Source organism: Bos javanicus, chromosome 18 (genome assembly GCF_032452875.1).
Source record: "Bos javanicus breed banteng chromosome 18, ARS-OSU_banteng_1.0, whole genome shotgun sequence".
NCBI classification, from domain to species: Eukaryota; Metazoa; Chordata; class Mammalia; order Artiodactyla; family Bovidae; genus Bos; species Bos javanicus.
This window is the reverse complement of record NC_083885.1, coordinates 19,268,468-19,556,825: the sequence shown is the minus strand read 5'-3', so window position 1 is coordinate 19,556,825 and position 288,358 is coordinate 19,268,468. Positions and strand designations below refer to the sequence as shown.

The following is a 288,358-nucleotide window of genomic DNA, read 5'->3' as shown; positions in this document are numbered from 1 at the left end:
CCTAGGAGGATGGGGGCTGGGCCATTTACCCACTGAGTCTCATCCCAATTGACTGAAGGTGGTCCCAGGGCATGTGCACGTGTGCACACAAACTCTCTCTCTCTCTCTTACACACACACACGCACACACACTCCTGACTAGTTGTGCTGCCTTGCTGACAAGCAAGCTCCCTTGGCCTCTGAGAAAAAAAAAAGAAAGAGAAAAAGATTGATGGTTGGGGTAGGAGGCTGCCAGCCTACCGGGAAAGTGAAAGTGTTAGTTGCTCAGTTGTGTCTGACTCTGCAACACCATGGACTGCAGCCCGCCAGGCTCCTCTGTCCATGGGGATTCTCCAGGGATCGAACCCACATCTCCTGCGTCTTCTGCATTGCAGGAAGATATTTCATCACTGAGCCACCAGTGAAGCCCCTCCTTTGTACATGCTGCTGCTACTGCTGCTAAGTCGCTTCAGTCGTGTCCAACTCTGTGCGACCCCATGGACTGCAGCCTACCAGGCCCCTCCGTCCATGGGATTTTCTGGGCAACAGTACTGGAGTGGGGTGCCATTGCCTTCTCCCTCCTTTGTACATACATGAGAGTAATTGTGATGGCTCAGTTGGTAAAGAATCTGCCTATAATGCAGGAGACCCCGGTTCAATTCCTGGGTCAGAAAGATCCACTGAAGAAGGGAAAGGCTGCCCACTCCAGTAGTCTGACCTGGAGAATTCCATGGACTATGTAGTCCGTGGGGTCGCAAAGAGTTGGACATGACTGAGCAACTTTCACTTTCACACATCACTAACAGGGCAGGAAAAGGAAAGGAGGCATTTATTCCTCTCAGGTGACATTCAGAGTGAATCTTTTATCCCCAAAAGGCGTCCAAACTGATCTTTTTTTTTTGTCCAAGGTCACGGAAGTCTCTTAGTTTTGTGCAGGATACCCTGGAGCCATAGAGACCAGTCTTGATTTCCTGGCAGTGACCCAGCTGTGCAGCAGGGACCCAAGCTCAGACACTCTGGGCCATTTCCTGGCCCAGGGCCTTGAGCTCACATTTAACCTTCTGTTTGTGACAAGCAAAACCTAGCAGAGTAGCTCTGCCTCCAGGGGATTCCAAATGAATGGATGATGAAAGAAGGCAATCATCTGAGCTGTCCGCACTGCAGGGCCTTTGGGTGTGCTCTCCATTTGCTCCTTTGCCTGAAATCCCCTTCTTCGGGGTCCTCCCCTGGCTGACTTTTCTTGTTATCCTCAGAGAGGTCATTGTTGACCACCCTCTCCAAATGGGGCTTCTCCGTTGTTCTCTTTCCACACCCTGTTTATTTCTGTCACAAAACTTGCACCGTACCATAGCTATTTGATTGCCTCCTCACCTGCCTGTGATCTATCTCTCTCCTGGGTCTCTAAGCTTTTAAATGTGAGCACTTTTTGCATGTTTTGCTCACTACCATATAACTAGCTGGTGCCAATCACAAGATGGATGGATGGATGGATAGATAGATGGATGAACTGATGTTTGGACAGATGAGTGGTAGATGAATGGATGGACAGATGGATGGATAAAAAGTTACCATGAAAAGCAAATGAGACAGCATGTTTGGAAATGCTTTGGAAATAGTTAAGCATGATATAACACATCATTCTGAAATGCTAGCACCAGGCATTCTGATTGAGGCTTTACAAACGTCACCGTCACCAGTCATCTGACTGCTTCCTGGATGCTACGCTCCCATCTTTCAGGTGGAAAACAAGCTCTGTTATTAACCTGAGATCACAAGGCTGATGAGGGATAGGATTAAACCCTAATTAAGTCACCCTTGAAGCTTGCACTCCTTCCATTATATCCCAAATTTCTCATTATTAAAGAAAGTGACTGTGTAGTGTGGTCCCGTGGTTACCAGCAAGTAGACAGCTAGACACCTTAACCGAAATAGCCCCAAGGTGGTTCTTGAGTTACTTTGTCCTCTTTTGGAAACTGAATCTGCCTCCTCTCACTGTCCATTGTCCTTTCTCGCTGTTGTCCCCCAAGAACCTGCATCCATACCCATCTATCTCTAATGAACTACTTCCAATTACTTTTTTTTTTTTGGTTTTGAATTTATTTATTTTTTAATTGAAGGATAATCACTTTACAAAATTTTGTTGTTTCTGTCAAACCTCAACATGAATCAGCCATAGGTATACATACATCCCCTCCCTCTTGAACTTCCCTCCCCATCCCACCAATTACTTTTAATACAAAATCTGTTCTTGTGAAAATTACGTATAAAGTGGGAATGAAGAGTGCCTAAGCAAAGAAAGCTGTTTGCAATTTAGTCGCAATCTCTATTGATTCCTTTAGAGATTTTTTTTTTTTAATTCTCTTTCAGGAAGTTACTCCAGAAAGTTGAACTTCAGGGGATAAGTAGTATTTAAGCAGGCTACAAGTCCATGGGGTCTCAAAAGAGTCAGACACTACTTAGCGACTACACAAACACACACAGATAAACAAATACACTTGTGTATTTCATAGGGTTCTTAAAGAGAACCAAAGGAGAGGATCAATGTGGCAGTATGCTGGGGAAAAAATATGTCAACTTGAAGATGTAGATATTTAAGAAGATGCTACTGCTGGTTTTGCTTTCCAGCTTTATTATGATGCATATGACTATACTGCATTTTCTTCATTTATCCTCACACAACATTTTACAGAAATAAATCCAAGTCAGAGGAAATCTCCAGGCTGAGCAGCCATCACGTTGACCAGGAATATTGGAAAATGCAGATTCCTAGTCCCTAGTCTAGACTTACTGAACTATAATCTCTGGGTGGGACCTAAGAAATCTGTATTCTCAACAAGGTCCCAGGGGAAATGGGATAACTGGCCAGTTTTAGAAAGTTACTGAAGAGGGAGAGAGAGAGCCAGGTTGGGGTCTGTACTGGATGGAATAGTATCCCCCTATCAAATCTACGACCACCCAGAACCTCAGAATGTGGCTTTATCCAGAAGTAGGGTCTTTGTATGTGTAACTTCAGTCAGTTCCGTCAGTTTTGCTCTAAAAAAGTCACAATGAACACTGAATTCAAGAACACTGAACCACTGCTCCTGGAATATAGGGTTAGATTCCCATGAGACTTTGGTCACGGTATTTTCATCAATCTATCATGTATATTTTTTGCGTATTTCCATCTAAAGACACCTAATTTACTGTATACTGTTGACTCATTAACATTGAACCCAAGGCCCCGGCCCTATAACTCATTCCTGAACGAAGTTTGTCTAACACTCACATTTTCTGCATTTTCTCTGTAACGTACATTACAGTCTTCTTGCTCATAGGAATGACTTGGTGCCATTTTATAGAGCAAAATCACCAACAAAAAACACAACACTGAGCAAAGTCAAAAAGACACCTGTTTAGGAGAGCTGAAACAAGAAGGCAGAGCTATGAAGCCTCAGCCAGGAATGGCAAATCAGGCAACTCACATTTTTCACCATTCTGTGCATATCTTTAATGACCATGGGTATTGACTCGGGGGTCACAGGTAAATTTTAGCAAGTAGGTAAATTTAGCCAATACAGATACATGAATAGTGAGTGTTAGTTGCTCAGTCATGTCCAACTCTTTATGACCCCATGGACTGTAGCCTGCCAGGCTCCTCTGTCCACAGAATTCTCCAGGCCAGAATACTAAAGTAGGTTGCCATTTCCTTCTCCAGGGGATCTTCCTGACCCAGGGATTGAACACAAGTCTCTAACATTGCAGGCGGACTCTACCACCTGAACCACCAGGGGAGCCCAAATGAATAGTAAGAATCTACTATAATTAAGATGAAGTCTTTCTGGATTAGAGTGGGCACTAAATCCTAGCCAGGACATACAAACAACCTGAATGTCCATTGAAGGAGGAATGGATAAAGAAGATGTACAGATATAAAGTGGAATATTAGTCAGCCATAATAAGGAACAAAATTGGGTCATTTATAGAGACCTGGATGGACCTAGAGACTGTCATACAGAGTGAAATAAGTCAGGAAGAGAAAAAGAAATATATTAACACACATATGTGGAATCTGAAAAAAAAATGGTACAGATGATCTTATTTACAAAGCAGAAATAGTGACACAGATGTAGAGATCAAATGTACAGATCCCAAGGGGGAAAAATGGGTGGGATGAATTGGGAGATTGGGATTGGCATATATACACTTCAATTCAATTCAGTTCAGTCACTCAGTCGTGTCCGACTCTTTGCAACGCCATGAATCGCAGCACGCTAGGCCTCCCTGTCCATCACCAACTCCCGGAGTTCACCCAAACCCACATCCATCGTCAGTGATTCCATCCAGCCATCTCATCCTCTGTCACCCCCTTTTTCTCCTGCCCCCAATCCCTCCCAGTATCAGAGTTTTTTCCAATGAGTCAACTCTTCGCATGAGATGGCCAAAATATTGGAGTTTCAGCTTTAGCATCATTCCTTCCAAAGAAATTCCAGGGCTGATCTCCTTCAGAATGGACTGGTTGGATCTCCTTGCAGTCCATGGGACTCTGAAGAGTCTTCTCCAACACCACAGTTCAAAAGCATCAATTCTTCGGTGCTCAGCTTTCTTCACAGTCCAACTCTCACATCCATACATGACCACTGGAAAAACCATAGCCTTGACTAGACAGACCTTTGTTGGCAAAGTAATGTCTCTGCTTTTTAATATGCCATCTAGGTTGGTCTTAACTTTCCTTCCAAAGAGTAAGTGTCTTTCAATTTCATGGCTGCAATCACCATCTGCAGTGATTTTGGAGCCCCCAAAAATAAAGTCTGACATTGTTACCACTGTTTCCCCATCTATTTACCATGAAGTGATGGGACCAGATGCCATGATCTTAATTTTCTGAATGTTGACTACTATGTATAAAATAGATTAACCAATGAAAGCCTTCTACTCAGTGCTCTGTAGTGACCTAAATGGGAAGAAAATCCAAAACAGAGGGGACATATGTATATGTATGGTTATTGTTATTATTATTATTATTATTATTTTTGCTGTACAGTGGAAGCTAATGCAACCTTTTAAAGCAACTATACTCCAAAAAATATTTTTTAAAATAATGAGGTACTTATAAAAAGAGGATAGGACACACAGAGATAGACAGACACAGAGGGAAGAAGGCCAGGAGACAATGAGAGCAGGAAGGCAAGGACTTGAAGCCATGACAAGGACTGCAGGTAGCTGCCCCAGCAGGAAGAAGCCAAGAAGCATTCTTCCCAGGAAGAGCGGTCCTGCCAACACCTTCCTTTCAGAGTCCTAGACTCCAGAACTGTGGAGGAATACATTTCTGTTGTCTTAAGCCACCCAGTTTGTGGCATTTTGTTCTGCCCGCCCTGGGAACAGGACTCAATGTGCTGGTATCAGCCGAGTTTCAGGACTGCAGGACCATGGGGTGCCGGGGAACCCCTTCCATTGGGCAGCCAGCCCAGATCTCAACGCTATAGCCTTAACTCGAATAAGAGGATGTTTGGGAAGACAACAGAGGACAAGAATGTGTTCCATCAGTTCAGCAGGTTATTATTTGAGTCCTCGGAGCCCTACATCACCTTCCAGCGGCCTTGTAGCTGCCTTTGCAAGCACTCTGGTCCCCAGCAGGACTAGACCCTTCCACCTTCCAGGAAAACATTTGGTGCAGGGCCACACCCACATATTTGTTGGGTGTATTTTCCTACACCAGGAACCCCATCTTCAAAAGCTACATCTTTGAACTGCAAAGAAAGTGGCATTTTCCTCGTCTCTGAAAACTCAACGGCTTAGAGAATGCTTCTCCCTGACATCACATCAGTCTTGCCATCAATAATAATGTACATCCATGAAGCAATTAAAATCCTGCAAGGTGGGAAATTCATGGTCAAGGTGTCTTGCTCAGGCGTGGCACATGATGGGTGCTTAATAGATAAGCTGGAGTTGTCCAGACACTCCAGAAGTAGACAGCCCCCAGTAGATACACTGGGGGGTGATTCTCAAGGATAAGACTCTTTGGGCCAAAGGACCTTCAAGGTCCCTCCTTAGGACTCCAAGTATGTTGGATAAATGAAGGAGTGGTCAATTTCTAGCCCCTCCCACAACACATGAGAAAACAATGGCTCTGAGGCTTACCCAAGATCAGACAGCTCCAGAGCTCTGAAATCAAGAAGGAAGGAACTTGTTCTGATGCTGCTTCTGGAGGCTGGTTTGAGCCTCCTTGCGCACCTGCATCAAGGCCCTGGGATCCCCCTCAGCCTGTCCTGGTGATGCCAGTTTGTAGACCCATTGGAAGGGCAGGGATGACATCATAGCATTCATTCTGAACTTGGGTATTCTCCAAGTCCCTCGGCTGTGCATTCGTTCACAGGCTGGAGGAAAGTGAGCAAGGTGTCTGGGAGTCACTGAGCACCTCCGGGCATTGATGCCTCAGAAACCAGACTGAAGGAGTGGACAGCTGGACAGGTTCTCAGAAGGTTTGGGACTGGATTAATCAGAGATCTCCAAAACCAGTGGGCTAGAATTAAATAAAAATTATGTGTGCTCAATCAGTTTAGTCATGTCCAACTCTGTGCAACCCTGTGGACTGTAGCCCACAGGCTCCTCTGGCCATGAGATTCTCCAGGCAAGAATACTGGAGTGGGTTGCCATGCCCTCCTCCAGGGGATCTTCCCAACCCAGGGATCAAACCCTCCTCTCCCGCATCTCCAGCATTGCAGTGGATTCTTTACCAGCTGAGCCACCTGGGAAGCCCAAGTATAACTAACAAAATACATATAAAAAGAAAGAAATACTGTGAGAAAGAGAGAGAAAAGGGGCGAAGAAGGAAGGGAAGGAGGGAGAGAGAAAGGCAGGCCAGAAGATTGTGTAAGTCCCAAGGGGGGCAGGAGAACACTGATGTTCCAGCTTAAAGCATCAGACAGAGCATCAGACAAATTCCTCTTTCCTCCACTTTTTTGTTCTATTCAGGCCCCCAGTGGATTGCATGGTGCCCACCCACACTGGGAACCCTCAGAAATAAACCCCGAAATAGCGTCCTATCCGGGAGCTCCATGTTCCATCAAACTGAATCAAAATTAATCATCCCAGGGGCTCTTCCCAGAAATAGAGCCCACTCTAGGGTGTTCACAGGTCCACAGCCCTCCCTTCCCCTTCCTAGATTCACAAGATGTCAGAGGAGGAAGGGCTCAGAGGGATGGCTAATCTGAGATCACACACTGAGGACCAGACAGGGAACCACTGTGGGTGGCTGGACCAGGTGGGGGCCTCCAGGGAGGTGATAACCTGTGGACCCACCCAGAGAGCAAGTGTGTCCAGTCATTGTCACCTTTAATGTTGCACCAAATACAAAACATCTGGCAGGCCAGACTCAGTCTTATATCCATCGAATCTGATTTTCGGGTTGTCCTGCTGGAAACTCTGACCCATAGAGAGAGGCGGGGCTGCTATGGGCCATGTGTAAGAGATAAGCAGCATGAAGATGAGAACCAGGCTCCACCCACACTCTGACTGCCACCTTTTGTTAATTCATTCATCAAATCAGCAAACTCTCCACCAGCCAGGTGGGGATGAGATAGTTTCTGTTTCTGAGGCACTCTGGAGATCTGAACTGAGCAGAGCTAGAAGGACCACAGAGAAAACCCATTATACAGATAAGAAAACTGAGGTCCATGGAGGGGAAGAAACTCTCTCAGAAAAATGGACAGTGTCAGGCAGAACTAGGACTCAAGCTGAAATGTGACTCATATAAGTACATACAAATGAGTGTGTGTGTGTGTGTGTGTGTGTGCTGGGAGTGGCTGTGCTCATTTCTTTCCAACCTTCTGTGAGGACAGAGGAGTACCTGGCCTAGAGCAGTTACTTGATGGGTATATGGTTTGAGGGTGATTACAAACTGAAGGATCCTGCTTTGGGAACTTGCAGGCTGAGAATGTGTTCTCCTAGCATCCATTTCTCCCAGAAGGCTTCTGAGCTATCAGCATTTTCCCCCAAATTCCTGAGCATTCCCTTTGGGCGCCAAGTTTGACATGCCCTCTTCAAATTCATAATAAGTATGAAATAAACAGAAAGCAGCTCAAGGTGAATCATTCATTAATCATAAACAAAACAGTCCCTGATCAAGGACACATCAGCACAAACCATAAAAAGAAAGGGGGGAGGGTTGCCCAATCTCTTTATTTAATATTAACTACATTATGTTTTTTCATTTGAGTTCTAAGAAAGATTGCTCCCCACTCCCAGGTGTTGTATGAACTCAATCCAAAGTCAATTTTTCTTGACTACATGGATGCCTGCCTCACAGGTGCCGAGAGAGAGATGAGGGACTTTGGAGCCATGGTCACTCATGATAGATGGATGCCCAACCAGCAGGACCGACTCCTTGGGGCCTGGTAAGGTCTCCTCCTCAATCCAGTTTCAGCATTGCCTGATATACATGGAGGGAACACAGCCACCTAGCTGAAGATCTGTCCTTGGGAGATGCACACATCACTAGGGTGGAAGCAATAAGCACCCAAGGCTCTGGGCAAATAGCCATCTATTGACATGGCTGGGCTGTGGCCCAAAGGGGTATGGCCTTATCTGGGGGGTGAGGGAGATGCATAAATATCAAGTGGCTACAGACTGCTCAACTACAGTTACATTTTTTTCTCTTTTGCTTCTGCTTCCATGATGGATATAGGTAAAGACGTGTGATCCCATTTTATAGGTGGATAAACTGAGGCTTAAGGTGTGGAATAATGTTCAGTGCAGGGCTCTTCCCCCTGCCAACACCACCTTCAAAGCAACATGGCAGGCTCCTAAGGGAAAGCTGTTACTTCATGACCGAGCATCTGTCCCTCCCAGGAGAGGAGGTGTCTTTTGTCGGAGGTGGGAGACGTTGGGCCCTTGGCACTGGTGGTGATGCCCGAGTGTCTTCTCCCCTCTCTGGCACTCGCCACCTGCCAACCATCAGCTCCACTGCCTCCGTCTGGCTGGGGAAATGCCTGAGCTCTGCTGAGCTCTTCATGAGAATGTGCAGTGCCTGGTGGGCGTGGGCACACCCCCCAGGCCATTTGCACAGCGTGGGGGTACTGTGATCCAAAGGTGAAACTCAGGAGTTTACTTCCCAAAAAAGCCCAGAGATGGAGGGCAAGGATTGGGAAGTCAGAGTAAAATCTGACACAAATTACCTGGTGCTTGCTGGAGTGGAATCAGGCAGTGAAGCTTCCAGGGCCAGTCTGGTTTGGTGCCATCTCGGCAGAGCAGAGAGGCTGGCCAGGGAGGTGGGGTGCTGACGTGGACGTCGAGTGGGCGTCATGTGGAAATCCAAGGCCATCAGAACTGGACAAGTTCTGAGGGGTTTTCTTGCCTGGGAGTTCCAGACACCAGGTGCCTAGCAGGCTGCAGTAGAATGGCTTGGAAGCTTTCTTTAAAAAGCAGGTAATTGAACTTCACCTTCAGAGATTCCAAATAAAAAATTGGGGATAAAATAAATAAGTCCTTGGAATTTAAAGTACAGCATCCTGACATCATGACTATAGTTAATAATACTATGTTGCATGTTTGAAAGTTACTAATTAATTTACTAAGAGAGTAAATATTAAAACTTCTCATCACAAGAAAGACTGTAACTATGTATGGTGAGGGAACTTAACTACACTTATTGTGTTGAGCATTTCACAACACATACAAGTATTGAATCCATATGTTGTACACCTGTGTGCATGCTAAGTCACTTCAGGGTGTCCAACTCATTGCGACTGTATGGACTGTGGCCCACCAGGCTCCTCTGTTCATGGGATTCTCCAGGCAAGAATACTGGAGTGGGTTGCCATGCCTTCCTCCAGGGGATCTTCCCAACCCAGGGATGGAACCCACATCACTTATATTTCTTGCATTGACAGGCGGGTTCTTTATCACTAGCGCCACCTGGGAAATCTAATGTTGTACACTCGAAACTCATGTAATCAAAAAAAAGGACAATTTGGAGTGCTGCTAGGGTGTCCATATTATTGTTCAGTGCCAGACATGATCCTGATGCAAAGCCTACTGGTAAATCACTGTTTATTGATACCCCTCTCATTTGACAGGGGAAAAAGATTCAGGCCAGAAATGAAAAGGGTCTTGGCCAAGGTCTCACAGAAAGTTAGAAGCACATCATTCTTTTTTTCATAATTTTATTTATTTACTTATGGCTGTGCTGGGTCTTCGTTCCTGTGCAGGCTTTTTTCTAGTTGCGGTTAGCAGAGGCTGCTCTCTAGATGTGGTGCACGGGCTCCTCATTGCAGTAGCTTCTCTTGTTGCAGAGCTCAGGCTCTAGGGTATGTGGGCTTCAGAAGTTGTGGCTCCCAGGCTCTAGAGCACAGGCTCAATAATTGTGACCCATAGGGCTTAGTGACTCCCTGGCCTGTGGGACCTTCCTGGATCAGGGATTGAACCGGAGTCTCCTGCATTGGCAGGCAAATTCTTTACCACTGAGCCACCAGGGAAACCCAGAAGCACATCTCTCAATGTCCTCTTGAGTCCTCCTTACCTCTGTTTCTTCCTTCCCCTTTTCATTCATGCAGTCATTAAACAAACGTTTGGTGCTTGCTATGTGGCAGATACTGTGTTAGGTGAAAAAACAGCCCTGATCCCTCCTCTGCTGAAGCAAAGACCCTATTGGGAAAGATTGGAATTAATCAAATAATCCCACACTGAAGTAAAATGACAGCTACGATTAAGAGAGGCAGAGAGGCTGTGTCAGGGGCATGTAACACTGTCCAGTGTCCTCGTATGGAAAATGGAATTTCCTCCCTTGCCCTGTCCCCTTCTCTACCTATACAACTCACACAGGATCTTAGCAGAGAACAGATACTGCAAACATAAAAGTAACTGTTCAAATGCTTGGCCTATCCTGATTCTGATATTGGTGGTGGTTTAGTTGCTAAAAGAGAAGCAAATGGCAACTCACTCCAGTATTCTTGCCTGGAGAATTCCATGGGCAAAGCAGCCTGAGGGTCTACGGTTCATGGGGGTCACAAAGAGTCAGATACAACTGAGTGACTAGTTGCTAAATTGTGTCTGACTCTTGCGACCCCATGAGCTGTACCTTGCCAGGCTCCTCTGTCCATGGGATTTTCCAGGCAAGAATACTGGAGGGGTTGCCATTTTGTCCTCCAGGGGATCCTCCCAAGCCAGGGATCAAACCTGCATCTCCTACATTGGAGGCAGATTCTTTACCACTGAGCCATCAGAGAAGCCCCTCCTGACTCTGGTAGGCACTCAATAAATATTTGTAGAATTGAACTGCTGAATTGAATTATCCTGCAAAAATAAAGCAAAGATTAGCAAGCATCCCCAGCACCAACCCAGGGTTCATTCAATTTTCCTGTTAGTGCTGACCAGACACAAGCTAAGTTTTCCAGATCTGAACAAAGATGGCCTTCTGCAGATCCCTGAAATGTCCAAGCTGGTGGGACTCAGCTGTCACCTGATTCATCCTTGTCCTCAACTTCACAGAATGAGATACTGGGGCTCAGGGAGGGAAAAGCCTATTCAAAGTCATGCACAGGAAGAGTGACAGAGCCAGAGCCAGGCCTCCCAAATCCCAGGAAAGCTGAAGATGGACAAACAGAAAAATGGATGTGTCTGGGGCACTCAGATGCTAGGCCTGTGACTCTGCGTGTGGAAAATGCCACAGTTAGGAACATCCTCCATGTATTAAGTAATGCTCTATGATGGGACCTGTCCCCAAGTGCCCACAACCATTTCTCCACAGGCCGCAGCCAGGAGTAAACATCTACATATGTTTGATAGACAATGATTGCTTCTTTGTTTTCTGTTCTGGTAAAACACTCATATTTCTCTTTATGTAACCACCTGCTCCCTTCCTGCTCTCAGTTTATGAAGTCTAGGTAGAGTTGCCTCCATCTGCCTCCAGGGATGGTGAGCACATGTCTCAGACTTAGCCAATCACCTTATTTCATCTCCTGCGCCATAGTGATTGGTTCAGAAAAGGACATGTGATTCAAGGTGATCCAATAAGATTCAGCCCTGGGGTTTTGACCAGCACTCTCCCCATTGTTTTTGCTAAGCTGGTGAAATGTTATCCTGGAGCTTCTGGTTGACATCCTGCATTAAAGCTGAAGACCTTTTCTATAAATGAGTCAACAACATGGGGTGGGATGTTGCAGGGAGCCAAGAAGTTTAGGAGAAACAGGCTACATACATAGATGTAGTCATTCCTGTGACTGAATACTCTGCAGTTATGGAGGCAGTAAATTCCCCGTAACAAGTTAATCCAGAATGCAGAGACCACCACCAGAGATCTGGGAAGTTTCTGCTGAGAAACAATTATCCAGTGTGGAACTCTGCTTTGCATCCTTCTTTACAAGTCCCACACAGGTGAGTTCTGGCCAGTGAAATCAGAGACAGAATTAAAGAACACCACTACCACCAAAACCTTCCATGCCATCTTTCACACTCCTCTCTTTCTCCATCAAGGGCTAAATGGCAAAGCACCCAGGAAGATTTGGGAAACCATATACTGAAGATGGCATCAGGTAGGGTCCCTGAATGACAGTATGGATGAAGGTGCTTTCTCATTCCACTGCCAGTTGGACTGAGGTGAATGAGAAGTAACCTTCCATTGTGTTAAGCCACCAAATTCCTTGGACTTCTTTGTAATAATGGTTATGTCATCTTAATGCATTCATCTGGTGTTGCATGATAGACAATAGAAATCAACTCTAGCTAACTTAGACTAAAAACGATGTATTAAAAGGATGGTAGTTGCTCACAGACACTCATCAGGAAAAATAGAACCAGGACTCGGAGCTGTCCTGCTCAGAACTATGCCCAAATTCATGCCACAGAACTGGAGCCAGGAGGACACCACTGGGTGCCAGTCTCACGTTGCCTCCTGCCAGTCCTGATGCCAGACCTTAGTGCTGCCCTAGCAATACTCTCCTGCTGCCTTTGAGAATCTGATACAGCTGCCACCATAGCCATGATCTTTTTCAGCATGGATTCTGGTAAGTCCCTGTTTCTCCATGTCCAGTGGAAAGTCCAGGGTTATGTGTTGGTGGAGCCTGGATCATGTGACCGTACTGTAGCTGCAAGGGAGGCTGGAAAAATGGACAGATGGCATTTTCCCACCACAATAGTGCAAGATGGGCTCTGCTACAAAAGGTGGGGAATTCTCCAAACATGAGGAAATGCTTCAAATACAGGAGAGCCTGATGGATAGATAAATACATGCTGTAGCCAACTTGAGATGGATTTCTGCCATTGAGAGAGCCTAATAGCATAGTACTCAATAGTACTCATAGTACTTAATAGTACTCATATATGCTCCAAATTTTGTACAAAATAGAACATAGGAATTTTCTTGGTAGTCCAGTGGTTAAGAATTCACCCTGTAATCTAGAGGACACAGGTTTGATCCCTGGTTGGGGAACTAAGATCCCACATCCCACAGGGCAGAGCAACTAAGTCTGTGCACCTCAATGTCACATGACATCACTAAGATCTGATGCAGCAAATTAATAAAAAAAAAATGTAAAAATAGAACATAGGTACGTTCTAGAGATTGTGTTACTAAGTATGTGATACATACTATCTTACATAATCCTCATAATGACCCAACAGAGATAGAAACTATTATTCTAATTTTGCAGATAAGGAAATGGAGTTGTGGGGAAGGAAATTACTTGCCCAAGGTCACACAGCAAAGATGTGATGAAATCTTCTAACTTAGACACCTGCATCACAGTTATATTTCCCAAAGATGCAAGTCTCTCAGCTTAAAACCACAGTGGAATTCAGATGAACTGGGAAAATGAGTGGGGTATTCATGGACAACTGCAAGAGTCCTTTTGGGTGCAAGACTCAGCCTCCTGGGACAGGCTACCCTGAAGAAGAAGCCCAGGTGTGGTCAACTTGGCCAAGGAAGAAAACCTTGGCTATAGGATGTTAGGGAAGGATTTGGAATCTGAATACAATGGAGGAGCAGTTGTTTCTGGTATGGTCAGCCTTGGGGACTATCATCAGAGTCCTGAGAACAAGAGAGATGAAGGTAAAAAGTGAGAAGGCAATTTCATTCAAAAACTTGACGCAAGATGCTTCAGTCCACGTCCTTGCTTTGGGACCCCTCTGATGGGGGCTGATCCTCTTCACTACCGTGAAGCTTTGCAGCACGAGGCTGCAACGCATTGTGGTGGTGTCCAGAGCAGCGCTCACACCCAGTGTCCTGGAGAAGACTTGTGAGCACCTGTGAGACTTACAGGAGCTGGGAAGTGCTGTGGCAGTGAGTGGGGACAAGAGACAGTGGAACGTGACATTTCAAGGTCAGGGTGGACCTCAGTGCTAACCCCCAGGCTGAGTCAGGGGCACATGTGCTGGCTGTCTTCCGCTTGCTGCTCCAGATCCTCTCTCCACCCTTTCTGCCCTGTTCTGCAGACCTGGATTATGAGCTACAGAAGGGGGATCCCTGGTCCTTTGGCTTTTGTTTGGGTTCAACCAATGGGACGCACTGGCAGGTCTGCCCCCAAGAGTCACCATGACTGACTGCCTCCTCCACCTCCCCCACCCTCCAAAGTCACGACTCCTCCTAGGGACCCTCTCCATACAGCCTTCTGTCTCCAGGATCTCTTCATTGACCCCATATTGGGCTGTTTTAGGCCTGCGTACATGCATGCTGAGCCACTTCAGTCTTGTCTGACTCTCTGAGACACGATGGACTGTAGCCTGCCAGGCTCCTCTGTCCGTGAGATTTTTCATGGCAAGAATACTGGAGTGGATTGCCATGCCCTCCTCCAGGGGATCATCCCAATCCAGGGATCAAGCCCATGTCACCTGCATCTCCTACACTGCAGGCTCATTCTTTACCACTTTTTAGGCCCAAAGGAAGGTTATACTACTGCTATTCGTAGCCCCCCAGGCTGCTCCATTGCAGGTGGATTTTCTACATCCTGTTCACATCGTTGTAGAGTCCCAGTATCAAACCTGCCTCTAGTTCCCCAGTGTGCAACACTCAAGTTTTGCATCTCTTTCCAGATAGGACTCCAACCAATATAAAGAAACTTTGATTCCACCGAAAGATAACCTGCATCATGATACTGAGAAACAGTATCGTATAGAATTTTGCATCATCTTTTTTTTAAGATAAACACTCTTGTACAAGAATGTTGGTGGGGTTTTTGCAGTTCCCCATGCATCTGGTAGTCTTATCACAACACTCTTTTTACTTCCAGTTGGCCGCAGATCTGCCATTGTTGGGGAAAATGCCATAAACCAGGGAGTTCCTACAAATGGCTGAGGGAAGATGTCATGGAAACAGCTACTCCAGGGGCTCAAAAATAGAATGCTGAATCCTTAAAGACACCAAGATGATGAGCAGGCTAGGGCTGTCCTGCGGTGGAGCTTGGATTTGGAAAGAGCTTGTGATAAACTGGGGACTACAGATCCCTAAACACCTTCATAGGAGGGAGTCACCCATGTTTCTCCTGTTGACCATCCATTCTCCTTGGACCTTCACTTGGCCTAGTTGCAAACAGCCCAGCCTGAGATGAGCAAGAGCTAGCTTCTGATCTCACTCTGAACCCCCTTGCAGTGGGGCCTTCTCTGCAGAGTCCAGGTGGTTCAGAAAGCCCAGGCAGAACAGGGCAGGCAGCGGAGGAGACAGCCTGGGACCACTCACTACCTCCTATCAGGGAGCGGGAGGTACAGACGAGCTCCCAAATCCATGAGCTCACATTCACTGGACCTATTTTTAGGACGACAAATATACCCACTCAGGACTTCAGAAGAGTGACTCACTACAGCCCAGAATGGCCTCCCAAGCGAAGGCTGGCTTTCCTTCCTGCCACAGCTCCAACCCTGCCCATTTTCTCCCCCGGGAATGTCCTTCCAAGTTACTGTCTGAGGTGCCTGATTAGGGACTACGAACTTCCAGAGACAGCATCTGGGAGGGAAACCACTGTAGCCAGACCTTGCCTCCAAATAGCCACTCACATAACCCCTGAAGTCTTTCATGTTCTGAGTCACAGCTTCAGAAAAGAGGCCATTTGGGACTTTCCTGGTGGTCCAGTGGTTAAGAATCTGATTTGCAATGCAGGGAACAAGAGTTTGATCCCTAGTCGGGGAACTAAGATCCCACACGCCACAAACCAACTAAGCTTGTGAGTGGCAACTGCTGAAGCTGGTACTCAAGAGTCTGAGAGCCACAACTCCTGAGCCCATGCCAGCAAGGAGCTTGCATGCCACAGCTAGAAAGTCTATGCACTGCAACAAAAGATTCTACATGCCAGACTAAGACCTGACACAGCCAAATAAATAGCTATTAAAAAAAGAAGAAGAAAGGGGAAAGGCCATTTGCTCCAGGATAAAGCCTAAACTTCCACCTGCTCAGGGATTTTTGACCCACCAGCTCTGTCAACTAGGCCAGAGTGGAGGTTAGACCCCAGACAGAAGTCATCTGAAGGAAAGAGCTTCATTTTGACTAATGGGTATCCCTGAAGCTTTCCATATTTGGCTGCACATGCTGCATTGCACAGTTGCAGGGAGCATCACCCACTGCCTGGTCATCTTGACCCGTCATCATTCTTGTAACTGCCCTCTGATAGATGGCAGTAAATAACAAAGCAAGGGGCATCTGTCTCCTCTTCACTCATTTCAGAGGGACTTAGGCCAGTTCCTGGTCAATCCTAAAGGAAATCAATCCTGAATACTCACTGGAAGGACTGATGCTGAAGCTGAAGCTCCAATACTTTGGCCACCTGATGCCAAGAGCCAACTCACTGGAAAAGACCCTGATGCTAGGAAAGATTGAAGGCAGGAGAAGGGGACAACAGAGGATGAGATGGTTGGATGGCGTCACCAACTCAATGGACTTGAGTTTGAGCAAGCCCCAGGAGATGGTAAAAGATAGGGAAGCCTGGTGTGCTATAGTCTATGGGGTTGCAAAGAGTTGGACATGACTTGGCGACTGAACAGCAACAAGGCCAGTTCCTGAGTTTCCAGATCACAAAGGCCATTAGAGGACAGTGGTGGGAAATGTCCCCTTCTCCATTCTTGGAAAGAATGGAACTCATTCCCTGGGGCATTTATGCCACCCTCTGTTGCCTCCCTCTCCCCATCTATCCCCACAAAGCCATATAGGCACGGTCTCAGGATACTTCTCCATAAATTCTCTTTTTGTTGGAGGCCCAGCAGATAATAATTTAAAGAACTAGTCACTGCTTGCAATTAAGCACAGAGGAAATAGATCAGGCCCATAATTTATGTCTGTGCAAGGTTGGACTGGATTCGTAATTAATGTTTGCTCCTTTTAATGAAATAATCCAAAGGTCTGCACTTCTGTCATTCATGAAGGTAATTTTTCAATTGATTAGTAAAATAATACTTGAAAAGTAAATGCACCTGCTTCTTCCCCGAAATGTCTCAGTCAACCGGACACTGGTTGAGACGCTAAAAAAATACCACTCCAGCCCAGTGGACACCGGGCTCCACACCATCAGCATGCAGAGCACCCGAGAAGGAGGCAAGGTGAAAAGTAATTAGAGCAGCCTCGGTGACCAGAATCCCTGTGTGGCCCTGGGTTGCAGAGCAGATTGGCCTTCCTGCCCGGCTCCTGCCTGCTATGAGGGGTTGGGCAGGACTAGGAAGGCGCAGAGGGGGCCCAAGCATTCTGGTTTTCCCAGTGGGGTCCCAAACCCAGGGTCACAGAGCACCAAGCTGCCCTGGGATGACCTTGGGGAAGATGCTTCAGAGGTCAAGCAGGTGCCAGGACCCAGCTGGAGGGCACTGTGGCCAGGGCAGGTGCAGGCTGGCCAGGGTACCTGGCAGAGAGCCAAACACAGAATAAATATTTTTTGCTAAGATCTCTATCAGTCCAGAGTTAAAGGCCACTGAAAAATGAGATCCAACACTTGTTAGTAGTCAGGAGATACAAGATTTGATGGGCAGTGGGGGTGGGGGTGGGGAGGAGGGCTTCACTTAAAAACTGAAACTAAAAGTTATGAATACAATTTCACTTTATGTTCCAGATGGTAAAGTTTAGGCCATAAAGTAATACAGCATCAACTCCTAGAATAACTCCATTATTGATTTGGGAGGGGGGTAGTTTTTATCCAAAATTGTTTAGTAGCTTGATGTAACATCCTTCCCCTCACAATAGATTTTCACAGTCCAGACATAACAAAGATGATCTGGGCAAAACTATTCAAAGACTGGAGCTGATTTTTCCCAAGTTGGTTCTTCATCTTTGACATTTGAAGGACTCAGCTATCAATTATTGAACAAGTACTGAAGTCCTCAGCCTGTCTGTGGTCATCCCTGCCAGTTGTTTTCTCCTCCTGGGTCATTATGCGCCAGTAGCTTGGCAGGGAGTCCAGCGGCTCTCCAATATCACTTCTGCAGATTTTAAGAAATCCAGCATCTTTGGAAGATGATTTATTTCTATCTGCCATCAACTAACATTTTAATGACCACCGCAGGTGTCACTGGTGAGGAGAGAAGGTGGCTGTTCCGGGAGCACTAACTTTACAAGGGGTTAGATCCTCAGGGAACACCTCCGTGGGTTCTAAGCATGCAGCCTTATCTCTGCAACCTCCTACTAGTGGGGCCTGGGAGGGCAAACAGTCAAATCACTGGACGTTCGTGGATCCCTCTCCTAACACTTGCTGGACAAAGTTGCTTGGATGGTGCCTGAAAGAAAAGTTTATCAGGGACTTTCCCAGCAGCCCAGTGGTTAAGAGTCTGTCTTGTAATGCAGGGGACGTGGGTTCAATCCCTGGTCGGGGAGCTTAGATCCCACATGCCACAGAGCAACTAGGCACGTGCACCGCAACTACCGAGCCCTTGTGCCTGAGCCTGGGCGCCACAACTAGAGAGCCTGCAGGCCCAGCATAAGACCCCGCATGACACAGTGAAGACCCCATGCACTGCAGCTAAGACCCAATGCAGCCAAACAAGTTCAACATTTAAAAAAAGAAGAGTATATCAGTTAGGATCTTAGCTGCAATAAACAGAAATGGACTGGCTGATTTAAGCAGAAAGAGAAAGCAGGAAAGTGAATCCCTGGGAGAGCCCTGAGGGTTTCCTAAAAGCACCAGGGCCATTGCTTTCTCTAAATGAAAAATGGGCCAAGAGGGCAGCATGTGGCAAGGAAAATGTGAGATGGGATTTTTGTTTGTTGACTGAATAAGCTCACGGATGCCGATGTGCTGATATCACATGTACAGGCTCTGCAGAAGCTGGTCATCTAAAGCCCAGCATCTAGGACATGCCCTATTCTCCAAAGTTCAGAATGGGGCAACTAGTCACAGGTGACTGTTTGAATTTAAATATAAATTAAAGTTAATACAATTAAAATTCCAGGTCCTCAGTTACACTAGCCTCCTTTCACATGCCATAAAGTCACTTGTGGCTAGTGGCTACTGGGTTGGACAGCCCAATATATATGGGAGCCATCCATCGACATGTAAAGTTCTCCAGCACAGCGAAAGTCACTCAGTCATGTCCGACTCTTTGTGACTCCGTGGACTGTAGCCCACTAGGCTCCTACCAGGCAAGAACACTGGCGTGGGCTGCCATTCCTGTCTCCAGGGGATCTTCCCAACCCAGGGATTGAACCCAGGTCTCCCACATTGCAGGCAGATTCTCCTGCACAGCCCGGCTCTAAATTCCCACCCCAGTCCTGACACAGTGTCCCTTTCAACCAAGCAAGCAGCCTGTTGCAGCTTCTGAGCTACCAGGACACAATGACCCAGGGCTGGGCCCTCCTTCTCTGCTTCAGCCGGGCCTTCCACCTCCCTTCCCGGAGGAGACTAATCTGTATTTGCAGCTCCTATTCTTCCCACGAACAATGAGGCAGCTCCCCGGGAAATGGCTGGATCCCTTTCTCCAGCATCTCCTTTACGACTCCCTTAATAGGTGGAAATGCTTGATTATTATTTCAAATGAATATAATTACAAAATCCTCTACTTAGAGTAATCTTCCTCCTTTGTGGGAGCAGACGTCTCTTTTCTCTCGTTTTCTCCTTTTTGAGAGGCACTTTGCTGCTATGAAAAGTGAAATTCAATGGTTCCGGCAGGACGGTCTCTCCTCACACTACGAGGGGCAGAGTAACCCTGGGTCTTGCCGGCAGCCCGCAACTGCGTTTCCACGCTCATTCTCTGGGTGGATGTGAAGCTGCAAGAAAACACAAACTTGGAGGAAGAGCCACTGGCCCCTTAGCTCCTTGAAGCATTCTCACCCTTTTCCCAGCCCCAGACTGCCCTTCCCCATCTGGGCAGGTGTCTGTCCCTGCTAAACTCATTTGGCATTCCCTGCGCTTTCCTCTGCACCTCGGACTCAGGGAGCTGCTCTGGTGACTTCACAAGGGTCCCCTTCTGTCCAATGTAAAGCCTGTGTTCCCCATGAACTTGCATTCCTGGAAATATCTTCCATTATCGTAGAGACATCAAAGGCTCTGACTTGAGTTCAAACCCCAACTCTCCCACTCACTGACTATGTGATCTTTGGTGAATGAATCACTTTCTCTGAGCCTTAACTGCTCCACCTGTAAAAAAGAAACACTAACCACTGTGTACAGCAAAGCTTCCACATTCTCACAATGGGACTCTGCCCTGGCCCTGAGTGATTGGTCCAGAAATGAGCACATGACTCCTTCCCGGGGGTCTTTGGATGTAAAATGAGAGAGCCTCGTGCAGCTGGGAGGTGTCCAGTAGTCTGCAGCCATGTTTTCCCTGCTTAGAGGAAGCTGGCCAAGGAGGAATGAGCAAGAAAGAAGCCAGGAACACAGGGAAGCCTGTCATCAGCCTGTGAGGACAGAGGCCCCACTGGTTTGTTCACCCCTATCTACCCAGGTCCTGGAAGGATGCCCAGCACGTAATGGGCACCCACCCACTGATGGCTGCAATGCTGAAATAATGGGAGACAGAGAGTGGGAGACTCTGGCCCCATCATCCAGAAGTCCAGATGCTTTTCAATTCTTCCGTGTACTTGACCGTCCAGCCCTTCTGAGACTCGGCCCCTCTAGGCTTCTGCTGGTTTGACCTTAGTTTCTGCCACTTGCAACCCCCAGAGTTCTGATACCACAGCCCTGCAGAAACCCATCCCCTCCTCAGCTTGTGCCTACAGATGTGCCCAGGGTGAAGGGAGCCTTATGAACATCTGGTCTACCCTCCACTTTCCCATTTTAAAGAAGCAATTCAGGACTTGCCGGAGCCTTGTTGCATACTGGCAACAGCCTAAGGAGAGAACACAGCTCCTGAGGCTGGTCCCTTTGTACATTTGAAACCCTTCCTCTTTCTCTGCTCAGTCCCAGAGGTGAAGGCTCTCTGAATAGTGATATTCTCTCCCCAGCCAGAGGATTCTCCCTCTGGAGAAGATACAGGCTCCGGGAAAATGCAAGAAGCTCTGCTCCCATGTCCAAGTGTATTCATTACTGAGCTAGAGGTGCCCCACACTCCACCCACTGCACGGCCTCCTCCTGGTGCATTCTGTATGGTAAAGGAGATGCCTTCAAATTCAAGGACATAGAATGGAAATGAGGCATGTTCACAGAGCTGTGAGCAAAGAGGTGGCCCAGCTCTCCAAGGCCAGGTACCAACCACACACACACAGACACCACTTAACCTCATGTCTCCCTTCCAGACAGCTGAGTGGACCCCTGTTTCCTTTTGCCATCAGCACCTCCCCTCACTATGGAATCTTGTAGACATTTCCAATGTGACGGCAGGGCCTGATGGACATCTGCGGATGCTCTTGGTGTGGTTTTGGGCCTCAGGATCAATTTTGCTGTATGAGCAGTGCGACCTGGGGACAGATGTGAGCTCAGGTCCCAGTTCTGGAGTTCTGTGCCATCATCATTGGCTGTCCAGTTGCTGGTCCTAAGTGCAATACTAACTGGGTCAGTCCCTGCGGGCATAGTTCTGGAGGGAGACAAACGGAGGGGACAGTGCCCCCTAGGTGAGCCCAGGCATCTGGCAGGTATGCTGGTAATGAAGTATCTCCTTCAGGTCAACATCAGCATGACTTGAGGATCAAGGAGGGCTTCCTGGAGGAAGTCATGTATCCAGTCAAGAATGAGGAAGGTTTGGATAGTTATGGATGAGGTGGAGGATGGGGTTTCCCAGCCAAAAGGAGCACTGGAGGCAAAGTAAAGGGACCCATCCTGCTTATTGAGATGACAAATCCAGGAACAAAAAGTAAGTCTTACGACCACAGTGTTTCTTGCTAGTAAACTGAGGTCAGCTACTCAGGATTATCATTCATGACTTCATTCATTCACTCACTCAGCACCTATTAATTGAGCCTGGTGAAACTGAACTTAATTGGAATAGAAATTGGAAACCAGATTCAGAACCTTTTTGTTCTTGATATAAGGATACAGAGGTAAATAAATCAGACAGTTCCTGACCTGGAAAAGAGAAGGAAGTGGAGGAAAAACAACCAAACGAATAAACACACCATTCCAAGCAGGAATTCCTGCTGGAATGTGCGAGGTGGATGAGGGGGCCCAGGTGGCCAGAGAAGGCCTCTCTGAGGTGGGAGCCTTGGAACCAAGACCTGAAATTGGAGAAGCAACCAGCCACCCCAGAGGGAGTTGGGAAGAGAATATTCCAGGCAGAAGAGAGAGCAAGTGCAAGTGCTGAAAAGGAAGCTGAGCACCAGACAGAAGGTCCACGTGGTCGAGGGCAGGGGCTCAGGCAGTGTGGTGGGCGGGGGAGGGAGGCCAGCGGGGCCGGTCATAGGTCACAGGTCATGGGGCCTCGGAGGCCAGACCATGGAGCTGTGGATTTCATCCGATGCCTCTGCCCTGACGACGAATCACACTGTTATGAAAGTTATGTAAGCACACGCTTCCCCTAGAAGAAGGATCTGCAAACAAATGGGGGTCGCCGCCTGGTTTTGTCCTGCCTGCAGGCCAAGGATAGCTTTTCCATTTTTAATGGTTCTTGTACAAGTGCCCACGTAGCCCTGCAGTGCCTTGATTTTGCCTCTTGACTTGCAAAACCCAAAATATTTGCTATGCGGTTATTTGCAGAAGAATGTAGTTGATCCTTTGCCTAGAAGGATGCCAGATAAGCAATCCCTCTCTAGAAATATGTTTATCATCACCGGTGGGTGGCTGGCCGAGGGTGGGGGATGTTCTTCTTTGGGGGGGAAGAACAATAAGATAACCGAGTAATATCTAAAGAAAAGACACTCTCCTCAACTTTCCAACATGGGTGTTCTGGGTACAGAGAAGACTGGAGGACTTCCCCCATCACCTCATGTCTCCCCACAACTTTTCTCCCTCCCAGCTCCTGGAAATCCAATTTCCTAGTTATGGCCGTGCTTATTAAAAGCATGATTGTGGAGGCTGTTTACCCCAAGATCTATTTTTGTCATAACTGTTTGTAATGGTTAAGCCTCAACAACTTAAACACTTCATACAAAATAATGTATCTTCAATAAACTGAAATATTAACCAATCATATGTAATGGTTCCTTTCTAACAAATGCCCAGTTCAGGGTCCTCGGGGCATCATAGAAATTGAAAACTGTATTGATGGACTGGCCAGCTTTCAAATTACACTGCGTGGGGATGAAAAAGCATAGGAAAAGTTCTCATTATAGCTCTCTGACATTAATTTGAGCATTTTTATATGTGTGTCCTATTAAACACTTTAAGTGCTTTTTGATAATTGTGCTTTGTAGTTTTTACAGCACTTCAGCCTATTCCCAGTTCAATTTCCTCTTTTATCCGATGTTTGAAATATTGATTTCTGACAGATAAAAGCAAACCTTATAATCTCAGCAGCGAGTAATAAGTGAGTGGGACGAGGCTTCAGAATGCATCGGGGAACGGTCATATTTGAAACAGTCTTTGTTTTATTACATTTCGTCAACAGAATTTACTTACTGCTCGCTGATATTTATGTAAAAAGCCCGGCCGCTGAGAGGGCCGTGATATTGCCAATTTCAGGTCTAGTTTTTGCATTTAGTAAGATAAAAGAAGCTTCTCCCTGGGAGCCCGATGATTGCAGTGGCTTAAACTGCTGTCAGCCGGCTGCAAGTAACTGTGATTTATCTTCTTCAGATTGTGCCGTGGCGTGGCGTGGCTGCAAACTTTTCTTTCAGTTTTGCATTAAGAAACTGACAGCCCATTGGAGTGCTTAAAGCCTCGCCTCGCAGGCTGGCCCCAGCCCCAGCGGAAACGCTGGCCCTGGGAGACGCCTGGAGTTCATAGTGGAAGCTGGAAGTGAGTCAGAGATCATGCTGTCTGCCTCTCCCGTGAAGCTCAAGGACCGCCATGGGCATCGAGATTAGTTTGGGGGCTGCACAAAACGTCCCCCTTTAATGATGCTGTCTCCCATTCAGTCAGCACAAGTATTTTTTACCGGGTCATGTCCGGTTGCTAGGGCTACAGAGATGAACAAGGAAAGTAACTGCCTTGCTCTTAAAACACTCGCATTCATTCCAGTAGTGATTCTGGAATCAACCGGGGGTGATTTTGCCCACCCCCTCACGTGGGATACTTCTGGTTTTCCCATCTGGGGAAAGAGGGTGTTATTGGTCTCTTGCACGTGGACGCCAGGGAGGCTGCTAAATGTCCCGTGTGCACAGGAATCTCCCACCACAAAGAAGAATCCGGCCCCAAATGTCAATAAAACTGATGCTGAGAAACCCTGTTCTAGTGGAAAAGACAATTAACCTCTAAATGGACAAGAAAATAGCAGGCAGTAATACTGGCATTAGGAAAATAGAACAGGGCAGCGACAGAGACCAGATGACATTTAAACTGGGGGCCATGAGAAGATCTGCAGAAGGCGTGTTGCTGGCAGAGAAAATAGCTCCTGCAAAGGCCGCACAGCAGGAGAGAGCTCACAACCTGAGTTGCAGGAAGAAGCCAGGGAGGCTGGAGGCGGGACCTAGGAGCCTGGGAGGAACAGCAGCAGCATTATTGAAGCAGTGTTGAGAGAACTTTGAGGCTGAATGTCGTGTAAGAAGACAGTAGATTTAGAATGATGCCAAAATTCTGTCCAGCTATACGTTTATTTTAATCTGGATTAAAAATATTGCTTAGGGTGAAGATAAAGTATGCAAGGGAAAAAAAAAAACACTTAAGTAAATCATCACTAAAGTGACACAGCTATATTAACAGCTGTGAAGAAGAAACTGAAATGAGTTGAAACTGGGAGGGGGAAATAGAGACCAGGAGGGTCTTGTCCAAGGCCTCAGGGCATATGAGGAGCAGAACTGCACAAAATCATTTTCAGGAACGTCCCTGGTTTTCCAGTAGTCTCAGGGTTAAGAACACAGAATATGAAGTCAGGGCTTGTTTTTCCCAGAACCTTGGGAGTCGTTTATAACCAAGGAAAGACCGTTCAGGGACCCAGCCGAGCTCCAACTACCAAAGACTACCATGGATTGCAGCCTCTTTTGGACATCATGACCACCCACCCCTGCTGCCGGAAACCCTCCCATGTGCTAATACTTTCAATCAGTTAACAAATATTTATTGAGCACCAACCATGTGCCAGACCCTGGAGACACAGCAGAGAACAAAGCAAACCAAACAGAGGGCTGCCCTTCCCCTCTGCTCCTGCTAGCAGTCCTCTGGGCTCTGGAAGACTGGCGGTGAAGACCATAACTGGAGGTGAGATGGCAGTCAGGGGCAGCTAAGTTATCCTGCAGTGACAAACATACCTGGGACTCTCATTCACTCTACATGCCCATTGCAGGGCAGTAGAGGGTCTTGGGGGCTTATGGGGTAGCCAGTGTCTGGAGCAATACCAGTCATTTTGGTTGAGGAAGATAGAGAGTGGTGAAGCTTGTGCTTCTGCCCATATGGTATGTCTGCTCCCATTTTCTTGGCCAAAGGAAGTCACATGACCACATCTGAGTTCTGGAGGATGAAGAGAAGAAGCCAGATATCTGAGATCAACCCTAAGGAGCGGCGCAGCGCTCCAGGGATGGAGGGGTAGGCTGGAGGAGCCCGGGTTCGGGAACACAGTGAGGGCACTAGCCCTTGAAATGACTCCTGAGACGTCTAATGGGTAGAGCCGCAGGGCCAGAGTCTCCAACCACAGGCCTGCAGGCGGCATTCAGTCCGCAGCCATGTGATGTTTAAAAACCAGTAGCTGATATTTTTTAATGGGCAGATTTTGCATAAAAATCAGTTTCTCTTAAAAAAAAAAAACTCAGAAGCAGCAGCCCCGTTGGGTTGGCATTCTCAGTGGTGACAGTCAGCTGTTCCTGGGAGCAGCTGGCCTCCAGACAGGGCCCTGTCTTTGTTCCCAGCACTTTAAGTCACCTTCCCAGCCCTTAGGTTTGGACTTTGCAAACCCTGGTCTAATCTGTCACATAGATGAGCCTTGCAGAGAGAAAATGACCAAATTCAGACCCGTTAGTGGCAGACTCGAATCGGAAGCCGTCTCAATCTCTGGCTTCAACAGGCTGCTGGGAGAGAAGGGGGTTTTGACAAAATGGGGGGTGGGCATGGTGGGGAAGGACAGGGGTAGGAGAGAGCCAGGGCGGGCCGGGCCATGCACACAGTTCCAACAACGCTGCTGTCTGGGAATGTACACTTGTTCCCCGCCAGGCACCCAGCAGAGTTCTCAAAGCCCAGGCTTGGCCAGCATACCCAGCTCGCGGTCAGCCGGGCAGGGCCAGGCACTGCTCACTCCTCATAAGACAGCGGCCGCCTCCACTCCCAGACCTCTTCAGAGAATTGCCTGTAAGCTGGAACCAGACATGCTTAGAATTTCAAAGGGGATCGTTAGCATTTTCCATACTGGCCTGGTTATTTACAATTCATTAAGAGAATTAACTTTGAGACTGGGTTCCTCTGATAAACCACCAAAAAGGAAATGGAAGGCTAAGGGATAGAGTAGGGAGGGGATCGAGGCCAGGGGCTTGGGTGTGGGGGGGGGGTGGGGGGGTGGGGGCAGTGGTTCTTGTAGAAATACAGATAGTCCTGCCTCCCCAACTTCCAGGTGACAGAGCAGGACACCGGCCCAGGGGAGACTTGGGAAGTCTCCAAGCTCCCATGAGTGGGGCCATGGGGACGGCTACATACCCAGGCACAGCAGCCAGTCCAGCATGGGCCCCCGTACTTGTCCCGGAGGGCCATCTTACTCCAAAGTTCTTCAAGCTTGTGTAAACAGAAACTGCTGGAACAGTGGAGGCCCTAACACACTATGTACCAAAGACAGTGGGCTTCCCAAGGCACTCAGCAGTAAGGAATCCGCCTGCCAGTGCAGGAGATTCAGGTTCGATCCCTGGGTTGGGAAGATCCCCTGGAGAAGGGCATGGCAACCCATTCCAGTACTCTGGCCTGGAGAATCCCCTGGATGGAGGAGCCCAGCGGGCTACAGTCCATGGAGCTACAAAGAGTCGGACACGACTGAACAACTGAGACACCAATGCCAGTACAATTCCACCTTGGAAAGGGGACAACTGGATGGAAAGGATGAAGATGTCAGTCCCTCGGCCCTAAGGGAGCACTACCTGTCGGGACTCAGAGAAACAAAGATCCAGTCTAACTGAAGGATGGACCTTCTCGGCCTCCTGGGGCCCTGCCAAATGCCTGCCATTAGCACCTCTTCCAAATAGGCTTTTGAAAAGTTTGCTAATGCATGACTTCAAAGCTCAGCAGTTTCATGAGACCTCATCCCCTCTACCTGAGGGCTAGTGGCCTCCTCCTTCCTGAGGACCTCAGGGGTATTAGATTTAACTATTTAACTATGTATAAAAGAAGGTTTATAGCATTGATAAATTGAGGATCTGGTGAGTGCTTGCCGCCTTCCTTCCAACTGTGTGGTTCCTATGGACAATAAAGTCCTATTTGTAAATTCTGAATGTAGGGTCTAATATTCTTCTACTTTTATGGTTACGGAGTCTTCTCTAGTTCCTCATATTTAATGCAAGGGACACAGATTTCTTTCTAAAGGTAGTTGTAGGAAACCTGCTTTTAAAAATAAACATACAAAAAAGGAAATTTTAAAAAATTAAAAGCCAACTTAAAGAATAATGTTAAGTGAGGAAATTCTTTGGCAGTCCAATGGTTAGGACTACACAGTTTCACTGCTGAGGGCCGAAGTTCAATCCCTGATCATGGAACAAAAGTGTCACAGGCCGTGCAGTATGGTCCCCCCGAGAAAGAATAATGCTAAGTGAATAGCAGTACAGGGGTCTGCAGATGTGACCAAAAGTGTAGTGATGGCACATGAGTGCCCTAAACCAGACAGTGACTCTCGAGTGCAGGATTCCCAAGAGTCCTGGCAGAAGAGCCCGTGAGTGACTTCGCAACCGGTATGATGCCTTACTCCTGGTTCCTCAGTATGTGGTACATAGGTATTTCAAATTGCACCATCAAAGCAATGAATGGGTAAAGAATCTACAGACACTAAGGCAGAAATCTGAGTAATGCCTGGGGTCAGGGAAAAGGGTTTGAACCATACTGAGAGTGCCAAGTTCTTGACACACGCATATCACATCAGGATTTCAAGACCACGGTGGGCATTCCTCAACCACACATTTCACTTCCCCTGAAGCAGAATGCAGCCTCAGAATCCTTCTCAACGCTGCACTCCAGACCCCTAATCAGAAATAATGGGGACAGAGTACCTTGGAAATATACATTACCATATGTAAAAACAGATAGCCAGTGGGAATTTGCTGTAACCTGCAGGTAACTCAAACCAAGGCTCTGTAACAACCTAGAGGGGTGGGATGGGGAGGGAGATGGGAGGGAGCTTCAAAAGGGAGGGGATATATGTATATCCAGCGCGGATTCGCACTGATGTTTGGCAGAAACCAACACAATACTGTAAGGCAATTATCCTTCAATCAAAAATGAATAAATTTTAAAAAGAATAAATCACAAAATGAACTCTGTCCTTCTTGGACCATATGACCCTTTTTTGGTTGAGGGGAGGTGACATAGAAAAGTATAGATTTGTTGCTTTGCCAGGCAAAGGAAGACACACTGGGCTTCTGCCTCAAAAAAGTATGTGTCCCCCATCCCAAAAGGACTGGATAAAGGGTTTTATAACAATGAGTCCGCGTGGGGTCTCCAAAGAGATTAGTGTGTGTGTAGGGCTCCAGTCCAAGGGGTCGCTAAGAGTCGGGCACGACTGAGTGACTTCACTTTCACTTTTCATTTTCCTGCATTGGAGAAGTAAATGGCAACCCACTCCAGTGTTCTTGCCTGGAGAATCCCAGGGACAGAGGAGCCTAGTGGGCTGCCGTCTATGGGGTCACACAGAGTCGGACACAACTGAAGTGACTTAGCAGCATCAGCAGCAGGGCTTACACTCCTGAATGACCATTTGAGCTTCATTCCAGTCCCTAAAATTGCAAGGTGGTGTGAGACACTTGAACAGCTAAGCTTATAATGTTATTCCTCAAACCACCAAGCGGTCCAAACAGCTGCCTCTGAGTTGAGGCCAAAAGTCTCGAGAGGTGTTCTGTTTTCTTGTGGAGCCAGACATTCCCACAAGCCTCAGAGTCCCTGTTTGGTGTAAGGGGTACAACGGGTGATCTGGAGGCCTCTTGGCTATGATGTTGCCAGGAGGCAGTGACAAAAGTGTGATTCACAGTCTCCAGGCCTTCCACACACCTGGCACCTGCCGGGCCTCAGGGGACAGACTCTGGAGAGAGGGCAGTGACTGCAGTGGGAGCTGCCCGATTTGACCAAGTGAAAGACAGGGAAGCCTGGTGTGCTGCAGTCCATGGGGTTGCAAAGAGTCGGATACAACTGAGCGACTGCACAGCAGCAACAAATTCCCCAAGCCCTGCACACTTCCACCCACCACAGGATTCCCTTCCACAGCATCTCTGACTGGTAGCTTGAAGATCCTGCTCATATCCCTCCAGGGCTGGGGAGGTCACTGCTTGCCATCTACCACAGTTCTGGAGGGTCTTTATTTTTATACAATCATGAAGAATAATGTCCATGAGGAATCTTTAACAACCTGGGAAAAAGCCTTGCAATGAAACATTAAATGGGGAAAAAGCAAGATATCAAAATATGTCACTATGGGGTTTTTTTTCCCCCAGTTTTGTTGAGGTGTAACTGGCAAATTCAATCGTATATATTTAAGGTGTACATGACGATTTGATAAATACATATATACATTATGAAATCATTACCACAATCGAGTTAATTATGTATGTCATTGTGTTTATACGTAAGTTTAAAATGCATTAAAAGGGAAGAAGGAGGTGGGTGGCATTCAATTTAAAATATTATCCACAGTTGAACTTCAGTGATAAGGTAAGAGGTGAATATTTTTGTTTTTCCTTTTCCAAAGTTTTCTGTAATGTCACATAATTTTTATGATGTGTGTAGTGGATTCCTGTGGTTTATGGCCAACTTATCAGCCTCATCTTTTGGTAAAGACATGTCAGTTTTCCTTTCAAAACCATCCCTTCTCACTACAATCTGCAAAATCAAGTGGGACTAAGCCCACACCCACTCGTTCCAGGGAAGGGCACATGCCCCAAGCATTCCCTTCCCCCTGGCTCCAGTGATTGGTTTATGGGTGGATTCACTTCTGAAACATCTGGAGCAATTAGAGAAGAGATGAAAGTTGTGAGGATAAGTGTGCAGAGCTACCGGCAACCATTTTACCACTTCAAAGAGAGAAACTGTCTGAAACCGAAGCTGGACAAAAGGGAAACGGAGGGAAGATGGAGGTGCTGAGAGAGAGAGCGTACCAGCTCCCGTGAGCGCCTGTAGCCAGCCGTTCCTGAAGTCCACATCCCCCTGTAGTTAGAAAAACAATAAGCTCTTTTTATGCTTAAGTCAACCTGAGTTGCAAAATTGTCACTTGCAACTCTGAGTGTCACGACTAACTCAGAGGAAAAAAATTAAAAAACAAAGCACCAAGCCTGCATACCCACCCTTTTGGTCTTAGTTTTGAGTGGGGGGAAGAAAGGGCCCTCTTCTCCTTTTAGTCATTTGATGGTAACTTCTCAGCTTTCTGCCCGCCGTCCCCTACCACTCTTCAACACACAGGCACAGCAAGGTGAAGGTAAGGCCTGGCACTGTGGTTGGCATCCCTTCTGATGTGGTACCATCCCAGCTAAATCAGTTATTAATACGTAGCCTCTCACCCTTGAAAACACTCCCTTATTATTTTATTTTCGGTTCCCCTTGAAGCAGACGCTGAGATAAAGATTAGGGCACAGATCATTTATTTGTACATGATCCTAAGAAGGGTTTCCCAGGTGGCTCAGTGGTAAAGAATCTGCCTGTCTCTGTGGGAGACATGAGTTTGATCCCTGGGTCAGGAAGATTCCCTGGAGAAGGAAATGGCAACCCACTCCAGTATTCTTGCCTGGGAAATTCCATGGACAGAGGAGTCTGGTGGGGTATAGTCCAGGGGGTCGCAAAAGAGTCGGACACAACTTAGTGACTGAGCGTGAGCACAATCTTGAGAAGCAGCCATGGAGAATAGGGAAGGCAGTTCACCATGCATTAATGAGGCAACAGGAACTCAAGCCTGGGGTCCTCCAGGAGACTGCAGAGAACACACCTCAGAGTTGTGCACTGAGATGGGAGGGAGCTGAGAGCACAAACACTGACTCCCATGTGTCTGGTAGAATGCTGCTCTGGGGGCAGTAACTCTCCGGCACTTCTGGTCTGCCCTGGGCTCAGCTGAGAAAGGTTGCCAGGGAGGCAGAGAGATGCTTCAGCAGGAAGTTAGAGCGTGCACTGAGCAATTCATTGAAAGGACTCATGCTGAAGCTGAAGCTCCGATAGTTTGGTCACCTGATGCAAAGAGACGACTCATTGGTAAAGACCCTGACGTTGGGAAAGATTGAGGGTAAGAGGAGAAGGGGCCAACAGTGAATGAGATGGTTGGATGACATCACTGACTCATCATGGACATGAATCTGAGCAAATTCCTGGAGTTGGTAAAGAATGGGGAAGCCTGGTGTGCTGCAGTCCATGGGGTTGCAAAGAGTCACACACGACTGAGTGACTGAACAACGACTGAACAAATCACTGTGGGTAAGCAGATGCCAACAGAGTCTGCCTCAGCAGAGAAAAATCAGTGCTCGGGATGGGACAATTATCCACCAGGTGGTTGGGGATCTCCAATCATAGAGGTTTATTGGCAGGACACGCTGGCTGTATTTTCTCTGGATGGTTTGTTTGGGTGAGCTTCTGTGACTTTCCAGTTCCTAGATTGCTCACTTACAGAGTAACTGAAGCATTTTCCTAGCAAAAAAAAAAAAAAAGGGAATGTGGAGAAACTTCAACATTCTAAGAAAATTCGACTCATTGCCTGCTTTGTGTTAATCTAGCCATTTTCAAGTTCCCCCTTTGCAATTACTGCAATCAAGTTATTATCAATCATACTATCAATTACTTGCCCCACTCTAGGATGTAGGTTAAATATTCTTGTGTCGGTGGGATGCTGCATCCTAGATTTTCATTGAAATCTAATGACTTTCATCTTCAAAGAAACCATTTGGAGCTAACGCTTCGTCCCCACCCCTGCTGGTTTAATCACAGCGCTTCATACATCTCACATTCTGAAGATAAACACCCCGTTCAGTGTTTATCCCAGTAAGATGCTTTTCAAGGGGGGATGTGACAATAGTGCCCACTGCAGCGAGACGATGGCTCATCACCCTGACCTTAAGAACTTGTATCTAGCTTTGGATGAGATGCAGCTAGGATACTTCTGCGTCTGCCTGTACTGGGACTGGGCATCTGCTCCAAACACCCTCAGTGAAAGTTTCCAATGACCAGCATTGGAAATAACCCCAGGTCACAAGCAGGCACTTCTGAAAAAATGGAATATTTAGTATTCGCCAAAGCATTTTTATAGGTTTAATGCTGCTTCAATTATCCCATCACCTATTAAGCATTCATTTAACAAGTATCTATAGAATATCTGTCACATGCCAGGCACTGGGGCATCACAGTGAACTCTACAAAGATCCTTCAAAGCACGTCACCTGCAGGCATTTCACAGTCCAGAGGGAGAGGCAGCCCATGAACAAGCACCTTCCAATATAAAGCATCACACGTTCAGATCAGTCCCATGAAAGGGCAAAAAGAGAAGCCTGGAATGCAGAAATATAGAAGAGACCATGTTTAAGGCAGGATGGCCAGAAAAGGCATGTCGACTGGGTCTGCCAAGAAGCAGACAAGAGTGGGGATTTACTGGGCATAGTGCTGGAGCAGGAGGAAGTGGGGAACCTTTTGTGATGCGGGTCTGACACCCATGAAAGGAGAGTGGGAAGGAGGGCTTGTGTAAGAAGAGTCACAGCCTGCAGTGGAGTTCTGAGAAAGTTCTAGAAAGTCTCAGTCAGGTCCAAGGGTAGGAGCTGCACAAAGCAGCATGTACATGGGGTAGAAATGGTCCAGCTCTAGAACCCAAGATACGCTTCATCACAGCAAGTCTGAGTTAGCCTGGGCTCAACATGAGAGCCATAGTGGATCTTACCAAGTGACAGCTAGAGGGCCCCTCATGGAGAGAGCTAAACAAGGCACCTCCACGGCCAGCCCTGCCCCCACTGGTGATCCATTTCTCCATGCATGTTCAGAGAGCAGCTCCCCCAGAGGTGCCATGGACCTCTGTTCCCAAGGGGACGCTTAGAAGGGGGAAGAAAGTAGGATGAACTACAGCAGCAGTCCCCAGCGTTTTTGGGACCAGGGACTGGTTTCATGGAAGACAATTTTTCCATGGACTGAGGGGATGGGGCATGTTTCAGAATGAATCAAGAGCATCACATTTACTGTGTACTTTATTTCTATTATTATAATATCAGCTCCACCTCAGATCATCAGGCACTAGATCCCAGAGGTTGTGGACCCTTGAACTACCGTCCTGACCACTGGGGTTGGTCTCAAGTCTGTAAATGGCACTGACTCTCTCCCTCCTTCACCATGCTGGCATGTGTGTGCTAAGTGACTTCAGTCATGTCCAACTCTGTGCAACCTTATGGACTGTAGCCCACCAGGCTCGTCTGTCTATGGGAGCCTCCAAGCAAGAATACTGGAGTGGCTTGCCATGCCCTCCTCCAGGGGATCTTCATCACCCAGAGATCAAACCCAAGTCTCTTATGGTCTCCTGCATTAGTAGGCAGGTTCTTTACCACCTCCTCCACCATCCTTTCCAAATTCCCTCCATCCTTGGCAGTTCTGAGACTTACTCAGTGGTGTGCCTCCACCCTTTGTTGCTGAGGAGTCTGGGCTCTTGGTAATCATGCATTTCTCATGCTGGGGTTGCTGCTCGTGTCACTCACAGCTACAGTGGGGCAAGGGCATAATGAGAGGCACAGAAGTGGGGTCACCTGTGTCCGCACACATTCTTCTCTGCCCCCACGGTATAATAGCAGCCCTCACCCTTCTTGGTGACAAGGTCAAGTTCCCCAACAGCCCTGGACAAAAGGTGTCCAAAGTACCCTTCTGGCAGTTATAGCTTGTAATTCAGTGGAACTCTTGCTGTATCCCTTGGCAAGAGTGTATCCCTTGGGGAGTCAGAACCTTGAATTCCACAAAGTCCAGAGTTCGGGGGATGACAAGCACGAGGTCCCCTGGTGGGTCATTGGGAGTGATGTTAAGTGAAGTCCCTCTTGCCTCCATCCCTTGCTTCCTGGGTGGGTGTATTTTCCCTGTAGAGGACCCAACGTCATATAAACATCTCTGACATGATGCATATGTTGCATCTAAGAGGACCAGGAGGGCACCCCATCCTCGCCTCCAAGCTGGCACTCTAGTTGTGCATTTAGAGGGCCATGCTAACAATCTGTAAGGCAGCTATTTCTGTGGTATGAGACACAACCAGTCGATACCACAGTTACAGGCACAATCTCTCACCTTCTCCACTAGGAAGTGTGTCCATCCCCAGGGAAGATGCTACATTATATGGGATTCCATGCCTATAGATCAGGCCTTTCTTGAGTCCCTGGCCAGTTGTGCTGGTTGAGATACTGCAGGCAGAGAAGGCAGACTCACCCCTGGACTAGGAATTCACCCCTGTAAATACCCATGACTGGTGTGGTCAGCTTGTGTCTGCAATGCCCCTGCCCCTCGACCTTCCCAAAACTGACTCCCTTCTCTCCACTGGATTTGGGGCTTCCAGTCAATACCATCCCTCCCAACCATCACAGCAGCTTACTCCTATGTTCCAGGTGGGGCCTACCTGGCCTCCCAGGGGTGTGCACATCTCCAGACTTGACCAATCCGATGACTCTGCCTCACTGAGCTATCAAGAAGAACCTGCTCCCAGGGTGCTCCAATGGTGTTTTCTTAGATTTTGTATGTATCTGTTAGGCATCCATCCATCATGTGTGCTAATCTGTCCTCTGCTGAACACTTTCTTTAGTATTCACGTAGTATTTGGAAAGTGAGTCTATTAATCTCTGGAGTTTTCCCTCTGTGTAGCTCTCTCTTCCCCACTACTCAGTCCTGCAAACTCTAGGTGGCTTTGTTTTCCAGACTCTGCCTTTTCAACTCAGGGGTCTATTTGACTTCACCCTTCCTGTGCCATGACCTGGAAACTCTCCCTAGATAGGTAAATGGGGCAATCATAGGGCTCACCTCATTTGATTCCCCTTTTTCTTCCAGGATGGCTCTTCTTCATTGCTTAAAGTTCATTGCCTTGCAAATTATTGTTTCATATATTCTATCCACTTTTGATTGTTTCACATACAAGAGCAAATCTGAAACTTGCAACTCCATCCTGGCTGGAAGCGGACCTCCAGATCTTTCCTCCATTTTACCTTCTTCTGTTTGCAGACACTAAGAAGCAGCCTTAGAGGACAGAGGAGCCTGGCAGTCTACAGTTCATGAGGTCGCAAAGAGTCAGACACGACTGAGTGACTGAGCATAAGAAGCAGCCTTATTAGTGGCCTGACTACTATGCCTCTAAAGACACCACGTTCTACGGTTCACCTTCTCACTGTTCTGCAGATCAAGCCACATGGCTGCCCTTCTGAATTTGCAAGTCACAGTGATAACTGCAGCCTCCTGGCTTCTAGTCCTTCAGGAGCCCGCCATCCTCATGACTACTAACAAGCCCGATTCTGCAGCCACCTCTCCTGCCAGCAGCCTTGCTCTGCAGAGAAGACCCACCACCAAGTTTCTCAGTGATGTTGGCATCTGCCTCGCTCAGAAGTGTGTTCTTAATGTCGTTGATGAAGCGTGTGTCCTCTGAATCCTCCAGGGCAACACAGTTCTCTCGTGGGTCTTCTGGCTTCACTTAATACTGCCTGCTTATCTCCCTCAGCCTTTTCCTTCTTCTGTCATCTTCCAGAGCAACTCAGGTATTTCAGCTTCACTTCAGCATGTTCAGTTCAGTTCAGTTCAGTCGCTCAGTCGTGTCTGAATCTTTGCGACCCCATGAATTGCAGCACGCCAGGCCTCCCTGTCCATCACCAACTCCCGGAGTTCACTCAGACTCACATCTATCGAGTCGGTGATGCCATCCAGCCATCTCATCCTCTGTCGTCCCCTTCTCCTCCTGCCCCCAATCCCTCCCAGCATCAGAGTCTTTTCCAATGAGTCAACTCTTTGCATGAGGTGGCCAAAGTACTGGAGTTTCAGCTTTAGCGTCCGTCCTTCCAAAGAATACCCAGGGCTGATCTCCTTTAGAATGGACTGGTTGGATCTCCTTGCAGTCCAAGGCACTCTCAAGAGTCTTCTCCAACACCACAGTTCAAAAGCATCAATTCTTATGCACTCAGCTTTCTTCACAGTCCAACTCTCACATCCATACATGACCACTGGAAAAACCATAACCTTGACTAGATGGACCTTCTTTGGCAAAGTAATGTCTATATGCTATCTAGGTTGATCATAACTTTCCTTCCAAGGAGTAAGCGTCTTTTAATTTCATGGCTGCAGTCACCATCTGCAGTGATTTTGGAGCCCAGAAAAATAAAGTCTGACACTGTTTCTACTGTTTCCCCATCTATTTCCCATGAAGTGATGGGACCGGATGCCATGATCTTAGTTTTCTGAATGTTTAGCTTTAAGCTAACTTCTTCCTTCTCCTCTTTCACTTTCATCAAGAGGCTCTTTAATTCCTCTTCACTTTCTGCCATAAGGGTGGTGGTGTCATCTTCATATCTGGGGTTGGGCCATTGCCATCTCTAGGTTTCTAAAAGCCCTCTTGGCATTGAGTTTGCCCCATATGCTGGAGCCTTTGCCAGGGTATTAACCCCTGTGTTCCAAGAAAGTGCCCCAATTTGATGAATTCTTGCTTATTCAGTCTTCTGTTCTGATCCCCTCTATTGAACAACCAGAAATTGTATCTCAGGTGACTCCTGCTAGTAAATGCTGGCTAATTCAGGCAGCTCCTTCAGAATGTAAACTCTTTCCTTCCCTATCAAGCTCAGCATGTCCTCAGCAGATTTCTATTGGGATGGTGTCATCACATTTATAGAGAAATTGAGGTGTATCATACATAATGCTGCTGCTACTGCTGCTGCTAAGTTGCTTCAGTCGTGTCCGACTCTGTGCAACCTCATAGACAGCACCCCACCAGGCTCCCCGGTCCCTGGGATTCTCCAGGCAAGAACACTGGAGTGGGTTGCCACTTCCTTCTCCAATGCGTGAAAGTGAAAAGTGAAAGTGAAGTCACTCAGTCGTGTCCAACTCTTAGCGACCCCATGGACTGCAGCCCACCAGGCTCCTCCGTCCATGGGATTTTCCAGGCAAGAGTACTGGAGTGGGGTGCCATTGCCTTCTCCGATCATACATAATAGAGGGACATAAATCCTAAAGGTAGAGAGAGATTACTTTTCATGACATGAACACGCTCAGCCACCCAGCCTCCAGATTAAGAAAGAGAACACAACCAGCTCTCCAAGGAGCTCCCCTGGTAGCCTGTTCCAGGCCTTGCCCCATCCCTTTCAAAGACTAGCGTGAGCCTGACTTCACCACGGGTTAATTTGGTCTGGTCTTGGGCATTGCACAAGTGGAATCATGCAGTAGGTCTCCCCTTGTGTCTGTTGGGCCTTCTTTGGTTCAACACTGTGTCTGTGAGTTTGAATTTCATCCATGTTGTCAAGCGAGTTTGTAGTTTACTGGTTCTCGCTGCCATGTAGTATCCCACTATATGCTTACACCACAAGGTAGTTACCTCTCCCCCCACTGTTTATGGATGTTGGTTTCCTTCCAGTTTCGCACTATTTTTGGAATAGTCCTGCCATGGACATTCTTGTGCGTGTCTTCTGGCAAACACGTGATCACATTTCTTTTGGGAACGCACCAGTGGTGGGACCGCCAGTTTATATGGAAGTTGTAGGTCCATCAGTTATACTTCGGTTTGTCAATTTTCTTTACCCTTTCAAAGAGCCAGCTCTTGGTTTTATTGATATTTTTCTATTGTTTTTTCTCATCTCTATTTTATTTATTTCCTCTCTGATCTTTATTTCTGCTGACTTTAGGCTTTGTTTTTCCCTTTCTAATTCTTTTAGGTGGTACGTTCAGTTCAGTCGCTCAGTCTGACTCTTTGTGACCCCATGAACTGCAGCAAGCCAGGCCTCTCTGTCCATCACCAACTCCTGGAGTCCACCCAGAGGGTGGTGGGTTAGGCTGTTTATTTGAGATTTTTCCTTGTTTTTTGAGGAAAATGTACATCACTATGAACTTTCCTCTAAGAACTGCTTTTGCCGCATCCCAGAGATTTTGTGTGGTTGTGTTTTCATTGTCATTTGTCTCAAGTATTTTTTTTATTTCCCTTTTTGATTTCCTCATTGACTCATCGGTTTTTTAGTAGCATGTTTTTTAGTCTCCATGTAATCATTTTTTTCTCATCTCTTTTCCTGTAGTTGATTTCTAGTTTCAGGCCATTATGGTCAAAGAAACGTCAGCTATACTTTGAAACAAGCTGGCAAAGGGGACTTTTCTCCCTGACTGAAGCCCTAGAGCTAAGCTATCACACACTAGGTGATCAGGACCTCCATAATCTATAGAAGAGTAGAGGATGCTCTTCTTCTTCTAGAGTCTCCAGACTGCTTATGAGGTGACTGAATAAGTCCTATGAGTATCACACATCACCCACTCCAGTCTATAAGAGATGAGGAAACGCTGGAGAGGAACATGGAGAAGTGAGAAAATTGTCAGCTTTGAGAGTCGTCACCCTGAGCAGAGAGTGCTCTGACTCATGAGGAGGGAAGAAAAGGAATGAGACACGGAAGACCTACCATTCCCCAAGCCACGGAGTGTGCACAAGAGACCGGGTGTAGCAGCTGGCCTGAGGCCGCCAGCTGGCTGCTGGCTGAGCCATGGAGTCTGAGGGCCCCACCCCAAACCTGCTCCCTGGAATGAGATGAGAACCACCCTGGGAGTTTAGGCACATGTGTCTTAGGCTGGGTTGCTCCCATAAGCCGCCCCGTGCTAAAAATTTGAGTGCAAGCAGTTAAAGAGATGAACCCAGGAAGCACTGGGAGGGGAAGGGGGGACTGGCAGAAGGATCGGAAGGGAGCCAGTTCCGATGTGGCAGGAGCAAGCTGCTGCTGTGTGGGGCACACACCGGTGGGCATGGGAGTTGGGGTGTTCATGCACCACCTCCTATTCATCTTGGCTTGAGGGCTACTCCCAGCCTCATTTGTTATCAAGAAAAAACTGCTCCACTCACAGAGAACAAACTAGTGGTTGCCCGTGTGGAGGGGAGAGAGGGGCAATACAGGGACTGGGGAGCGGCAGGCACGAAACACTGTGTATAAGACAGGCTGTGAGAATGCATTGTGTAACACACGGAATATAGCCAATGTTTTGTAATAACTATAAAATGAAACCTTTAAAATTGTTTTAAAGTATTTTTAAAAATTTGAAAAGGAGCTGCTCCCAACTATGTTTTCTTAGATTCTATACTTGACTATTTGGCATCCATTCATTATAAGGCCAACCATATTAACTATATATGCTTATTTTCTGTACTCTTGATACTCCGGCATTGAATACATCTGGCCTCGTTGACTGTGGAGGGACTGTCCCTCCCAAGGCTAGATAATTCCTAGAGATAATAAACAACTCACCTGTGGACATGTACTGAAATATACACCCAACCAATCCCAACCCCATACCCTCCAACCACCTCCTTCATCTAACTCTCACCCACGAAGGCAACATTACCCTTGCCCTAAAACAATCCAGGGCCAAATCCCAGAAACCAGGGACCACTCCCACACCGCAAAGTCACAAGGATTATTCAGACTAGCCAGTCCCAAACCGTTTCCCTGCCCTACCTTTCCTGAAAAACCCCAGTCAAAGTTCTGGCCTGGACTTGCCCCGACTCCTGACTCCCAATCAAAATAGTGCTTCGCTCTGTGGCTGTGTAGTGAGGCATGCTCCTCTTCTTGGGAATTGTAAGTAATAAGCATCTTCTTCAGCGGCAAAGACCTCTTCATGCTGTCACTCGGTCATCTCCATAAATTAAAATCCCATGGGGACATTTCCAGACACAAAGTACAAAGGCCTTGCAACCTGGAGCTACCAGGGGCACATTTCCAGTCCCGTTCGGGCAGCTGCTAAACAATGATATCAACCCAGAGGGATGCAAAGCTAAGAAATGGACAGATAGAGCTCAGACCACATTGTTGGAGCACCTGGGTCCATATGCTTTACTCTGAGCTTCTGGATTATATGAACCACCTCCACCACCAATTTTTTTTTTCTTAAATTTTGCTTTAATGAGATTTCTGACCTTTACAGCCCAGAGTCTTGGCTAACATACTCTCTCCTCTGAGGTCCTGATTAAGTCTCACCACCCCCAGGAAGCCCTCCCAGATTACTCCAACTTCCAGTCTCTTTCTCTTCACAATGCCAGTTGTGTCTAGGATTTCATAACATTTTATATTATTCCTGCATATACCTTTCAGAATACTCTCTAACCACTCCATGGCTTCTCCTTGCTCCTAGTCTCTGGAGGGCAGGGACGCTCTCTGATAACTTCTCTTATGCCCCTACTTCTTCTGGGCACTTTCAGAGCTGCCATTTGCGATCAAATTGTCAGTGGCCTAACGACTGAGGACCTTCCTGCTCCCGGATGTTCAGGCACTGCCCCTCCAAGAGAACCGACAAACTCAGCTGCAATTTTCTCCCCAGTCTTTTCTAGAATTCAGACACATCCCAAGTTCCCTCTAGACTCCTAGAACCATCAAGAACCGCATCGGTCAAGCATTCACCCGCCTGGCTCACCGGCAGATATTAGTGGGAAACCCTGAGCGGGCTGAGGTGAATGCAGACCCCTTGCTGGTGCCTCATTCAGCTTTGCTGTTCACCTCACCCTCCAGCTGGTTCACGAGGGAGAGGCGGGGAGTGAGGATCCCGCTTCCCGAGTGGACTGATCCAGTCACAGCCACAGCGCTTTGGAGTCATGCGTTTCTGGGTTTGTGTTTGGGTCCACCACCACCCGGCTAGATGTCTTCAAGAAAGTTTCATCCTCGCTCTGATTCTTAAGAACTTTCCAAGACAGACGTAATAATAACCCTGCAAGGAGGAGTTCCCTGGCAGTTCACTGGTTAAGACTCCGTGCTTCCACTGCAGAGGGCACAGAAGAAGAGTTATCTCTTGAATTTCACATTCATCTGTTTAATACTCTGGTCTTCCTGTGACGTTTCTTTTCAACCCCTGTAATGGGGCCAGAGGAGGGATGTTCCCAGGATGAATAAATTCTTTGGTGCAGGAGAAGGAAGGTCAGCAGTCTGGGAACCACATCAGTTTGACCCATTTTATAGACAGATAAGCTGAGGCTGAGAAATTCTAAGTCCCTGCTGACCAAATCTGCTGATTCTTCTCTGGACCCTCTCTCCCCAAGATCAGTGTGTTCCAGTATTTGCACACCTGGGCTGCTCCAAATGTGGCCAACGATCACTGCAGGGCCATGAACTCTTTCTTATTGATTGATGTCAAGTATAGAAACTGAAGGTAAATATTGAGAAAATGTTTTTGGAATTGTCAATAACTTTGGAAATGACACAATATCCAAGTTCCTGGTCTGTGGACTCATTTCTACAAACAAGATAAAACCTGTTCTGGTGGCAAGGGAACTGCATGGTAGCCTCGTGAAGTGGACCGTGCCTCCACCAAAGTGAGCTGAAAGAAGAGAAACTAGTCCTCCGGCACCACTAGTTTGGCAAGCATCATCATGTGGGTCTGAAATTTCACGAACAGTATGTTTAATGATAATAGATATTTCTTGTCATCTGTTTTAGAAAATACACTACTAGCCCATAAAAATCTCTCAGTTCATGGATGTTTGCCTTGGCATAAATTTAGCCGAGGAATTTAAGTAAAAAATGTTTAAAAGATGTTCTAAAGAAGACTGTCAAAGACTTAGGAAACAAACTTAAGGTTGCCAAGGTCAAGGACAGAGGGAAGGGATAATTAGGGAGTTTGAGATGGACAGGTACTCCCTGCTATATTTAAAATGGATAACCAACAACGACCTACTGTATAGCACATAGAACTCTGCCCAGTGTTATGTGGCAGCCTGGATGGGAGGCGAGTTTGGGGGAGAATTGCTGTTGTTTAGTCTTTAAGTTGTGCTTGACTCCTTACTACCTCTATGGACTGTGGCCCCCCAGTCTCCTCCATCCATGGAATTTCCCAGCAAGAATACTGGAGTAGGTTGCAATTTCCTTTACCAGGGGATCTTCCCTACCCAGAGATTGAATCTGCTCTCCTACATTGGCAGGTGAATTTTTTTTCCACTGAGCCATCAGAGAAGCTCTCTTGGAGGAGGAGAATGGATACATGTGTTTGTATGGCTGAGTTCCTTTGCTGTCCACCTGAAAGTATCTCAACACTGCTAATCAGCTATACTCCATAACAAAGTTAGAAGTTTTAAAAAATAAAAAAGACTGTCCACAAGACACTTGGTACAGGAGAAGATACAGCAAAGCATAATAAAGGTAATATGTGATAAGAGTGAAGAGTAATACTCAATGCTAGATATATTTGCAAATAATTAAAAGCAATTTTCAGAGTAAAAGCTTGGAAAGTGTAACAGCAAGCAATACCAGATTTCATTTTAATGGGCAAAGCACTTTCCCATCTATGATAGACTGGGCTGTTATAACTTTATGAGGTGAATGTTCTCGCTCCCCATGTTATGAGGAAAGAAAAAAGTGAGGCAAAGCCAAGAATGTGAGTCAGATTGATCTGGGCACTATTTGGAACTAACCTCCACCCACCCTAATTCTGGGAGAAACGGGCAGCCTCTCATCTCAACATCTTCAGTTCTGAAGACAAACCCCAAAGGTAGCAAGGCCCATTCCCCTGGGACAAAGCTGGGCACATGCTCCAGGTCTTAGATTAAAATGTATCAGCCTTGTAAAATCCTATTGACTGGCTGCTTCCAATCTTGGATCTCTTCTCCATCCGTCCCCTTCCTCCCTCACCCTGGGCCCCTGACACCCCACTGGGGTGGCGACTCTTTCAAGGATGCTAAAAATTGCTTTTTTTTCCCCACTAATTTGCCAACAAGCTCAGCCGTCAGTCCAGTTGGCCCAAAATGAAATTCTATAATTACACAAAAGCCTGGGTCAGCGACCTCCTGATTGCAATATCTTGTCTTTTTTGTCCCTCCCTTCCAGCACCTCACCCATGGGACAAAATTGCTTCGGCTTCTCCGGCAGCCTCCCGGATGAGGTGGTATTGGAAACTAGTGAGGCGTGGCCCTGAGGAGGTGTTCATAGCTTTGCAATAATTTACCCATTTTCATTTTGTTTGATTTCATTAACACCTGGGTCTCAGGGGAGAGGCCAGTTGGGAAGGAGGAAAAAACAAATGATTTCCATTGAAGTCGAGTGGTTACCGCTGCCCTGTCTGGCAATACCCAGGGAGTGTGAGACGCCAAGGGAGTAGTCCAGTCTGATCTTGGGGAGGAAGGAGATCTTTCCTTAGAGGCAGCCTGAATGGCCAAGTCTCTCCTTTCGTGCTCCACAGCCCTCCAGGGCTCCCTGCTCACTCAGTTGGCATCAAGCTGGTGCCCCACACTGGTCCTTCTTTCTCAAGGAGTCAGTCTCAACTGCCCAATGGACCAAGGTCACTGGGATGGCTGCATCCAGACAGCAATGCTCAGGGATTAAAAGCACGGACACCCAGAATTAAGTTCAATCCTGGCTCTGCCTACTGCTTTTCTGGTAGCCCTGAAAACGGAGCTTCAATTCTACAGGCCTCAGTTCCCTTTTAAATAAAGTGGAGGTGATAATCCCTGCCTTGTGGGATTCCTGCAGAGATTGGCTAGGACTATGGGTGTGGAGCACTGTACGGGTCTCTCACACACTGTGAGTGCCCAGAAACCAGAGATGCAATAGTAATTATTGTCATCCTCTTCATCATTTTCTCTTTCCCCTGTCTCCTCCTTCTCTTCCTCTTTACCTTCATCATTATCAGACCCTCTCCTGCCATCTCAGTGTCTACAGGCTCTCCTCAAATAGAACACAGTCTCAGAATGAGCCAGAAGTGCTTGCCAGGGGTGTTTATGGATTGAGGAGCTTACAGTCCCCAGATGCAGAGCCCTCCAGAAAAAGATTCTCACCTGATTCCAGCCATGCCACTGAGCTGCATGGCACACTTCCTCAAAGGCCTGAGAATTCTGGGTAACTCGGTGATGTTCCAGTGATGGGGAAAGCATTCGATGACAAATTGCAACCAGATGGTGAGAGAGCCCACCATGGCTGAGCTGAGCCTAAATACTGGGTCTCCCTGTTTATCCTCCCAGTTCCCTAGGAGACACCCCAGAGAGAGGCCATAACTGGAAGGCAAAGCCACCACCATTTTGACCCATGACAGTAGCAGGCAGACGGAAACCTCGCTTTCAGGTGGAAGGCTCTTCCAGATGCCCCTCAGATCAACAGGGAGCATTACAGACCACCTCCATCATCACAGGAGGTTGATCAGTCTACGAAGGCAAGCCCTTCCATTCATAGCCGTAAGAACATAATGCCAACTGCAGCTGGCATTTGTTGAATGCTTGCTGTGTGCAATGTAGCACTGTCCATGTATTAACTCATTTCATATTCATGAGAGGCTGCTATCATTGTCCCCATTTTATGGATGAGAAAGCTTAGGCAGCAGGAGGCTAATCTCTGGTTCAAGATCTGACAGTCAGGAGCTAAGATGACACCCTGGTCTGCATGGCCCTGAAGTCCACCTCTCTAGCTGTTGCAAGATTCTTCACTGTCTTGAACTAAAACTTCCTGGAACTGGGGCCCTTTGGTCCTGTTTTGCACTTAGGGGTCTCTGCACTGAAGCCGGGGCTTCCAAGGTGCCTGCCAATGCAGGACACATAAGAGATACAAGTTTGATCCATGGGTTGGGAAGGAAGATCCCCTGAAGGAGGGCCTGGCAACCCACTCCAGTATTCTTACCTGGAGAATCCCATGGACAGAGGAGCCTGGTGGGTTATGGTTCACAGGGTGGCAAAGAGTTGGACACAACTGAAGCATCTGAGCTCACAGGCACTGAAGTCAGCTCCTCTCTGGTGACCGAGCCTTGCAAGTGGTACCTTCAGCTCAGAGTGTCCCCACTCCAGCTCCTCAGCTCTGGACTAAAACCACCGTCAATCCCGGCTCACCAGTCATGTGGTAAGGAGCCCCTCTACCCAGCATGTGAAAGGCCCCTCTCAGCAGGAGCACCTCGTAGCAGGAAGCCCTGAACAGCTTTGAGGTTCCAGAGGGAGAGTCTCACCTCCCTCCTCCTTGGATATTTGGTCTCTAGTCAGGAATTCTTGGTTCCCCAGCTCTCAAATTCCCATGTGCTCCAGAATCCTCTAGGTCAACCTGTAGGCTCCTGGACTCTATGTCGAGACATGTGGCCTTAAGAGGATACAGTGAACCCAAGAATCTGTATATGTAATAAGAACTGCAAGAAATTCCTAAGTGGAAAAGGTCAGGGGCAAGGGGAGATGTCCTTCAACTCTACTTTAGAAACCCAGACTGGGGCGGGGGTGAGGGGGTGTCTAGAAGGGACAGATTGGGAGTTTGTGATTAGCAGATGCAAACTATTATTTAGAACAGATAAACAAGGCCCTACTGTACAGCAATCAGAAGTACATTTAATGCGTACTCAGTCACTCAGTCCTGTCCGACTCTCTGTGGCCCCATGGACTGTTGCCCGCCAGGCTCCTCTGTCCATGGGATTTCCCAAGTAAGAATACAGGAGTGAGTTGCCATTTCCTTCTCCAGGGGATCTTCCCAACCCAGGGATTGAGCCCACATCTCCTGCATCTCTTGCATTGGCCAACAGATTCTTTGCCACTGTGCCACCTGGGAAGCCATCACTATATTCAGTATCCTATGATAAACCATAATGGAAAAGAATATGAAAAAGAAGGTAAACGTATGTATAACTGAAATCACTTTGCTGTACAGCAGTAATTAACACAGCACTGTAAATCAACTATACTTCAGTAAAATAATTCTTTTTTAATGAACACAGCCTGAAGCACCTCCTTGATCAGCCCCCCACATGTGAGGGACAATTCAAATACCCAGTTCTTTCCACTTGCCTCCACCCATCCCCCTACTTCTGGCCTATGCAGCTGGGGGCCCCAGCACATAACTATCCCTAGGCCATTGGAAAGTCCAGGGCCAGAGGGCATTCGGTTTCCTCAGCAAAACCACACACGCTCCCTCTGTTCCAGCCTCCTTCTTTCTGTTTCTTTACTCACCACATGGCTATTTCCACGTCAGGGCCTTGGCACTTGCTCTTCTCTTCCCAAAATCTTTCTGGGGTTGGCTCCTTTTCACCACCACCATCTCACCGAGGACTTCGCTGACCATCTAGCTTCTCCAGGGCCTTCTCCATCGCCTGACTTTGCTCCACTTTTTTCACAACACTGAAATTTCCCATTTGTTGTCTGTCTCCCTTATCAAGGAAGCTCGGGTCTCTTGTTTCTCCCTGTGCCTCAGTTTCCACGTCTGTAAAATGGGGATAACTTGACCTCACAGGACTACTGGGATGATCAAAGGAGGTACTACGTAGAACACTCAGAACAGTACACAGTGATGGTTTTTATTGTTCATATTAATACCATCATTCATTGCTTTTTTCTCAGCTTGCAGAACTGCACCTCATACAAAGCAGGCCCCCAGTACATATGTTTGAATGAATATACACATGGATCCCAAGAGCCTTGACACGGAGGATCTGAAAAGTCCCACCCTGTCTGCTTCCCAAGACCCAGGCCACCCCCTCCTCGTGGGCTGTAATTACCCATTAACGAGAATCCCAGCCCCTGAGGGCTTCACATAGGGCGCCTTCCCCAAAGATGAAAAGCTCATTTGTTAATAACTACATTTACAATATCTAAAATTTTGGTTGTATTGTGAGGCCGGGTGCCTTCCCCATTCACCAATAATGACAGACCACTTAAAAAATAAATAACACATATAATTTAAGCAACGAAAACAAATAGCAGTGTTGGCTTTCCCTGGGAAAATATTTTCACTATTTCCTCAAGACGTCCTCACGGGTGCCCCTGCCTTGGCCTCCCCTGCTGAGACGCCTTCTCAGCAGGCGGCCTGGGAGTGGAGCACAGAGCTGCAGCAGGGAGGAGATCCCAGCCTCAGCCTCTCTGGAGGCTGGGGTCGTTTTCTCCAGAGCCAAGAAGGGGCAACTACTTTCTCCTTTCATCCCCACCCCTACTGTACTTCCTAGCACCCTCTCCCCACCAGGGGTCACATACTCAAGTGCCTATAGGGGCAGACAGGCAACATTCATAAGCAAAGCAGGGGGTGGTGTGGGGCAATAGGGACAGGTGGGGCTTGTGGTAAATTGAAGAGCAGAGTTTCCTCCAATAAGGGCCAAAGCTGGCCAAAGGTTGCCAAGCAGATAGGGAAGCATGGAGACCCAGTTTTGCCAAATCTCCTGACATAACGAAAGAAGCCACCATTTTTTATTTTAAATGTTGGTCCTTTTAATGATCTCAAAGGTCCTAATTCAAGCTCCCATTGTCTCTGCTTTCATCTCTTACCTCACTCATCCTGCTCTGGCCACACTGGTCTCTTTACTGTTTGGGAGCCACACCAGATACATTCCTACCTCAGGACCTTTGCACTAGCTGTTCCACCCACCCAGAGCATTCCCCACTCAGAGTACAAGGCCATTGTGGCTGGAGTACAGTAGGTAAGGAGGGACATGGCAGAAAAGGCAGCTGGAGAAGAACCCAGGGTAGCCTGATTACAGATGGTGGTGGGGAGGTTAAAATCATACAGGGATGTTTTTGCTTGTCACAAAGATTGGAGTATGCTAACAGCATTTAGTAGGTAAGGACCTGCATGCCAGATCCCCTTGCAAAGTGTGGACAGCTCTTCACACAAAGAGTTTATCCACTAAATGTCAAGGCAGGTGAAAAACTTAGATATAATGCTTAGTGCCTAGACTCTCACTTGATTTCACATTTAATATCAAAGGTTTTTATCTTTGGTACAATATTATTTAACACTGAACTTTCTAGGATTGTTGTTTGTGTGTAAATCAAGGGGAAGTTATACTGTTCTCTTGGGAGCTTTATCAGGAATTGGTCCTCTTTATGGGAACCTCATCATTGAATGGGGCTTCCCAAGTGGCTCTAGTGGTAAAGAATCTGCCTGCCAATGCAAGAGACCCAAGCGATGTTGGTTCGATCTCTGGGTCAGGAAGATGCCCTGGAGTAGGAAATGGCAACCCACTCCAGTATTCTTGCCTGGAAACTTCCACGGACAGAGAAGCCTGGCAGGCTACAGTCCATGGGGTCACAAAGACACGACTGATCGACTGAACACATACACACATCACTGAAAGCCAAACTGCTTGTAGAGCTTGAGTCACCGGCACAGCATCAGTCTGTGTCGACAGGATCACATTCATGAAAAGTCTGCCTACGTCTGCTGCAGGCTCTGACGCCTTCACTGTGTCTTGCAGGAGAGTTGGGCTGGAATATTTATGTTCTGAGGTAATTGTTATTTTATTATAAATTAGTTGCCTTTTAATTCACCTCTAGAGTATACTTAGACATTATATGGCTTATATGGATTTATTTGAATGATGTGTATAACTAGGTTATGTTATCTATGAATTCCATTTCAGCACAGTGTAAAGAGCATGGCAATGCATTTGTTATTTAATAAAGAAAAAGAAGAAAAGGAAACCATACCTGACATGCCTGAGGCCCCAGATGTGGACGCTTGCAGGATGCAGAAAGGGACTTGGGCCCTTTGTTGGTCAAGCTGGGAGTCCTGGGAAGGCCTCTAGAGAGGCAGGGACACCAACGAGGGTCTGCTCAGCCAACCAGGAGAAATACTAGGAACAGCAGTGCAGCAGGTGGCAAGAGGTGGGGCTGAGAGATTTGCTGATGCATCAGATGTGGGATGTGAGAGATGACCCCACAGTTTGGTTCTGAGTTACTCAGGGAAAGAAAAGAGGACAATTTCTGAGCTAGGAACATCTATGTCTTGATATGGATGCAATCTGTGGTGAGGGAATAGAAAAAGCCTACTGGCAAACGCTAGGAGGCAACCTTCTTCCTGCCACCCCACCCCACCCGCACCCATTGCAGCCTCACCTTATGGAATGAACATAAGATTGCGAGTCAGGACACCTGTGCTTGAGTCCTGGCTCCAACATGGACCGGCTGTGTGCTGCTGAATGGATCACTTGACTTCGAGACTTGGTTTCTCCACCCCAAGGATTGGTTGATAATGTTCACTTTAGAGTGTGATTATGAAGACAAAACTAGATGCAAGTAAAATGGGGCGGTGAAGAGGATTATCTCCTTTGCCACTAATGGCTCCATTGCTCTCAAGTTTCTAGACATCCTTGTGTCCCCTTGGAGGCTGTCCTCATGTCCATTGGGTCAGTGATGCCATCCAACCATCTCATCCTCTCGTCATCCCCTTCTACTCCTGACTTCACTCTTCCCAGCATCAGGGTCTTTTCCACTGAATCAGCTCTTTGCATTGTGTGGCCCAAGTATTGGAGCTTCAGCTTCAGCATCAGTCCTTCCAATGAATATTCAGAGTTGATTTTCTTTAGGATTGACTGGTTTGATCTCTTTGCTGTCCAAAGGCCAGGCAAATAATTTTTATTAAAAAATGGTTTTTATAAATAACAACCAATCATAAATAAATACAGTACAGGTAGCACGTGTGCTGTGCTTAGTCACTCAGTCGTGTCTGACTCTTTGCAGCCCCATGGACTGTAGCCTGTCAGGCTCCTCTGTCCATGGGGATTCTCCAGGCAACAATACTAAAGTGGGTTGCCATGCTCTCCTTCAGGGAATCTTCCCAAACCAGGGATCAAACCCAGGTCTCCCACATTGCAGATGGTTTCTTTACCATCTGAGCCACCAGGGAAGCCCACCGATATTGTGTGGCCACAGTAAAACTCCTAAAGATACAGACAGTGCGCTGCAACTTGGAAAATACATTCAAGGATCTCTTCATCCTGAGATGCTACTGTCATTTCCGTTTTGAAGATAGGGAAACTGAGGACAGATGGGGCCCACAGAGGCTGAGCTCCAAGATGCTGCCAGATGTATGACCCTGCTTGGAAAGACCACGGGCGAGAGCTCCCGTGTGGCCTGTAATAAGAAGCCTGGCACATAGCGGAGGCCTGCGGCAGCATCTGTCCCCAAATGAGACCTCTGGGGCTCCCTGTCCCCGCCTCCCACTGTTCCTGACTTCTGAGCATAACGAGGACGGCAAGCTAGGGCCCTGCCAAGACACACTCTCCGAATTTGAATCAAATGGAATTTGAATCAGAAAGTTCCCCAGAGACCCGAGTGAGGCTCCACGTTGAAATTTCCAGGAGAGGTGAGTGAGAGTACAGTGCGTGTAAACTGAAATCACCTTGCACCCAAGCGGCTGAGCGCACAGGGCACAGCTGAATAAATCAGGAGAAAACCGACACGATCGTGGAAGGGGAGTCTAGAGGTCCCTCTTGGCTTGCGTCAGGGGCCATCCTGAGGCCAGGAACTGAGCCCAGCGAGGGGCAGAAGTGGTAGGGGGATATGACAAAGCTCTCCCTGGCTCCACACCCCGGGATTCTGGCCCCACAGGTATCCAGCTCCCATTCAGGGCCCCGGTGTTTAATAGTACTTGGAAGTTCTACCTGGTGTCTAGCTGTTTCTCTCTCTCTTCTTCAAACATTACCTCCTACCCTGGCAGGGAGGAAAAGGTGACCACTTCTTATGGAACACTCGTGCTGGATCACTCTTCAAGCAAGGGCCAACATCAAGATGCCACAGATGTCCCCAAAGCTAAAGGGTATCCAGGGAGAGGCCTGCAGATGGTAGGTGGAGCCAGAAGTCTGGTGGGAAAGTGATTTCTGTTCCCTCATTCATTCATTCACATGCTCATTCATTCACATGGTGGCCTAGCCCTATGTTTGAGGAGTTCGGGGAAGCCTTTGGTTTTCACTCCCACCCACCTCTGAGGGCAGAGAAGAGCAGGGCTGAGTGAGGCCAGATGGTCAGCAGCCTGGCATTGACATTTGATCCTGCCTTTATGGGCTGTGTGGCCTTGGCACACCCTACAACATCCAGAGCCTTGGTTTCCTTACCTGTGAGAGGAGAATAGTAGTCAAATCTCAGAGGATTAAATGAAATGGCAAGTAGAGGGCTTAGGAAACACGTGGCACATGGTCAGCCTTCAAAAACAAGGCAGGGGGGAGGAGCTAAGATGGCAGAGGAGTAGGACGGGCAGAACACTTTCTCCCCCACAAATTCATCAAAAGAACATTTAAATGCGGAGTAAATTCCACAAAACAACTTCTGAATGCCAGCAGAGGACATCAGGCACCCAGAAAAGCAACCCATGTCTTCGAAAGGAGGTAGGAAAAAATATGTAAGACAAAAAAAGAGACGAAAGAGGGAGGGACGGAGCTCCGTCCTGGGAAGGGAGTCTTAAAAAGAGAGAAGTTTCCAAACACCAGGAAACCTTCTCACTGCCGAATCTGTGCCGAGTCTTGGAAGCACAGAGGGCAACATAACAGGGAGGAAAAATAAATAAACAATTAAAACCCGCAGATTACGAGCCCTACGGTAACTCTCCCAGCGGAGAAGCAGCGCAGACGCCTGCATCCGCCATTAGCAAGCGGGGCTGGGCAGCGAGGTGCAGCGCGGGCTACATCGCTTAGAATAAGGATCTGGCCTGAATACCCCGAGCGCTATCTGAGCGAAATAATTTGGGCTAGCAAACCAGACTGTGGGATATCTACCACGCGAAAAGCCAGCCCTAACCTAAGACATCGCCAGGCCCGCGCACGGAACAAAGGACTGTACAGAGATAGCCGGCTGCAGACCGTCCCCCTCTGGTGACAGGCAGCCAGAGCCGGAAGGGGGCAGTCGCAGCCCCAGAGAGACATTATCTATAAAACTGTAAGCAGGCTTCTTTGCTAACTAAGACTTCTTGGGGGTCTGGACGGTCAACATCTGCCTGAGAAGGTGCGCCAGTTGTACACCCAGATAACCGAGCGGCGGGGAGGCAATAAGTCGCAGCAATCGCACTCGCCAAACACCTCATCACCTGAGCCGCTCGGACCTGGGAAGGGCACAAAACGCAGGCCCAACCGAGTCTGCGCCTCTGAGGACTACCCGAGTGCCTGAACCTGAGCGGCTTAGACCTGGGAGGTGCAAGCAGCCCAGGGCCGGCCACGGATGGTTCCTGGCGGAGCTGCCTAGAGTCTGAGCAGTGTGGGCAGGGAGGCTACACGCGCCGTGAGCGGGGGCAGACCCTGTGTGGCTGAAGCACTGCGAGCACACGCCAGTGTTATTTGTTTGCAGCATCCCTCCATCCCTCCCCACAGTGCGACTGAACAAGAGAGCCTTAAAAAAAAAAACAACTGTCCTCCACCGTCCCCTTTGTGTCAGGGCGGAAACCAGACACTGAAGAGACCAGCAAACAGAAGAAGCTACAACAGAGGGAACCGCCTTGGAAGCTACAGGCAATAGATTAAAACCCTATGGTTAGAACTGAATACATAGGAAGGGGCATATAGATCTTGAGAAATATAAGTCGGACCAAGGAACTAGCCGAAAATAAACTGACCCCACAATACCCAAAACAAAACCAGAGAAATCCTAAATATATTTTTACTATTTTTATGATCATTCTTCTTTTTTTTTTAATTTTTTAAAAAAATTTTGAGTCCTCTATTATTTCTTTAATTTTCACTTTTATAACCTACTATTACTTTGCAAAAAAAAAGACCCTATTTTTTTTAAAAAAGCAAACTTCATATATATATTTTTTATAATTTTTGTGACCTTGTTTTTTTTTCTTCTTTTCTTTAACATTGTATTTTTGAAATTCCAAACTCTACTCTAGATTTTTAATTTTAGCTTTTTGGTATTTGTTATCAATTTTATACATATATATATATATATATATATAATTTTTGTGACTTTTTTTCTCTCTTTCTTTCTCTTCTTCTTTTATATAACATTGTATATCTGAAATTCCAAACTCTACTCTAGATCTTTAATTTATGCTTTTTGGTATTTGTTATCAATTTTGTACCTATATTTTCTTTATAATTTTTGTGACTTGGTTTGTTTTTGTTTGTTTGTTTTTCTCTCTTTCTTTTCCTTCTTCTTTTCTCTAACATTGTATTTTTGAAATTCCAAACTCTACTCTAGATTTTTAATTTTTGCTTTTATGTATTTGTTACCAATTTTGTACCTTTAAGAACCCAATCTTCAGTACCCATTTTTCACTAGGGAGCGAGATTACTGGCTTGACTGCTCTCTCCCTCTTTGGACTCTCATTTTTCTCCACCAGGTCACCTGGTGTCTCCTCCCTAACCCCTCTCTACTCTATGCAACTCTGTGAATTTCTGTGTGTTCCAACGGTGGAGAACACTTAGGGAACTGATTACTGGCTGGATCTGTCTCCCTCCTTTTCATTCCCCCTTTTATCCTCCTGGCCACCTCTGTCTCCTTCCTCCTTCTTCTCTTCTCTGTATAATTCCGTGAACATCCTGAGCGGTCCAATTGTGGAGTGCACATAAGGAAGTGATTACTGGCTAGCCTGCTCTCTCCTCTATTGATTCCACCTCATCTCATTCAGGTCAGCTCTAACTCCCTCCTCCCTCTTCTCTTCTCCATGTAATGCTGTGAACCTCTCTGGGTGGCCCTCATGGTGGAGAAACTTTTAATCCTTAACACAGATATTTTATCAATGGTGCTGTATAGAAGGAGAAGTTTTGAAACTACTGTACAAATAAGACCGATTACTGGAAGCAGGAGGCTTAAGTCCAACCCCTAACTCCAGGGAACTCCTGACTCCAGGGAACATTAATTGACAGAAGCTCATCAAACGCCTCCATAGCTACACTGAAACCGAGCACCACACAAGGGCAAGACATACCAAGCAAATTCTCCAGCAACACAGGAACATAGCCCTGAGCTCCAAGATACAGGCTGCCCAAAGTCACCCCAAAACCATAGACATCTCATAACTCATTACTGGACACTTCATTGCACTCCAGAGAGAAGAAATACAGCTCCACCCACCAGAACACTGACACAAGCTTCCTTAACCAAGAAACCTTGACAAGCCACCTGTACAAACCCACACACAGTGAGGAAATGCCACAATAAAGAGAACTCCACAAACTGCCAGAATACAGAAAGGACAACCCAAACTCAGCAATTTAAACAAGATGAAGAGACAGAGGAATACCCAGCAGGTAAAGGAACAGGATAAATGCCCACCAAACCAAACAAAAGAGGAAGAGATAGGGAATCTACCTGATAAAGAATTCCGAATAATGATAGTGAAATTGATCCAAAATCTTGAAATCAAAATGGAATCACAGATTAATAGCCTGGAGACAAGGATTGAGAAGATGCAAGAAAGGTTTAACAAGGACCTAGAAGAAATAAAAAAGAGTCAATATATAATGAATAATGCAATAAATGAAATCAAAAATACTCTGGAGGCAACAAATAGTAGAATAACAGAGGCAGAAGATAGGATTAGTGAATTAGAAGATAGAATGATAGAAATAAATGAATCAAAGAGGAAAAAAGAAAAATGAATTAAAAGAAATGAGGACAATCTCAGAGACCTCCAGGACAATATTAAACGCTACAACATTCGAATCATAGGGGTCCCAGAAGAAGAAGACAAAAAGAAAGACCATGAGAAAATACTTGAGATAATAGTTGAAAACTTCCCTAAAATGGGGAAAGAAATGATCACTCAAGTCCAAGAAACCCAGAGAGTCCCAAACAGGATAAACCCAAGGCGAAACACCTCAAGACACATATTAATCAAATTAACAAAGATCAAACACAAAGAACAAGTATTAAAAGCAGCAAGGGAAAAACAACAAATAACACACAAGGGAATTCCCATAAGGATAACAGCTGATCTTTCAATAGAAACTCTCCAAGCCAGGAGGGAATGGCAAGACATATTTAAAGCGATGAAAGAAAATAACCTACAGCCCAGATTATTGTACCCAGCAAGGATCTCATTCAAATATGAAAGAGAAATCAAAAGCTTTACAGACAAGCAAAAGCTAAGAGAATTCAGCACCGTCAAACCAGCTCTCCAACAAATACTAAAGGATATTCTCTAGACAGGAAACACAAAAAACGGTGTATAAATACGAACCCAAAACAATAAAGTAAATGACAACGGGATCATACTTATCAATAATTACCTTAAACGTAAATGGGTTGAACACCCCAACCAAAAGACAAAGACTGGCTGAATGGATACAAAAACAAGACCCCTACATATGCTGTCTACAAGAGACCCACCTCAAAACAGGGGACACATACAGACTGAAAGTGAAGGGCTGGAAAAAGATTTTCCATGCAAATAGGGACCAAAAGAAAGCAGGAGTAGCAATACTCATATCAGACAAAATAGACTTTAAAACAAAGGCTGTGAAAAGAGACAAAGACGGTCACTACATAATGATCAAAGGATCAATCCAAGAAGAAGATAAAACAATTATAAATATATATGCACCCAACACGGGAGCACCACAATATGTAAGGCAAATGCTAACAAGTATGAAAGGAGAAATTAACAATAACACAGTAATAGTGGGAGACTTTAATACCCCACTCACACCTACGGATAGATCAACTAAACAGAAAATTAACAAGGAAACACAAACTTTAAACGATACAATAGACCAGTTAGACCTAATTGATATCTATAGGACATTTCATCACAAAACAATGAATTTCACCTTTTTCTCAAGTGCACATGGAACCTTCTCCAGGATAGATCACATCCTGGGCCATAAATCTAGCCTTGGTAAATTCAAAAAAATTGAAATCATTCCAAGCATCTTTTCTGACCACAATGCAGTAAGATTAGATCTCAATTACAGGAGAAAAACTATTAAAAATTCCAACATATGGAGGCTGAACAACACGCTGCTGAATAACCAACAAATCACAGAAGAAATCAAAAGAGAAATCAAAATTTGCATAGAAATGAATGAAAATGAAAACACAACAACCCAAAACCTGTGGGACACTGTAAAAGCAGTTCTAAGGGGAAAGTACATAGCAATATAGGCATACCTCAAGAAACAAGAAAAAAGTCAAATAAATAACCTAACCCTACACCTAAAGCAACTAGAAAAGGAAGAAATGAAGAACCCCAGGGTTAGTAGAAGGAAAGAAATCTTAAAAATTAGGGCAGAAATAAATGCAAAAGAAACAAAAGAGACCATAGCAAAAATTAACAAAGCCAAAAGCTGGTTCTTTGAAAGGATAAATAAAATTGACAAACCATTAGCCAGACTCATCAAGAAACAAAGGTAGAAAAATCAAATCAATAAAATTAGAAATGAAAATGGAGAGATCACAACAGACAACACAGAAATACAAAGGATCATAAGAGACTACTATCTGCAATTATATGCCAATAAAATGGACAACATGGAAGAAATGGACAAATTCTTAGAAAAGTACAACTTTCCAAAACTGAACCAGGAAGAAATAGAAAATCTTAACAGACCCATCACAAGCACGGAAATTGAAACTGTAATCAAAAATCTTCCAGCAAACAAAAGCCCAGGTCCAGACGGCTTCACAGCTGAATTCTACCAAAAATTTAGAGAAGAGCTAACACCTATCCTACTCAAACTCTTCCAGAAAATTGCAGAGGAAGGTAAACTTCCAAACTCATTCTATGAGGCCACCATCACCCTAATACCAAAATCTGACAAAGATGCCACAAAAAAAGAAAATTACAGGCCAATATCACTGATGAACATAGATGCAAAAATCCTTAACAAAATTCTAGCAATCAGAATCCAACAACACATTAAAAAGTTCATACACCATGACCAAGTGGGCTTTATCCCAGGGATGCAAGGATTCTTCAATATCTGCAAATCAATCAATGTAATACACCACATTAACAAATTGAAAAATAAAAACCATATGATTATCTCAATAGATGCAGAGAAAGCCTTTGACAAAATTCAACATCCATTTGTGATAAGAACTCTCCAGAAAGCAGGAATAGAAGGAACATATCTCAACATAATAAAAGCTATATATGACAAACCCACAGCAAACATTATCCTCAATGGTGAAAAATTGAAAGCATTTCCTCTAAAGTCAGGAAGAAGACAAGGGTGCCCACTTTCACCATTACTATTCAACATAGTTTTGGAAGTTTTGGCCACAGCAATCAGAGCAGAAAAAGAAATAAAAGGAATCTAAATTGGAAAAGAAGAAGTAAAACTCTCACTATTTGCAGATGACATGATCCTCTACATAGAAAACCCTAAAGACTCCACCAGAAAATTACTAGAACTAATCAATGATTATAGTAAAGTTGCAGGATATAAAATCAACACACAGAAATCCCTTGCATTCCTATACACTAATAATGAGAAAACAGAAAGAGAAATTAAGGAAACAATTCCATTCACCATTGCAACGAAAAGAATAAAATACTTAGGAATATATCTACCTAAAGAAACTGAAGACCTATATATAGAAAACTATAAAACACTGGTGAAAGAAATCAAAGAGGACACTAATAGATGGAGAAATATGCCATGTTCATGGATTGGAAGAATCAATGTAGTGAAAATGAGTATACTACCCAAAGCAATTTATAGATTCAATGCAATCCCTATCAAGCTAACAACGGTATTCTTCACAGAGCTAGAACAAATAATTTCACAATTTGTATGGAAATACAAAAAACCTCGAATAGCCAAAGCTATCTTGAGAAAGAAGAATGGAACTGGAGGAATTAACCTGCCTGACATCAGGCTCTACTACAAAGCCATAGTCATCAAGACAGTATGGTACTGGCACAAAGACAGAAATATAGATCAATGGAACAAAATAGAAAGCCCAGAGATAAATCCACGCACATATGGACACCTTATCTTTGACAAAGGAGGCAAGAATATACAATGGATTAAAGACAATCTCTTTAACAAGTGGTGCTGGGTAAACTGGTCAACCACTTGTAAAAGAATGAAACTAGACCACTTTCTAACACCATACACAAAAATAAACTCAAAATGGATTAAAGATCTAAACGTTAAGACCAGAAACCATAAAACTCCTAGAGGAGAACATAGGCAAAACACTCTCTGACATACATCACAGCAGGATCCTCCAGGACCCACCTCCCCAAATATTGGAAATAAAAGCAAAAATAAACAAATGGGACCTAATTAAACTTAAAAGCTTCTGCACAACAAAGGAAACCATAAGCAAGGTGAAAAGACAGCCTTCAGAATGGGAGAAAATAATAGCAAATGAAGCAACTGACAAACAACTAATCTCAAAAATATGCAAGCAACTCCTACAGCTCAACTCCAGAAAAATAAATGACCCAATCAAAAAATGGGCCAAAGAACTAAACAGACATTTCTCCAAAGAAGACATACAAATGGCTGACAAACACATGAAAAGATGCTCAATATCACTCATTATCAGAGAAATGCAAATCAAAACCACTATGAGGTACCATTTCACGCCAGTCAGAATGGCTGCGATCCAAAAGTCTACAAGCAATAAATGCTGGAGAGGGTGTGGAGAAAAGGGAACCCTCTTACACTGTTGGTGGGAATGCAAACTAGTACAGCCACTATGGAAAACAGTGTGGAGATTCCTTAAAAAACTGGGAATAGAACTGCCTTATGATCCAGCAATCCCACTGCTGGGCATACACACCGAGGAAACCAGAATTGAAAGAGACACGTGTACCCCAATGTTCATCGCAGCACTGTTTATAATAGCCAGGACATGGAAGCAACCTAGATGTCCATCAGCAGATGAATGGATAAGAAAGCTGTGGTACATATACACAATGGAATTACTCAGCCATTAAAAAGAATACATTTGAATCAGTTCTAATGAGGTAGATGAAACTGGAGCCTATTATACAGAGTGAAGTAAGCCAGAAAGAAAAACACCAATACAGTATACTAACGCATATATATGGAATTTAGAAAGATGGTAACAATAACCCTGTATACGAGACAGCAAAAGAGACACTGATGTATAGAACAGTCTTTTGGACTCTGTGGGAGAGGGAGAGGGTGAGATGATTTGGGAGAATGGCATTGAAATATGTATAATATCATATATGAAACGAGTCGCCAGTCCAGGTTCGATGCACGATACTGGATGCTTGGGGCTGGTGCACTGGGATGACCCAGAGGGATGGTATGGGGAGGGAGGAGGGAAGAGGGTTCAGGATGGGGAATACGTGTATGCCTGTGGCAGATTCATTTCGATATATGGCAGAACCAATACAATATTGTAAAGTTTAAAAATAAAATAAAATTAAAAACAAGGCAGCTGTGTGCTGCTTTTATTGTTATGTCCACTCCCTCCACTAACAGGGCCCAGGCTTGTCTTCACACTGTCCCACACGCATTTCATGCCCCAGGGCCTTTGCTCAGGCTTTCTCCATCACCTGGAATGTCCCCTCTGCTCTTCTTCCTAATGCAGCCCACTTCTGGGGCTATCCGGCTTCCACATCACCTCCCATGCAGCCTGCTGGGGCATTCACAATGACTGTCCCTTATCACTTCCCCAGGGTGCTCATCTCTGTGCACTGGAGGGACCCTCTTTGGCCAGGTCTAAGCCCTCCCCTTTCTCATCCCCTCCAGCAGCCTTGCCCGGGTGTGCTTCCTGGCTGTCTGATGGGATCTATTCCGGGAAACCACTCCAAGTGTCATCCTCTAAGGCAGTGGTTCTCAACTGGGGTGATTTTGCGCCCCACCACCCCCTCCAAGCCCCGGGCTGGGGGGAGCATTTCGCTCTGTCTGGAGACATTTTTGTTTGTCACAACTGGAGGGGTGGTAGCGTCACTACTCTCATCTAGTGTGTGGCGGCCAGGGAGGGTGCCAGTCACCGCTCAGCGCACAGGATGCTACCCTCAATGACCGATCAGCTTCAAAATGTCCATCAAGGGCTGAGGGCGAGAAACCCTGCTTTCAGGAAACACCTGTTCTCCTTCCGCGAGTGAGAACGTGGGGAATTCGGTTCTCAGGACCGCACACCTCGCAGCTGGGCTGCCGCCGGTTTTTACAGCCTCGGGCACCTGGAGCTGTGTCTGCAGCGGAAATGGGATCTTGCGCATCCCGCCCCTTGTCAGAGCATCCGCGAGTCCCTGCAGATTTGTACGAAGTAATTGACCAAGGCCAGCTGAGCTCGCTTTGTTCCCGCCGGGCAGGGACAATGTCCCATTACCAGGAGGCCGGGTCCCAGCCCGCAGCAGCTTGGAGTGTGGCTGGAGAGGGAGAGACAGGGAAACGGGGCAGGGCCAGAGAAGTCCTGGGATGAGAGGGCAGAGAGACCCTGGTATGAATGGTTACAAACAGGACAGCACCAGATGTCAGTATCTCCTTCTAAATGCCCAGTCCGTGAGGGCTTAAGCTTTATTCACAGCCCTGATGGGATGTCTCTTCCTGCCAACTTACTTCCAGGGGTGTCGTTCGTTGTCCTTACAACCAACCAGGTGAAGAAACTGAGGCTGAGAAAAATCAGGTGCTTTGCCAAGGTCACCCAGCTGGTAAGTGGAGAAATAGAGCCCAGAATTCGGATTATCTGAATTATGGATTTTATAAAGGATCTATTTTGTGCTAAGCACAGTGAAAGTGCCAGGTGGAGAGTTGGTCACCTCAATAGGGCAGAGAACTCGGAAGAACCTGGTGAAAACCCCACGGCTACCTTCCTACCGCCCAACTCCTACCTACCAAGAGGCTCCGCCTCCGCTATCATTGATTGGACTGGAAGAGGGTGCCGCCCAGTGTGAGCCAATCAGAACCCCTCTCCAAGGAATTCGACATCAGAACAGACCACCTGGGGGTCAGAGCCAAGTGGCCTGGGAAAATGTTAATGAAGATCCAGAGAAAGCAGCTTTCTTCTGATATAGGTGTTCAAAGCCAAGAGCAGGCAGAAACGAGGGAAGGACAAACCCTGCAAACTTCTACATGTGTCGTTGGAAGTTCTCAGTCTATGGAGAGGCAGGCAACTTTCACACAGGAAGCAGCTGACCCGCCACGCAGCCCTGGAGGCAGAGGTGGTCTCTGCAATCACTGGTCCTCCAAGTGCCTGCGTCTGGATTCAAAGGAAGCTAGACTAGAATGTGGTTTTTCTCTTCGCCTCTAAATCTTAAGTTGACAAACTTTTCCTGTAAAGGACCAGATAGTGTTTTTGGCTTCGAGGGCTACACGGTCTACATCCCGATGCTCAACTCTGCCATTGCAGGAAAAGCAGCCATAAACAGCAAGGAAATGGAGCGTGGCTGGGTTCCAGTAAAGCTTTAAATACCGTGATGCAAGAGGGCAGAATTTGGCCCACAGGCTGGAGTTTGCTGACTGTTGTTCCAAATAAAGCCTGAGGTCCCGTGCACAGCATTTGTCTAAACCACAAGTTCGTGTCTCAGGAGATGGCATGGCCATTTATACAATTGTCTGGCTGAAAACCTGGTGTAACTGAGCAGACAATGCCTCATCCCATCCAATCCCATCCCCTGGGCACTAGCCTCTACACCTGAAGCTGCTTGCTTGCTACAAAGTCCTATGACTCTGGGGGACAGCATACAGTGTGACGGATGGGGACTCAGCCCCTCACCCCTTGTGTCTCAGATGTGTGCCCCTGACTCCCCCCAGTCTCCAGCCAAACTAAGCTGAGGATCCCTGGATAGAGGAGCCTGGCAGGAGGTCCATGGGGTCACAAAAAGTCAGACATGACATCACAACTAAACAACAACAGCAAAGCCCACAGTGGTAATCTCGCATTTCGGCATCTTTATTGGCTGTGTTCCTTTCTCAACTCAGCTCTCTCCCCGCCGGGTGCTCCCTGGAAGCACTTCTCAAATAACTTCCTTGCTCTGGAATCCTGCTCTCAGGATCTCCTAACCCAGACTAAGACTGCCAGGACTCATCAATGGCCATGCCTATTCTCTCTCACCCCACACCCAGACTGTCATCAAATCAGTCTTTCAAAACATATGGAGAATCAAGCTGATCACTGCCACTGCTTTCCTCTTGGTCTGAGTCAGTCATCTCTGGGACCCTCACAGTCCATTTTCCACATACACAGCAACCAAATAAAACCAATGTAAGGCCAATTCCCACCTCTGCTCAAAACCCTCCTAGGGCTTTCCATACATTTAGAATAAAATGCCACGAGTTTAACCTCATCTATAAGACTCTATAGGATCTGACTTCTTACCACTTCTCTGATCTTTCCTTGCAACTCTCTCCCTCTCACTGAGTCTAGTTCATCCCTCTGGCCTTCTTTTGAGTACACTACATGTGCTCCTGCCTCAGGACCTTTGCACTGGCTCTTGTGTTTACTTAAACCACTGTTCCCTGAAATATCTACGTGGCTTGTCCTCTCACTACATTCAAGTCTCTTCTCAAATTTGACACGATTAATGATGTCCTCACTGTCTATCCTCCTTAAGATAGAACTCTTCCTGGGACTTCCCTGGTGGTCCTGTGGCTAAGACACTGTACTCCCAATACAGGGGCCTTGGTTTGATCCCTGTCAGGGAACTAAATCCTATATGGCCTCAACTAAAGAGCCTGTGTGTGGCAACCAAGATTTGGTGCAACCAAATAAATAAATTTCAAAATAATAATAATAAATAAATATCAAGATAGAAGCTTTACCTATTCATTCTCTTGCCCTACTATCCTGAATATATCCTAAATATTATATATTTATTTGCTAATTTGATTTTGTTTTGTCTTTCCCAACTAGAGTGTAATCTGCTTGGTCTGTGCCTGGCACATTCTTGTTATTTAAAACATGTTAGTTAAGGAAGAGAAAAAGATATTAGGCTGCTTGGGTACAAATCTCAGCTTTGACACGAACAGCTGTATGACCTTGGGCAAGTCATTTTTCCTCCCCATGCCTCTGTTTCTCATCTGTATTATGGGAATAAATAAGAAAAATGATAATAAAATATATATAATGGGATTATTGTGGAGATAAGATGAGATAGGGCTTCCCTGGTGGCTCAGATAGTAAAGAATCTGCCTGCAGTATGGGAGACTTGGGTTTGATCCCTGGGTTGGGATGATCCCCTGGAGAAGGGAATGGCTGCCCACTCCAGTATTCTGGCCTGGAGAATTCCATGGACTGTATGGTCCATAGGGTCACAAAGAGTTGGACACAACTGAGCAACTTTGACTTTCACTTTCAAGGTGAGATAATCCAAGTATAGTGCCTGGCAGATATTACAGTGCTTAATAAATGGCAACTGTGTTTGCCATTGGGATGATCATAGGGCCTCAATTTCCCAATCTGTGAAATGGGACTGTTGCAAGATTTAAATGAGGTGAAGAATGGACATTGCTTGGCACACTCTCTTCTATTAAAATTAGTGATTTTTTAAAATAAATACACACACACACATCCAGTCAATGAAGTGCCATTCATGTTCGCCTTCCCTAAGCAGATTCCCTGAGGACTGGGAATTAGCATGACCATAAGACCGTGAATTCAATGGCTGAAGAAGGGTGGCTTCTGTTCAGCCACATCCACACTGGTTGCCTCTGAGCTGATGCCAGCACATTCTTTCTGGGAGTTTTCTCTTCCCGCACACTCTGCAACCCTGGTCTCCAGCAGACAGGCAGCCCGGCGTCCCTGTTAAAGCCCCACACAGGCATCAGAACCCCAGCTGCTCCCCCTCCACAGCCCAGACCACCAGGCTGAGCAGCCACCGCGCCTCTGTGTGGTGTTGCTCCTTATTAGGCATCATTAGGTACACAGTAATTATAATAATTATGTGCACTGCTTAGGCGACCATCCTCAGTAACAACCACTGCTATTCAGAAGTCATAATTGCTGCATCAAAACTTAAAATGAAGGCTAATTCGATGTCAGCTGCTCCCCCCACCCCAGCTCACAACCCTCAACATAATCTCTATACCCAAAGTGCCCCATGACCCCCGGCCATCCTTGATTAATCTGCAGAACCCCAAACAAAGAATCTGGTCCACAGGAGAGCATGACTCTGCCAGTGGGATTACAAGGAAGCATGAGGAGGCTTGAGGATGACTTTGTGGGGGTGTTGAATCATTTAAAAAGAAAAGAATTTGAGGGCAAGAGGTGATTGCAGAGCCTGGGTGGTGGCAGCGGGGGGAAGGGAACATGGTCAGGAGAGGGGGTTTGAATCCAGGTTATGTCAAAGGCTTCCATGAAGTTGAGCAGGTCACCCCTTCCCCATCAGTGAAGTAGGAGGGGTTGACTTGGGGAAGCACAATAAGGGCTTTGCTTCTAATGATATTTTATAGGGAAGCAACAAATAAAGAGATGCAAGCAGAGCTACTTTGAGAAAGGAGAAACAAAAGGGTCTGAAGACGCCCTGCCCTATGCCATCACACAGTACCTCTGAAATATCTCTGTGAACCCCTAGGTTTCAGGGCATGTCAATGCCCTCTGAAGCACAGGGGAATCACTGGGGAGATTTAAAAACTGCTAATGCCCAGGTCTTACTCCCAAGGTTCTGACTTTACTGTTCTGGATGCAGCCCAGACACCAGGATTTTTAAAGATTCCCCAGGTGATGCCCGGAGAAGGCAATGGCATCCCACTCCAGTACTCTTGCCTGGAAAATCCCATGGAAGGAGGAGCCTGATAGGCTGCAGTCCATGGGGTCGCAAAGAGTCAGACACGACTGAGCGACTTCACTTTCACTTTTCACTTTCATGCATTGGAGAAGGAAACGGCAACCCACTCCAGTGTTCTTGCCTGGAGAATCCCAGAGACGGGGGAGCCTGGCGGGCTGCCGTCTATAGGGTCGCACAGAGTCGGACACGACTGAAGTGACTTAGCAGCAGCAGCAGCAGTAGCAGGTGATGCTAAAATGCAGCATCATCTGAGAAGCACTCAGGCATAGGCTTATACCTGGACATTATACCTGGGCTTCCCTGGTGGCTCAAACAGTAAAGAATCTGCCCACAATGTGGGAGACCCAGGTTAGATCCCTGGGTCAGGAAGACCCCCTGAAGAAAGAAATGGCAACCCACTCCAGTGTTCTTACCTGGAGAATCCCATGGAGAGAGGAGCCTGGTGGGCTACAGTCCATGGGGTTGCAAAGTGTTGGACATGACCAAGTGACTAACACACACTCACACTTGGACATTCAAAGGGTCTCAATTCTGCCCAGCCTGGTACAAGCATCCCCTTCCTGGGCCTCAGTTTCCCCACTTTCCAAGTGAAAGTGTTGAATGCAATGGCTTCTGCGGGCCTCCCAGTTCTCATTTCCCTCAGGTGGGGAATCACTCCCAAGCTCGGCATGATGGGACTACTTAAAGCAGGAGGTAAAATATGGCTATTTGTGTCCCTTTTTTTCTGCTGAATGTTTGTATCCATTTCTATTATGCAGGCCTGGCCTCAGTGCTATAGAACAAAAAATCATAAAAAGACTACTGAGTATTCCTTGCCCTCCAAGCACTTTAGGAACCAGCAGAGAACCATTTATTGAAAATAAAAGGGCTAAACAGGAATATACACATATACATTAGTCATTAGCATTCCCCCAAAGTAAACTATGGTTCTTGTGACTCAAATCCAGCATTTCTCCAAGTAGGCTGGGCAAGGCACTAATCCCATGAGAAGATGCTCACTGAAATCTGGACACATGACGAAACACTAATCCTGCATACGAGTCACAGTGCAAGTGAGTCGAGTAAGAAGAACCCTGCAATAAAGAATCCTGTTCCATTCTTTTTAGCCTATAGTTCCCAGACCTTCTTTGACTAGAGAACTCTACTCAGGGTCTTTGGAACTAGTGGTCATCTGAGCACAGACAGAAACAAAGACCCAGGCATGGACACCCAGTTAATGCAGCCTAAGGAATGGAGGTCTAATTTTGAGCAGCTTTGGGCAGAACATTGGTAAAATTGCCACCAATTTGTCTGACTTTGGCTTCAGGAAAGACAATGTTCTGAAAGAAATGGAGACAAGCCATGGGTGCATTTCAGGAATCGAGGGGCAGCACAGGTCAGGCCTGTCCATACAAGCCTGAACATGGATCCAGAACATAAGTCAGCAAGAGGCATCCAGAGGGGATTCAGACAGAAGGTCCTACGCTATCCCCATTAGAAGAGATGGGTAGTTGACAGCCCTCATTTGGAGAGGTCAGTTATTCACAGGGAAACTTTCTGTTGCCTTTATAAAATTTCAGGTTTTAAAAAACACGAATTTTCAGATAAGCAAGAAATGGATTGGACATCAGTAGTACCTCAAGAGGAGGAATTTCTTGAGACTGCAGTGGCTGCCAAGTACCCCCAAAGTACCTAGATGCCTCAAGTAAACCCTGTAATTCCATCCTAAGTAATCCCCGAGTCTATAGAATCATAGCCGGTTTAACAGAGGCAGTGGCAATGAGGAGAGCTTTTGCGAATGGTGACTGCAAAAGAACCTAGCTGGTGCCTAGGAGGAATCTATTCTCCAGAGCGGATTCTTCTAGAGTGTGATTACCTTCCTGATCTATGGATAATCCAAAGATCTTCTCATGCAGCTCAAGAAAAGGGCCTAGAATATTTCTCTTTCATCATGAAGCCTTGAATTCTAGGGGTTGTCACTGTGTGCTTGAGCCATAAATGAGCTCTGTGGGGCCAGGAGGAAAAAAGCAGATAATTCTTACATAGTACCCACTACATGCTAAGCACTGCTCCAAGTACTTTACATGTATTATCTCATTTAATCCTCAATATAACCCTATCTGTTGTTACTGCTATCATTCCCATTTTGCAGATGAAACTGAAGCAATGAGAAATTAGGCAAGTTGCCCTAAGGTCCTCATCATAGCTGGACATGGTAAGGAACACAAGTGTATGAGTGTTCTCTTTTTCTCAACTTTTTCCCTTGGGCACTTCATTAGCCTGAATTCCTCCAGGTTTTCAAGGCAGGGCACTGAGGTAGAGGGGCTGTTTACAAGCTGAGAGCCAGAAACTTCTTTTGGGATTCCCTGAAGATCCTTGGCCAATAGAGGTGCTATGCATGTGCAGAACAAGACTCTGCAAGGCTAGTTGAGAGCTAGTGATGAAGGCTGATGGCTAGACATCAGAAGTTACATCATGTAGGGAGTTCTGGCCCAGTGAGAGTGAGAAGGCTCCCACTGAACATCTCAGGCATAAAACTGAGAAACTAGAAAGTCTATGCAGTGGAAGAACCACATTGTAAAGTAAGGGCCACGTCCTAAGACTGAAGACAAAAATCGACATAGATGCAGCATAACAAAAAAGATAAAATCAAACCTAACAAAATCAAGAGAATCCACCAGTAGTTTAACCAATTGCCAGAGCAAACATCAACACCAAATTATCCAAAATATCAATGCAATAAACAGTTCCTACATGTGCAAAAAGCAAAGCAAAACAAACAAAAAGTGACTCCAAATTAAGTGGAAAATAGAAACAGATCTTGAGCTATTTAGAATTTATAATTGACAACCAAGGACATTTAAACAGGCATATATAAATGTTAAAGAACTTAAAGGAAAAAAAAAAAGAAAGGAAAAAAAAACATGGAGAATTAAAAATGGGGACCTTCAAATACAAATCATAAAAGAGAATCAAATGGAAAGTCTGGAGCTGAAAAGTTCCATAACTGAAATGAAATATTCTCTGGATGGTTTTAAAATCAGAATGGAAGTGGCAGAAGAAAGCCAGGAAACTTGAAGACAGATCAGCACAAATTACCCAATTTGAAGAACAGAAGCAGCCAAAAATCTTTAAAAAATGAACTGAGCCTCAGCTACTGTAGAACAATATAAAGTAGTCTAAAACAGATGTTATTGGCACTCCAAAAGGATAAGAGAGAAAGAGAGAAATATTTGAAAGAATATTTTCCAAGTTTGAGGAAAAGTACCAGCTGAGAGATCCAAGAAGCTCAGGAGATCCCACCATAAATTAAATATAAGAAAGCCATACACAGGCATCTCATAGTCAAAACACTAACAAAGTAAAGATGTATCTAAAAAGTAGAGAAAAATACAATACATGAAAGTAATAATTATATAGCTGATAAGTAATCTCATCAGAAAACATGCAGATAAAAAATAGAAGCTATGTCTTTAAGATCTTGAAAGATAAAAACTATCAATCCAGAGTTAATATCTGTCAATCTAGATATTAATATATCTGGCAAAAATATCCTTCAAAAATAAGAGTGCAATAAAGATACTTTCAGATAAACAAAAGCATAGAGAATTCATTGTCAGGAGACCTACATTACAAAAAAGAAATGCTTTAAAAATTTTTTTTAAGCAGAGGGGTAATTAAATCAGATGGCAACTCAGACTTTGGGGAAGAAATGAAGCGTACTGGAAATGGTAAACATGTGAATACATTTTAAAAGATTCCCTTTTCCTTCTCTTTGGCTTTGTAACAGACAACTGACTATTCAGAGCAAAAATAGTAGCACTGCGTTGTGACGTTTATAACATGTAGAAGAGAGAATGGCGATGATGATGATGATGATGGTGGTGATGGAGACAGATAGATCTCAGACACATGTACATGGATAGAGATAGAGATATATATATAACAGCACAATGAATAGGGAAGAATAAATGAAAATGATAGCATTTAAGATTCTTATATTTTAGTTGAAGTGGTAGAATATTAACTCTCAGTAGAGTTAAAATAAAAAGAAATATATCTGAAAAAAAAGAATGGAAGGAAAAATGGGATCAAAAAGTTTCTATATTCCAAAATAGAGAAAGCCAAAACAGAAAGAAAAAGAGATCAAATAGAGAATAAATAGTAAGGTGACATGATTTAAACCCAACTGTATTAAGAACATGAAATGGCAATGTTCTAAACACTCCAATTAAAAAGCAAATATTATTATCCTGATTCAGACAAGCAAGGTTAACTTTATTCCAACAAAAGAAATATTTAAAATAGTAAGACTAATTAAAAGGGGAGAAAATGTATACCCTGTCTGCAGTAAAAGTTTGGTGTAGTTACATCAATATTTAAAAAAAAATAGACTTTGAGACAAAGAGTATTCCAGATAAAAGTAGGTGTATTTTTTATTGAAGTATAGTAGCTTTTGAACTGCGGTATTGGAGAAGACTCTTGAGAGTCCCTTGGACTGCAAGGAGATCCAACCAGTCCATTCTGAAGGAGATTAGCCCTGGGATTTCTTTGGAAGGAATGATGCTAAAGCTGAAACTCCAGTACTTTGGCCACCTCATGTGAAGAGCTGACTCATTGGAAAAGACTCTGATGCTGGGAGGGATTGGGGGCAGGAGGAGAAGGGGATGGCAGAGGATGAGATGGCTCGATGGCATCACTGACTCGATGGACGTGAGTCTGAGTGAACTCCGGGAGTTGGTGATGGACAGGGAGGCCTGGCGTGCTGCGATTCATGGGGTCACAAAGAGTCAGACACGACTGAGCGACTGAACTGACCTGAACTGATGGTTGATTTACAATGTTGTGTTAATTGCTGTTGTACAGCAAAGTGATTCATATGTAAATATATATATATATATCTTTTCCTATTATTTTCCATTATGGTTTATCCATATATATATATATATGGTTAAACGGATACGGATATATATATAATTCCCTGTGCTATACAATAGAACTTTGGTTTTTTATCCATCCTATTTATATTAAAAACTCACTTTATATCCAAAAGCACAAATAGGTTAAAAGTGAAAGGATGCAGGAAAAATTATGCATGAAAATAATCAAAAGAGAACTAAAGTAGCCTAACTAATATCAGACAAAATGGGCTTTAAGGCAACAAACTTCCCAAGAGACAAAGAAGGAACTTACACATTGATAAGAGTCAATCCATCAAGAAGCCATTATATATAGCAATTCTATACATATATATGCTTAACAACAGAGTCCCCAAATATGTGAAGACAAAATTGACAAAATTGAAGAGAGAAATAGACAGTTCCACAATAATAGTTGGAAACTTCAATACCAAACATTCAATAATAGGTAGAACAACTAGATGGAAGATTGATTAAGAAAGTAGATTTGAACAACACTAAAAGTCAATTCAATCTTATAGAAGCATATAGAACACTTCATCCAACAACAACAGAATATACATCTTTTAAAGTGTATGCAAAACATTCTCCAGTACAGACCATATGTGCAGCCACAAAAGCAGTCTCAATATATTTTAAAAGGTTTAAATCATACAAAGTAACTCCTCTGGTCACACGTAATTAAATAACAAATAAATAACAGAGGAAAAGTGGACAATTCAGACATCTTAAAATTAAACCACACACTCTTAAATAACTAATGGATGAAAGAAGAAATTGCAAGGGTAGAAAATATTTTGAAACAAAAAATGAAAACACAAAATACAGAAAGCTATGGGATGTAGCAAAAGCAGTGTCAAGGAAATATTGTAGCTTTAGATGCCTACATTTAAAAAGAAGAAAGATCTCAAATCAAAAACTTTAACCTGACATAAGAAGTAGAAAAAGAAGAGGAAAATAAACCCAAAGCTAGCAAAGGAAGAAAATGATAAATATTAGAGTCAGTTATGTAGAATCAAAAATGGAAAAATAGAGACTCAATAAAATCAAAAGTTGGTTCTTTTAGGAGATCAACAAAATTCACAAACTTTTTGCAAATATTTGGGCTTTTACAAATCGAAGGTTTTGGTATTGTCAGATGATGGTTAACATTTTTCAGCAATAAAGTTATTTAAAGTATGTACATTGTATACACTATCATTATTATATCCTTAATAAACTACAATACAATGTAAACACAACTTTTAAATGTATTGAGAAACCAAAAAAAAAAATTGTGTGACTCACTTTATAGTGATATTCACTTTATTATGGTGATTTGGAACTGAGCCCACAATATCTCTGAGTTATACCTGCAAAGAGAGTTAATCAGTAATCAAAACTTCCCAACAAAAAAAGTCCAGGACCAGATGGATTCACTGGTGAATTATACCAAACATTTTAAGAAGAATTAATACCAATCTTCTCAGACTCTTCCAAAATTTTGAAGAAGAAGAAACATTTCTGAATGCATTTTATGAGGTCAGCATGACCCTAATACCAAAGCCAATCAAAAATAATACAAGAAAACAACTGACTAATACAACTTATAAATACAGATATGAAAATCCTCAACAAAATACTAGCAAACCAAACCCAGCAACATATTTAAAGGATTATGTACCATAACCATGTGAAATTTAACATAGAAACGCAAAGTTGGTTCAACCTTCAAAAAATGATATAATACATCACATTAATAGAATGAAAGAAAAGATATTCCAATAATTCCAATTGCAGAAAAAAAAATTAACATAAGCCCACACCCTTTAATGATACAAACTAAGGAGAAGGGAACTCCCTCAACATGATAAAGACCATTTATGAAAAACCCACAACCAACATCATAATCAAAGGTGAAAGTCTGAAAGCTTTCCCACTAACAAACAAGACAAGGATTTTGCTTTCGGTATTTCTATTCAACATTGAAATAGTTCCAGCCAGAGTTACTAGGCAAGATAGCATTTAAAATTGGAAAGAAGACATAAAACTATCTACAGGTAGAAAACCCAAAAGACTCCACAAAAATACAAGAAAATTTTATCCATCAAAGAACACCATCAAAAGAATAAAAAAACAAAACTACAAAATGGAAGAAAATATTTATAAATCATATCTCTGATAAAGGTTTGGTAATCCAGTATTATCTTGTAACTCACTGACCAAAAGATAAACAATCCAATTAAAGTGTGGGCAAAAGACTTGAATAGATATTTTTCTAAAGAGATATAAATTACCTATAAGCACAAAAGACAAAGCTCAATGTCATTAGTCATCAAGGAAGCTCAAGTCAAAATCACAATAAAATAGTACTTCACACCCACTAGCTTGGTTATAATTAAGAACAACAACAAAGGAAACTGGAAAACAACAAGCGATGGTGGCGATCTGGCATCTCCATGCATTGCTGGTGGGAATATAAAATGATGTCATCGCTTCGGAAATCAGTGTGGCAGTTCCTCAGTAAGTTAAACATATTATTAAACCATATGACCCATGATTTCCATTCCTAAGTATGTGCCTAAAAGAACTGAAAATGAATGTTCAAACAAAAACTCGTCCACAAATGTTCATGGTAGCACCATTTGTGACAGCCTGAAGGTGGAAATAGCCAAAAATCTATAACCTAATGGGTACATAAACCAAATATAGTATATCCACACGATGAGATATTATTTAGCCAAGAAAAATGAAGTACACAATACAATTTAGATGAATTTTGAAAACATTATGCTAAGTGAGAGAAGCCCAACACACATACACACACACACACAAAGTTTTACTGTGTAATTCATTCATATGAAATATCTAGAATAAACATATCCACAGAGACACAAAACAGATCACCAGTTGTGTGGCCCAGAAAACAGGAGGGGGTGGGATGTTAAGTTGCTTCAGTCGTGTTCAACACTTTGCAAACCCATGGACTGTAGCCCATCAGGCTCCTCTTTCCATGAAATCTTCCAGGCAAGAATACTGGAGTGGGTTGCCATTTCCTTCTTCAGGGGATCTTCCCCATTCAGGGATCCAACCAGGGTCTCTCAAAATCTCCCGCACTGGCAAGTGGGTTCTTTACTGGATGCTTAATGTATAAGAAAGCTGAGCACTGAAGAATTGATGCTTTTGAAGTGTGGTGTTGAAGAAGATTCTTGAGAGTCCCTTGAACTGCAAAGAGATCAAACCAGTCAATCCTAAAGGAAATCAGTCCTGAATATTCATTGGAAGGACTGATGCTAAAGCTGAAACTCCAATACTTTGGCCACCTGATGAAAAGAACTGACTCATTGGAAAAGACCCTGATGCTGGGAAAGATTGAAAGCAGGAGGAGAAGAGGACGAAAGAGGATGAGATGGTTGGATGGCATCACTGACTCAATGGATGTGAGTTTGAGCAAGCTCTGGCGTTGGTGATGGGCAGGGAAGCCTGGTGTGCTGCAGTCCATAGGGTCACAAAGAGTTGGACATGACTGAGCAACTGAATTGAACTGAATGTATATGGGGTTTTCTCGAGGACGATGAAATGTTCTGAAACTCCGTAGTAGTAATGGTCACAGGACATTGTATATGTACTCAATGCCACTGAATTATACACTTTAAAATTTAAAATGCTGAATTTTATGCTACGTGTATTTTAACACAATAAAAACAATAAGATACCACCAAAAAAACCCAGACTCAGATGTTAAATAGAAGTGTGCAATGTGTACAATCTCCCTCTTCTACACTAAAATAATTCACAAAATATTAGCAAATAGAACCCAGAAGTATGTAAAAAGATAATACATCATGGCAACAAAGTATGATTTATCTTTATATGCAGGACCGATTTAATATTTGAAAGGCATACAATATAACATCACAGTAACAAAGGAGAAAAATCATTGGGTCATCTTAATAGATTCATCAAACGCATTTGAAAAAATTTAACATTCATTCAAAAACTAGCTAAATGTCTCTCCCACTCTCATCTCATGGCTGGGAAAACTGGAGCCCAGAAGGATCCCGTGGGGTTCAGCAAATGGAACAAGGGTTCCTCATGATGGTTCACCTGTAGCTTCATTTCGACCCACTCTGGGTGTGGCATCTTCCAGCCAGCCACCATTCCCAGGCCACTGGGTTTTCCCAGGAAAGCCAGATGTTCATAGGTACGTGGTCAAACATATATATGCACATATCCGTACATGTTTACACACATCTAGACAGTCCCAGAAATTCACACATGACACAAGGACAGAGATGCACAGTGGCAGCACAATTCACACTGACCCAGGCCACGCTAGGCATACACCACACCAGGCATCCCAGACATATACTATCAGACACCCGGCCCCACGCACAAATATACTGATGTCTACACAACAGGCTCACACACAGTGCCCCAGGCAGAGACAGCTGTTGAGGTTCCTGCTCAGATATGTACACCCACAAACAAAGACACACACACATCAGAGACACACACTGTCCACCACGGCCGGGAGACTCACACAGGCACCACGATCACAGGCACGAGCGCTCCTACACAAGCAGACAGACCTGCAGAGACAGCACAAACACACACCCACAGGTTCACACCCGTTCTGCCGCAGGAGCACAGAAGTGTTGACACACTCCGACACCAGCACACGTTGCACGTGTGCTGAGAAACAGCGTGCTCTCCCACGCACGTGCACACACACACGCACACACAGGGGCGCGCCCAGCACACAGGCAGCGTCTCCAGCCCGCGGTTCCCGGGCCCGTGCTGCCACACAGTGGAGACGCGGCATCCTCCCCGGGGGCCCCCGCCCCCCTCCCCACCTCGGCCCGGGCAGTCACGTGGATGAAAAGACAAAAATATGGATGGGGCGGGGGAGGCGGGTAGTGAGGAAGGGAAGGGGCAGAAGATGAAATAATAATACTGCTGGGTTTGTTCATTTCGGTGATAATTAGCGGTGCATTCACGCCGCCTCACCGGCCGCTCCCGGCTGATCCCGCGTGATGGATGCCGGTGGTGCTGAATGCAAATTAGCATAATTTCATTACCGAGGGACCCGTGAAAAGGTTCAATTATAGAGCAATCTCATTAATACCAGGGCTTGTTAAACTAATAGAAAGAGACAGGCCCCGCAGCTCCAAGAGGTAGGCATGTGTTCGGAATGCAATTAATGCTGGAACCCCTAGTACCTGGGCCACGCCTCACCCCCTAGAACCGACCCCTAGTGCCCTGCAGACTTGGGCTCCCAGGGAGACAAGGGGCCCCCGAACTCGGTGGCCCAGAGCCTGATAAATAGACACCCATCGGAGAAGTAAAGCATCCAGGCTGGATCAGCCTTTCCAAATCTAGCCTGAGCCTACAGATGGGGAGACTGAGGTCCACAGAGTAGTGACCCAAGGTCAGGGACATCGGAGGCAGCACGGCAACAGAAGGGAACATTCAGGAGAGGGGAAGTGATGCTCACCCCTGTTTTAGGCACTGGTCTACATAACAACCTCCCAGGGGCCTCTCCCACTCTGACTCAGTTTCTCCATCAGCACTTGGAAGCAGAAATGAAGCTTTCCAGGGGGCTTTCTCTTACGAAATTATCTGGCTTCATTATGTCATAAGAAAAAGAGAGGGTTGCTTGGCATTCCTTCCTGTCCTTATGAATCTTATCAAAGCAAAAGGACCAGCTTCAGCCCTTCCCCCACCAGAGCCAGCCACTTGAGCCCCCACCATCTCAAGAAGAGGGGCTGTGTCAGAGCACTGCTTTCCGAAGCCTCGGACCTTTGGAAGAAGCAGAACTCCTGCACTGTTTCCTCCAACCCCACTTCCATCCAACCCCTCCCACCTGCACACCCAGCCTAAAGACCAGAAGCCACAGCTCTCTTTGAGGGAGGAACCACCGCTTTCTTCTCCAACACTCAGGACTTGGATCCAGAGGCCAGCACATTCTGCCTTCAGCATCAGAAAGTTTCTTAGGGATGTCATCTTTGCCCCTTTCTTCAATTTCAGCAAAAAGGGGTCATGCTTGACATTCAACTTTCCCCACACTCCCCACCCCCCGCACCGTCAAAAACCCTTCACAATGACCTCAGGCACAGCTAGCTCCCTTCCCAGCCCTGGCATTGTGAACACACCAAGTTGGGTCATATGAATTTGCTGTATTTTTTATCACCTCCGTAATATTTGATTTTTTTCCTGCAATTGTAAGTAAAACAGCACAAGTCCCAAAATACCCCCAAGCTGGAGAATGACTCACACTGTATATTACTGAACACATAAAAATATGCAGTGACTCAGAAGGGCCCAGCAGAAGCGACAACCCCCACAAAAGGCCCCATTGTTCAGATTCTAAAGGTAGAGGAGGGGGGCTCCCCAATCACCAACCCTGGCTCTGGCTGCTGACACTTGTCAAACGCCTGGCAGTCTGTGGTGTGTTTGGATTCTCTCTTTTTCTCATGACATAATGAAGCCAGATAATTTCATAAGAGAAAGCCCCCTGGAGACCTTCATTTCTGTTTCAAAATGCTGATTGGGAAAGATGAGGAGGCAACCTCAGAGACCATCTGGCCATAGGACCCCAAGAAGCTGAATGTCCAAAGGAGGGACTTCTGGTCACGCTGATATCCACCCCCTCTTAGGGGACCCTAGCAGAGCCTGGAATGGGGGACTGAACACGAGAGGAAGGACAGAGTGATGGGAAGAGGAACACAGGCCCAGGTCAGCCGTGATCGCTGGTCCCACAGGCTCGTGATTGGACCTTGGAAGGGGCCTGTGGAGCTGCAGGCAAGGCCGGGTCCTGGAGAGCCACCTCCGACCAAGAAGGGCTTGGGAGCTACAGGAGGGGCAGCCAACCCTGCAGAACCAAGAAACAGAAGGGGAGATAGCATCTTCAAAGTTAGGAAGGTAAGCACCGGAAGCGCTGGAAATTAATACCAGGATGCTGTGTGAGTGGAGTAGGCGTGAGTGTGAGCGTGGTCCTCCTGTGAGCACAGTCCTCATCCATCATAGCAGAAAGTCGATAGATAATGTCTAAAACTGATGAATCAGGAAATAGTGGCAGACGTACATTATTGAGAGATATGGGCAGTGCTCAGGAGGCCAGGCTGGGAGTGAGCCTGGAGGCTCTGGGAAGAAGGCCTGCGCCACCAGGAAAGGAAGGAGCCTGGGCTTTGCGTAGGAAGCCGACCAGCACTATTTCATTGTTTGAAATACTGTCTTAAATGTCTGTTGTTTATGCTCCTGGCAGTGGCTCTGCTTCATCACCATCACCCTGAGTGGTTGTAGTCACTCCCTGGGCACGTAAATGAGAGGGGCCGTTGCCTGTGTGTGTGTGTGTGTGTGTGCACACACATACACGTTCGCACCCGTTCCATGCATCACGTAAATCACCACTCTCCTAGGCAGACATCCACCCAGTCTCTTTCTTATCTGCATCTCAGTCTCTCTTATCTACATCTTTGGAAGCCTTTCCTTTCTGATGCTCTGAGGTTTTGTAAGGATGAAGTTTAAAGCCAGAAGACCCAGTTGCATCCCGGTTCTGCCACTTTCTACCTGTGTGACCTTTGAACAAGACACTCACCCTCTCTGTGTCAGGTTTTTCTCCTCTCTTAAAACAAGCAGGCTAGGGACTTCCCTTGTAGTCCAGTGGTTAAAAAAAGAATCCGCCTTCCAGTGCAGGGGACACAGGTTCCATCCCTAGTCAGGGAACTATGATCCCACATGCCACAGGGCAACTAAGCCCAAGCACTGCAAGTAGGGAGCCCATGCACCACAACTGGAGAATCCTGCGCACGGCAGCGAAGAGCCGGCATCCCACAGTGAAGGTCCAGTGAAGCCAAAAATAAAGAAATAAGCGGGGTAATTGCAGAGGCACCACAGGGATCCAGTAGGTATCAAAGTGGCTTGTTAGCTTCACAAATCCAAGGGGGTGTGGAAATCTGTGGGGTTGCTGCAGGTGGATCCTCATTCCTTCGGCTCTCTTGACTCAAATGGTATATTGCTGCCTCTGTTCCATTTTCTCCTTCCACTGTGTCTTCCTTTCTCTCATTTCATCCCCTACTTTGAGGGATCATTGGAAAGAAGTAGGTTAAAAGCTTAAACTACACTGAAAGACCAGGGGATGGAGAGAAGCAAGATTAAGGAAGGAGATGACCCTGGAGGATGACTGGTGTATGGATGGAGGAGGAAGGGGCACCAAGTGTGACTCTATGCTAATTGGGACTCTTTGGGCTGAGTCACAGAATCTAATCCAATCTGGCTCAGATGAAAAGGATAAGTTGATTGGCTTATCTAACTGGGAGCCTGATGCGATCTTCAGGCATGGCTGGATCCAGAGGTTCTATCCTTTAGAACCTGTGTCTCTCTCCAGGTCTCAGTTCTGCTCTCCTCTGTGGCAGTTAAAATACCAAGGAGGCTTGTTCCAAGTGATGGGGAGGATGGTCTTTGTTGAACTTACAGCTTCTAATTTCACAAGAGCCTTCCTCTCCCAGTGCCACTAGCACTTTCCCCCAGAGGAACTCTGATTGGCCCTTCCTGAATCACGTGCCCAGTTCTGGGCCAATTACTGTTTCCAGGCAGATGGGATTTCCTGATTAGCTGGCTGGAATCACATGGTCTGCCCTGGGGGCAGAAAGGCAGGGCCCTTGATTGGCAGTCCTACCAGAATCACCTGGAAAGGGAGAAAGAGACAAAAGGGGAGAGGGCAGCGAGGGACATACCTGAAGGCCACTCCCAGTGTCAGGGTTCTTAGCCTGGGAATGAGGTTAGGGGAAGACAGGCAAAGGGTCCCTGATGCTCCAGTGGGACACTTCCCACCAACAAACACCTGATGCTCTGCTGACAAGGGCTGCAGCTCTTGCTGCCCTTGGCCCAGTGGACCTGTCATTGGGTGCTCACTGTCTGCTGGGCATTTTAGCTACACAATGTCTTTTTTTAATTCTCTTCTTTTATTGGAATATAATTGCTTGACAATGTTGTGTTCAGTTTCTGCTGTACAGTGAAGTGAATCAGCCATATGCATATACATATCCCCTAGGGCCCTCTTGGAGCTCCCGCGCACCCCACCCCATCCCACCCATCTAGATCACCACAGAGGGGCAAGTTGACCACCCTGTGCTTTATAGCAGGTTCCCACTCATTATTCCAAATCTCACTTAACACTATTTGGGGGAAATCAAAGCTCAGAGAGGCAAAATGACATACCTGGGAGCACAGAGTTAAGGAAACAGTGAGTGTGCGTCAAACTCTAAACCCTATGCTTTAACCAACAGGTTCAACTGTGTGTAAGATGTTATACTTATTTACAATTACCTATGTAGTTTGTGGTTGGGGCCAGGAAGTCTCCAGAATACTCACTCTACATGCACCATCCCATTTAATCCTCACGTAATTCCATAAAGTGGATACTTCTGTCACTCCCATTTTACAGATGAAGAAACAGAGGCACAGAGGAATTAAGCAATGTATACCAATGCCCGGCCAGACTCCTTAGGGGATGCACCTAATTGCCCTCCAAGTCAGGGCTAGCCCAGGCAAGTATTGTGAGTTTTTGCTGAATGGCATTCCCTCTGGCAGCAGAAAGCCCTGCAGAGGATTCAGTATACCAACTGCCCCCAAAGCCCTGACATCAAATTTTCTGAAGAAACCTCTCTCAGTGCCTCAGCTTCTTCATCTGTAAAGGGGCTCAGACTTGGGGCAAAGACATGTTAATGCATGAGGGTAGGGAAAAGGAGATGAGAGCCATAAAGGAAAATAGAGACACAGTCCCAAAGAGCAACTTACAAAAAGGAGAGAGAACCATGCGGAACCTGGGTGGTCGCACACAGCCCTGCAGCCAACCCCAGAGCACAGTGAGTGGGACCGGGGTCTCCCAGCTGAGAGGGGAAGGAGGAAACCCCTGGTGGGGTCCCCGCAGCCCAGCTCACTGTGCTTTCCCTGCTGGCCCGCTGCCCAGCTGGCCTTCAGTGGGTCACTGAGGGTAGAGATCTCTCCCTAGGACCGAGAAAGGGTGAAGTGGGGGAGGGGTTGCTTGAAAAGAAAGAGACTTCAGCCAGGGGTCTGGAACAGAAAAGCCCTCCTTGCCATCCTGCTTACTCTCACACCTGCCATAGCTCCCCAGTCCCCAGCCAACCTTATGGCCCTCCACCATTTCTCCCCAACATCCCACCCCTCCCTCTACCCCTGGACATCTGTCTACTCATCACAGGACGTCTGACCTGCAGGCCTTTGATTCAGCCTGTGCTCTAAAACATAGATCACCCTTCCGACCGCGCCTGCTGCCCCTAATCCAGTCCAGCCCTCGAAGCCTGGCCCAAACTGGAACCCCAAGGACATACCCATCACTCTTATCCCAGACCCTGCCCAGCAGGCTTTCTCTCCTCCCCAAGCCTAGCATCCATCACCGAGTCTGCTTCCTCAGAGATCTTTTCCCCCAAACCCAGCGATTATCTAAGCCTCAGTTTCCACCTAAGTTTCATTTCTGTGTCCATATGCAAATGTAAATAATGATAGTAACTGTATCCTAGGGTGAGTGTGAGGGTTCAAATAAGATGATGCCCTTGAATTGGTTAGAACAGAGCAAGACACTTCGTAAGAACTCAAAGAAGACCACCATTATTGCTATTGCTGTTTGTGACTGTGGTTATGACTACTACTATCTAGGAGGAGATGGTTGGCTATATTTTTCAAAATATTTTTAGTCCCATGGGCTCTTGAAGAACCTGTCACTTCCCACCAAGGGTTGGAGGGGAGAAAATGATGCCATATGACTGCTAAGTCTAGGATATGAAAATGATGTAGCTTCTGTCTCTTTTAGTCTTTGTCTCTCTTGTCTCTGTCTCTTTCTCTGTTTCTCTGTCTATCTCTCTCGTCTCTCATTCCATTCACCCTCATGGTATTGTGAAGATGCCCAGGCCACATGAAGAGACCATATGGGAATGTCCCAGCTGACTGCCCCAGTTACATCTTAGCCAACAGGCAGCATCAACAAGCAGCCATGAGTGTAAATGAGCCTTCAGCTGAGATCAAGTCCCAGCAGGAGAATGGCTCCCCAGAGATTTCTATGTGCTAGTCCCCAAAGCCTGTGAGCATTCTCCATTTCACAGCAGAAGAACTACACATGGAATTAGGGTTGTGGACTTTGAGAGGGAGAGAGAGCAGCCTGGGTTACACAGGTGCGCCCCCCATCTAATCACACAGGTCTGTATAAGCAAAGATTCTTTCCCCAGAGGCTGGAGGGAGCAACAGGGAGAGACGGGCAGAGACATGCAGCAGAGGAAGAGGCAGGAGCGATTTAAGCAAGCCAAGGAGTTAAGCAAGGCCTGCTGTTGCTACCTTTGGAAATGGAGAAAAGGGCTACCCTCTAGGAATAGCAGAAGGGAAAGGCTACCCTCTAGGAATAGCAGAAAGGTATTCTAGCCTAGAGAATTCCATGGACCGTATCTAGTCCATGGGGTCACAAAGAGTCAGACATGACTGAGCAACTTTCACTTCATAGGAATTGAGGCTGCCTCTAGAAGCTGAAACTTCCATCCCAGTAAAGAAACGGGGACTTCAGTCCAACCATCACAAGGAACTGAATTCTGCCAACCACCTGAATGAGCAAGAAAATAGATTCTCCACTAGAGGCTCTTAAGGAGCACAGACAGCCCTGTTGTCCCCTTGATTTCAGCTTTGGGACACTCTAAGCAGAGACTTAGCTGTCCCCACCAGAATTCTGACTGATAAGAAGGTAAGAAGATCAGTTGGTGTGGTTTTAAGCCTCTGCATTTGGGATAATTTGTTGTGGCAGCAGCAGAAAATAAAGCAGCCTTGAAGATCTCCTCCTGAGGCTGGAGCAGAGGCGAAGGCCCCCATTCCTGTAAGTGAGGGCATGTTCTGTGCCAGCGCTGGAGGACAGGCTGTTACCACCCAGCCCCAGTAACTGACACAGTGTCTGCCCCACCCCTCCCCGGAGGAGTCTGCTCTCTTCTTCGAACTCCCCAAGCCGTGGTTTATTCATCTGAAACATGAGAATAGTAAAAATAAAGAGGCACCTGGCATATGCTGCCATAAAAAGGTACCATGCTGTGTTTCTAGGTGAATGTTTGGTAACCAATTTGCATTATATGATACCATCGTTGTGAAATTAAAACCTATGGACATCATAAAGAGATGTCTCATCACACCCATTAGCATAGCTATTATCCAAAAAACAAAACCAGAAGATGGGTGAGCAAGGATGTAGAGAAACTGGAATCCTTGGGCATCACTGGTGAGGATGTCATATGGTATAGCCACTGTGGGAAATGATATGGTGGCTCCTCAAAATAATTAAACATAGAACCACCAACTGATTCACCAATTCCACCTCTGCATATATACCCAAGAGAACTGAAAGAGGAATTGGAATAGATGTTTGTAGACTCATGTTCATAGCAGCATTATTTAGAATAGCTAACACCTGGAACCAACCCAAGCGTCCATTGGTGAATGAATAGATAAACAGGATGTGGTCTGTGCATACAGTGGAATATTACTCAGTCTTAAAATGGAAGGAAACTCTGACACACGCTACAATGCGATCAAACTTCAGATAGTATGTTAAGTGAATTAAGCTAGTCACAAATACTGTATGATTCCATGTAAATGAATTATGAATTACCTGTAATAAATATAGTAGGAATGTGTGTGCATGCATGCTAAGTCGCTTCAGTTGTATCTGACTCTTTGCAACCCCATGGACCGTAGCCTGCCAGGCTCCTCTGTCCATGGGATTCTCCAGGCAATAATGGAATGGGTTGCCATGCCCTGTTCCAGGGGATCTTCCCAACCCAGGGATCGAACCCAAAGAATAATATTAGTCAAATTCATAGAGACAGGAAGTAGGATACTGGTTGCCAGGGGCGAGGGCAAGGAGGCATGTGGTGTTACCATGTAATGGAATGGATACAAGAGTTTCTGTTTGGGATGATGAAAAAGTTCTGGAAATGGGATGATGGTGATAGTTACACCACAATGCAAAAGGATTTAATGTTACTGAACTGTACACTCAAATTAGGTTAAAACAGCAAATTTTATGTTGGATATAGTCTACCAAAATTTTTTTTAAAACTTTATGCATGTATGTTTGTACCTGTATTATCTGTGGATGCTCAGTCGTGTCCAACTCTTTGCAATCCCATGGACTGTAGCCCACCAGGATCCTCTGTCCATGGAATTTTCCAGGTAAGAATATGGGAGTGGGTTGCCATTTCCTTCTCCAGGGGATCTTCCCTACCCAGGGATTGAACCTGGGTCTCTTGCATTGGCAGGCAGATTCTTTACCGTCTGAGCCACAAGGGAAGCCGCCACCTTTAAGCTTTATGGAAAGCTTAAAGGATACATTCTATATCATCAAGGATGGGAATAAAGTGTGGGAGCATAGTATGGGAAGCATGTATTTCATCTTTTACTTAATATACCTATATATTGCTTAACCAAATTATATAAGGAATGAGTTAAGCTTGCAATAATAATAATACAAACAAATATGTATTTTATTTTTTAAAAAATGTTTATTTATTTACCTGTGTTGGGTCTTAGTTGCAGCATGCAGGATCTTAGTTCTTGGACCAAGAATGGAACTCCGGGCCCCCTGAATCATATGCATTTTTAAATGGTGCCAGCAACACCCACTTCAAAGGCATGATGTGAGGATTAACATCCGTGCTGTAGGAAAGGCACCTACCTACCCTGGGCCTGTTTTGGAGTTCTCACTGGAGGAACGTAAAACCCTCCCCCTTCCTTTTCCCAGTCCTGAGCCTTTTCTCATTTCTAGGGTTGGCCCTAGAATTGAAGGACCCGAGCCCAGCACAGCTCTGTGCCCATCTCACTGTCCAGCAGAGCAGCCAAGACTAAGGAAGGGTCCACCCCAAGAGGCCTACCCACAGCCTGGTGATCCACCCAATCGTGAGGCTGGGAAACTGTCTCCACCTCGGGAATGAGCAGGAGGGTTGAGTATTAAACACTAGGAGGAAAAACATGATCCTTTATGGGTGGCCACATCATTAAGTGCAACAATTGCTGCCTTCTGGATCATTCTCAGAGACCACCCTCTGGGCACCTGTTTTCTGTTAGTCAGAATCTACTTCTAGGCCTGTACAGACTCAAGCTTGCTACATAGCTAGGTGCCCAGCGGTCGTGAGCATAGGCTCCAGAGCAGGCTAGTGGGGGAGCAAAGGGGTGGGAATCTGGAGGCCAGCTCTGCCACTTTCCTGCTTTGTAATCTTAAGGTACTACTTGGCCACACTGTACCTCTGATTCCTTACTATAAATTGGAAATAATGATGGCACCACATCACAGAATGTTTCAGAGTCAGTGAATAATACATGTATGGTTCTATGGAAACTGATAAATAGCAAGCCCTGAATAAAAACTTACAGAATGAATTATACTATCTTTGATTTGGTCCTAACAGGCCTAAATGGTTTGGTGGCTCCTGACAGTTTTACATAACAAACCCAGAAGTACACTATTGCACTGGTCTTTTGAGCCACTCCAAAAATGAATATAGGTGATTTTCTGAAGTCTAAAACCCCAAAGTGCTAAAAGAAAAGTAATTTTTTGTCATCAAAATATTCTGATGATATAAAAATTAAAACTTTGGTTTTTGGCATCAGATAACAAATAGATGGGGAAACAGTGGAAACAGTGACAGACTTTATTTTGAGGGGCTCTAAAATCACTGCAGATGGTGACTGCAGCCATGAAATTAAAAGACACTTACTCCTTGGAAGGAAAGTTATGACCAACCTAGACAGCATATTAAAAAGCAGAGACATTACTTTGCCAACAAAGGTCCGTCTAGCCAAGGCTATGGTTTTTCCAATAGTCATGTATGGAGAGTTGGACTATAAAGAAAGCTGAGTGCTGAAGAATTGATGCTTTTGAACTGTGGTGTTGGAGAAGACTTGAGAGTCGCTTGGACTGCAAGGAGATCAAATCGTCAATCCTAAAGGCAATCAATCCCGAATATTCATTGGAAGGACTGATGTTGAAGCTGAAACTCCAATACTTTAGCCACCTGATGCGAAGAACTGACTCATTGGAAAAGACCCTGATGCTGGGAAAGATTGAAGGTGGGAGGAGAAGGGGAGGACAGAGGATGAGATGGCTGGATGGCATCACTGACTCGATGGATGTGAGTTTGAGTGAACTCCAGGAGTTGGTGATAGACAGGGAGGCCTGGCATGCTGCAGTCCATGGGGTCGCAAAGAGTCAGACACGACTGAGCGACTGAACTGAATTGAACTGAACTGAACAAACAAAATCAACTTAGACAAGTAATAGATTTGGGGAAATACTTGCAACATAGAAAATTGAAGGTTAATATTTATAATATGCCAATGAGGTTAAAAATAGAAGGAATTAAATTTCAAATTGGGATAAGTACATGAATAAGCAAATCACAGCAGAACAAGTCCAAAAGGTCAATAAACAACATATGTGAAACGAATCGCTAGTCCAAGTTGGATGCAGGATACAGGGTGCTCGGGGCTGGTGCACTGGGATGACCCAGAGGGATGGGATGGGGAGGGGGTGGGAGGGGGCTTCAGGATGGGGAACACGTGTACACCCGTGGCAGATTCAAGTCAATGTATGGCAAAACCAATACAATATTGTAAAGTAAAATAAATAAACAGAAAAATAAAATAAAAAGAAAAGATTCAAACTCTGGGCTATGTAAATTGAAATAATAAGAGGATACTATTTTTCAACCAACAGTTTGGATTATATATAATATTTTAAGTTACATAACATCTACTACCAGAAAGTTGTGATAAACTGGGTTCTTTTGTTCAAATCCAGAAAATGAGAATTATTTCAGCTTTATGAGAATTACTTCCAGAAATAGTCATTAACATGTAAAAATACATATATTCTTTGACCTGGCACTCTCTTTCTAAGAAATATATCTTACAAAATAAAAACACTGGTACCTAATACATATGCTTGTCACACACCTCTTCACCATGACAAGACGCAAGCCACCCATCAAATCATTCATGGATAAATATATTCATATTACACAGCCATAAAAAAGAATGGATTAGAGCAATGGCAAAATTAGAAGGATTTCTTCAAGACATTGAAGAGTAAGAAAAACAGAAAGCAGGAAAATATGTATGAAAATAATCCCATTTCTGGTAAAAATAAATAAAAACTCCAAATTGATGCAGTTATGTAAATATTTGGGCTTATGAAATAAAAATTATTAAAAACGTAGCTGCAAAAAAGTATGTGCTATTGTTGGATACACATTTACACATGGAAAACACAAAAATGCTCTGTCTAGAAGATTAACTATGAAAATAGTGAGGATCATGGTCTCTGGGGAGGAGGAAGTGAGTGAGTGAAGGCGCTCAGTCGTGTCCGACTCTTTGCGACCCCATGGACTGTAGCCTCCAGGCTCTGAGGAGCCTCTCAGTCCATGGAATTTTCCAGGCAAGAGTACTGGAGTGGGTTGCCATTTCCTTCTCCAGGGGATCTTCCCAACCCAGGGATCGAACCCTGGTCTCCCACACTGCAGGCAGACGCTTTACCTTCTGAGCCACCAGGGAAGCCAGGGGAGGAAGGAGAGGGTGGTTAAATGATAATTAGTTTTATTTGTAATACCTTATTTCTTTAATGAAAAGCACACTGTCAGCAAATATGAGAAATGGTTAATAGCTGAGTCGTAGGAGTAGGGATGTTTGTTACATTATTCTTTAAAATAAAAATAAGAAAAGTAAAATAAATCTAACTATACATTCTGTCTCAGTTGATTCAGTCTGGTGTGACAGAATACCATAAACTGGGTGACTTATAAATAGTACAGATTTATTTCTTACAGTTTGGGAAGCTGGAAGTCCAAGCTCAAAGCACCAGCAGATTCAGTCTGGTAAAAGCCCCTTCCTGGTCCATTGACCACTGTGCTCTCACTGTGATCTCACGTGGCAGAAGGGCAGGAGAGTTCTCTGGGGCCTCTTTTATGGGGCATGATTTGCATTCATAGGGGCTCCACTCTCATGACCTAATCACTTCCCAAAGGCCTCACCTCCTAAAATCAGTACCTTGGAAGCTAGGCTTTCAGTATATAAATTTACAGAGGGGCATAAACATTCAGTTCATTCCACATTCATTATATAATGAGAAATCATCAAAAGCATCTGTTATGGAGTCTATAGATTTACCCCATACAGTTTCCCCATCTATACAATAAGTAATAATACTCATAATAGGTTGCTGAGAAGTTCAAATGAAAGAATACTTACAAAAGGGCCCAGCACTCAGCCAGCATCAGTGAGCCCTATCTCCTTAGGAACTTGTGTAGATATTGGCAAAATACTTTGGCGCCCCTCCCAGGGGCTGATAATCTGGCCCAAGCATGGGGGCCTTGATGGCTAATCTGAACTCTTGGGCATTTCCAGAAGCCAGGGGCAGAAGGAATACCACAAGAAAGGAAAACTACAGATAATATCTCTTACGAACATAAATCTGAAAATCTTCAAGAAAAATATTGGCAAACTAAATATAGCAACATATAAAGAGTTATACACCGTGACCAACTTGGAGTTATCACAGGAATGCAAGTTTGGTTCAGCATCTGAAAATTAACTAATGTAATAAATCATATCAATAAAATAAAAAACAAAAATCACATGATCATCTCAATTGACATAAAATATGCTTTTGCCCATCTGAATAGAGAGTTCCAAAGAATAGCAAGGAGAGATAAGAAAGCCTTCCTAAGTGAACAGTGCAAAGAAATAGAGGAGAACAAGGAATGGGAAAGACTAGAAAGCTCTTCAAGAAAATTAGAAATACCAAGGGAACATTTCAAGCAAAGATGAGCACAGTAAAGGACAGAAATGGTATGGACCTAACAGAAGCAGAAGAGATTAAGAAGAGGTGGCAAGAATACACAGGAAAACTATACAGAAAAGATCTTCATGACCCAGATAACCACGATGGTGTGATCACTCACCTAGAGCCAGACATCTTGGAGTGCAAAGTCAAGTGGGCCTTAGGAAGCATCACTATGAACAAAGCTAGAGGAGGTGATGGAATTCCAGCTGAGCTCTTTCAAATCCTAAAATATGATGCTGTGAAAGTGCTGCATTCAATATGCCAGCAAATTTGGAAAACTCAGCAGTGGCCACAGGACTGGAAAAGGTCAGTTTTCATTCCAATCCCAGAGAAAGGCAATGCCAAAGAATGCTCAGACTACCACACAATCGCACTCATCTCACACGCTAGAAAAGTAATGCTCAAAATTCTCCAAGCCAGTACGTGAACTGAGAACTCCCAGATGTTCAAGTTGGATTTGAAAAGGCAGAGGAACCAGAGATCAAATTGCCAACATCTGCTGGATCATAGAAAAAGCAAGAGAGTTCCAGAAAAACATCTGCTTCATTGACTATGCTAAAGCCTTTGACTATGTGGATCACAACAAATTATGGAAAATTCTTTAAAATATGGGAATACCAGATCACCTTACCTGCCTCCTGAGAAACCTGTATGCAGGTCAAGAAGCAACAGTTAGAACCGGACATGGAACAATGGACTGGTTCCAAATTGGGAAAAGAGTACATCAAGCCTATATATTGTCACCCTGCTTACTTAATTTATATGCAGAGTATATCATGTGAAATGCCAAGCTGGATGAAACACAAGCCAGAATCAAGATTGCCAGGAGAAATATCAATGATCTTATCAGATATGCAGATGATACCACCCTTATGGCAGAAAGTAAAGAGGTACTAAAGAGCCTCTTGATGAAGGTGAAAGAGGAAAATGAAAAAGCTGGCTTAAAGCTCAACATTCAAAAAACTAAGATCTGGTCGCATCACTTCATGGCAAACAGAGGGGAAACAATGGAAACAATGACAGACTTTATTTTCTTAGGTTCCAAAATCACTGCAGATGATGACTGCAGCCATGAAATTAAAAGGCGCTCCTTGAAAGAAAAGCGATGACAAACCTAGACAGCGTATTAAAAAAGCAGAGACATTACTTTGCCAACAAAGGTCCATCTAGTCAAAGCTATGGTTTTTCCAATAGTCATGTGCAGATGTGAGAGTTGGATCATAAAGAAGGCTGAGCACCAAAGAATTGATGCTTTTTAACTATGATATTAAAGAAGACTCTTGAGAGTCCCTTGGACTGCTTTGATTGGATTCAAACCAGTCAATCCTAAAGGAAATCAATCCTGAATATTCATTGGAAGGACTGATGTTGAAGCTGAAATTCCAATACTTTGGTCACCTGATGCGAAGAGCTGACTCATTAGAAAAGACCCTAATGCTGGGAAAGATTGAAGGCAGGAGGAGAAGGGGATGACATAGGATGAGATAGTTGGATGGCATCACTGACTCAATAGACATGAGTTTGAGCAAGATCCAGGAGATGGTGAAGGAAAGGGATGCCTGGCATGCTACAGTGTGTGGGGTTGCAAAGAGTCAGACATGACTGAGTGACTGAACAGCATGCTTTTGACAAAATCCCACAACTTTTCATGGTAGAAACACTCAACAAACAGGTAATAGACGGGAACTTCCTCAACCTATTAAAGGGCATCTACAAAAGGCCCACTGTTTAACATCATATATAATTGTAAAAGATTGGATGCATTCCTGGTAAGATCAAGAATAAGGCGAGGATGTTCGTTCTCACTCCTTCTATTCAATGTTGTACTACAGGCTCTAGCCAAGGCAACTAGGCAAGTAAAAGAAATAAAAGGCACTCAGATTGGAAAGGAAGAAGTAAAAACTATCTCTATTCACTGATGACATTATCTTGTACTTAGAAAATCCTAAGGAATCCACTAAAACTACTAGAAATAATAAAAGAGTTCATTAGGTTGCAGGACATAAGATCAATGTATAAATATCAATTGTCTTACTATATACTTGCAATAAATAATCCAAAGTGAAAATTTTTTAAAAATCATATTAACAATTGCATTAAAATGAATAAAATCATTAGGAATAAGTTAACAAAAGAAGTACAAGACTTGCACACTGAAAACTGCAAAACATTGTTGAAAGACATTTTAAAAGATCTAAATAATTGGAAAAACAACCTATGTTTATGGTTTGCAAGACTTAACATTGTTAAGACAGCAGTCTGCCAACCTGATCTGCAGATTGAGTACAATCCCCATCAGAATCCCAGATGACTTCTTTATGGAAATTAACAAACTGATTCTAAAATTTATAGAGAATTTCAAAGGACCATGGTGGATAGCAAAAAAAAAATAATAATAATAATCTTGAGCCAAGAAGAACAAAATAGGAAGACTCACATTCCCTGATTTCAAAACCTAGTACAAAGCTACAGTAATCAAGACAATCATGGTACTGGCACACAGATAGACATGTAAGTCAATGGGCTAGAATTGAGAGTCCAGAAATAAACCAACACATCTACAATCAACTGATATTTAACATGGGTGCCAAGACCATCCACCATCTTTTCAACAGATGGTGCTAGAACAACTAGACAGTCACAGAAAGAAAGAATGAAGTTAGACCCTTACCTATCACTGATGCTAATGCTAAGTCGCTTCAGTCGTGTCTGACTCTGTGCAACCCCATAGACGGCAGCCCACCAGGCTCCCCCATCCCTGGGATTCTCCAGGCAACAACACTGGAGTGGGTTGCCATTTCCTTCTCCAATGCAGGAAAGTGAAAAGTAAAAGTGAAGTCGCGACCCCATGGACTGCGGCCCACCAGGCTCCTCCATCCATGGGATTTTCCAGGCAAGAGTACTGGAGTGGGGTGTCATTGCCCTGTCCGTACCTATCACTATATATAACAATTAGTTCAAAATGGATCAAAATCTTAATGTAAGGGCAAAACTGTCAATACAAAATTCAGAAGAAAACCAGGAGTAAATAGTCACAACCCTGAATTTGGCAATTCCTGCTCTTTTTCACTTTCCTCTCTTGTGCCTCTGTACAATGCATGGCATGGGGTAAGTACAGAGAGAATTATCATTGAATGAATAGCATGTCCCCTCCATGAGCAAGATGAATAAATAGAATCCATAGCGTGCAAGCCTTGACTTACATGCAACTTGCATGTCTGATTTCAGACAGTCTTCACAAGAGCCCCTAAGACAGAGGCTCCCATTAGACCCATTTTACAGATAAGAATACTGAGGATCAGAGGAGTTCAGCAGCTTGCCCTGAGTCACACAGCTTTGACAGCTGGAATTTGACTCCAGGCTATCTGGCTCTGGAGCCCATGCTCACCATCATCATACTCTATCACCCCTCACAAAAATATGAGTCTGCACAGCCTGTGTAGATGCTTGTCCTCTGAGCAGAGAGAGGAGATCAGGGTTCTGACCCCAGGCTGCCCTTTACATGTTGTACATTCAGAGGAATGTACAAGGAAGTACATTCTCTTCTGTAAGAGGAAGTCCTATCTCCTCCTTGGACCTCAGTTTCCCCATCCCAACAGGGAGCAGGTTGGACTGGATGGTCTCAGGAGGCCTTTCCAACTCAGACCTTCTGTGAAGTGGACATGAGCCCATGTGAGCCTCCAGGGCCACAAAGATGTGTGTTAGCAGCATTGTTTCTGGTGGCTCAGTGGTAAAGAATCTGTCTGGCAAACAGGAGACATGAGCTCAATCCCTGGGTCAGGAAGATCCCCTGGAGAAGGAAATAGCAACCCACTCCAGTATCCTTGCCTGAGAAACCCCATGGACAGAGGAGCTTGGCAGGCCACAGTCCATGTGGTCCTAAGAGGAACAAAGATTAGTTGGCAGGAGGGCCCATGGGGAAGGAAGAGTACAGACTGGGTGGAGGTTTGGGCAAACAGACCCTCTGGGTACAGGAGGAAATTAAGGCAGTCTGTTTGGAGTACAGTTTTGCAGCGTGTATCAAAAATGCAATTCCCCTGCTCAAATCTAGTAATTCCCCTTCTAAGTCTCCATCCTACCAGAATGCTCTCACCCATCCACCAAGACACACCCAAGGATTCTCCCTGCACCAGCATCTGTGATCTCAACAGGCTGGAAACAGATGGAAGGTCCCTCCGTGCAGAAGTGGTTGAATCCATCACAGACATCCCTCCTCTGAAATCCTCTGCAGCACTTCACAAGATGGGGTGGGTGGTATGTTCTGACATGAAAAGAAGATCGTCGAAATATTGCTGAGGGAACAAAAAGCAAGAGCAATATATTTAATATAATCACACAAGTGCTGGAAAAAAAAACCAAGACATGAATGTGTAAATGGGTGTTGATATAAATGCAGAGAGAAAGATCTGGAAGAATGGACCCTCTGGGGCAGAGAGCAGTTTGGGACAGGGTGTTGGCAAACACTTTCCCCTGATTCCCTCCATACTATTCCTGTGTTGTATGAATTTCTTACTGTGAAGACGTATTCATATTTTCCTGCGTCACTTTTAAAACAAACTAAATTGCCAAAGAGAAACCAAAGCAAGAAGTGTGAGCATGGCTGGTGCCTGCTTCTTTTTCTCCATGGCGTTTTTCCTCACTTAGAATGTGCTGTGTGGAACTTTTTCTTGCCTTAGTTACTGTCTGTCCCCCCAGGAGAATGTCAGCCTCATGCGGGCTGGAACTTCTGCCTAGGATAAATCCAGGTATATATCAGGCACTTAAATAATATTTGATGAATGAATGAGTGGTCTCTCTATTCAATCTCAAATGGAACTGAAACCAAGAAACACAGCCACACACCCAGCAGTGATGTGGGCTGAACAAGGTCCCCTCTGAAAATAGCTTTCTGTCTTCAATCTCCCTTTTTCCATTCCCCAGACTCCAAGACCCAGTGCAGATGCTCCTTCCAGAAGCCTTTTCCTCTCATCCAATGATTTATTCCACAATCAGTCACTGAGCATCAGCTCCAGGCCAGGCCCTGAGCTGAGTGTTGGGGACACAGCCATTTGCCTGGGACACAAAGAGACCTCCTGGGTCACCCAGCACAGAGCAGGAGGTAACAGCCCAGCACCCCCAAGACACACATCCTGGTTGCAGCTACTCATTTATCCATACGGGATAATTCTAGTGAAAAGATAAAAGTCCATTTCTCCATAATAACAAGTCCCAAGCTAAAAAGCCAGCTGCTAATGCTGGGGTGGAAACGAAGACCGAGAAGCAGTTTAAAGAAGCAAAGCATGGGCTAAGTCAACAGGCACAAAGTTACATGAATCTAGGCAGGAAGCAGTGCCGAGCCCACCCTTGCTTGAAGTGAAAACAGGAAATAGCCAATTGCAAGACTCTTTGGGTGAAGGGCTCCAAAGATGGGGAAACAGCTCATCAAATTAGAAAGAAAACTTGAGGCAGTTTAAAGTGGCAGAACTTATTTTAATACCATTATTCAATCATGTTGTGGCTGAGCAGTCACTGAAATGACTCTGTGATATTTCTTTTATGGAGGAGGGGGGCATCCCTAATTTACTAGAATGTTGTGCTCATATGATGCACCCTTCCTGAAGATATAGGGGGTGAGAGGGAAGAGCCCACAGAACAGATGTTCATAGCAGTGCCAGCTGAAACAGCAAAGAATTGGAGAATGTTTAAATGTCAAAAAAGCAAAAGCCCCTCTAAACCACTGGAGGTTCATCCACTCCATGGAATATATGCAACTCTAGAATAAAGGTCTTATAAACTTGTGGAAAGTGTCTTCCTGATAGTATTCTATATGGAGAAAGAAGCAGGAGGCTTTTTTCTTGTCTGGAAAAAAAGCTGTCTGGCTGAAAGATCAACTTTAAAAACCATGCATTCACAAGGACAAACAAGAGCACGGAAAGACCCTTAAAATGTGAGAAATTGTAAATGAATTTTGTCTTTTATTTTTATGGCTGGTGCTACATTATTGTTTGTGCAATTAGAAATGCTGAAATCAAAACAAAGCCAGTTAAAGGCTACTTATAACTCAGATTTAAACACTCACACACAGAACACTGAATGGAAAGTGACTGACTGGTCCTGAGCTGGGATTTTAGGGCCTTGGAGACAGAAGGATATGGAGCCAGTGCTTGAGAAACTCACAGATGGAGATGGGAAGGGAGATCATCATAACATAGTAACAAGGCTCTGAGCAAGATGGGCACAAGAAATAATAATGTCAGTATTAAGAATAATGATGGGGATGACATCTAACATCAATGTAGTACTGTATTAGTCAGGATAAACTAGCATATGCTGCAGTAACAAACAAGCCCACAATCTCAGTGGCCAAGGCCTGTTGCTTATTCATGCTTGTTCATTGCAAGTCGGCTTGTTCATTGCCAGTCGGCTTGTTCATTGCAGAAGGAAGAGATGCTGCTTATTCTAGTTTGTAAAAGACTTGGGCAAGTGAAGCAGCCTCCATCCATTCAAAAGTTGCCAGTCACTGTGCAGAGAGAAAGAGTTCAGGGGAGTCTTACACCAGCAGTTAAATACTCTGGCCCAGGAAGTGACACCCATCTTTCCTGCAAATAGTTCATTGGCCAGAGCTACTTCTGTGCACCCAACTTCAAGGGGACAGGAAGTGTAATTCTACCAAGCTTCCGCAAAGCAAGGGCCAGAAATCTTTACTATTTTTAACTGCCATCAACACGATTTTAGGTGCTGTCCAAATGCATTACATGTATTGGCATTTTTAATTCAGATAACAAGTATAAGAGGTAGGGACTATTATCTCCATTATAAAATAGAGGAAAGTGAAGCCCAGAGAGGTGAAGTAACATACTCAAGGTCACAGTGGACGTGTTCGAACTGGACTTTGAGCCCAGGACCCTGGCTCAGAATTGGGCCTCTTAGCTACATTACTCTACTGACTGCACTCAAAGGAAGAATAGCTCTTGGGGGCCTGGGGCCAGAAAGCGGTCTGGGCGAGTGATGTTTGAGCTGATGATCAAAAAGCCTGACCATTGCCAACACCCCACAGCCTTGAAGGATGCTCTCACACCATATCAGGTATCCAGCTTCTTGCCAAAAGTGCATAACCTGAATAGAATCAGGAGGAAACAATAGGACCCAAATGGAGGGGTGTTCTACAAAGCAGCTGTCCTGAAAGCCTCAGCCTCATGGTTGTGAAAAACAAAAGAGGCAGGGAGGGTGGGGGCTGAGGCACTGTCTGGATTCAGGGAGACACACACGTGAAAGCAAGCCTTGCTTCTCGGCTGGGTATTGTATATGGACACAGAGAATGTTGAATAGGGACAGTGTCAGATAACACTATGGTGTCAGCATTAACTTCCTAAATTTGATTATTATACTTGGATATGTAAAGAGAGTGCCTGTGTTCAGATATCCCCTGAAATATGGAGTCGTGTGAAGGGTCCTAACACCTGTACTTTCTCTCACAGGAGCCAGCAATAATCATAAGGATGTTGCAGGCAGGGGGACCCCTTCCAGGGCCAGAGTGTGGACTCTTGTCTACTTGAAAACGAATTGTCCCAGGAGACTCATGTGCTGACCAAGCAAGAGACTTGATTGGGAAGGCGCGCCCAGGCAGAGAGCAGGAGGGTAAGGGAAACCAGGAGGACTGCTCTATCAGGTGGCTCCCAGTCTTGGTTCTTATGCTGATGGGATTAGTTTTCGGGTTGTCTCTGGCCAATCATTCTGACGCAGCCTCCTTCCTGGAGACACACCCATCATTCAGCCAAGATGGCTGCCAGCGAGGAGGATTCTGGGAGGTTGATAGGATGTGTGGACTGGTGTCTCCTGTCTCCTTTTGAGCTTTCCGGAATTCTTGGGGCTTGTTAGTTCTGTGCTCCTTACCAGGACCTCCTGTTATAAAATAACTCACACAAATGGCTACTGTGGTACCTGGTCAGGGTGGGAGTTTGAATCAGTACTTCCTCTAACAAGAATACTATACACCGATAGAAGGAGAGAGAAAGCAAATGTAGCAACATGTTGCTGCTGCTAAGTCCCTTCAGTCGTGTCCAACTCTGTGCGACCCCATAGATGGCAGCCCTCCAGGCTCCCCCGTCCCTGGGATTCTCCAGGCAAGAACACTGGAGTGGGCTGCCATTTCCTTCTCCAATGCATGAAAGTGAAAAGTGAAAGTAAATTCGCTCTGTCGTGTCTGACTCTTAGCGACCCCATGGATTGCAGCCTACCAGGCTCCTCCGTCCATGGGATTTTCCAGGCGAGAGTACTGGAGTGGGGTGCCATCGCCTTTTCCGAGCAACATGTTAGCAACTGGTAAATACAGGTGACAGTAAACAGGCATTCACTGGACATTCTTGCAACTTTATACAGGCAGGAAACTTCCCCTTCAAAAAAAAACCAGTGCCATCTGCCTTCTGTCCTGTTCTTGCTCTATGCGTGTGTGTGTGTGTGTGTGTGTGTGTGTGTGTGTGTGGTATTCACCATCTGGTTGGTGACACGGGCCATCCTTACCCACTGGTTACCCCTTTGAGGACTGACTCAGTCTGTCCCAGTCTGTCTGAGCAGGTGCTGAGGGTGTGGCCACCAAGCTCTGACCTTGTTACTTGTCACAGTGAAAGGAGGAGTTGCAAAAATCACATGGCCAGGATGGAGGAGAAAGGGGGCCAGTGTTGCAAGTAATTGATCCAAAAGTGTGCACGCCCCTGGGTCTGTCCTTATGTGCATGTGAAGGAGTGGGCCTGTGTGAAGCACACGCACGTGAGAACTGCACAAAGTGTTTGTACTGAATGGCAGGCTTCCCACACTCTAAGACTGTTCATGCCACCCTTCTGTCTTCCCAAACGCCTCTTGGAGACAGAGCTCGTGGCTGGTGGCAGCTCTACCTGGAAACTCCTTGCAAAGTCCCTGCCCAGACCCAGTGCTTAGCCTGGTTGTAGAATGATTAAACTCCAGTTATCCTGCTTGTCCTGGTGGCTCAGTGGTAAAGAACCCTCCTGCAATGCAGAAGATGTAGGTTTGATCCCTGGGTCAGGAAGATCCCCTAGAGAAGGAAGTGGCTACCCACTCCAGTATTCTTGCCTGTGAAATCCTGTGGACAGAGGAACCTGGTGGGCTATGGTCCATGGGATCGCAGAAGAGTCAGATACAACTTAGCAACTAAATAGCAACAACAAGAGCCCTGCCTGCAGGATTGGCTCCATAATTTCTGGGGCCTGTGAAAAATGCAAACACAGAGTCCCTTACCCCAAGATTATTTTTAAAAATTTACTACATCAACAGCAGAGCATTAACCCGAGCATGGAGCCCTGCTAAGCGTGGGTCCTGCACAGGTCACACGTTTGTGATCCTGGCCCTGCCTGCCAAGCTTCCTCTTCTGGTCTGACCCTGGCTATCCCACCAGACAGCCTCTGCTTCGTCCACCTTCATTCATTCATTCATTCAATACAAGTTTCTTGAGTGCCCACTACACCCCCAGGGACCATTCTACGTGCTGAGGATACAGCAGTGAACAGATTGGTCCATGCCTTTATGGAGCTTACGTTCTAGAGAAAGAGACAAACAAATAAGATAAATAAACATGTCCTACGTCAGACATTGAGCAGGGCTATGGTGAGAAGGGCTTCCCAGGTGGCTCAGTGGTGGGTTCTATCCCTGGGTCAGGAAGATCCTCTGGAGGAGGGAATGGCAACCAACTCCGGTATTCTTGTCTAGAGAACCCCATGGACAACAGAGGAGCCTGGCGGGCTACAGTCCATGGGGTCCCAAAGAGTAGAACACAACTGAGCGACTAAGCACATGAAGAAGAAACAAAGCAGGAAGGGACACAGGAAATATGAGGCACCCCAGGGAAGTTGGATGCTGGTAAGGAGACAGGATAATAACTAGAGTGGGCAAGGAAAGCTTCGCCAAGTAGGTGACTTCTGATTAAGGATCTGAAAGAAGTGAGGGACTGATCCAGGCACAGGGACCTAGGAGTTAAGGGACATTCCAGGGAAGGAGAACAGCCAGTGCAAAGGCCCTGAGGCGGGAACATGGCTGGAGTATTCAAACAACAGGAGGATGGTGCCTCTGCAGAGGAAGGACCAAGGCGGCTGAAGCAGGAGGCGAGGTCAGAGAGGAAAGGGGGTAGGGCACAGGAAGCAGGCCTTGCTGGCCACGACCAGGAGTTTGGTTTGGATTTCAAAAAAAGGGAGGCCAGGGGAAGGTTTTGAGCAGAGAAATGAGGTGGCCTGATGAATATTTCAAAAAGATGGAACTGGCTTATGAGTGGAGAGTAGATGGGGTTTGGGGAGGCCAGGACAGAAGCAGGGAGGCAGGTTCAGAGATGCTGCCCTTCCCCCACCACGGGCAATTCTAGTCCTGGCTGTCAGCCCAGTGACAACACCTGTGACCTTCTGTGGCTTCTGCAGCCAGCACTTAGAGGGTAGGAGGCACTGGGAATGACCCAAAAAGCAGCCTTAAAAAAAAAAAAAAAAAAAAAGGCAGGCTCAGCCAGTGACAAATGAGACAAACAAGCCAGCTTCCTCACCTTCAAGGGAGACACCCCGAAACAGGTGCTACAGCTTTGCACCCGGTGCCCCCGCAGGAATGTGTCCCTGGTGCCCATGGAGGTCACTTGCTTGATAAGATAACCCCAGAGTCTTCCAGATGACAGTGGTAGCTCAGGCCATAAAGCATCTGCCTGCAATGCAGGAGACCCGGTTTGATCTGGGAGATCCGCTGGAGAAGGAAATGGCAACCCACTCCAGTATTCTTGCCTGGAGAATTGCATGGACAGAGGAGCCTGGCGGGCTACAGTCCATGGGGTGGCTAAAAGTCTGACATGAACTAACGCACCTTCCTTCCCTACCATTGCTTCCTGGATTACCTCCCAAAGAACCACTTGCCGCCAAACCTTTGCCTGATATATGCCTCTGGGAGACCTAAGAGGGAAGGATGGCAGGACCCCAGTGAGAGCAGAAGGTGGTTGGGAAAGCCAGGACATCACAGATGGTGAGAAGGGGTCAGACTCTGGCTACTACTTTCAGACAAAGGGGCTGTGGGTCTGTAGACTCAAAGCACCTGTCTTCATTCACCGCTGCTTGTGTGTCTTGGTGGTGGTGGTCTAGTCGCTGAGTCGTGTCCTGCTCTTGCCTCCCCATGGACTGTAGGCCGCCAGGCTCCTCTGTCCATGGGATTCTCCAGGCAAGAATACTAGAGTGGGTTGCCATTTCCTTCGCCAGGGGATCTTCCCGACCCAGGAATCGAACCCGGATCTCCCGCACTGAGGGCTTGACGCGGGGGTTGGGAGGGTCTCCGCCTCCTGGGGACCAGGAGGCAGGACCAGGGTCTGGACACAGGCCCTCGGTGCCCAGCCGCCAGTCCGTGTCCTGCAGGGCGGAGGGGCTGAGGCTGGGGGAGTTAATGAGGTCCCAGGCTGCAGCGCACCCCGCTGAAAATGACAAACGAACAGCATTAGAGGCCGTTCCCACAATTACTATCAGTTGGCTGTAATATAAATATGCAAATTCCCTGGGCTTGAACTTTAACACCCTCTGTAGAGACCATTCATCTCTTTAAAGTATTAATTTAAGTTGTAAAAGGGCCCATACATCACCGCGTGTCATTTTGAAAACAAATATTAATCAATTTTACCCTCGGAATTGCGGGCGGTGGAGGCGGCCCCCCGTTACTGCGGCACCAGGCGACGGCGGGGAGAGATTTACATATTCATCCGAGCTTAAGGAAGCCGGCGATAATGCAAGAACAACCCCCGAAACTTCGGCTTCCAGACCTTATCTGCGCGCCCCGCCGCCCGGCGCTGCTTGGGCATTCGCGGCACCGCCCCGCCATGCAAATGAGCCCCGAGCTATCTGATAACCTTGAAAGCCGGACCGCAAGCACGCGGGGCCGCTCCCGCTTCTCTCCTCCCAGAAACGACAAAGTATTGGGAAAAGGTTGGATTCGCCCGCCCTCCCCAAGCAGTGCAGGAACTACTTTGGCTTGTGGGATGCTGGTTAGGACTGGTAAGGGGGCGAAGTTTTCTCTTCTGCCAATCTTAGAACTAGAAACAGCAGGAGGGGCTGTTCCTAGTTGTAAGAAACAGAACTTCGGCACTGCGTTCGGCAGTGGGGAGCATCTCAAGGGTGGGCTTCTTCTGGGGACAGAAAAGAGCTGCGGAGTCCTAGAGTCCTGGGTTTCAGCACTGATTCTGTGTGTCCACGCTGCATAAACTTGCATGGGTTGATTTGGCGTCTCTGAGCCGCAATTACATCATCTGAAAATTGAATCCGGATGGATGCTAAAGATACCGACTCACAGAGTGGCTGTCAAGATTAGAAATTATCTCTCAGAAGCACCTAGCACAGAAATGGATATATAGTCAGCTCTCAAATTGCATTATCGACAAGTATTATCCCCAAATATTGTCATCTCCCCATCAGCCCCTGCTTCCACTTCTCCATCCTTGCCTTGGAAGTGGGTGTAGAGGGACAGGAGCCCCCGCATCCCCAATTTCCACAGTGTGTGTCTAAGAAAATCTCCGGCCACCTGCCTGAATATCAGCCACTTCTTTACCAAAAAAGACAGGGCCCCCACAAAGTCCCTTGAGTGAAATGCCAGGCCTGGTGAAGTTACCGACCCCGCCCCCCCCCCCCCACCTCCCCGCCAAGGCTCTGACCCACCTCGGCTTCCCCAAGGAGATAGCGCTGTTCCTCCAGGCAACTTCTTGAGGCGGGGGCTTGCGGGCACGTAAGGACTCCAGTTCAGCTCGAGGCTGCCGCTGTTCCCTGGCCCAGCCAGCAGAGGGCGCATCACACCTGGACAGGTGTAGGAAAGAAAACCTACGCTTGTCCCCTCTTCCCTTCCCAAGGTGTCCCTTAGTGGCCTGCACACGTGTGTGGGCACCCACTGCATCGCGTGAGTGTACACGCACATTCTGGCACAAGGGACATCCAATATGCGATCCACCTCCATATCACACCCCAGAAAATCCCACCTCCCTTCACCCCCACCCCCACCTAAAAGGCTGGAACTCACTAGGTGGAACTCTACACAGCCCACGTGTTCTCTGGGGAATGTTATATTGACCACTAAGTATTTTCCACCGCCCTCTGGGAATGTTGCTTATCAGCCAACACCAGACATTCTCTGGGGGAGCTGAAGATGCTGGCTCAGGTGAGGAACAGGACAAGCTCCCTACCCTCTTCCCTCTGCAACAGACGCTTATTGCATCACTTCTAAGCCTGGGCAGGATTCGGGCTCACTCAGGGATACAATCGGAGAAGGCAATGGCACCCCACTTTAGTACTCTTGCCTGGCAAATCCCATGGATGGAGGAGCCTGGTGGGCTGCAGTCCATGGGGTCGCTAAGAGTCGGACACCACTGAGCGACTTCCCTTTCACTTTTCACTTTCATGCATTGGAGAAGGAAATGACAACCCACTCCAGTGTTCTTGCCTGGAGAATTCCATGGACAGAGGAGCCTGGTGCGTCCCAGTCCATGGCGTCACCAAGAGTTGGACACGATGGAGACTGAGTCTCCGTCTCACGACTTTCACACGTAAGCTCTGCGTCTGCATCTGCTTGGGTGTGTGTTGAAGCACAAATAAGTGAATGGACTTGTGCGTGTTGGTCTGTGAGAGTAGGTCCAAAGAATGACAATCAGAGATAATGACAGGAAAAAATTAAGCACAGTCAGAAGCCAAAAAATAAAAAGAAATTCTTGTTCAAAACACTCTACATTCAAATTTTGAATTCACCACCCATCCATCCCACAAATATTTACTAAGGATCTAGTAAATTTCAGGTAAACATCCACTCAGGATTTCCAAGAGCTGCATTATGAGGAGCAGAGCAGGCAGCTGGAGTTTTCATCAAACCTGAGGAGGAGCTTTAGGCTATGAATCAAAGTATGTCTTGATAAAGTCAGGAAATCACAAACACATCCTTTAACCTCTGCCCTGAAACTTCGAAATTAACATGGTTATCCCCTGTTACTTAATGAAATCTCAGGATTTTGGAAGACAGTGATAATACTGAGGTGGAAAATTCCAGAAAAGAGGTTTTGTTTTATTTTTTTAAGGACAACATAGGTTTTTTGGGTTTTGTTTTTCTAAATGCAACATTGAAATAAGTCGTCCTCTGCCAGGAAATCTATCTTCAGACACAAGCCATATTTCCACACAGGCCGTGTCCCTTGTCAGTAGATCTCCAAATTCCTGGAAGTGAATTACCTGATAAGCTGGACAGCAAGGATAGTGACCTTGGACAAGTTACTTATGGAGCTTCCACTTCCTCACCTGTAAAACAGGGATAGCATCAGTACCTGTCTCACAGCATTGTTGTAAGGATAAAACCTGCCTCAAACAGACCCTGGTACGTGACAAGGACTCAACAATATTAATGTCAACTGTCATTCATCACCATCACCATACTTAATCAGAACCAGCAGATATTCTACTTTATCAATGCAGTGGGGTTTCTCAATTTATTTTAATTCAGTGCCAACACTAAAAGTTAAAACAGTTGACCTAAAAATTCAGAATTCCAGGGACTTCGCTGGTGGTCCAGTGGTTAAGACTCAATGCTTCCGCTGACTGCAGGGGGCACAGGTTTAATCCCTGGTCAGAGAACTAAGATCCTGCATGCCACAGGTTGTGGCCAAAAAATAAACTCAGAATTCCAGTTCCTCTGTAAAAATCTAAACCTCTAGGTCTGACAGGCTTGCGTTCACCCCAGCAATATACAACCTGCTGGTGACCCAGTGGTGGCGGTGCCCTCCAGCCTGCCACAGTCCCCTCCCGGCCCACTTGCTCATCTCCACTGCTGCCTGGCACCAGTGTGAACCTGAGTATAAGAGCCTTGACATCCCGCTCACTTCCCATCTACTGAAGATGGGAAGACCAAGGCCACAGTGGGCCCCAGCAGGCAAGGGCACCCACCAAACCCCTGGCCAAGAACCCTTTTCACCCTCCCCTCCTAAATTTCCTGGACCACAAAACCAGAGGTAGACTGAAATCTCAGCTCCGGTTTTTCCAAGCTCTAAGAGACAGATTCCCTCCATTCCTCAGAATAATGAGATTTCCAAAGATGGATTGGGGCCTTGAGTTTAGGGTGGAGCTGGGGTGGTTACAGGAGTATGTGGCTTGTCTCGACTTTAATGTTTTGCCTGTCTTGTGCCTTCTTTTGCATCTAACGTATTACCAATATTAAGACAAAGTCAATCTATTAGACGATTACACCAGGGAGCCCAGCTGCTACCACGAAGCCAATGAAGTTATGACAGCAGGGCCCAGGAGGAATCAAAGCTGAGTAAAACCTGTCGAGGTTGCTGACAAATGATGATAAAGTGATCGCTCGTGCCAGCACTCAATGGAAATTGACAAGGTGAGCCTCCTCACCTAATGAACAGATGCAACCCTTGCTTTCGATGAAATGCACGGCAAGTTTAATCTCCGTGAGCATCAAAAGAAATTTGCTCCCACGTTTAGAAAGGACACAGACACGTGGGTAGGAGGCATGGCCTTCGTAGAAGGGACCCCACGTGTGATGTCGGGGTAGCAGCAGAGGTGCTGGGGGCTTCCCCATATGCGGTATCCCCCATGCACCTGCCTAAAAATAAGTCCATTGCCCACCTGTCCTGCTCCCAGAACAGACACTCGGGCTCAGATGGCACCTACGTCACAGGGACCCGAACCGCTCAGAGAGCGATTGTCTCCATGACTCCTATTAAATGTACTCAGTTCTGGATTCTTATAAAGTAATGTCAGTTACAGAACAATACCAGCCTGCCAGACAAGACACATTAGAGGAACAAGGCGGATGGTGAGGGGGTGGGGGGAGACACCCCCCACCACCAACCCTCAGAATACAATGCACCAGCTGCACATTAATAAATATGTAATGTTTGATTAGAAATATGTATAGTATTTTTCCCTCCCCAAATGCCGGCTCGCCCTCAGGCGGAAGACGGGATCTGGCCCACACTGACGGGTTTCTTTCTTGCTTGCTTTGAAAATACAAACTCAAATGTTTTCCTGTCCCAGCTGTTTCCCATTGTTGCTGTTTATCAGCTTGAAGGATGAACAGTGGAATAAAAAAAACAGGCTTGCATTTCAAATGTGCCAGTCAGTCACTCCATTGTTCAAAGAAGAAAGCTTAATTGTCTGTGCTGGCAAACTTATTTTTGGTGAATGTCCAGGTTTTAAGAAAAGCTATTCAGCTGTGCAATTTGTTTAATACATGCAGAGAAAAGCATATAAAATCACACGTTTTCTGGAAAAAAATGAAATACGGGGAAAAGAGGAATCTGGGGGAAAGAACAAGTCATACACTGAAGTTTTCCAACTTGCCTGCACTGGGCGCAGTTTTACTCTTCTTCTAGGGAAGTCTTAGCTCCTAAACCCCACCTTCCCCGCCAATTACCCCAGCTTCTGTTGGAACACTTTCTGCTTTCTAGGAGTGAATGAGGTACAGACACAGCCCACATTGCTCCTGACTCATCTGGAAAGGTGATTCTGGAGCCCTCTCCAGATAAAACTACAGTGAGAAACGATTTCTATGGATAAGGTTGCGTGCGTGCATGCTAAGTCACTTCGGTTGTGTCCGACTCTTTGAGACCCTATGGACTGTAGCCTGCCAGGTTCTTCTGTCCATGGGGAGTCTCTAGGCAACAATACTGGAGCGAGTTGCCATGCCCTCCTTCAAGGGATCTTCCCAACTGAGGGATCAAATCTGTGTCTCCTATAGCTTCTGCACTGCAGGCAGATTGTTGACCACTGAGCCACTGGGGAAGCCCATGGATAAGGTCACTTATGCCCAAAGCAGATGAAGCCCTATCACTACAGCTCAGCCAGATCCTGTCCAGTGGGCACACAGGCACGCCCTCTAGGGGCTGGCAGAATCTACAGTTGCCTGTGGAGAGAACCCACCCCGTCTCAAACAGAAATGCCATTTACAAGCAGCATGGCCTTCTGCTTGGGTGGAAATTTCTCAACTTATCTTCCAAAGGAACCTGGCCCTGAGAGGCTTTCACATTAAAGATGGATGCCAGGGATAGGAGAGTGATTAGAGTATCAGAATCGGCAGGAAGACCTTCTGCATCCCTTCCAGACCCAGTGTCTAAGAAACTGCTTCAAAGCAGTTTAGATGACTTAGATGACTGATGTGTGAATGGAAGATGGAAGAGCTGGACATGATGGAGTTGAGGGGATACCAAGGAATTGGGGGAAACGGCCTCAAAGTAGGTGGAAATAAGAGTCAGTGTCACAATTTAACCAGAGGGTGGCATTATTAGCCATCTCGATCTTTCTCTTCCCAAATTTGACCTCAGCAATGTTTTTTTTTTATTCTAGAAAAGTATGTGCCAAACCAGAAGAGATAAGAGATGCAGGTTCAATCCCTGGGTGTAGAGGAGGGCATGGCAACCCACTCCAGTATTCTTGCCTGGAGAATCCCATGGACAGAGGAGCCTGGTGGGCTACAGTCCACAGGGTCACAAAGAGCTGGGCATGACTGAAGTAACTTAGCACACTTGCATAGTATATACATAAGTATCATTACAGCCCAATTCAGTACAATGTTCCCAGAATTTCTGAACATGCCATTTTTATGCCCAGTGTCACTCACAGCCACCCTACGAGGTCAGTGTCACCATGACCTCTGAAGAAAAAGAAGGGCTCCAAAGGGAGGCAGTGTTCCCAGGGTCTCACAGCTTACAAGAAGTCACAGGAGGATTTGAACCCAGACCTTCTGGGTCCTGGACCTCCTGGGTCTGTGAAGAAAATCACAGGTGGAAAAGATTAACCAGATCCCACCCAAGTTCTCCTGATCTGCCTCTTGAGAAACCTGTATGCAGGTCAGGAAGAAACAGTTAGAACTGGACATGGAACAACAGACTGGTTCCAAATAGGAAAAGGAGTCTGTCAAGGCTGTATATTGTCACCCTGCTTATTTAACTTATATGCAGAGTACATCATGAGAAACACTGAGCTGGAGGAAGCACAAGCTGGAATCAAGATTGCCAGGAGAAATATCAATAACCTCAGATATGCAGATGACACCACCCTTATGGCAGAAAGTGAAGAAGAACTAAGTGAAGAGCCTCTTGATGAAAGTGAAAGAGGAGAGTGGAAAAATTGGCTTAAAGCTCAACATTCAGAAAACTAAGATCATGGCATCTGGTCCCATCACTTCATGGGAAATAGATGGGGAAACAATGAAACAGTGGCAGACTTTATTTTTGGGGGCTCCAAGATCACTGCAGATGGTGACTGCAGCCATGAAATTAAAAGACACTTTCTCCTTGGAAGGAAAGTTATGACCAACCTAGACAGCATATTAAAAAGCAGAGACATTACTTTGTCAACAAAGATCCGTCTAGTCAAGGCTATGGTTTTTCCAGTAGTCATGTATAGATGTGAGAGTTGGACCAAAAAGAAAGCTGAGCACAGAAGATTTGCTGCTTTTGAACTGTTGTGTTGGAGAAGACTCTTGGGAGCCCCTTGGACTGCAAGGAGATCCAGTCAGTCCACCCTAAAGGAGATCAGTCCTGGGTGTTCATTGGAAGGACTGATGTTGAAGCTGAAACTCCAATACTTTGGCCACCTCATGCGAAGAGCTGACTCATTTGAAAAGATTCTGATGCTGGGAAAGATTGAGGGCAGGAGGAGAAGGGGACGACAGGGGATGAGATGGTTGGATGGCATCACCGACTCAAAGGACATGAGTTTGGGAAAACTCTGGGAGTTGGTGATGGACAGGGAGGCCTGGCATGCTGCAGTTCATGGGATCACAAAGAGTCGGACACGACTGAGCGACTGAACTGAACTGAACCCAAGTTCTCCAGCTTCCAAACCAGCACCCTCTTCAGAGTGGCTAAGGACTGGCTGGGGGCAGTGCCTGTGGGCTGCACCTCTGATCCAAGGGCTGGCTTCCAGCGCAACCCAGGAAGCCTATTTCCCTGTCTGGCTCACTCTTATGCTCTCCATGGTAAAGATTTTGTTTCTCTCCAGAAACCCTTGGCTCCTCTCTGCAACCATCTCCCTCTCCCCATGGTAACCTCACATCCTGCTCTCACAAAATACAGAAGGAATCAACAAGAATACGGCTCATCTTCTACCATCAAACCCGCAGGCACAGCTACACCTCTGCCTGCCCTTGACCCATGCTGCCTGTCTGAAATCAACCCTGACCTTTGAGTTCAGCCCCGCAAGGTGCCCAGGGGACTGCACTGCATCAGTCATCACTGCTTCCCTGCATCTTCACCTTTCCCTGCTTTGTTGGCCTCTGTCCCACCATGAAAGCATATCTCAGGGTCTCCTGACTTTGAACACACAAAACAACAAGATCCAGGAGACAAGATCCATTAAGCATTCCTGTCTCCCTGCCCTCCTGCCTCGAATCCCTGAAAAGTCATATTTTAAAAAGAAAGAGTGGGGCTTCCCTGGTGGCTCATTGGTAAAGAATCTACCTGACGATGCAGGAGACACTGGTTCGACCCTGATCCAGGAGGATCCCACATGACGCCAAGCAACTAAGCCCCCAATGCCATAACCATAGAGCCTGTGCTCTAGAACCTGGGATCCGCCACTACTGAAGCCCGAGTGCTCTAGAGCTGGTGCTCTGCAATGGAAGAAGCCACCACAATGAGAAGCCCTCACACCACAGCTAGAGAGCAGCCTCTGCTCGCCTCAACCAGAGAAATACTTGTGCAACAATTACCCAGCCCAGCCAATAATTACCTAATTAATCAAACTATAAAAAAAGAAAAAGGAAGAGTGAGTCCATCACTAGGTTGGACAAAGAGGAAAGTGTCTACAATTCCTAGAAGACGAGAAGCAGACTGTAGGGTAGAGAGGAGTGGACAAAACCACAGTGAAAAACACCATAGCCAGAGCCACTGAGACAGGGGAAAAGACCCAAAGGAACCTTGTGTTCAGAGGAAACAAATACAGAAAGCCAGGGGCGGAGGGATCAGGAGAGAAATTAGTAGAATAACCACATTAGGAACCTGCATTGGAGCCAGTGGAGCCCACCTGTCCCTGTACATTATCTAGAAGGCTGCAGCGGCATTTCAGGTCAAAACCCAGGGACTGCGCATGCATAAAGTGACCCAACTCCCACAGAGAGTCTCACCCTCTGATCTGCCAAGTGGAGGTATAGTCACCTTCATTCAGGAGCTAGAGACATTTCACCAAACCTAAAGAATCTTGTCCTGACAAAAGTACAATCCCAGAAACCCTCCAGGTTCATTCACAATGAAAACCAAAAATATAAAATAGCTGAGACTAAACCTACCAAGAAATGTTCAGGACCTATGAGAAGAAAACTATAAAAATTTACTGTGGGACATAAAAGAAGACCTAAGTAAGTGGAAAGGCACAACCATGGACTGGATGGGAACACTCGATATTGTAAAGATGTCAGGCCTCCTCCAATTAAACTGTAAATTCACTACCATCCCAATCACTACCCCTACAGGAATTTTTATGGAACTGGACGAGCCCAAACTAAACTTCATTTGAAAGAGAAAATGCAAGAGGATAACCAGGAAAAGCCTGAAAAGGAAACAAAATTGTTTGGGCATTTGTTCTACCAAAAATGAAAACAGACCACGAAGTATTCAAAAGAGCATGAAGCAGATGGGATTAGACAAACCAAAGAAAGAGAATAGAAAGTCCAGAAATGTACACATGAATATAGAGAAAATCAGGAAAATGATGGAGTTTTCAAATAAATGAGATCATGATATCTGGCTCTTCGTTTGAAGGAGAAAAAAAGTCAGATCCCTACCTCACATCATGTATAAAAGTAAACTCCTACCAGATTAAGACGTGAAAGACAAATACAGAAAAGCATCAGGCAAAACCACATGTTGTATTTGATGTGAATTAGAATGACCCCATGGACTGTAGCCCGTCAGGCTCCTCTGTCCATGGGATTCTCCAGGCAAGAATACTGGGGGTGGGTTGCCATGCCCTCCTACAGAGCATCTTCCCGACCCAGGGTTTGAACCCATGTCTCTTACATCTCCTGCATTGGCAGGCAGGTTCTTTACCACACTCTTTACCACAGAATGATGTCATTTTGAAATCGTGTAATATAAAAAATTCTACATACAAAATCTGAAATTGCCCTCATGTGAAACAATTGTATGGTCAGGCCACTCAAGATGTCTGTTCTCTTGCTCTCTGTATACCTCCTGCTCGGCCAGGCCCTGCTTCACTCACAGAACTCTCTAATCCTCTTAATTATAGGGCTTCATCAGTAACTGCCTGTGTGCTTGCCCCTGCCCCAGCCTCTGGTTTCCATGGTAACTGATGAGCCAACCTGACGTCAGATCCCCCTATAAATGGGTATAAATAAATATACCCCTTCTCCCCGGGGGTAGTAAAGACTGCTGCCTCGTTCTGCCTGCTGTCTGCTGTGCATGGTAGGGTGTGGCTCTAGGACAGGAGCCCTGCTTCAGACACCCTGTTAAATCAACTTTTGCTGCCTCTGTCCCTGTTTCTGGACTCTTTTCTTCGGTCTCCAGACTGGGCATTTACAAACCCTGCAGGTCTGTGGGGTGCAGCCCAGCAACTAATCAGGAATTGTGGAATCTCAAAACTAGGGCAAAGAAAACTGAAACTACACTTACATGAATACAACTTGGCACTGCCTCTTCAGCAGGCGGAAAAAAGGACCTGCTGTCCTTTGTCATTACTGTGGTAACCTGAGCAGTGGTTCTCCCATCACAACCTCCAACAGGAAGTTTGATGACTAATGTGCTTTAACATTGACTGATCTTGTGATTCAAAGTCTAGCTTAGGGACTTCCCTGGAGGTCCAGTGGTTAAGACATCATCTTCCAATGCAGGGGATGCAAGTTCGATCCCTGGTCAGGGAGCTAAGATCACACATGCCTTGTGGCAAAAAAAAACAAAAACAAACAAACAAAAAAAACAGAACCAATATTGTAAAAAATCCGATAAAGATTTTTTTTAAAAATTACTGCAAAAAATTATATAGTTTAATCTCTTAATGACATCCCCCAAGCATTTATTAGGATGGTAGCACTACGTTTGTAGCTAAAATACCCCCAACATACATACAAGTAAACATAGAAAACTCTAAGGTAGAGAACAGAGGCAATAAAATTATTTTGAGGACCAAACAGTTACCATGATGTGCTACTAACTTAGGAGTGTGTGCTCTGTAAACTATGGGAAACATTGCTGGAAAAATTTCACTATCGTGATAGAGTTGCACTCCAGAAGACAGTACATCCACCTCAGGAAACAATTCATCTTGAATGATGCTAACTTTGAATTAGCTGAGCTCTCTGGGATGCTTTGGTGTTCTCCCAGAGCTCCTTTCTGGACCCCAGCTGCTATGAAGTAGGCTGGGAATGGCCCCCAGCAGCCCCTTTTCTGGAGAATTGTCCTCAGCTGATGGCGAGTCCTTTGTCCTGGAAGTTAGCAGCACGCAGCAAAGGCAGCCCATAGCCCTGCGGAGGGACAGCTGCAGTGCGGTTTATGCCCAGAGCTCCCTCCCATCACCGTGACTCAGACAAGGCTGAGCTTTTCTGAGGGTACCTCCTCGTGCGGCTCTTTCAGCTTCTCCTGCTTGATCCCTCCCTTACAGGATTTTCCGGAAGAGAACCCTCTCTGTTAATCCTGTGCTCCTGAGTTCTCATCTCAGGCTCTGCTTCTAGGGAACCTGAGCTAACGGAATTGGGACTGAGTCATCCTTGGAAACAGACTTAGGGAATGCAATTCTAAATCTGCTAGGCAGCTAGCATGACAACCCTATTAAGAGTCTCTGCTGGTGAGAGTAGAGAATTGTCTGGGACATGTAGTATCAGCAGTTACCAGGGCTCCCACCTGCGGGGCTCCTGGGGCCTGGGATCCATGTGGATGGCATGCACTGCCTCATGCAAGAACTCTGAGGTTGGAGCGGTATGGGGGTAAAATGGACATAGACTGCGGGACTGGGAGCCCATTGATGAACACCATCAATGCCTTCCAGGAAAAATCAGGCTCGGGGGGATCAGTCACAAGGTGGAGCACACCATGAGAGAGAGAGAGCCCTCGTGACAGCATCACAGGCAGATGGAGTTGACCTCTAGGAACCAAATCGCAGAGAAATCTCAACTGCCAACCTAAGCAAGTTTTCTACACCAGAGACGGGACCCTGATGAGGACGGGGTAGGACTCTGAAACTTGGGCGAGGGTCATCGGAATACATGCACCAGAAAATTTTGAAGCCTCTGAGTCTGCAGAAGTGGCCCACTCCCTGAATAGCGATGAGGAGACTATGCGAAAAGCCTCTCTTAAATGGGGCTTACAAGACAGTGCTGGTCCTCTTCACAGTCTTCTCCCACCTCCCTCACTGACCACCAGAAGACTTCTAGGGTCGGATCTGAGCGTGAGTCAACTGCACCAGGCCTGCAAAGGGACCGTGGGGTTGAAAAGCCAAGGAACTGCAGGAGCCCATGGGCAGGACTGGCAGAGTGTGCCCAGGAATGGGTTTGGGGGATGCTGGTCACGATGATGGGAGGAATACACAGAAGATAAAGCTGGATATAGAGGGAATGTTTGTTGATAAATGAACCCTCTCCTTTGACACAGGAAATGGGACTTTCCATTAAAGCATCAGAAAGTTCAGAAAGAGACTTCCCTGATGGTTCAGTGGTTAAGAATCTGCCTGTCAATGCAGAGGACACAGGTTCAATCCCTGGTCTGGGAAGATCCCACATGCCTGAGAGCAACTAAAGCCCAGGCCTCACAACTACTACAGCTCTAGAGCTCTCGTGCTCTAGAGCCTGCAAGCCGCAACTACTGAAAACCCAGGCACCTAGAGCCAGTGCTTCACAGCAAGAGAAGCCACCACAAAGAGAAGCCTGCAGCGACAAAGAGTAGCCCCTGCTTCTGCTCACGGCAACTAGAAAAAGCTCACAGGCAGCAACAAAGACCCAGCACAGCCAATAAATAAATAAATACAATTTAAAAAAATTTTTAAAAGCTCAGAAAAAGTGATGGCTCACATTAAATGAAGTAGAGATGCCAGAACTATCTTTCCAGATGGTGGGAGAAAAATTGAACCAAGGAATAGCTGAAACGCAGTTCCTGTGTCAAAAGGGGTGTATTTACTAGGGCAGCTTACCACAGTGTCACGTACATGGCTTGCAGTCTCTGATCTAGCAAAACATCTCCTCCATCATCATCCTTTCCACAGGATGTTAGTTTCCTGGGGCTGCCCTAACAATTTATCACAAAGTTGGTGCCTTGAAAGAATAGAAACTTATTCACTTACAGTTCTGGAGGAGAGAGGTCTGAAATCAAGGTGTTAGTAGGGCTGTCGGAGAAGGCAATGGCACCCCACCCCAGTACTCTTGCCTGGAAAATCCCATGGATGGAGGAGCCTGGTAGGCTGCAGTCCATGGGGTCGCTAAGAGTCAGGCACGACTGAGCGACTTCACTTTCACTTTTCACTTTCATGCATTGGAGAAGGAAATGGCAACCCACTCCACTGTTCTTGCATGGAGAATCCCAGGGACAGAGGAGCCTAGTGGGCTGCAGTCTATGGGGTCGCACAAAGTCAGACATGACTGAATTGACTTAGCAGCAGCAGCAGGGCTGTGCTAACTCTGAAAGCTGCAGGGAGGAAGCCTTCCTCGCCTCTTTCACTTTCTGGTAGCTGCCAGCAACCCTTGGCTTGTAGACACATCACTTCAGCCGCTGCCTCCATCTTCACATCACCTTCTCTCTAATGTATATTCCCTTCTCATCTCAGGACACTTATTTTTGGATTTAGGGCCCACCCTAACCCAAAATGATCTTATCTTGAAACTTTAATTATATCTGCAAAGATCTTTATTCCAAATGAGGTCATGTACCTACATTCCAAGTGGATGTATCTTTTGGGCAGGGGCAGAAAGGGACCACCATTCAACCCATGACACCTACCTATCACAAATGAGGATGACTATATATCCATTGAAAAATAGCACACATTTTGATTCTGGCCCTGGAAAATGGTAACTCTGATGTCTGTCATCAGTTCAGTTCAGTCACTTAGTCGTGTCCGAATCTTTGCAAATCCATGGACTGCAGCACACCAGGACTCCCTGTCCATCACCAACTCCCGGAGTTTACTCAAACTCATATCCATTGAGTTGGTGATGCCATCCAACCATCTCATCTTCTGTCATCCCCTTCTCCTGCCTTCAATCTTTCCCAGCATCAAGGTCTTTTCAAATGAGTCAGCTCTTCGCATCAGGCGGCCAAAGTATTGGAATTTCAGCTTCAACATCAGTCCTTCCAATGAATATTCAGGACTGATTTCCTTTATGATGTACTGGTTGGATCTCTTGCAGTCCAAGGGACTCTCAAGGGTCTTCTCCAATACCACAGTTGAAAAGCATCTATTCTTTGGCGCTCAGCTTTCTTCACAGTCCAACTCTCACATCTATACATGACCACTGGAAAAACCATAGCCTTGACTAGACGGACCTTTGTTGGCAAAGTAATGTCTCTGCTTTTTTATATGCTGTCTAGGTTGGTCATAACTTTTCTCCCAAGGAGTAAGCATCTTTTAATCTCATGGCTGCAGTCACCATGTGCAGTAAATTTGGAGCCCCCCAAAAAAATAAAGTCTGCCACTGTTTCATTGTTTCCCCATCTATTTGCCATGAAGTGATGGAACCAGATGCCTTGATCTTAGTTTTCTGAATGTTGAACTTTAAGCCAACTTTTTCACTCTCCTCTTTCACTTTCATCAAGAGGCTCTTTAGTTCTTCTTCACTTTCTGCCATAAGGGTGGTGTCATCTGCATATCTGATATCAATAACTTCTCCCAGCAGTCTTATTTCCAGCTTGTGCTTCATCCAGCCCAGCGTTTCTCATGATATACTCTGCGTATAAGTTAAATAAGCAGGGTGACAATATACAGCCTTGACAGACTCCTTTTCCTATTTGGAACCAGTCTGTTGTTTCATGTCCAGTTCTGTTTCTTCCTGACCTGCATACAGATTTCTCAAGAGGCAGGTCGGGTGGTCTGGTATTCCCATTTCTTTAAGAATTTTCCACAGTTTTTGGTGATCCACACAGTCAAAGGCTTTGGCATAGTCAATAAAGCAGAAGTAGATGTTTTTCTGGAACTCATTTGCTTTATTGATAATCCAACAGATGTTGGCAATTTGATCTCTGGTTCCTCTGCCTTTTCTAAAACCAGCTTGAACATCTGGAAGTTCACACTTCACGTATTGTTGAAGCCTGGCTTGGAGAATTTTGAGCATTACTTTACTAGTGTGTGAGATGAGTGTAATTGTGCAGTAGTTTGAGCATTCTTTGGCATTGCCTTTCTTTGGGATTGGAATGAAAACTGACCTTTCTAGTCCTGTGGCCGATGCTGAGTTTTCCAAATTTGCTGGTATATTGAGTGCAGCACTTTCACACATTATCTTTTAGGATTTGAAACAGTTCAACTGGAATTCCATCACCTCCACTAGCTTTGTTGGTGGTGATGCTTCCTAAAGTGAAGTCGCTCAGTCGTTTCCAGCTCTTTGCGACCTCGTGGACTGTAGCTCACTAGGCTCCTCCATCCACGGGATTCTCCAGGCAAGAATACTGGAGTGGGTTGCCATTTCCTTCTCCTGCTTCCTAAGGCCCACTTGATTTTCCAGGATGTCTGGTTCTAGGTGAGTAATCATACTATTGTGATTATCTGGGTCATGAAGATCTTTTTTGTACAGTTCTCCTGTGTATTCTTGCCACCTCTTCTTAATATCTTCTGCTTCTGTTTAGGTCCATACTATTTCTGTCCTTTATTATATAGTCTAAAGTGACCTAATGACACCCCACTCCAGTACTCTTGCCTGGAAAATCAAATGGATGGAGGAGCCTGGTAGGCTGCAGTCCATGGGGTCACTAAGAGTTGGACACGACTGAGCGACTTCACTTTCATTTTTCACTTTCATGCATTGGAGAAGGAAATGGCAACCCACTCCAGTGTTCTTGCCTGGAGAATCCCATGGATGGAGAAGCCTGGTAGGCTGCAGTCCGTGGGGTCGCACAGAGTCGGACACGACTGAAGCAACATAGCAGCAGCAAAGTGACCTAAATCATTAGGACACCTCCCAGAACCTGACATTAGTTCCTTGTCTCAATGATGTCAAGGCAGTTGGATCAGATGAGAAAAAGGAGGCAAGTCTTCTGGATGCCTCATAAGATATGTGCTCTCTAAAGGGTGAGAAGGAAAGGATTCTAAGGTCTGCATCAGCAAAGTTTTTGAAGGTTGTCTGAATATTCCTTCTAAAGAAAAGGAAATAGGAGGGTACTATGGAGAAGGAAATGGCAACCCACTCCAGTGTTCCCGCCTGGAGAATCCCAGGGACGGAGGAGCCTGGTGGGCTGCTGTCTCTGGGGTTGCACAGAGTCGGACACGACTGAAGCGACTTAGCAGCAGCAGCATGTAATTCCTTGGGGGCTTCCCTGGTGGTTCAGATGATAAAGCATCTGCCTGTAATGCAGGAGTCCTGGGTTCAATCCCTGGGTTGGGAAGATCCCCTGGAGAAGGGAATGGCAACCCACTGCAGTATTCTTGCCTGGAGAATTCCATGGACAGAGGAGCCTGGAGGGCTACAGTCTAAGGGGTCAAAAGAGTCGGACACAACTGAGTGACTAACTCCTTCTTTTGTGTACTTCCTACTACTGAGAAAGCAGCCCAGTGCTTGGAGGACCTGTTTGAATTTTGGAAGCACTGTACTCCCACACTTGGGAAGACTGCTCCTGCCCATCCACTGGGTTATGTGGAAGGTTGCTCATCTTACATGTGGTCCAAAGTAAAAGGGGCCCAACCACAAGACTGGTTGTGCATCTTGGATCATATGACCTGATGGACCCCAGGGTGCTGACGTTAAAAAATAAGAAATGTCTCAAATTAAGGGCCTCAGCTTCTATTTTTAAAAACCTAGAAATACGAGAGAAAATTAAACCAAAACAGAAGAAAGGAAATAATAAAGATTATAGCAGAAATCAATATAATAGAAAACAGGAAAACAATTTTTAGGGAATCAAGGAAACATAAATCTGGTTCTTTAAAAACATCTATAAAACCAATAAACCTCTGGGCAGAATAATCAAGAATAAAGAAACTGAAAATCACCAATATTAGAAATGAAAGCAGGTATCTAACTAGAGATCCCATGGAAATTAAAATGATAAATTGATATTAAGAGTGAATTTATGGCAATAAAGTTGATAGGTACAGATGCCTTAAAAAACACAAACTAGCAAAGCTTATTTGGAAATAAATAGATAATGTTCCATGAAGGAGCCTGATTTATAGTTTTAAATCTTTCCATAAACAAAATTCCAGGCCCAGATGACTTCCCTGGTGAATTTGGCTAACCATTTAAGGAAGAATTAATACCCCTCCAGAAAACAGAAGAGAAAATAGTTTCCAATTGGTCTCCTGAAGCCAGCATTATCCTGATACCAAAACCAGATAAAGATCTTACAAGAAAACTATATGTTTTACATATATGTTTTACATAGAAACTTACAAGAAAACTATATGTTTTACATAGAAAACTAATGATCAATGTCCATCATTACCATAACCTTTAAAAATACTTTTAAAATATGAGTAAATAAAATTCAGCAATATATGAAAAGAAGACTGCATGATGACTATGCAGGGTTTATGTGAGAGAGGCAAAATTGGATTAGCATTCAAAAATATGTAAATTCACCGCACCCTCAGACTGAAAAAAGAAAAATGAAATGTTCATCCCTATAGATCCTACAAAAGAAATTCAAAGAATGCCCACTGGTACCACCTCTATTCAACATTGTAGTGGAGGTCCTAACCAGTGCAATAAGGAAAGCAAAGGAAATATACAGCATATATATTAGAAAGTAAGAGATTCAATATGACCATCCACATTTTTTAAAATCTACAATAAAGCTTTTTCTACCATAAAATCTACCACATAGCTGTTAGAATTAGTATGTGAGTTTAGCATGGTCACAGGATACAAGATATATATACAAAAATCAATTATTATTTCTATGTGCTGGCAATGAACAACTGGAAATTGAAATTTTAAAATAGAATGTATGATAGCTTAAAATGATGAATGAATCTAACAATATAAGTGTAGGATTTGCAGGCTAAAAACTATTTTAAAAAACCACTTTAAACCAAAATGCTGCTGCTGCTAAGTCTACTCAGTCGTGTCCAACTCTATGCGACCCCATGGACGGCAGCCCACCAGGCTCCCCGTCCCTGGGATTCTCCAGGCGAGAACACTGGAGTGGGTTGCCATTTCCTTCTCCAGTGCATGAAAGTGAAAAAGAAAGTGAAGTCGCTCAGTTGTGTCCGACTCCTAGCGACCTCAAGGACTGCAGCCTACCAGGCTCCTCCGTCCATGGGATTTGCCAGGCAAGAGTACTGGAGTGGGTTGCCATTGCCTAAAAGCATTTTAAACCAAAATAAATGCAGAGACAAACTATATTCATGGATCAGAAGAATCAATATTGTTAAAATATGAATTCTCCCCCAAGAATTTCTATGGACCCAATTCAGTTGCAATCAAAATTACAGCAGGTTTTTGTGGAAATTGTCAAGATGATTTTATATTTAGATTTAAAATGAAGGACCTAGAATCACCAAACAGCCTTGAAAAAGAAGAGCAAGCCTGGAGGAATCATGGTCATTTCAGACTTACTATAAAGCTATCTACTATAATCGAGATGACATAGTATTTGCATAATGATATCAGAGAGATCAGTGGAACAGAACTGAGAGTCCAGAAATAGACCCACACAAAATAATCAATTTACTTTTGACAAAGGATCAGAGGTAATGAAATAGGGAAATAATAGTATTTTCAAATTTCATGCTTGCGTGCTAAGTCGCTTTAGTCAGCTCCGACTCTTTGTGACCCTATGGACTGTAGCCCGCCAGGCTCCTCTGTCCATGGGATTCTCCAGGCAAGAATACTGGAGTGGGTTGCCATGCCCTCCTCCAGGGGATCTTCCCGACCCAGGGATTGAACCCACATCTCTGCATTAGCACGCGGGTTCTTTACCACTAGCGCCATCTGGGAAGCCCATTTTCAACATATGATACCTGAAATGTGGACATCCATCTCAAAAGCAAAGAACCTTGACTATTATGTTGTACCATATACAAAAATGTAACTTGAAATGGGTCATAAACCTAGATATAAAAGATGAACACATAAGACTTCTGGAAGAAAATATAGGAGAAATGTTTTTGACCCGGGTTTAGACAAATACTTTTTAGATAGAAAAGAAAAAGCTCAAACTGCAAAAGAAACAGATTTCATCAAAATTTAAAACTCTGCTCTACAAAAGATAGTGTTAAGAACATGTAAAGTCATGCCACAAATGGAGAGTAAATATTTGTAAAACACTTATCTGATTAAAGTATACAGTCTCAGTGAAGGCTACATCACCCTAAAGGGGGCAAAATTTGTTCTCAGGGGACTAAAAACCTTTTAAATATCATAATGTGTCCTTCCAAAGAGCAATGGGGCATAAACAGATATGCAGTATATCCTTGGCATTAAATTTCATGGGGTCAGGGGTGCAGGCATTAGGGGAAAATGTCCAAAAAGACTCCAGGGTTGGGAGAAGGGTAATATTCAAAAATACATATTGAAAAATGCTGGATAAAATGTTTGTATCTAGAATACATTAAAAGTCTCTTCCAAATCAGTTATAAGACATAGAATCCACTTTTTTAATTGGGCAAAAATCAGAACTACATCAAGAAGGCATATGGATGGCAAATAAGCCATGAAAAGATGTTCAACATAATTACTCATGGTATGCATGCATGCAAAGTCATGTCTGACTCTTTACCACCAGGCTCCTCTGTTCATGGAATTTTCCAGGCAAGTGGGTTGTCATTTACTCCTCCAGGGGATCTTCCCAACCCAGGGATCGAACCTGTGTGTGCTATGGCCCCTGCATTGGCAGGGGGATTCTTTACCCCGAGTCACCTGGGAAGCCTTATTAGTCATTAAAGAAATACAAATTAAAACCACAACAAGATACTAATACATCAGCATAAGAATAACTAAATTTTTAAAAAAGATTAAAAATCCAAGTGATGGTGAAAATGGGACACAGCCAGAACTCTCTTGGAAGACATTTTGCCAGTCTTTGATAAAATCATAACATATACTCACCTTAGGACCCAGCAGTTCCACTCCTAGGTGGAAATAATTTATGTGAGCACAAGGCCCTACATTCCAGTGTTGTGGCTGCATTATTTACGTTAGACTAAACTAGAAACAACCAAATATCTATTAGCCAGTGAACAGATGTGATGCAATACTGCTTATCAAGAAAAAGAAGGAATCGCTAATATGGGCAACAATACAAATGAATCTCAAAAGCATCATGGTAGGTGAAAGAAGCCAGACCATTTTCATTTATGTGATATTCAAGAAAAGGCAAAACTATAAGAACAGAAATCAACTCAGTGGTTGCCAGCAACTAGGGGGTCAGAAGGAAATTGACTAAAAGGGACATAAAGGAAGTTTTTTGGTCTGGGAAACATTCTATATCCTGATCGTGCCTATGGCATGATTGTGTATATTGTCAAAACTCATCGAACTGTGCACTTTTTAAAGTGATTTTTTACTCTATGTAAATTACACCTCAATAAAACTGACAAAAATAAAACATTTAAGGAGTTTCAACTGCTTGCCAAGCATTGAGCAGACGCTCTTCTCACAAAGCTTATGGTCACTTAGCGATTTACTCTGCAGGGTCCCAAGACCAGCACCGGACTCAGCTGCTGGGAGAGGGTGAGGAATGCAGAAACCAGCTCAGCGCAGCTGTCCCTCCAGGCACCTCTCCTAAGCCTCCCTCCACACTGTACAATTTAGTGACTGTTGGCCGCAGCTGAAAGGCTGCTCTGTCTGCCTGGCTCCCCAGCGTGTGGTCCCCAGACCAGCAGGCTCAGCATCGCCTGTTGGGAACCAAGGGGGGCTAGGGGGAGCGATGTTAGAAATGCAGGATCTCACACCCCAGCCTGGACTTCCTGATGACTCAGCAGATAAAGAATCCGCCTGCAATGCAGGAGACACAGGTTCAATCCCTGGGTCAGGAAGATCCCTGGAGGAGGAAAATGGCAACCCATTCCAGTATTCTTGCCTGAAAAGTCCCATTGATGGGGGAGCCTGGTAGGCTACAGTCCATGGAGTCACAAATAGACGTGACTGACATATACACAGACGTATACACACACATGCACACATCCCAGCTCAGGGCTGCAGGGTCAGAACCTACATTTCCACCAGACTCCAAATGATCCCTGTGCATATTAACACTTGAGAAGCTTCGAGTCTGATCACAGATTGGGTTGGATGGTGACGACTGTGTATGTTCTCCCATACATGTATGACCAAGTTGCTGTAATAGGAGTTAAATATTATTCAACCCATGAAATTTGAGCAGGAAAAATTGTTTCAAGTAATTTGAATGTATCTAATTTGCAGATTCCGTGACAGTAGTTTGCTTTAAACATTGTTGTAGAAATAGGTGTGTAGGTAAGGCAATTGTAAAAAATGAAGATAAAATATAGAAATCTAGGTTTTCATATTCAGATCGCTCCACAAGTGTCTTTAAGTCTGTCTGCACTGACTATTCATGATAACCAAGACAAAGAAACAGCCTAAATGTTCATCAACAGAGGAATGGATAAAGAAGATGTGGTGCATATACAATGGAATATTGCTGTTGCTAAGTCGCTTCAGTTGTGTCCGACTCTGTGCAACCCCATAGATGGCAGCCCACCAGGCTCCCCGTCCCTGGGATTCTCTAAGCAAGAACACTGGAGTGGGTTGCCATTTCCTTCTCCAATGCATGAAAGTGGAAAGTGAAAGTGAAGTCGCTCAGTCGTGTCTGACTCTTAGCGACCCCATGGACTGTAGCCCACCAGGCTCCTCCATCCATGGGATTTTCCAGGCAAGAGTACTAGAGTGGGGTGCCATTGCCTTCTCCCAATGGAATATTACTCAGCTATAAAAAGGAATGAATAATAACACTTACAGCAACAGAGATACAACTAGAGATTATAACAATAAGTGAAATGTCAAAGACAAATATCGTATGGTATCGCTTACATGTGGAATCTAAAACATGACGCTGGATCATAAGGCAGTTCTATTTCCAGTTTTTTAAGGAATCTCCACACTGTTCTCCATAGTGGCTGTACTAGTTTGCATTCCCACCAACAGTGTAAGAGGGTTCCCTTTTCTCCACACCCTCTCCAGCATTTATTGCTTGTAGACTTTTGGATCGCAGCCATTCTGACTGGCGTGAAATGGTACCTCATAGTGGTTTTGATTTGCATTTCTCTGATAATGAGTGATGTTGAGCATCTTGTACCCCAATGTTCATCGCAGCACTGTTTATAATAGCCAGGACATGGAAGCAACCTAGATGTCCATCAACAGATGAATGGATAAGAAAGCTGTGGTACATATACACAATGGAGTATTAGCCATTAAAAAGAATACATTTGAATCAGTTCTAATGAGGTGGATGAAACTGGAGCCTATTATACAAGTGAAGTAAGCCAGAAAGAAAAACACCAATACAGTATACTAACCAAATATATGGAATTTAGAAAGATGGTAACAATAACCCCCTGTATGCTAATGCTAATGCTAAGTCACTTCAGTCGTGTCCAACTCTGTGCGATCCCATAGACGACAGTCTACCAGGCTCCCCCGTCCCTGGGATTCTCCAGGCAAGAACACTGGAGTGGGTTGCCATTTCCCTTCTCCAGGGGATCTTCCAACCCAGGGATTGAACCCAGGTCACCTTCATTGGCCAGGTGATTCTTTACCACTGAGTCACCAGGGAAGCCCTAACTAACACACTGCTGCTGCTGCTGCTGCTGCTAAGTCGCTTCAGTCGTGTCCAACTCTGTGTGACCCCATAGACGGCAGCCCACCAGGCTCCCCCGTCCCTGGGATTCTCCAGGCAAGAACACTGGAGTGGGTTGCCATTTCCTTCTCCAAAGCATGAAAGTGAAAAGTGAAAGTGAAGTCGCTCAGTCGTGTCTGACTCTTTGCGACCCCATGGACTGCAGCCCACCAGGCTCCTCTGTCCATGGGATTTTCCAGACAAGAGTACTGGAGTGGGGTGCCATTGCCTTCTCTGATAACGAACACACTACCTATCCTTAAAAAAAAGAAAAAGAATCTTCCATCTTTCATGGTCCTAGCATACCCTTATTAGCAAAATGATTAACAATATTGACTATGGGGTCAAATACATCTGGCTATGAGGTTTCTGCTCCAACCTTACTAATTACAAATATGAACAAGAAACAGTCAAGTAGTTCATTTCTGGGACCCAGTTTCCTCAACTGTAAAATGATATTAATCATACCTGGCTCATAGAATAATGATTTATACAAAATGGGAATTATGTATAAAGCATTATTAATAGGGCAAAGATTTATCCAGTTACAGCTTCTTCACTGGACAGGAATCAGAGTTTCCCCTTGTCTGAAGTGCCCAACCCTTTAAACTTGAACCATGGAAGTCAGAAGCCATCACCATCTTCTTTAACCATTTATCTGCTGATGGACATTTAGGTTGCTTCCATGTCTTGGTTATCATGAATAGGTATGGTGAGACTTAAAGACACCTGTGAAGCAATCTGAATACACAAACCTAGATTTCTATGATATTTTCTCTTCAATTTTGTAGTTATCTAACATACTGCTATTCATGGGGTCGCAAAGAGTCGGACGTGACTGAGTGACTAAACTGAACTGAACTGAACCTACAACTATTTCCACAACAATGTTTAAAGCAAAGGCAAATCCATCAGCTGGCAGAGGACCCAAGGAGGCAGAATCACCACTAACACCTCAACAGCATCAGATTACCTGGCAACCCACCAAAGCCCAAGAAGGGTGGGAAACCAGTATGGGGAGAGGGCTATTTAGGCTGGAAGAGTTCTGGTTAAGACTCAAGAGCAAACTCGCCCACTCCACATGGCACACCCCCTCCCCACTCACAGAGTTTGATAGTCATGTGTTCAACTGTCACACAATTCACACTCAGTCACTCAGAAATTCAGTCATTCATTCATTTGCTCATGCATTCATCCAGAAAAATATCTATTAAGGAGCCAGACCCCACACCAGATATCAGGTATACTGTCTTGATCTCTCTGAGGCTCTGTTTTCCCATCTGTAAAATGGGCTGTTGGCAAAATTTGTTATGTGTCCATGAAGGGTCCTGTATGGTGATTGGCTCAGAAAATGCCACTGCTGTGCTCCCTTCTCTTCCTGTTAGTACACCAGGCTCTGAAATTTCCTTTTCCTTAAAATAAGACTGGTGTTCATCTTTCCTGGGAGATAGGACAGGCCTGTGGACGCTGGCAACCACTCTCTTTATGCCAAGGGTTGCAAACTCAATTATCTCTGGTGACCAGGCCTTGGGGAATGTGACCAGTTTGGGGCAGAGCACAGAGCTTGTTCTAGGTGCTCAGCTCCAGCCCCTGGTTGCCCTTCCATTTAAACATGCCAGAGGTCCCAGTTTTCCAAGAAAAGCTGGAGGTCCAGAAAGCTTCCATTTTTTGGGGGGAACACAGGCAACTTTTCACATTTATTTTCAAACACGCAGACTTTGAGGAAGTGGCAACCCGCTCCAGTATTCTTGCTGGGAAAATCCCATGGATAGAGGAGCCTGGAGGGCTACAGTCCACTGGGTCACAAAGAGTCAGACAGGACTGAACATGCATGAAACTTAACCTTATGGTTATATTAGCGATTCTTTTAAACAAAGTTTTCATTTGAGAATATTTTTAAATTCACAGATTTGCAAAGAAAACACAGTTCCCATATGCCCTTGACTCGGTTTCCCTTAAGGTCCACATAACTGCGGTACATTCGTCCAAGCTAAAAGCCTGCCAGTGGGACCGTCTCATAGACTTTACTTAGATCCACTGATCTTTACACAAATGTCCTCTTTCTGACCCAGGCTCCCATCCAAGGTCCCTGTCACATTAGGCATCACGTCTCCTTAGATTCAGTGTGACAATTTCTCAGACTTACCTTGTCTTCATGAACGGGAACGTTTTTGAAGAACTGTGGTCAGATATCCTGTCCAGCGGCCCTCGGTTTGGGTTTCCTCTGTTTCCTCATGGTCGGTCTGGGTTGTCGGTGTGGGAGACAAATGGCCTGGAGGTGACGTGCTCTACTTGTCACACCGAATCAGGTTCCGTGATGCGACGTTTACCCCTGGTGGGGTCAGCCTTGGGCAGCTGGTCAGTCTGTCTGCCGGTTCCCCCGCTAGCATGGTTGGTCTCTCCTGTCCATACTCTGTTCTTCTGATGGGACTCCCGGAGTCCAGCCCGCAGGCAGGGAGGGGAGATGCTCCGCTCCAGGGCTGCCAGCAGCTACACGTGTTATTTGCCATTTTCTGAGAGACTTGTCCCTTTCCCCCATGTTTTAATGTAGTCAGTCATTTATTTGTATCACTGTGGATTCATGTATATTTATTTTATTTGGGGGATTATAATCCAATACTGCAGCTATTTATTTTGTCATCCAAATTATTCCAGTTTGGGTTACATTTGTTTTTTAATGGTTTTTGATGATAAAAACTCATAGTCATTTTAAAAGTCTGTGATCAAGGATAAGGTTGCATGAGATCATGAGAAATTATTCCCAGGTCTCAATCTTCCATGGCAGAGGGGGAAGTCCTGGGCAAGCATGACGAGTTCAGGCCCCAGAGTGAGACCAGGGTTCAAATCCCAGCTTTGACACTTACAAGCTGTGCAGCTTCTGGCAAGGGGTTAACCTCTCTGTGCCTTAGGTGAAATACCCCAAGACTGGGAGGTTTGTGCTATATAATGCTTCCTAATCCTCAACTCTTGTGAGGATCAATTACAACAGGGTCTGGGAAGCATTCAGAATCTCGCTTGACACCAGTAAAGCAGGCAGTAACCATCAGCTGTGGTTGCCATTGGCACAGTGTGGGGTGCTTGGGGGGCACGGGGCTGGGGTCCCTGTGCACTCACCCCTCACCACACCAGCAGTCCAGGTCGTCAACATTAGTGGGCAGAGGGCCGACCACATGCAGTGGGAGGGGAAAGGCCGGGCAGAGATGGAAGGTCAGAGGCAGGAGACCTGACTTCCAGTGTAGCCCACCTCCAGCTCTACTGCTGGGACAAGCTGTGTTGCCCCTCTAGGGCTGAGTTTTCTCGTCTTTGGGGAAGGGCCTCGTGAAGCTGGACTGCCTTTCTCAGTGGTGGATACCCAACAGCTTTGGAAACTGCCGAGTTCAGGGGACCTGATGAAGTTGCATGCAGTTGAATCTCCAATCTGTCTCCCCAGGCAGGGATCCAGTCGAGGCTTCTCCTAGCCTGGGCACCTTATCCTGTTCAAGGCGGTCCTCTTTCAGGCTTCAGCAGGCTTGAAAGACCCCAGTCTGCCTGCCTCTTCTGCCCTGCCCCCAGGGGCCCAAGCAGCAGCTAAAGTGCAAGGTGTCCATTGCCCACACTGAATTCACTTGACCTGCCTGGCCAGGGAGACAGAGGCAGGGCTGCCTTCCAGGCCCTTCCTCTGAGTGCTGCATGGCTGGGAACCCATTTCACAGCCCTGGAAACTGAGGCCAGAGTGAATTGCCTGCATCAGCATGATGAATACATTTCCAGCCAAGGACCTGCAGCAGGTCTAGACCTTCCCCAGGAATTCTACCCTGCCCATCATCTCACTGCTGTCATCATCACTCTGGGCTTGGAAAGTTGCAGGAGGCCACTGGAATGAACCATCACTTTCCTCCACATCTGTTCCTGCCCTGATCTCGTTCCCTCAGGAGTTAGCCTAGAGCATCCGCCCAGCCCCCTCCAGGAGTCCAGACCCTTCTTCAAGGCTCTCCACACTACCTCCTACAGGAAGCCCTCCTGACCAGATGAAAATTCCAGAAAGGACCCTGGATTCTCTTGGACTTGAGTTTGAACTCTGGCTCTGTATTGCTTAGCTGAGACACTTTGGGTGAATTACCTGCTTTGTAAAACGGAGGTACCCCTGCCCACCTTGTGGGAATATCCCCAAAACTAGCTGGCTGTATATAAAGCACTTGGCTTTGGTAAGCGTTCAGAAAGTGGTAGACAGTACTCTCCTCTCTTTCCAGCAGAATTTACAGGCTAGTACAACCTTGTCCTGCATCATCCATCCCGCCGTTCATTCAGCAAGTCCTCCTGGAGTTCCTGTTCTGGGTCGGAATCTGGGAACCCAGTGCAAAACAATATGATGGTTCCCACAGAGCTTGCAAGGAGTCAGATACCATCAGAGTATCACATGATTTAAAATGACGGCTGGGGCAGGTACCTTGTTGTCCCAAGAACCCATACTTGGGGGACTTGGTGGAGCCTGGTGAGGGCGGGGGATCAAGTGAAGTCTCCCCCGAGCCAGTGGTGCTTAAGTGAAACCTGAGGGGTGAGTAGGTGAAAAGCAGGCCAAGGGCCAGCCTCCCAGCTCCTGGAGGAAGTCCAAGGGCCTGAGAGAGGGAGCTGGAGGGGCCCAGGGGCCAGTGAGCCAGGTGAATTCACAGAGTGGGTGACTGAGGGAGCTGGGGAGCCCTGTGCTCAGGCTGGGGAAAGGGAAGCCATGAGGTGGTGAGTCGCCGCTTACTGTCCAGAACATTCTACCCCTGTCCACCCCAGCTGCCAGAGGGGCATCCCCCTGCTCCCTATTCATTACCTGACATAACTAATTGCCTGGTGACATTTCCCATATTATAGACAAGTGTGAATTATGGGCCCAGCTGTTCCCCTGCTCGTCACCGAGAATCGGTTGATAAATATGTTTATTCGAGGTCAGCCCGGCCTCATCCATTAGAAATATTGTTTTTCTAAACATTACATTGATTTAATTTAACTCTAATCAATTTAAAATGGTTCTGACAATTAACAAAAGCTTCAAATATGACCTTAAAGTAATAGGATTCATTAGCTATGTTTAGGATTAAACTTACCCTAATAGAGCAATTTTTCTTCCGAGGGTATTTGGTGAGCGACTAGTGGTCAGTCAAAATGAAATCAATTATTATAAATTATACAGTTAAACTTGATTATGTATCCCCTGCTAATTTGTATAAATAAGGGTCTCTGACAATGGGAGTAATTTATTAATAACTATCTCTACCCCAACCCGGTATCACACTTCATGTAACAGCTGCCGGGGCATCTGTAACCCATGAAGTATTATTTTCCAGGGCTGCTCTCGATGTATGCTAATTAAACCCATAATTAATTGGAACAGTTATAGTTAAGACACAATGCTGGCGCCCTTTGCCCTACTATTCATGACAGTCAACTCATTCAAAAGGCAATCTGATCAAAAATTCATATGCTAGCTCGGGCGCCCCAAAAGGAAGGCGATCTTCCTACAAAGGGTGCTTGTGATATGACAGCTGGTGTGCTGGGGTGGGGGGAGACGCAGGCAGTCAGAAACTCGGTCCCCAGAGCTTGGGCTTCCCACCCCACTACCGCCAGCCAACGCCCCGCGCAGAAGGAATGGAGACTCAGAGTGGCAGAATAGAGGGCCTGGAATAGGATGTCTTGGCCAGAGCTCATGAATTGGTGGCCAGATTTTTAACAAATTTGGGAAATCTCACTTCTCTTGGAAATTCCCGACTTCGAGAAAAACCGGACTCCTCCAGGCCTGCTTCTCCCGTCCCGTTTATCACCTCAACACTTCTTTCATTACCTGTCTGGTCTCCATAGGCAGTGAACCTGACTGCCAAGGTCTAGGAGAGCTCCCCCATTCTACAGGTGAAGAAACTGAAGCCCAGAGGGATAGGTCATCAAGGAGCACATGGTGACCAGGCTCCAAGCAGGCTGGGTGTGGCTGGTTTCACAAGCATCTAGGCAGAGCCTGGGGCCCAAGGGCAGTGGGCCTGTCCCTGAGTGGACCCTCTCCCTGCTATAGGCTAGATGGGCCAACACCACCATGTTGGATGTTTGCAATGGGAAACACAGAACAAGTCCCGCTAATCCCAGATTCTTCTGGTGGAGCTGGGGAAGGGTGGGGGAAATTCTTCCTAACCCTGACATTTGAGGGGACCAGAGGAGAAAAGTTCTGACAACTAAAACAGCATGTGTACAAAAGAACAGTCAGCTTGGAGATGCCCGTGAAAAGGACCTCACGTGAACCATCCAAGCCTCCAGGGGACGTCACGTGCTTCCCATTGGGTTCTCCTGGGAGGGACACTGAGAAGGCAGGGACAAGAAGGCTGTCGCCCTCTGGTCGCCCTCCTACTGGAGCCAACAGATGAGAACAAAGCTTGGCTAAGTCCCAGGAGTCTTGGGGGTGCCTGGGGAGGGAGCCCCTTGACAATAAAGGAGGAAGAAGCTCTAGAGGTGAGGCTCAGCCTTCCTCTGTGCTCGGGCAGGTGAGAAGAGCATTTCCATAGGGAAAGTCTTGAATTCTCCCTGTGCCAACCTGAGGCAGGAAGTGGTAGGTGGATGAGAAGTGAGAGGCGTGAGAGGAAGGAGGCCTTGTTAGTGGGGAAACTGAGAAGTCTCATAGAACAACCCAGGAGCTAGAGGTGAGCATCTGAGAAGCATCGCTTCTGTCAGAAAGTCAGCCTTTGGACCAACTCACTCCCTGAGCAGGGCTTCCCTGGTGGTTTAGATGGTAAAGAACCTGCCTGCAATGCAGGAGACCCGGGTTCAATCCCTGGGTCGGGAAGATCCCCTGGAGAAGGAAATGGCCACCCACTCCAGTACTCTTGCCTAGAGAATTTCATAGACAGGCCATGGGGCCACAAAGAGTCGGACACAAGTGAGTGACTAACACACACACACACACACACACACACACACACATACACACTCCCTGCAACTTAGGGAAGGCCCAGCACGCATGGCAGAAGCAAGCCCACCTCCCCCAAGGTCTGCAGAGTTGGGGACCCAGCACAACCCCCACTCAGCTGCTCCCCACAACTCAGCTCAGCTCAGCAGACAGTGACCCACCCAGGGGGGAGGGGGGAGGACTGGCCCAGACCTGGGGTCCAACCCAGCTCTGTCCTAATTCATCACATGACCCTGGGCATGCCCTTTCTTTGAAGGCTTCAGGGCACCCAACTACAAAATGAAGGGTCTGATCCATTCCTCATCACACCAGTGACCCAGGTCCCGGTGGCCGGCAGACTGCAGGAAAGACCTGCTCGCAGACCTGACCTTGTGGAGGGTTTTCTCATCCTGCATCAGGCCTCAGTCTCGAAAAGAAGCACAGTGCACACACACACACACACACACACACACTTTTGAGCTGGAGGTGACTATTAAAGTTACTGAACTTTAATGAAAAAATGTTTGTCAAAACTCATCCAAGTGTTTACTGAAAGTTTTTGTATGTAAATTAGACTTCGGTGAAGTTGGTTTTAAGAGGCAAACTGAGGCATGTGAAAAAATTTTTCAGCTCATTTGAGCATTGGGATCAGTATCAAACCAAAAGGGGTTAGGAGCTGGGAACAGGATTCTACAGAGAAGCCTGGGAAGCAAAGAAATTTGATTGATTACAGCATCACAGGTGCCTTGTTTGGGAAAGCCAAGCTCGTTGGCTATTTTTGATTGGTGGTCCTTACCGGCTGTTTGTGATTGGTGGTCCTTGCTGGCTGTTTCTGATTGGTCGTCCTTGTTGGCTGTTTGTGAGTGGTGGTTTTTGCTGGCTGTTTGTGATTGGCTGTCCTTGGCTTTCATCTTCTGACTTAGAGCTCACCACTCTGGCTCAGATTTGTTTAGGTACCAGAGCAGAAGAGCCGCCCCAGACCAATGGCCTCCTTGTTTAATTACATTTACACTGGTTTTATAAAGAAAACAAGGAGGGAGTGGAAATCAAAACCGCTTTGGAAACAGTCTGAAGTTCAGCTCGCACCTCTCTTATGACCCAGCAGGCCTGTTCCTCGGTGTTCCCAGGAGAGGGGATTCCAAGCACACACCAAAAACATGCTCAAGAGGCTCATAGCAGCGTTATTCATAGCATCCCCAAATTGGAAACAACCCAAACATCCATGAGCTGGAGAACCAATAAACAAATTATGGTGTATTTACGCAAAGAGCCCTACAGGGCCATGACAGAGAACTGTGGATACACACAAAGGGGTGAAAATCACAGGCACTACACTGAGTGTACAGGATCCTGTCTCCCTTTAGGTGGAGTCCCAAACCTGGCAAAACGAATCAGGGTGACAGCAGTTAAAACAGAGGTTGTTGCTGGGCAAGTGGGCAGGAACAGCCTGGGACGGGCAAAGCGACCGCATGCTAGAAAACCCCGGGAGATTGACCTGACGCCTGTATGGATGCTTGAAATCCGTGGAGCCCTGCACAGAAGACATGTGCTTAAACAAGGTGCATCTCAATAAGAAAGAAGAAAAAAGGCGCCAGCCGGATGTGGTCATGCCCACGGTGGGCAAGGCATCCTCAGCCTCCCTCCATCATCAGATCCTCCAATAAATCCTAAATCTCAGCTCCGTGCCCCCAAGCACCCCCCCGTGGAGGGGATGATGGCATCCTTTCTGCAGGCAGGCCGGAGCAGGACTCCAAATGCTGGGCCACACCTGCCTCCGAAGCCAGGCAGCCCTGAATTCAGGTCCCACTGGCTCTGTCTGGGTCTCAGTTTCCTCATTCGGGAACTGGGGCTAAGATTCTTACTAGAATGGGAGAGTACCGATAGGAAGCACCTAACCCAGGACCTGATGTTCACCAGATAGGGAAACTGAGACTCAGGGAGCAGACAGACTCGTCTCGATGGGGGTGTCCAGACTCCGTGGCTGCGGAGCTCTATGGCGGTTCCTTCTCCAGCCCCAACTCCCCCCAGCCTGTTCTGCCACCAACAGGGACACGTCCAGTCCTTGTGGTTCTTTCCTGTCCACCACTGCCCTTCGTGTTGGCCCAAACGACCCCCTCTCAGCCTCCCCCAGCCTCCCCAGCCCTGCGGGTCCAGACCCCAGCTCCGGAGGCCAGAAGAGGCGTGGCTTTGGGGAGGGCGGGGCTCCCTTCTTCTCCCCTCCCCTTCTCCAACTTGACCAGGCAGCAGGCTCTGCGAAGGGACTCAGCCCGCCGGCACCTGCTCCTGCAGGTCCTGGGAGAAGCTAGCTTATATTTTCAGGAGCACCGCAGTAGAAGTCTACTTTAACCTGTAACTCCTACCAAATCTCTAGCTTCTTGGGCCTCAGATTCTCCACGGGTAAAGTGAACCTCTCCATCCTGTGCATTTAGGTGATGAAGATGAAGGCTATGAGTGTCCTGGCACCAGCATGAAGGACTGAACACTAAGCAGAGAATGGAGTGAAAAGGGCGGGGCCCGGTTTCAGCCAAGTCTGTTTACACCAAGCCACCCTGAACACTGTTTTCTTCCTCAGCCACCTAATGCCTGAGTGGCTGCCTCGGTGTCCCCAGTGTGATCCTCGCAGTTCCTTGTCTTCCCTTCAAGATCCCCTCGCCCAGAATGGTCCTCCTGGTCTGGGAATAGCTTCTGTTTTGATCTGGTCATTGGCCTATTGCTGCCTCACACTGTGTGGGGCCCTAACGCCTTTGGACCTCCACGGCCCCTCCAGCCTCCCTTCCCATTCCCCAAGAGCAGTCTTTTCTCTCCAGGACTGCCAGAAGAGAACTTGAAAACTGGTGGACACGCAAGTATCTTCATCACACCACATGTGTGTTCTCAGTCGTGTCCAACTTTTTGCAACCCTATGGACTGTAGCCCACCAGCCTTCTTGGTCTGTAGAATTTAACAGGCAATGATACAGAAGCAGGTTGCCATTTCCTACTCCAGAGGATCTTCCCGACCCAGAAATCAAACTCATGTCTCCTGCATGTCTCTGGCATTGCAGGCAGATTCTTTACCACTGAGCCAATGACTTCCAGAATCACCACCCAAGCTCCCAAATGCCCCAGCAGTATCTGATTGACAGCTCACAGATGTTTTCACGCCTGTTATCTCCTGATATGTGGCCCTTCCTAGCCACCTCCCTGCGTATCCTGTCATTCAGTCAAACACAGGTTTTGATGTGTATGATACTGATAAAGGAAAAAGATGAAAATGTCAGAATCTTTTGCGGTCATGGTAATCTATACAGTCAGTATATTCACTGCTAACAAACTTTTCAGTACGTTCATACAGACTTTTGAAGGAACGGAATTAGATCTATTACGAAACGTGTTTCATCATCTACTTTTTTCTCCTAATACATTGTGGAATTTGGCTCATGTCATTAAAAAAAATAATAATAATGTCCTAGAAGCATCATCAACGACTGCCAAATACTCCAAACATCTATCCCAGAAATTGATCAGAGCCCTACACACTTAAGCATCTCAAGTGCAGCCACATTATAAGCAGAGCATTTGTGGTCTTACAGCGAATCTCCTGGTGATCACATCCTGAGAAAAATGGCTGAGCAATAGAATTGCCAGGTAGAAGAAAACATTCAGGCTTTCGAAAAATTAAGCACATGTGGATGGAACCCCCACATGACTCACAACCTGTGTGTAGTTGTTCAGGGCCAAGGGACTGAAGAGGAAATAAAGCAAGAGAAGTCACTGGGCTGAGGAGAGGTCTTTGCATGCAGCAGAGCTAGACATCCTTAGATGTGAGCATGGGGGTGGGGCTTGGAAAGTTGCGGAGCCCCTGCGTGTCAGAGGACAGCATAGACCGCAGCCCATATTGAGGAAAGGAGAAGCAGGCCAGAGAAAGGCAACCAGGGAGGGGGCGACCCCCGGTTCTGGAATCTTTCCAACACAGGCCTGGGCTTCCTGTAAAGTGACCCCGCTGGGGAACAGCAGGTCAAGGTGGTAGGGCTGCACCTGAGTGAGGGAGTGTGGAGCGGTCTTATCCTGCCTGGCAAGCAGAGCTGGAGAGACGGTGGGTGCTACCTGGGGAGTTGGGACTTACAGCAGCATGCCGCGAGTTGGTTCAGGCCTCTGGGTCTGTGACCACTAAACCCACGTGACAAACTGAAGGAAGGAGCTACAATTTTGCAAGCGATTCCCCCTCTCACTCACACAAAAAGCAGTTTATGCAAGACGTCATCTAAATGCAAACCTTTTCTGGATTTTGCTGGGGAAAAAAGTCTTTCCCACAGGGGCAGAATCTAGGGTGTTGTTTCTCAAACACAATCAAAGCGAGTACAAGACTCACTTAGTGGGGCGGAGGGGGAGGTGTTCAAGTGCGGCTTCCAGGGCCACCCGCTGAGAGTGTGATCCTGTAGTTCTGTGCGGGCCCTATGCACCTGCATTCTTAAGGCCCCGGACGACTCCGATGCAGTGGTTCACAAACCACTCTTAGGAAACACTGATGAGAGTGTGGTTGATTTTCATGCTGAGACGCTGACAACTTCCACTGTCGCAAAGTTAGTTCAGTAGCTGTGCGGCTCACCCTGACAGTCTTTCCTCCGCACTCCGGACTCCCAGAGAAGAATGTTTCTAACAAAAAGAGACGGAGAAGGCAATGGCAACCCACGCCCGTACTCTTGCGGGGAAAATCCCATGCGCGGAGGAGCCTGGAAGGCTGCAGTCCATGGGGTCGCTAAGAGTCGGACACGACTGAGCGACTTCACTTTCATTTTTCACTTTCATGCATTGGAGAAGGAAATGGCAACCCCACTCCAGTGTTCTTGCCTGGAGAATCCCAGGGACGGGGGAGCCTGGTGGGCTGCCGTCTATGGGGTCGCACAGAGTCAGACACGACTGAAGCGACTTCGCAACAGCAGCTGCAGCAACAAAAAGAGAAACACATACCAATCTAGGGGCTTGACATCAGGACCCTATGATTTACTTACTTTCTTCCCATTAAGCCAGGGATTGATTGGTAGGCTATTTCTCGGCCGGTCCCCTAGAGAAGCGCTCACACCAGACCTTACGTAGTTCCCCCAGCAGATGGCACTAACTCATTTTAAATACCATTTGTAAAAGGAGACTGAACGCTCAAGATAGATGGAGAGGCAAAGTAAAGGCAAGACCGAGACAGAGGACAGTCACAAGAAGAAACATCACAGAGAGAGCTTAGACCCTCCTGGATGTAATTTGTAATTTAATGTGTAGCCTTGACTAACTGACACATTTGTTTAAACAAACAAACAAAAAATCACCTGCTGCTTCCCAAACCTGGGAGCTGGCTGCGGAGTTCAGTTCAGTTCAGTTCAGTCTCTCAGTCGTGTCCGACTCTTTGCGATCCCATGAACTGCAGCACGCCAGGCCTCCCTGTCCATCACCAACTCCCGGAGATCACCCAAACTCTAAAGCTGGGAGTTAAGATCTAGGACGTTCACATAACCTACTATGACCACAAGATGGCAGTGCTGCGCCAGGAGGACCAGATGCATAGGAACAGTTAAATCTTAAAAGGCAATAAAAAGACTTGAAAATATGTCGTGAAAATAAGATCGTGGAGGGAAAAGAGAGGAAGAGACATGTTGGTTAGATTGCAACTTGTCTCTCAAGTTCACTGTTATGATAATCATCACTACAGCTGCTGCTACCAGTGGCTGCCGTTTGCTGAGGGGTTACCGCGTACCAGGCTGTGATAGGCAGTCTGCATGTATACACAGTTTCGAGTTCATTAAGCCTTATGAGGGAAGTTTCACGATGTCTCCACTTCTGAGAGGAAGCATTATGTGGGGAACCAGAAGCCAAGACCTCTTGTATTTTCTCAAAAGAGACGAAGACACTGATCTGATTCTGGCCACATCAACAATAGTGAATGGAATGGCTTCTATACATAAAAAGCTGTAGAAAGTTCCTTCTTTCATTGAGCAAATAGCTGAGTACCTACTCGTGTCATGCCCTGTTCAAGGTGCTAAGGAAAGAGAACTGAAAGAAAGAAAGCCTGGATCTGTAGTGTTTGCCAATTTTGAGGTGTAAATACTCTCAGTTTGCTTCTAGTGCAAAAACAGACCTTGATAAACCACTAGGTACCAGGAGAGGTGCCTCAGGGGCAAAAAGTGCCTGCAGGGGCATTTTAGAGGATGTTGGTGCTGAGCTGGACCTGGGTCCCACCGGCCCACAGAACCAGTCATTCAATTTTCAGGAATTCCAGGAGTCAATTTTTTTTTTTTTTAATTGAAGGATAGTTGCTTTACAGAATTTTATTTCCTGTCAAACATCAACATGAATCGGCCATAGGGATATAAATATCCCCTCCCTCTTGAACTTCCCTCCCATTTCCCTCCCCATCCCACCCCTCTAGGTTGATACAGAGCCCCTGTTGGAGTTCCCTGAGTCATACAGCAAATTCCCATTGCCTGTGTGTTTTACATACGGTATTGTAAGTTTCCATGTTACTCTTCCCATACATCTCACCCTCTCATAACACACCCATTATTAGTGTTAAGTTATGTAAACTTACAATTAAGTTATATTTTAAACTTACCATTAAGTCATATTTAAAACTCATTCCTTCCTAATTATTTTACATGTAACAGTTATCTATTGATAAGCACAGTCGTGTCTGACTCTTTGTGACCCCATGGACGGTAGTCTACCAGGCTCCGCGGTCCATGGGATTTTCCAGGCAAGAATACTGGAGTGGGCTGCCATTTCCTTCTCCAGGGGAATCTTCCCAACCCAGGGATCGAACCTGGGTCTCCTGCATTGCAGACAGACGCTTTACCGTCTGAGCCACTAGGGAAGCCCATTGATATGCACACTTCTTCCCTAAAGGACCAGATAGTAAATATTTCAGACTATGAGGCATACAGGGCCTATCATAACTACTGAAGTCTACCACTGGAGCATGAACACAGCCATAAGTATGTCATATGAATGGGCATAACTGTCTTGCAATAAAATGTTTTCAGAAACAGGCGATGGGAACTTCCCTGGTGGCTCAGCGGTGAGAGTCTGCCTGCCAATGCAGGACACATGGGTCCGATCCCTCATCCAGGAAGATCCCACCTGCAACTAACCACATGAGCCACAACTACTGAGCCTGTTCTCTGGAGCCTGGAAGCCACAACTTCTGAGTCCACGTGCTGCAACTGCTGACGTCCAAGTACCCTGGAGACCGTGCTCCGCAACAAGAGAAGCCACTGCAATGAGAAGCCAGCACACTGCAACTAGGGAGCAGCCTCCACTTGCAGCAACTAGAGAACAGCCCGAGCAGCCAGAGACCCAGCACAGCCAGGAAAAAGTAACAGGCAGGGAGCTGGGTTTGGTCCCCCCGCCATACTCAGCAGTCCCGAGGTCTGCGCTCAGCTATTTCCGTCTACACGGTGGAAGCGCTGTGTACTTGTGTGCTAATCCCAGCTGCATCTCTTCTAAGCACCACCTTCAGGGATGTCACTGGCAGCTTGCAGTCAGCCACACTGAGAGTATTTACACCTCAAAATTGGCAAACACTACAGATCCGGGCTTTCTTTCTCCCTGGAGAGCTGGCTGTTAAACACTTACCAGCACACCAGAGGCCAGTGTGGTCTGAGAAGGCCTCTCAGGGGACGTGACCTCTTGCACAGGAACCTGAAACTGGGCTTAAGTCTTTCCTGCGGCTGCCTATCCCACCCACCGGGGGTAACATACAGGGCGTAGCTTGGAAGTAGATCTCAACAAAACAGTCAAAATTTAGCAGAGGCCAGAAAGAATAAAACACACACTTGTTAAAAATACAGAGATTCCATTACTCAGCTATAAAAAAGAACACATTTGAATCAGTTCTGGTGGATGAACCTAGAGCCTATTATACAGAGTGAAGTAAGTCAGAAAGAGAATGACAAATACTGTATATTAATACATATACATGGAATCTAGATAGTACTGATAATTCTATTTGTGGGGTGGCAAGGAGACACGAACATAAAGAACAGACAAGGGAGGGAGACAGTGGGAGAGCTCCAGGGAGTAGTATTGAGCATATACATTACCATATGTAAAATAGATGGCCAGAGGGAATTTGCTATATGATGCAGGGAACCCAGAGGTGTTCTCTGTGACAACCTAGAGGGATGGGATGGGGAGGAAGGTTGGAGGGAGTTTTAAAAGGGAAATGACATATGTATACCTATGGCTGTTTCATGTTAGTGTATGGCAGAAACTCTCACAATATTGTAAGGCTCAATTCAGTTCAGTTGTTCAGTCGTGTCCAACTCTTTGCGACCCCATGGACTGCAGCACACCAGGCCTCCCTGTCCATCACCGACTCCCGGAGTTTACTCAAACTTATGTCCATTGAGTTGGTGATGCCATCCAACCATCTCATCCTCTGTCGTCACCTTCTCCTCCTGCCTTCAGTCTTTCCCAGCATCAGGGTCTTTTCAAATGAGTCAGTTCTTCACATCAGGTGACCAAAGTACTGTAGTTTCAGCTTCAGCATCAGTCCTTCCAATGAACACCCAGGACTGATCTCCTTTAGGATGGACTGGTTGGATCTCCTTGCAGTCCAAGGGACTCTCAAGAGTCTTCTCCAACACCACAGTTCAAAAGCATCAATTCTTCTGCACTCAGCTTTCTTTATAGTCCAACTCTCACAACCATACATGACCACTGGAAAAACCATAGCCTTGACTAGACGGACCTTTGTTGGCAAAGTAATGTCTCTGCTTTTATGCTGTCTAGGTTGGTCATAACTTTCCTTCCAAGGAGTAAGCGTCTTTTAATTTCATGGCTGCAATCACCATCTGCAGTGATTTTGGAGCCCAGAAAAATAAAGTCAGCCACCGTTTCCACTGTTTCCCCATCTATTTGCCATGAAGTGATCGGACTGGCAGAAAGTGAAGAGGAACTAAAAAGCCTCTTGATGAAAGTGAAAGTGGAGAGTGAAAAAGTTGGCTTAAAGCTCAACATTCAGAAAACGAAGATCATGGCATCCGGTCTCATCACTTCATGGGCTCCAAAATCACTGCAGATGGTGACTGCAGCCATGAAATTAAAAGACGCTTACTCCTTGGAAGGAAAGTTATGACCAACCTAGATAGCATATCCAAAAGCAAAGACATTACTTTGCCAACAAAGGTCTGTCTAGTCAAGGCTATGGTTTTTCCAGCGGTCATGTATGGATGTGAGAGTTGGACTGTGAAGAAAGCTGAGTGCTGAAGAATTGATGCTTTTGAACTGTGGTGTTGGAGAAGACTCTTGAGAGTTCCTTGGACTCAAGGAGATCCAACCAGTCCATTTTGAAGGAGATCAGCCTTGGGATTTCTTTGGAAGGACTGATGCTAAAGCTGAAACTCCAGTACTTTGGCCACCTCATTCGAAGAGTTGACTCATTGGAAAAGACTCTGATGCTGGGAGGGATTGGGTGCAGGAGGAGAAGGGGACGATAGAGGATGAGATGGCTGGATGGCATCACTGACTTGATGGACGTGAGTCTAAGTGAACTCCGGGAGTTGGTGATGGACAGGGAGGCCTGGCGTGCTGCGATTCATGGGGTTGCAAAGAGTTGGACATGACTGAGTGACTGATCTGATCTGATCTGATGGGACTGGATGCCATGATCTTAGTTTTCTGAATGTTGAGCTTTAAGCCAACTTTTTCACTCTCTTTCACTTTCATCAAGAGACTCTAGTTCTTCTTCACTTTCTGCCATAAGGGTGGTGTCATCTGCATATCTGAGGTTATTGATATTTATCCTGGCAATCTTGATTTCAGCTTGTGCTTCCTCCAGCCCAGCGTTTCTCATGATGTACTCTGCATATAAGTTAAATAAGCAGGGTGACAATATTGACGTATTCCTTTTCCTATTTGGAACCAGTCTGTTGTTCCATGTCCAGTTCTAATTGTTGCTTCTTGACCTAAACACAAATTTCTCAGGAGGCAGGTCAGGTGGTGTGGTACTCCCATTTCTTTAAGAATTTTCCACAGTTTGTTGTGATCTACACAGTAAAAGGCTTTGGTGTAGTCAATAAAGCAGAAGTAGATGTTTTTCTGGAACTCTCTCACTTTTTCGGAGATCCAACAGATGTTAGCAATTTGATATCTGGTTCCTCTGCCTTTTCTAAATCCAGCTTGAACATTTGGAAGTTCACAGTTCACATACTGTTGAAGTGTGGCTTGGAGAATTTTGAGCATTACTTTGCCAGCATGTGCTGCTGCTGCTGCTGCTAAGTCGCTTCACTCATGTCCGACTCTGTGCGACCCCATAGACAGCAGCCCACCAGGTTTCTCCATCCATCGGATTTTCCAGGCAAGAGTACTGGAGTGGGGTGCCATTGCCTTCTCTGTGCTAGCGTGTGAGATGAGTGCAATTGTGTGGTAGTTTAAGCATTCTTTGGCATTGCCTTTCTTTGGGATTATAAAGTTATTATCCTCCAATTAAAAATTAGATTAAAACAAATGAAATATAGAGATTCCAATATCAATAACCCCATCAAGGCACACTCTATGGAGCAGCCTCGCCTATCTGTCTTCAAGTGTGTAGGACACGTGGCCAAGAAACCATACATCATGGCCAAGGCCTGGCCTCATTTATTCCACAGGCTGGGGAGACTGCCTGCCTCAAAAGGGACCTCCAAGGTTTGACCTCAGAGGTCACATTCAGTGTCTCACAAGTAGGGCAAGATGGCAGAGAGGAACTCAGGAGTCCTCCCTGGGGAAGTCAGTTTCCATCCAACTCTTAAAACCTGAGTTCAACTTCAAATTGCTTTGGAAAATGCAGTATTTGAAACAAACCTGAGTCCTATTTCTAAGGGAGTGGTTTGATGCATAGAATTAAGAGTTTTCATAAACTCCTAGGCAAGGGGTAAAGCAGTTGGACCCACCCTGCAAATTTCAGTGGCGCTTTTGAGATGGAGGTCACTGCTGGGTGAATTATTCTATGTTTATGATGTCCAGTTCAATATTCACACACTGAATTACTTCAGTTTGATCTCAAACTACTTCCCCCTTCCAATAAAATCCATCCCTTCAAAAGTGGCAACTCACACAGACCTGACTGTCCACAGTGTGAAGGCAGTACCCACCCCACCCCCCCAAAATAAACTGAATCCGTTTCCAAGAACTCAGCCTCCTACCTAGTCAGACTGGCGGGTTTTCTTTTTTATGACATTTACACTTACAGACACCTTGGAATACTTCCTGAGCAGAACGGCATCTTCCTGATGCCTCTTGAAGGATATCTTCGTTCAAGCCCTCTTCAGGTACAGTGAGGTTCACCCTGTTTCCGAATCCTTTCTCTGGCCTCCAGAATACATCCCACGTAGAGTCCCAAGGCTCTTCCTCAACAGTCTAGGAGCTTTGGAACAGATTTCCTCCTTTCTCTTTGGAGCTTGTCCACATCCATAATCCCCTTTGTCAGAGCACAGGTTTCATCAGAGAATGACAAGTGGGTTATGTTTCCTCAGAAACCTCCACTGGCCCTGACAAGTGGCTGCAGATACCAGTGTTATGTTGGACTAATGTAAGGAGCTGTGAAAAAGACCATGTGCCTGGTGGTGGTGTCACTGAATAGGATCCTGTGGAAACTTCCTGGGACAGCCCCCTCCCCATATCCTCTGCTTTAGCTCCTCTATGAAGTACCCAGATAACAGTATCTGATGCATACTTTGAGTTTTTCAGATGCTAAAACCACTGCCAAGTGAAAAAAATTAACTGCTTGATGCTCATGAGCACATAGCCCCCAGACCTTCTGGTGCCTAAGGACTGATGATGTAATCCTCCCTGTTACCTCACTGTCACCCAATCAGAGAACTGTGCATGAGCTGATCGCACACCCTGTGACCTGCCCCTCCCTTACATGGCTTTTAAAACCGCTTTGCTGAAACACTTCCAGGAGTTTGGGGTTTTGTGGGGGCACAAGCCACCCATTCTCCTTGCATGGCCCTGCAATGAACTTTTTTCTGCTCCAAACTCCTGTGTTTCGGTTTGTTTGGCCTCACTGTGCATCAGGCACAGGAACTTGGGTTCGGGAGCACCATCTGCAGATCCCAGTGGCTTGGGTGGGCACATGCTTGAGGCATCTGAAAAGCCTCCATCCATGAATGAATCCAGTGTGCAGCCAGAACCGAGAACTGCTGCTGTAGGCCACGTATCCCTTCCTCAGGAAGATGAGGGACAACTGGCCTCAGCGAGTCAGGAAAGGAGCAGGGACCAGGCCCCAGGAGAAGAGGCCTGGAGAGGCAATGTTCCTCTGCCAGCCTGTCAGCCCGCCTCCAACAAGGTCTGGTCTTGAATGCCCACATCCACAGGTGGGCACAAGTATATGAACAATTACTGTTGCACTGACACACCCACAGACAATTAGAAAGGATAGGATCTATGAAAAAGCATGCCAACCCTTGAGTTTGAACAAAGGAAAATCAGAGTGATGTTCAAATGGCCAAGTTTCATTATCACCAATACGTCATTTGGCTGTGGGTTTCTAAGTAGGAAAGTTCTTGAATGTACTGTATTAATATAAATATTGTCAGCTCGGACCATTCTAGCTTTCCTACCTTGGCATAACAAGAGACTGAAACTCTACAAGCAATAATTCCTGAAGAAAACTTATTATTATCAGTTACCTAATATAGCATCATGTAATCATTTCTCTGGATTATACAGAAAAGTAGTGTTTTTAATTGTCTCCTTGGCAGCTGTGAGGGATCAAGACACACTATTCTATAGTCAACAGCTTTGGCCCAATTTAAGAGATGAACAACTCTTGGTTGGATTAGAGACTGGCAGAACTGAGCTTTAATTAGGATCAGAGCTTTGTGGTGCCAAGTTATTTCAAGAAACTACACAAAATCATGATGCCAGGAGGGAACCCAGAGACCACTGGCACATGTCCCAGGAAAAGTCTATGTTTTCTAAAACAAGCACAGAGATGATGATGACAGAGATTTGATGAAGACACAGGTGTGCCTGGTACCGCATTTTCCTAAAGCAATCTTCCTCAATTCCAGTCTTCCCATAACCCAAAACCCTTCCCCAAAGAAATCAAAGAAAAACAACCATAAAAATTTAATTTTAATGATACAGAAATAGTATATAGTACATTTCTTTCCACAGCAGCACTTCAATCATCTCTAAAAAATTTAACAAAATTAAGGCTAAATCAGAGCAATCTGATAATAAAGGGATATTTTATGTGGTTTTACTTTTAAAGAATGTCTTCATAAATATAGAATGTTCATCAGGCCAAAAAAAAAAAAAAATGTTGAACAAGATACCAAATATGGGAAATGCAATATAAAATGTGCTCCTTTATACCAACTTCCTAACCACCATGACTTCCCCGGGAAGTTCCAAATGGGATATTTTTTTTTTTTTTAATGAATGTTTATGACAGGATACTAAGACTTTCTGGAGTACTACAGGCCATTTTTTAAAATAAAAAGAACAGTTGAGTCTCCCACACAATCTCCTGAAAAAATAAAAAGTGGAAGTGGACAGGGCTTTAAAGTGCAAGAGAATTACATCTGAGTCTGTGGAGCTCCAAAGGAGGATGCCTCTGGACCTGGCCTTTCCCCGCAACCTGTGTTATAAGAAGACTTTCAAATACAGTAAACAAAAATGGCATCGCTGATAAGACAGTCAGGAAAGCAAATGTATTTCTTGAATGATCTGCTCCAAATACTGACATTTATTGTGAGCAGGAAGAAGGAATGTCTTTCTTTTCCCTCTTTTCATTATCCTTGGCCATATGCGCTGGTTAGCTTTTTACCACCACTTTCAAACTCAAGAGAGACCCTTCAGCTGTTTGAGGATTTAGACTAAGATGAAGAGTCTTTTTTTTCCCCTCTTTTTCCTCCAATAAAGCTTCTGAAAGGAAACTAGACAATGCAATGCTGACTTGCTGCAAAGAAGCCTGGCTCTCTGAAGTCCCAGTCTCTGAGCAGTGACACAGCCTGGGAGGTAGAGGAGAACCCACTTTTCCAGCCCCCAGCGGGTACCACACCTGCTGTCAGGGTGGCCTTCCATCCTCCACCCTCTCTCTCTTGCATCTTAGTATGCATCTGAATATTTCCATCTTAATATGCTCTCCTCCTTCTCCACCCTCACTTGCCTTGGGGAATTCAAGTATTATTTTCATTGAAGAATTGTGGGTGTGTTAACATCACCAACCCCCTAGAAAAGGCAGTCTTATTCTTCACTATGAACCTACAGTCCCTCTACTTGAACAAGGACATTTTACTTTATGACAAAAAATCTTCCCATATTAGGGTTAAGATTTTCATCATAAAATAGCAGCTAGTCTACTTTTTTTTCTTTAACTTTGCATAACAATTTCATTTTTCCATTTCTTTGGTTTCCAGAGCCTCAATTTCCCCTACAGAAATTAAATGAAGGGTAAATGTCCAGGTAAATAACATCCTCTTCAGTCTCAAGAGGGTTCCTAAGATGGCTAAAACCTCTAGGAAACAGTGGACTGAGGCACAGATACTAAAATGCATTTCTTATATGAATTCACATGTAAAAACAGAGAAACAATGTGACAAATATACAATTACCCACATGTATGTGGGTAATTGACACAATAACATTCTATGACCACACAACCACATAAAGAAAAGATATTTTCGAGATCTTTCAGTTCAGTGTTTTTCAAATCTGGCTGATGATCACTCTCAGGGTCACCTGTGGCGGGGTGGGGTTGGGGGTGGATGGACATTTCGGGTCTAGGAAATGGGGTCTACCGTTTGTGAAGTCAGATCCAGCAGGCATGGCCGAGGACCCAGAAATTCGTCTTTCTTTCCTGTAAGATTCAATAGTCCCACCCCCTTGCTATACAGAGGAAGACACTGAGGCCCAGAGAAGTGAAGACGTTGCCCAAGACTAATAAAACAAGAAACAGAGAAAGGGCGGGACCAGCTCTTGTCCCCTACTCTACCACTTCTGTCACATCTCACTGCCTCCCAGAGCCCCCCAACCCAGCGCCCTTACACTTAGGCTAAGAAGCCTCTAGTAGACATTCTGTTGTTAGAAGTAGGTGGTAAGCTGCTTGAGGACAGGTGCTATGTCTCATGTTCCTTTTGACACAATCTTCGGTAACAAGTGTCTAAGAAATACTTGTTGGCAGGCAGTCCCTCAGCTAAGGCCTAATTCTGTCTTCTCTCACATCTCTGTCTACAATCATCAACACAGATGCAAGGTCATCTAGCTGGATATCGAGATCCATCAGAAGACAACAGTAACATCTCTGAATTTATGAAGGTGCCATGTTCACACAACAGGAATTTGAATGACAATGCAAGTTCCATAAGATAATTACGTCTTTCCCTTGTTCCTGAATTACGTGACTTGGGTGAAAAGAAAAAAAAAAGTGAATCCATGGGATAGAAAGAAGCTATTTACCTACAACTTTTGGCAAATATGAATTACAAAAATCCTAAATGCTTCTAAGGAAATTATCCTCAGCAACTGTAACAATTTTATGTTATTGAGTTTTGTTTCTATCTCTCTTGGTTTGCAACGTGTATTTCCAGTTTTACAAAACATTCTTTTGTGGGTGGAGTCAAACTCCTTCGTAAAGCTGATAACAACGGGCTGAACACATTATGAAATGGTTGCCCCCCCCATATATATAAATTTTCACACACAAACATACACGTGTGTATTCAATGGAGGTGGGGGAACATGACTTGTTTTATAAATAAGATGATTTTACTATATTGCCATCTTGATTGTACATATGATGTAGAAGAAAGGATAACAGAAACATTTAAAAGACCAATAGAAAAATATGAAAGAAAATTTAAGGCTAGAAATTAAGTAAGTCAACAGGCACAGGGGTCACTGGTGCCACACAGCCCAGCCTGCCTGTGCCCACCTGACACAGGGCTCTGCGGGAGCAGCAACAAGAAAGGACTGCTGATGGGTGGGGCGGTGCTGGAGAGGGGACACCAGGGCCTGGAAGACCCTTACCGCTAGAGGGCCCTGCATCCCTTTAGTGGGTGCTCCCTCCCCAGCTAATATTAAAAGAACAGGAAGCTCTTCTTGAAGAAACTGTCCTAGAAATGGTTTATGGAAGAGGTCCCTCCCACTAGAAAGCACCTCCACACCCTACCCTTGGGGAAATAAACGTACAACCCCACAAGTCCTCTTCAAATCTTCTGCCACGAGGAGCTGAGCAGGACTAACCTTCAACTTGTGTTTTAATTTTTACAGGAAAGGAACGGTCTTCTCTTTTTTAACTGTTAAATCCAATCTTACCTAGATATAGAGTCCTAATCATTTCTCTAGAGAGCCTTTTAAAATCACATTGATAAGCTCCTACATCCATGTATTCATCCAACACGTACTGATTAAGGGGTGACTGGACTTGTGGAAAGTCGGGGCTAGAGGGAACCTTAGGCATCTTGCTCCTCAGGCTCCTCATTAACCCCAGGGTGATGGGGTGGGGCTGGTCCCAATCTCTCTGGACCTAGTATTCAGATCACCAGTCACCCAGGTACTGAGCAAAACTTCATGCAAAAGTTATGTACTTTTTTCATTTCAAAAATGAAAAAAATTATGACAAAATTTTCTGTAGATTATGATTCATAATAATGAATCCTAGCTAATAAATACCAGGAAAATGGAGTGACAAAACCAAAGGGTAAATGCGACTTTAAAAAGAAAAAATTGCAGGGTTTGCAAAGATTCTTTCCCTTCTTTTGGACATTCAGTATTTTATGAAGTTATATGCTAGACACACATGACAACCTCTGCCTTTCCATGCAGTTAGGAAGTCATTCCACAGAGACACCATCGCCACGCAACACGTCCCACAGCACTGACACGGACAACCTATGCTGCTAGTCTACAACAGACACACACTACAGGTATTAGCTAGGAAAACATCCATTTTCTACTTATTGAATCAGGAGGAAGGCAAAGCTGCTACTAACAGTTCAATAAAATATCTGGTTCGTAACTGTCATTATCTCAAGGGATATCAGACTGAACTTAATGCGGGAACTGATCTAAGTTCTAGACAGTCTTATCTAAGATAGTAGAGGTTGAGACAGCCAATACATCTCTTCAGGGAAATTTCAATGAGTGATTCTATATGACCAATTCATTTTCCTATTAACCTTATATTTGTATAGGAATATATTTATCACCCCAACTCTTTAATAAAATTTATTGTGCCCCACTGCATAAGAGAGTTCTTAAAAAAGAAAAGAAAGCTGTTAGCTGACAGTTACTACTATGAATGGAGAGCTTCAATTGCTGTATATGTGAATCCCCCAGGAAAACTACATCAAAAATGGACATTTCATGACAAAAATCACTCATTTATCTTAAAACCAGAACAAATAGAAAACACCATTGAGGAAATTTAAATACTTTTGTGACCACTACCACAGAAACACAGAAACTCAGATTGCAGACATGCAGGAATCGGCACTAGAAAGGGAAGAATTAACAAATCAAACTCAAAACAACTTTAATCACTGGATTGAAAATAGACTCAATAAAACCAAAGTATATCCTCCTCAAGGCAACAATTAGCTACAAAGGAAAAATGATTTCATAACCTTGGTCCATAAAGAAGACACATTTATTTACATTCTCAATGGACTAAAAGAGGTTTTAAACTGTCACAATTAAAATTTTATGCTTCCAAAAATATCTTATAATCAATGCACTTAACTTAAAGCCTCAGGTATTAATAACTTCATTTAGACTTCTTAAAAAACCAACACAAACATACTCTCTAGAGTGCAAAATGCTTATTAAATACTTTAGTAACACAAAAGCAATTTGTTTTTAAACGCAGGAATCCTGCGTTGAAGGATCATCACCACAAAGACATCCATTGCCGGCAATGGACGCTGAACAGAACTGCCAGCTCAAGTGAGATGCAACATGAAAACTGTGTGTTTGATTTCTGCACCCGTCCAGATGATCCTGTTTATTTGTATAGACTCATGGTTGGACTCTGGTACATGCACATGTATGCATCACAGAGAAGTCTTCGTGCACAGCCTTGGATTCTTCTGGAGTCCAAGGAATGCAGATCATCGAGAGACATTTTCAAGTACTCTCCTACTTCTGGGCATGGGGTAACTTGAGGAATGTTGAAGCCATTCTGACCACCTATGGAGAAGAGAAAGAGGCGTATTGAGGGCAGTGAAGTTATAAACACTTTTGCTGCCCTGCCCCACCAAAGTAACTTTACAATTCCGTAATTTAGTTAACATTAATTTCCAGGATCAGAAAGACCTCATTTTACTTCTGATTTCTAGAAGTCCTCTGTTTAACTCTTGACAGTCTCACTTCTTGGTTTCTGAAAGGATTCTGGGACCAACAGTGAATATAATTGGTCAAAAGATATATATCCTGAGCAAAGTCCAAAATCTACTTCCCAGGTTTCTCGGTGCATTCAGTCAAGGAATAGTGTCACCTACACGTGTGCACACACGTTCAACTCTTCACATTCCCAAACCCCTTCCTGGACACAAGCATACCATAAGCCTGGCCAGTTTAGAGCAGATCTAGTAGCTTAAAGTAGATCTAGTAAAATGAATACTATTTTATTCCCCTAAGTTTAAAAAACATATTTGTGTAACTCTAACAAGGTTCTGTTTTACATTTCATTAGACAGCATGAAGATATAAGGCATGGTCTTAGGGACCCCAGGAAAGGTCCTTCTGCTTTAGCCTCCCCATGGCTTTTCTAAAAATATCTGGAACCCCTGTGCTTTTGAATTTCATGCTTATATGCAAATTTTAACTGGGCTAGGGACATATTTACAGATGGAGCTGTGCTATATCAAATGTCTGAATACTAAGAAAATGTTGAGAACCCATGAGGCAGACCTTGGGTATCTGATCAAGAGTCTGCCACAAGGGGGTGTCCTAGGTCACTAGGGGACCACACCAGAAGACTTGGGTCCTGGAGTGTGAGAGAGTGGCTAAAGGAAAAACGGGGTATGGAGGAACTGGAGGGATATGGAAGTCATATTCCCACAACTGTGCCTAGGGCTGATCCTAATCTGTAAACTCTATACAGGCAGGAGTACAGCTGTTTCGACAACTGCTTCATTTTTGAAACCTACTAGAGCCCTGGGCACTTCACAAGCACTCATTAGGTATTTGTTAAATAATGACTAAACATCCTAGAAAGCAGCCTAGAAGGTGCAGTATATTCCCCAGTTCAGGAAGAAAGACATTATACATAGAATAAGATATTTTTCCAAAGAAGACATTTACTTCTATTCTTAGCTTTGTCATTTAGAAGACACATGGTTTAGTATATAAAAGAACATAAGCACTGAATTTAGAAAGACTGAATTAAACACAAGCTCTGAGACCTTAGGCACCTTAAATCTCAGCTTTAGTAAGACAAAAATAGGAACCACTCCCATTTTGCAAGGATTTAGGTAAATGACCTAAAGTCCCTCCCAGAAAGCTTGGCACAGAAGTACTTAAGAAATGATGACTACAGTACAGAAAATGAGAGGAGCTCAAAAGTCAAGGACAACAAAGTAAAATAAAAACTCTCAGCCTTAAAGGAAAAAAATCTGATTCTTTTTTTTTTTTTTAAAGACTCTATGCATGTCAAACTATCACAACAATACTATTCTTTAGTTTCATAGCAAGGTTGTTAAAGCATCACCAAGATAATCCTGAACAGCTTTTCCCAACACTGTTTTGTTACTCAGACCAGGCTAGCCCACTACAACTATCCCACTACAAACTCAACTATAGCCACATGTGGAAGAAAGGTCTGTAAAGTACCATCCCGATCAGCCATGCTGTCGAAGAAGAGCCAGGCAGAGTCGTCTTTCCCATACTTCACAAAAGCGACATAGTGGCTTGTTTCTATGCAGAGGACAGCAAATAACTCCATCTTCTGGCAGGGGATGCAGCCGTGTCTCCAGTCCCAGTCAGGCAGATCTTTGGGAAGTGATACTGGGTTGTATTTATGATTCAGCCTCTTAGGATGAAGGTGGACCTATAACAGAACATAAAAGAAAAAGCCATTAAGGAACCAAACTCAATGTTTGAAGGGAATGGACTCCACTTACTCTAATGGAATATGTCCCTATAAATAGTAACTGAGTACCCCATGGAAATCCATCAAATAAAAAGAAGCATATCCCTTAATTATGAATTTTTTAAGTTAATCATGATTTTGAAAACTTTTTAAAACCTGAAATCTGGTTCTACTACAAACGATTTACTATTTATTAAGAGACTATCCATTAAGTGAAGTCAAACTTACTTGAGCATTGCAGGTTTTACAAAACTGCTTGATTTTGCCAGCTGAGATGTCAGGGTCATCATAGCATTCTCTACACTCATACATTGCAAGCCCTCCACATATCCGGCACTGCCTGGGGGCTGAAAAGGGTGGGGTGTGGGGGAGGTAAAGGGTCTTTTACAATGCATTCTTTTATTTTAAAAGATTAAAAAGAAAAATTAAGTTTTAAAAAGGATAATGCTCATGGACTCAATAAAGTCTATCCCTCCCCACCCCTCATAAAGTTTAAATTGGATTTCCTTGGATTCAGAATATTTTTAAAGACATTTTCTCTGACCAAATGACTTTAAAAAAATAATACACTCAGAGTGTTCCTCCTGATTATAAAACTTCTACTGATGAATGTGCTAAGATACAAGAGAACATACAGAAGAAAACTGAAAGCATCTACAATTTCAGTTAGCAGGAGATAACCATTCTTGTAATTTCTCCTATAACTTTATATCTGCATACTTAACATAACTCAGTGTGTGTGTGTGTGTGTGCGTAGCTCCTCTTGTAGACAATATCAACATACCTTTTCACTTAACATTACATCATGACCACTTTCATATAACACTGGTCTTCAAAAACATGAATTTGAATAGCAGTACTTATGCTGTACAGATACACTGCAATTCACTTAACTACTCTCCTCTAGTTAACATATAGAGTGCTTCTAATTTCTTATTCATAAATCTATTTGCATATGAAATCTTGATTTACATGTCTGATTTTTTCAGAACAAATTTCTAGTGTAATATTTCCAAGCTCTTCAGACAGCAAATTGTCTTTAAGAAAACTTGTATCCTGTTAGACTCTTCTTCACAATTAATGTGAATGACCTGATAGACTATTGCTGAAAAACAAACTAAAAAATCTTATACTTACTGTCTTCAAGTAAATCTGTTATATTTAGTTCCAGAGAAGGAAAAATTTTTTTAAAGAGTTTAAAGTCTTTTCCAAATCGAGGCATCTGAATAATCAGACATGATGGTGCCTTAAAAAAAAAAGATACATAATTTTAGAATCAAAACACTGAAAAATTTCCCTGAAATTCCCCCAAAATAGTCATGGTTGTCAAACCAAGCAGTGGTTCCACTATAACATGGATGGCCTGTATAATGGGATCTGCATGTGAACACAGAGTATGAAGGCAGAGCACCAAAGAGCCACAAGCCTCAAGTAGTCCAAGATGTATGGACACATGGACACACAGGTCAGGCAGTTCAACCACCTGGGATCTCAAAGAATATGATGACTGTACAGAGTAACATTCCACTTTGAGTTTATATTTTTCAAAAGGTTTCAGAAAAATTGTTTTTGCAAGTATAATTAAGAAATTCATCACTGAAGGACACTATTCCTTATATTTCAATTACCAATTTATTTCATTACCAATAAATAATGGTAGCTATTAAGGTTTTATCAGAACATCTCTTTAAAAATGGATACAATGAAAATGAGCCACAGCCCATGCTAACAAGATCATGAAGATACTCAGTAAAAGAAAAGTAAACTATATCACTTGTTCATTTACAATAAGTGAGTTTTGTCTTTCATTGAAGGAGGAAAAGTAAACATTCCTTTGGATGATATGCTTGAGCAAACTATTAAATTGGATAAAATGTGAAATTGGATGAAATGACAACAGAAACCTTCACAATCGTTTTTCCTCTAAGCTACTTAAATGTTTTCAAGTTACAAATCAGATTGATATTTTTTTGGCACCAAAAATCTAAAAAGTTCAATCTTAGTATTTTCTACTAAGTTCAATTTAAAGTATTTCCTACAAGGACAAAGCTGAAGCATGGCATAATTTTTAAATTTGTGTTAACAGTTTGTGTTTATAACTGTTCTCAGTGGGTTAAAATTAATAGTTATTGAAGTTACAGTTTTCTTAAGAAGCCTAAGGACTTGAATATAAAATACAGTAATTATCACGTACCTCAGCAAATTTCAGGTTACTGTTGATAAAAGAACATTCTAATAATTGCTGAATTGTAGGAACTCCAACTTTCTCATTTTTTTCCATAAAAATTTGATAGAAGTAACAATCTTGTACTTTTTGACCTGCTGATCTAAAAATATGCAGAAAAAGCCAGATAATTTACTTATGAAATGCATCAGAAAGTGAAGTGGTTCTAGGGGCATTTGAGAACACAAAAACTATTGAGAATAGAAATCTGCAACTCTGACAGTCAGAACAACAGGGACAAAGACAATCATTTAGATAAAATAATTAAATGTACTTATGCATAAGAACTTAAAAATTATTTATTTTAGTTTTCATACTGAAAGTTTCCTTAGTGATTAGGAGAAAAATAATGCAATAACATCTGCAATCAAAAAGCATTTGTGAATAATAATAACCAGAAGCTAATATCATTGGTTCAACTTTATTGTCCAAAGCTAGAAAACAGTAAACTGCATTTAATGCCTTTAACAGGAAAGTCAGTGCATACATGGCTGAATGGGACAAACCCTTAGAGACCTTCCAGATGGTCTAAAGACCTTCTGGACCTTTAGAAATTTTTAATTTCTAAAATGAAGGCCCTGCAGGGCAAAGGATCATCCTTCCCAGCAAGTCAAAAGCAGAGCCAAGTGTAAAACCCAGGTGTCCTCTAACAACTGTTCGCTATTCTCTGCACTCAAGAATGTTCTCTTTAGATGGTCACTCGTTTATTCAACAAGCACCCAGTTAGGACCCACTGTATGCAAATATCAGTATTACCCTTACATATTTTCCCTTCTAAATATTTTACTAGAATGCATGAAAATTCAAGACTAACTGTACCAAAAGAATCAATAATCTTTAAATTTACTACTTACCCTTTTTAGCAGAATTTCTGGGCATAGAATCAGGCAATTTATAATTAGATTTATAAGTAGATTTCAAGATTTTTAGGGAAAAATATTAATACAGACACTAACCTCAGAAACCCTCAGTTTCCCAAAGCAACTTAAACCCTGAAATAAAGACAACTTATGTGGTAACAAAGCAGAAATTCTTGAGAACCCATGACAAAAAAAAAAAAAAGATAACCAAAAAATCTGAAGGTTATGCTGTACCGATATTTTAATCTATTATTGATGACAATAAAATGCCAGCATTTTTCTGTGAAAGTCAAAAAACATTAAAAAGAATCAACAGGTAACAGAAAAAATAAGACTGGAAACAAAGAAAACAGAAGTAGTAGAGGTGAGCAGTTACAAAACTCAGAAATATTAATAGTGATAGAGAGAGATGGTGGTTGGAGGGAGCACAGAGAGGCAAACATGAGATGGGAATCAAAAATGAGGATGTAATACCAACAGCTTTGTGATATTTGGACAGAAAACAAGAGGGGGAGGGGAGCGGCAACCACTCACACCTCATAACTGAAGTTCTAGAAGGTTAATAATATCCTAGGGTGATTAGCTCCTTTGCTTTTCGCTTCTCTTCTTTACACAGCTATTTGTAAGGCCTCCTCAGACAGCCATTTTGCTTTTTTGCATTTCTTTTCCACGGGGATGGTCTTGATCTCTGTCTCCTGTACAATGTCACATGAATCTCCAACCATAGTTCATCAGGCACTCTATCAATCAGATTTAGTCCCTTAAATCTATTTCTCACTTCCACTGTATAATCATAAGGGATTTGATTTAGGTCATACCTGAATGGTTTTCCCTACTTTCTTCAATTTAAGTCTGAATTTGGCAATAAGGAGTTCATAATCTGAGCCACAGTCAGCTCCTGGTCTTGTTTTTGCTGACTGTATAGAGCTTCTCCATCTTTGGCTGCAAAGACTATATTGATTAATCTGATTTTGGTGTTGACCATCTGGTGATGTTCATGTGTAGAGTCTTCTCTTGTGTTGTCGGAAGAGGGTGTTTGCTATGACTATTGCATTTTCTTGGCAAAACTCTATTAGTCTTTGCCCTGCTTCATTCCGTATTCCAAGGCCAAATTTGCCTGTTACTTCAGGTGTTTCTTGACTTCCTACTTTTGCATTCCAGTCTCCTATAATGAAAAGGACATCTTTTTTGGGTGTTAGTTATAAAAGGTCTTGTAGGTCTTCATAGAACTGTTCAATTTCAGCTTCTTCAGCATTACTGGTTGGGGCATAGACTTGGATTACTGTGATACTGAATGGTTTGCCTTGGAAACGAACGGAGATCATTCTGTCGTTTGAGACTGCATCCAAGTACTGCATTTCGGACTCTTTTGTTGACCATGATGGCTACTCCATTTCTTCTAAGGTACTCCAGTGCCCGCAGTAGTAGATATAATGGTCATCTGAGTTAAATCCACCCATTCCAGTCCATTTTAGTTAGCTGATTCCTAGAATGTCAACGTTCATTCTCGCTATCTCCTGTTTGACCACTTCCAATTTGCCTTGATTCATGGACCTGACATTCCAGGTTCCTATGCAGTACTGCTCTTTACAGCATCGGACCTTGCTTCTATCACCAGTCACATCCAAAAGCAAAGAAGAAAAGGAAAGATATAAGCATCTGAATGCAGAGTTCCAAAGAATGGCAAGAAGAGATAAGAAAGCCTTCCTCAGCCATCAATGCAAAGAAATAGAGGAAAACAACAGAATGGGAAAGACTAGAGATCTCTTCAAGAAAATTAGAGATACCAATGGAACATTTCATGCAAAGATGGGCTCAATAAAGGACAGAAATGGTATGGACCTAACAGAAGCAGAAGATATTAAGAAGAGGTGGCAGGAATACACAGAAGAACTATACAAAAAAGATCTTCACAACCAAGATAATCATGATGGTGTGATCACTCACCTAGAGCCAGACATCCTGGAATGTGAAGTCAAGTGGGCCTTAGGAAGCATCACTACAAACAAAGCTAGTGGAGGTGATGGAATTCCACTTGAGCTACTTCAAATCCTGAAAGATGATGCTGTGAAAGTGCTGCACTCAATATGCCAGCAAATTTGGAAAACTCAGCAGTGGCCACAGGAATAGAAAAGGTCAGTTTTCATTCCAATCCCAAAGAAAGGCAATGCCAAAGAATGCTCAAACTACCACACAATTGCACTCATCTCATACGCTAGTAAAGTAATGCTCAAAATTCTCCAAGCCAGTCTTCAGCAATACATGAACCGTGAACTTCCAGATGTTCAAGCTGGTTTTAGAAAAGGCAGAGAAACCAGAGATCAAATTGCCAACACCCGCTGGATCATGGAGAAAGCAAGAGAGTTCCAGAAAAACATCTATTTCTGCTTTATTGACTATGCCAAAGCCTTTGACTGTGTGGATCACAGTAACTGTGGAAAATTCTGAAAGAGATGGGAATACCAGACCACCTGACCTGCCTCTGGAGAAACCTATATGCAGGTCAGGAAGCAACAGTTAGAACTGGACATGGAACAACAGACTGGTTCCAAATAGGAAAAGGAATACGTCAAGGCTATATATTCTCACCCTGCTTATTTAACTTATATGCAGAGTACATCATGAGAAACGCTGGGCTGGAAGAAGCACAAGCTGGAATCAAGATTGCCGGGAGAAATATCAATAACCTCAGATATGCAAATGACACCACCTTTATGGCAGAAAGTGAAGAAGAACTAAAAAGCCTGAAAAGTGAAAGTGGAGAGTGAAAAAGTTGGCTTAAAGCTCAACATTCAGAAAACGAAGGTCATGGCATCCGGTCCCATCACTTCATGGGAAATAGATGGGGAAACAGTGGAAACAGTATCAGACTTTATTTTTGGGGGGGCTCCAAAATCACTGCAGATGGTGACTGCAGCCATGAAATTAAAAGACACTTACTCCTTGGAAGAAAAGTTATGACCAACCTAGATAGCATATTGAAAAGCAAAGACATTACTTTGCCAACAAAGATCCGTCTAGTCAAGGCTATGGTTTTTCCAGTGGTCATGTATGGATGTGAGAGTTGGACTGTGAAGAAAGCTAAGCGCTGAAGAATTGATGCTTTTGAACTGTGGTGTTGGAGAAGACTCTTGAGAGTCCCTTGGACTGCAAGGAGATCCAACCAGTCCATTCTGAAGAAGATCAGCCCTGGGATTTCTTTGGAAGGAATGATGCTAAAGCTGAAACTCCAATACTTTGGCCACCTCATGTGAAGAGTTGACTCATTGGAAAAGACTCTGATGCTGGGAGGGATTGGGGGCAGGAGGAGAAGGGGACGACAGAGGATGAGATGGCTGGATGGCATCACTGACTCGATGGATATGAGTCTGAGTCAACTCCGGGAGTTGGTGATGGACAGGGAGGCCTGGCGTGCTGTGATTCATGGAGTCGCAGAGTCAGACACGGCTGAGCGACTGAACTGAATTGAACTGAGGGTGATTAGCTCATCACTGAGAAGCACATATATAAGAATTAGAGCAAAATTGATGGTATTGTACAAAACCACACACCTTACATTTCTGTTTATCACTGCCCTCCCCCCCAATAAAAACTAAGAGCAGAAGGATACAAATGTTGTATTAACTTTAAAAGAAAACAGATGTCTAGGGAGGAAATAAAAGTATTCATGGGTTTGTAGGTCTATCTTTGTAACACATAGTGGGTAGCTGACTAAAATTTTTTACAGATTCTGGATTATCTAGTAATATGGAATATAGCATATCCATGTAATAAGAATTCCCAGTTCGGAAGTTGATGTATAATACAGGGAGCTCAACCTGATGTTCTGTGATGACTGAGAGGGGTGGGTGGTGGTGGAAAGAGTGGGAGGGAGACTCAAGGAGGGGATATATGTATACATATAGCTGATTATATAGGACGATCCCCTGGAGGAGGGCATGTCAACCCAGTCCAGTATCTTGCCTGGAGAATCCCATGGACAGAAGAGACTGGTGGGCTACAGCCAATAGGATCACAAAGAGTCAGACATGACTGAGTGACTTAGGACACACACACAGTTGATTCACGTTGTATGGCAGAAACCAACACAACACTGTAAAGCAATTATACTTCAATCAAACATTTAAAAAATGAAAGAAGAATCCCCAGTTCTAGTCTATAGTAAGAGGTACTCAATAGTACAACCTGAATATTCCCTTATATCTGCTTCCTGATACTGATTTTTTCCATTATTTTTCCTGGAGTGCTTCACCTCCATCCACTAGATTCTCCCCTTGGTGGCTATAACTTCAGTTTCATGCTAGCACCCCAACACAATTAGTCATTGCTACTATTTTTAAGTATGAAAGCTTGATATACCTACATTTACCAATTTCTTGCTTGACTTCCTTGTTTCTTGCATAACATTCCCTTATTCTAAATTTGGTTTTATGTAATAAGTCTCTGACTGGTAATTTAGTCCTGGTTCTTTCTGCTCAGGAATTTTGTGCATCTTTTTTCTTATAATTTAAGTTTGTCAGAAGTTCTGTAAAATCTTCAGTTATTATCTCTCAAACTATTGCTGCTTCCCTAATCTCTAGTGATTCTTGTGAGAACTACAATTGGAATTTGTCTTTCATGTCTCTTTTCTTCCTTGTTATCCTTTATTTTTTATAACTCTGTCCCTTTGGGCTACATTCTAGGTAATTTCTTCAGATCTATCTTGTAAATGAGCAATTCTCTCCTTAGTTGTGCATACTGCATTCAGTGAGGTATCCTCTCCCAGCCATATCTATATGGCTATACTCAAGTAGGAAATGGCAACCCACTCCAGTTTTCATGCCTGGAAAATTCCATGGATAAAGGAGTCTGGTGGGCTATAGTCCATGGAGTTGCAGAGTCAGACATGACTGAACACAAACACACACGCATATGTATAAACCATACATATATAAACTACACACACACATATATATATACACACATACATAAACTATATAGTTTTTTTATTCTATTTATGATAATTTCATCTTTTTTTATTTTTCTTTGTTATTAAATCTATACTTGTCCTCCATAGGTATCTAATTCCTTCTTTATTCTCTTCACCATTTAAAAATATTTCATACTAAGAATATCATTTTAGAATAGTCTCTAAGGTACTCATCTGTTGCATCAGCTGACTCTCCCTCATTCAGAAAGATGGGTCTATGGAGGTGAAGAATGACACTCAAGAGAAAACTGCTAACCTTTAAAGTATCTTTTTTCATATTTTTATAATCTTAAGTGATTCTCAATATGAAGGGGCTGCTGAAGGGGGAGGAGAGGCAGAGCTTCCCAGGGCCCTCTTGAAACTCCACAATACCTTAGACACTGAAATATATTTCTATATGTACCTGACCCCTCCTCACCCACTCTGAGAATCACTGCAGTATTCATCCTGTGTTATTACCAGGAATGTATTACCTCCCCAATGGGCTATGGGGGAAAAAAAAAAAAACTGTTTTAATCATCTGAACCTTAACTCTTCAAGATGAAAAACAAAAGTGATTTTTTTTCCTCCCAAATTGCCTGCTAAATTTCCTACATTATGTATTAAACATATTTCCTTCCTAATTTGTATTTGAAGGTTGACATACTGAAATACTACATACAGTTAATTCTACATCTGGGCTTTGTCTTCAGTTCTATCTATTCAGTTTCTAATTGTGTGCCAGTATCATACTGCTTTAATGTCTGTTGTGCTATCTTTATAGCTTATAATAGAATTGTTTTTTTAAAAACACTACAATGTTTTCACATCTTGTAGAGATTTCTAAAATTGTTTTACAGCATTCCAAAGTGGGGGAAAAGTTAAGATCTTGATGATGTACAAATTATTTTGTAAAAATTAACATGTTAAACTTATTTAATCTTTCTACTTAAATATAATCTTTCTCATTAATTAATCAAATCACTTTTTAGCTCTGGACAACTTTTTAAAAAATCTATCTCAATAAAGTTGATTTCTTAGAATTTTATACTTTCATGAAGCATGAAATTATCCCTTCTTCATATTTGCTACTGATAAACAAATACAATTGATTTCTCCATGATTTTATTCTACATGGCCAAATTACAAATTTTTGTATTAATACTACAGTTTCTAAACAATTCTCTAGGATTTTCTAGGTATACATATGTGCAGGTTAAGTCACTTCAGTCATGTCCTACTCTTGTGACCTTATGGACTCTAGTCTGCCAGGCTCCTCTGTCCATGGGATTCTCCAGGCAAGAATACTGGAGTGGGTTGCCATGCCCCCTCCAGGGGATCTTCCCAAGCCAGGGGTCAAACCTGCATCTCTTATATATTCTGCATTGGCAGGCAGGTTATTTACCACTAGCACCACCTGGGAAGCCCAGGTATACATATAGTTATCACCATATTTGAAGAGATGATAAATATATCCTGTCTTATTTCATTAGCCAGAACTTCCAAAACATTATCAAATTATAACTGCAGTATTGTCCATCAACCCTTCCTTCCTTTCTTTTTCTCATTAACTAAACATTGGCATCAAAGAAAATCACTTGAGACATTGAGATGAGTAAGAATCCTTGTCTGTGTTAGCTTTTAAGGAAGTGCAACTTCAAAAATGACAGAATGATCTCAGCTCATTTCCAAGGCAAACTATTTAACATCACAGTAATCCAAGTCTATGCCCCAAGCAGTAATGCCAAAGAGGCTGAAGTCGAACGGTTCAATGAAGACCTACAAGACCTTCTAGAACTAACACCAAAAAAAGATGTCCTTTTCATCATAGGCAATTGGAATGCAAAAGGAGAAAGTCAAGAGACAGCTTAGAGTTAACAGGCAAGTTTGGCATTAGGGTACAAGATGAAGCAGGGCAAAGGCTAACAGAGTTTTGTCAAGGGAACACACTAGTTACAGCAAACACCCTTTTCCAACAACACAAGAGATGACTCTACACATGGACATCATCAGATGGTCAATACTGAAATCAGACTGATTAAATTCTTTGCAGCCGAAGATGGAGAAGCTCTACGCTGTCAGCAAAAACAAGACCTGGAGCTGACTATGGCTCTGATCACCAGCTCCTTATTGCAAAATTCAGGCTTAAACTGAAGAAAAGTAGGGAAAACCACTAGGTCATTCAAGTATGACCTAAGTCAAATCCATTATGATTATATAGTGGAGGTGACGATTTAAGGGATTAGATCTGGTAAACAGAATGCCTGAAGAACTATGGACGGAGTTTGTAACACTGTACATGAAGTGGTGACCAAAACCATCCCAAAGAAGAACTATACAAAAGGTCTTAATGACCTGGACAACCAAGATGGTGTGATCACTCTAGACATCTGGAGTGTGAAATCATGTGGATCTTAGATAGTGTTTGTACAATCAAAGCTAATAGAAGTGATGGATTCCAGCTGAGCTATTTCAAATCCCAAAAGATGATGCTGTTAAAGTGCTGCACTCAATATGCCAGCAAATTTGGAAAATTCAGCAGTGGCCACAGGACTGGAAAAGGTCAGTTTTCATTCCAGTCCCAAAGAAAGGCAATGCCAAAGAATGTTCAAACTACTTATAATTGCACTCATTTCACATGCTGGTAAGGTTATGCTCAAAATCCTTCAAGCAGTTTCAACAGTATGTGAACCAAGAACTTCAACATGTACAAGCTGGATTTAGAAAAGGCAGAAGAACCAGAGATCAAAATGCCAACATTTGCTGGCCCATAGAGAAAGCAAGGGAATTCCAGAAAAACATTTATGTCTGCTTCATTGACCATGCTAAAACCTGTGACTGTGTGGATCACAACAAACTGTGAAAAATTCTCAAACAGATGGATATATCAGACCACTTTATCCCTCTCCTGAGAAACCTGTATGCAGGTCAAGAAGCAATAGTTAGAACTGAATATGGAACAACAGACTGGCTTAAATAGAGAAAGGAGTACAAGGCTGTATATTGTCCCCTACTTATTTAACTTATATGCAGAGTACATTATGCAAAATACTGAGCTAGATGAATCACAAGTTGGAATCAAGATTGTCAGAAGTATCAACAACCTCAGTTCAGTTCAGTCGCTCAGTAGTGTCCAATTCTGCGACCCCAGGGACTGTAGCATGCTAGGCTTCCCTGTCCATCACCAACTCCTGGAGCTTACTCAAATTCATATCCATTGAGTCGGTGATGCCATCCAACCATCTCATCCTCTGTTGCTCCCTTTTCCTCCTGCCTCCAATCTTTCCCAGCATCAGGGTCTTTTTAAATGAATCAGTTCTCTGCATCAGGTGGCCAAAGTATTGGAGTTTCAGCTTCAGCATCAGTCCTTCCAATGAATATTCAGGGCTGATTTCCTTTAGGATGGACTGGTTGGATCTCCTTGTAGTCCAAGGGACTCTCAAGAGTCTTCTCCAACAGTTCAAAAGCATCAATCAACAACCTCAGATATGCAGGTAATACCAATCTATTGATAGAAAGTAATGAGGGACTAAAGACTCTCTTGATGACGGTGAAACAGGAGAGTGAAAAACCTGGCTTAAAACTCAATATTCAAAAAACTAAGATCATGGCATCCGATCCCATCTTCATAGCAAACAGAGGGGAAAATGTGGAAGCTGTTACAGATTTTCTTTTCTTGGGCTCCAAAATCACTGAAGATAGTGACTGCAACCACGAAATTAAAAGATGCTTGTTCCCTGAAGGAAAGCTATGACAAACCTAGACAGTGTAATGAAAAGCAGAGACATCACTTTACTGACAGTGGTCCATACAGTCAAAGTTATGGTTTTTCCAGTAATCATGTACAGATGTGAAATCTGAACCACAAAGAAAGCTGAGCGCTGAAGAATTGATGCTTTTGAGATGATTCTGAACTGTGGTGCTGAGAAGACTCCTGAAGAGTCCCCTGGACAGCAAGGAGATCAAAACAGTCAATTCTAAAGGAAATCAACCCTGAATATTCACTGGAAGGACTAATGCTGAAGCTGAAACTCCAATATTTTGACCACCTGATGAGAAGAGTCGACTCACTGGAAAAGTCCCTGAGGCTGGGAAAGGCTGAAGCAAAAGGAGAAGAGGGCAGCAGAGAGATGGTTAGATAGCACCACCAAACTCAATGGACATGAATTTGAGCATACTCCAGGAGACAGTGGGGGACAGGGAAGTCTGGTATGCTGCAGTTATGGGGTTCCAGAGTCAGACATGACTTAGCAACTGAAATAGCATATTAGCAAGATTCTTCAACAAAATAACCCAGACTAAAATGTCAAAAGGTCCAGCATTCAACCTGGAAAATTCATCCACTTAGAATATCTCATGAAGAACTTCACTGCATGAGATTCAAGACTTTCATTCAAGATGCCAGGGAAAAGACCAAGCTATAAAACTGGGAACAAAAGAGCTGATTTAAAGCTAAATTCATTGAGTGGTGTAGCCAGAAACAGTGCTCCCATCATGTTTGACTGAATTCAAATAAGATTCTCTTTAAAGGGTTCATTAATTTAAATTACAAATATATCTATATACAGTTTTATAAGAAAATGACTTATATTACTAGGGTTAAAATTAAAAGCATAAATTTATATTGGATTTGATCTTCCAGTTAAGTATGATACTATTGAGAAGACTGATTTAAATTAATTTGCAGTGTAGGAACCTAGAATATTAGGATCATTAAACAAATATAATATTAAGTAATCACTAAGAAAATCAATTCTACTGAATGATGGCAGTGGAAATGAAGATTGTTCTTTTTTTCCAATGCTTATGTAACAATTTAAAATTACCTGATTTTTAACAATGGTTCTACTCTTAAAATATGATGAAACAGGATATTCAGGAATTCTTCAGGATCTAGTAGAAGATAAAAAATCAAATAAATCACAGACAAAATTTTTAAACCATTCTATTTTTATTTAAAACAGTTATATTCCTATATAGAATTCAATTTCATAATCAATATTATTTCAATTAAAAGAATAGTTCTCAAGTTTTCCTAACAAAAAAAAATACAAAGGATATTTAAATGTTATGAGAAAGTATTATGTGCCAAGTTTGTTATAACTTTATTGCATTTTAAATAATAATTCATATATAGGGAAATAATTATAGGGGAACTTAAGTATGATCTTATTTTTTCTGTTATTTAAATAATTATCAAGACTGTAAATATTATAGTTGGTTACAATATACTGTTAACACATTCAAAGTCAGTAGTTGAACCTCTGAGGAAATTCATTAGCTAATGAAGAGATTAAACATTGTCTCTGACCATAATCTTAAATCCTAATCAGTCATTTGTAACTCACCTAATAACAAGGAAAGCTAAGTGGGAATTGTGGGTAATTCAGCACAACTCTTCACCACCGAAAAGAAAAAAACTCCGAGTATCACTGCTGGAAGGAAACTCTCTGTATGTATTCATAATATACTAAAACCAGTCAGCTTATTAAAGGGGTTCATTATTTCACATATCACTCATTTTAGAAGAGACAAAGTATTTATAAATAGGGAAGAAAATTGTATATCACAAAGAAAAAATTATATTTTAAAATAAAACCCCCAAAACGACACAGACATAACATTTCAGCCAATAATTTAGCATTTATGCCTTCAAGTTATTTTTAAAGCAAATCCTATAAATTAAAACAGTCACCTTTTTCTTCAGAGGTAAATCCTGATGCAGCCTCAACTTTTTCAAGTATCTTCCTCAGTTTCATAATCTTTGTTGCACATACATAACCATATCTGTTAGTAAAAAACTATTAATTCTAGCATACATATTAATATAACATTTTATTGAAGTATATTGTTGGTTTACAATGGACATAACACATTTTAATAATCATGTATTTCTTATATAAACTAGTGTCATAAATCAACATGCTTATAAGTATTTTTAAAAAATACAATTATAAGCTTCTTCTTGAGGTTTAAAAATTTTTGATATAACTATTATACAGTAATAAAAGAAAAAATAATTTTAATTTATGATGACTGTTTTCTCTATGTCCTTAAGGAATTAAAATATTTATTTTACAAAATAGAATATACAATTTTGAGAGAAGGTCCTTTTAATACTAAAGGATGAAACAGCTACCAGGGGAAATGGAAAAGGGCAATGATAAGAAACTGAAATTCTAAAATCTGCAGTCAAACCAATTATCATAATTACATTTTCTCTCATCTTTGTCTGAATACAGGAAACTCACTCATTAGCTCTTTGCAGCCAACACATATTGAGCACCTACCACTTACACAGTAATCTAACCTTTTGGTCACCAAGAATACAAAAATGAGTAAGATTAAAAAAAACAGGGTATCTGCCTGTGAGAAGCTTGAAATGGAGAAGGCACAGGTTCAGTCCCAAGTAAAACTAGTCAGCTATAACCTAGATTTGACTGCTGTAGACAAAAAGAATCTTGATCAAAACAGGGCATTTGACAAGTCTCTTGCTGTGGACAGGGTGACAAAGTTTAATTAACCATGATTCTTAACGAGTTGGACAACAATATTCAAAGAATGTTTATTAATGGACTTATGGTGTTTTAGAAGGAAATAAGGAAGTGGTCACATGCCTTAATTTTGGATTTAATCTGTCTTGTTCTAGTATCAATCACTGGGGAAAGGAATAGATAGTATTTTAAAAATTTGTATTTATACAAATATAATATAAAATGATGTAAAAATCAAGACTCATAATTATCTTAAGTGAAAACTACAGTTTTTTTATCATAATAGAATTTAAGGTAAACAAAAGATACAAGTGGAAAAATTATTCACCTATAAATATACCTTCCTAGTCATGTTATATAATAGGTCTTTCTGAATGCTCATTATATTTCAGTGTTCTGCATTTTGCAATCTTATATCAAGATATTTATTAATTTCCATTGTTAAGAAAAATATGTCACAAAATTTAAGTGTAGCTTAATATGGACTTTACATAGCTTTCTCTCTGTGTTCCTGAAAGAACAGATTTATTTTGTGATCTACAGCCCTGATTCTTCATAGTTTAAATTTTATAATGTGACATCATCTCACCTTCCTCCTACCGCTTTCAAAAGCTCTTACTAGACGTCTTGTACTTCTACCACTACAAATTGCTCTTGTGGCCAAAGAAAGACATATTTTTAATTCTTAAACTAGGAAACGATCAAAAACATCACTTTTTTAAGGGAGGTGGAGGGAGATCCAAATATCTTCCTTTAACCAAGAAATATGTCAGTAAAATATATCTATTTTACATACAAAACTATTAAATATTCACTACTGCATAAATAAAATATTTCCCTTGCTGCTATTCATTCAGATAAAATTAAGTTTAAGAAGCCAGATCATACCAAGTAGTCCAATAAGTATGACTGTGCTCAGTCACTCAGTCGTGTCTGACTCTGTGCAATCCCATGGACTATAGCCCACCAGGCTCCTCTGTCAATGGGGATTCTCCAGACAAGAATATTGGAGTGGGCTGCCATGCCCTTCTTCAGGGGATCTTCCCAACCCAGAGATCAAACCCATGTCTCCTGCATTGCAGGCAGATTCTTTACCATCTGAGCCACCAGGAAAGCCCATGAATACTGGAGTGGGAAGCCTATCCCTTCAGGGGATCTTCCCAACCCAGGAATTGAACCAGGGTCTCCTACATTGCAGATAGATTCTTCACCAGCTGAGCTATCAGGGAACTTTTTAGGAATTGTGTTGGAGAAGGTAAAAGTCCCAGGTGCCTTATAGCACCTTTACTGAGTGTATACTACCAAATGGTTTCAACATTTCATGGCATGCACTATGTGCCACACTTTGGTCAGATGTTAAAGAAGGGCCAAAAGTCTTTTTAAAACTTAATACTTCATCAAGAGAAGTAATTCTCTCCCATTTATCATTAAATGAAGGCAGAGGATAAATTAATTACTGTACCAAGAAGCAGCCAATAAGACACCATCTAAAGGGAAAAATAACTACATATCTTCTACTTACATTCTCAGAGGATTAACGATTTCTGTCCTCAGGAGTTCTTGAGTTTCACTATAGTATTCTACGTCATTCTTTTCTTTAGGTCTAAGTAACACAGTATCCAGAACGGAACTAAAAGCAAATAAGCTGCAAAATAAAAAAGAATACTTTTCCTCATGCTGGAAGTATACTTGTTTTTGAGAAACACATACTAAAAAGAAAATGAAGAGAAAAATCACAAGAGAGAACACACAACATACAAATCAGTATTTTTCATTAATACAGGCAACCAAAACTCCTGTCAGGTTTCCTATGGCTCACTCATTAGGGCCTAGAAATCCTCCCAGGATAAGGAGAATACTAATATCAAGAAGGTAAACTATAGTGCTTCCCTGGTCCAGTAGTTAAGAATCCACCTTGCAGTGCAGGGGATGCCGGTTTGATCTGTGGTCTAGGAGGATCCCATATGCGGTGGAATAACTAAGCCACTCTGCCACAACTCTTGAGCCTGTACTCTAGAGCTCTCAAGCCAACGCTACTGAGCACACACACTGCAGCTACAGAAGCCTGTGCACCACAACAAGAGAAGCCACCACAATGATAAACCCATGCACTGCAATGAGCCCCTGCTTGTCACAACTAGAGAAAGCCTGCAAGCAGCAGCAAAGACCCACCACAGCCACAATATAAAATAAATAAATAAATCTTTAAGAAAGAAATACTGCTGCTTAGTTTAAAAAAAAAAGAGAGAGAGAGGGAAGAAGAAGGTAAACTATTGATTGGCAGTGTTAAAGGATAAAAATATACCTACTGGGAAAAAGTTCTTTGCAAAAACTGAAAGAAAGCCTACAAATCTGAGTTAACAAACAGACAACAGAGAAGAAAGTCTGGAAACTAACCTCCCAGGGTAAAAACATTGCCAATACGCAACCCATTCTAGATATTATACTTCTTTCTTGTCACACCCTTTTGCAGAGACCTAAATTACTTTAAATGTCAAAATCAATTGGGACTAACAGCAGTTATATGCTAACATCAAAGAAAAAAGAAAATTTGGCTAACACAGAGTTTTATCAGAAAATCTGAAGAATATTACATCAATTCTTGCTTTTGTCAACACTTCAGTGAGACTGAAAATATTCTGCCCCCAAAATGGCCCTCCACTTTTATTCTTCCTGCCTTTGAAATTTTAACATCTTATTAACTTCCTACTTCTTACAACATGGCTGTACCAAGCTGGCAGGTTATTCTCAATTTAACTAGCAGTGTACTTGGTTCAATCTTCAGAGCATAAAAATTTTTGCCATGTTAAATTGTTCAACTTTGAAATAAACTACATATACAAGGGCAACTGCCTCTACTGAAAATAATTCTTTAAAGCAGATTTATGATTGCCTCTACTTAGTAAAACAAACACGCAAATCAGTCAATGACTTATGGCAAGTCCTGTTATTTAATTTGTGCACAAAGATCCTGTACTTATTCTCTTCAGTCCTTTGCTTTCCCACATACACTAAGAATATCTGCTCCACCGTAACACCACCATTTCCTCTTACCCATCATTCAATGCATGACTTCTTGTACTCATTTTTTGGATACAGGCACATAAGACAATACTCAGTAGTTTCCCAGGAGCATATAGTGAAATGCAAATCTCCCTTTCTGTCCTGAACCCCAGAGCCCCCAGTTTCTCCACTCAGAGCCAGCTGGCAGTTTCTCCGTTTCTCTCCCTCCTTCTACCTCCCTCTCTCACATACACACATACCCGTCCCCATGGCATTATATTCCTAGTGCATTAATTTTAAACTTACCAGAATAAGGTAGAGTCTAAGTAACAAGAATTGTAATGACCCTGGATACCTTTCTTCTTTCCAATCATTATCTCTAAACCTTCTTTTTCCATTTTTGGTGGAGTATTTTCTTCTACTACTTCACTTAAGTACCCTCCAAATGCTGCAAAGATAAAAATGAAAACAACTCTTTCAAGCTAATATAGTATATATTCCCATACATATTCCCTCACTTAAAAATATCTTTTTGTATTTTGACACACAATTTATTACCCAATTTAAAACTAAGCTAAAGGTAGGTTTTGGTTAATTATTATTCAGCCTGGCTTATAAAAAATGCTAACATTCATTTTCAACCTTACTTCTTCCACCATTTAAAAAACACTTTAGAGTATCAAGCAATGTAAAAAAGCATCTTTGCCAAGCAAAATATTTTGTTTCCCAAATATTTTGTCTGAAGATGTTTCATTTTTCAAGTTGGAAAAGAAAACAAAAAATTTTAAAGTATTATTTCTACTGTAAGAAAACATGTTTTCTATAAAAATAATTTTCCTATTTTTACCTGTTTAACCCTCAAGATGCTTCACCATGATGATATAAAACTGGAAAGGGTTAGTATCAGGAAACTGCCACCTACTATAAGTGATGAGAGGATCAGCCCTTCATCAAGCAATTAAAACTACTTTTTCTAATAATGCTGACTTCTTGATAAGATATGATTATTGAGGTACTTAGACAATACACTGAGAAGTCATTCTTGATAAGATATGCTGACTAATGTACTTGAACAATACAGAGACGAAAATCAGTGCCATACAAAAGGCCACATTTCCATCTCTACCTCCTGAGCTGTTGAAAATTAAATGTCTGTAATAAACAGAAAGGGAAAAATAAATCCCACTATTTCTCAATTTTTAAGGTCTCAAGCACAGTTTCCTGGCTATTACTTTTTCTTAAATGGCCCCTCTTAGAATAAATGTAACTTTCTTATAGACCAAATAATCATTTTTTTTTTTTCTGATTTAAAAGCCTGATGAACACTGACAAGAAACAAAGAAACACTGTTACTACTATCTACTGCAAAATGACATGAGATTAGAACTAGAGTCATTTCAGATTAGTAAATAAATGAAAGGCAGGCAAATACCTAAAGAGTTACAGCGTTCGATCTGATTGGAAACTGGCTGCAGGGACGCAAACCTCGAGTCAGGTCTGCAGCTCTTCAGTTTAACAAACAGTGCCTTCTTAAGGGCACAGGTGAAATAGCGAGTGCCCCTGAATGTTCCATCTGTACAACCCGCACATTCATCTTCCTGGAAAAAAAAAGAAGCTTAGACATGCATTATTCTGCATCTTGCAAAGACATATACAAAGAACTAAGACCTATTTACCTTAGGGTTAACTAAGTTAACATTTCCTTAGAACTCCCTTGTCACACCTGTCCTGAGAACTTTATCACAAAAAGGGGGTTGACTAGTGTTTCAGCCCTTTCAATTTGAGAAATTAATGCCTTATTCCAGCATAAAATCCTCAATGTATTTCTCTTTTGAATACATGCTTAAACCTTCCCTGGTTCACTGACTTTCCTGCACCATTTCCAAAAGCATTAAAACTAGTAGGGAGAGAAGGGCAAAAGAAGCTATTTATTTTAACCACTCAAAAAGAAAAATTAGCATTCACTAGCCTGCAAACCAACAAATTAAAAAATAAATATTTTTAAATAAAACCTAAGTGTACTCAAATTCTCTTTCCTGATTATGAAATGTCAAGCAATATTCTAATTTCCAAAATCCTTCCCACAACCAAAGATTTCAAAATGTCACTAAAAATGGTGATTAATCTTAAAGTCAATGATATAAATATTGGAACTGATTGTATAAGGAAAGTTAAGAAAAAAAAGAAAAAGAAAAACTGATTAAAATTTGCTTTCCTTACCGTATTCTGTTTAATATAATGAGCCTAAACACATTAGCCTAAAAATCTATTTTCATTCCTTGAACATACATCAAACTAACATATGGAACAAGATGATCAGATGCTTAACAGGTGGCAAAGGAAGTCAGGCAATTCGTAATAAAATTTTTCTCTAGTGATGGCTTTTTGACAAATAAAATATTTCACCAAAAAAAAAATATAATAAGGAAAAATCTGTACAAAACCCCAGATGGAAAAGAAATATAATTTTTAGGTCAAATTAAATTACCAGTTCCAGTCCGGCTAGTACTTCATTGAGGCCTGGTGGCTGACCAATCCAGCGGATTACCCCGTAGAAAGGAGGATTCTCCTTGACTTCAGCCAACGAGCCCACTTCCAGGCCATGTGAGTTACCAGAAGATACGGCCAAGGGTGGACTCTCCTGCACAGGGGCATTGTTCAGCTCGCCCATCACAGATTGAACTGACAGAGAGAGTGGACTGTGGCTAATACTTCCGTTGGTGTTGGGCATCTTTGTCAGACTAAACGGTAAAGAATGAAATCTGTTCTCGCTGGAGAGTGAGTTCATGGAAGGAGGTTGCAGTGGTGGTGAAGCATGCCCAAAGTCTGGAGGAATCTCTGTAAGCGATTTTGCAGGGTCTTCAGCAACTATAAAAAATTATTCTTAATTAGATAAATGTATTCAAGAATATTAAATATGCCCTACATCTTTAAATGTACATACATAAGTCCAACTGCCCACCAGACGTCTTCTAGTATGATTCTCATAAGCAGTGCAAACTTACTGTCTCTAAGACAGCGCTCTTGATTCTCCTTCCCCGCCTCCAAATTTTTCTGCCTCAGTGAATGGTTCCCAATTACTCAAACCAAAAAAATATATCATTGATTGGAACTGTATAAGTTACATTCTTTGTCCAAAATATAATCAAGTTACAAAAACTAATATAAAAGACAGCAAAAAATTTAAGAAAGATGCTTCTAACTAATGAATCAGAGAAGAAAGAATAAAGTAAGTTTTTAAAATAAAGGAAAAAAGGAAGAGAAAAAATGAACACTGGTGGAATACAACTAAAGTAATACTTATAAATGAAGTGTATAAACTTAGTTCATTTTAGCAAAAAGGTAAGGTAATTTTAATAAACTCAGCATAGAACCTAGGAAGTTAGATAAACAACAGAATAACCTCCCAAAAAGTAGTCAAGGAGAAAGAATAAACACAAAAACAGAAATCAATGAATTAAAAGACCAAAGTCAAAAGCTGCTTCATTAAAATCACTAACGTAATTGCCAAGCAGGCACTGCCAATCAGTGTTGAAAGAACAAACATCTTAATAAACAGTGCTGAGATTATCAATTATCCGTATTTTTTAAAAAATTAAATTGAAACTCCTCTGTCATACTCTACACAAAACCATTTCCAAATGGCTTAAAGACATCAAAGGCAAAACTACAAACTTTGGAAGAGAATAAAGAAGAATGTTCTTTGTGACTTTAGGGTAGAGAAAAATATCTTAACCGTGAGTATACAAAATCATAAAGGGAAAGACTGACAAGTATGACCACAATAATATTGAGAGCTACCTGTTCAATAAAAAGCACTGTAGCAAGAATAAAAATAAGAGCCACAAATAAGGAGAAAATATTTGTAATCCTTATTTCTGACAAAGAATTAGTACTTGAAAAGGGTCTATAAATCAATTATTTTAAGAAAGACCAGAAAAAATTTCTCTTTCCAAGAAAGACTCGTAAAGGCAACTCATAGAAAAAGAAACTTAAATCACCAACAAATCAATGAAAAGATTTTTGTTATTAGGAAACACAATAAAAGAAAGTCAAAACCAACACAAGGTATCATTTCAAAAGGCAAAGATCTTAGAACATTAACTGTTGGTGAGAATGACAAGTAAATGATACCCTTACACAAAGCTGATGTGAGTGTGAATTGGCATAACTATGCTGGGAAACACTTTGGCATTATTTAGTAAAGGAAAGATGTGCATATTCCATGCACATATAGTAATTCCACTCCTAGGAACATACCCTAGACATGGATAAGAATGTTAATAGCAGAGTTGTTAATATAGCAAGAAAATAAAATCAATCCAAAGTCCATCAATGGCTGAATAGATAATTACATTGTGGTATATTTAAATATTTCATAGCAATGAAATGGAATGGAATGATATACAGCAATGAAAATTAATAAATCATAATCACATACTACAACTTGGATGACTCTTAAGAACATAATGTTGAGGAAGACAATAACATGATATCCATGCAGTCTGATTCCTTGCATATAAAACTCAAAACCATGCAGAACTAACAGTATGCTATTTAGATAGACAAACTCATAAAGAGATCATGAAAACCAAGAGAATGATAAACACTAAATTAAAGATGATGGTAGCTCAGAGGAGAGTGCAGGGGGTGACACTAGGAAGAGGTGCCAAGGGGATTTCAAAGGGAATGATACTGTGTTCTTTTTCTTAAAGTGAGTAGAGACTACGAGGGTGTTTACTATACTTAACACTTTAACTCATTTAAGATTCTTTACTCATGATATTTAATCTATTTTAAAGTTATTCTTTTCTTTTCCAAACTCTCAACCCTCCAAGCCCAACACTCAGTTCCATAAAGCAAAGTCTTGTTTCTGTCTCCAAAATATATCCCCAGTGTGTCCAACACTCTTACCCTCTACCACCATCTCCATAGTCGAGGCCACCATCATCTCTCACACTGTAGCCAGTGTTACCTGGTCTCTCGGCCCTCTACTTACCAATCTAATTACCACACAACAGCTACTGAGATCTTTTTAAAATTTAAAGATCTTACGTGATCTTGTGTCATTCCCCTGTTTAAAACCTTCAATGGCTTTCCAGTATTCTTTTAATAAATACTAAGCCTCTCACCAATGCTTATTAGGTTCTAGATGATCTGGCTCCTACCTCCTCTCCAGATTCGTTTCATACACCTCTTCTCCTTGCTTACCCTGCCTGCCCCTACTTCCTGTGCCCCAAATATAAAAATGTCTCACTTCAGGTCCTTTGCTATTTCCTCTGCCTAGAATGCTCCTCTCAAGCTCTTTCTCTGGTAGGTTCATTCATACCATCCAGATCTCACGTAAATATCATTTCCTCAAAGAATCTTTTCCAAACCAGCCTCTGGGAGCCGGCTTCCTACCAGCCACTATCACCTTGTGTGTCTCCTTCATGGCACATGTCACAGTTGATTTTTATCTTATGTGTCTATACATTTATTGTCTATCATACCAACTAGAATATAAGCTGCCTATAACCAGGGACTTTGTTAGTCTTTTCCATGGCTGGATTCACAGCCACTAAGAAAATACTCAGTATTTGCTTTGTTGTTTTTTTTTTAAATAAATGAATCAAATGTTGCAGAGAATAGCTTTTAAACTATATAAGTAAAACAATGATAGAAACAATGTTCTTTTACAACTAAATTATTTCTATTTTCTAATTTAAGGATGCACCATATGCTTTTATTATGCTCATCAAAATTGAAATTCTACATCTGTTTCTGGAACACAGAAAGCATTCAACAAATATTTGTTGAACAGATGCACAACAACAACAACAACAAAAGAATAAACCAGAAGAAAGTGATGTCCTGGAAGCAAGGGAAAGTAGGGTTTTTTAAAAGCAGTGTTTAAGAATATCAAGACAGCAAGAAGTCTTTAAACAATTCAATTGATTCTAGAGATCTTCTACCTTAAACAGATGAGTGAGTGAAGAAAACACGCTGCTGATACATTTTCTAAATATTGCAATAACCTTAATAGCAGTGTCATTCAAACTGTGTACAGTATTTTAATTCAGCACTATCAATAAAGAAAGTTTTATGGTCTACTCATTTTGTTTCCAAAAACTACATATATTGGTGAAAAGCTATTTTTTATCTGGTAAGTTAAAAGGACAGAATCATTAAAAAAAAAAACCAAACTAAAATTATAGATTACCTTCATCAATGTACCATGAATTTTTTGATTTGGATTGTGGTTGTGAGTCAACAGAAGACCCATTTAAGGTATAAAATAATTCAGATCTGTTTCTAGTTCCAGGGTCTGAGGTAGATCCTATGGAACAAGAAAAGTTTCTTTTAAAAATAAAGCCAATATGGTGTGAAAGTTTGTCCATAAGAGAAATTAATATGCATATGGTGTCACAATTATACAACCAACAAATGTATGCAAACACAATATATCTTATTAGTGTCTTCAGCTTTGAAAAAGTTGATAACCATTTTTGAAACATCAAAAAGATTGTTCAGTGCAGGAGACAATATAAGAGTAGACAATATAAAAGAAAAGCCTACCTTTAAAAAAAAAAAATTACTTAAAAAAAAATCACCTCATGTACTATGGCTTTTTTCCAAATGTCAAAAATCATCATTCCCCAGTTTCATCTGACAATCTCTTCATTCACAAATATAACCTCTTATTCTAAAACAGCTGCCCTCAAAAGTTCTTCAAATGTATATAAATCAATTGCACTTATTAAGTTTAAAAGATTTAAGATTTAACTATTTTGGAATTGTTAGTCAACAAATCCTTTGCTGGGTTTCTTCATGTCTCTGGAAAAGTGAAGCAGTATTATTGCTTATGCATTAGACTTACTAAATGTAAGAAAACATTAGTACAGCTATGTTACAGACAAGGCAAGACATTCCCCTGTCCTAGTACTAAGAGGACATGCTATAGTTGAGAGCAGTGGTGTCTTTAGAACCCATATAAATCTGATTTCTTTTTCAATTTAAAGCAGATAACTCTATACTTCATTCCTATAACTAAAATCTGCTGCAACAAAAGTAGCACATGTGTCTTAAAATCTTTAGGCTATTTACATTTAAGTGAGAGCAGCAAGTTGAACTACCTATCTAGATTCATAAGTTAACATAAAAAATACTACAGACTATGTATTTTATTTAATTCAAAGTCTCTCAGGGTCCAATGGCACATAAAATATTTCTTAGAGTAAAATTTCTTTTTATTGAACTGAAACCAAGGAAAAAATAATCTTTTCCTAATCTATATCTGGGTTTAGACCAGTTCTTGCCACCTTTTAAATGAGCTGTTTGGCTTGTATAACTATCACCTAATAAATCTATGACCTATGTGGAAGCTAAACAAAAAACAACTAAGAACTCTACATGTAAAAAAAAAAAATTAAAAAAAAAAAAAAAAGAACTCTACATGTACTGTGAGGGAGTTTCTGGGAGAAAGACAAAGACTTTTGCTTAGCAGTTTGGAATTTAACTTGTGCCAATTCTATTAGCAAAATCCACATAATCTCTAGTATACTTTATCCTACATAACATTACCCATAAAAGATTATTTTGTACAGTGAAACTATAAACTATATATAGGGGCTTCCCTGGTGGTTCAAATAGTAAAGAATCCACCTGCAATGCAGGAGACCGGGGTTTGATCCCTGGATCAGAAAGATCCCATGGAGAACGGAATGTATTCTTGCCTGAAGAATTCCATGCACGGAAAAGCCTGGAGGGCTACAGTCCATAAGGGTTGCAAAGAGTCAGACATGACTAAGTGACTGAGCCACACATAAGCTATATATACAAATGTTGCAAGTAGGGAATTCCAAAAATCAGCTTATATGAACCAGAAAAAGATACAGGTCCTCACAGGAAATTTTTCATTAATTAAAAAAGGTTGGGAAGTCTTGGCTTAAGCAACCATCTATAAACTTGTTTAGTAAACTACTAAAAATATCTGAAAGAAGAAAATATACATATACATTAAGAAGTAATACTTTTCAACATTTTTTAATCTATGCCAAATCAAAAATCATATAAATAACTAAGAACTGTATTTTATTAACCCATACCTGTAGCCTTTGGTTTATTATGACTGAATGAACCTTTGTCCCCAACACCTCTTGACATAAATGCAAGTTTGGGAGGCCTCCTTTCCTGTGTCACACTCTCTGAAACAGTAAACATATTTTTAAAAAAAGATAAAAGGAAATTCTTATAAAAGAGAAACAATCAAGCAAATAATGACAGCAATAACAACAATCCCTTTCCAACAAAAAAGCATCATTTTCACAGTAGTCTTACAAATTCATTAAGGCCATAGAAAGTAGAAAGCCTCTTGATGAAAGTGAAAGAGAAGAGTGAAAAGCTGGCTTAAAACTCAACATTCAAAAAACTAAGATCACAGCATCCGGTCCCATCACTTCATGGCAAATGGATGGGGAAACATGGAAACAGTGACAGAATTGATTTTGGGGGGGGCTCCAAAATCACTGCAGATGGTGACTGCAGTCATGAAATTAAAAGACACTTGCTCCTTGGAAGAAAAGTTATGATCAACCTAGACAGCATATTAAAAAGCAGAGACATTACTTTGCTGACAAAGGTCCATCCAGTCAAAGCTATGGTTTTTTCAACAGTCATGTACGGATGTGAGAGTGGGGCTATAAAGACACCTGAGCACCGAAGAACTGATGCTTTTGAACAGTGGTGTTAGAGAAGACTCTTGAGAGTCTCTTGGACAGCAAGGAGATCCAACCAGTCCATCCTAAAGGAAATCAGTCCTGAATATTCATTGGAAGGACTGATGCTGAAGCTGAAACTCCAAAACTTTGGCCGTCTAATAAGAACTGACTCATTTCAAAAGACCCCGATGCTGAGAAAGATTGAAGGCAGGAGGAGAAGGGGACGACAGAGGATGAGATGGTTGGATGGCATCACTGATTCAATGACATGAGTTTGAGTAAGCTCCGGGAGTTGGTGATGGACAGGGAAGCTTGGCGTGCTGCAGTCCGTGGGGTCACAAAGAGTTGGACATGACTGAGCGACTGAACTGAACTGATGTATGGATGTGAGAGTTGGACTATAAAGAAAGCTGAGTGCCAAAGAATTGATGCTTTTGAACTATGGTATTGGAGAAAACTCTTGAGAGTCCCATGGTCTGAATGAGAACAAACCAGTCAATCCCAAAGGACATCAGTCCTGAATATTCATTGGTAGGACTGATGCTGAAGCTGAACTCCAATATTCTGGTCACTTGATGCAAAGAACTTACTCATTGGAAAAGACCCTGATGCTTAGAAAGACTGAAAGCAGGAGGAGAAGGGGTAACAGAGGATGAGATGGTTGATGGCATTACTGACTCAATTGACATGAGTTTGAGCAAGCTCTAGGAGTTGGTGATGGACAGGGTAGCCTGGCATGTTGCAGTCCATGGGGTTGCAAACAGTCAGACACAACCGAGCAACTGAACAGACAGAAAGTAGAAAGATCATACCAAAACCAAATTATTGTTATATTTCAAAATGTAATTTCTGCAAAATAATACACTCTCAAATACAGTCCCACTAAGTGCTTTAAATTCTTGAAAATTTAACCACTTTTAATCATATGTCAAGAAAACTTAGTACTGAGTTTTTTTGCAGGATTTCCCAGATTGGTATCCCCGGAACACCCCTGTGTGTGGGGAAGTGTCCTAGACTTATTTACTGCATCACCCCAGAATCTTTATATGCTAATATGCAATGTGATCTCTCAAAGAGAAATACAGTAAATTTACTTGATAACATCTTTTATGTCACTCTACTTAGCATCCCAGATCAATATATTTCATGGAACACATATTGGAAAAAGTCTGGTTAGGTATATGTATCCATTTTTAAAAACATATATATGTTCATTTAACACATATATACAAAGAAAAAAAACAGAGAAAGCTATAGACAAATGAATGATGCAGAAAGCCAGAGATAAATAGCAATAATATTAGTGAAGCAAACACTTAAAACATTTTTGAAATATAAATGCAATAATCCTGGCATACTTGTTGATACAAAGACTACTTTAAATCTTACAGTCAGTGATTTTCATAAGATATTCACAGACAATGATCAAGCAAATGTAGAATAAAGTCAGTCTGGAAAGTGTTTTGATGGGAAGTTTAATGCATCCATGGAAGCCAACAAGACACTCAGGAGTCCTACCTGATAAAGCTATGTATTAGCAGAAGCAATGTACCCAGAGTGGATTTTTTAGAAACCAAAGTAGAAAATAAGAAAAGTTTTACATTGTATGCACAAAGAAAGGGTCCTTTTTATTTTTTAAGAAAGAAGGAAATAATACTGAATTAATTACATATAAATGATGCTTTGTAACTTTTTTTCACAGTTGGAGAGGGAGAAGACTGCATTATAAAAACTATATCTTAACTGTCTCATAATGTGATCAAATGGAATATTTTAATTCAAAATTAAACTGAATAACCGTGTGTTTAACCAAGTCATATAGTAAAAGAAAGGCTATTTACTAGTATTTTTTATTATGTTGCCATTCAAATATCTCCAAATACCACATATGAGAGCTACTGTGAAAGGTAAAACTTCTTAGTCACTCGCAAAAGTTTCCAAACTACAACATACACATCGACTACAGAAAACTAATTCTAATATTACAGTTCAGTTCAGTCACTCAGTTGTGTCCGACTCTTTGTGACCCCACAGACTGCAGCACGCCAGGCCTCCCTGTCCATCACCAACTCCTGCAGTTGACTCAAACTCATGTCCATCGAGTCGGTGATGCCATCCAACCATCTCATCCTCTGTCGTCCCCTTCTCCTCCCTTCAATCTTTCCCAGCATCTGGGTCTTTTCCAATGAGTCAGTTCTTTGCATCAAGTGGCCAAAGTATTGGAGTTTCAGCTTCAACATCAGTCCTTCCAATGAATATTCCGGACTGATTTCCTTTAGGATGGACTGGTTGGATCTCCTTGCAGTCCAAGGGACTCTCAAGAGTCTTCTCCAACACCACAGTTCAAAAGTATCAATTCTTTGGCACTCAGCCTTCTTTATAGTCCAAATCTCATACTCATACATGACTACTGGAAAAACCATAGCTTTGACTAGATGGACCTTTGTCAGTAAAGTAACGTCTCTGCTTTTTAATGTGCTGTCTAGGTTGGTCATAGTTTTTCTTCCAAAGAACAAGTGTCTTTTGATTTCACGGCTGCAGTCACCATCTGTAGTGATTTTGGAACTCAAGAAAATAAAGCCTGCCTCTGTTTCATTGTTTCCCCATCCATTTGCCATGAAGTGATGGGACCAGATACCGTGATCTTAATTTTTTGAATGCTGAGTTTTAAGCCAGCTTTTTTACTCTCCTCTTTCACTTTCATCAAGAGGCTCTTTAGTTCTTCTTCGCTTTCTACCATAAGGGTGGTGTCTTCTGCATATCTGAGGTTATTGATATTTCTCCCAGCAATCTTGATTCTAGCTTGTGCTTCATCCAGCCCGGCATTCTGCATGATGTACTTGCAAATAAATTAAATAAGCAGGGTGATAATATACAGCCTTAATGTACTCCTTTCCCAATTTGGAACCAGTCTCTGTTTCTGGTTTGGTTCTAACTATTGCTTCTTGACCTGCATACAGATTTCTCAGCAGGTAGGTAAGGTGCTCTGGTATTCCCATCTCTTGAAGAATTTCCCACAGTTTATTGTGATCCACACAGTCAAAGGCTTTGGTGTAGTCAATAAAGAAGAAGTAAATGTTTTTCTGGAACTCTCTTGCTTTTTTGATGATCCAGCAGATGTTGGCAATTTGATCTCTGGTTCCTCTTTTTCTAAAACCAGCTTGAACATCCGAAAGTTCATGGTTCATGTACTGTTGAAGTCTGGCTTGGAGAATTTTCAGCATTACTTTGCTAGTGTGTGAGATGAATACAATTGTGCAGTAGTTTGAACATTGTTTGGCATTGACTTTCTTTGGGATTGGAATGAAAACTGACCTTTTCCAGTCCTGTGGCCACTATGGAGTTTTCCAAATTTGCTAGCAGATTGAGTGTAGCACTTTCACAGCATCATCTTTTAGGATTTGAAAGAGCTCAGCTGGAATTCCTTCACCTCCTCTAGCTTTGTTCATAGTGATTCTCCTAAGGCCCACTTGATTTCACAATTTCAGGATGTCTGGCTCTAGGTGAGTGATCACACCATCATGGTTATCTGGGTCATGAAGATCTTTTTTGTATGGTTCTTCTGTGTATTCTTGCCACCTCCTCTTAATATCTTCTGCTTCTGTTAGGTCCATACCTTTTCTGTCCTTTATTATGCGCATCTTTGCATGAAATGTTCCCTTGTATCTCTAATTTTTTTGAATAGATCTCTAGTCTTTCCCATTCTATTCTTTTCCTCTATTTCTTTGCACTGATCACTGAGGAAGGGTTTTTTTAATCTCTCCTTGCTACTTTTTGGAACTCTGCATTCAAATGGGTACATCTTTCCTTTTCTCCTTTGCCTTTAGCTTCTCTTCTTTCCTCAGCTATATATAAAGATATATCCATATTAACTGTAATTATTAAATAATTGCATGCAAATTCATTTTAAAAGATATTCACGTGTATACCATTATCTATCTAATCTATATACAGTTAGCAGTGATAATAACAAAAACAGAAAATGGCCTTAACTAAGGCTGCCTGGCAGTACCGAAGGGCCAAACGGAAGAGCCGCTGTGACAACTCTGCTGGTGATGCTAGGAGAGGGCTCCAAAGATTAGGAATATGCAGGGCACTGGAATTGGAAATAATGGTTATCTTCTGTCAAAGACTTTGGGGGGAGGGAGTTCAAATATCAATTTTTAGGAATAGGACAATCCTATATAATTCTATGCAGATAAAGGATACATGCCATATTTAGCAACTGACCTCCAGCAATCACATACCAACTAACATCATGTGATATGCCAGGCTAGAATCAAGATTGCCAAGAGAATATCAATAATCTCAAATACACAAATGACACCACCCTTATGGCAGAAAGTGAAGAGGAACTAAAGAGCCTCTTGATGAAGGTAAAAGAAGAGAGTGAAAAAGCAGGCTTAAAACTCAACATTCAAAAAACTAAGATCATGGCATCCAGTCCCATCACTTCATGACAAACAGATGGGGAAACAATGGATACAGTGACAGACTTTATTTCCTAGGGCTCCAAAATCACTGCATATGGTGATTGAAGCCATGAAATTAAAAGACACTTGCTCCTTGGAAGAAAAGCTATGACAAACCTAGACAGTGTATTAAAAAGCAGAGACATCACTTTGCCAACAAAGGTCCATATGGTCAAAGCTATAGGTTCTTCTAGTCGTCATGTACGAATGTGAGAGTTTGACCATAAAGAAGGCTGAGTGCTGAAGAACTGATGCCTTCGAACTGTGGTGTTGGAGAGGACTCTTGAGAGTCTCTTGGACAGCAAGGAGATCAAACCAGTCAATCCTAAAGGAACTCAACCCTGAATATTCACTGGAATATTGGATGCTAAAGCTCCAATACTTTGGCCACCTGATGTGAGGAGCTGACTCACTGAAAAAGACTCTGATGCTGGAAAAGAGTGAAGACCAGAGAAGGGGGCAACAAGAGGATGAGATGGCTGGATGGCATTACCAACTCAGTGGACATGAGTTTGAGCAAACTCTGAAGGATAGTGAAGCACAAGGAAGCCTGGCATGGTGCAGTCCATGGGGTCACAAAGTGTCAGACACAACTGAACAAGTGAACAACAAACAACAAATTCTGATTTCTTTGTCACAATTATATTCATGATCCAAAATAAAAGCCATTTACCTTAAATAAATTTTAAGAGATTATCATCTCAGGAAAAGGTAAGTATGAAAAGGTGAATAAAGTGAGGAATAAATTTGGCACACAATTTTGAGAGATTAATATAATCTTGATTAAAAGATATTAAAAGAGATAGAACAATATGTTCACCAAATGGCACGTATAAAATGTTCATAGGAGCCTTATTCATAATAACCTAAAACTGGAACAATGCATTCTACAGAATAGATAAACTAGTCTGTTCATACAGTGGAATATTACACAGCAATAAAAAAGAATACACAACAACATGGACATTGTGTTGAGCAAAGAAATGAAGCCAAAAGTACCCATTTTATATATGTATATATGTATGTATGTGTATGTGTGTGTGTGTGTGTGTGTGTATACATGCATGTATATACACATACACACAGCAGGAGTGCATTCAGAATGATAAAATTAGTAGCCTGCCTATCACTCTTGTTGATTTATCAGAAAAAGAAAAATCCCTTGGGGGAAACTTGGGTTGACAATCATAACAATCAACTAGTGAACAATAACAACCAAAGCACAAGAAATGTCTGTGAATTTGAATGACCCACTAAATTGAGAAAAACTGCTTAACTGACGTACTGCTTAACATCAGCCACAAGAGCATAATTTAAACCCAAATGAGAATTTAATATAGACAGAAAAGTCTACTGAAGAAAATTTAAATTTACTTGGGTAGAATGAAGAATTATAAAACCCAGTTACCAAACATATTAATACCATACACAAGAACTACACAAAAACTTCCTTACGGTAAGATTACTTATCAAAATACTTTCCTTATACTTTAGATAATTTTTTACAAAAAACTGTTCTTGAAATCCTGGAAGGTATATAAGATAACATCAGAGTTGCATACTATGATCTAGTGCTTCAAAATAACCTTTCAGGCTCTAATTGTCTCGTGTGAGAGGAGTCCTGCCTGTGCAGACAATATTCAGGATGATTCAGACTGACAAGCTCTACAGAAGGCCACTTAGCAATAACTATCAAATGTAAAGTACATATACCCTCAGATCCAGGCAAATTTACTTCCAGGAAGTTATCTTTTTTAAAGATTTTATGAATATTTTTATGTAAATCTAAATATAACATATGCCACTTAAATACTCAGATTATTGGCAGCACACAAGCACTACAGATGACATGATACTGAGAGACAAAACACGAAAGAACAGAATTAGTATCTGAAACGATATGAAAATGTTGGAAGACTGGATAGCTCTAATGACATGAAGTCAAACAGGGACAAATGTAAAGTCCTGCCATCTATCCCCCAAATTAAACAAACAAGTATAGAATCAGAAACAGAAGTAAATGTGAACAAAATTGGGGATTTAAGTCAAGCATGAGTTCAGGAATCATTAACTCATTAGTTTATAGTACATTCATTCAGTTAAGAAATACTACCAACTCCAGGCAAGGAAGGCACTATGGTTATGTTTGAAAATATAATTCAAACTATGACAGGGCTGTCCCCAAATCTTTCCTGCATAAGTCCTGTTCTATTGCAACAGTTAGTCCACATACAGATGATGGTATTTTGTTCGCCTCTAGCTGTCCAAGTGTGAGGGAGGGTATCTTCAATTTAGGCTGGAGAACAAAAGATGTAGGTGTCAAAGACATTCATCTTTGAATATCTGAGGGTTGTTATAAGGAGAGAGAGCTGGATTTGTCCTAACTTCATCCCCAGTTAGAACTAGAATTCACCAGGGAAATTGTAGGAAGACAGACGTAGCATGTATCATACAAAGGGTGACTTTTTCACACTTAGACCTGTCTAAAATGAAAAACTCTAATTCCCTCCAGGACAAAGTGACTTCTATCAAATGAACACACAGCTTCCTAAGATGATATGGATGATGAGTTATCTTATAGTGGATACATGCAATCTGATACATAAATGTGATATACATATGACATTATTCACTGAAGCACTATGTATATACGCAAAAGACTGAAAACAGCATTAATGCCCATCAGGAGGGGACTGGTTTAAAAATTATGATACATTTATAAAATGAAATATAATGCAATAATTTAAGCAAAATATTAAGCATGCAATTGATGTACTAATGTGAAATAATCCCTAAATTCTACTGTTAGCTTTTTTTTTTTTAAGGTGCAATTTGCTCTTCTGGAAAGATAAGTAGATGGACTTTTTTCTATTTCTCCTGATAAGTACAACTAAAAATTCTGGATGTAACATATAAAACAAAACTGAGAAGACTCTGAAAGGTGAAGAAGAGAAGGCAGATCAGTTAGGCAGCATAGGACCTAAGAAATGACATTAGATTTCCCTGGGTTTTCTTATTGTCTCATACATCTCAGACTTAGAGCTGAAGAAGCCAGCAACCTGGAAATGCCAAAAGCACAGACAAAAAAAAAAAAAAAAAACAAAACCAGCAAAGATGTACTCCCTTTAGTCAAAGAATGAAAAAAGACAAATCCTAGTAAGACAAAAACTTACAGACAATAATCACTGCACTGCAGCCAAATACAGTGGCCCCACCCACTCCAACAAAGGCCAAGCGGGGAATCTGGACTTCTGCCTCTACCTGACTATAAGAAGAAGACACGTGTAAACTGAAGCAGCAAAAACAAAGATTAAATATGATCTAGGCACTCAGAATATAATACCCAACTGTCCAAGTTTCAAATAAAAATCATTCAATATACCAAGAACTAGGAAGATGCAAAGAAGAATTTGAAAAGAGTGTAAATAAAACCCAACACTGAGATGACAGATGATCATCTGACAAAGATCTGTAAAGCAATCATGATATAAATGCTTCAATAAGAAATTACAAACACACTTGGGAAAAAAAATGAAAAACAGAAACCTCTTATTACCATACCACTAAGCAAAGTCATCAAACCACAAAGGAAGAGAGCAAGAGAAGAAGAAAGGAACAGGGAAGAAATTAAAATAACAGCCAGAAACACCAGACTTCACAGAAATCAAAATATTTTTGCTTTGTGAAAGACTCTACTAAGAGGATGAAAAAATAAGCTACAGACTGGGGAAAAATATGCAAACCACATATCTAACAAAGAACTAGTATCTAGAATATATAAAGTAGTCTCAAAATTCAACAGTGAAAAAGCAAAAATCCAATGAAAACATGGACAAGAGATGAAAACACAATTCACTAAAGATACATAGATGGCAATTGATACAGGAAAGTAGATAATCAACGATCATAAGCCATTCAATTAAAACCACAGTGAGATATGATTAGACACATCTCAGAATCACTAAAATAAAAAATAACGACAACACCAGACATTCATGATAAACTGGATAACTCATAGATTGTTGGGTGTGAAATGGTACAGGCACGCTAGAAAAAAAAAAAAAACATGTAAATACCACAGGACCAGTAGTTGCACACCTGGACATCATACAAGAGAAATGAAGACTTTATGTTTACTTGTGTTCCCTCTACACAAATATTCATAAGCATTATTTATAACTGCTAAAAACTGGAAACAAATCAGATGTTCTTCAATAGGAAAACTGTTAAACAAACAGTGGTATAACCATAACATGGAATATAACTCAGCAATAAAAAGGAATAAGTCAGTGATACACACAACATGGCTGAATCCCTAGAAAATTACATTGAGTGAAAAAAGCCAACCTCAAAAGGTTAATACTGTACAACTCTATTTATGTAATATTCTTGGAATTGACAGAACTGTAGAAATGAAGAACAAATTAGCAGATGCCAGAATTAAGGAGAGGGTGAAGACAAGGGAGACAGAGTGACAATAAAAAAGCAATATAAAGGATCCCTGTGGTAATGGGAATGTTCTGTATCTTGACTATATCAGTGTCAACACCCTGGCTGCGATCTCTAATTCTATAAAATGTTACCTTCGGGGAAAACTGTGTAAGGGGTACACAAGATCCTTCTGTATTATGTCTTAAAACTGCATGTAAATCTGTAGTAATCTGAAATGCAGATCTATAATAATCTGAAATATTTTCAAATCATGTATCTGACAAAGGGCTTATATTCTGATTTATAAGAATTCTCAAAGCCCCAAAATTAAATAAATGAGAAACTGGTCAAAGATTTGCACAGATATTCTACCAAGGAAGATAAATAAATGACAAACAAGTACATGAAAAGAAATTCAACATCACTCGTCATCAGAAAAATGCAAATTGAAGCTACAATTAGTGCCACTACATACCTGTTAGAATAGCTAAAATTTATATTACTGGCCATACCAAGTGCTGGCAAAGACATAGCAAAGCTGGAGTTCTCATACACTGCTGCTGGGCATATAAAATAGTACAACCACTTCAGAAAGAAGGTTTGGCAGGTTCCTGTTGTTTCATTTTATTTTTAAAGTTAAACAATCACCTAGGATAATACCAGCCATTTCACATCTGGATATTTACCCAAGAAAAATGTATGCCTATATCCATACAAAGAACTTACATGTGAATTTTCATAGCAGCATTATTTACAACAGCCACAAAATATAAACAAGCCAAATATTCATCAACAAGTGAATGAAGAAACAAATTGGTATATCCTTATGCTATTAGGGAAAACATATCATCTTTCCCTTCGCTCTCATTCTCACGATTTTGACACTTTTGGCCACCAAATGTGTGAGGAGTTTTCCCACACTAAGCTGTGACACCAGCTAGGTGTCCTACAATTCAATTTGGTTCTGACACGATCCACCTGGTGCTTACTCAGTTGTGTCCGACTCTTTGCGACCCTATGAACTGTAGCCAGCCGGGCTCCTCTGTCCATAGGGATCCTCCAGGCAAGAATACTGGAGTGGGTTGCTATGCCCTCCTCCAGCGTGTCTTCCCAATCCAAGGATCGAACCCAGTCTCCCACATTGCAGGCAGACTCTTTACATTAGTAGCAAATCCCACAAGTTAAGGACTCAATACCAGAAGACTGCCCCCAATTTAGACACAAATTGCAAGTAACACATTGTCCCCAGTAATATTGACCCACCAGCTATAAATCAGGGTTCCCATAAGCCCTTCCTTGAGTTCAACAATTTGCTAGAATGGGTCACAGAACTCAGGAAAATACATTCACCAGTTTATTAAAAAGAATCTAATGAATGATATGGCTTCGCAGGTAGCTCAGCTGGTAAAGAATCCACCTGCAATACAGGAGACCCCAGTTCGATTCCTGAGTCAGGAAGATCCCCTGGAGAAGGGATAGGCTACCCACTCCAGTAATCTTGGGTTTCCCTGGTGGCTCAGTCAGTAAAGAATCCACCTACAATGTGGGAGACCTGTGTTCGATCCCTGGGTTGGGAAACACATTCATCAGTTTATTATAAAGGGTATAATAAATGATATAGGTGAACATCCAGATGAAGATACACACAGACAAAAAATAGGGAAAAGGCAGAAAGCTGCCATGCCCTCTTTAGGCATGCCACCCTCCCAGACCTCTATGGGTTCAGTAACCTACAAGCTCTCAAAACCCCATACTATGGGGATGCTTGTAGAGACTTCATCAGATAGGCATGCCTGATTATTTACTCAGTTTCCAGCTCATCTCCCCTCTCCAGAGGATGGGGTTCTAGCTGAAAGTTCTAAACACAGCTTCACCTCTGCAGTGACCAGTCCCCCGTCTAGAAGCCTACCAAAAACCACTTCATAAGAATAAAAGACACTTCTATCACCCAGGAAATTCCAAAGGATTTTAGAAGCTCTGTGTCAGACACTCCTACCACTCAGGAAATTAAAGGAGCTTTAGGAGCTCTGTGTAAGGAACCTGGGTCAAAGACCAAACATTAGCAAGAATCAGGGGCCCAGAAAAAAATATATATCCTATTTTACATCATAGAATGGAATACTTCTCAGCATCAAGAAAGACATATGGATGAGTCAATAAATAATTGCACTGAATGAAATAAGTCAGACCGAAAAAAAAAAAAAAGAGAGAGAGAGTACATCCTGAATTCTCCATCTATATAAAATTCTAGGAAATGTGACAAATGCATACCGACAGAAAACAGATCCTATGATTACATGGATTTTGGAGGAGGGAACAGGCAGAGGAGGGAGGAAGCAAAGGGGAACCTTGGGGTGATGGACATGCTCACTATCTTGATTGTGGTAAAGGTATCACAGGTCTACATATAGAGAAAAACATATCAAACTATATACTTAAAGTATGTGCACTTTATTTTATGTCAATTAAAACTCATTAAAATTGTTAAGATAATAAAAACAAGGTACCCCAAAATGCATAAAATATGCAAATACTGAACAACAAAGAAACAAATTAACCAAGAAGCATATAGAAGAAAAATAGGTAGTTGGGGAGCAATATTAAGAGGAAAAAGTTTTATACACTCTTTGAAACTTTAGTGCAAACGTGAATGTACTACATAATCTAAAAAATAAAATTAGCCTTACATTCCCAACCCCCAAAACTAAAAAAGACAACACAGACTGGACTAGAAAAAGCAGAAATTTAGGGGAGGCTCTAATTGATATTGATTAGCACTAACTAACTAATATTCTTAGAACCGGACATGGAAAAACAGACTGGTTCCAAATTGGGAAAGGAGTACATCAAGGCTGTACACTATCACCCTGCTTATTTAACTTATATGCAGAGTACATCATGCGAAATGCCGGACTGAATGAAGCACAAGCTGGAATCAAGATTGTCAAGGGAAATATTAATAACCTCAGATATGCAGATGACACCACCATTATGGCAGAAAGCAAAGAAGAACTAAAGAGCCTCTTGATGAAAGTAAAAGAGGAGAATGAAAAAGGTGTCTTAAAACTCAACATTCCAAAAACTAAGATCATGGCATCTGGTCCCATCACTTCATGGCAAATGATGGGGAAACAATGGAAACAGTGACAGACTTCATTTTGGGGGGCTCCAAAATCATGCAGAGTACATCATGAGAAATGCTGGGCTGGAAGAAGCACAAGCTGGAATCAAGATTGCCGGGAGAAATATCAATAACCTCAGATATGCAGATAACACCACCTTTATGGCAGAAAGTGAAGAGGAACTAAAAAGCCTCTTGATGAAGGTGAAAGAGGAGAGTGAAGTTGGCTTAAAGCTCAACATTCAGAAAACTAGGATCATGGCATCCGGTCCCATCACTTCATGGGAAATACATGGGGGAACAGTGGAAACAGTGTCAGACTTTATTTTGGGGGGCTCCAAAATCACTGCAGATGGTGACTGTAGCCGTGAAATTAAAAGACACTTAGTCCTTGGAAGGAAAGTTATGACCAACCTAGATAGCATATTCAAAAGCAGAGATATTACTTTGCCAACAAAGGTCCATCTAGTCAAGGCTATGGTTTTTCCAGTGGTCATCTATGGATGTGAGAGTTGGATTGTGAAGAAAGCTGAGTGCCAAAGAAGTTGATGTTTTTGAACTGTGGTGTTGGAGAAGACTCTTGAGAGTCCCTTGGACTGCAAGGAGATCCAACCAGTCCATCCTAAAGGAAATCAGTCCTGAATATTCACTGGAAGGACTGATGTTGAAGCTGAAACTCCAATACTTTGGCCACCTGATATGAAGAACTGACTCACTGAAAAAGACCCTGATGCTGGGAAAGATTGAAGGCAGGAAAAGAAAGGGGATAACAGAGGATGAGATGGTTGGATGGCAGTACCAACTCTATGGACATGAGTTTGAGCAAGCTCTGGAAGTTGGTGATGGACAGGGAAGCCTGGTGTGCTGCAGTCCATGGGGTCACAAAGAGTCAGACATGACTGAGCAGCTGGACTGAACTGAACTAATTGATATGCTTCATCACAACAGATTTAAGAACCTGAATATAAAATCAAATTAGATATGTTAGAGGTTTTCAACATTTAAAACAGTAACAGAGAGAGGAAAAGCTCTACAAGTTGAAGACGCCTGCATTTTTAGTCGAAGATATTTTTCAGAAGCCTACTGTAACAAGCAATTGAATTGGATGAATTCTTTCCTAATCTCATCAACTGTTAAACTGCTTGCAAAAACTTTTTTTAAGGCTAAAAATAACTTTGTCCTACAAATGAAGGTAATTGGGCAAGAAAAAAATAAGGAACTAAATGAGACATTATGACTATTTTTTTCTCTCTAAAGAAATGGGTGTTAACGATGACATGAAATACAGATGAAGACCTCTTTAAATAAATGAAACTAATTCTCATTTAGCCAACTTTGCTTTTTAAAGTCTATTTGCAGGCTTTATTTTGTTGGCAAAAAAGTATAATTGGTGTATTATATAATAAAAGCTGGTATCATTCTCAATTATCTTCTATTCAGGGTTCATGAAAACCAAGCTTTAAAAGGGGAAAAAAGCATTATTTGCCTTGCTTGTCACTGCTCTGAGAGCCAGTAACAATGACAATGACAGCCACTGATCTGTAAGATTAGAGTTTGCCTAACAAGTGATTTCCAAGAGATTCATGTAAGCAATTTTGATTATTTTAATCCTACATCACTAATTAAATAAAATATAATTGTAAATGCTTTTGAAGATAAATACTACTAAAGATTAATTCCTTGTCAGCTTATACATAATTCCATCACATGAAAAATAGAAATGGTAGCTTTTTTTCTTTTCTTCTTAAGTACTACTATAGAACCCAAGTTCATGTACATTTCAAACCAAATCGAGATATGGAAAATGTATACAGAAAGAAATACAGCTCTAGAGTTTAAAAAAGGGGGGTAGGGGCATTTCAAATCTTTATTCCACAGCAAACAGAAAAACACAATCAATTATACATAAGCCAATGTCATATTTCAGGTGCTTTTTCTTTCTTAAATTATAATACTAAACTAATGATTTCCCTAGCTTCCCAACTTACTTGATTTAATGGATTATATTTAGTTGTAAAATATAAAATTCAAAGAAATTCAATAAAGTAGGTAAAAAGGATGGTTATACTAATATGATTTTGAGCTCTCAAATGTAATCTTTGGAAATTAAAGAAAAAAAGGAAGAAAGAACAAGAAAACCTATGGAGATATTTGATTTGGTAAGATAAGTTTAAATTACATTTATCCATGTGGTTCTGGAAAAACAATATTAGCACAGAATTGGTTATCCCTGTAAGAATAAACAATGAAAGAAAATTGATTTTACAAGGGATTCCCCTTAGCTATTCAGCAAGCTAACATTATAAAATTAGCATCACTCAATGAATTTCTTTAGGACAGGGTTTCTCAACCTGAGCAAAGCTGACTTTTTGGACCAGACTTTTTTTGTGAGGATCAGAGGTGCTACTCTTTGCATCGTAGGATGTTTGGCAGCGTCTTTGTCTCTACCCTCTAGATTCAAGCAGTATTCCTACTCCAGATGTGATGACCATAAATGTCTCCAGACAGAGCAAAATGTCTTCTGGAGGTGAAGGCTTTGTACTAACTCTAAAAGTAAAACAAAAAGCTTTAAAAATTACTTAACATACCGGCGGGGCGGGAGCAGTGGGGGGGTGGGGTGGGAAGGAACCCATGACAGTCTCAAAAGAAAAAAGCTGCAATGGATACCAATCCATAGATGATTCTGATGTTGGAGCTGGCAGAAAAGAATTTTAAAGAGGCTATTAAAACCATGCCTATTGAAGTAAAGAAAAATATGCTTACAATGAAGGAGAAGACAGGACTATCTCATCAGAGAACTAAAACAAGGAACTAGACAGAAAAGCCTTAAAATTCTTTTAAAAACTTAAAAATACAAGTGTCTCAATAAATAATGTATTGAATATGCTGGAAAACAATGGGGATAAACGAAGGGGAACTGAATAAAACTGAAGGTAGAACAACAGAACTGTCTAAAGAACAGAGGGACTAAGATTTGAAAAAAAAAATTAACAGAAACTCAAGCATAAGGGTCAGTATCAAAAATTATGACATATATCTAACTGAAGGTACAGAAAGGAAGAGGAGTAAAAGGAACAGAAAAAAAACATTTGAAGGAAAAATGGCTAGATGTTTCCTACTTTGTTAAAAAATATAAATTTACAAATCTAAGTTTAGCAAATGCCAACCAGAATAGAGATGAATAAAACCATGCTAGGTACATCACAGTTAAATACTGTAAGCCAAACATAAAGTCTTCAGAATACCCAGAGAAAAATAACATACTATACTACATACAGAGGCACAATGATTCAAGCTAGTGATGATTTTCATCAGAAACTGTGGAGGCTAGAAAATCAAATTTAAAGCAGAATTATATATATACCCAAAATATCCTTCAATATGAAGGCAAGATAAAGACATTCTCAGACAAAAGAAAATTAAGAAAAATTCATTTCTAGAAAACTTCACTTCAACAAACACCACAAGGAAGTTCTTCAGGATGAATGAAAATGACAAACAGATACACACATCTTTTAACTCTTTAAAATATAAGTGATTATTTCAACAAAAACTGTTTCCTGTGCATTTTTAAAATACATAGTTATGATGTACAAGATGATTAGTAACACAAAGAATAAGAGGTAACTAGATTTACATGGTTACAAGGTTTCTACATCTTATATAAGTATATATAAGTGACACAATATTACCTGTAACTAGACTTAAACATTAAGAATGTATATTATAATCCTTGGAGAAACCACTAAAAGCAATATGACAATGAAGTATAGCTTAAAGGCCAAGATAATTAATCTTATAATTCTTAAAATTTTTCAAATAATCTACTAAAAAGGTAGAAAATTACTATAAGAAGAATGAAAAATAGAGGGACAAATAGAAAACAGATAATAAAATATTGGATTTGAAACCCATAACAACAATAGTTACTTTAAGTGTTAATAGATTAACCACAACAATGAAAAGATAGAGATCATCAGACTGGATTTTTTAAAAAAACAACACGCATAAAAACCAACCAAGTGGGATAGAGTGAGAAAATGAAGTAAAGCAGGTGGGGTGGGGGAAACATCTTGATCCAAAAACACATGTTAGGGGTAGGGCAGACAAAGTAGGACCAACACAAAACACACAAGGCAGCAGAAATAAATCCAACTGTCATGATGATAAATATTAATAGATTAAAATCTTCCATTAAAATATAAAAACTGTCAAACTATATTAAGGAATCAACTATATGTGGTTATAAGAGACATACCAAAAAAAGGAACATATCTGGAAAATACTCACCAAAAGAAAACCTATCCATATCACACAAAACAGAATTTAAGTCAAAAGAAAAAACTTACTAGAGATGGAAATGGTCACCACATAATGAGAAATAGCTCAAATTACCTGGAATGTGTAAAACTCCTAAATTCTAGGTACCTACAAATCCTCAACTTGTATGCAGCTAATAACAATTTCAAAACTAAAGCAAACACTCAGAATTAAGAAGAAATTAACAAATCCATCATCATATTTAGAAGTTTTAACATGCCTTGTTCTGTAATTGTCAGACTTCACAATTTAAAACTCAGTAATGATACATAAAATTTGAATGGCATAATAAATTAGCTTGACCTAAGGGACACATAAAATATGCATGAAATACATGCAACTACAATTGAAGAAAACACACTCTTTTCAAGTACACAGAGAACATTTCTGAAACTTGGGATCATGTACCAGTCCATAAAGTCAGCCTCAACAAATGTTAAAGTATCGGTATCATATTCTCTTACCATATGCAATCAAATTGAAAATGAATAACAATGAAAACAAAAAGCAAGATATCTGAAAATTTTTAAAGTACATTTTAAAAGAGTTCATGAATTACATTAAAAAATCATGAAGGAAATTACAAAATACTTCAAATTTAATGGTAACAAGATAACTACATATCAAATTTTATGGAATGTAGGTAGCTGGGTACAAAGAATCTATTGCCTTAGATGCTTTATATTAAACATTAATAAGCTAAGCATTTGAATGTAATGCTTTAGAAAAATTGAATAAATCCACAAAAAGTCAAAGAAAAAATAATTTTTAAAACTACTAAAATGGAAAATCAACATATCTAGAAAGGATTGAAAGTGAAAGTGTCAGTCGCTCAGTCACGTCCGACTCTTTGTGACCCCATCCATGTACTGTGTAGCCCACCAGGCTTCTCTGCCCATGGAATTCTTTAGGCAAGAATACTGGAGTGGGTTGCCATTTTCTTCTCCAGAGGATCTTCTCAACCCAGGGATTGAACCCAGGTCTCTTGCATTTCTGGCAGAACATTTACCATGTGAGCAACCAGGGAAGCCCCAGGGAGCCGCACTTGGCCCCAGTGCAGGGTGGGGCCAAGGAGAGGAAGAGGGGGGTTCTGCCCACGTGCTGTGGCAGTTGCCACAGTGGCCACTTGGGAGTGGCAGCGGCTGGCGTGTCTGGCAAAACACGGCTTTTTGAGTAAATGCTAGTGAGAACCCTCCGTTAAGACTTTTTTCTCTGCCTTATTTCACTTAGCATAATACCCTCAACAGTCCATTCACATTGTCCTAAATGGCAGGATTTCCTTCCTTCTTCTGACCAAATAATATTCCACAACATCTTTTTCATCCATTTATCTGCTGATGAACATTTAGGTTGTTTCCAAATCTTGGCTACTGTGAATAATGTTGTAATGAATACAGAAGTGTAGTTATCTTTTTGAGATTCTGTTTCATTTCCTTTGGATATACCTCTAGAAGTGGGCTTGCTGGATTGTATGGTAATTCTATTTTTAACTTTTTGAAGAGAAAAGCAAATACTGTATGATTTCATTTATATATGGAATCTGAAAAGGACAAACTAAGAAAAACAGAGAGCAGAGCGGTAGTTACCACAGAGTGGGAGGGTGGAGTGACCAATCATTAAAAGTCAAATACTGTATGATTCCATTTAAATGAGGGGTACTTAGAGAAGTCCAAATCATAGAGACAGAAAGAAGAAAAGCAGCTGCCAGAGGCTAAGGGTAGGGGAGAGATGGGGGTCTATTGTTTAATGGGCATAGAGTTTTACAAGATGAAAAGTGTTAAGGAGACAGATGGTGATAAATGTTACACAAAATTATGAATGCATTTAATATCACTGAACTGTACAGGTAAAAATGGTTAAGATGGTAATTTTATCAAACAAAATTTTTTTTAATTTAAATGTGCATTTTTAATTTTTTTTTAATTTTACCCCAACACTTTCCAAGGAACAGGTCCTTCTTGGCACAAGCCTATTCCATGGCACCATGTAAAAAAAGTTTTAAACATGCAATGCAAATATTTTAAAAATTTAAAGCATGCAAAAATTAGCAAACTGGAAATTAGCTGATTAAAAGAAAAGAAACATAAGACTATCTCAATAGATAAAGAAAAAAGTTTGATAAAATTCAATATCCCCTCATGATAAAACTCTTGGGGAATCATGGGTAACTTCTATAACCTGATAAATGACAGTAACAACAATAAAATCCTATGATAAGCATCATACTTCACAGTGAAATGCTGGAAGCATTCACTTTAAGATCAAGAGCAAGGTGAAGATGCCATTCAATATTGTATTGAGAGGGATACTAGAATAACAAACCACATTAAAAAAATGAAAGATATAAGGATTAAAAGGAAGAGGTAAAACAGTATTTGCAGATGACTTACTACTAAAATATTAATCTACAGATAAATTGTGAAAAAAAGATCTTGATAACACTGTTTATAACAAAACTCTGCACACAAAAGTCATCTGAGATACTACTTCACAAGCAATGGGATGGCTAGAATCAAAAGGTCAAATAATAACAAAGACATGAAGAAATCAGAATCCTCCTGTGTGCTGTGCTTAGTCGCTCAGTTGTGTCTGACTCTTTGCGACCCTGCAGACTGCAGCCCACCAGGCTCCTCTGTCCATGGGGATTCTCCAGGCAAGAATATTGGAGTGAGTTTCATGCCCTCCACCAGGGGATCTTCCCAACCCAGGGATCGAACCCAGGTCTCCCACACTGCAGGCAAATTCTTTAATGACTGAGCCACCAGGGAAGCCGTCATGCAAATCTTCATACAACACTATAAATTGTAAAATGGTGTGGCCACTTTGGAAAACAGTCTGGCAATTACATACATGATTAAACATGAGATACACACGCCCCAGCAATTCCATTCCTAGATATATACCCAGGAGAAATAAAAGCATACATCCACACAAAAACCTGTACAGGAATGTGTGTAGCAACATCATACCGATACATTATAGCCAAAAGATGGAGGGAACCCAAATGTCCATGACAGATGAATGGATAAACTGTGATATATCAATACAATGGAATATTACTCAGGCATTAAGAAGAATGAAATACTGATATATGCTATAACATGGATGAACCCTGAAAATATGCTAAGTGAACAAAGTCACATCTTATGTTAACATAAGAGCACATCTTAAGTTATTCTGTTTATATGAAATGTCTACAATAGGCAAACATACAAAGACAGAAAGCAGACTGGCAGCTGCTTAGGACAGAGGAAGATGGAGAGATAGGGAATTATAACTAAAATGTACAAGGTTTCTTTGTAAGCTGATGAAAACGTTCCCTTATTGATTGCTATGATAACTGTACACATCTGTAAATACACTAAAATACACTGAGTTGTATGGTTAAAACTAGTGAATTATATCTCAATACAACCGTTTTTATACCTAATTTCTACATATCATCAAAAAACTATTAGAAAGTATGTTTTACTTGATAATGTATCAGCATACATGCAAGAAATGGAGAAATTTTTTACTAAAAAGATTAAATAAATGAAAGGCTATACAGTGTTCATGTATCAAGTTTCAATATAACAGAAATGTCGATTTTCCTCAAATTGTTCCACAGTTTAAGTGCAACTCCAATCAAAAACCCAACAGAACTCTCTTGTAATATTTGAGAAGCTGACTGTTAAATTTACATTGAAGACTCAAGGACCAAAAACAACCAAGACACTCAATTAAGAAAAGGAACAAAAAGGGAAATGTACTCTTACTGCTATTGGATTTCTTCTAAAGCTATGACACAGAAAGATTCATATATATACATGATAAACTTCATTTATACTCAGCAAGCACAGTAGAGAAAATTAGGAATACAAACCTCATATCCTACACAAGATCATATCTAAGTATATTATCAACTTAAATGTGAAAAGAAAAATTATTAAACTTTTAGAAGACAATCTAGAAAACTCAGAAGAGTAATGAAAATATAAAGAATCATTAAAACAATGTGGTGCTGAAGCATTAACAGACAGAATAGAAAGTATAGCTCAGTGGTTAGACTGAGAAAAAGCTTCAAAGCACTTTGCAAAGCCAAATTGCACCCAAAAAAGGTCAAGGTCAATGTTTGGTGGTCTGCTATGGGTCTGATCCACTACAGCTTTCTGAATCCCAGCAAAACAATTACATCTGAGAAGTAGGCTCAGCAAATCAATGAGATGCACAAAAAATACAATGTCTGCAGCCAGCACTGGTCAACAGAAAGGGCCCAGTTCTTCTCCACAACACCTGACTGCATATCACACAACCAATGCTTCAAAAGTTGAACCAATTGGGCTACGAAGTTTTGCCTCATCTGCCATATACACCTGACTTCTCACCAACTGACTACCACTTTTTCAATCATCTCGACAATATTTTGCAGGCAAAATGCTTCCACAACCAGCAAGAGACAGAAAATGCTTTCCAAGAATTCCTCAAATCCTGAAGCTCAGATTTTTATGCTACAGGAATAAACAAACTTACTTCTTGTTGGCAAAAATGTGTTGATTGTAAAGGTTCCTACTTTGATTAATAGAGATGTGTTTGAGGCTAGTTATAATGATTTGAAATTCACAGTCTGAAACCTCAATTACTTTTGTATCAACCTAACAAATCAGAAAGAAAAAGACACCTATGATATGGTATCACTTATACACAGAATCTAAAATATGACACAAATGAATTTACTTGCAAAACAGAAACAGACCCACAGACATAGAAAACAAACTTGTGGTTACCAAAGGGGAAAGAGGGTGAGAAAGGGATAAATTAGGAGTTTGGGATTAACATATACATACTACTACATAAAACAGATAAAAAACAAGGTCCTACTGTAGAGCACAGAGAACTATATTCATTATCCTGTAATAATACATAATGAAAAGAATATGAGTGTGTACACACACACATATACACACACAAACATATGTAAAACTGAATCATTCTGCTGTACTCCAGAAATACAACGCTGTAAATCAACTATTCAGTAAAAAATAAATAAATAAAAAGCAAAATAAAAAATAAATCACTCTTACACTCTGCTGGCAGGAATACAAATTGTTATACCAACTACCAAAAGCAATTTAGCAGTATCTAGAACAATACAAATGCATGCAGCTTTTCATCAAACAAACCCACTTCTGGGAATTTATCCTACAGGTAAGCTAGCACATATAGAAAATATATATGTATGAGGTTAGTGCAGCATTGTGCATAATAGTAAAAATTTAGAAACAATACAAATATCTATTAGTAAGAATCAATAAATTAGGGAACCACAATAACAATGGAAAATATGTACTATAAATAATGAGAACCTCAGATACACAAAGACTTCCAAGATAAAAAGTAAAGAGAATAAAGCACATGCAGAATAAATATTATTCTTCACAGCTAAAAAGGGAAGAAAGAATATGCACCTATACTGTATGAAGAAACTCTAAAAAGATATACAAGAAACTAATAAAAATAGCTACTGGTGGGTGGCAAGGAGTGGAGTGAGGGGGCAACTAGAGCAGAGGAGATAGAATGGAAACAAGACATCCTACTATACTGTTTCATTATTTTGATTTGAGATATGCAAATGCATTTCTTATTAAAAATTATTTTAGTAACTTGATAGTTACTAAACTCAAGGGTTTTTGCATTGGTCAAAATTCCAAAGATACAATGTATATTTTATTACCATATGCTCTTTCATCTCAAAAGGAAAAACACCTTAAATACTTATCTCTAGTTAATTATATGCATAATGAAGTATTTAGGATGAAGTGTACTGAGGTCTGTAACTTATTTTGCAATGCATTACAAAAAAAAAAAAAGATGGAGATGTGCATGGATAGAGGGATGGATAATATGATAAAGCAAGTATTATACAAAAATGTTAATTGTAGAAACTAGGTGGTAGGAATAGGGATGTTCAGCATAAAATTCTTCCAACTTTTCTATGTTTGAAATTGCATAATAAAATGTTGAAAACATACTTCATTAAAATTTTAAAATAAAGAACTCACAAATCAATAAACAGACAAATCAACAGAAAACTGAGGAAAGACACAACCAGGTATTTATTAGAGGACATAAATTTTCCATAAACATATGAAAATTATTCAACCCTACTTGTGATGAGGGAACTACGATTAAAACCACCCTGAGATACCATTTCTCAAAGGTATCAGATTGGCAAAAAATTTAATGGGTACCAAGTGTTGATGAGGATATGGAAATACTCAAAACCCAAACAACCACTGACATTAGAATGGGTTATTAAATCATGAAGTATTCACACAATGAAATATACTATGAAGCAGTAAAGGTAAACTAATACCATCATTCACCAGAAAGAATCTCAAAATATACTTTAAGTAAATAATGCAATCATTAGAGAATACAATCTTTATGATTCTATTTATTATAAGTTTTAAAACAGGCTAAACTAAACAAGCTATTACACACCAATCCAATTCAAGCCACCATCTTCTGTCTCTCACACGGATAACTGCAACAGTCCCCCTCCTGATTTCCCTGTTTCTGCCTTCTAACTTGCAGCCAGGGCCGTCATTTGTAAACGGAAGTTACATAAGTTGTCCTTTGTGCAAAATCCACGTTAGCTCCCCAACTCCCTAGAGTAAAGCCAAGAATCCATACACCAGCCATTTGGCCCTGCATGGTCCAGCTTCACTACCTCTCCTAGCACTGTCCCTCACTCAAGCTACAATGAACCCCTTGCTATTCCTCAAGCTGGCCAAGCCCTCAAATCACCTTCATGTTAAGAGCTCAAATGTCAACACATTAGAGAGGCTCACTGGGACTAACCTCAGTTCAGTTCAGTTGCTCAGTCGTGTCTGACTCTTTGTGACCCATGGACTAAAACACACCAGGCCTCTCTGTCCATTACCAACTCCTGGAGTTTACCCCAACTCATGTCCATTGAGTCGGTAATGCCATCCAACCATCTCACCCTCTGTCATCCCCTTCTCCTCCTGCCTTCAATCTTTCCCAGCATCAGGGTCTTTTCAAATGAGTTAGCTCTTCACATCAGGTGGCCAAAGTATTGGAGTGTCAGCTTCAACATCAGTCCCTCCAATGAACACCCAGGACTGATCTCCTTTAGGATGGACTGGTTGGATCTCCTTGCAGTCCAAGGCACTCTCAAGAGTCTTCTCCAACACCACAGTTCAGAAGCATCAATTCTTTGGTACTCACCTTTCTTTATAGTCCAACTCTCACATCCATACATGACCACTGGAAAAACCATAGCCTTGACTAGACGGACCTTTGTTGGCAAAGTAATGTCTCTGCTTTTTAATATGCTGTCTAGGTTGGTCGTAACTTTTCTTCCAAGGAGCAAACGTCTTTTAATTTCATGGCTGCAGTCACCATCTGCAGTGATTTTGGAGCCCCGAAAAATAAAGTCAGCCACTGTTTCCACTGTTTCCCCATCCATTTGCTATGAAGTGATGGGACCGGATGCCATGATCTTAGTTTTCTGAATGTTGAGCTTTAAGCAAGCTTTTTTGCTCTCCTCTTTCACTTTCATCAAGAGGCTCTTTAGTTCTTCACTTTCTGCCATAACGGTGGTGTCATCTGCATATCTGAGGTTATTGATATTTCTCCCGGCAATCTTGATTCCAGCTTGTGCTTCCTCCAGCCCAACGTTTCTCATGATGTACTCTGCATATAAGTTAAATAAGCAGGGTGACAATATACAGCCTTGACTCCTTTCCCTATTTGGAACCAGTCTGTTGTTTCATGTCCAGTTCTAACTGTTGCTTCCTGACCTGCATAAATATTTCTCAAGAGGCAGGTCAGGTGGTCTGGTATTCCCATCTCTTTCAGACTTTTCCACAGTTTATTGTGATCCACACAGTCAAAGGCTTTGGCATAGTTTTTCTGGAACTCTCTTGCTTTTTCCATGATTCAGTGGATGTTGGCAATTTGATCTCTGGTTCCTCTGCCTTTTCTAAAACGAGCTCGAACATCTGGAAGTTCACAGTTCGCATATTGCTGAAGCCTGGCTTGAAGAATTTTGAGCATTACTTTGCTAGTATGTGAGATGAGTGCAATTGTGCGATAGTTTGAGCATTCTTTGGCACTGCCTTTCTTTGAGACTGGAATGAAAACTGACTGAGTTTTCCACTGCTGAGTTTTCCAAATTTGCTGGCATATTGAGTGCAGCACTTTCACAGCATCATCTTTTAGGATTTGAAATAGCTCAACTGGAATTCCATCACCTCCACTAGCTTTGTTTGTAGTAATGCTTCCTAAGGCCCACTTGACTTCACATTCCAGGACGTCTGGCTCTAGGTGAGTGATCACACCATTGTGATTATCTGGGTCGTGAAGATCTTTTTCATACAGTTCTTCTGTGTATTTTTGCCGCCTCTTCTTAATATCTTCTGCTTCTGCTAGGTCCATACCATTTCTGTCCTTTATTGAGCCCATCTTTGAATGAAATGTTCCTTTGGTATCTCTAATTTTCCTGAAGAGATCTCCAGTCTTTCCCATTCTATTATTCTCCTCTATTTCTTTGCACTGAAGAAGGCTTTCTTATCTCTCCTTGCTTTTCTTTGGTCCAAGGTCAGGAGCGGAGGACATGAGGAGATATACCATGTCCAAGGTAAGGAGCAGCAGCTGCCCTTTGCTGGAGCAGCCATGAAGAGATACCCCAAGCCAAGGGACTACTCTACATAAAGTAAAAACAAAATCCCACCCTTCACACCCCAGCACACCCTTTCCCCTTACCTTGCTTACCACTCTCCACTCAATCAGCATCTAATTGACCACTGTGGTTATTTAGTCACTAAGTCGTGTCTGAAACTTTGTGACCCCATCGACTGTAGCCTACCAGGCTCCTCTACCATGGGATTTCCCAGGCAAGAATACTTCAGTGGGTTGCCATTTCCTTCTCCAGGGGATCTTCCTGACCCAGCCATGGAATCCACATCCCCAGCATCTCCTGCGTTTGCAGGTGGATTCTTTACCACTGAGCCACCTGGGAAGCTCCTAATTGACCATATATCTCATTCATTATCTGTCTTCACTCTCTAGAATAAAAGCTCCATTTCTGAACTTTTATCTGTTTTGTTTCCTACTATATCCTCAACACCAAAAAAAACCCAAAAACCCTAAGTAAGAGTTTAATAACATCTGATGAAGGAACAAGCCTTAGGAAAACTGCTTTTTAGACAATAAACATTTATTGTAACATCAAAAGGTATTTCAAATTATATCACAAACTATGTTTTTCCATAAGCAGACATGAAAAGGTAAATTAAATATTACTAGATAAAATATCAAGCACATGTATGCTTCCCCTTGAATATAAAGCATTCATTTCCAAAGGGAAGCAAAGAAATAGCTAAGAACCCAATGTGTAAGAAATTAAAACCTGATTTTAAAGAAATCAAGGAAAATAAAGTATGTCAGACTTTTACAAAGCAAAATTGAAACAAATTTATCATTTGAATCTCATTTCTCCAACTAATTAATGTATTCTTGCTGCAAGGCTAAAAGCTAACGTAGAAAGCATTTCCTAAGTCAGCAAAACAAGCATTTATTACTTGCCAAGTCAACAGGGAATTAGGAATGGCAAAGAATACAGGCTAGAAGGAATCTTAAGAATCATCTAGTATTAATTAACCCTTTCATTTTTACAAAAAAGGAACTGAGGACTTGAAATGACCTGTGGGGTACTCAAAAGTGTCCTATGTCAAAATCAGCAATAACACTGATAGCAAAAAAAAAAACAAACCATTTTGTTCAGTTGCGATTCTTGATATAGCAAAAGTCAGCTTTTAAAGACTCAGAAACAAAATACATCCCCATAGAAACAATATTGCCAAGTATACATGTGAGGCTTCTATACAGGTCTTCATATCCCAAGTCAACACACAGGACTTGGGGTGAGGAGGTACCGAAAAGGGCAGAGCTTTATAAAAAGACAAGCCTGGATTTGAATTCTGGCTCTACCAAAATCAAGTAGGATCTTAGTTGATCCTAGCAAATCTTATCCCTATCTAAGCCCCAGTTTTTTTTCATCAGCAAAATGGGGATAATTAAGACCTACCTTAGTGCTGGCTGGAGGAAGCACAAGCTGGAATCAAGATTGCTGGAAAAAATATCAATAACCTCAGATATGCAGATGACACCACCCTTATGGCAGAAAGTGAAGAGGAACTAAAGAGCCTCTTGATGAAGGTAAAAGAGGAGAGGGAAAAAGTTGGCTTAAAGCTCAACATTCAGAAAACTAAGATCATGGCATCTGGTCCCATCACTTCATGGCAAATAGATGGGGAAACAGTGGAAACAGTGGCTGACTTTATTTTTCGGGGCTCCAAAATCACTGCAGATGGTGACTGCAGCCATGAAATTAAAAGACACTTACTCCTTGGAAGGAAAGTTATGACCAACCTAGATAGCATATTAAAAAGCAGAGACATTACTTGGCCAACAAGGGTCCATCTAGTCAGGGCTATGGTTTTTCCAGTGGTCATGTATGGATATGAGAGTTGGACTATAAAGAAAGCTGAGTGCCGAAGAATTGATGCTTCTGAACTGTGATATTGGAGAAGACTCTTCAGAGTCCTTTGGACTGCAAGGAGATCCAACCAGTCCATCCTAAAGGAGATCAGTCCTGGGTGTTCATTGGAGGGACTGATGTTGAAGCTGACACTCCAATACTTTGGCCACCTGATGTGGAGAGCTGACTCATTTGAAAAGACCCTGATGCTGGGAAAGACTGAAGGCAGGAGGAGAAGGGGACGACAGAGGATGAGATGGTTGGATGGCATCACCGACACAGTGGACATGGGTTTGGGTGAACTCCGGGAGTTGGTGATGGACAGGGAGGCCTGGCGTGCTGCGGTTCATGGGGTCGCAAAGAGTCAGACACGACTGAGCGACTGAACTAAACTTAAGACCTACCTTATAACTTTGTCAAGAATGTAGAAGTCATCTAATTAAGAAATTCATAATTTGTGGCTATTGAATGCAGGCTTTCTGACAATTCATAGCTGCATAATGTTCAATGAGAATCGCCAAGTTTGATTGCCTCTGTATGTTTCATGATTAACATACTACCAGTAGACTAGCTTCTAACTGCAATTCTACTAAGAGCAGGGAGAAGGTGATGCTGATGCTGCTAACTATAAGAATTTATCAATTAGTTGACATCAGCCATTAGGTGCTACTTCTTTGAGGTAAAATAAAGGTTGCTTAAGATTATTTTTAAGATGTAAAAGTTGAATGATCTGTTTCTGATTACAGAGTCATGAAGTTAGATCAATTATACCACCTTAAAACTGGAAGAGATCTCATGAGGTATCCAGCAAGAATCCTCTCCACAATATATTAGATTATATTAAAATGACCAACTTTTACTAAAAGGCTTCTAGTTGAAACCAGGCTCTCACTCAAACAGGTAGCAGTTTATTATATTTTCTGACTCTTGCAATTATTAGAAAGGGTTAAAATAGACAAGTAATGAAAAAATGAATGATAATAAAAGGTACCCCATACTCATATACTTCTAGAAATGCAAACCTTTAAGTATTTTTATTTGGGGGTAAGGAAAGATATCCTATTAATAACAATTCCATAATATAAAAATCAAGTTCCAAAAACGCATCTTGAAGCTTATATTTATGTCCTCATAACTGAATATGTCTTAGAAGCTCTGCCTTAACAATATATAAAACACAAAGAAAACCTACCTGGGATGATGTCATTGATATGCAAGAGAATTGTACTTTCAACACTTGCAAAACTACAAAGCTGCACTCCATCAAATCTTCCATCCCAGTTGCCAATAGGATTATCCTAGAAATTAACAGAATAAACTTTAAAATCCTCCTCAATAAAACAAATACGAAAGCATATTTTCCACAAGAGGATCCTCTAAAAAATGATATCCAAGAATAATCAAGCCACAGAAACCCACCTGGGGAGCAAAGGATCAAAAGTGTTCATCATACTTGACTAGACAATAAATAGTCTATATAACATACATCTGCACTGGTAGGGGCCAGAAAGTGGCCCCTAATTAACCCTAGCTTGCTCTATTCACTCCTTCACATTCCCTGAGCACTTACATAAATGTTCAATTTGAATTCCTGTATAGATAGGAAATTTTTTCTATAGACAGAAAGTCTATTTTTTTCTTTTGTCATTGAATGTCACTGGGTATGCAAGAATTCTCTTCAAAATGGAGATCTTTATATTAATTACTTTATATTCCAGTCTAGCACCAACTTGTCCAGTGCTGTTCATGGAGCTAGACTAAGAAGACAGTCCAGTCAGACAACTGCCCTGAGCACCAATGTGGACAGCATTCTAAATAGCACTGGAAATAGAAGGAGATGAACACTATTGCATTAGCCAGAACTTTCCTTTCAAGGACTACACTAGAGGGGTTTGGAACGAATGCTTGCATAAGCCAACTGGAAGACAGAGGCAGGGGAGAAGCTGGTAGTGCAATGGCTCAGCAGACGCCCCAAGTAAACAAGATGCTACCTACACTGCCATCTAAGGAGAAGAAGGCCTAAATGGCTTTTGCCAAGTTTGAGGCCTAAATGACCTAAAGCAAAAGGAAACTAACTCCAATGACCTATGGCCCTCTTTCTCCAATGCTCCCCCTGCTCAGCCCACACTCTCTTTTCTAAATAAGTTCTGAATATTTAAAGAATAATGGTTTAAAATGTGTTTTTATTTCTAGCTATCCCGAGGGACCTACGTATTTAACTCTGGCTCTAACTTTTCACATGGTAAATGTTCAGTAAGTGTTTATCTAAACGACAGAGTGAGGTTTATCTAACTAATGGGTATCAATAGAATTTCCTTGGATTTCCAAGCAAAGTGTAAGAGAAACTTACACTAGAGCATTCATATCCTACCCAAAGTATAACTGAATAGATAAAAATAATCACTAAAAACACCATGAGCACAAAAGTCTATTACTCACAACCTCTCCCAATTCTTGCTGGTGTTTAATAATTCCATGTGAATTTTCTTCATTATACCTAACAAATTCTTGTTCATATTTTCAATCTATGATAAAAAATGTTCTCAAGCCTTTTTCTTCTCCTTCTCTTAATCCCACATGTACTGTCCAATTTGCCATATTGAGATGTATTCATTATTAACAATTATGACTGTAAGGTAACATTAACAATGAGTGACACAAATGAAAATACAAATACTGTATGATTCCACTTATATGAGGCACAGAGAATAAGCAAATACACAAAGACAGAAAGAATTCTGCTTGTCAGAACAACACTGGCTGAGAGGAGTGAGTAATAGGGTGTTATTGTTTAATAAGTACAGAGTTTCATTTTGGGTTGAAGAAAATGTTCTGGAGATGAATAGCGGTGATGGGTGCACAACAATGTGAAAGTACTTAATGTCACTTTAAAATGGCTAAATTGGTAAATTTTATGTTTCATAAATTTTACCACAATAAAAAAAAAAAACTTTTTTGAGTGAAATACACGCTATGAAGGCACTGAATTGTCTTTCATCTAAAGCAATGTGCTGTTCCTCTATTCAGGCATTTTCCGTAAGTGACTTTTACACTAAATCATTACAATCAGAGCAGTCAGTAAAATTCAGCAAAATATTACAAAAAGAGAAACACAGATTACAAAAAAAAAAAAGCCTTTTCAAAATAAAGAAAACTAAGACATAATGCAATATATTCTGGTGGGGGTTTTTTCTGTTTATTACACAGCAAATTTAAAGACTGAAAACATTATTTCCGTTTATTCAGACTGGAAAAATGAATAACTATAATTCTACAACTAGACTCCTATCCCGTATCAACATTCCTTTACGAAAGATAAATTAGAACGAGGTCTTTAAATTACTCCAAAGTAGTCTATTTTAAGTATTCAAAGTGTTTAATCTGTACCTAAATTGGTTATAAAACTAACAGATATATACAACAAAGACGATATAATTCAAAATTTCTTACCATGTCCACACCAACAAAATATCCTAAGCTTTCTTTGCCTGGCAAAACATCACAGAATATAACCGTTCCAGATTCTATAGTTTCTCCAAGCTTCAAAGAAACTCTGGAGTTTATTTCCAGAGGGGGAAGTTCAACCTGCATTGTATCCACTGGACCTGCATAATCACTTTCCAATCCAGTGTCATCATCTTCTATGAGTTCTAGCTTGTCCAACGCAACAAATACTCCACAATCTTCATCACATTGAAAAAGCTGCTTCCCTTGATATACGCCATCAGTGAAACCTTGGCCACGACCTTCTTCCTAGTTTTTAAATGAGAGAAAAAAAAAAAGTGAGTGACTAATAGAGAAAGATGATCCCTAAGAAAAAAGATGCATCCTTTGGACTTCAGAGAAATCACTGAACAAATTCTAAGTGACACATATAAAAAATATAATTATTAGCAGTTACCACTGAATATAGGGTGTTCAAAAAATAAGGAAGAAACTGTATCGGATGCTGAAATAAAATTACATGGTAATTTTAAATGATAACTCTACTGTGAGAGAGCTTGGGCTGGATTTCACATTGTGGTTTTAACAAAAATTTTGTCATAAAAAGAAAAACTTACTTTAACAGTAGTGTTGTCTCCATTTATTGAGCACATACTATGTGCCAGTCACCATGTTAAATCCTGAATCAATATATCACAAAAACACTGCAAGTTGTGTATTAATATCACTATTTCACAGATGAGGATGCAGATTTAGAAAGCAGTTTGGTTACTCAGCTAGTAAATGGCATAGCTGGGATTCAATTCTCCAATTGTTTTACAATTGCTGCTTAAAAAACTTAAAAAGCAAACGAGGCATGAAATTGTATTTGCAAGAATGTCAAAATGTAACTAACATTTAAATTCTTGAGAATGTTAATTTTGGAAACATTATCACAGAGTTCTTGGTTTTCTTTTCAGTGCAAACAAATGTCAACATGATTTTCACATATATTATCAGGGACAACTATAAGCCGGTTGAAATTGCTACAACTTATATATCCAAATTTTGTTACTTAATAGTATACTTTAAGAAAAGCAAAGAAACCTACCATGATAATGTCACAGGATAATTAACAATTTTAAGTAATTTGTTTACAATTGCTAAGAGTTCATTTTTAATATTCAAAGATAGGAAAGTCTTCAATAACTACATGATCTATTTGTGTATTTCCTACTATACGTAGTTTTTCAAAGTTTTCAAAGCATCATCTTTGTATCATCTTAATCTACCATTAGAAAGTAAATCCTCAGGCTTATGAACATTAAAAAATATAGAATTCTGGGAAAACTTATTTTGTATTCAAAAAAGGAAAAAGAAAAACGTATGTGCACACAGACACAGACACACATAAATACACAGCCCACTAAAATGACTTATCAAACTTACCAGTAATTCTACTCCAAAGAATATTCCCGATACTGTCCTCTCTGCTAATAAAGGTCCTCTGAAGCGCACAACTCCAGGAAATTTTTCTTCCCCAGATCTCAGCTGGACTTTCACAGGGCAGCCCACATCTATTTGGAGGCCTTTACTTAGTCTGTTTCTGTTTTTAAACAAGCTGAACCTCTCTTCACAATTGGTAATTGCCAAAAGTAATTCTGTGAATTTCTCATTTATTTCTACAACATCCTTTTCATCAACAAACAGAACTGCATGTGGTTGCTCTAGAATTTTTAATCCAATCTGATTTTTCTTGCCTTTGGCAGAAGGAATCCTCGAAAGCCCCACAGAACGGTCTTGGATATTCTGTCCTATACTTCCCTTTGGTACTTTAAGGAGTTTTTGTGTTTGTTTGTCTGTAACACTGCATTCTTGAAGAAGCAAATAAAAAATCCGCTCTTCCCAGTAGGGTGAAGTAACTTTTTCTTGGCTCCATAAGCCCGAACTCATTGTGATATTAACTCCAAAATATTAACTCAAAAAAAAGGGAATTACTAAGTGTGTAGTAAAACCACAAGAGATAAATTCATTGGCAGTCCCAAAGCATGTTTTTAGCAATTTGGTGTCCATGCTGTAAAAAGACAGCAAATCAAAATGCCTGGAGGACAAGCAAAGAGAAACTTTACACTTCACTCTACATGAGCTAAAATTAAGGTCAAAGACTTTTTAAATTCTTCATTCAGCTAGTGAAAACACACACACATACACATAATGATATACTTTCAAAAATATCTGGAGAGGTTAAAAGACATACTATATTACTTGTATCTACTGTAATACTGCATATTTAATAAAGGAGATTCAATTGTAAATTATCTCCAAAGACAATACAATACTGTTTGTTTCCAAGGCACTGAAATTTATGAACTCAGATTCTAGTAAAATATAATCTTATATAAATATTCTGACATTTTTAAAGTTTAAAAAGTAAAATTAATAGACTCTGCCTAACTTAAATGAATAAGCTGCTGTATTTGGGCAAAACACACAAATCAAAAAGGCTATTATTTCTATACAAGTAGTTTAAGTAAAAAGTTACCCATCACAATTATGTTGAACATTTTTATCAATAAAAATATCATCAAATCACATTCTAAAACTTCAACCACAATTCATTTATCTGTGTGCCATGCTTTGATAATGGAACATTTTATCTAACTCAGCTTCATTTTCTTATCTTACACATTTTATCCTTAATAAGCAAATGTTAATCATATTAATCATAGCTATCATTTAATCTCTCTCAATCATAAAGATCAGATATTATAAATCTGCTTTTATTAACAATGTCTTAAAAATCAATTTTGTAGCCATCAAAACTTGGACTACTACATAAGGAAGAAATATAACTGCAGTATAGTATCAAGCATAAAATGTTTTTATACCACAAGTTTAACTATGTAGACAAGGAAAAAAAGATTGTTTCTTTCTCACTTTCAAATTTTCATTTGAAATTTTTACAAGGATATTCATTTTTCACAATTAAAATAGCCTTCTCAACCCTACTTGAATCACAGGTTTAAAACTATACAATTTCATCAATTCAAGTAGACTATAATTCATTATGTTAATTCATTATCTTACTGAAAACAATGGTTCTTAGGTATTCTCTGTCACATGCATGTGGCTATTTGGTTTCTAAATACAGTATTTATTCCATCCTCCTGTGAGGAGGTGATATTCATTTCCATTATTTGGGCTAACAGCAGCAGGTGACAGCAATATCATATTCATCTATTTTATTCTTGGAGTTAAAAAATAAATATTCCTAAAACTAAAGAACCAAATTTAAAGTTTAGCCATTTAACTTAGTGATTAAATACATAACCTGGCAAATCTACACACAGAATAGTATTTCTTTTATAACACACTGGTAGTTGATGAGGTTTTCCTATAATGTAAAGTTTTTATTAATAAAAAGGCCCTCTACAAGCTAGAATGAGGCATGAAGACTGCCCGAGACAGGGTAAAGGGCTTTGCTGTTCTTCAAATCAACATCACTGAAATATATGCACAACATTTAGTGAGGGCGGGTAGCATAAAGTGGTTTTCTCTTTTTCTATAATGTTTGCCTTAATTCCACTTGAGGGCACTACTTCAGCAGAAACAGGATCAATTTACATTTGCCACTTATATAAGACACCTGTGGAAACCCTTGGTGCCATATAAACAAAACTCCTGCGGTGAGCTACCCAAACAGTGACCCAAACCTTAATTTGGCTCTATTCCTTAAAAGTTTCCAAATGCAGTATTTGTTATTGCAGACTAAAATTCTTTTTAAATGTCAGCATTTTTCAACAAGGAAATAGTCTCAATTTTATCTTGAGCACTGAGTTACCAACATAAATGTAAATCATTGTATGTGGCTGTCACTATGAAAAGATGTTTGTCTCTTTGCTAAGAGGTTTTATATTACGGTTTTTCTGAGTTCCTGCTTCTTCCTTCCTTAGATTTACACTCTACCATTTTCCCTTGCCATCAGCCATCTTCTGTGGTTTCCTGCAACATGCACTTGACTTCTTGTACAGCCTTCCAGCTTACTATTTCTAATCAGTTCTGAGAAGCCAGGTAATGAAATATGGTTGTGTGTTTAAAAAGATAAAACAGTAACAAAAAGAGGAATACATAAATTCTGAACAGGTCTTTAGCAGTAAAGCACATAGGCTTTATTTCACAGGCATTATTTCTGTTGCTCCAGGTAGGATGAGATGGTCAAAAAGCAACTCCTAAAAAAGTGAAGTTGCATTGTTCTTTTTCAAATATATTTAAATTTTTTTGGTCAAAATTATTTTTAAAGTATGGCAATTCTGTTTTGAAAGGAATTTTTTTTAGTTCCAACAAATTATGCCTTCAAATATTAAAATTCTTTGAATCTTAATAATTAGTATATGCCAACAATTCTTGCTGGATTGATTCTCCAGCTTCATAATCCATGTCACAATTTAAAATAAAAACTACCAGTGCTAATGGAATATTCCAAGACAAAACTAAACTACTATATGGAAGGCATTAGGACACCCTATTTCAAATCAATTTGATTACAAAAGGTTTTTTGCAAATCATTTCAGAGACAGTACACAGTTAAACCAACTACTTTGGTTTATAAGAAGGTTATGGGCAATTTAACAACAGTTATTAGGAACCATATTTTAAAGTGAACTACACAAGGAGCAGTAACTTTTTTCTGACTTGCATTAGCATAAGTAAGAGTGAACAAACTCATTAATAGTAGTCGTCATGTTAGACAACCAGACCAGCCAAAGTGAAAGTTATAAAATATTTAAAAAGCATTATCCAAAAACCACATTATCCCAAAATGTGGTTTTTCCTCTTTTAAAGAATACATGAAGAAAGAATAGGTTTGGAACTATCATATTAAAAACTAATTCTGATTGTAACTGATAAAGTTAAACAGAAAATTTTATGGCTCTACTAGAGGTATATAAGACAAATTTAATGATCATTAATATCTCAGTAAACTGGCATTACTGGAGAAGGAAATGGCAACCCACTCCAGAATTCTTTCCTGGGAAATCCCATGGACAGAGGAGTCTGGCAGACTGTGGTCTACGGGATATCACAAAGAGTCAGACACAACTGAGCACGAGTGTGATACTGGCCTTACAGCAGAATATGCTAATAGAGACTGTTCTCCCACTGAAGGAATGAACACGATGCCCACATTCTTCTTTCACTGGGACAAGCACGACACTGAACCCCAAGCAGTAAAAACTGACTCAAGACGGCATAAGATTTAAATCACATTGTCAGTGAGTTCTTTATCAATCAAGGTTTGTTAGCTTAGTATTTTTATGCACTCAGCACAGCGGTCGAAACTGAAAAATACAGAAGATTCAAGATATGACGGCTGCCCTCATTTTTGTTCTTATTACTTTTCAGGCCTAACTGTTTAAAAATTACCTCTAACAATATACTGTACTTCACTTTGAAACAATTCATCTTAATACCATTGTACTTATTTCAGGCTGGAAAACTGAGTAATACTATAAGTGCTGAATGAACATTCTCAAAGAGTTGTAATACAGTAATATTTTTAACCCTGAAGCCATACTGAATAGGACTTTCTTTTGACATTTCAGAAGAGGTTCAGATCACACAGATTTGAAAATATACATGGTTACCTAAGCTTGTTGATGGGCCTGGATCCTGAGCAGAGGAAAATTTAATTGTATTACAATAAAGTCATTAAACCAAGATGATGGTGGAAAGGCACAAATATCAGCTTCCTATCAAATGCAATGAAAAGATGATCAAGAAATAAGTTTTACATGAATATACTAAAGGTCCAAATTAGTTCTAAAAGATAATATACAGCACAGATGAACAACAATAACTACATAAAACTGACAACAGCTAATTTATCTAGAAGAAACAACGTCATTTTGAGTCTGAAGTTATCAGGTTACTGTTCAAAGAACTCCACTAAAGAAAACAAAAACATACAATTCAATAACATTCTGCATCTCCTGAGATATCTGGACTTGTTTTAAAAACAAGGGGCTATATAAATCAGAATAAAAATTACAATACCAAAAGCTGCCCATAATTATAAATGGCAAAGAAGCATGGAGGTTAGTGTGAATACCCTCCAAAAAAGAAGATATACAGGACTTTTTCCAAATTCTTCTAGATAACTAGAATAATTATCATTTTAAAAGAGAATATTTCTCACTGAAAGACCAAGTTTATACATTCCTAAACAGCAGAGATTCCAGAAAAGTGACCAGGCCAAAGAAGAGTCAGTTTTCCTCATAGTTTAACTTGTGATCCAAGAACACACATATTCAGTCCCTAAAACAAGTGGGATTTATGAGGTTTAAAACAAAGTCTGCCTCCCACATCTACATATTCATATCAAAAGAACCAGGGACACTCTGGTCTCACCAGAGTTAAACCTGGCCACTGCACTTCCAAACTCTGAATTCCCAAAGTCCTTCATCTTTATATTTCCACTGCCCAAACAAGGGCCTGACAGTATGTTAGACATTCAGTACAGGAGAAATGAATGAATGATTTGGTTAACTCAGGTGACAATAGTGAAAGCCAAATTTCCATTTCCTCATCCTAATCATTTAAGTGATAAAAAGCTTCTTTAAAAAGAAGACTCAGGAGTTGAGTATTTAACAGTTTTTACCTAATCTCCTAAATAAATAATAATTCTAATTCTCTGACTCTTTATGCCACTTCATTGTTATACACTTAAGTGGAAATAAACAAGGAAAATTTCACAAACAGAACTTGTTTTGAGGTTCATTTGAAACTGGGTTCCTAGATCCTCACACCATGTGGGATGTCTACGTGTGGTTGTACAATTCTGTAAAACCAAAGACAGTACCCTGACAAATTTAAGATTACCTAGTGAAAACAAGGAACAAAATACTGAAAGTTTGATGAATAGAATAATTACTCCTGTCTTCTTATGTAGACTTCCTTAAACAAAATCACAATTCAAGCAGTCCAGATCACAAGAAATCATCCCTGTAGCATGTCTGTTGTTTTATATAACAAGCGCCCTGATCTTACCAGCTCTTCACAAAAGTTACCCTCCAAAGAAAGGCTTCTTCCAAAGAGTACTGTACAATTTTGTAGCCTAACATTAGAGAATGTTCTGGGTATTATCAACATTCACAGTATATGAATTTCCACAAGAATTTTCAGCAAATCATTTTCACCTAATATTGTGCTAGTTCAAATCCACCCACTACCCAGTAGGGAACTGGCAAGCTAAATTCTTAAACCATTCAGTCTCCTCGGGGCGTGAGGGGGTGTGCAGAAAACCAACGCTTGAATGAACACCCTCTCTCAAGGCCTGGATTTTTCTCCAGGAGCCAATGACTGCAAAAGGAACAATCTTATTAAGATCCCTATTAGCTCTAAATCAAAAGCAAAGCAGGCAATGCTCCTTAGTTAAGCTAACCATATAACTTTCCAGGGAGCATGGGGAGAGGATGGGGGCAGGCGGGATGGGGGTTGAGAGATTGAAAGGCTTGGTGGCTGGAAGACGACAATCATCCTAAAACATGCAAATGCCACGGGGCGGAATAGAAAAGATGCCAAGTACATGAATAACTGGGCAGCTGACCCGGCTGAGAACCAAACCCAGGAACACCATCGTCCGTCAGGACTTCACGATTTCCCCAGAGATCGTTAAAATGACAATAAGGGCGGGGGGGGGGGGGGGGGGGGGCGGTTGGGGAGGAGGAGAAAAAGAATGAATACCTTGCTTCAACAGAGCGCACCTTTCAACTAAAGAACTCCAGGTTGTTGTGTAAAAGCACTCTCACCCTGGAAAGGGGGAAACTGAAAGAAAAAGCATAACACGCCATTAACGAGGCCAGAACCCCGACTGCTCTTCCTGGACGGGAGCCACACACTCCAAAACCGATCAACCGATACACCCCCAAGGCACCGATGGTAAGATTACAACCCCGCGCTCTCGATGCCAACCCGGGCCGTCGGATGCCTCAGTTTCCCGATCTGTAAATGGGGGGCTCAAAAAGATAGATTTCTGCGTTGCTCCCACACCAAGTCCTCGCTTCTCGAGAGGTCCCGGCGGCGGTGACCACGCTCCCACGACTCAGGAGCCCTTTCAGGAAGGCCTGGGGAGGTGGGGAAGCCCAGGCTGACGTCAGCTGGCTCAGCACCCCGCGGGCCTGGCCGGCTAAGGGCCGGGGCAGGTAACGGGTCGGCGACCAGGGCTCGACGGCCGCGGTGGCAACTCGAGGCGCCCAGAGGCCGGAGAAGGACGCCCGAGGGGCCGGGTCACCCGTCGCTCGGCCGCTCGCTCACTCACTCACCTCGCGGGGCGGGGCGTCGCCCCTTCCCCAGTCTCTCTAGCCCGCTTCCCCGGCTGGCCCTGCCGTCCCACACCCACCGCCCTAGTATTTACCTCAGACGCGAGGGCCCCCGCGCAGCCAAACCTGCTACCTGGGCCCGCCCCCACTTGCCCCGCCTCTGAACCGCCCAGGGAGGGAGGGAGTGAGCGGGGGCGGAGGGGCAACAGCCGCCCCAACCAATCGCAGCCCGGGCTGCATTCCGGCGCACGCCCTGATTGGGCCGCCCTGTGATAGACCTTCCTCCAATGGCTGCCGGCCCGGGGCGGACTGAAGGGACTTTCCGCTCCGTCAAGCTCGGTCGAGCCAAAGGGAAAGTGGAGGGGCGGGGAAGAGAAGAGAGGGGGATGGGGGCGGGGACCTCTGACTGATTGGACGAAAGACTGCTGGGGCCGCAGCACCATTGGCTGACACTGGAGCCGGGGCGGGGTGCTGGGCATCTCTCTGCTCCACCTCCCAGGTCTGGGTCTTGGCTTTGGCTTAGCTGTCAAAACTCCTATAGCTTGAGTTTGTAGCTGGAGTGGGAAGCAGCACAGAAGCGAGCTAGGAATAGGATTTCAAGATTCCATGAAAAAGCAAAGCTTTAGAATGAGACCTAAGTTTGAATCCTTTGCGCTTTCAGTTAGTAGCCGCTTGATTTGGGGAACTCATAACCACTCTGAGCCTCAATTTCCCCATCTGTAAAATGGAGATAATCGGATTGCCTGTCTTACAGGATGGTTGTGAAAAATCGTATGTAAAGTTCCTGACACAGCAGGAACTCAGTAATGTTAAACCTTTTCCTCTCAGATTCTGCCTGCGGCCCCTGCTGTTTCTGAACCTCCATTGCCACCTATCCTAGTATGGAGGGAGGTCTCCCTGAGGTGATGGAGAAAGAATTTCCACACGCGGCCTCCTGTGGCTCTGCACCCCTGGCCACCAGCCAGGGCTTGGGGTGTAGTTAAAGATCCTTCAATTAGAAGGGAGGTTTCTGAATCCCAAAAGTGCTCAAAATATTTAAGGAAGTGCTTTTTATAATCAGTCCCAGAGCTTTGCAGCATGCCTTGCTGTACTGGATACTCCTGTTAATTAATTTCTTCTCCTTTGACATTTTAAGTACTAATTATAGGAGAAGGTGATTAATACTGAGGAAGTAAGACATGTGGGGTGTGTGTTTGTGTGTGTGTGTGTGTGTGTGTGTGTATTTAATCATGAGAGGGAAAACTTCCTCAGTGGAAAGTGACATTTCTGAAGATCTGGGGAATTTAAACCAGTTAGTCCCTAAAATAAGTCACATGAGTGACTTATTATTAACAGTCCTGGCAAACAGGCCACCCATCTCTCTTGCCATAAGCACCCAGAATGAAATGGACATCTTTTGAAAACCTCAATCCACTCTTGTCCCTCCTTGGTCCATCCTTATTTGTCCACATGATCACAAAGAAGAAGAAAGCAATAAAATGGAAATCTAGAGGTTTAACTCTTAAGTGTGGCTTCAGGCAACACCATTCCCTAGATCGAGATTCTCAAAAAAAAAAAAAAAAAGTCAATAGGACTCAGAAATCACAGTCTGGCTGTCTGGAAGAAAAGTACAGCCTGAGGGCTTTTGCTTTATCCATACAGTGAGGAGGAGGCAGTGGAGTGGGGGATAAAGACTTAACCCTTTTAGACAGGACAAGCACTGGCACTTCTCCAGTTTGCCACACTCCTCACCACTCCCTATTTGATCCTCCTGGCACTTACATTGTCTGCCAGCTCCTAAAGGCATTTGGATTTGCTGCTGTTGACCTAGAACATTTTTGTGTCCTTTTTTTTTTTTTTTAATTGTATTTATTTTTGGCTGTGCAAAGTCTACATTGCTGTGTGGGCTTTCCTCTAGTTGCAGAGAGCAGGGGCTACCCTCTAGTCGCGGTACACAAGTTTCTCCCTGTGGTGGCCTCTTTTGTTGTGGAGCATGGGCTCTAGGGCATGCCAGTCTCAGCAGCTGCAGCTCCTGGACTCTAGAACACAGGCTCAATAGTTGTGGCACAAGGGTTTAGTTGTTCTTTGACAAGTGGGATATGCCCTACCAGTGATCGAACTCATGTCTCCTGAATTAGCAGGCGAATTTTTTAACCACTGAGCCATCAGGGAAGCCCTTCACGTCCTGATGATGGCAGTTAATGCTGCTGAGCCCTAGGAGGCTTCAGGAAGGCTTTCTTCCCTACCAGCAGTGGTCAGCCCTCCTATCACAGATTCCCTGAATCAGACACTGGCAGAGCTCAAATTCGTCCAAGAGACAGTCTTCTAAGCCAGACCAGATAAATAGGGCTTATCCCAGTTACCGTTTTCCATCAATTGGTAACGACCCCTAGAATATTGTGTTGAAAATAATTCTTAAGCTGTATTCAGGCTCACAGGGAAGAGAAAGGCCGCCAGGGGATGAAATGAATAGTGTCACGGTGCTATTATTTGCAGTCCTTGCTAAGCCAGCCTCTCATTTTGCAAATGGGAGAAAACATGTCAACCCCCCATGAGATGAGCTGGGACCCTGATTCTCCTAATTGCAAGCCAGGGCTCTATCTCTATTTAAATAGATTCTCCAACTGATATGCCCATCCTCTCTGCCTTCCAAACCCTCCTTCATTTAAGGCTTAGTCAGAATCCACCTGCTTCCCAGGGTCTTTGCCAATGGCTCCAGGCCCCACTGATCCCCTCTGTTATCTACCCACCACCCACAGCCTCTTCCATTCAGCCTGGCCCTGGCTTCAGGCAACTGGTGGTTGAGTTACTGAGCCAGTAGCCGGAGACACAGTGGTGTAAGAGAGAGATGCCAGCCTCGCTTGCCCTTTGGCAAGGAAGACAGACCTTAAAGGAATAATTACACAATCACTTAATTGGGGAGACTAGAAGAAACCTCAGAAGGAGAACTGCTCTAAGCACACGTCAAAGGTGACTGGGCATTCAGGGAAAACCTGTTTGAGGAAGTCATCTTTAAGACAAGGTGGGGGACTTTCCTGGTGGTGCAGTGGGTAAGACTCCGCCTGCCAATGCAGCGGACACGGATTCGATCCCTGGTCCAGGAAGATTCTGCAGACAGCAGAGTAACTAGACCCGTGTGCCACACTACTGAGCCCACATTCTAGAGCCCGAGAGCTGCAACTACCGAAGCCCTCAGGCCTAAAGCCTGTGCTCTGCAACAAGAGAAGCCCCCACAGTGAGAAGCTCCCACATCGCAACAAAGACCAGTGCAGCCAAAAATAAAAATAAACAATTCTAAAAAGACAAAGTAGGAATGGTGACTGGTAGTCAAGGTGAGGGGAGCGCCCCAAGCAAAGGAACCATGTACATGACATATTAGAGGAACTGGGGGAAGGGGAGGCAGAGCACAGAAAGTGTGGACAAGAAAGAGCCAGTCAGGCAGGACCTAGTGAGCCATGACCAAGAGGTAGCTAGTCTTTAACTCAAGAGCACTGGGAGCCCTCTGAAGGGTGTTAAACAGGGTGGTAACTGTAATTGGAAAAGACCCTGATGCTGCGAAAGATTGAAGACAGGAAAAGGGGACGACAAAGGATGAGATAGTTGGATGGCATCACCGATTCAATGGACATGAGTTTGAGCAAGCTTCGAGAGATAGTGAAGGACAGGGAAGCCTGGCGTGCTGTTGTTTATGGGGTCACAAAGAGTCAACATGACTTAGCAACTGAACAACAACAACTGTAATTCTACACTGTCTTGCACACTTCTCTATTGTGCACAGCAGGACCCAACAATAAACCACTGAATTGAATGGAGCTCTCTCCCCCAGGAGCTGGGACCCTCCTGGTCACCGGGTAGGGACCTATGACTAAGAGTAACACCCAGTCAGGACTCAACAAAACCTTCTCACAGCACTGGTCATGGTGATTCATGAGACCTGCCCCAAACTGCTGCCCACAGGCTACCCTCTACTTCCAGCCTCACCAAGTTCAGTGTAAACTTTACAGTCTATTTGCACAACCCAAGGCGAACTCTTGATATTCCACACTGCCACGGTAATCCTTCCATCTCCCCCATCTCAGTAAATGGAAACTTCCAGTTTTTTGTCCAGCCTCCCATGGGTCCAGTCATTTCCCCACTACTCCTGTGAACATGTGCAAGAGACATCACTTTGCCAACAAAGGTCCATATAGTCAAAGCTATGGTTTTTCCAGTAGTCATGTATAGATGTAAGAGTTGGACCATAAAGAAAGCTGAACACTGAAGAATTGATGCTTTTGAACTGTGGTGTTGGAAAAGACTCTTAAGAGTCCCTTGGACTGCAAGGAGATCAAAGCAGTCAATCCTAAAGGAAATCAACCCTGAGTATTCATTGGAAGGATTGATGCTGAAGCTGACACTCCAATACTTTGGCCACCTGATGCAAAGAGCCAACTCATTGGAATAGATCCTGATGCTGGGAAAGGTTGAGGGCAAGAAAAGAAGTGGGCAACAGAGGATGAGATGGTTGGATGGCATCACCGACTCAATGGACATGAGTTTGAGAAAACCTCAGAAGATACTGAAGGACAGAAAAGCCTGGCGTGCTGCAGTCCACGGGGTCACAAAGAGTTGGACATGACTGACAGAACAGCGACAACAACAAACCATGAGGCTAAGCGGGACAAGGTGTCCCCACAGGCAAAGACACCCTACCAGTGCTTTTTCCTTGATAAACCAGCATGGTGTTGCAATCATGGCTGAGTCAAGAGCCCTCCATCTCAGGGATGTGCTTCTCTCTTAGTGAGGGCAGACTCTAGACATAACTGAGTAGGGGTCCCCAACCCAAGTACGGGCCTGTGGCCTGTTAGGAACTGGGCCGCACAGCAGGAGATGAGTGGTGGGAGAGCAAGCAAAGCTTCATCTGAACATAAGCAACACACTTAGGGTGTCACTGTCTCCCATCACCCCCAGGTGGGACCGTCTAGTTGCAGGAAAACCAAGCCCAGGGTTCCCACTGATTCTGCGGTATTGTGAGGTATGTCATTATTTCATTATATATCACAGTGTAGTAATAATAATAAAAATAAAGTACACAATAAATGTAACGCCCTTGAATCATCCTGAAACCAGCCCCCACCATTCCTGCTGCTGCTGCTAAGTCACTTCAGTCGTGTCCTACTTTGTGCGACCCCACAGACGGCAGCCCACCAGGCTCCGCTGTCCCTGGGATTCTCCAGGCAAGAACACTGGAGTGGGTTGCCATTTCCTTCTCCAATGCATGAAAGTGAAAACTGAAAGTGAAGTCTCAATCATGTCCGACTCTTAGCGACCCCATGGACTGCAGCCCACCAGGCTTCTCTGTCCGTGGGATTTTCCAGGCAAGAGTACTGGAGTGGGGTGCCATTGCCTTCTCCACCCCACCACTCCAGTCTGTGGAAATATCGTCTCCCACAAAACCAGTCCCTGGTGCCAAAAAAGGTTGGGGACCGCTGCAACTGAACATTCTCTCTGGGGGCTTTTACTCCCATTACCTAAAAGCTCTCTCATAAAATAAAAGGGATTAAAATGCTTTAATCATCTTTAAACGCATCCAACTGAACTATAAATCCATGCTTCCCATCAGAGTTATTTGCTGTTATTGATAACAAATGAGTTCTGTGTGATTTAGAAAGCACACAGAGAGTGAAAGGGTTTCATGCTCTCCACTGAGATCTTTGTGCTGCATCTGGAGTCTCATTTTGAGCAGCAGACACATCAGGAATAATCCCAGGTCCCAGGCAGCCTTCCTCTCCTCAGGAAAAAGATACTAGAAGTGTCGGGGGAAAAAGTGACTCATTATGATGATCTACCTTTTATTTCTGCTTCTTTTCAGCAAATGAATTCTCCCCTCATTCAACAAATATTTGAGGACTTCCCTGGTGGCTGAGTGGTAAAGAATCACCTGCCAATGTAGGAGACATAGGTTCCATCCCTGGGCCAGGAAGATCCCCACATGCCACAGAAGAGCTAAGCCCATGTGCTACAACTATTGAGCCCATGCCCTAGAGCCCAAGAGTCGCAACTACTGAACCCACATGCCAAGCTACTGAAGCCTGAGTGCCCTAGAACTGGTGCTCCACAACAAGAGAAGCCACCGCAGTGAGAAACCCTCGCGCTGCAACTGCAGAGTAGCCCACACTCACTGCAACTAGAGAAAGCCCGAACACAGCAACGAAGACCCGGCACAACTGGAAATAAACGAAATATCTGAGCACCTACAATGTGCTAGCCATCATTCTGGATTCTGTGGACGCTGCAGTGAGCATGGCCTGAGTTCTCAAGGAGCTGACATCCTAGAGGAAGGAAGAAACCACGGTGATGAGCTAGTCATGCTAAGAAGACAGGGTTAAGCAGAACAGGGGAGAAGAGGGGGTCGGGGACTGCTATTTTAGGTAGATTGTTCAGGGAACAGCTCCCTTGATGAGGTGGCATGCGAACAAAGACAAGAAGTAAATGAGGAAGCCAGCCATGCTGCTGTCTAGGGAAGAATGTTCCCATAGTGGGGAACAGGCAAGCGTGAAGGTCTGGGAGCCGCAGTGCACTTGGCATTGTCAGGGAACAGTTGAGAGGCCATTGTGGCTGGAGTGCAGAGAATAGGGGTGTGAGTGACGGGGGTGAGGCCAGAGAAAGCTCAGGGGTGGTCCGGGCCATCAGAAGACCTTGACTTTCACCCAGCACTCAGTGGGAAGCCCTGAGGAGTTTAGATGAGAGCCCTGGCTCCCCTAACTTATGTTTTAATGGCTCACTCCAAGGGACAAGGGTCAAAGCAGAGAGACCAGTGAGTGATCAGGCAAAGGTGGGCCCCGAAGAAGCCCCTTGCTGCCTAGGGGTGGGGAGAGCAGGTGGGGAGGAGGAAGATGAGGAACTAATGGTGTCAAGAAAGAAGATCCAGATAAAGAAGAAGTGAAGTGAAGTCGCTCAGTCGTGTCCGACTCTTCACAACCCCATGGACTGTAGCCTATCAGGCTCTTCAGTCCATGGGATTTTCCAGACAAGAGTACTGGAGTGGGGTGCCATTTCCTTCTCCAGGGATCTTCCCCACTCAGGGATCGAAGCCGGGTCTCCCGTGTTGTAGGCAGATGCTTTTACCGTCTGAGTCTCCAAAGAAGAGATGCAGGGAATTCCCTTTCAGTCCAGTGGTCAGGACTCTGCACTTCTACTGCCAGGGGGCGGATTGCAACCGTCCAGAGAGGAAGGATTTTCAGATAATTGACAGGGGGACAGGCAGCACTTAGGGGTTGGATCTGTGGATTGTTCTGGACGTGATGATAAGTAGGATTAAATTTAGGGAGAAACAGAGGGAAATCTTGGGGACTCCAAAGAGCTTGGATTGCCAGCATGGCCAACTGTAGTCTCCTGCCATGTAATTCTTGGAGGGCAACTGCTCAGGTCAGTCCCTGTCTTGTTAACGACCTTGCTGCTTGCTGCCACCCAGGGCCCGAGGCCCCGAGTCCTCTCTGGTGCAGGCTGTACCCAGATATGTGCCCAACCGCCATGTGCCTCACACACTGGGCTGCACCAATCTCCCAAGCAGGAAAGGAGGCGTGAAGATGTTGGTGCAATAATGACGCTGTATGTAATCTCAACTCAGCCCTCTTGGAATGGGATTCCGCCTCCCACATTTCTGTGGGGTGTATTCATTTCAGCATCTGGTTTTGGCACTATAGATTTTGGGGGGGGGGGAAACACTCAGATTGACATTTTTTTTTTTCTTCTAAGTTGATAGTGAATCTAATTAAAGTCTCAAGCTCTTTAAAAAATTCTGTTGCTCTGGTACCTTTTTTTTCTGCATGGAAGAATTATATATTCTGAGCTATAAATCTGGAATCTGTCTGCTCAAGGATAAGCCAATGGCCACAAGCACACATCTTTCAGGTAACCTCCCTATTGGAGAATTTTGAGTCCTACTTTACAAGTTGTCTGGCCTAGAATGCTTTGGATGGATCTACTGGCCTTTTGTAAGTTAGGAAACATCAACTCTGAGCTTTGATAGTAGTCACATGTCAAGATTTCAGTACCACCCTTACCTGGCTTTCTTGATCTCTTCTCTTCCCATAATCCCTCCCTGGGTTATGTCATCCGAGCCCAGTGAGCCGTGTTCATCTGTTGATGTTGAGGCCCCCCATGCTGTTATATCTGGTGGTGATCACTCCCACAGGCTCCAGACCCATGCTCTAACTTGGCGTCTCCATTTGACTTCTCCACCTAGATTCCTCACACTGGAAAATCCAAAACATAAGTCTCTCTTGCTTCCAAACTCGTTTCCTACCTGTCTTCCCCAGGTCCCTAGTTACTCAAGTCAGAAATCTAGGAGTCTTGACAGAGTGGCACTGACGTATATACATGTGACATATACACACTGCTTTGTGTAACACAGGGAGCTGGTGGGAACCTACTGTAAAGAACAGGGGACTCAGCTCAGAGCTCTGTGATGACCTAGAGAGGTGGGATGGGGGAGGGGAGGGAGGCACAAGAGGGAAGGGATATATGATATACATAGCTGATTCATATTATTGTACAGCAGAAATTAACACAGCATTGTAAACCAATTATACTCCAATAAAAGAATCATTGGGATGCTGGGAAAGATTGAGGGCAGGAGGAGAAGGGGACATCAGAGGATGAAACGGTTGGATGGTATCATCAACTCAACGGATATGAGTTTGAGCAAACTCCAACATGAGTTTGAGCAAACTTTCCTCAGACTTTGCTCCCTTCACACCAGGGAAGCCTGGTGTGCTGCAGTCCATGGAGTCGCAAAAAGTCAGACCCGGCTGAGCAACTGAACAACGTGCAACAACAACAAAGGAACCTAGGCACCATCCTTCAGTCCTCCCTTTCCCTCAGCCCTCTCCTCCATTCCATCTGTAAACGTCTCTGGAATCCATCGTCTCTCCACCTCCACTGATGCCCCCGGTGGCTGCCCAGTGTTCCCTCCCCTGCAATAGCTCCTGGATGGTCTCTCTACTTCCTCTTCCCCTCACCCCTACCCCTGTGCATTCCAGTCCCTTCTCCACTCAGAAACAAGAGAGACATTCTTTAAATGGGTCACTTAGAACTCCTTAGAACTCTCTAATAGCCCACCATAATTCTTGCCCATGGTCAACTAGGCCCTTCATGAATTGGCCCTACTTATCTCTGCAGACCCACATGGTGGACTCTCCCCTTAGCTTGCCTCAAACACACTGTATTAGTGTCCTGTGGCTGCTGTAACAAATGATCCCAAACTTGGTGGCTTCAAAATGACAAAAACTGGACTTCCCTCAGTCCAGACGGCTTCCCTGGTGGCTCAGACAGTAAAGAATCTGCCTGTAGTACAGAAGATTGGAGTTCAATCCTTGGGTTGGGAAGATTCCCTGGAGAAGGGAATGGCAACCCACTTCAGCATTCTTGCCTGAAGAATTCCATGGACAGAGGAACCTGGCGAACTATAGTCCATAGGGCTGCAAAGAGGCAGACACGACTGAGTGACTAACACACACGTGGTCCAGTGGTTAAGAATTTGCTTTCCAATGCAGGGACACAAGTTCAAACCCTGGTGGAGAATCCCACATGCCACAGGGCAACTAAGCCTGCATACCAGTACTGAGCCTGTGCTCCCTAGAGCCCGTGCTCTGCAACAAGAGAGACCACCACAATGAGAAGCCCACACACTAAAACAGAGAGTAACCCCTGCTCGCCACAACTAGAGAAAGCCCATGTCCCGCAATGAAGACCCAGTACAGGCAAAAAAAAATATCAGTCTTTAAAAAGAAGACACAAATTAACTCTGTTTAATCCTGGAGGTCACATAGCTCAGTTGGTAAATCATCTGCCTGCAATGCAGGAGACCTGGGTTCAATTCCTGGGTCAGGAAGATGCCCTGGAGAAGGAAATGGCAACCCACTCCAGTATTCTTGCCTGGAGAATCCCATGGACAGAGGAGCCTGGCAGGCTACAGTCCACAAGATCACAAGAGGCGGACAAGACTTAGCGACTAAACCACCACCACCAATCCTGGAGGTCAGAAGTTCAAAATGGGGCTAGAACCAAGGTGGCTGCACGACCACACTCCCTTCAGAGGTTCTGGGGGGAAATGTGTGTCCTTGTCTTTTCCTAGGAGCTTCCCTGGTGGCTCAGATGGTAAAGAATCTGCCTGCAAAGCAGGAGACCAGGGTTCGATCCCTGGGTCAGGAAGATCCCCTGGAGAAGGGAATGGCTACCCACTCCAGTATTCTTGCCTGGAGAATTCCATGGACAGAGGAGCCTGGCGGGCTACCGTTCATGGGGTCACAAAGAGTTGGACATGACTGAATGACTAACACTTTCACTTACTCACTCTTGTCTTTTCCAGCTTCTTGAGCTGCAATCCTTGGCCCATGAGGCCCTTTCCTCCATCTTCAAAGCCAGCAGTATAGCATCTTCCTTCAGTGGTCACCTTGCCTTCTTCTGGGTCAAGTCTGCCTTTGCGTCTCATATGAAGACACTTGGGGATGCATCTAGGGCCTAGCCAGATAATCCAGGATAATCACTCTATCTCAAGATCTGTAACTTAATGACATTTTTAAAGTCCCTTTGCCACATAAAGCAACATTTTCAGGTTCTGGGGATTAGGACCTGGCTATTGGGGGAGGCGGAGAAGGCAATGGCACCCCACTCCAGTACTCTTGCCTGGCAAATCCCATGGACAGAGGAGCCTGGTAGGCTGCAGTCCATGGGGTCACTCAGAGTCAGACACAACTGAGCGACTTCACTTTCACTTTTCACTTTCATGCACTGGAGAAGGAAATGGCAACCCACTCCAGTGTTCTTGCCTGGAGAATCCCAGGGACGGGGGAGCCTGGTGGGCTGCCATCTATGGGATGACACAGAGTCGGACACGACTGAGGCGACTTAGCAGCAGCAGCAGCAGCAGCATTGGGGGAGGGGCATTATTCAGCCTACCACACTACAAGCTGTCTCCCATGACAGGGTCTTTGTACGGCTTGTTCCCTGTGACTGGAATGCTCCCCCTGACCCCTTCCCTCTTTGCATAGCCAGTTTCTTCTTATCTGGGGGCCTGTCACCTTACCTGTCACCTCCTCACAGGGCCTGTCTCTGACCAAACCCCCAATCTGAAGGGTTCCCTGTATCCTGAACCTCTTCCCTCACACTTGCCACAGTAAACCTTCTTTTACATATTTTCCAGCTTATTTGTTTTCCGCCTGCCTCTCCCTTTCCCCTCCCCATCAGTACCTAGAGGATAGGCATGGTGTCTGTCTGTTTTGTTCAGATGAATCTGTAATCCAAGATGGTGACATGCAAACAGGCTGCTCTGTCTAATCCTCTGAGAAAGCAGACTCCCTCCATCTTCCTCCTGACCTTCTCTATTCGAAAGAATGGTCTGGGCAAAACCTGATGCCACCAACGAAGAGAACCCACCTCTATGTTCACAGCAGCACTGTGAACAATAGTCAAGATGAGGGAACAACCTCAGTGTCCATTGACAGATGAATGGATAAAGAAAATGTGATATATATACACAGTGGAATATTAGCCATAACAAAGAATGAAATAATGCCATTTGCAGCAACATGGATGGATCTAGAAATTATCATAGTAAGTCAGAAAGACAAATACCATATGATATCACTTATTAATGGAATCTAGAATGTAACACAAAGGAACATATCTACAAAACATAAACAGACAAAGGACACAGAGACCAGACTTGTGGTTGGCAAGTGGGCAGAGGGTGGGGCAGGGATGGAGTAAGAGATTGAGGCTAGCAAATGTATCATGAGGTTAGCAAATGTATTATATATTGAATGGATACATAAAAAAGTCCTAATGTATAGCACAAGGAACTATGAGTAGTTTATCCTGTGAAAAAGCATAATGGAAAAAGAGTATGTACACATATGTATAACAGAATCATTCAGCTGTATAGAAATTAACACAACGCTGTAAATCAACCATACCTCAATAAAATAAATTCAAACAAATGAAGAGAACCCACACACATGCCCTTACTGGGGAGGCGCCCAGGGAGACGCCACAGTATTTAACCAACCAGACACACAGGAAACCATTCAAGGAAGCCGATTCCACCTTGATGAGCAGCCACCTGAGTCCTTGCTAATTAAATTCAGCTAAGAATTATTTCACCAAGGCCTACCCACGAGGCTGCTTGCAGAGGAGAACTGTTCCCCAGTCTTCTCCATCCTTCTCCCCTGGAGACACTTGGAGAGAATGGAGGGAGGCCCAGGGGCCTGCTTGCGTCTCTCTCATCTGTGTTTCTGCCGGGACACTGAGGTTCCTCTATAACTTACAACTCCACGCTGGGCTAGACTTCTCTAAACTGAAGCCAAATGTGTTTTGATTGCGAGGCTATTTCTAAACACTGCTTGTGCCTTAAGCAATCAATTATCTGGTTGAAACATCATGTCTCCTCCCTTCAAGGAGAATATTGTGCTTTAATATGTGATAATGTTCAGAGTATTTTTAAATACTTCATTGTGTTTGGTCACAATGAAGATAGTTCTGGTGACTCAATAGTTTTATCTTCTGTGATTATTTACAGCATAACATTCATGGTCATTTTTTTTTTTTATAAAATCATGAACTAGGGAGAATAAAACAAAGTGGTTTATAAACATTAACCAGTTTTTCACAAATAACAGTGTTGAAATAATAACACTTGCACAGTACCTGACAGTTTACAGAAGCTTCTGAAAAATTCAGAGAAAAACATTTGTTTTGTAAGGAAGGGCCTTTGATTTTGCCCTGTAAACTTTTGATCTATAACTTTATATCCTAAAGTGGCCTGGCACAAACAAAACCAAACCATCTCTTATGAATATATTTTGGAAATCTGCTGCCAGAGTTCAGTTCACAGGCTTCAGAGACCTGGTGGGGCTGTTCAAAATTCTGGCCTAGGTTAGTTTTAAAAGTTGCATTTGGATACGGAGTTGTTCCCAAAGGTTTAACTGAAGAGTAATTGATTTCACTGGAAATAAAAGTCCAGTTGCTGGGCAGTCATATTTTTCTTGAAACTCTAGAATGTCTTGAGGAACACATGTATGTCACCTGTCCCCTTTCAATACTGTCCTAAGTACCAGAAGGAGAGCAGGGTGAGTTGTAGCCCCTCCCACCCTGGATGGGGGGAGGGTTGAGGCGGATGGGAGGGTGGGAGCAGGGCCAGGGTACAAGGGAAAGATCAAAGGTGAGAATGCCTACATTCCGAATCTCAACCACAGAGGAAGTGCCATGTGTAGGGTCCAGGATGAGTGGACGAACCACTCAACCTGATGGACGACCATGAGCTAAGACAAAGCAAACAGTTACTTCCCGAGCATCCCTCCTCGTGGGGGGCTCTCCACACCCATAAATACTCAGTGGCATCCATGGGCCTCCCTGACGCATGTCAGCTTGACTTGAGACCAGCCCCATCCTGTACAGGCAGGCTGCCCCTCTTCAACATCCCAGGATTGAATCTTGGCAAGAAGTTGATGGCAAAGTTGGGATTCAGTGAAGTCTACTCCACAGGGCACTGATGTGCTTTCCTGTGCCAGAACAAAGGTGACCTATTGGGTTGGCCCTGGGCAGATCCAGGTTCCATCTGAGTGGGCTGTGCTCAGATGTCGTCCCATCCTGGGATCCAAACCAATGGCCTCCTCCCAAACACACTGAGCTGAACACTGGCCTGGAAACATCAGAGCAAGAGTCTGGTATCCTGGTGGCTGAGTTTCTCAATTTCCTCCGGAGAGAAAGTGTTTCCTCGGAGCCTTAAGGGGATAAAGCAAAGAGAGATTTGAGTGAGGACTGGACCAGAGCTGTGCTTTAAATCAGGAAGATGCTGCTTTGTAAACCTGTGCCTGGATGGCCTGCCCCTCCCCACCCCCACCCCCACCACCTCCCAGCTGCAGCTCTCCTGGGAGAGCTGTCTGTGCAGGTTTTACCCTCTGTCAGCCAGGGCAGCTCATGAATCACCGTGCATGATTTAACAAGCCTCCATGACTCTGCAGAGTCCACACTGGGCCCAGCCAGCCCTGACTCTTCAAGGCCGGCCATTCTTTTTAAGGCAACAGCAGAAGCTGTCAAGAATGCAATGAGCAAGTCCCAATGTCCTCCCAAGCTCTGCCAGTAACATCAGAACCCTTAAAATACCAACCTGATGTCGGTTTGCTCCCCCTGGACACAGAATGTGACATTTCTCAGAATTGTGCAATGGTTTAAAAAAAAAAAAAATCCACTCTCTACCCAAGATCGAGGCCCTCACAGCCTAGAGGGATTACACAATTGCATAGAAAAGAAAATCTCTCTATCGCAGGACAGATTTTTAGAAGCCTTTATTTTTAACTTCATCATTTGATAGCTACAGTTGCTACTGCCTTGATCTGCTTTTTCAGAGAGGGACAAATCTGCATATTTAAAGCAGGGTTCAGGAGCTCTCAGGGATGAGGCATGTACTATACAGCAGCCAAAGGGGACTGGCCTGAGACAATCAACTCAATGGGGTTGGGGTGAGCCTGAGAAGGTCTACCTGGCTGAATGGGGTCAGCTTGTCTCTACTCTGCTTAATTACTGCCATTCTAAATCAGGGCCCAGGGTTGCCAGCTTTTTTGAGAAACCTCTGAAAGACTGTAGGGAAATGTCTTCATTTTTAAATATTGATTTCTAGCTCAGTGCCTGAAACATATATAGCGACATTCACTCATAAAATGTTAAATCAGGGGAAATCTTTCTATTATCTGAGCGATAAATAGATCCCTGGGAAGAAGAAGGAGAAATCTTTGAAGTTGTGATGCAATACCTTTTTCAAATACATGAAGGAACATGGCTTTTTGTTACAAACAAAAGGCTTGGAAACACTGTGTAACATCCACCTAAAACTGCAGAGAGTCTCATACAGCTGCCCTGACTCATGAAGTCAGATGTAATGGCCGGTGGGGGGCAGGAACGGAGTTCCTTTCTGTTTCCCTTTTTAACCACACTGCCAATCCCACACGATTGCCAAGAACAGAGATGTTTCTGAACAAACACAATTTAAAAACGAGACAGTTGGTCCCTGCTTAAAAACAACAAGACATTTTTCCCAGGGAACCAGATTCATCCCATGCAGAACAGGACTAGAGGTCTGAGCCATAAGGGATCTTAGAAATTCTAAAGTTCCTCTCTCCCTTCACCTCAAGTTATACGTTGGAAAACTGAGGCTCAGAGAGGTTAAAGAGGCCTGCCCAGGATCTTACCAGACTTCCAGAATGGTGTCATTCTTTTCAAGGGCCCGCAGGAGGGCCTCTGCCCCTAGGGAGCTGATGTGGTTGTTAGACAGCCTAGAGAGGAAGATAGAATGGTGAACTTTGAGGATGCTTGGTTTTGGGCTAGTCTATTCAATTAAAGGAGACTTTGGGAGCTGGACTCCTGAAGCCCACCTGCCCTTTCAGCATGTCCCTTTCCTGTCTGAGATTCCCAATGAATTCATCCACAAAGTGAAATGTACCCCTCTCTCCTCCATTCACCAGATGGGTATTAAGTAGTTGCTCTCTTAGGAAGGAGCTAACACAGGAATAAAAATACATGCATTTTAGTGCCAGGGCTCAAATCCACCTTACACTACTACTTTTTTTCATTTCAAGCAGATGAGTCCCAATTTCCTCACCTGTAGAAGGGACCTAAAAGAGTACCCACCTCATGAAGTATAAGAATTAAACAGATGGCTAAGTGGGAAGCTGGTATATAGCACAGGGAGCTTAGCTCAGGGCTCTGTGATGACCTAGAGGGGTGGGATTGGCGAGCGGAGGGAGGCTCAAGGGGAGGGGAACTATATGTATACATAGGCTATGCTGTGGAGCCCCTGGTGGCTCAGTTGGTAAAAAGCCTACCTGCAGTTCGGGAGACCTGGGTTCAATCCCTGTGTTGGAAAGTTTCCCCTGGAGTACAAAATGGCAACCCACTCCAGTATTCTTGCCTGGAGAATCCCGTGGATGGAGGAGCCTAGCAGGCTACAGTCCCTGGGGTCGCAAAGAGGTGGACACGACTGAGCAGCTTCACATGCTGTGCTGGGCTTAGTTGTTCAGTCATGTCTGACTCTTTGTGACCCCATGGACTGCAGCCCACCAGGCTCCTCTGTCCAGGGGGATTCTCCAGGCAAGAACACAGGAGTGGGTTGCCATGCCCTCCTCCAGGGGATCTTCCCAACCCAGGGATCAAACCCAGGTCTCCTGCATTGCAGGTAGATTCTTTACCAGCTGAGCTACCAGGGAAGCCCTGTATACAAACAGCTGACTCACACTGTTGTACAGCAGAGACTTACACAGCATTGTTAAAGCAACTATGGAGTACAAGAACTAAACAGACAGCTAGCAGGACGCTGCTGTATCGCACAGAGAGCTCAAGGGTCCCTGCCCCGTCTTCTTGCTCATAGCTGTTCTTCCAGATAATCTGCACTACCAGGCTTCCCCCTCGACTTCTGAGGGGGAAGGCACTTCCGAGACACTGACCTAAGGCAGGGCTAATAATAACATCAGCCAATATCTGTTGAGCTCTTACTATGCACCGCTCACAACCTACATCACCTCTGTGCATGCTCGGAACCCTGTGAGGAGGGTTCAATTATTACCCTGTCTACACTTGAGGCAACTGAGTTACCAGTCCAAGTAGGAACAGTTGGTAATGGTGGAGCCGGGGCCAAACCCCAGCCATTAGGTTCCAGAACCTGTGCTCTTAACCAACGCTTGGCAGAGATTACGCCTAGAAGAAGAAGGATGTAGGCTTTGCTTTTCTTTTTTTAAGATCAGTGAGAAGCTCAATTTTTATGGGGAAACAGTGGAGGAGGATACAGTTTAGCGTTGCTGAATTATAAGACTCCCACCGAGGCAGCGTGGGGCCTGGCGGCTGCCATTGCCTGCCACCTGTGGGGGTCAAGCGGGGTAAGCCTGTGACAGTGACGGAGGACAAGTTTGCCTCATCTGCACCTGGTCAATCATCAACCAGGTATCGCCAAGGGCCCCTCACCGTGTGCAAAGCCTGGCATCCAGCTCAGATAAACCCAGGTTTCACCTGGGCCCCCCGAGCCCCAGCGTCACCCACGTGATGAGTGGAAGTGTTTTCCCCAAACATTTGGCAATTTCCTAGCCCCTGTGGAACAACACAAACAAGAGCTGCCAGAGTGGATGGCAGGCTGGCAGCGAAGCAGCCGCCCTCCCAGAGGCAGCTGTCTGCCTGTCTCGGGAGGCGAGTGTTTCCCCCGGGCCATATCTGCCAGGGCAGGGGCCATTCTCCTCTAGAGAAAGGAGCCATCTGTTGGTGCCCTGATGTCCCTGGGAAATGAGAGCTTTGGCAGCATGGCTGGTGTGGTGTCCCATGAGCCTGTGGTGACCACTGGCCGGGTTCCTGCTCACATCTGCCATCCCTCTCCCTGTGCCATGCGTCTCTGCCCACCGAGTTCACCACCAGTGGTCCTGCCACCACTCCCCCAGTCCCCCAAGGGAGCTTCCCAAGCTCCTGTGCCCTGCTTCCCTCCCTCACCCTGACCCAGGCTCCATCTCTGGCCTGGAAGACTGCAGGGGTCTCCGGGCTGATCTCCCTGCTTCCATCTTACCTTCCCTGCACCTGTTCTGCACAAAGCAACAAGCATGATCTTTGGATGATATGAATCAGATTACATGACTGCCCTCATTAAAACCCCCCCGAAGGCTCCTCAACACCCTCAGAATAAACTCTGAGCTCTTTCCCAGGGCTCTAAGGCTGCTGTGGCCAGCTCCTCCCATCTCTGCCTCACTCCACCATCCACTATAGTCCAACCTCACAGGTCCTCCTTCCGTTCTCAAAACCACCAAGCCTGTTTCTGCCACAGGGCCTTTGCACTTGCTGTTCTGCCCACCTAGAATGCATATCCCTAAGATCTCAGCATGGCAGGCCCCTTCTTATTATTCAGGTTTCAAGTCCTATGTCACCTTCTCAGAGGCCCTGCCCAGCAGCAGCTACCTTGTCCTCTCCTGTCATCTCTCTCTTGAATTCTCTTGAGAGAGCATATTACTAAGAGAAATGTGTTTGTTTACTTGCTCATTATCTGTGTCTCCTATTCAAATTTAAGAGCTGTGTGAGCAGGGCCTTTTTATCCCTCTATCCTCAGCGCCTCAAACAGAGCTTGGCACAGAGTGGGTGTTCCAGAAACATTTCTTGGATCAATATATAAATGGATGCATGCACATATGAGTAAAAGCAAAAAATGCCTGTCTATATATTAATCACACACCAAGAGGAACCACTGGAGATGACCATCAGAAATCTCCTGTCTGAGTAAGGGAAGACCCCTGGAGAGGCAAAAGGGCATGTCCTATAAGCCACAGAGCAGATGCTGTGGGCAGCCCACCCGTATTCCCTCAGCTCTCACCTCTAACTCTGAGGGCTGCTTGCTGGGGAGACTGCCACCCTCTGTAGGAGATCTTTCTGTGGACCCCCAGAGCATGCTTAACCATGGTCAGGGCAAGCCAGAAGCACCGGAAAACAAATATCCTCACAAGTATGCCTCAATACATGAAGGAGAGACAGTTGGTAGATAAATACCCCTGTTGCCTCGTGCCCACAGGATTGCACCCCAGTGGTCCCCAGTGATCACCAGCTTGATGACACCCTTTTCTGGTTACTCTCCCTCCCTAGCTTCACTTCACTACCCACTGCCTGCATTTGGGAGGACCCCGAAAGATTGTTTTCTAGGGGGCCACCTTGTGTGAATTAGCCAGGCTGGGAAACCACCCAGATTTCTTACTCAGAAACATCCCCTCTCAAGGCCGATCATTACTGTCTAGCTCTTGCTTACAGATTCCTTACTTCAGGACTTTCAGACTTGAGTTTCTTGCAAGTCCTTTGGCGAGGAAACACACACCTTCATCCTGGACGTGGTTCTCCTCCAGGCTGGCAAGAATAAAGGAGAAAACCCAGTTGACTGGCAACATTTATTATATAAGATGATGCCAATAAAGATGAACCCATGTGCCCCACCCCTGCCAATTAAGAATATCCAACATCTGAAAACCAATAAAGTAAAAACAGGTCAAGCAAAGTGTAAGGGTCCTCAATTTCTGGGACATCTCTGGGAGAGAATTTGCCCCAGGGCTCCTCCACAGAAGTTCCCTTATGTCATAGTGACTCAAGATCCATTTTCTGCTTCTTTCTTCTTAATGGAAGCTTAATTTCATTTGGAGCAGCCATGTGCTTGGTGAAAGAACTACACTTCCCACTCTCCACCACAGCCAGAGTCGGCTAAGGGACATCCACATGGCCGTCAACACATAAGGACAGGTTGACAGATGGGGACTCTGAATGCTTTTTAAAGTGGAGAGACCCAGGCTGTTGCCCTTCCTAGATACAGAGGCTGAAACTGAAATACAGGAGTGCTGCAGGTGCTGCAGCAGCCACCTTGTAACCACGAGGCAACCAACCATGAGAACAAAGCCACATGCTGAGGATGTAACAGATCAAAATGAGAGAGTCCAGATTCCCGCTGGCCATATGTAGCTGCCGTAACAGCCGTATGCTGCCTACGTTCAAACTGCATGTACATTTTTTTAAAAAGTCAATTCTTTACTGATTTAAGTCACTTTAGATGGAGGTTTTCCATCTCATACAACCTAATGTAGTCATAACCAATACATTTGCAGTGAGGCAATTCTCTAACAAGGATTTCCAAGCTAATCAGGATATACTCAATGGTACATTGGCCAAGCTAGTGAGCCCTACTGACAGTCAAGGACCATCAGCAATATCCATTTTGTGGCAGTGCTCAATAGGTTTCAGTACCTTTATGCTTCCTGGAAAAAAAAATCAAACATTCAGCATTTTATCTCCTTGATACAATTTGGAACTGCCCAGAATATGTCATAAGAAGCCTAGACTAGTGGCATCTAAAGGATGGAAAGCTTGGAATCAGGATAAATATGATTTATGGCTCATCTTTTAACCTCCCCCAAACTACTCCGCCTTGCCCATGACCCTGACTCTCATATCCAGCGTTCTTAGGCACTCACATTCACATTGAAACAACAAAACACTAGTAGCAGCAGCAGCAGCAATCATTGTAGCAGTAGCAGCAAGAGTAGTAGAAATATCTGCTGTTGATCAGTTGCTAAGTCGGGTCTGACTCTCTACGACCCCATGGACTGCAGCATGCCAGGCTTCCCTGTCCTTCACTATCTCCTGGAGTTTGCTCAAGTTCATGTCCGTTGAGACACTATCCTATTACAATTTCACATTTATGGAGCGCTTCCACATATGCCAGACACTGTACGAAGCTACTTACAGGTGTTATCTCATTAAATTCTTACAGAAGTATTTAATAGTTGAAAGCATCCATACTCTCATTTTACAGGTAAGAAGCCTGAGATTCAGAGCCTGTTACTTAACTTGCTTAAGATCACAGCAGGACTTGAAGCTCAGCCTGCTGGATTCCAGACTCTGTGCTCTGAACCATTATAAGCCATGGAGGAAGCACACAAACCAACAAACCAATCATATTGGCTTGAAAAATTCAATGAAAAGAATTAGCCAGGCTCTATCAGCTTCATGCCACTTAGGACAAAGACAAACACAATCACCCAATCACGCAGTCATCCATCTTGGTCTTACACACACATCAGCTTCCACAGATGAGGCCAGAGAATGAAAAAAGGCTAGTGTCTGCCTCCCTAGAGAGATGAATCCCCTAAACTCACCAGAGTTCTTCCAGGGCCATATTCTTTTCCAACATCAATGCTAAGGCTTGAGCACCCACGCTGCCAATGTTGTTCCCCACCAGGCTGGATGTCGTCAAAAAACAAAAATATGTCAGAGCAGTGAGGGACTTCAAAGATAACTCAAGAAGGGCAAAATGCATGGCACACATTGCCACAAGTCCTGGCCTGCTCCATTTCAGACTAATCGTTTACAGGGCTCTTTTTCATTAAGTCCAGAAGCAGTTTTTTAGAATAAGCAGCTCCCACTATCAGACTGGAATTGACTCTGGAGATAAAGTGTAGCTGATCCAGGGCTTCCCTGGTGGCTCAGTGCTAAAGACTCCACCAGCCAATGCAGGAGACACGGGTTCAATGCCTGGTCTAGGGAGATCCCATATGCCCTTGTGCCGCTACTGAGGTTGCGCTCTAGAGCCCGGGAGCCACAACCACTGAGCCCACGTGCAGCAACTACTGAAGCCCATGTGCCCTAGAGCCCGTGCTCCACGACAAGAGAAGCCACCGCAACGAGAAGCCCATGCACTGCAACTAGAGAGCAGCACCCGCTCTTTACACTAGAGAAAAGCAACAAAGATCCAGGACAGTCTAAATTAAAAAATGATCTTTAAAAAGTGTATCTGATTCAGGGCTTCCCCAATGGCTCCGTGGATAAAGAATCTGCCTGCAATGCAGGAGACACAGGAGGTGTGGGAGACCCAGGTTCAATTCCTGGGTTGGGAAGATCCCCTGGAGGAGGAAATGGCAACCCATTCCAGTATTCTTGCCTGGAGAATCCCATGGTCAGAGGAGCCTGGCGGACTACAGTCCACGGGATCAAAAACAGTAGGAGACAACTGAGCAACTAAACTATCCTATCTAGCCCAAGATCTTCTAAGTACAGACTGGAAACAAGACCCCTGAGAGGAAAAGGGATCCAAAGACACCCAGAAAGACTCAGGTGTCCTGACTTCAACTCCAGTGCTCTTTCCTTCTCATCCCATTGTCTAACACAGCGGGTGAAAATAAAGTTCACAGACCTTCATAACTGGCCCAAGCTCCTCCCTCCTCACACTGGCTTCCCCCACCAACTGCGGGATGAACTCTGAGGCTTACCTGAGCCACCTCAAGCTCTGGTGATCACCCAAGGCTGCAGCCAAGGCCTGGGCCCCCTCGTCACCCACCTGGTTGCCCCAGAACCTGAAAGTTTCAACAGAGTAAACAGTGTCAGTGAGAACCTGCTTTGTGTTCGAGACACATGCCCCTCCTCTCTGCAGCCCCAGGCAGAGGGGCAGGACTCCCCAGTCCCAGAAAGGCCTCAGGGGGACTCAGGTCCCAGCAAAGTGAGCCTGCCTCCATCTTTTTGGAGGGATGGCCAAACTTCAATTAGACTTTTTAGTTTCTTTAAATCAGACTTTCAAAATAGTTAAGAGGTCCACCCAGTGCATAGTCTCAGGGACGGGGAACTCATTCTCAATGCCAATTCACAGTTGTGACATTTTCCCTGGCATTGGGTTAGACCTGCTTCTGCTCACTGCCACCCACGAGTCCCTAGCCATCTCTAGGACCACCCAGAACAAGGCGAACTCTTCTTCCACACACCGGTTCTTCATCTCTTGCTCCTTTGTCACATCCCCATTCCTTCGCAGCCTCCAGCCCCCTTCACGTTCTGGCTCCTCCGCCTCAGACCCACCCTAATTGGGAAACACCCCCTTCCAAGATGGAGCCCAGCTCATACTTTGGCACCTGGCTATTTCCCATGTGGGAAGTTACGAAGGACCTGGAGGTGCCCACATGGGCAGAGAGGGCTGGGATGCTCGCTGCACTTTCACTCATAAGGTGAACACTTAATGAGCTCTGGCCCCATGCCAGCACCACTCTGCACTCCAGGGTGCAACACTGTAATAGCAAAAACCCTGCCCACAACCTAAAGTGTGCATGAAACCAACTAAACACTTCACGACATCAAACCACTGGAATACTAAGCAGTTATTCTTTTTAAAAGTGAGGTCATGTGATATGAACAAAATATGTGTAAAAATACAATGTTAAGAAAAAAAAAAAAGCAAGTTACATAATAGTTTGTATCACGTGAGAGTGCTTGGGGGTTTTAGCACAAGACCAAGCCCAGACAGGTACCTTCATCAATAGGTGTTGAAAGCTAAACACCCCAGATGTGATCTCAAGAAGGAAGGAGCTCAGTGGGGCCGAGGCCACCCTCTCCTAGACTCTGTGATGCTACTGATACATTTTGGACACGGTCTTATCTCTCCAGCAACACAGTCCCACTCGGGGCTCAAACAGAGCCGGTGGGCAACTTGCCTGCCTGTAAAATGGGTTGGAACACCCAGGTCCTAAAGTCATTCTTCCTACAGTCTTGGGTTCTAAAATCCCCATTTTTTTGTTTGTTTGCTTGTTTTGTTTTGTTTTCAAATAGACCCTGGTTTACACCAGGGCAAAACAGGACAGGAAAGAGCCTCCAGGGGACTAGACAGGTACAACCCTGTCTGCCCAGCAAACAGAGAAAACCCCACTCAGGGGCTCTGAGGTCTGCGGACTGCCCTTCCCTCCTGTGTCTGACCCCTCTCCCCTGCCTGGCATGACCCCACAGGAAGCCAGGGCTCTGTAGGACCTGGTGCAGCCTCCTCCCATCCAAGGTCCAGGGTCCAAACTTCCCTACTTCCTGCTCTTTCCTTGGCTCTCACCCCAAGCTGCACATCATCTGGGGAGCTTTTTTACATTACTGATTCCAGACCTTGCATGTAGATAATTCATTTAATTAGCCTGGGGCAGAGAGTGGCCTTCTTCAGGAGCTCCCCAGTGGTTCCCACATATAGACCAAGGTAAGAAACACAGCTCCAGCGCTCTGGAGGACCAGAGGGCTTCCTGCCACTGCTCATGGGCTCTGCCCTCCCCCAACCCTGACATCCTGAGCTTCCTGTTTATTGAGCAAAAAGCAAGGCAGAGGCAACAAGGGCCGCCCACGCTCTCCCTCCCCATTGCAGCCTGGGCCGGGGGTGGAGGCGGGGGCTGGGGGGTTGTCTCAGAGATCTTGGGGCTGAAGAATTGGTTTCACCCGCTCCTAAATCCTCGCAAGCCCCCAACCCCTGCATGCTGCCCCTCTGCCCCAGAATCCCACCTACCCCAAAAACTGCAAGGAGTTGTTAGTTCTGAGCCCCTGGGCAAGCACCTTGGCTCCCGCAGCCGTGATGTGGTTGTTTCCTAGCCTGGAAGGGAAGAGAGAGGAGAGACTGAGACAGAGGGCAGGGCAGGAGGACCCTTACTGCTCCCCCAGACCTGGGTCTGGGGAGTGGGGTGCACAGGGAGTGTGGCCCGGACGGAGAAACAGGGACCAGTCCTCCAATTCCAGCTGGAGATGCGGTGTGTGCTGCTGCAGCTCAGGGGGCTCACTGAATGCTCCTGCGACTTCATTTTCCACCAGCAAAGGGAGAGGCATGGAAGGGCCTGTTTTGCAAAGCAGTGTGACAGGTAGGAGCAGGAACCACAACAGTCCAGGGAGGCGGCTTTCCCAGGGAGGGAGTGACTCACTCTTCCACCGTCTCCTCAGACTGTGGGCGGGCGCTGGACCCTGCTTTCCTCCCGCAGCCTGCCCCATCCATGGTGGCTGCAGGTGGCATCTACCTGTTTTGAAAGTGCCTGAGGGGTAGGGGGGCTCTGGTGGCTAAAAGAAAGAAAAGGATCCTGCTAAGCCTTCGGGCAGGGGTGGAGGAGGGGGTTTCAGCAAAATTTGGGCACCTCAGAGAGTTTCAGGGAGGTCCCCGGAACTCTCACCCACAGCTCCAGGCTTCCTGGAATAATACTGCCAGTTTCATCTTTCAGAGAAGTTTCATTCACTTTAAGCTGACAGACCTCTGCCCTTCCTGGGTAACCAAAGGCCCCAGTTGCTGTGCTGGCAAGTCCAGTGCCCCCTCTGCCCCAAGGCCTGCTTCCCACGGGCTGCTGCCAGCCAAGGACTGGGAGACCTGAGCCTCCTCTGTCGGGCACACTGGCTGGAGGACTCCCCAGCAGCCTCTGTCTTCTCCCCAAGCTGCACTGGGGTCTATGATGCTTCCTCCTAACAACCCTTCCTTTCCTCTCTCCCTCCCTCAGGGTCAGACCTGCGGCTCTCCCAGCCTCCCCCTCCAGCTCCCTTCCCCAATTTCCCCCCATAGGCATTTCCCCCAGCAAATTTGTTGAGTATCTAATCCCACCTTGGAGGACTGGACAAACAGGATCAACATGCTGAGAACTTATGTGATTTATCCACCATCTCTCGGGCACTAAGTTCACTATGGAAAGAACCTGAGATACTGTGCCAGCTTTCTATGTATATTAACTTGCTTAATCGTCACAGGGCTTCCCTGGTAGCTCAGCTGGTAAAGAATCTGCCTACAGTGCAGGAGACTCTGGTTCGATTCCTGGGTCGGGAAGATCCCCTGGAGAAGGAATAGGCTACCCACTCCAGTATTCTTGGGCTTCCCTGATAGCTCAGCTGTTAAAGAATTCGCCTACAATGCAGGAGAGCCTGGTTCGATCCCTGGGTTGGGAAGATCCCCTGGAGAAAGGAAAGGCTACCCACTCCAGTATTCTGGCCTGGAGAAGTCCATGACCTACAGTCCATGGCATCAGAAAGAGCTGGGCATGACTGAGCAACTTTCACTTTCTAATCATCACAACTACCTATGAGCTATGAGCTATAATTACTTTCTCCATTTTATAGAAGGGAAAACAGAGACACAGAAAACAGAAGTGACTGTGTGACCCAAGGTCACACAGCTAATGAGGATTCAAGTCTCAGGGATGCTGGATCCAAACCTTGGTCAGTCTGGCTCCAGAGTCCTGTGTTCTCACTGAGATGCTATATTAACCCAAAACACAGATCTCTCAAGTTCTGGGAGCAGCACCTTTTGTTACCCTACAGCCCTCCCTGGAGGTTGCACCAGCCGAGCTCTGGCCACAGCCGCTCTTGGCTTCCTGAGCTGAGGGTAGCAGGTGGTGGAGGCAGAAGAGAGTCCTCAGTACAGAATGGTGCCTCTGGTGTTGGCCTCAGTGGCCCTGCCTGAGACTGAGTCAACAATTTTAAAATGGCAGCTCATCCCCAAATGCATGGAAGCAATTCTTCACTTTGAAGCTGAAGCTCCAATACTTTGGCCACTTGATGTGAAGAGCTGACTCACTGGAAAAGACCCTGATGCTGGGAAAGATTGAGGGCGGGAGGAAAAGGGGGTGACAGAGGATGAGATGGTTGGATGGCATCACAGACTCAATGGACATGAGTTTGAGCAAACTCCAAGAGATGGGGAAGGACAGGGAAGCCTGGCGTGCTGCAGTCCATGGGGTCACAAAGAGTTGGACACAGCTTAGCAAATGAACAACAACAACCCTGCCTCATAAACCCAGGAGGCAAGAACATCTCAAAGGGAAAAAGAAGCCAGGCCAACCCATGGACCAGCTGGGGGGATGATGCAATGGTGTCAGATGGGAAAGAGATTCCACTTGAGGCTGAGAGGGTGGGGAGCAGCAGAAACTCAGCCTTTCCAGGCTAGAAAGTGAAAGTGTTAGTTGCTCAGTCCTGTCCAACTCTTTGCGATCCCACAGACTGTAGCAGACTCCTCTGTCCACGGAATTTTCCAGGCAAGAATTCTGGAGTAGACAGCCATTTCCTACTCCAGGAGACATTTCCAACACAGGGACTGGAGCCATGTCTCCTGCATTGCAGGCATATTCTTTACTGTGTCAGCCACCAGGGAAGCTCAGCACTGGACCCACCAATAAAGGGACTTTCTGAGAGCTTTTTGGCAACTGTCTGCCTCTGTGGTGGCAAGTGACTGCTGCATTCCTACCCCGACCCAACGTGTGCTCAGTGTACCAATCAGGGAATGGATCGCCCCAGAGAGCCAGTGATACTCTGAGACACAAGGAAGAAAAAAGGTCCTGGAAACCCTCTTCAGTCCTGGGAGCTAAAGGTCAAAGGGCAGGAAGCCTCAGCAGCATTGGTCCAGAGTTTGCTGGGGAGGTCACAGCATCAGTGAAGCCCTGTTCAGAATGAGACACTGTCCTTGTTTTCAGCGAGGTGAGGTCATATGCGCATTATGGGGCGAGACCAGACCAAACTGACTCAGTTGTGGGGACGAAAGTCTCCAGGAGTAGGGAAGCCCCAGGCTCACCTCAAAGCCAAGAAGTTCTGCTTGCACGCAAGGAGCCTGGCCATGGAGTGTGCACAGCCATCGGTCAACTTGTTGTTGAAAAGACTGGAAAGTTCCGAGAGAGAAGAGACATGGACATAAAGCATAGTGGACAGTGACCACCCCAACCCTGGGTCACTGGCTCCCTCAGGAGTCCCCTGTGCCCTCTGGCCATGCAAACATCCCAGCCCATCACTCGCTCACAATTGCTGCCCAGGCAGCATGGCTTGGGCTGAGCCTGGGGACATGGGGCCCAATGTCCACAGCCTGACTTACGCTAACTTCTGCAGCTGCTCACAGCGAAGAGCATGTTCAACCAACTTGCAGATGCCTCGGTCTGAGATGTTGTTATCTCGCAAGCTAAACAAAGACAAAATAAAGAAATCTGAACACAGAGCCAATGAGAGAGGGGAAAAAAATGGACAAAACCCCCACAGAGACTTTTGCTTAACCCCGAAGTGCCAGCCTCTAAGCTTCTGAGAAATGCCACAAGGACAGAGCACCCCAGAAAAGTGGACACCCTCCCTGTGCCTGGCCAGGGTACTAATGTCATGTGCTCGGTGGGGTGGAGGGCTTTGGAATTGGGGACCCAGAGTCTCTACTAAAGAACACTGGAATCCTTAGGAAGGCCCTACCTAATCGCTGGCACTGTTTCCAGCTCTGTAAAAGAGAAAGGAGCATCGCGAAAGTTCCGAGGTGAGAAGGAACATGGGGAAAGCACGGGGAACTAGACAGGCCACCGCTGGGGGTTATGGTGGTTACCACCATCCAGGCGACCAGATGGAAATTCAGACAAGAATGGCTAAGACTTTGGAAGTGAGCACACACCCTATGTCAATACTCCTGCAAGCCAGCCTCTGCCTGGCAGGTCCCTTCCAACATTTCTCTTTGGGAACGGTGTTCCCCAAAGCTCACCTGGTCACAAGATCAGTCATATAGTGCTCCTAAAACAGACTCTCTGGCCCCTTCCCCAGAGCTGGTGAGTCTGCAAGTGTGAGGCGGGGCTCAGGGATCCGTGTATTTTATTCACTGTACCCGTGATTCTGCATCTTTTGGTCAGCTTGGGGCCTGACTTAAAGGTTAACACCTCAGGCTCTCTGGAGTCCTTCAGAGAAAGTTCTAATCCTGGACAGTCAGGAAGGTAAAGCAGCCTCACTGGGCTCTGGTGGGGATTTAAAGAGACAGTGCACATAAAGCCCTGGGAGCACCCGGCACAGAGTGAAAGCTACCTGTAATCTGATCGCTCATCTGTATGGAGCACTGCCCAATAGTACTGATGTTTAATCCTCTTTAATCTGATGAAGTAGGTACTATTATGATGCTCATGAGAGAGAAGAAAACTTGCTGAGGCCCAGCAAGCGAAGTGACTTCACCAAGGTTGCACAGGGGCTAAAAGATTGGAGCCTAGGTGTTCCAGCTCCGTGTGTGTGTGTGTGTGTGTGTGTGTTGTGTTCAGTCACTCTGGCTCCACAGTCTCCTGTAAACCACAACGTCACGTGGCCTCTCCCTTACAGCCTGCTCAGGGCTCTCAGGTCAGATTCATGCATGGGTGGGTCATGAAATCAACTCTGAAGGTCTGGAGCAGCCTTCTTAAACTGGAAACAGAACAGGAAGGAAAAAGAGAGCAAAGTGTGCCAGGGTTAGTAAGAGAAAGTCATTTTGTGAAATTTCAGTTTGACATGTCTGGGTGCTTGCTTACACTCTCCTTCACCGTGGGGTCGTGGTCCGAAAACTTTGAAAGCCATGGCCCTAGAGTCAGAACTGGTTCTCAAGAAATCTGCATGCACGGGGCACCTTGTGTAGGGGCTTCTTGGAGCCTGAGGGTTTCGGTTGGCATGGAAACAACTTGGAGTGGGAGAGACACAGTTTGGCGCCGTGGGAGAGAAACCTCCCTCTCTCATCCTTTCTCTCTCTTCCCCACTTCCTTCCCTCCTGTCTCTGTCTCTTTTTCCCTCTCTGCCCGCCTCCCTCACTGCCTCTCTGTCTCTGTCTGTCCCTCTACACACAGGAAATGCCCACTCAGCAGGCTCACGGTTGCTACCCGCCTCTCCCCCATGACGATGGCGGTTTCAGTACTTAAGTGTGTGCAGGGCAAAGTGTGGTGGAACTTGCTCAGGGACTTTCACTGCTAATGGAAATTCAAGCTGGTTCCCACAGACCTGCAGTCTTCATAGTATGGCCTTGAAGCTCTTGTAGCAGAATCACTTTGTTAAAAACTTAAACTCCAGGGCCCCACCTCAGACCTACAGAATGAGAATTCTGGGAACAGGCCCAAGAACTTGCATTGCCACAAGCCCCCTTTGCACACTCTGGTCTGAACACTAGAACCAGCCCACCCTCACATTTCTCTGAAAATAGAGGCAGGCGCCCCGTCTCTACCCAACCCTTCCAGGCCATGTGGGAGTCACATTTCCCAGCCAAGGAGAAGGGGTCCATTCATCCTAGGGATCCATCTACTGTGGATCATCCAGACCAGAGGTTCTTGACCTCTTGGGGGTCCAAGGACCCCTTCAAGAACTATGGGTCCACTATCCAAATGCTCATTCATATTTCTATCAGGAAAACAGCTCCCACAGACAGGTCTCAAAATTCCTGAGTGAAAAAAAAATTATGATTCCTCCTTCCTGAGGAACTAGAGAATTGTGCTGTCATGATCCATCTACACAGCCAGACCCACTCGCCCTTTCTCCACCTGGCTGTCAGTCCTGGGGGGCTGATTCCTATAGACACCCTGACTGGGGGTTCCCTGTGGGTTAAAGCAAGAGTGAGGAGGAGAGGAAGGGCCAGGGTTTACCTGCAGCCCTCACCGTTCCAGGCTGCTGCAGCCTCCACCCTTCCAGGCAGCCCTCTCCACACCCACCTCTCAGCCAATAACCACTCACCCACCCCCACCCCTTCAGGCCTTGTTGCTGGTGTTCAGTCGCTCAGTTGTGTCCGACTCTTTGCAACCCCATGGACTGCAGCACGCCAGGCTTCCCTGTTCATCACCAACTCCCAGAGCTTGCTCAAACTCATGTCCATCAAATTGGAGATGCCATCCAACCATCTCATCCTCTGTTGTCCCCTTCTCCTCCTGCCCTCAATCTTTCCCAGCATCAGGGTCTTTTCTAATGAGTCGGCTCTTCACATTCAGGCCTAAGGAGGCTAACAGCCCTATCCCTACCCCACCCCCAGCCCCAGGAGCCTGCATCATCCCTCTCTGCTCTTCCTAACTCCTGCCCAAGCTTTTGTAAGCTTCCCTTTATTAAACTCTCCTCAAATCACCCAACAGCTTCCTCCCTATATATTCATATTTATCACATATGTTAACTGTATCACATACATATTAGGGGCTTCCCAGGTGGCGCTAGTGATTAAAAAAAAAAAAAACCTGCTTGCCCAATGAAGGAGACTTAAGAGACATGGCTTCAATCCCTGGGTTGGGAAGATCCCCTGGAAGAGGGCATGACAACCCATTTCAGTATTTCTGCCTGGAGAATCTCATGGACAGAGGAGGCTGGTGGGCTACAGAGAGCCAAAAAGAGTCAGACACGGCTGAACAGACTGAGAACCGCACAGCACATACACATATCAACTCTCTGTGATATGTTATATGCTACATTATTATTATATTTAGAAATATGTCCTGATAACAAAAGCCACCACACAGTTTCTAATACATATCTAGGTACTTGCTCCACAGAGAAAAAAGTCTCCCTGCTTTAGTCCAGGGAAAGGTATGCCACCGTAATATAGTCAAGGAGAGGATTGTTCCTTGCTCAAGGTAAATATAAGGTACCCCACAGTAGACATAAAGCCCTGGAGAGGCTGCGAGTCGATTTTAAGTTTAAGCTACAACTTCTGCTTTCTCAGAGGTTTAAAACAGGGAGCAGAAATCCCCTTTCAGGGCTGGAAGGGAAGTTGGGAGCCTGCAGCATGCTGGCCACCTGACCTGGGCACCTCTCTGCCCTCGTCTGGCCCGTGGATGGAGAGAGGCCCACGGGGGCGGGGCACAGACGTTCCTAAGCGGGAAAGCTCACAACTTCAGACGGGGGCTGAGAGCAGCAGGGCCAGGTTAGAATGTCTCCACTACATAAAGAAGTAAAAAGCTGGTGGAACTCTGTGGCCACTGTCTATCTCTTGGGTCTCCAAATTTCCATCTCACTGGGACTTGGAAGACTCTCAAGGGAGTATGGGATTAACAGGTGTGCTGCGCTGGGTGCTGTGCTTAGTCGCTCAGTCGTGCCCAGCTCTTTGCAACTCCATGGACGGTAGCCCACCAGGCTCCTCTGTCCATGGGATTCTCCAGGCAGGAAAACTAAAGTCGGTTGCCATGCCTTCCTCCAGGGAATCTTCCCAAGCCAGGGATTGAACCTGGGTTTCCTGCATTCTAGGTGGATTCTTTATCATCTGAGCCACCAGGGAAGTACCCTACCAAATATAAAATAAACAATAAGGATTTACTGTATACCACAGAGAACTATATTCAATATCTTATAACAAACTAGAATGGAAAAAAATAGGAAAATATATAGACATATATATATGTGTGTGTGTATATAACTAATTACTTTGCTGTATACCTAAAACAAATACAATATTGTAAATCAACTATACTTCAATTAAGAATAAATTAATAAATAACTTTTTAAAAATCAAAATGCAATCTCTCATGGGGTGTAGTCACCTCTGATTTGAGGGTAGTTCCTAATACAGACACATATTACACCAAACTTTGCCTGTGACTTCAAGGCTGCCATGGCGCCCCTGAAGCCCATCCATAACACAGGTTGCTTGTGGGGAGCAGAGACTGGTAACGAGAAAGCTATCAATTGTGAATCTCAGTTCTGCCATTTCCTGTGTGATCTTGGACAAGTTACCTTGCTTCTCAGAGCCTCAAATCAAGGACACTGGGGATAATAAGGGCTTCCCAGGTGGCATCAGTGCCAATGCAGGAGACATAAGACGTGGGTTCAACCCCTGGGTCGGGAAGATCCCCTGGAGGAGGGCATGGCAGCCCACTCCAGTATTCCTGCCTGGAGAATCCCATGGACAGAGGAGTCTGGCCCGCTACAGTTCATGGGTCACAGAGTCAGACACAGCTGAACCAACTAAGGATGCATAGCACGGGGATAATACCATCCCTTCCTAGAGCCCAGGGTGGCTGTGGGGATTAAAAGGTAATTCTGGAACTTCCCTGGCGGTCCCATGGTTAAGACCCTGTGCTTTTTATGCAGGTAATGTGGGTTCGATCCCTGATCAGGGAACTAAGATCCCACTTGCCTCACAGAGCAAAAAAGATTTTAAAATAAATTAAAGGAGGCAATTCTGGGGAAAGTGTAGTACAGTGCCTGGCACACGGGCCATTCCATGAATTTCAACTATCCTTATCATAAGTTGAATCTAAGGTGCAGACTGATGAGGGATCTCCGCTAGGTCTTTGCAGAAAAGGGGCTGGGCCTGGACTCCTGGCTCCCAGCATAAAGGGGGCTCCCCTACCTGCACCAGGATGGCAGCATTCCCACAGTGCCCAGCCAGCATCACCCAGCATCACTCACTAAAGAGCTTTGCAGACGCCCAGGCAAGGCAGCAGCTGCTCCACGCCGATGTCGCCCACAGAGTTGTGGTCCAGCTGCAGGGCCACAGGCCGCCGGAGGTGGCGCAGCACGAAGGCCAGGGCAGCACACTCGGCCGGGCCCACACCGCAGAAGGTCAGCTTGAGGTGCCCAACGTTCAGCCTGCGAACGGCCTCCCGCGCCAGTCGCTCCTCCTGCATCTCATACAGGCTCCGGATGAGCCAGAGGAAGCCAGGCAGGGCGTGCATGCTCTTGGCCTCACCCGGCAAGGCGGGTGGGATGGAGCGGAAATGCTCGCGGAGGCTGCGGGTCAGACACCGCCGGACACAATCCCAGCGCCGGAGCAGGGCCGTCTCAGAGGCCTGGCACTCCGCCAGCAAGCTCCGGTGCTCCTGTGACAACAGCCCCGCCAGGAAGGCCCCTGTGATCTGGAGGTTGTGCGGCTCGGCCCCCTGCAGCAAAGCAGCCACGCTGCCCTCTCTGCATCGGGAGCCCCGCAGGAACAATTTGGGCAGCACCCTGGCCAGTGGCGAGCTTTCAGGCCTGTGATCTTGGAAGAGATGTCTGAGCGAGGATGGCGGGGTGTCGGCACTGAGGGCGAGGTAGAATGCAGCAAAGAAGCACTGAAAAGTGATATGCAAAAATTCCAGGGGGGCTGTACTCCCAGGTACAATCCTCTTGGCAAGCACCAGGAAGCCAAGAGAAAGGTCCTCACTGTCGACATGTGCCGCCTGTAGCTGTTTGGCTGAGAACACGTAGCAGCATGTGCCCAGGCCCCAGAGAGCCAGGCGGCCGAGATGCAGGAGTGTGGGGAGCCTGCCCTGAATCAGGCTGGGTCCCAGGCCATGGGTGGCTAAGGGTAGCGGGGAGGCGTGCAGCAGAAAGTGCCGCAGGATCAGCAGGTACATATCCGTGGTGGTCTTTGGGGACCCCCGGCCCTGCAGCAACAGCTCCTCGTGGCACTTGGACACCATCCAGGAGAAGACAGGCAGGTGGCACAGACCGTGCAGGGCCGAGGTGGCTCTGAGCAGGCAGAGGAGGCGGTCGGCCACCCCAGGCTCGCGATGCCGCTTCCTCAGGTACAGTTCGATGCCCTCTTCCGAGAAGCCCTTGAGGCTGAGTTCCGTGCGCACGTGCTTTCGGAGGCTCGCCGATACCGCGCTGGGGCGGCTGGTCAACACCTTGCGGGCATTCTTTAGCAGGTTGCCCTGCAGAAGGTTGAAGAGCAGACTCTGGACTGACGTGGGGGCAGTTGGACAGCAGTGACGCTCCTGATCCGTGAACCTGAACCTGAACTCATCAAAGCCATCGAAGGTTAAGAGGATGCGCTCAGGGTGGTCAAGGAGGACCTGGAAGACGTCCTGGGGGCCAAGGTCGGGCCAACAGCAGTGTTCAAAGAGCAGCGTCCGCATGGACAGCGGTTTCACCAGGCACTGCAGCTGCCGGCAGCTAAATGGGAAGACGAAGAGAAATTCCTGGAAGGCCCGCCCAGAAGCCCAGAGCAGGTGCAGCTGCTGCAAGAGTGTGCTCTTGCCGCTGCCCGCCTCGCCCACCACCAGCACAGTGTCTGCCTCTTTGTTGAAATGGTCACAGGTGCTGAAGAGCTCCTCCAGGCCTAGGGTGGTAGGGCTCTGCTGCGAAGGTCCAGCCATGCCCACCTCCATCTGGATTTCCAGAACATTCTCTGTATATACTTCTTCCAGGCAAAGATTCTCTGCTCCATCGTAGGTGCTCAGGAAACGAGACTGAGCTGATATAACGGTCCTCAGCTTGGACACGTACTTCTTACAGGCGGCATCTGGAAGACAGAAGAAGAAACTGAGGAGCTGGGACCATGGTGAAAATGGGACCTGATGAGGGGTGGGCTGCCTCGAGGAAATGAGATGTGACGCATGGGCAGTGCCTGTCCTGGCTCTCCACTAACAAGCCATGGACTTGCGACTTAGCAGCAGCAGCAGCAGCAGCATGTAACCTTCCTGAGACTCAGTTTTCTCCTCTATGGGACAGAGAAGTGGTGGTCCCTACGTTTTGTGGGTAGGAACCCATGTAAAAACTTGCTGATCAATGAAGATAATGTTCTTTGTTCAGTGTCCAACATGAAGTGCTCAAAAGACATTGCCTAGCACCATTATCGTTACTGACATTGCAAAGAGCTCTGGAGAAGATCAGGAGCACTGTGCTGGGATCAGAAGACCTGCATTTTGATGTCTCTCCCACCATGTTGGTTCAGTAGACTTAGATAAGTCCCCTCACCACTCAGCCTCAGCTGTTCTTTCTAAAGGGAAACAGAAGCCTTGAGGACACAGAAGCTCAGTTTCTGAAGTCAGATACACCTGAGTTTGAAATCTGGGTCTACCATCAACTTGGGCAAGCGTCTCATCCTTTCTGGCTTTAGCATTCTTATCTTTAAAACTGGGAGCAAACCACACCTTGAAGGATTGTTTTAGGAAGAAATGAGAAAAAGAAGAGTTTGGAAGAATGGTGACATACAGTTCACCCTCACAGAATGCTGTTTATTATCATTATGATTACTGGAAGCAGCAGGCACATCAGTGGCCCCTCTAAGGCACCCACATTCTAACTCACAGCATGTGTGAATATGTTAACTTACTTGCAAAAGGGATTAGACAGATGTGATTAAACTAAAGACCTTGAGATGGGAAGCTTATCCTAGTTTATGTGAGTGGAGCCAGCGGTGGATGGTACCTGGGCCACTGGGGCGCCCAGATCAAGGACCTGGACAATATTCCCTAATCAAGACCTACTTCCCCACCCTCTTCATACAACCGTCTGCAATACAAGTTCTCAAGTCTAGGATGTGTCCACAGGGGTGCTGTTTTTCCTTTTGTTGTTGTTGTTCAGCCACTAAGTTATATCCGTCTTTTGGGGACCCCATGCAGTCAACACGCCAGGCTTCCCTGTCCTTCACTATCTCCCAGAGTTTGCTCATAGTCATGTCCACTGTGTTGGTGATGCATTTCATCTTCTGCTGGCCTCTTCGCCTTTTGCCTTCATCGTCCTCATATTATACCAACATGAGCAAACCACTCCCAGGGTCAGGGGTTAGTTCTTTTTATAGGAAATTGAGAAGTGATGGTCCAGAGCCCCAGGCGGTAGGACCACAGAGTATCACAGACTCACTGCCCCCAACCAGGTACTGACCCATTTGTTCTCAACTCAAAGCCTAAAAGGTAATTCTCACAGAGCGCTCTGAGCACACTGAAGCTGTATTTATGGTCATTCAAAGGACAGGCCCTGTGATTGTTGTTTCCTCTTCTGTTCCCAAAGCTGATGACTGTCTTTGCCCTTAATGCCACCTGGATAAACTAGGAGCATTGAAGAGAGACTGCAAAATATATATATTTTCCTAATACTTTGATTTTGCATGCAGGATTTCCAGCTGCCAACAATCATATCAAAATTCTCTAGGGGAAAAAATGTTCTCCTTTTAAAAACAAACACATATCAATTGTCACCTTTGGAATTGTCACCTTTGGGAATCTTGCACCATGGCACAGTGTTAACCATGCGTGAACAGCCAGCTGAGGTTGATGATACCAATAGCAAATATTAACCAAGGGCTAAGCAGGGTACCACGCTCGGAGCTATGCATCCCCTGGTGTGTACTGATGCCTGCGCTCTGTTCTCAGGTGAGAGGGTGCAGACCCAGATGCCAAGCACAGGCTTCCAGGCATCCTTCCTTCAGGGGGCAGAGCCCGAGGTGGTAAATCCATCTGTCAGCATCATGCACAAGTCAGGGGGCCTTGATGGTAACGAGCTTTCCTGACGGTGATACAGGATTAAGACACACGAGGCTTGCATCCTCTCTTTACAACCAATGAGCTCTTCTCCCAAGAAAAGAGGAAGTATGGGTGCAGATGGTCTAAAACCAGATCCATCCTCCCCTACCCTGTTACTCAACCTCCCTGCCCCAGTTTCCATATCTGCAAAGTGGAGGAAATAATACCTGCTTCTCAGGGTTGTTGCCAAGGACAGACATCATAAATAAAGCACTTGGCAGGATGCCTGGGATGTTCGAGCTGTGCTATCCGAGCCTCTCCCATTCCTGAGTTGGGTCGGTGACCATGTGAGATGAGAGATATCACATTATCTAAATCCATTTGGCTCCTAAGTTTCTGATGAGTAGCTAAACTGCAGAGATCAAGAGATACCAGCCATCAAAAAGTGTTTCTGTATCTTTCCAATACATGTAAAGAGAGAAGGGCCAGTAAGAAAGACCAGTATTAGCCCTCAAGACAAAGTTGCTCCAGTGATCACTCTGCAGGGTAAAAAGAAGTAAAAGCAAACCCTAATAGTACACACATTAATTCTCCCAACATGCCAATGAGACAGTGTTGGTATTGTTATTGTTGTTTAGTCACTAAGTCATGTCTAACTCTTTTGCAACCCCACAGACTGTAGCCTACCAGGCTCTTCTGTCCGTGGGATCGCCCAGGCAAGAATACTAGAGTGGGTAGCCATTTCCTTCAGGAGATCTTCCCATCCCAGGAATCAAACCTCCATCTCCTGCCTTGGCAGGTGGATTATTCACCACCAGGCCACCAAGGAAGCCCCAAAACAGTAGTGATATTACCCCTAAAGTGAGACGCTGAGTTTTACGGAGGTTTGCACAGCCAGTAAGTGAGATTCTAGCTGACAAGTCTCATGCTGATGTTTTTGCTCTTCACCATGAATCTGAAAGTCTTCCTTTCCTTTTCTGATAACTGAAAAGAACACATATATACCTTCAAAAGGCAGGGCCAATGGGACCGGTAATTCCTGAATACACTGTAGAAGAAAGGCAGCCAACCCATTCGCCTTCACTGTGGCGAGATCAAGGAGCCTTCTTGCCTGTGGGGAAAGCAAAAGTCATTATTTATCCAGAAAGGCAAATGGAGAGGTGTGAGAAGGTCTCTACCAACTATGGCAATGCCATGAGCCTCTCTCTTCCACCACAATAAAAGGCCAGAAAAACATCTGTATGGTAAGATGCATTTAAATAAGTCAATGCAGTATCAGGTGGTGAAGTGAACACTTGAACACACATCCAATGTGGTTCCCTCTTAAGACTCATTGAAAGAGTGAACAACTTAAAAAAAGAAAAAGACATAACTCTATAAACCTGCAAGAATGGGAAAAATAATTCTTGGAAGATGGAAATCACTTGAGTGAGTAGTGATTTCTTCGAGTCTCTGAAATCCCCACAGGAACTACAGCACAAGGCGCAGCGGCAGGTTTCAGGCACTCTAGTGATGGAGGACCACAATGCAGCTGTTCTAAGACACTCGAACACAGATACTATGAACACTTTAAAGCAGCCTTGAGCAGGCTTTACCTAAACTCACCTGGACACCAAACACATACTTCAGAAACAGACAAAAATCAAAACTAGAAAGTCCCCTTGACATTTTGAGACCATACACATTCCTTTACTTAGAGCAGTCTTATGGCTCCTCCATCATCTGAAACATTGCTCAAACATCATCAATGATTTTGCTCTTCAAAGATGCTATCAATAAATTACACATGAGAGCTTCCCAAAAGAAGCAAAAATTGATGTGAAATAATTTTTCAAGCAAATGTTTAAAATTCAAATGAGAAAGCAGACAGCACTGTGAATGAACTATACTCCAATAAATCTTTTAAAATAACATTATTACAAAATAAAAAATGAAATAAACATCCTAACACTGCAATGTATTCCAGTGCATTCATTAATAATTCATTATTTCATCAACAAATATTTCTTGAGTGCCTACTATGTACAAGGTTCTCAGCACAATAAGCTTTAAGACAGAAACTGGTACATAGTAGGCATCAAAATAGATTCATATGATTCTAATCAATTAATTAAATTCTAATTAATTCAATTAATTAGTCAAAGCCCTGGGTTTAGCACTGGCCTTCTCATTAACTACTGTGAGATTTTTCTCACTTTTCTGAGACTCAATTTCCCAATCCATAAAGTGGGCTGTTAATGACTGTTCCATCTGCATTACAGGAGACCTGAGGTTCACTCTTTGGGGGAAGACAAAACAAAGAGCTTCAGAAGTACCCCAAAGACATTTTTCTGTTCTTGTGGAATGGCATCTTCAGAGGCAGTTATCATAACCCTGAATGTTTATGAGTGAATGCAATTTCATATAGAAGTCCTATGTGGGCATTTAAACTACATAAGTACATCGTGTTTTGTATTAATTATTAAACACAGATTTAACTTAATAAATTTTTGTGATCTGTTGAGCTGTTAATTTACAGCGGACGGCACTAAAAGCTAACAAGCACAGAGCATCACCAGTTACCCAACTGATAGTAACAAACAGTGAGCTGGTGAGCACTTGCTGGTGGTTTAGTCGCTAAGTCATGTCCAGACTCTGTGACCCCATGGCCTGTAGCCCGCCAGGCTGCTCTGTCCATGGGATTTCCCAGGCAAGAATACCGGAGTGGGTTGCCATTTCCTTCTCCACAATGAGTGCTTACTGTGTGCTGGGTACTGTTCTAAGAGTTATACAGCTCACCTCATTGAATTCTCCCAAGACCTTACTAATGTTTCCCAGATGAGGAATCTGAGACAGGAGAGATGAAGTAATGAGAGCTTCCACAGAGAAATCTGAAGTCACAGGCCTTGAGCCTGCATCATCCTGACTTCAGAATCCAAGACGCTCGCCACCACAGAACAGCATCTCGCATCAGAAGTGGCATGGCACCAAAAAGCCACAGCAACTTTCACCTTCCCAGACACCTTCATTTATTTATTTTTATTGATTAATTTTTCCCACAACATGTGGGATCTTGGTTCTCTGACCAGGGATCAAATTCTTGTGCCCTGCAGTGGAAACGTGGAGTCTTAACTGCTGGACGGCCAGGAAAGACTGCTGGCTCCCAGGTGACACAGCGGTAAAGAATCCCTATGTTAGTGCAGGAGACAAAGGAGACTTGGGTTCGATTCCTGGGTTGGAAAGATCCCCTAGAGAAGGAAATGGCAACCCACTCCAGTATTCCTGCCTGAAAAATCCCACAGACAGAAGAGCCTGGTGGGCTACAGTCCATGGGGTCACAAAGAGTCTGACAAGACTGAGCACGCACACACACACACGCATGCACACACCCATGCACCTTTAAAGGAGGAGGACTATGACCCACATCTCCCCACAGGCCTGATTTCATGAACTAGTCTCAGTAACTAAGCACACTTTTCCTCTGAAATATGACAAGCCAAGAGGGAAGTGCTTACCCGCTGGGATGAAGTGAAGATGGGCCGCCTGATTTCATCAGTTTCGTACTGGCTGATGAAACCCCGCTGTTGTGTCAGGTCCAGTACACCCTCCACGTGGCCGTAGAGTCTCCTGACAATGGCTGGTCGGTGACTCTGCAGGTCACGGGCTGGGTGGGGTGAGTGGGGGTCCCAGGAGCTGGGAAGCTCGGGGGGCTGGCTGTCGGCCTGGGCCTCCCGCACAGCTGCAGTCAGTTGTTCACAGCCCCAAGCACCCTTATTCCAGATGGTGTCCAGGAGGCGCCTGGCCAAGTGGGAGATGGGCTGCCCCACGAGGCTAAGCCCCTCATAGTCCTCCCAGGAGAGGACTTCCCGGGAAAGCAGCCGGTCCAGAATACTCTCAAAGCCCTCCAGGGACCCCGAGACCAGCAACTCCACCAGTTGGCTTCTCTGTGTCTGAAAAGCATCTTGTGCGCACATTTCACAATCTGGGAGGAGAATGAGGTCAGGGCAGGGCTTCTCAGAAAGCAGGCGGAGGGTAGTGGAGAGGGCAAGTCTGCCCCACCCTGAGACCAAGCCAGCCACGGCTGTACCCTCAGACACCACCAAGGCAAGCTCCCCATTGTACAGATGTTCAAACTGAGGCCCAGAGAAGGCAAACTGGCTTGTGGTCTCACAGGGTCTGAAGCAGCCAGGAGTTAAATTAAGGCCCCTGGCTCCCACATCTATGCGTCATGCCTGGTTTAACAGGTTTATGACTTCCTTGGTGGTTCAGTGGTTAAGAATCTGCCTGCCAATGCAAGGGACACAGTTTGATCCCTGTTGCGGGAAGATTCCAAATGCTGCAGGGCAACTAAGCCTGTGTGCCACAGTTACTGAGCCCGCACCAAAGAGCCTGCATGCTGCAACTATTGAAGACCGTATGCCCTGAATAAAGCCTGTGCTCTGCAACAAGAGAAGCCACTGCACTGAGAAGCCCACGTGCCACCACTACAAAATAGCCCCCTCTCACTACAACCAGAGAAACCCCATGGGCAGTAGTGAAGAACTTTTGGTGCTCTGTCACAAATAAATACAAAGTTTTTTTTTTAATTTAAAAAGGATTCCGTTAATGTTAGGAGCAATGTCTCCCAAGGAATCAGGGAATCATTTCTCAACGAGAGGTCCCTTCTATGTTGGTTGGATTCACGCTACCATAGCTCTCTCTTCAATAATGGCTAATGTTTATTAACTGACCACATATAATGTGTCAGGCACCATCCTAAGTGCTTTCAATTAACCCTGCCAACCACTCTGAATTTGGTACTAGGATCAGCCCCACTTTACAGATGAAGAAACTGAGTCACAGAGAAGCTTGGTGACTTGTGCAAGGGTTGAAAGCTAGACGAGGCAGAGCTAGGATCTGAACCCCAGCAGAGCAACTCCAGACGGCATACCTTATTTGGGTTCCCTACAGAGGCTCGAGCCCAGACCTCTGTACATAACCCACGGCGACCCCCAGAGGCAGACCCAGAACACTGCTGTGAAGATGCCAACCCAGGTGAAGTGAAACTCGTGGTGCATTTCAAAGCCTATGGATGCACTGACTCCCATCTACTGCTCCCCTCCCCAAATGCCCAGGCCCTCCCCCCACCATCACACACCGTGTGCTGTCACCTCTGCCAATGGCTTACCCTGGGCTCAGCCCTCAGACTCTGGGTCCTGGGAGTCCGTGGGAAGCGATCTCACAGAGCTCCAAGCCCTGGCAGGGTCCCCACGCAGCAGAGGAAATCTCTCAGCAGGTTCCCTCCTGTGATGGTCACGGAGTCCAGAGACGTGGGCTGGTGCAGTGCCCACAGAAAGCGAAAGTAAAAGGACGTAGGCATGGGAACTGAAGAGGAACTCCAGCGTCTGTCTACAAAACAGGGACATTCCAGGAGACTGAAGGGAGCAGACGCCAAGGGGCTTGGAAAGTCTGCCTTTTCCCTATTGGTTCTTTATGTGCCTAACTCCCATCTTGGCCCGAGTGGAAGCCTGGGTTTTACTCATCCTGGCATCTCTAAGCCTGGCATGGAGCTGGGCCATGGGGAAGTACAGTGAGAATGTTCATGAATCAAAAATCCACTGAGGGAAGGGGTGGGGCTGGAACATTCTGTACCCGTCTTCATATGCCAGCCAAAGGAAGGGAAAGGAGAGATCGCAGCTCAGAATGCTGCCAACATGTAGGCTGGAATTCCTGTGCTGGCCAGATGAGGAAACTGAGGCAGCCAGGTAGCCCACGAGTCTGGCAGCTTTGGGGGCTGTGAATCCCCAATGCGGAGGCCACTGTAAACCAGAAAGGAACACAGTTCTCTCTGGCCAAGCAGGCCTCCTTCCTGTGCCCAGTGCCAAGCAGAGGAGTCCAGAGGATAGAAGTGGGGAGAGGGGAGAAGAGAGAACAAGACGGGGTAGCACAGGCTCTGGGCTTGACGCTGGAGTGGTTCTCGGCTATGAAAACAGCAGGTCCATCACCACGCCTGCCCAGGTCCTCCACAAACAGCCCAGAAATGGGGTCTGCACTTCACCTCGAACCCAATGCCCAGAAGACCCATGTGCAGCCAGGAATTAAAGAAGCTGAAGAGTTCAGATGAGATAGGACATTGCCTGCCCCTCTCAACCAGAGGAGGCCTAAGGACAAACAGTGGCCCTCTCCTCTGCATCAGGAGAATCTGGATCACTCAACCCCCGACCCGCAAAGATCATTAGGTTTAGAGTGCATGCTCAGTCGCTTCAGTCGTGTCCCACTCTTTACGACCCTACAGATTGCAGCCCTCCAGGCTCCTCAGTCTATGGCTTAGAGTAGGCATGGCCAAGTCACCTGCAGGCGGGACTTACGTGGCACAGGACTGGCAGGTCTCAATTTGCCCACAGACTCCACGTCTTTCCTGGGGAAACCCCCTACAGGATGGGCAGAGGCCAGAGCTGGCCAAGCAGATGTGAAGAATTACGTAATTCTCAGCAGTTCTGGCACAGAGCTTTTGGCCTCCACCATGACTGGCACAGAGAGACCCCACCAAGCCTAATGATCTTTGACACACCTACAAATACGTTCACCCACAAGGGGACGAGCTACAGCTAAGCCAGGACCCTCTGCAAGCCTGCCAATTCTGAGTCAGTCGACAGATGCTTGAGGCATGCCTATCAGACTTGTGATGTCAGGGTACCCAGAGAAGGAGGCAAGCCCTAGCCAGAAGATTTGGCAGTCTATCCTCCCACCAAGAGCTGGAAAGTCCCATCTCTGTCCTAGCCTTCTTCCAGAAACCTCAGAGCTGGGAGAATCTCCAAGTATCAATCTTGCCAGCACTCTGTGTCTAAGAAGGCATTGTCCTTTCTCATCCTAAACATTCAGGGCAAAAGACCTGGCCCGTTGCTGCCCTCACTAACCAGTACAGGAAGTTCCTTATCATGTCTAACCAAAGTTTTCCCTGTTTCAGTTTAAATTGCGAACGATAGAAAACAGATGTCCACTCAACACCTATTTCATAAAAACTGTCCCTAAAATCCTACCTCTTGCCCCTTTATTCCCTACCCAGACTTCCCCTCGTCAGACTAAACTAATCAGCCTCTCTCCATTACCTTTTCTTCTCCACTTTAATTACTGCAACTTTGAGGTCCTTATAGTCTTTTCTCGAGGAGGGTACGGTCTATGCAAAGAAAGGGGCACTTGCTTACTGAAACAGAGGGTCAAATGGAAGGGGCAACCCACACGGGGCCCCCGCTTATCCCCAAGCCTAGGGCAAGCCCTGATCCCTCCTTCCTTCCTGAGACACAGCCGGTCTGGTTTTTCTGGAGCCCTGAGCCATTTGATTTGCCTAAGTGCTGAAATCTCAGCCTGCTGGACAGCTGCAGATAGGAAAGAGAGGCAGGCCCCAGAAGTTCACCTTCTGAGCTGTCCAGCTCTTGTCAGGGGCCACGCCTCCCCTGGGGCACTGGACCTATCGCCCCCTCACTTACCGCAGCATGCTCCATTCTTGCCCCCTTCACCAAGCTTCTCACCGGGAGAGCTGTTCTCAGCAGCACAGACACATAATGTAATTTCTCCACCTAACCCCATTTCTCTGCTCCCTTCACAGCAGGACTCCCGAGCTGTCGTCTGTACTGCTCTCCTCAAGCTCTCCCCTCCTGTCCCCTCTGGCCTCCAGCTGCTTTTGTCATGGCCCCTGGTGACCTCCAGGTCACTGGATTCTCAACGCTCACTTGTTGGCTCTGCCAAAGGCATTCGTCATCATCACTCCCTTTCTTCTCCCTGAAGCATCTTCTGTGTTCCTCCAGAACACCCCCACTCTCTGATTTCTCCTCCCATCTCACTGGCTGTTCTTTTGTCTCCTTGGCTAATTCCTAATGCTACGAGCTACAGAACTCCCTGGTGGGACCTCTTTTCTCTGAATGACTCTCGCCCTAAGTGAGCTTGTGGCTTTAAATACCAGCTATCTGGTGATGATGCTCTAAATTTTATTTCCAGCCCCAATGTCCCCACTAAGCTTTTCCAACTGCCTAATGGGATGCCCAATGGGCATCTCAAACTTCACAAGCATAAAACCCAACTCCAGATCTTCCCCCTAAACAGGTCCCATTTCAGTCACTCAGTCATGTCTGACTGACTCTTTGCGATCCCATGGACTATAGCCTACCAGCTCCCCTGTCCATGGGATTCTCCAGACAAGAATACTGGAGTGGGTTGCCGTGCCCTCCTCCAGGGGATCTTCCCAGAGACCCATGTCTCCTGCGTTGGCAGGCGAGTTCTTTACCTCTAGCGCCACCTGGCCCCATACCTCATCCCTCTTGCCTGCTTTCTTTCTCTCTATAGCACTTATTACTACCTGACATGTCGTGTATTTACTTATTGACGGCTGTCCAACTCCTTTCCAGAAAACGAACCCCACGAGGGCAGGGAATTTTATCTGATGTTTTCTTTGCTGTACCCTCAGTGTCTCATCCAGTGAACTGATCAAGACTGTATGAACGAATTAAAAAATGGATTTCCTCTGCGTGGTTCTAGGAGCCAGAAGCGGAGCCAAGGGGTGGAATCTGCAAGCCACAGACTTTTGACTAAATGAAGCCAGAGCTACAGGACGCTGAACAGTGTTTCTTAAGTAATGAGCTCCCCAACACTGAGCATATGTAGTTGAGGGATCGTGTACTGGGTGGGAGGTTAGCAGGCTAGATGGGGTCCCTTCTAGCCTCAGATCTCAGAATGCTGATCGGTGAAGGGGATCTGAGTAATCAGTCAATTTAGGAGCAGAGTGATTAGGAGAGTGAAGGAATGTCACTCTGGTCTTCACCAATGGGGTCTTCTCTCTATGGAACAGGACCCTGTGCCCAGAGAACAGCCTGTGGGGAGATGGAGCCCACCACTGGGAGAAGCCCAAGAGCTCAAAAAAGAAGGAGAGAAGCAAGAACAGACTGGGAGCCAAGGGTTCAGCTGGGGGAGCCCTCCTGGAGGAGATGGAGGAGGCGTTTGAGTTTGTTGCAAAGCAAGGAGGACCAGATGGCTGTTCCTCAACAGGAGGAGAAAACGCGAGGATGAACGGCACAAAAGATGCGGCGCTGGCAGGCCCTGGTGTGTGTGGGTCTGGGCAAAGATAGGATTGGGGATGGGCAGGGGTCTCCACACACACCAGTGAGGAGGTGGAGGCAGGAGACTCCCAGGACAGTTACCAGGCAGGGTTAGAGAGCATCCGGGCACTCTCATTTATACCCATCCACTCACAAGCAAGGCGAAACTGGGTAAACTGAGGGAGAGAGGAGGAGGCTGGACAGAAAGTAGCTCCCGCTCAGAAATCTGAAGCCTGGCCGGCCGGCGCCTCACAACTTCATCGTGGACTTTCTCCCTACACACAACCTCGACCCCCAAATCACACCTCTCTATAGAACTCAGAGGCTCGAGGGACGAAGTTCTGCCCACGCCGCTCCCCCTCTAGCCTCTTCACAGACCGCCAGGAGGCTCCCCAACCTCCAGACGGCCCCTTTCCTTCTAGACTCCGGGACTCCCGAAGGGGAAACCAAGGCAGCTTCATCGAGAGCCTGGCGGCCTGGACGGCAGTCAGGTGTCCCAATCCCAGGAACGGGACCCTCGGCGCCCGCCGTCCCTCGCGCTGGGCTCAGGAGTACTCACCCCTGGCAACCGGGTTCCTCGGGGCAGCTTGAGTCTCCACTAGCCTGCTCGGCACCGGCGAGACTAGGCGGCGCTGGTGTTCCGCCCCGCCCCCATCCCGCCTCCGCCCCGCCCCCACCCCGCACACACCCCTTCCCGGCCACGCGCCCAACTTGCCCCGCCCCCTCTGCCCGGCAGCCCCAGCGCTCCCGGCCCCGCCCCCCACCTCCTGGGAGTCGAGAGCCAGAGGGACCCAGGCGGCCTGAGCACACAGGGCACACACATACACACGCAGAGATATACTTTGAATTGAAAAGCTAGGTAAGCTGTTGGGGTCAGTATTGCCTGTCTCCGCTTTGAGGGTCAGTAAGTCAATAGTCGTCTTGTTGTTGTTTTTGTTCAGTCGCTCAGTGGTGTCTGACTCTGCCACCCCTTGGACTGCAGCACGCCAGGCTTCCCTGTCTTTCACCATCTCCCGAATCTTGATCAGACTCATGTCCATCAAGTTAGTGATGCCATCCAACCATCTCATCCTCTGTCGTCCCCTTCTCCTCCCGCCTTCAATCTTTCCCAGCATTAGAGTCTTTCCCAATGAGTCCAGTCTTCGCATCAGGTGGCCAAAGTATTGGAGTTTCAGCTTCAGCATCAGTCCTTCCAATGAATATTCAGGTCTGATTTCCTTTAGGATGGACTGGTTGGATCTCCTTGCAGTCCAAGAGACTCTCAAGAGTCTTCTCCAACACCACACTTCAAAAGCATCAATACTTCAGCTCAGCCTTCTTTATGGTCCAATTCTCACATCCATACATGACTACTGGAAAAACCATAGCTTTGACTACAGGGACCTTTATTGGCAAAGTAATGTCTCTGCTTTTTAATATGCTGTCTAGGTTTGTCATAGCTTTTCTTGCAAGGAGTAAGCATCTTTTAATTTTATGGCTGCAGTCACTGTCCACAGTGATTTGGGAGCCCAGGAGAATAAAGTCTGTCTTCGTTTCCATTGTTTCCCCATCTATTGGGGATGGGGAAGTGATGGGACTGGATGCCATGATCTTAGTTTTCTGAATGTTGAGTTTTAAGCCAGCTTTTTCACTCTTCTCTTTCACCTTCATCAAGAGGCTCCTTAGTTCCTCTTTGCTTTCTGCACTAAGGGTGGAGTCATCTGCCTATCTGAGATTTAGTCATCTAAAGCCTTCCTATTGCGAAGTCCCAGGACAGAGTTCTCCCAAGTATGATGGTTACATGTTAGGTAACAGTGGACAGGGCATTTAAACTTCTTCTTTTTACATTTTTCTTTCAATTCTTCCAAGTTGAGGCAAACCATCTCAGTTTAGTAATAACAGGGCTTGAACACCTCTCTAACACTGCCTAGTCCGGTTGGCTCTGTGACATTACCTAACTAGAGTTTACCAGAATTCTTTTTTACATTAAATTTATTTTATTTTATGATTTCTTATTTCTGGGAAGTGATTGCTACTTTTTCATTGAACGTATCGCTTCACCCTGGTGGCTCAATGGCAAAGAACTTGCCTGGCAGTGAAGGAGATATGGGTTCGATCCCTGGGTCAGAAAGATCCCTTAGAGAAGGAAATGGCAACCCACTCCAGTATTCTTGCCAGAGAAATCCCATGGACAGAGTAGCCTGGCCGGCTACAGTCCATGGGGTCAGAAAGGAACTGGACACGACTTAGAGACTAAACAACAACAACAATTAGTATAAACAATCCCTTTAAAACATTTGTACTTGGAAATTTTTAAATGTGAAGTCAATTTCAAGGGAAAATAAACTGACACTGACGTAGTGCTTTATAGACATTGAGTTAATCCTACCTACAGGATATTTGCTCAGTTCAGTTCAGTCGCTCCTGTCCAGCTCTTTGTGACTCCATGAACTGCAGCACGTCAGGCTTTCCTGTCCATCACCAACTCCAGAGTTTACTCAAATTCATGTCCATCGAGTTGGTGATGCCATCCAACCATCTCATCCTCTGTCGTCCCCTTTCCTCTTGCCCCCAATCCCTCCCAGCATAAGGGTCTTTTCCAATGAGTTGGGTCTTCGCATCAGGTGGCCAAAGTATTGAAGTTTCAGCTTCAGCATCAGTCCTTCCAATGAATATTCAGGGCTGATTTATTTTAGGATGGACTTCTTGTATCTCCTTGCAGTCCAAGAGACTCTCAAGAGTCTTCTCCAACAGTATACTTCAAAAGCATCAATTCTTTGGCGCTCAGCTTTCTTTATAGTCCAACTCTCACATCCATACATGACTACTGGAAAAACCATAGCCTTGACTAGATGGACTTTTGTTGGTAAAGTAATGTCTCTGCTTTTTAATATGCTGTCTAGGTTTTTCATAGCTTTTCTTCCAAGGAGCAAGTGTCTTTTTAATTTCACGGCTGCAGTCACTATCTCCAGTGATTTTGGAGCCCAAGAAAATAAAGTTTGTCTCTGTTTCCATTGTTTCCCCATCTATTTGCCATGAAGCAATAGGACTGGATGCCATGATCTTAATTTTCTGAATGTTGAGTTTTAAGCCAACATTTTTACTCTCCTCTTTCACATTCATCAAGAGGCTCTTTAGTTCTTCTTCACTTTCTGCCATAAGCGTGGTGTCATCTGCATATCTGAGGTTACTGATATTTCTTCCAGCAATCTTGATCCCAGCTTGTGCTTCATCCAGCCCGGCATTTTGCATGACATAGGATATTGGCCATCATTACTCTGATCTATAGAGGAAGAAACTGAGGCACAGAAGTGTTGATCAATCGATCCAAGTCCTGACAGCAGAGCCCAGATTTGCTCCCAAATGTCTGATATCAAAGTTCATGCTCAAACCACCACCCCACTCTGCTTCCAGGTAAATGCCTGCACAGGTGGTGCACAGTTGGCTGTTAGAAGGACTGAATCTACCCCCAGGAAAATCCTTCCAGATGGTGTACAGATCCATCTACAAGGATGTTCATACCTGTGCTCAGTAGCTCAGTTGTGTCTGACTCTGCAACCCCTTGGACTGTAGCCCACCAGAGTCCTCTGTCCGTGGGATTTTCCAGACAAGAATACTGGAGTAGGTTGCCATTTCCTCCTCCAGAGGATCTTCCTGACCCATGGATTAAACATAAGTCTCCCGTGTCTCTTGCATTGGCAGGTGGATTCTTTTCCACTGTGCCCCCTGGAAAACCCTACAAGGATGTTCGCCACCATCTTATCTGTAACAGTCAAAAACCAGAAGCCTCCTAGATGCCCAGTTATAAAGAAAAGTGACAGAGCAACCGAACCTGGAAAACTTACCTGATTTATCTTATCTCATATCCCATACCCATCCTGGGATCAAATTTGTCAACTTGACCTTCAAAACATATTCAGAATGCAGCCACTTCTTACCACATCCACCATGATTGCTGCTAAGTCGTTTCAGTCGTGTCCGACTCTGTGTGACCCCATAGATGGCAGCCCACCAGGCTCCCCTGTCTCTGGGATTCTCCAGGCAAGAACGCTGGATCACTTGAGTCCAGATCACTGTCATTCTCACCTGGGTTATGGCAAGAGCGCCCAGCCATTCCCCACGATTCCAACTAGTCTCTCTTCCATCCCAGCCTCACACTGAACCCCCGTCTCCATTTCAGTCTGCTGTTCCAAGCAGCCCGCCCATCTGCCAGTGTCCAAACTTTTCTAATCAGGCCCAAATGAGGCACCAATGTCCTTACATTAATAGTTTGGTCCTCACACCCAAGCTTTGCTCACTCTCTGCCCATGGGAGGCAACAGGTTGAACAGCATAGACGCTGGACTCAAGCGAACCTGGCTTTGGATCCCAACTCTATGCCCTTTGATCAGTGATTTAACCTTGGCCTTGGTTTCCCTTACAACTAAGTGGTGCCCACACCCCAGCCCCGCCATGCTATGTCTCAGGATAACCATAGTGGTGCCCCCACAGCCCACTCTGTCTGTGGCCTTAATTTTAAAACCCTTCAATATTAAGAACTTTTGAGATTTTGTAAAGGCTAGTGCATGTATACCTAGCTATGAAAAAAAAAAAAAAAACAAGATTGACATGACCAGGTTTTCATCACCTATGAACAAACACCTCACCATTTGGGTTTTCATTGCCAAATACGTGAAGTTATGGGTCAATTCCTATTGAATTTCTCAAAAGTGGTGTTGAGGTAGGAGATAGATGGGCTCCTGGCTAGACATTAAAACTAGCCTCCTGTTTACGTTTCCTGAGGAAGGAGGCATGTGGGCTCTAGGCTAGATATTTACAACCAGTCTCCTATTTGTACTTCGAGATGGAAATAGCAACAGGAACACGGTAAATGGCTGGACTTTGTCTCCTGCAGACACTTTAAGATAACAGTTATGGCAGGGAGAAAGAGGGGCTAAACCCTGTTTGATTAAAAGATCAAGGGGTCACATATTTCCCATCCCTGGGGCAAAGGAGACACTGCACATGCGCACAAAGGCTCTTTGGGAGTCAAACAGGAGAGGGCACCAGGCCGTAATAGGTGACGTTGCTGCTAAGTCACTAAATCCTGTCTCACTCTTTTGCAACCCCATGGATTGTAACTTGCCAGGCTCCTTTGTCCATGGAAAGTATTTCCCAGGCAAGCATACTGGAGTGGTTTTACATTTCCTTCTCCAGGGGATCTTCCCAACTCGGGGGTCTAACCTGTGCCTCCTGTGTCTCCTGTATAGGCAGGCAGATTCATTACCACTGAGCCACCAGGGAAGCCCTTTTAATTGGTGATGCTGCTGCTGCTGCTAAGTCACTTCAGTCGTGTCCGACTCTGTGCGACCCCACAGAGGGCAGCCCACCAGGCTCCACCGTCCCTGGGATTCTCCAGGCAAGAACACTGGAGTGGGTTGCCATTTCCTTCTCCAATGCATGCATGCATGCTAAGTCGTTTCAGTCATGTCCAACTCTGTGTGACCCCCATGGACAGCAGCCCACCAGGCTCCTCCATCCACGGGATTCTCCAGGCAGGAATACTAGAGTGGGTTGCCAGTTCCTTCTCCATTAATAGGTGATACTCCAACCCTAATCCCCGTAGGCCTCTGGGCTGGAATCCATTTTGGAAAAATGTTGCACACACATGTTGGAAAGGGTCCTAGGGCAGGGCAGGTGTGGAAAAAGAAACCAGATAATTGGCCAGAGATAAGCCAGGACCTGGAAGAACTGCCTTATATAAATGGCTTAACAGTCTGTTCGCTGCACTCTTCCTCATTTCGGGGAACGCCCACACCCTTTCTCTCTGGGGGTACGTATTTCTGCCTTGCTTGTATCTTAACAAATTGTTTCTCTGTGTGCTCTGTCACTTGTTGTGCTTGCCGCTAATAATAAACTTTGCACCTGTTTTTACAGTTTTTGCTTCCTTGAAATATTCTTGCTTTCAAATGGAGGCAACAGCCAGGGAAAATTTGCTTCCAGCCTCTAGCACTTGCTGGGCTGGTGGCTAGGATTCCTGGTTCTCATCCAGGCTCAGTTCAGTTCAATCGCTCAGTTGTGTCCGACTCTTTTCGACCCCATGAACCGCAGCACGCCACGTCTCCCTGTCCATCACCAACTCCCTGAGTCCACCCAAACCCATGTCTATTGAGTCAGTGATGCCATCCAACCATCTCATCCTCTGTCGTCCCCTTCTCCTCCTGCCCTCAATCTTTCCCAGCATCACGGTCTTTTCAAATGAGTCAGCTCTTCGCATCAGGTGGCCAAAGTATTGGAGTGTCAGCTTCAACATCAGTCCTTCCAATGAACACCCAGGACTGATCTCCTTCAGGGTGGACTGGTTGGATCTCCTTGCAGTCCAAGGCACTCTCAAGAGTCTTCTCCAACACCACAGTTCAAAACCATCAATTCTTTGGCACTCAGCTTTCTTTATAGTGCAACTCTCATATCCATACATGACCACTGGAAAAACCATAGCCTTGACTAGACGGACCTTTATTGACAAAGTAATGTCTCTGCTTTTTAATATGCTGTCTAGGTTGGTCATAACTTTTCTTCCAAGGAGTAAGTGTCTTTTAATTTCATGGCTGCAGTCACCATCTGCAGTGATTTTGGAGCCCAAAAATAAAGTCAGCCACTGTTTCCACTGTTTCCCTATCTATTTGCCATGAAGTGAGGGGACCAGATGCCATGATCTTAGTTTTCTGAATGTTGAGCTTTAAGCCAACTTTTTCACTCTCCTCTTTCACTTTCATCAAGAGGCTCTTTAGTTCCTCTTCACTTTCTGCCATAAGGGTGGTGTCATCTGCATATCTGAGGTTATTGATATTTCTCCCGGCAATCTTGATTCCAGCTTGTGCTTCCTCCAGCCCAACGTTTCTCATGATGTACTCTGCATATAAGTTAAATAAGCAGGGTGACAATATACAGCCTTGACGTACTCCTTTTCCTATTTGGAACCAGTCTGTTGTTCCATGTCTAGTTCTAACTGTTGCTTCCTGACCTGCATACAGGTTTCTCAAGAGGCAGGTCGGGTGGTCTGGTATTACCATCTCTTTCAGAATTTTCCACAGTTTATTGTGAGCCACACAGTCAGAGGCTTTGGCATAGTCAATAAAGCAGAAATAGATGTTTTTCTGGAACTCTCTAGCTTTTTTGATGATCCAGCGGGTGTTGGCAATTTGATCTCTGGTTCCTCTGCCTTTTCTAAGACCAGCTTGAACATCTGGAAGTTCACAGTTCACATATTGCTGAAGCCTGGCTTGGAGAATTTTGAGCATTACTGTACTAATGTGTGAGATGAGTGCAATTGTGTTGTAGTTTGAGCATTCTTTGGCATTGCTGACAGAATGTGGTCCACTGGAGAAGGGAATGGCAAACCACTTCAGTATTCTTGCCTTGAGAACCCCATTAACAGTATGAAAAGGCAAAAAGATAGGATGCTGAAACATGAACTCCCCAGGTCGGTAGGTGCCCAATATGCTACTGGAGATCAGTGGAGCAATAACTCCAGAAAGAATGAAGGGTTGGAGCCAAAGCAAAAACAACACCCATTTGTGGATGGGACTGGTGACAGAAGCAAGGTTCAATGCTGTAAAGAGCAATATTGCATAGGAACCTGGAATGTTAAGTCCATGAATCAAGGCAGATTGGAAGTGGTCAAATAGGAGATGGTAAGAGTGAATGTCGACATTCTAGGAATCAGCGAACTAAGATGGACTGGAATGCGTGAATTTAACTCAGATGACCATTATATCTACTACTGTGGGCAGGAATCCCTTAGAAGAAATGGAGTAGCCACCATAGTCAACAAAAGAGTCCGAAATGCAGTACTCGGATGCAATCTCAAAAACGACAGAATGAACTCTGTTCGTTTCCAAGGCAAACCATTCAATATCACGGTAATCCAAGTCTATGCCCCGACCAGTAATGCTGAAGAAGCTGAAGTTGAACAGTTCTATGAATACCTACAAGACCTTCTAGAACTAACATGCAAAAAAGATGTCCTTTTCATTATAGGGGACTGGAATGCAAAAGTAGGAAGTCAAGAAACACCTGGAGTAACAGGCAAATTTGGCCTTGGAGTGCAGAAAGAAGCAGGGCAAAGGCTAATGGAGTTCTGCCAAGAGAGCACACTGGTCATAGCAAACACCCTCTTCCAACAACACAGGAGAAGACTCTACATATGGACATCACCAGATGGTCAACACCGAAATCAGATTGATTCTGTTCTTTGCAGCCAAAGATGGAGAAGCTCTATACAGTCAGCAAAAACAAGACCAGGAGCTGACTGTGGCTCAGATCATGAACTCCTTATTGCCAAATTCAGACTGAAATTGAAGAAAGTAGGGAAAACCACTAGACCATTCAGGTATGACCTAAATCAAATCCCTCATCCAGGCTCCTCGGGTTCAATTCCCGGTCAAGGAACTAAGATTTTGCTCAGGCCACAGCTCATTACTGCCTCTCTGAGATCAGTGTTTCAGTGTTGGAGTTCCAAGCTTGTCACACACCCAGAGCAGCAGTGAGTAGTAAGTTACAGTATTCAATTATTTGCCTAATGTGGAATGCTTTGGTGCTGAGAGACCGTTAATTTAATCTCACGTTGCAGTTAGAGCAACTGACATTCAGAGAGGTCGGTGGCCTGCCCAGGTTTCACAATGAGTCAGGAGTCACAGGCCAATCTCTGCCCACTCATTAATTCATTCACACAATTACTGAGCACCCATTAAGCGACAGACGCTGCAGTGGATACTGGGGACAGAATGCTGACACAGACCAAGTCACTGCAATCAAAACATTCAAGATGGGCACTAAACAAGTAAGCAAAGCAATGATGGGTCCAGACAGAGGAGTCAAGGAGGGCCACACAAAGGAGAGACAATGGAGCTGCCCCTGGAGATGAAAAAGAGAAGAGCCCATCATGGAAGGGACCGAGAGCAGGGCATTGCTGCCTAAAGGAATTGCAAGGACAGAGGCTGTGCTGCACGCTTGAGGAACAGAAAGCAGGCCGGGTAGCTGTGTGGGAAGTGATGCTGGGGGCGGGGTTGTGAATGAGGTCAAGAAGTGAGCAGCCAGCAGATCACAGAGGGTCCTGGTTTAGGGGGTATGTGGTGGGAGCCCAGTGAAAGGTCCAAGCAGTGTGAATTCTGGGAGAGACACCTAGACTCTGAGATACCAGCGCTTCCCTTCCTGAGTCCCCAGGGCCTCTTGGTGTTCCCTCTTCACTATCTGGTTGCAGAACTGCAGTGGGGGGGGGTGCCCATTCCTGTCACCACTCCCACCCCCATGACAGTGGGATCTTGTCCGTCTTTGTAGACACACAGATGTCCTCTACCTTGTGGAGCCCTGTCCTTCAGAGAAAAGCCAACCCCTGGCAGAAGGCCAGGCATGGCCTTTCTTGGTCACTCTGGTCCAGTTAGGTCCTTCCTATGCAAGTCAGACACCCCTGCATGGCTGGTGGTTTCCAAAGAGCATCCCCCACCCCAGAAGAGGAAGCACTGATGGCTTCTACACACTCATTCCCCACAATTGCTGGTTGCTGTGTGAGAGGCTCACAGTGCTGCAGAGAAGGGCTCAGAATCTACCCTGGCATTTCGAAGATCCCAGGCCTAGGACTGGACTCAGAGAGGAGAAGAGATGGAGTTCCAGCCTCGTTCTGTACAGAGCCTGCGTCACCATGACACACCAGGCATTCTCTGCAGTAGTGCGAGGTGCAGGTGAGGGGGATACGGCCCCGCACCCAAGGGGCTCGCCAGCTAGCAGGCCAGAGGCACACTACTGATGACCCAACTCCTGAGACCCTGCCACATGTGGATACTCTTTGTATAACAGCGATGGCTCTGCAGAGCAGTTTATTTCAATAAACAAGGCCCGTAGGTGAACATGAGGGGGAAAAAAACACAATGGACCTCCTACCTCACACCACACACACAAAATCTACTTGCTCTGAGGGTATTAAACAGCACTAAATGCGAAAGGCGAACTAGAAATGTTTGTAGAATAACAAAAATTGCTCGTGTTTGTATATTACTTGCTAGGTACCAGCAATGTCCTAAGTGCTTTGTGCATCTTAAGTCATCTTAAGCTTCATAGTTGTTGCAGAAATAACCATAAAGAACAATAAAGGAGCAATGTCCATGGTCTGTTCAAGTCCGTTGCTTGAACAATATCCAAGATATGGCATTGAAAGAAAAGATTGATATGGTTGAATGCTTTAAAGTTGACAACTTCTATTTCTCAAGGGACCTCATTATAGAGAGTACAAACGCAAACCATAGGATGGGAAAGGATACCGAGATGCACATGTACCTAATCATCACATAAAAAATATCAGGGACCATGAGGAAAATAATCCAATCAAAAAAATGAGCAACGGACTTGAACAGGCCTTTCACCAAAGACAATAGAAAGATGGCAAATTAGCCAATGAAAAGATGCTCACACTCACCAGTCATTAAGGTAAATGCAACTTAAAACCATGATGAGATACCACTGCAAACCCACTGGAATGACTGGAAAAAAAAACCCAAAAAACTGACCATACTAAGTGTACGTGAGGATGTGAAACTTCTAGAACATTCCTACACTGCTGGTGTGACTGCAGAATGACACAACCACTCAGGAAAAAGGTTTGGTATAACTGAGTACAGTTGAAGCCATTTATACTCTGAGACCCAGTAACTTCAATTTAGATAAACCTGCACTTGGATGAATGTGCAAGGATATTCCCAGTGGCCCTGATCATGATGGCCCAAACCAGCAACCACCCAAATGTGCATCTACAGAAAAAAAAAAAAAAAGGATAAATACTGAGGTATTCAAATAATGTAGCAATATAGCAGGGAAAATGAAAAAAAAAATCTTTAGCTAAACACACACAGACTGATGAATCTTATCCATAGAAATCCTGAATGAAAGAAACAAGGCCTATGAACAGTATAAACCAAAGCCTATAAACAGTATGTGTGGTTCAGTTTTTAACTCAAAAAATTAGTAAAAGTTGTCTGAGCTTCTCTGTTGGCTCGGTGATAAAGAATCCGCTGCCAATGCAGGGGACACAGGTTTGATCCTTAGCCTGGGAAGATCCCACACGCTGCAGAGAAACAAAGCCCGTGTGCCACAAATGTTGAGCTTGTGTTCTAGAGCCTGGAAACCACAGCTACTGAAGCCTGTGCACCCTAGAGCCGGTGCTCTGCAACAGAGAAACCACGGCAGTGAGAAGCCCGAGCAGCAGTGAAAACCAAGCACAGTTAATAAATAAATAAAGTGAGTAAAATGAAACTTTATTATTTGGGGATCTGTTAGTAGGTGATAAATTACAAAGAAAAGCAAGGAACTTACCCCCATCAGAATCAGGACTGGGGAGGGGGAGGAAGAGACACATGGTGGACTTAGAGGGTGCGGGAGGTGCTGGGAAGCCTTTATTTTTTTTGTCTGGCCCCAGCCCCCTGCCCTCTGGCCACAGCACTGTGGCTATAAATCACACCACTGCCCAGAGGTTTGGCCTCCCTGGTACTTTCCATCGGACATGTGGGATGCATCATCTGCCAGAGACAGGCACTCTGAATCTAATCCCCCACGCCCTTCATCTGGCCCTGCTCCGCATCCCACCAGCTCTCTGCTCCAAACCTCAGCTTCCCCATCTGTCCATGAAGCAGGATGGCCCCCACCATGCCTAGCTCACTAGGGTAGGATGTGCTGTGCTAAGTCGCTTCAGTTGTGTCCAACTCTGTGGGGCAACCCCATGGAGTGCAACCCGCCAGGTTCCTCTGTCCATGGGACTGTCCAGGCAAGAATACTGGAGTGGCTTGCCATTTCCTTCTCCACTAGGGTAGGATAATGAACATTAAAGAGCTTTTGTCCAAATGCTAGAGGTTGTTGAGGACCCTGAGGGTCTGCCAAGCTGCTGCAAGCCTGTGGGAACTGAGATGCAGGCCCACCGCTCCCTCCCAGATCCTGCCCACAGGGGCAGCTCAGTCTATCAGCCGAGTTCATTACCTACCGTCTCTTATCAGCCAATCAGCTAGGGCGACCGGGAGCGGGTCACACAGCCTATTTCCTGTTTTCATACGGGGAACTTAGCAGAGCGGCAGCCACTGACCTGCTCAGCCCGAGTTTGGAATGGAGAGCTGAAGGGGGCCGTGTGACACCTCTCCAGGACCCCTGGACACGCACAGGACCAGAAGCCTCAGGTCAGTGTCTGATCCCAAGCTCAGCGGGCCTCTGCCTGCTTGTGACCTGAGCCCCTTCCCCCTGTGACCAGCCCTCGGTACCTCTTGGGGGAAGGGTGGGAGGGAGTAGGGCTGGTGACAGATACACAGGGCTCCCCTCAGATATGAGGGACCCCCCTTAGCATACTGGAGCAACTCCTCGACCCTCCATTGCCTCAATTCCTTTTGAAGTGCCAGGCGCCTCTGCACCCCTTCTTGAGCCTGGGGAATATGCCACCACACCTGTGTTTCTCAAAAAGTGGTGCCAGGGGAACTGGCTCTTTGTCTCAGTACAGCCCTCGGATCTGGATCAAAATTCAGAATCCAGGGCGCACCCCCAGAACCTATAGATGGGACTCTCTGATGTTGGGAACAGGAAGTCTGCTTTTTTACAAGCGTTTGACACCTCCACCCCCATCCCCACCCCCGAGGAAGTTGTGATTGTGATGGACGCTCACATTCATGAGTGTGCCCGTCCAAGGTCCAGGATCTGCTGCTTCCTGGGTCAGACCAGGGTGCTTTGCTCTGTTGGCCTCTCACCCCTGACGGAAGCCCTGCAGGCCCTCAGAGAGGTAGCATGGACTTTGAAGGGGGCCCTGTGTGCCCATCAGCATCAAAAGACCCGGCCTGGAGGGCAGTCCTTGGAGGGAGAAGCAGGCTCAGGGTACATGGGAGGGAAGGAGCAGGGAGACCGCTCCTGGGAGCTGCATGGTGGAGGGGCTGGGACTCTGCTGTCCGCTGGGCCACAGACAGGCCCCCAAGCCAAGAGCACCAACACTTGTCATATTTTATTGTAAAGTCTAGACATCTTTGCTCTGTGGGGTGGGGAGACGGGAGGGAAGGGCCCACAGAACCCCACGTACAGCTGTCCCCCAAAGAGCTTCTGGAGTGACAGGACTGCTTTCCCCACCTTGCAGATGAGGAGACTGAGGGCTAGAGCCTCCGTGGATGCAGCCCTTGCCACTTTCCGGTCTCAGCCCATCCCATAAAAGGAAACCTCCAGGAGTTGGCTTTGGCTGCTGAATTTGATTTTTACTCTAAGCCCTGTGTTCATGCTCAGCTTTCCCAGGTCTTTTGTGGAATGCCCCACGAAGGTCATCATTCCTGGGGTCTCACAGGGTCTGTGGGCAAACAGAGCTTCTGACCTGGCACCAGCTGCCTGATCAAGACAACAGAGCTAGATCAGGGACCACTGAGGCCAGTTCTCTTCGCCATCACCCATTTTACAGATGAGCTAACTGAAGCAGGTGCATAGGAGTGCCCACAGGAATCACTGAGCCCCTCAGAGTCCTGGCTACCAAAAGTCCCTTAGACAAGACAGCATGTGGACCATCTGCTATCTTGCCTGGGCACCTACCAGAATGTAGAGAACCTATTCCTTGCCATCTATCATCTTGTCAGCAAGACAGGGTTGGTAGTCATAGCTCTCAGATGGGGAAACTGAGACTTGCAGTTAAATAACTTGCCTACGGATCCACAGTTGGTCAAGACTCCTTAAGGGGAAAAAACTATAAGGTACTTGAGCACGTGCAGCCCTGGGTCAACCATGTGCTGCTCTGTGCTCCAGTTTCCTGTCTGTTTAGGGTGAGGCTGGATGGAGGGTTCTAGAGAGCTACCCACTGGACACAAGCACAGACCTCCCTGGAGAACGCCCGAGGGTTAAGGGACATCGAGCACGTTAAGGGATCCAAGCGTGTTAAGAAGGAGATGAAGCCATCTGCACCCTTCTGTTTGGAATTTCTGTGCCTAAGTGGTACCCCAGCTACTCCATCTGAGCCGATGTTTTAACTGTCCCCTTTTCTAATTCGTCTCAAACATTTTAAATTCTATTCCAACTTACACGTTAAATCAGAGTCATTTATTTCTCAAATATTTCCCAGAGCATCTATCACATGTCAGACACTAAGAGAGCCCATTATATGGTGCCTGGGACCTGCACAGCCCTGAGCTAAAGCTTTGCATGGTATGCCCGACTTAGCCCTCACACCAGCCTCATGAAGATTATTATGCCCCTTTCATAGGTGGCTGAGGCCCAGAAAAGTTAAATAGCTTCCAGGCACCAGCTCATCTTGCTCACTTACCTGGGTCCCAGACAAGAGTCATGCATAAACTAAACCCAAGGTCTCCCGCTGCCCACCCTCCCCTGAGTACCAGGGAGAGGATTCTGACGGCAGACCCGCCTGCGTTGGTGTCCTGCCCACCATTTACCAGCTCTTGATCCCGGCAACTCTTAAGTCTCAGTTCCTTAATCATAGCATAGAGATGAGAAACTCCTGCTATGCACAGATTCAGATGAAGTGAGAGAGTGGGTACTGAATGCAGGGTGTGACGCCTGCATGTTACAAGTATGAGGCTTTGCTGGTTGGGCACACTTACTAACTACATGACCTCAGACCAAACCTCAGTTTCCTCATCTGTTACTGAAGTCATGACAAGATTATTTTGTGTTGCGTTAGTTGCTCAGTCGTGTCCGACTCTTTGCGACCCTATAGACTGTAGCCCACCAGGCTCCTCTGTCCATGGGATTCTCCAGGCAAGAATATTGGAGTAGGTAGTCATTCCCTTTGGAGAAGGCAATGGCACCCCACTCCAATACTCTTGCCTGGAAAATCCCATGGATGGAGGAGGCCTGGTAGGCTGCAGTCCATGGGGTCGCTAAGAGTCGGATATGACTGGGTGACTTCACTTTCACTTTTCACTTTCATGCATTGGAAAAGGAAATGGCAACCCACTCCAGTGTTCTTGCCTGGAGAATCCCAGGGACGGCGGAGCCTGGTGGGCTGCCATCTTTGGGGTCGCACAGAGTCGGACATGACTGAAGCAACTTAGCCGCAGTCGTTCCCTTCTCCAGGGGATCTTCCCAGGGATCGAACCTGGGTCTCCTGCATTACAGGCAGATTCATTACCGTCAGAGCCACTAGGGAAGCCCTGTGACAGATTAGTGTGGGTATTAAACCACATAGTGGATGTGAAGAGCCTGCGTGTATATGAAGTAGGTATAACAAGTTGTTAGTAAATGTTTGCTTAAAGATAGAGAGAGAGAGAAGGGAAGGATATATGCCAGTCTCCCTGTTTTGGACACAGATTTCATTTGAACATGTAACATAATATGATATTGGCACATTTTTCTGGACAAGCCAGTGTCTTTCTCCTGATTTGTCATCAAAGCCATTACCTTTGCTTGAAATCACGTCATTTAAAATTCAGAGTAACTTGATAGTATAAGGACCCTAAAAATAAGAGAAGGTTCTGCTCAGCCTTGGACTGATCAGTCCAGGAAAGGGCCTGACCTAGGTTTAGCACCTGTCAGGTGGTCAGAGGGCTAGGTGGGCAGTGGAGGGCTCAGAAGTGGCACCCCAATACCCACAAGCACCCACAACAGGAGCAGGCACTCACTGTTCTCTCTTGTTTTCCTGGCAGCCTTGGAGCATGGCAAGTCACAAGCATCCTGGGAGCCCTGGGTGGACAGGACCCATATGCCAGGACATGGCAGGTACCACGCCGAAAGCATCAGCTCCCCGCCCAGACCTCCCACGTCCAGGACCTGAGGACCACTTAGGTGAGCTTGAAGCTTGGGGCTTGGTGGAGGGCATAGACATTTGAAGACATTTGAAATTCAAATGTGGGTACTTCAGTGGAGGCTACAAGAAACAGGGAAGCTCACATAACTTGGGTTATCACAAAGCACACACTGAGACAAGGATTTGGTGCAAGTGGTTTATCCAGGAGGTTGGCAGGGGAGTGGGGAGGCGAGGAAGGGAATAGGAAACCAGTACATGGTGTGGATGAAAAGATGACCACTGTGGGTGACTCCCAATGGGGGTCATCTGGGAGACCATATGGAGCACACCTCAGAGCGGTCCCACCCAGAGGCAAGGAGGCCAGGCTGCTGTCCACTGGCCCCATCCTTCATCCCCAAGGGATGCTCCACAACACACTGCAATGGCCGGAGGAAGCCCTCAGGGGGACGTCCTAAGTGCTTCCAATAGCCCATGCAGTGTTCCTGACTAGTGAGTACCAAGGGGGCGTGGCCGGGCACTGACAGTGTCTGCTATAGCGCCACCTCCTGGAGGAAACGTCTGCCATATTCATGCAACCCTTCAGGACATGCCCAGTGAATGCCCGCTCTATTCCTGGCCTTGTGCAGGCATGGGGAAATAAGATCAGTCAAAAACCTCGATGGCCTTCAAGTTTAGTAAGGAAACAGATCTGTAGAAAACAATTTAAGATGCCCCGGAAAAGGCTACATGGACAAGGTGGGAGGCTCTTATTCTAACAGCAAAGGGCCACTGAAGCAATATGTGGGCTGGGTCTTGAAAGACAGAGTTTGGAAAAGGGCTCCTGGGACACATGCCCCTTAAAATAAAATGCACAGTGACCTGTGCTTTTAGTGGGGAGGAAGGATCCTGGTCTTTCCCAAGAGTCTCAGGATGGCTGAGATCTAAGTGAGATCTAAGACACACTGTTATTTCCCAGGCAGGGAAAGAGGATGGCATTTGCGGCAGAAGAATTGGCATGTGCAAGAAAAAGCAGGGAGTGTGGGAAATGAGATGAGAGAGGAGGGAGGGGTCAGCTAAGCGGAGCCTGGAGCCAGGCAGCCTCGCAGCTCCCCGCGCCATCTGCTGGGGTGCGTTCAGCAGGCTGGCGGGGACCACGGCGTCAGCCAGGGCTGTGGGGAGGACAGAAACCAACCAGTCACATCCCTGCTGGATTTGGAGCATGGGGTCTCGTGATGGCTAGAAGTGGACGATAGACCACAAACACACTGCGTTTCCCAGCAAGAAGCCACCTGGGAGGATGGGCCGTTTCAGGTTGTCCGTGGTAGGGTGAATTCAGGCGGATTGGGTGCAGGAGGCTGGCTGATGCCAGACTTGGGATGAGGGAGGGGGATATTCACAGCGCTTCTGGACTCCCTCTGCTCATCCCAGACAGACCCGGTCTCCTCCCCCAGTCCTTGCCCCTAAAGCGCACCAAGCTGTACTAGTCCTTAAGTGCTTGTGCTTCCAGAGGCCCAGGGCAGCCCGAGCTCCAACTCCAGCATGACCACGCGGGAGCTGCAGGAGTACTGGCGGGCCCAGAAATGTTGCTGGAAGCACGTCAAACTGCTCTTCGAGATCGCCTCCGCCCGCATCGAGGAGAGGAAAGTCTCCAAGTTTGTGGTAAGCAGAGATCAGAGAGCCATGGCTCACCTTCACGGCCTCCTTCCTGGCATTGGGCAAGGCTGGTGGGGCCTCAGTCTCCCAGTCCATGAAATGGATCCAAACACTTTAACTCACAAAGCTCTTTGGGCAAAAACCAGTCCAACAGTGAGATTTCCCACTCAGCACTGTGGGGATAGGAGGAGTTATAGTCCCTTATTCTAACAAGCAAATGGTCCAGTTTAAATCCTGTGTTACCTGCTATTATTGTCTGTGTCCCTTCTTCATTGTTTTTGAGATCCTTGTATAATTTTTATTATTATGTACCTAATTTTTTTTTCTGTAAAGTGGATCACTTTCTAAAATGAACAGATTTATTTCCAAGGGAGATACCTTACATGGAAAACCAGCATAAGAAAAGGTCAATATTAAAGTAAATAGAAAGAAAGCTCAGGGCTGTCATTAAATTTTAGCTGGTTACCATGGTTAGTGGAAAGCTAGGCTTGAGGCTGATTTCTTTGTTAAAGGGCTTTCCTGGTGGCTCAGATGGTAAAGAATCCACTTGTAAGATGGGACACCTGGGTTTGATCCCTGGGTTGGGAAGATCCCCTGGAGGAGAGCATGGCAACCCACTCCAGTATTCCGGCCTGGAGAGTTCCATGGATAGAGGTGCCCGGTGGACTACACTCATGGGGTCACAAAGAATCAGACGCGACTGAGTGACTAAATAACTTTTTACTTTCTCTGTTAAAATGGAATCTCAGCCTATGTCAGACAAGAAGTTAATGACAATGGGAGAGCCACACAAACCTTTCTTTGCCCCACCCTCCCCACTCCTTGCAAGGGGCTGGAGTAATAATAATAGCTGAAGCAGTGCTGACTGCACATCATGGCTTCAGTGCATCAACTCATTTAATCCTCGCCCAGTGAGGCAGGCCAGGTCACTATCCTATTTCATGGATGAGAAAACTGAGGCTCAGAGAGGTTCAAGTGCCCACCTGAAACCACACAGCTAGCCTGTGGTGGGCTGGAATCATTACCCAAACAGTCTGTGCCTTCATTGGCATCCTCTTGAAAGAGAAGAGAAAAGAATAGTTTCCTTACTATATAATATCACTGCCTACGATCACCCATTTCCAGGTTGATCCATATAATATCACTGCCAGTATATTACCTAAAACCATCTCCGAGGAGTTCCACACTTGGAAAACACCGATGGTATTCATCCAAGCTTCCCAGTTCAGTTTTGACCCTGTAACACCAAAGAGCCTCGCTGCGCCGGCAAGTTCTTTTGTGGACTTTCAACCCCGGGATGCCTTCCCCACCTCATCCCCCTCCGTCGCTTTGTTATTCTCCGGTTGACTTCTTGTCATTCATGATTCGCTTTTACTGGCTCAGCCAATTTAAAACAGAATCTCAGATAACGATCACCCATTTCCAGGGCAGGCTTTCAGGGCATCATCATTATTTCATTTCCTGGGCTCTGGGGCTCTCCTCGGCCATTGCAAACCCGCGGTGAGGCTGTTGTCAAAGGCGTGCTCCCTCCCTCTCTCCGCAGATGTACCAGATCGTGGTCATCCAGACCGGGAGCTTTGACAGCAATAAAGCCGTCCTGGAAAGGCGTTACTCCGACTTCGAGACGCTCCAGAAGAAACTCCTAAAGACTTTCCGGGAAGAGATCGAAGACGTGGTCTTCCCCAAGAAGCACCTGATAGGGAACTTCACCGAGGAGATGATCTCGGAACGCAAGCTGGCCCTCAAGGAGTACCTCAGCGTGCTCTACGCCATCCGCTGCGTGCGCCGCTCGCGCGAGTTCATCGATTTCCTCACGCGGCCCGAGCTCAAGGAGGCCTTCGGCTGTCTGCGCGCCGGCCAGTACACCAAGGCCCTGGACATCCTGATGCGCGTGGTGCCGCTGCAGGAGAAGCTCACGGCGCACTGCCCCGCGCTGCTGGTGCCCGCCCTGTGCGCCATGCTGGTGTGCCACCGCGACTTGGACAGGCCCGCCGAGGCCTTCGCGGTCGGGGAGCGGGCCCTGCAGTGCCTGCAGGCCCGCGAGGGCCACCGCTACTACGCCCCGCTGCTGGACGCCATGGCCCGCCTGGCCTACCTGCTGGGCAAGGACTTCGTGTCCCTGCAGAAGAGGCTGGAGGAGAGCCAGCTCCGGAAGCCCGCCCTCCGGGGCTTCACCCTGAAGGAACTGACGGTCCAGGAGTACCTGTCCTGAGCCGCCTGCTGGGGAAGCTGGAGAAGGGGGCTCGCCATTGCTCAGGGGCTCACTGGGGTTGGTTTTGAGCGGGTCGAGCCACTTGGGGCTCTAGCTTGTGGCCGTGACTTTAACAGGCCCCTCTTCTGCTCCTGTGTTGCCCCCCACCCCCAGTCTGCTGTGTTGAACCGAGATGCTCCCAGGTGTCCTTGAAAGCCTCTGCGTGTGTCTGTGTCCTCTTGATGCCAGGTCCATCTGGCCCATCTGGCCCCATCCAGATCCATCTCAAAACCACAAACCCAGCTGCAGAAACACTGGAGAGTCATATCTGCCTTGCTGGGGGGTTTCTGTAGGCCACTGGAGGACAGGTTTAGGCTGCCCATCACAGACAAAGCTTAATCCGTTTCCTCACAGACCTCTCTCCTTAGGTGTCCAGAGTATCTTCTCTTTGCTCCTCCCTCCTTGACCTGGCTTGCAAATATTCCCACTGACTATCCTAAGTGTTCTAGCTCTTCTGTCTTAGGTTTCAGCCCAATTCAGCAAAACAAAAGATCAGCTACTGCTCCTCAAGGCTTTGTCCCCAGGATGGGCTGTATGTCAACAATTGGAAGGCTGGAGGGTCCTGATCTAGAACCAGCAATCACCACCTTGGGGTGGGTTTTTCATTTGTAAGGCAGCTGTCCTTTGAATGGCCTTTCTGGATTATGTAGAAATAGCCCTGCAGGGAGGCGGGACTCTGGGTAGAAGAGATTGAATGCTCAACACCTCCCCATTTGAGGGACAATGGATTGGGGTCCCCAGATGAAGTGGATTCCAGACCAATAACTGGGTTCAGCACAGGTCCAGGAGTTAGTGATACAAGCTGGTTTGGATCTTGTATGTCCATCAGATTAGTAGTCCCTGAAGACCTAAACCATGTAACTGAGTTTATCAGGGTATACTAAAGAGGCTGTAATTTGGGAATCTTAGTGTGGGGCACCACTGGCCTGAGCCAGGATCTGGCTCAGCCAAGAACAACGGACAAGCATTCACTGAACTGCACTGAAGGTATTCAACAGCGACACCATGTGGCGGCAGCTGGAGTGGCCCCACCAGGCTCCTTCCTGGAGGTTAGATACAGACTGACACAGATAAAGCCTTCAAGTATCTCAATTTACTCCAGGAGAAAGATGTTTTAAGTGGAAGAGATTGGATGTCTTGGAAATCTTGACATGTGGAAAATTAAAGTATAAATGGAAAAATAAAAAGAGCTGCAATTCTTTTGTAATGGTAAAAAAGATTATACAGATTTTACAAGTTCTTCATCAAATATAAAAAGCTATCAACTGTTAGACGTAACAAATATTCACTAAGAAAGAAAAAAAATGCCCAATATGGGGAGTTTATTAGGAGTTTCCAACAAAAAGCTGGGAGAGCAAAGAGTTAGCTCCCAATGTAACAGTCCACGTGGAATAAACCTGCTTCCTAGAAAGGAACATTGAGGAAAGGCGTGAGTCAAATATTGCATTGAGAGACGGTGGGGCATCTAGGATTTGAACAGCAAGCTGGTACTCACCCAGTTGTGGAATCTAAATACACACAACGTGGTCCAAAATCCTCAAGCAAGGAAGTCATGGTAAAGAGCTTCTCAGCAGATTTTTCGGGTACCTTGCACCACAGATGTAAAGTCTCTCTGTAGGAAGTCAACTTAGATCCAGGCCAATAGAGAAGAAGACGCCACTGACTTCAGAGGTGCTAAAAAGTAAGGGGAGGGACTGTGCCTCTCAAAATCACATGTACATGGTGTTCATGTGTGTGATATGGAAACAGAGGAAAAAATCTTAGGCGAGGTAGAAGGGACCTAAGAAACGATATGGGAGATCCCATCAGTATCCTGAAAGAAGGGCTGGGTACCCTTCTTTCAGGTAAGGAAAAGACTCACTCTGGCTTCTGAAAATGGCCCACCCACATGTTACAGCTTCAGGGCTCCCACGTTGTCTCCTCCTGGTAAAGCTGGAAGCTTCCCGCCCAGTTCTTCTGATGACCTTGGCCTGTGGGTCCACTGATGTTTCTTCTTGCCACACGCACTGTGTCTTCATCGACTCCAGGTGTCTAATGGCCTGGGGTGACCCAAAATGGCCATCTCCTCCTGACATCTGTCTTAGCTGCAGAAGTCTGAGACCCACTCACTTCTTGAGTGCCTGGATCAAGTCTTTGAATTCCTCAAGCCGCCTCCTCCAGGGGCCTCTCTTTGTGGCCCACTGAGACCCCACCAGGTATGCCACGCTTCTGTTCACCTGGGCCCCCTCCCACCCCATGGTATGGTTTCGTTTTTCTTTCCAGGGGACTCTGGTGGCAGCTGACCCTCTTCTCCTGACTCTTCTCAAAAGTTGAGCCCACAGCATAGTACTGTGGGGGACATCTGCCCCCCAGTACTCAGGTGGGCCCCGGACCAGGTGCATGAGTGCCCCCTGGGCCTTATGAGACAGGCAGAATTTCAGGCTCCAGCCTAGGCCTTCTGAACCAGAATCTGCCTGTTAACAAGACTCCCTCGCCCCTTCCCCTTCCTGCCCCTCGAAGGTGATTCCTTTGGATGCAGGTTAAAGTTTGAGAAGGCCTCTGTTGAACTGACTTGAAGGTGCCTTGATGCGAATCATCCACAGAGCCTGGGCAGTCTGCTGTCCGGGTTCCTGGCTGCCCCATCTCCTCCCAGCCCAAGCCCTCATGGGTACACATGCTCCAGTCCAGGGCCCCAGGAGCTCTTGGTGGAAGTAGCATACCAGTCACTCCCCTATCCAGAACCTGTTCTGAGCATTTGTCCCCAGAGCCTGCAGGGGACCCATTCACAGCAGCCTCTCCCTCCTGCTGCCTGGTGACACAAGAGCCCCGTGGTCTCCCTTTGGACGGGATTCATCATCCTTATGAGACCCCATGCCTGGGGAGGCCGGCAGGTCCTTACCCGCAAGCCGGGATAGGGAAACCATGGCTCCCCAGCATGTTTAGAGCCCTACTGTGTGTCTAGGGCTTCCCTGCTTACTGCCAGTCCAATGATGCCCAGGAGATGTCCTTATCCCATACAACAGATGAGGACACAGATACCAAGAGCTTAAGTGACTTACCCAAGATGACACAGCCAACAACGGGGAAAGCAGGAAATTAAACCCAGGCCTGTGTGACCTCCAGCCTGCGCTTTCCTCCCTGAGCCCCACATTGGAGGACTGGGAGGAGAGGGTTTGCCGATATGTCCCTGGGGAGAGGTCCCTTAAAGGTCATCATCACACTCTTCTCTGTTTATAGGTAGGGAAACTGAGGCCTGGAGAGGGGACTCACTCAAGGTCATGCAATGAGACAGGGCAGCTCCAGGACTGGGCCGGGGGTGTCCACATCAAAAGGATATGGTCAGACTAATCCGGGGCTGGGATTCCAAGAGGTTTTTGAGGGGTCACCCAGCTGGGCCCGGGGGCACAGGGTCAGTATTGAGGCCTGAGCTGGGGTGGCTATCCTATCAGGCAGAAAGCTCTGTTCAGGGTGGGCTCTGGACCTATTGCCTACATGCCCTTAGCTCGGTGACGGCCTCTTCCAATTCCACCTGCTGGGGGCAGGGGTCTCCCACCATGTCCCCAGCCAGACTCTCCAGGCGCCTCCGGAGCATCCGGTCCTCCTGCGCTGCCTTTCCAGAACCCTCCTTGGGGGCCCAACAGCGCTGCCATCTGTTCTAGCATCCACTAGCCGTTTTCCTTCTGGCGATCTCCTTTTACTTATGTCCATTGGAAAAGAAACTTCCTCATATGACCCTCCATGGACAATCAGAATCACTTGCTATAATGAGGAGGTGGCTATAAAAATAAATACAATGAAACCGCTTGTGGTTTTTACACCTCCATGGCCTTTGTCTGAGATAGGCCTTGAGTCTGAGGCCGCCGATGTCCTCTGTTAACAAAGAGACAAGAGACAAGCCTTAGAGACCTGTAATCACCACATTGAGACTGCTCTTGGATTTACTCGGAAGAAATGAAAACTACTGCAAAGGGAAATAAGCTGCTGACCACATGACCTGGATCATCCAGTATTCTCTGTGCATTGTCTCAGTCCAGCTGGGGCCTTGCTCCCATGGCCCTGACCCCCATCCCTTTCCCATGCTCCATATCAGCCCTGCTCTCTGTCCGGTTCCTTGATCGTGGGCCTGGTTTCATCTTTGACATCCTTGGCTTCCTCACCCCAGTTGGGAAGTGGTACCCGGGCTCCAATTCTGGGCTTCACAGACTGACATCAGCTAAGATCCCCTAAATGCAGGGAGAGTTCTGATTCATTCAAAGCCAGAAACTTCCCCTGGGAAGAGCCAATGCCCTTCCCTGCAAGAGGCCCTGCACAAGCCCCGCACAAGCCCCACCCACCCAGTCAGCAGAATAGAGCCCCTCACTAGCCTTACCTGTCTGCCTGCTTCTCATCTCTCAGTAAATAATGATGAATGATGCTCCTACTCTATGCCAGACTCTGGCAAGAGCTAGGGACATAGCGGTGAGCTGGAAGATCGGGTCCCTGCCCTCATGGAGCTGCCCATTATAAGGGAGGCACTCACAGAGCAAACTGAAGCTGGGACAGAATGGTCTCTCCCCAGATGGTCAGGGAGGGCTTCTTGGAGGAGGAGGTGTTTAAAGGAGCCGTAGGGGAGGCTGAGGAGGCAGCCTCGCAGAAGTATAACCCTGTGGCAGGAAACTCCTCTGTGCCCAGGGAGCCTCAGCCCAGGTCTGGGCCCAGGAAAGCAGCAGACAGGCCCAGGACATCCCTTCCCCAAGGTGCTTCCTGGCTGTGCCCATTGAGAGGAAGGGTTCCAGGTACTGACAGAAAACCGCCTGGCAACGCCATCCGTGCCATGGCCCTTCTCAGTCACTGGCCCGCTGCAATGTGAATGAGCTGGAAATTTGTGTTTAGGGCACACAGGCCCGTGGGTTTACAAGTGACAGAAAGCCAGGGTAATCTGACAAAGAGAAATGTATTCTCTGAAAAGCCTAGGAGTAGCTTAGCTTCAAGCCAAATTGGAGCCAAAAACTCAAACCCTGACATCCTCGTCTGGTTTCTTTCTCACTTTGGCTTTCTCTCTGTGTCTCTTTCCTCGGCTTTGCCTTCTCTCTCAACAAGCTCTGCTCCTGGTGCCAAGACGGCTGTAGCAGCACCAGGCTCAGATGTTCCTTCTCGACACCCCCCCCCATAGGGCTCCCACAAAGCTCTAGCTTGAAGGATGTGTAGGAAACACCCAGCCACATGTCCTTTTACTGACCACAATGAACAGGCGGGACAGACTGCAATGAATTCCCCTGGCCTTCACCACAAATTGGTCTCCACATTGTAATCCACTTTCTAAACTTCTAAATAGACATTTTTTTTTAAGAGCAGTTTTAGGTTCCGCAGTAAGATTGAGTGGAAAGTACAGATATTTCTCATATCCCCTGCCCACCCACATGCAACCACTCCCCACGATGAACATTCCCCACCAGAGGGGTAAGTGTGTTACAACTGATGAACTTACAGTGACACATCATTGTCACTCGGAGCCCATGGTTTACACTAGGGTTTACCTGGGGTGTTGTACATTCTATGCATTTACACAGAAGTATGCACCATTATGGCTTCCCTCGTGGCCCAGTGGTAAAGAATCCACCTGCCTATGCAGGAGACACAGGAGACTTGAGTTCGATCCTTGGGTCGAGAAGATCCCTTGGAGGAGGAAATGGTAACCCATTCCAGTATTCTTGCCTGGAAAATTCCATGGGCAGAGAAGCTTGGCAGGCTATAGTCCATGGGGTTGCAAAGAGCTGGATACAACTGAGCGAATGAGCATGCACGCACACATCCACCATTATAGTATACTTAATGTGATAAATTAAACGATGATTAGAGTGATTAAATTTTATCTATATATCATGAGCATTTCCCTAGAATATGTAATATTCTTCCATGCTATTTCTAACAACATAGATTTCTAATGTATGTGCCACCACTATTTTAAGTGTCTTGTAAGGTTCCGAATTTTTCTGAATGCAGCCAGCAGGGCAGCCAATGTCTTGATCCAATATCTTTTTTGTATTTGTGCTTTCTTAAGGCAGTTTCTGAGGAGGGCATGGCAACCCACTCCAGTATTCTTGCCTGGAGAATCCCCATGGACAGAGGAGCCTGGCGGGCTACAGTCAATGTGGTCCCAAAGAGCTGGACACGACCAAGCAACTAAGCACAGCAGCCCAGCACAAGGCAATTTCTAGCAGAGGTATTTCTGAATCATAAACACGGTTACTGATTTTGATAACATTAATCCCCTCTCTGGAGAGGCTAAACTAACCTGCTCCTCTAGCAGCTGAGTGTGAATGAAGTGAAGTGAAATGAAGTGAAAGTCGCTCAGTCGTGTCTGACTCTTTGCTACCCCATGGACTACATGGAATTCTCCAGGCCAGAATACTGGAGTGGGTAGCCTTTCCCTTCTCCAGAGGATCCCCCCGACCCAGGGATAGAAGCCAGGTCTCCCGCATTGCAGGCAGATTCTTTACCAGCTGAGCCACAAGGGAAGCCCCTGAGAGATGCCCATTTCCCTGAAACTGCCATAACACCGGATGTTAGCATTTTAAAACTATTTTTAATGTGATAGTGAGAAATGGTATCCATGATTTAGTGTCGTTTCCTTGTTTCTAGTGAGTATGAACATGTCTCATAGGCTTCCTGATCATTTTTATGGTTGTAAAAATGTTTCTTTTCCCCTTTTCCATCTGTGCTTTCTGGAAGAAGGCGGGACCTGGCGAGATCTATTCCGCCGCAATTTTAAAAATAAGCAGCAGATGGCGCTGCTGCACCGGCGGATCCTAAAGCCTCGCGCGCTGCGCTGGAGAAAAAGCATTTAAGCAAGAAGGAAATTGAGTGTTTCTCTAGAAAGGAAAAACAAGACTCTGAAAAACCGTCGGAAGGGGGTTAAAATAATGCTGAAAAGAAAGAGCTTTTCTGGGAAAGCGCTGAGGCTTCGCTGCCTCTTCACCGCTACTTTCCACCTCCCGTGTTGTTTGAAGGGTACCCACTCGGGGTTCAGGACCTCACTTCTCGGTTTCTGCTCCTTCGTCCTCTTCCCCCAGCTCACACACCCAACAGGGCAGAAGGAGGCCTGCTCGCTGCCTCCCCTCCACCTCCTCGGACCAATCAGCAGGAGGCAGTGACACCGCAGCTCCGAACAAAACGGGCGGGTGAAAATAAGCAGTGGCGCGCAGGAGCCTCGGGCAACAGGACGGGTCCAGGCGCTGCGCTCCGCGGTCCGACAGCAGTTTGGCCGGCTGGTTTCTGAGGGAGGGCGAGGGGCCTTTCCCCAATATCGGGGGGTGGGGGTGGGAGGGGGAGTGGGCACCCACAAAGCCCTGCCCGGTGGCTTTCCAGGACGGAGGCCTTGGGTGCCACGCCCCTCCCCAGATCCCACCTCGGACCTCTTGAGGACCCAGATGGTACCTGGGGCTTCCCATCCATCTGCAGGCGGAACTGGGGGAGAGAGAAGGGCCACATAACTTGAGTTCTTTTCGTCATTAGCTACCTGGGCTCCACTGGGGGAGAGAGAAGGGCCACATAACTTGACTTCTTTTTATCATTAGCTACCTGGGCTCCCTCTCGAGACTGTTGGTCAACTGTGAGTTGAACCAGTAAGTAAATGGGAGGGAGAAAGAGGGGGAAAGTGAGAGAACAAAGAGAAGAGAAATCTGCTTTGCTTGTTAGAGGGTGCATTTGCACATCTGTCACCGTCTACTAAAGCTGAATGTGGACAACTCTGTGAGGACCCACAATCCGCTCTTAAGAATATACCCTATAGATAGACAGACACCACCATCAACAAAAGACATGAATTAGAATTTCAGAGCAGGACTACCCCCCCACCCCAGAATATTCCCCATCTAGAAACAACCCACATCTTCATCAGCAGTCAAGCAGATAAGCAAATGGTGGTACCTTCATATGCTAGAATACTATACAGCCATGAAAACATTAGACATGTACACAATAACATGGATGGATCTCATAAATAGGACTGAGTGGCTGAAGTTAGACACAGAGGAATATAGCCTGTGTGATTCCACTGAATGATGCTCAAGAAGAGGAGGAACTAAATGATAGAGGTGAAGGCACCATGCTGAGATGGCAAAACTACCAAAAGGGGGAAAAAGCAGAGAGGGTTGAGATAGTGGCTATTACTTCTGGGGCACAAAGGGGCAGCTGATAGGAGGCGGCAGTGAGCATCTCTGTGGTATGGGTCGTGTTCTGTTCTTAGTCCTGGGTGATGGTTACAGGGTATTTGCGCTGTAATAATTTGTTAAGCTATATGATTGCATTTACGCACTTTCTGTTTATGGTGTATTTCACGGTAAAAACATTTTTATAGAAGAATGAATAAATGCAACAAACATGAGTTCAGTATTTATCGTGCACCAGGTAATGCAGCGCTCAGGCCTGGGATTTGAGTCCAAGGCTTCTGCCCCTAGCCTGTGCTGCCTTCCAGAGCTAAACCATTGGGGATGGGCTGGGGTTCGGGGTGTGATCACATGAACTTCAGCCCTCAGACTAGTGAGTGATGCAGGCCAAGAAACTTCGTACTTATGCAGCTAGTGTGGTGCTTGGACTCCAGTCCACACTTTCCTTAAACCCCAGGAATGAATTATGAAGGTAGACCCTCAGAAATAACACTCTGCTAGTGGGGCAGGGAGATCCTCACAGGTGCTTCATTTAAATCAAGTGGTGAATTGCAGGTATGACCACAGTTCTTTATCCCTCCCGATCACCATGTCATTTGCCCTGTGATCCTACTTCCTCTCTCTACAAAGGCAGGGTCAGTTTCCCTACTCCTTAAGTCCTTGCTTTGGCCAGTATGATGTGGCAGAGGGGACAGTGCACTTGTTCCAAGTTTTCACCTCAAGAGACCTTGTGTGTTTCGCTTGTGCTCTTGAGTTTCTGCCGTTGACTTGAGAAGAACATGCCCAAGGTCTCCTACGGGAGGATGAGAGACCCATGGGGCAGGACCAAGGGCAGCTGAGACCCAGTGATAGCCAGCTGACTCCCAGATGCGAGGGCAGACTCAGTCCAGATCAGCCACCTCTCAACCATGTGATTTGTGAACCCAAAGTAATAAATTGTTTTAAGCCCCTGAATTTTGGGGCTGTTTGTTATGCATAAGTAGTTAACTGATACATTGTCTGTAGACAACTGTGGGGTCTGGGAACTTGTTGGAAGAGTTTCCAGAAAGGAGATGCCCAGGCTGGGGGGTGATCAATGCCAGTCTGCCCAACACCCCTGCCTTTGCTGGATTCCCTCTGAGGCCTGGAGGAGCCTCCATGTCAATATTACCAATGAGGCTACTAATGCTATCTACAAAGAATGTAAAGAAAGGAAAGTGAAGTCGCTTAGTCATGTCCGACTCTGCGACCCCATAGACTGTAGCCTACCAGGGTCCTCCATCCATGGGATTTTCCAGGCAAGAGTACTGGAGTGGGTTGCCATTTCCTTCTCCAGGGGATCTTCCCAACCCAGGGATCAAACCCGGGTCTCCTGCATTGCAGACAGACGCTTTACCAAATGTATCTGTTAGCTATTTCTACATAACAAATAGCCCCAAAGCTCAATGGCTTAAAACAAGAATTTATTATTTGAGTTCACAAATACGTGGTTGTGTGTAGAAGGAACTCATGCCAGGCTCTTGGTTCAACACCTTACACACCTTTCTCACTTAACCCTTGCACCAGCCCTATGAGGTAGGCACTATTACCATGACCATTTGACACATGAGACTGCAGACAAGAGGTTGGAGAAGCAACTCAATCCCATGGCTTGTAAGAGCTAGAACCAGGATCTGACCTCGGAGCCTGTGCCATCCAGCCTGCCCAGCCCAGCCAGTTCCCCCAGGAGCATCTTCCCCAACTTAGGACGTCAAGCCTCTGGACTCTCCAACGAAGGTCACCCCTTCCTCTGCTTGCCTTCTTCTCTCCCTCAGCGCCACCAAGTCCCCAGCATGAAGATCATGCTAAGCAGAAATCCTATCCTACAGAAGATGGTTCCTGTGGCTAAACAAGAGGCTGGTTTACAGGAAACAATCAGCAAAAAGGATGCTTTGCAACAGCTTCTAAACAGGATGAAGTGTGTTGGAACAGAGTTTGTCATTCTGATGGGGAATC

The 288,358-nt window shown here is 44.5% G+C and overlaps 3 protein-coding genes, 1 long non-coding RNA gene and 1 other non-coding gene across 24 annotated transcripts; 2 read left to right on the top strand and 3 right to left on the bottom strand.

Annotated features, from left to right (window-relative positions):
• Window positions 1-135,332: 135,332 nt before the first annotated feature.
• Window positions 135,333-135,404, bottom strand: TRNAC-GCA (transfer RNA cysteine (anticodon GCA)). The gene has a single exon. It is a non-coding gene; the product is annotated as a tRNA-Cys (tRNA).
• Window positions 135,405-141,634: 6,230 nt separating this feature from the next.
• On the bottom strand, window positions 141,635-213,644 carry CYLD (CYLD lysine 63 deubiquitinase). 11 transcript variants are annotated; one of them, XM_061387168.1, is made up of 17 exons: window positions 213,570-213,644; window positions 206,606-207,257; window positions 205,184-205,486; window positions 202,926-203,031; window positions 174,229-174,327; window positions 172,344-172,460; window positions 168,630-169,009; window positions 167,574-167,739; window positions 166,448-166,589; window positions 164,661-164,783; window positions 162,340-162,431; window positions 161,471-161,537; window positions 150,807-150,939; window positions 149,750-149,858; window positions 148,841-148,959; window positions 148,354-148,570; window positions 141,635-146,710 (listed from the first exon to the last, which is right to left on the bottom strand). In XM_061387168.1, exons 2-17 carry the CDS (start codon window positions 207,107-207,109, stop codon window positions 146,526-146,528), a joined length of 2,862 nt encoding a protein of 953 aa, XP_061243152.1. In that variant the 5' UTR covers window positions 207,110-207,257; window positions 213,570-213,644; the 3' UTR covers window positions 141,635-146,525. The 11 variants fall into 11 exon arrangements, with proteins under 11 accessions (XP_061243152.1, XP_061243153.1, XP_061243150.1 ...); XM_061387169.1 differs by having other exon boundaries at window positions 213,478-213,588; XM_061387166.1 differs by lacking the exon at window positions 213,570-213,644 and adding an exon at window positions 213,128-213,563.
• LOC133230162 (uncharacterized) lies at window positions 213,008-221,201 on the top strand. The gene is made up of 2 exons (XR_009730765.1): window positions 213,008-213,094; window positions 219,305-221,201. It is a non-coding gene; the product is annotated as an uncharacterized LOC133230162 (long non-coding RNA).
• Window positions 221,202-225,012: 3,811 nt separating this feature from the next.
• NOD2 (nucleotide binding oligomerization domain containing 2) lies at window positions 225,013-260,593 on the bottom strand. 9 transcript variants are annotated; one of them, XM_061387157.1, is made up of 13 exons: window positions 259,224-259,285; window positions 254,764-254,984; window positions 253,112-253,578; window positions 250,623-250,728; window positions 245,860-247,675; window positions 240,599-240,682; window positions 240,305-240,388; window positions 237,281-237,364; window positions 235,254-235,337; window positions 234,144-234,227; window positions 232,264-232,347; window positions 228,681-228,764; window positions 225,013-227,216 (listed from the first exon to the last, which is right to left on the bottom strand). In XM_061387157.1, the coding sequence occupies exons 3-13, from the start codon at window positions 253,568-253,570 to the stop codon at window positions 227,144-227,146; spliced, it is 3,042 nt and encodes a 1,013-aa protein (XP_061243141.1). In that variant the 5' UTR covers window positions 253,571-253,578; window positions 254,764-254,984; window positions 259,224-259,285; the 3' UTR covers window positions 225,013-227,143. The 9 variants fall into 9 exon arrangements, with proteins under 9 accessions (XP_061243141.1, XP_061243142.1, XP_061243147.1 ...); XM_061387158.1 differs by having other exon boundaries at window positions 254,764-254,980; window positions 259,224-259,277; XM_061387163.1 differs by lacking the exons at window positions 254,764-254,984; window positions 259,224-259,285 and having other exon boundaries at window positions 253,112-253,816.
• Window positions 260,594-270,701: 10,108 nt separating this feature from the next.
• On the top strand, window positions 270,702-279,445 carry SNX20 (sorting nexin 20). 2 transcript variants are annotated; one of them, XM_061387150.1, is made up of 5 exons: window positions 270,702-270,836; window positions 271,772-271,923; window positions 274,275-274,413; window positions 275,862-276,013; window positions 277,551-279,445. In XM_061387150.1, the coding sequence occupies exons 3-5, from the start codon at window positions 274,284-274,286 to the stop codon at window positions 278,217-278,219; spliced, it is 951 nt and encodes a 316-aa protein (XP_061243134.1). In that variant the 5' UTR covers window positions 270,702-270,836; window positions 271,772-271,923; window positions 274,275-274,283; the 3' UTR covers window positions 278,220-279,445. The 2 variants fall into 2 exon arrangements, with proteins under 2 accessions (XP_061243134.1, XP_061243135.1); XM_061387151.1 differs by lacking the exon at window positions 271,772-271,923.
• Window positions 279,446-288,358: the final 8,913 nt, after the last annotated feature.

Excerpts from the sequence above, each read along its gene's own strand:
- NOD2 (XM_061387156.1), bottom strand. The coding sequence starts at position 259,848 with ATGCTGAAGCTGAAACTCCAATACTTTGGCCACCTGATGCGAAGACTG. Across the intron at positions 240,389-240,598 it reads GAGCAGCTGCAGAAGTTAGC|TCTTTTCAACAACAAGTTGA; the intron begins GTAAGTCAGGCT and ends GGAACTTTCCAG. Across the intron at positions 228,765-232,263 it reads TCAAGTCTGAAAGTCCTGAA|GCTGTCTAACAACCACATCA; the intron begins GTAAGGAATCTG and ends CTTCCTCTCTAG.
- SNX20 (XM_061387151.1), top strand. The coding sequence starts at position 274,284 with ATGGCAAGTCACAAGCATCCTGGGAGCCCTGGGTGGACAGGACCCATA. Across the intron at positions 274,414-275,861 it reads AGGACCTGAGGACCACTTAG|AGGCCCAGGGCAGCCCGAGC; the intron begins GTGAGCTTGAAG and ends TTGTGCTTCCAG. Across the intron at positions 276,014-277,550 it reads GGAAAGTCTCCAAGTTTGTG|ATGTACCAGATCGTGGTCAT; the intron begins GTAAGCAGAGAT and ends CTCTCTCCGCAG.
- CYLD (XM_061387168.1), bottom strand. The coding sequence starts at position 207,109 with ATGAGTTCGGGCTTATGGAGCCAAGAAAAAGTTACTTCACCCTACTGG. Across the intron at positions 161,538-162,339 it reads ATTTACCTCTGAAGAAAAAG|ATCCTGAAGAATTCCTGAAT; the intron begins GTGACTGTTTTA and ends ATCTTCTACTAG. Across the intron at positions 149,859-150,806 it reads GTAACCTGAAATTTGCTGAG|GCACCATCATGTCTGATTAT; the intron begins GTACGTGATAAT and ends TTTTTTTTTAAG.